General features: G+C 41.8%; 1 protein-coding gene across 3 annotated transcripts; it reads left to right on the forward strand.

Annotated features, from left to right (window-relative positions):
* Nucleotides 1–17,222: 17,222 nt before the first annotated feature.
* On the forward strand, nt 17,223–164,843 carry ESRRB (estrogen related receptor beta). 3 transcript variants are annotated; one of them, XM_072986460.2, is made up of 8 exons: nt 17,351–17,564; nt 23,876–23,938; nt 98,091–98,500; nt 113,704–113,820; nt 135,053–135,163; nt 139,531–139,692; nt 158,495–158,764; nt 161,008–164,843. In XM_072986460.2, exons 1-8 carry the CDS (start codon nt 17,515–17,517, stop codon nt 161,250–161,252), a joined length of 1,428 nt encoding a protein of 475 aa, XP_072842561.1. In that variant the 5' UTR covers nt 17,351–17,514; the 3' UTR covers nt 161,253–164,843. The 3 variants fall into 3 exon arrangements, with proteins under 3 accessions (XP_072842563.1, XP_072842561.1, XP_078249121.1); XM_072986462.2 differs by lacking the exon at nt 23,876–23,938 and having other exon boundaries at nt 17,223–17,564; XM_078392995.1 differs by lacking the exon at nt 17,351–17,564 and having other exon boundaries at nt 23,919–24,013.
* The last annotated feature ends 123,515 nt before the right edge of the window (nt 164,844–288,358 follow it).

The following is a 288,358-nucleotide window of genomic DNA, read 5'->3' on the forward strand; positions in this document are numbered from 1 at the left end:
CCTTTCAATATTATTTATTTAGGTATGGAGATGGCCTCATAGCTGAGGCTTAAAGCAAATCATGTGAGCCCTGTGTGTTTTACACACACCACAGCACTGAGGCATGGTTGATGTGATTGCAGAGATGCATAGTTGAAATGTGGGCCCACTTCACATTTTTAGGACCAACTGGAGTAGGTCCATTGACTCAGTGGAGCTTGTATGTCTATTAGCTTCCCTTCACAAAGTGGGTCTGCTCTGCTTGGGATTAGCAGCTGGCCTCTGTACTGATATCAAATCAAATGACAAATCAGTGGAGTTTGTACATGAGTTGAAGTCTGAACTGCTTTGTGCAGACTGGAAAAAAAACTTTTAAATTAACCAGCTTTTCTTAACCAGGTCTTTTGCACTACAGCTTCCATTAGCCACAGAAAGCAAGGCTCTTGGCCAGATATCATGGGAGTTGTAGTCCAGAACATCCCCAATGTTGTTAGGAAAAGCTGACATAAGTTTTCTGACTGAAACAGAGTGATCATTGGATTTCTTTTAAATCTCACATTAATAAATGAGACCTATGGAACATAACATAATGTGAGACGCATCAGTGCTTATACAAGAACTGTTGTATTTGTTACAGAGCTTTCTTGAAAACCCTCTCATAGCAGAAACATGGACTGGTGTTTTTAAAATAACAGCTTGCGTTGAAGCCTAGAGTGCTGACTGAGGCATTGAGATGGTGAGATAGAAGCTATACTGCCACAATATCAACACTGCAAACTAAGGGGTCTTCCAGTTAAGGGATTTGATCTCTGTAAGGAAAACTGATACATCCCTGATGTTACCATTATTTTTACTTCCATCCATATGAGATCCTCCTTGTCTTGCTTAGTATAGTGTCATGTTTTGTAACTTCATTTATTTATTTTAGTTATTCAATTTGTATCCCACTCCCATTAGTGTCCCAGCACTACTCTGCATGGGTTACAACTTGTAAAAGAGAAAACAAAAATAGAAATATTAAAACCAATAGCAATCAATATCAACTTTCCATATCTTTTGTTCCTCCTGAAGATATGATTTATTTCTAGTCTTGGTTTGTTCCAGAGAAGGAGTGCAGAGTTTAGTTCTATGGCATTTCTTGGAAAATTTATTTCTGTGATCATAGCCTCGTAGTTGGAAACTTTCAGTTAGCTTTCAACATATAACAATTACAAAAAAGTTCTAGAATAGAAGTGCCAGCAGGGAAATGATTTCTTGCATATTAAAAAAAGCTGATCAAGAGTTCCTAAAGACAAGTTTTCAGAGAAGTGGCTTTGGAAAAAGAAGTTTAAGTGAGAATCCTAGTAAGATCTATACGCCTTCACAATCAACCAGGAGAAAAGGGAATTGGGATTTAACTGCTTGAATTCCGTTCTGCCATAATGAACTACTGCTGCTCCCCCCCATTATTGATTTTATATATTTATTAGTCACCTCATAAAATAAATTGTCTGGTTAACACACAAATGCAGGATCTATTAAGACAACAACATTCTACTTTTAAAAATCTGAAATGCAAAGCATCTGAAGGAATCAAAAGCCAACATTTATGTATCATTGCTAGTATAACAGGCACTAAAACCACCTCAAACCAAAGCCATCCAATTTGCCTTCAAAACTGCAGAAAAGAAGATCGGCAAATAATATTTTCAAGTATGAAATACTCTGAGTAATCTAAAAAATTCCACTATCAAAGTACAACTTGACTGGGTTCTTGTAGAGACAAAAGACTTTTCAATTGTATAGAAGAGCTCTGATTTAGCCCTTATTTAACCTTCAGGGTTTCCTTCTACAAATGCTGTGTCAGCCCAGTGCTGGCCCTGTTATTAGACACGAGCCAGCTGCAGAGTTTATAGGGCAAGGAACGGCCACAAGATTTTGGAACAAAACTATATGCCCCCATATTTCCAGAGGAGCATGTTGTTCTGGTGCCACGCCTAAGGTAAGATTCAGGTGCCATGTAGGCCCAGCTCAAGATGAATGACAAGCCTAGTAGAGGGTCTGTATGCTGACTGGGAGTTACGTAGAACTGCTGGATAGCTCAGGTTGAGAGTTTGAATCCCCACTGTGCCTCCTTAACACCTTGATGGTCCATAGGATCCCTTCCAGCTCTGCAGTTCTAAGATTATTATTCAGTTATCTGTGGAATTGGGAAGGGGCATCTGTAGCGAACAGCCCTGCCCTCAGGGGAGAAGGAGCCAATGAGTGGTCGGAAGGCGGAGCCAAGGGGGGGAGGAGGCTGGATATAAAGGCTGGTGTATGGAGTTGAAGAGAGATTCTGGTAGTGAGAGACAGTGTGAAACTTAAAAAGTGAACTGGTAGAGAGTTAGAGATCTGTAAGAACGCTGAATGGTACAGAGAGTTAAAATTAAAGTAAAACTGATACAAATACAAGTGATTAGCAACCTGGGATTTACCTATTGAATATTAATCATATGTTAACTTTCCTGATCTAATAAATGGGTTACGTTTTAAAAGTACACATGGCTCCTTGCATGAATGGTATTAAGAGAGCAATACCTGGTGGCAGCGAAGAAAGAAGAAGGGCGAGAACCTCGTGAAGGCCTGAGGGGATAGGGGCTTCAGAGGGGATCGCCATAGCATCGTATCCTTCATATCTGGCAGCGACATGTCTTGGCCTATGTGAGTCTGTCCCTTGTGGTTCCCCCTTACTATTCCTACAGGGGTCTCTGTTTGTTTTGCTTGGCATAAAATAAAGGTGACAAGTTACTATCCAAGGCCATTTTCTACCTGCTTTCATTGTATGTATAAAATGAGCTTCTTTATTAAGCTGTTCTGTAAGATCGTGCCATGATTCCATTACAGCTTGGCCTTTCCTATGAGAATCATCTGTAAAATATCCTCTCCATACTTGCCTGCCTTTCCTCATTTAAGTTAACTTTTGCTCCCTTGGTTGGCCTTCAGCATACAGTAGTGTTATCAAACCGTGTGTTCAGGCCTGGTTGGCATGGATAACAGGTTCCCATATAAATTGCTGCCAGTCATTCTGTCAGCTCATTGGGATGTTGGCCATTATTTAATAATAAAAAATAGGAAAAGAAATCATGACAAAATTGCTTAGTCATTAAAGAATGGAGCAGGTTGTAGGCTAGGGTACATAAAATCAAAATTTTAGTCTGTCATCTCTGAAATACGTTATGACAATTTAATGTTTTACATTGAAGAGGAGGGACAATGAGATATCCAGTGTTGTGTGGTTATTATTTACTCTTGAGTCTGTTGAAGTTATGTTAGTCATTTGTTCCACTAACATGGCTTGAACGTAGTCATGTTAATGGAGCAATTGATGCTGGGCCAAGACTGATTCCTATCTAGCAGAACCGCCTCTTACTCTTTAGCGCCTGCCTCTAATATGGAGCAGTAGTGACATAGGAAGGCATGGGCAAGAAAGGGGTGGAAAGGGTCCACAAATGCCCCTTTGTGGAAGGGGGGCAATTACCATGGGCTTCATGGCTCAGTTTTTGCCCTCAAACCTCACCATGCACTGCATTAAACCTGAAAATGGCAGTTGTTCTAAAAACAAAATCAAACAAGAGGCACCTGGATGGGCAGTTTCATTTCATATTTTTGTATTTTCTGGGAATACAGATTCTTGGGAGACCCTACAAAGTCCCTTAAGCTCAAAACTCCTTACATTTGGCTGTGAAGAGGCCAAATTTTGAGATATATTTTCACCGGGGGTGGGCATGTGTTAGTTCTGAAATTACCTTGGAAGCTGCATCCCATTGGGGGATGGGTTCTGGCATGCCGGCGACATATTGCTTACCCTTGGTTTATGCTAAGATTGGGGAACCTTTTTTCTGACCAATAACCAAATTTAGTTTCCGTGCTGTTTCTGGATGGGCTAATCCCAGGGTAGAACAAAGAGAGACCTTTCAGAGACTCGTATAAGTCATTTGTAGAAGAGGCAAAGCCAGAATGTAAGGGCAAACCAGAATTAACAGGGAGAGCCCAAGAAACATAGACTAACTGGTCCAGAACATTACACAGAGCCAGAGAGGGACAGAAGTAATAGAAGGCAAGACCAGCATTCAAAAGAGATGTTATTTTTTAGCAAAACACTCAGTTCAAGCCTGACGTTGAAAAGCTTTAAATGCTATCTTTTAAGGATGTAAGGCAACTTGGGTCCTTTTTAAGGAGAAAGATGGGGTAAAAATATTTTAAATCAAATCAAGTTTGTAGTGTTGAACTAGTGAAGCCCGACCCATAGCTTAGATGCAGGTATTTGCCCAGTAGGGAAGGGAACTCATTGCAGGATTTGGTCTGTTGACATCAGTGGGAGAAATCTTGAGAAATACCTCTTTTCCTGAGGAGTCTTTCCCTGCAGACAAGCATTTCCCCCACAGACTTCTGACCGGGCTTGTGCCTTTATCTTGTGGCATTCGCAGGGACTGGAAGATGGCCAGGCCTCCTCCTCTGACTCTGCCACAGGACTGCCTTCTTCCAAGAGAACTGACTGGCAGACCTCTGAGGATCTGGTCTCTGCAGGATCATGATGTTCCTTCACCATATCAGATTCAGATTTACTCTTGCTAGACCGAGGACATGTCCAGTAGCATTGTGGCAATTTCAGAGAAGTTTTCAAGGGCCACATTCCAGTGGTGACTGGACCTAAAGCAAAAGAATGGTGGTGGTGGTGGGGGATACCAGCATATTCTGTTTAAAGCTCCATGCCAGTAATTAAGCCTGGGAGGAACACCTCAGTCTTTTTTAAATGGGGAAACTGGAAAACCACCCAATGTAGATGTTATGGAGAATGTGGCTGTCTGGTGAGAATCAGAATGGGATTCCAGGAAGGCAGCTTCAATCTGAGGACCAGAATAAACTGGAAGACTACAGATTAGGGAACATGGCTGTCCTAAGTCACACACACACACAGAGTTCCTCTGTCATTAGGGATACACATTGTTTTGCAGATCAAAAAAACATGAACAAAGGTGGCAGAAGAGGACAGCTAGAGAAGAAATCATGAGCTAGACTTCCAGTGCCAAATAATTCAGCAAGTTGGATGCTTCCTCAGGTTTCATTGTGGCAGATAAGTCTAACAAAAGAAGGCTCTAAATTATTACATTTAACACTGTTTGGAGGGGACGTGGTGGCGCTGTGGGCTAAACCGCAGAAGCCTGTGCTGCAGGGTCAGAAGACCAAGCAGTCGTAAGATCGAATCCACGTGACGGAGTGAGCACCCGTTGCTTGTCCCAGCTCCCGCCAACCTAGCGGTTCGAAAGCATGCAAATGCGAGTAGATAAATAGGTACCATCTCGGTGGGAAGATAAACAGCGCTCCGTGTCTAAATCACACTGGCCATGTGACCACGGAAAGATTGTCTTCGGACAAACGCTGGCTCTATGGCTTGAAGAGCGGGATGAGCGCAAAGGAGGTCTAAGCTTTGGTCTTTAATTATTTCTGCATGCCACCACGTTAGTTTTGATGTATGGAGACCCCTTCCAAGCTTTTCTAGGTACAGAGTACTCAGAAGTGTTTTATCAGGAGATGCTCTGGGATTGTGCGGTTTACCCAGAGCTATACAGGCTAACTTCTCTTTCAAGGCACAGAGGAGAATCAACCTGTTGACCACTGACTCTGCAGCCATGTACCCAGTTCACCAAGCTATCCAACCAGATTGAATTTCATATTGAAAATGAATTTTTGTGCTTAGAATTCTTTTTTAAGTCTTGCAGAATTTCCCCCCATAAGGCCCTTTTCGGTACATTGTGGAGTTCTAGCAAAAAGCAAAATAGATCCTGCAAGCAAGAAATCTGTCCATGTCTTGTTTAAAAGCAGTGGGTTATCTTAGCAGTGACACCTAATTTGATTTGATGCTAACCAAATGTATAAAAGGAGAGAGTGCTACAGGTGAGCCAACACCAATGAAAACCTGTATCTCTGATTTCCAGATTTAAGAAGCCTCCACTGAAAACCAGACAATGATGAATATGAAGTGTATGCAGGCCTTCTATCTGGGACAGGGAATCTTTGGTCCTCTAGACCAGCTATTCTCAGTGGGGGCCCTGGCATATTTGAAGGGGGCCACAGATTCACCTGTTTGTGTTGTATCCTTTTTGTGTGTATAGCCAAAGGTTTTTCTTGTTTGACAGGGGCCCTGGAACCTGAGAAGAGCTCCTAAAAGGGGTGTAGCAAAACAACAACAATGTGGTGTGTGTGTGTGTGTGGGGGGCTACAACTTTCTAAATCACGTAAAACTAGCCATAAATGCTGGTAATGATGGAATTTATTGGTAAAAACATCTGGAAGGCCACTGTTGCCATATATTATGCAGGCCTATCCAAAAACACAACTATATTGGGTGACTGGAACTAGAAGCATTTTTGTCGTTGTCAACACTTAGTGTAATGTGAGAACGTCTCATAATGTGAGATGAGAAAGTACCTCTTTGAATATTGCAAGGTGTTGCAAGACTAATGCAGATGTGACTCCACATCTGATTGGCAAGGTCTTTAAAAAACAAACAAACTCCAGAGCTACTTAACAAGTCTCCATAAGAGGACAGAGGCGGAATTTGTAAGGGGAGAAAAATCTTGGCATCCCATTTTTGTGTGCATTTGGATTATTTTGTGTGGTTGGGGACAAGAAGTATAAGTTGTATTTTTTTTGAAGTTCTTTTGTTCACTGACCCCAGTGGGATACCTACAGTATCTCTTGGCTGAAACTACACAAATCATTAGATATTTTAGGTTTGTATGATTTTATTTTATGTAAACAAATAAAAAGAGGGATTAAGGTATTTTCTGATTAATTGGTAAGATTTATTAATTAAAATTTCTGGATTTTCATGAAGTATCAACAAATTGCTTGACTTTCTGTGTTTGTTTCCTTCTCGTGAGACACTTCCATTTCCCCCCCCCCCCACACATCCCCTGACCTCTGTGTTGGCTGAATTTCCTGTGGAAGGCAAGGATCTGCACAGTGAGTTGAGACAATGAAGTCAGCAAGTGGAGACTAAGTCTTAGAGAACGGTGTTCTCTGCTTCATTTTTGTAGGCATTTGTGTTTCTATATGGGTAGGGAAGAAATGACCAGGAAAATTATTGCTAGTAAGTAAGGAGGCCGGAAGAATTCACTGGCTTTATCAAACTATTAAAAAGTGTTCTGCTTATATACCGCCCCGTAGTGCTTCAAGCACTCTCTGAGCGGTTTATAAGTTAATTATGCAGGCTACACATTGCCCCCCCCCCCGAGAGCTGGGTACTCATTTTACCGACCTAGGAAGGATAGAAGGCTGAGTCAATCTTGAGCCTCTACTTAGGATTGAACCCCAGGTCCTGAGCACAGTTTTGGCTGCAGTACAGCAGTTTAACCACTGCGCCACGAGTTACTCTACAAGATTGCAGAACTACTGGCTTTCCAAAGCTTTGAAATGTTCCTTTTATGGCTTACCTCTCCTAGAAATTCACAGCTAGCATGGCCAGTCAAGTTTTCAAAGGGACTGTGAGAATTGTAAGCCAAAAAGAGTGACATTCCCGAGTTCTCCCAACATTTCCAAGCTCTGTTCCAAATGTTGCTGGACTCTTAGCTACCATCAGGCCCAGTCAGCATGGCCAGAGGGCAGCGGTTATGGAAGATGAACATTAATAACACCTAGGGAAGTGCAGGTCATTCCGCACTCTGTTTTGGGATAATTCAGTGGCCCGTGAGGAATCCGTGGGTGGATCTGATATGGAGTGAACAAAAGTCTGATTTGCACAGGAATATGCATTACTTGATAACCCATCACTCAGCTACTTCCAGCTGAGCACGTGTGATGCCTCTGTAGAAAGATTTGCAATTTTTGAGATTATCTGCCCAAAATATTTGATTTGTAAGAGATGTTTCACATATGCTAATCCACAGCTTGAAGTTACAACCATCTTAGTTTAGGCATCCTTCAGTCTCAAGAGACTATGGTAACGTGCTCTGAATAGGAGTAAACATTTAGGTATGAGGTACAGTTAGACAAAAAATGTGTACTAATATACTTGTGCCTAGGGGTGTATCCCTCCCTCCCTCCCTCTATGCCTGTGTGTAGGATTTTGTTGTTAAAATATTAAATTATATATATATCTTAGTTTGGCTTTGCAGACTCAGTCTAATGGAAACTTTTCAAAAGTCATGGTATCTGTACGTATCTGCATAGTATTCCCATGAATCAGGCACATTAATTCAGATCCTGCACTACCTAAAAGTGAATCCTGAACTGAGTCTGAATTGGCCATATAACTATTTGCTTGGCAAAAGAGGACATTAAAGCTTTGCCCAATAATCTTCTTGCAAACATCAACTGTGTCAATTAAAGTGCTGTATACGGCCACGAGAAACCCTCATACCCTGAATTTGGGTAGAGAACTCCAGCTCTTTCTGATACTGTATTGCTAGACTAGATATCAACCTCAGTCAGCATGTTAATGGTGAAGCATGATGGGAACTGTAGTCAAACATACACGGAGAGCTATAATTGCTCACCTGTGCCCTACCATACAATTGCACTCATTTCACACGCTAGTAAGGTTATGCTCAAAATCCTACAAGCAGTATGTGGACCGAGAACTCCCAGAAGTACAAGCTGGATTTTGAAGGGGCAGAGGAACTAGAGACCAAATTGCCAACATATGCTGGATTATGGAGAAACCCAGAGAGATCGAGAAAAACATCTACTTCTGCTTCATTGAGTACGCAAAAGCCTTTGACTGTGTGGACCACAACAAACTATGGCAAGTCCTTAAAGAAATGGGAGTGCCTGACCACCTTATCTATCTCCAAAGAAATCTACATGTGGGACAGGAAGCAACAGTTAGAACTGGATATGGAACAACTGATATGGAGGCAGTGACAGATTTTACTTTCTTGGGCTCCATGACCACTGCAGATGGTGACAGCAGCCACAAAATTAAAAGACATCTGCTTCTTGGGAGGAAAGCAATGACAAACCTAGACAGCCTCTTAAAAAGCAGAAACATCACCTTGCTGACAAAAGTCTGCATAGTCAAAGCTATGGTTTTTCCAGTACTGATGTACGTATGGAAGTGAGAGCTGGACCACAAAGAAGGCTGACTGGTGAAGAACTGATGCTTTTGAATTATGGTACTGGAGGAGATTCTTGAGAGTCCCCTGGACTGCAAGGAGAACAAACCTATCCATTCTGAAGGAAATCAACCCTGAGTGCTCACTGGAAGGACAAATTCTGAAGCTGAGGCTCCAATAATTTGGCCATCTCATAAGAAGAGAAGACTCCCTGGAAAAGACCCTGGTGTTGAGAAAGTGTGAAGGCAAGAGGAGAAGGGGATGACAGAGGACGAGATGGCTGGACAGTGTCATCAAAGCTACCAATATGAAGTTGTCCAAACTCTGGGAGGCAGTGGAAGACAGGAGGGCCTGGTGTGCTCTCATCCACGGGGTCACCAAGAGTTGGACACAACTTAATGAATAAACAACAACAAACCATAACATTCTGACAGGAGCTGATTAAATTCCTGCTTCTGATGCTCAGGATGCCCAATGTGATAAACACTGGAAGCCCAGAATAGTGGCCACTTCACTTTCTGAAAGAAGGAAGCAGCTAAAACTGCTGGTTCGCTCGGTGGTTTAAGGCATCTGGCTGCAGAGCTAGAGGTTGGGAGTTCGATTCCCCACTGTGCATTCTTGACAGGGGCTGGACTCAATGATCCATAGGGTCCCTTCCAGCTTTACACTTCTAAGATTATATTATATATTATGTTATTGTCCAGGAAGAGAAAGGGATGAAAAGTTCCATTTGTCCTTTTTCACTGACTATAGAAGTAATATAAAAGAAATATTAATTTTTCTCTTAATAATAGTCCTGTCGAGGCTTTTCAGAAATCCTCCTCTTTCTCTTTCTCTCTCTCTTTTTCTCTTTTTGGCATGGGCATTTCTCTGTCAGCAGGAGTCCATTATCTGAGCACAAACCCCCATTGTGTTCCTGTTATCAGTTAATTAGACCCCATGAAGTCTGCCAGCCAATCCGAGGACTCCATGGCTCAATCTACCTGGTCCTGATAAAAGTCAAAACCCCAAATTAAAAATTTCAGCTCCTAGAAACCCATGCCAGGGTTTTGGGAATTTCAGCAAAGTGGCACAAGATGAGCATCCGAACAGCAGGGCACATGTATGTTCTCTCCCCTCCTGTCTGAAGCTGGGTGAATCCTGTTACAAATTCCTATGGAATCCATGGGCTGAAGCTTCTTAAGGAATTGTGGGAGCCCAGAATTCCTGGAATGGCTTGTAGCAGGACCCATTCCTCTAGCAAGAGGCAAAGCTGTAATTTACTCAAGAGACTGGAACACTGTGGTGGCCTGGCCAACAAAACTTCCCCATTTATTTGTGTTGAGAGGGAAGCCATATGCCTACACTACCTTCTGAGCTTGTGTTGTTTGATTGCTTCTCTTAAACTGGGAGAATTTCTTTTGCAACTGACAAACTTTGATGCAAGAATGTTCCTCGCAACAATCAGGCTGGGATTATGGGCAGCCATGTTCAGATTGAGTCTAAGAGATGCTGCAGGTCAGAAACCTTCGGTTTAGTGGCTTGTGCTGGAACCTGAACAAGTTGCAGCTAGCAGCTTAATATTAATCACCCTGAGATGAAATGACAGCAGTATGTGCTTTCCCCAATGGCCATTGTTTTCATCTCAGTATCACTGCTAGTTGCCTTATCCTTTGCAGGAAGAATTCCTAACCTGCATTCACTTTCCAGCAGCTGGTGGCAGCCATCTTGAAATGAGCTATGGATAAGGCTATGTGATATTAGGAGAAGGACAAGAAAGATTATAAATTGATGAATGAGTGACTGAATGAATAAAATAAGTTTTTATGTCCAGATCATGACAATTTAAACCAACTTGCTATTACATTTAACTGGTCAAGGGGGAAAAAGTCCCTCATTATATACCAAATAGCTAATAATTGATTTATTTTACTGTTTATTTATTTAAAACACCTATAACATTTCCTATATCCCAGGACAGGTTACAAAAACTTAAAACACTGAAACATTAAAACCATTGCAGTAAAATCTGAATAGGTCATCTTAATGGATTTGATAGTGTTGTTTTGTTTGAGGTGTAAAATATGTCCCTTTAAAGTGGCATGAATTGCTTGCTTTGAAAGTTGTTAGGTCATAAGGGGTTCTGTAAATAAATTTTAAATGGTTGTTAGACCACAACAGGATGTGTAAATGGTTCATCTCTGTAGCCCAGTGTGTAAGAGGAAGAGTCTTTACCTACCAGCTCTCAGCACCCCTCGATCTGAAGATTTAAAACTGCCTTATAAACTGTAGCATCCAGAGCTTGGAAAGTTGCTTTTTAGAAGGAATTGATACCATGATTCATTAGAGTGGGAAAAGGTAACTTGTTACCATTACTCACTGCCGCGGTGGAAAAGTAATTTGTTACCTTTAATCATTACAATGAAAAACATTTTTCTCATTACTCATACAAATTATTAAAAGTTGTTTGCTGGGTTACTTGTTACCCATAAGAGATCCTTTAAACCAAACTTTTTGAAACCGATTTTATTGATTTGTACAAGAAATTAATTAAGAACAATGCAAGCTATCAAACTAAACATTAAGCTCAGTGTGACTTTCTGATGAAACTGTGGGTTAGAGATTATAGCCAGTAACCCTTATTGACTTCAAGCATTAAGAAGTAGAAGGGAAAAAATCAAATTTTTTTTTGGGGGGGGGGAATCCCACCACAAAATGCTGTCAAGGCATTTATGCTTCCAAAAATAATGAGTAAAAGTAATGAGCAAATATATGTCATTATGCAAGGGAAAATAACAATGTTTCTGTCTAAAGGACTGTCTTATTATTCCAAAGCACCAACATGTTAGATATGGCCTTGTTACTCGTAATGTGTCAATTCCAAGCTCTTGTATTTATGTAACTTGTATTTATGCAACTGTTTCCCCAGGGAGCAGAAATGGGGAATGTATGGCTCTCCAAATATTGCTGAAGTCCAGCTCCCAATGTTGGCTGATGGGAGTTGTGGTCCAACAATATCTGGAGATCCCTAACCTGCCCATTTTACTAAAGAGGGCTACCCAATACCATTTCCTGTTTTGGTGCTCCTCTTCCCCTAAGGCCTTTTAACTCTTTACACATGTTATGCTGGATTTCAGCAGCAGTTCAGCTTTTATTGTGATTGTTATTGTCCGTTTTATTGTTCTGTTGATGGTGTGGCATTATTGCTGTGTTAGTTTTGGTCAGTAAAACAAAAGAACGTTGGATTATATAAAACAAAGATTATTAAAATCTTGTTTCTTCAAAAGCCTGTTATGTACCCTCTGCTCTTATTGTTTCGGGGGGGGGGGAACAGCATTATTTAAGTACAGCAGATTTTAAACACAACTTCACATCAATTGTTATAGGCTAAAGTTGAGATTTCTGTGACCAAAGATTCTCCTGATTCCTCCCACCCCACCCCACCCCATTCTGCAATACATGAGGAGTTTAGTGGCATCTTAAAGACTGACACATTCTGCTGCAAATACGCTATCATGGACTGCTGTCCAATTCATTAGATTGTTCTCCCTAAGACATACAATTACCTGCCCAGTCTCCACCCTGTGACCTTGGAGAGGGAAGAGCTGCTAAAAATAAATATGTGGGGGCAGTGAAGAGTGTCTGTGAGAAAATCTCCACCTTACCTCTGACATAGGAAGTCTGATTCTAACTTCTTTTGTGGCCCTTGAATGTAGTGCCACTGTATGATTTTTCCCCTTATTATTATCCAAATGTTTATTGGTATAAACTGCGTTGAGATTTTTAAAAACTGGGATAAACTTTGCACTGCTAGGTAGCAAACATTACTTTTTAGACCCCGAATTTATCCTTTATGATACGAACTTCTGAAATAGCATCTACTTTTTTAAAAAAATATTTAACCTCTTGGCCTTTATTCTCTCTCCCTGTCCATATCTGTCTCGAACACTCAACTCCTTCCCCCCTGATGGAGCATAGTCTGTATTTTTTAAACTAGCTACTTATGTGTAAATCTCCAGCAGCTATATTTTAGACCTCTGTGTCTGTACTGTACATTCTTTTTCTTTATATGCTAGCTTTTTTTTTCCTTGACAGTCAGCATAAAAGAAAAATTGTGGCAGCACTACTAGTGCTATTCGTAAGGTCTAGCTTTTTAAAAATGATGCTACTGAAATGAAGCCATTTGTAAATATATTATGTTGAATTGTGAATACTCATAAACGAATAGATTTTTTTGAAAGCTGAAAAAAAATATCACCTGACTCTATTGGTTATTTTGCCTCCCATTTTATACTTCAGGCTCCTCTGACAAAAGTCTAACTCAACAAAGTGCATGCGCAACAAAACACACAAAGTTCTTTATGCTGTAATCCTATACCCACTTACCCGGGAGGGAATTTAGTAGGACTTGCTTCATAGTAGGCAGCACATGCCTCAGATTGCATTGAGAGACATCAGCTGCCACCCTGCCATCTCACAATATAATGTTTTCTTGGCTTACTGCAATGGTGAGTCATTCTGTTAGATGGATGTGAGTATTTGTGTGGGAGGAGGGGTTCCCCCCCTCCTAATTAGCTCTTTTTTCCACAAGATGCTGTAAAATCATGTTGACTTTGCAACTTTGGATAAAGGATTGTCATTGCTCCTTTTAGCCTGTGAAGCCATATTTTGTGTATTTGTCTGAAGTTTTGTACTTAAGTAAAAATTCTGGTATAGAATTTGCAGCCCTAGGATGGTATCTGGAAATCAATCAATCAGATAGAATTGGTGTGGAAAATACGTCATCTGTACAACTTGTTCATCTGAGGCTTAATGAGAGTAGAACTGTAGATGCTTCATCTCTCTACACTTAAGACTGTGACTACACTGGCGAATTTATTTGATTCACAGCCTATATTACGGTTGAATTTGCAGCCAGTGATTATACAGGGGCTGTGGATTGATTCAGGAGTCCAGTGTTCACACTCAATGTAATGTGATATACCTTTCAGCCCACATCCTCTTCTTTACTTCCTTCCTCTAGTCCTGCCTCTGCCAATCCTTTTGTGTTCATTGTCAAGTTGTTTGGTTTTGAAAGTGTTATACTGTACAGTGTTCTGGAAAAGGTGGCAGCATTCCAAAATATTTTTTAATGTGTACAGAAATACTACATACCACAGGAACTTTTTAAAAAAATTCTTCTGGGTTGTTTCTGTTTTATTTATAATTTTAATTCCCCCTCTCATCTGGAAGTGATATAATACTAATTTAGTACATCAGTACTAGTGATAAGGTGATACGATGATCTACTGCTACTCCAATGTATGTAAAAAATATTAAATATTGGATAATTGGGGGAAAAGAATGCAGAACAGGTGTTTCCACGGTCCTCAACATCCATGTCCCAACTGCTTATATCGCTGAAACATCACCCACAGACATGCCCATCTTTACAAGAATGAATAAACTGAACACACAAGCAAAAGTCTGTTTGAATTGTTTTGGTTTGAAAAAAGTAGAAGCCCCCAATGGCAAAGGATAAAACATGTACACACACACACACAATGTTGGGAGCAAAAAAAAAAAGCTAGACTGATTTGAATCAACCTTCAGATCATGTAATCAGAAAAAAAAACTCTGCACTGACCCTTACTATAATGACAGCAAATCCTGAGGTAGGTATTTGATTGTGTAGTCACAGGCTTAGTAAGCTGAAGATGGAACTGCAATGTTCTTTCTACTAATGGGATCACCTTCAAATTATTTTTGACCTCAACACAATCTGACAAAATCCTCCCACATTTGAACTGAGTAAATCCAGAAGCCCATCCATTCAAAATAGCAAACTTTATGCCAGAACTGGCTTCTGGTGCAAATGTTTCTACTCATGGACTGAGCAACATGTTTGTGGATGCAAGAACCCTGTGTGCAGCATCCTTAGCAGAAAGGGAGAGAACAGCTCAGTAGTGGAAGACATAATTTGCTTGTAGGAGATTTTGATTCAATCTCCAGCATTGTGGCCTATGATTTTAGGATTTCAGAATCTAGAGAGCCGCTAACAGTCAGTGCCAGTTTTTGTAGGCTAGCAATTCCCAAGCTGGTACCCTTCAGATGTGTTCGGACTACAAATCCCCAGCCATTTGGAGATTATGGGGACTGTAATCCAGCACATCTGAAGGGTAATACTTGGGAAAGGCTTATTGTGACAGGATCTATGGATCTTACTCAGTATGGGGCAGTGTCCTATTTTTTGTGTGCTTAGGAATGCAGCCTATGATTCTTTTTCTTTGAAGCATTCAGTGGAGTTCACCTCTTAATAGGTATGCATAAGAATGCAACCTGAGGGTGTGTCCTCCCCACAACACTGTTTAAAACACTGGGAATAAACTTTCATACCATCCAGTTGTGCTGTGCACTTTATTCTCACAGTTCAACATGGTGTATGCTGTATTCACAAAACTTTGGGGGTAGCAAGTCGTACTGGGGATTTGGTGAGCAAGGATTTATTTGCCACTGAGGTACTGTATGAAATTCACTGGGAGACTTTGGGGATTTTCTCTCTTGAAGTGACCTACATTGCAAGTTTGTTTTTAGAATAGAGCCATGAACAGGACAGCTATGTATGGTACCATCAGCTCACAGGAGGAAGGGTGGGACACAAATGTAACTAATAATAAGATTGATGGCTTTAGTACATATAGATCTAAACATCTGAAAGTCACAACAGCTGAATAGCACATTCATCTTTTTACTGGGTTTGGCTTTTGATCCAGGATGATCAGTGTCTTACTCTACCTCTCCAGATGTGGAAGTTCAATCTCCGTTATCCTTAACTGTGCTCATTAGGGCTTAATTGGAGTTCCAGCCCAACAACGTTATCCCCCGCGTTTTACTCAGTGATGGGTTTTTATAATACACACGTAAATATCGAATGTTAATTCCACCTAAGGACATCAAATCTTTCATTGCAGGGTTCAGAAGACTGTACGCGTTGCTCCTCTTCTTGCAGAACACAGGTTAACTATATAAGAAAAGAAAAGGCGAGTCTTTTAAAGATTGTGCTGCAATTTATTGGTTCATGTTTCGATTTTACACGGAATTAAACTCTAACCTGGCCATTTTCAAATTAAAGAAGCCCACATTCCTAAGGCTTAAGGGAAACATCAGCCTGAAATACGCCGTCATAAAGCCGAGAAATGCGTTAACTTAGTAGGTGAGGGAAAAGAAGCAAGTTTGCAGGCGCTCGCGCATCCCACCTCACCGGAGGCTGCAAGTTCATACAAGTGATGGGGAAAAGGCGCCGATCTACTGACCTCTGGGCTCCTTGCCAGCCACGGGGAAAACCCCACGCCGGGGTGCAGCTATGCAACGGAGGGTCTGAGCAACGCCTCCTCCTTTTAGGGGCTGCGATGATGCCCTCGCCTTCCAGCGGAATGTTGACACCGCTGCCTTCCAGGTTTGCGAAGAGAGACAGGCGCAGCCTGTTTGGTCCTCCCTGCTCTACGCCCCGACCGGGGACCGCAAGGCTACTGAGGGGGTTCTATTTTTTTAAATTCACATTTCGAGGGACAAGGCAGGGCGCCCATTCGAGCGCACCCCCTCCCTGTGCGTGGACCTCTCCCCCCCCTCCCCTCGTCCTTCCTGGAAGACACTTTTCGAAGCAACTCTTAAGGCGCGACCGGACTCGGCGGCGCCTTCTCTGGAAATGCGCGGGCACTCCGTCCGCCGCCCCCGCGAGCCCTTCGCGGCCAAACACAAACGCCCCACCGCCAACACCGGGGGTCCCGTCGCTTTCCCTCGCCTGGAAGGGAGGAAGGTGGGACGGCCGTTCGCGCGCTCTCTTTCTCTCTCCCCCCCCCCCCCGCGACAGACGGCCCAAGTCCTCCGCCGGTGTGCGCGTCAGCTTCTGGCACTGCCTTGCCGTCCCCTGTTTGGCCACGTGCGGGGAGGCCGGTCTGGCATGCGTTGCCCCCCTGGCTGGCTGCCTGCCTAGCTGCCCGTCCGCCCGCCCCTCGCCTTCTCCGTCTCCCACACTACCCTCCGTCGCCGCTCTGTCACTTCAAGTCCAACCCCTGAGAGGGCAGCCAATAGCAGGCGTGCTATAGTCATCCGTCTTCTCGTCTTAAAGCTATAGTGTGTGTGTGTGTGGGGGGGGGGCGAGCGGCGTCTAAATCTCTCGCGCCTGTCCCTCCTCGGTTGTTTGCCTTCTCGCCGCGCTCGCCTCAGTGTGATTGGACGAGCGGGCGCGTGTGGATGCGCTCCGTCTCTCCCTCTCCCTCCCTCTCTCTCTCTCCCTCTCTTTCGGCCGGTCCTACTCTTCCCCTCAACCCCTCCCCTTTCTTTCTTTCTTTTTTTTCCTCCCCATCTCTCGCTCCCCTCTTTCCCTCCTGGTCCTTTCCCCTTAATTGCCTGCTGCTCTCTTGCTACTCTTGCGCTCCGCTTCTCCTCAGTGTGAACTAGCCGCTTTTCTCTTCCAACTGGGAATGCTAAAACAGAACTGATGGACATTTCCGAACTTTGCATCTCAGACCCTCTCAGCTACCACAACCAGTAGGTGCACTTCTTTCTTTCTTTCTTTCTTTCTTTCTTTCTTTCTTTCTTTCTTTCTTTCTTTCTTTCTTTCTTTCTTTCTTTCTTTCTTTCTTTCTTTCTTTCTTTCTTTCTTTCTTTCGCTTCCATTTTTTGGGGGGATTGCTGCTTCCTGTTAAAGGAAGGGACAGGATGCTGTGGGATCCAGCTGTGGTCGTGGTCTCCGAGGAACGCTGTATAGTATTCCATGAAGTGAGACGAAATTCTATTAAGTATTCCTCCTCTTTCCTTTTTTGTGTGTGAAGAGTTGATGAACCGTGTGGCCTGTCTATGGGATGTACTGTGTGCAAAAACGTCTGTGTGTGTGTGTGCGTGCGTGTGCAGGTGCGTGTGCCTGTGCAGTTGTGTGCGGTGTATATCGGCATAAATAGCTTGCGTGTGTGTGATTTACAAGATTAGATTATAGAGCAGGAAAAGGAGAGGAAGAAGAAAAGAGCAATGAAACTTCCCACTTTCGGGCAGACTTCTGCTTGCACCACTTTGATGATCACATAACTTCTTTCTCTCAGGCTGGCAAAAGGCTTAAAATGGGAAGCCCACATTTTGCCTTTAAAATGTTGGTTTGGATGTGTATGTCTGTCAAAATATATCTCGTTCATTTGCAGTCATGATGGGGAGGGGCAGGAAGAATATATTTTAACTTTTTTTTTTTTGAAATTCCACAACTCACTGTGTGAAATTCTCTTACAGCCCTTACTCAGAGGAACCAGGGGTAGGAACGGCGTGAGTTGTGCAAGTTTTTAAGCTGATGACAGATCGAGCACCTGCTGGTGTTCAGATTGTGTGTGTGTTTGTTTATTTTTTGTATGTTGTCCTGAAAAGTGCACCCACTTGCTGCTGTTTTGGTTTAGACAATTTTAGTAAAGAAAAGGCTTGATGAGCTTCGTGTGGAACTTTGGAGAGTGGCTGGCATTTATCTGTCACTTGTGCCTGCACAACTGGCATGATTTCTTCCCAGATTTGCTTCTCTTCATTTGAGAAACTTCTTCTAAGCCACGTCTTTTGTGTGTTTGTATGTGAAAGCATGTGAAACCTCTAAAAACACAGTTGATGAATAGATGTCAAACACTGGCTGCTTTTATCTCCGAGGATGGTAGATAAAGTATTTCACCTTAACAAAAGTTTAAGGGAGGAAATAATAATAATAAATAAAATTTACTAGAGGAATCCTCATTTGCCAGTCCCTCCTCTTTTCCTTTTGACATCTCTCTTCCCTGCTTCTCTCTCCCCCTTTCTCCTACCCTTCTGAGTAGCTTCATTCCTCTTTGTTGCTCCTCATTACCTTCCATGACAATAAAAGATATTCAGGACATAATCTTCACTGGGTTTTCTTTTCTGGAGTTCTCTGGCATGTGCCAGCTTCCCTCCTTCATTACAGGATTAAAAATATCATTTTCAATCTTGATTTACAGCTTTCATGAAAGGTTAAACATGAAACCATATATCATTTCATATTTTATTAAAAGCACAGATTAAAATGTGAAGCGTGATTTTTTTTAAAAGAACGTATTCATTGTTTTTTAGCTACTGGCATGTGCTTTTTTTCTTTTCATCCCAACCCTTTATGCATACCCTACTTGCAGAATGAGAGAGATAGATACCAGCACACAAAATAACCAAAAGATAGTTTTTTTCTTGCCTGATTCATGTAATTTTTAGTTGTAGCAGCTCATCAACACTGCTGTGCATAAAAAAGTTCTACTTTATTTATTTTTGTTTGCTTTACCATTAAGGAAACAAAAGTGAACCAAGAGGATGCGTTATTGAAATACTTGGTACACAGCAGATAGATAGGGACAGAATATGTTGTCATTTTAAGGGTGCAGTGCTATAGTCACTTAGCAGAGAGTGAACTCCACTGAACTTAAGGGAATTTGTTTTGAATAGGCAGGCATAGGATTGTGTTTCTACCACATAGCTTTTAAGAAGAAGAGTTTTACCTTGAGTGGCATGGAGTTGTATTTGTTTTGCTGTTTTTAAAAGAAAGATTAAAAGCTTTTTTAAAATTAAGTTCAGACTATTAAAAATATTGTCAAAAGAATTTTGGATTGATCTTCATGATTTGTACATAACTACACAGAATTCAGACAAATACTATGAGGGTCCTTCTTCCAGGTGCATTTAGCTCTTGTTTAGAGCATTGGCGCAAGTTCAGGTCAGCTCCAATCAAATGAATGAGCATTTATCTGCTGTACACAGATGACTGGATGTGCAAGCCTCATTTTACTATCTGCCTGCATATATGTATTCTCTGTCCTGAGTTTTGATAATATGCACCATTATTTTAAAGCCGCTCTTTTATATTTCTGTAATGGTTATCAGATTGAGGGGTGAAATTTCAATAATTTGTTTCATGAGTTTATAACATTGAATAATAACTGTTCCCTTCTCTTTATTTGCAAAACAGTTTTATTATAAAAAAATAACTTTGTTGTATTTCGAATATATTAACTTTTCTTGAGGTTGCTACATGTCTGTCTAAACTGAAGAAATGACAGTGAGAGGCAAAAAAGCAATATGTGTTAATACCTATAGTGATTTCAACCAGGACCTGACTGAGTTGAGAAACTAATCTTCCACTTAGTCTCAGGATACAGTACATTGTGTTTCATCTTATTGGGGAAGGAGAGTTCTTTATCTTCCCCTACCAAACAAATATGTGTTTTCATGTGAAATAAACATGAACGTTTCTATTGCTTCTTGAAGCGTAGGATTCTTCCCCCTATGCATACATAAATATATGTAAATGGTTGGGTTATATATATATGTGCGTGTATGAGAGAGGATGAAAGTATTAATAGATAAATGAATGAAAGTCTATGTACAGGTATATATACACATACACTTTAATTCATTTTGATCTTTATAGATATATTCTCCATTAGTTCCTTGTAATTATTAATATAGCCTGGGAAGGTTGGACTGCTCATAGCACAGACAGATCCTAGGAAAAATGTTTGACAAGCAAACCCCCAAAATAAATGAATCTCCAGATTGTTTTACAGGTCAAGATAGGCTAAGTGCATCAAATTAGTTAAAACTGCACTGACAGTGTTTGTCTGCAGTACAATGACTATGTAATGCAGATCTGAATGTATGCATAAATATCTGGTCCAGATGTATATATCTATGATTGTATGCTTAAATGTAAACCCACATAATATATTTTGATGTAAAGTTCAGCCGTTTTTGTTTGCTTTACCATTTAATTTCCAGCCCCATACTTTTTCTTTTCTGTCTTTTCTTTTAGTGATAGCCTCAGACGTTCTTAAAGCTGTAGAAAATACTTTTTGCTGTTCTTAATCAGTGATATCAATACATCATGGTTACTACTCACTATATTAGGAAAAATAATAGCAAAGCTGATGTCTAAAATATTCTGTCAGGTATGCCTGTTAACATGCTTTCTGTATCTTGGAGAAAGATGCAGAAATGTTGGCCTTGTAAAATGTGAAAAATAATTAGTCCCCCCCCCCCGGACACTCAGGGAAACTCAGATTCATATGGAAGCAAGAGTGTTATTCCATTCTGTGTAAGAATAAGTAGGATAATTAATTTTGGTTTGTTTTAATCTTTCTTGTTTACCTGGACCAGTAACATGTAACTTGGTTATAGAAGGAAGGATTATGGTAACACTCAGTGAACACTGTCAGAAAGGTTGAATGAATGGGCTTGAATGAAAGGTGGTCTCTACTCTCTGCACCCCCTGCTCCAGCTAGTTCTGAGAGTAGAAGACATTCTAAACTGAAAAACTGAATGAAGATGTAAGTGCCCTGGGCACTCCCAGACATCCACAATAGGGATCTGCTCTTTCTGTGTGTTTTCTTACTGACAGAATAATTCAAGAAGGTGTTAACGCAAAGGAGCAAAGGAGCGGGCAGAGCTGGCTTCTCTGAACAGATTTCCTATTGTGTAGCTTTACCAAGAGTTTGGCCAACCTTAGAAGTTAAAGGAAAATGTTAACCTTTCTTCTGCCTTCATTTGATATTCTACTCCCCATCCTCCAATATCAATTATTGAAAAAAATGTGGAAAGATCAATGTATTATTAATATTCCAGGGGAAAACAACAACTGGATAAAGGTGTTTTCAGTCTATTGATCAGAAATAATCAAGATGTATTGCAGTTGGCTTCAAAGGGAGAAAAGTAGATTTTGGGAAGCATCACAGAAAGTTTCTATGACAGAAATTGCACAGCTGAATTGTTCTTCCCTGACAGAGGGTATAGGACCTAAAATCGCCCGCCCTTGGCTTTCTGACACACTTCCAGTGTCTTCTATATTCTGCCTTGCTTGTTTTCTTAAAAATCTTTCACTCATCTTATAAAACAGCATTTATTTAATCCCTCCAATAAGAAATGTTACCCACATGGTAGTTCTAAACACATGAAACATTTTTTTGGGCATAAGTGAAATGGTAAAAAAGGGGAAGTAAATAGATTATCTGTGCAACCATATGAATTTTTACCCAGAAGTAAGTCCCACTTGGTTTAATGGGGCACACTTTCTGGTGTTTTTAGGATTATAGTTTTAAGTGCCCGTTGAACCAAAATTGAGTATTAAGGTGACATTCTATTGTAAGTATGTATACATGTTTAGGATGGATTTGCATAAGGAAGTAGGGCAAACATGGGACAAGCAAGATATATTTATGGTGCTGCCCAATCTGTTCTGTGTCTGACACTATGGAGGTAGAAGAGTGCTCAGGGTAACTGTAATGTGGGTATGTTGGTAACGTTGAGCGCTCTTTCAGTTTATTTTAAAGAGGCTGGAATCCTAATCACACATACAAAGGAGTAAACTCCATTGATTTTAGTGGGACACACTTCTAAATCACACTGCTTGAAAAGGAGAGTTAAAATAAATGATACAGAAATTTGCATGTAGACATTTCCTGTGATATTTTCAATATTTGTACAGTACTGTGCCCAATGCACTACAGAGGGCATTGTCTTAGCAAGCAGGGGAATATTGTAAATAGTTCGAAATTGTTATATGTTAGTTTAAGAATGTAGTAACATAGCAACTAAGAACGTAGCGAAAATGCAACCAGCAAGGTTTAAAAATTACATTCTGTTTCAACATCATAGAATTAGCAGGTGTAATTGGTCTTATACTCTGTAAGTGCTTCATAAAAGTACTTTATATGTTCAAGTGGATATGTTAAAACTCTAGCTCATGGATTTGACATTTGTAAACATTTACGTAAGCTTGGAGTAATATCCTCATTAATGGTGAATGATTTTGGAGGCATTTCTTACATGTTATCTTTCTCTAACTTCTCAATATGAGTTTGACCTCTTAACTTTGGAGCTCTTTTCTAACTTCTTTTACCAGTCTTGGGTTGCCTGCTAAGTGATCCTTCCAGATGAAGTACCCGTTTATTTTGTCTGTCAAGAAGCACTTTGAGGGCTATTCTGCTGGATGTGAATATTTGTTAAGAAAAATATTCCTTCTTCAAGTGGAATGCACTGCAGAAGAACATCTTTGCCGTGCTTGTAATTGCAAATGTAATTAGCAAACATGCTCTGGGGGATTAAGGACCTGGAACTTTCACTGCACATGACTTGACCCTGTGTTAGCCAAGCAGGAATAGTGCATACACTATTTAACCCATGCCAGTTCTGGATTTCAGTCTTTGTCATGTTTTGGTACTCATAGATTTCTGCTCCATAGTGATGAACTGGCCCCTTTTCTTGGATTTCCCCGTTTTCAGTTCTTCAGAAGAGAACAGCAACACACCCAAATTCTCTTCTCCTTTATGAAAGAAGAGTGTGCGGACCTATAGTCGCTTGTGGAACTGTTAGGTACTCACAGGCACCTCCAGTGTATTATTATCCTGCTTTGTTTTGCAGAGGCAAGTTGCAAAAAGCAGGTGGCAGACTGCTGACATGCAAGAGGTGCCAGCTTTGTGGCTGGATTTCTGTTTCTTGCTCTCCTCTGCTCCTTGCTCCTGCTACCCTCACTTTGGTTTCTTTTTTATCAGTCCCCTCACTGTGTTTAGATTTGGGAACCACCTCCTTTAAATTCCCATTTCTTGTGCTAATTTTGTCAGCCTGTGTGGAATATACTTGACTGAGAAGTGTCTTGCAAACAAAAGACACAGGATTCATTCAGGAATTCCCAAACTTTGAGTGTTCATTGATCCAGAGTTCTTTTTCGCTTTCTCATGTAAATGTCATCATGTTAGAGGTTCTTTTCTGCCCCTATTTATGTACAATATTTAAGTTGCAGTTACATGCCATGACAAAGCTGTTTTTGTTTTGTTTTTTAGTGTGAAAGGGAATGGATTAAGAATAGAGAGAGGCGGCGTATCTTGCCCGATTCTGCACTGTCGGTGAGGCGTTGATTTCTAGGGTATCTCCATCATTGTTACATCCTGTTTATGGGGGAGGAAAGGAAAGTATTGTAGGTAGGCTACTGAAATTTGTGCAGAATCCTGTATTCCATGTTCTCCTTTTGTTCAGACAGAATTATATTTTTATGTCCATTTGTATGCATCAGATAACAATTGAGTCACTTGCAGGTCCTTCAACTGAAAATGCCTTCTGCAGTGACGAGAGTGTTTTCTATTTGGCTTTTGAGGTTAGCTGAGTTGTTTTACCTTTAGTTGTTTGAGTCACCCTGTTTATATATATTAGCCATTTGCCCAGAGGTCCACTCTTGTGGACATTTTCAAGGAAACTCATTTTGCTTGTTTATTTATTTTAAATTCAAGTGTTACTCCGACCCAGACCTCACCTTTGCACTTGTAAGGACCACTCTGTATAAACAGAGCAGCTTTTAAGAGTAGCCCATGTGCATGCAGAGTGTGTTCTGCTTAGTCAAGAATAGTACTATAAAAATTGTTTCGAAACAACCAATTTTTGCTTTTTACATTTTGTGTAGGACAGCTGGATAAACAGTTTGCAGCTTTACTGCAAAAATACAGAGAATTGTATTTTTTCCTCACTAGAACTTATTGATAAAACAGTTTTAAAGATGTTTATTAAGTGTGCCCCTTACAGATACAAAGTGCATGCCACATTTTCTATGCTATGTCTATGATTTTGTTTTACTAAAATGTTAAATGCATATGTAATTCTGTTACTTCACATATGGCATGTCAAAATGTATTTATTGTTTTTAAGTGCAAATGAATACTAATTACTTATCACCCTATGACAGAAAATAAAATGAAAATAATATAATATTTTACAACAGCTATTACTTACAATTTAGTATCATAAATCTGTAGACATGGCTGTTAAGTACTTGGGCATTCATTTCAGAAAGAAGGCATATTGTAAGAAAATTCATCTTGTTTTTCTGTGACCATTATTAGTGGGGCTTATTCTCAGGGAATTTTTTCAGGTTTCTTCCTTTAACCTTTTTAAAATCCAAAAATGCACAGTTGCACAACATACTTGCTCAGTTGTAGAATTTATGGTTTAGATTTCTGTATTTATGTCATATGCTTGATATGTGAAAATGTGTTCTTTAGCAACAACTGATGATGATCATAAATTGTCCAGGTGCAGCTTAGTTAAGAATTCAGCTTATAAACTTTCTTTATGTACTTTCTACCTTTCTGGGCACTTTAGAATTCTCTCCATCCCTCTCCTCTTTCTATTCCATTTAAAGTCTCAAATGTTTCTAATTTTATACTGTTTCCTTTTTTTTTTTTTGCATATCTGGGGCAGGGGTGGTGGAGGAGCAGAGGTATTCCCCCTGCAGTGACAAGCCGTGTAGCTTTGAAGCCTAAAAACATAATGCCTACTGCTTGCCACACTTTAGTAGGCAATTTGGCATGTAAGTCTCTTGTGTCAAAAAGAACATCCAAAGGGAAGGGAGGCTCTTTGTGCAACTAACTGGCTTATTAATGCAGTAACAATTGACTCAATGCAGTCTGCAATGCAGTCTAACCTGGGACCAGAGGCAGGGGGAGAAGGTAGAGCTGCTGTCAAAGGCAGACTTTCAGGCAGAAAAGTAATCCCAAGATGGGCTTCCTAGGCGGATGTCCTAATATCCTTTAGAAAGGTTTGCCTTGATGTATCAAGAGTGCTTTCTCCATTAGCAAGTTATAGAAACACTTCCCTTTGAAAATGAGAGCAATTGCTTTTGGGAGGATTATGCTTAAATGCATTTTTATAAAGAGTGGATAATTTAACTTTAGAATAAATGCATACATAGTTACACTGAATTTGGTGCTCATACAAGCATCATATGGGTCTATTTTAATCACACACTCACACACACATTTGTGTAACATTATATGTATGTGAAAGTATAAACTGAGTTTCTGTGCTGTGTCTACACACAAATGTATATGGCATATGAGAATCAATATAAATGCAAATCATATGATTTGTACACAGTATATTAGTATACATACACAGTATTTTTTCTATATGTCTAATATTAATATCCTGGTAAATCTACATCTGCGTTCTACTTTCATCTGTATCTTGAACTATCTCAAGCTGTGTGAAAATAATAAACGTATCTCCCTTAAAATGTAATTCTGAATCAATGCGTGTAGAACACATTTCTATGTTCAAATAGCAATAGAAATGCAAGCTATTATATGTATATACTGTATAGTGCATGTAAAGCTTATTGGTAAATATAGTTTAATATGGGAGCAGCTAATATGTTTCAGAAGCTTTTACCCAGAGTAGATTTTGTCTAAAAGGGTGGGATAGAAATCTAATAATAAATTAAAAATTTTAAAAATCTGTTTACTATTCAAGCAGAAATTATGTCAGTTGTACTACCGTGTTTTATTTTGCCAAGAATGAAGCAGAATGGTTGGAGATTATAAGTTGAGGCATATTTCATATGAACTCTATACGAATTCAGAGAAGGAATTCAGGAGTTTATGCAGGGAGGGAGACTGTATGTACTGCTCTGGAATCGTATGAAAATGTGTTTTTCTTTACAACTGATGAAAAGCGGACTTAAAATTTAAAAACAGTAACAACAGATTTTGTTGTGCTTTAAATTGTAGATCTCTGAGTAATAATGTCGAAAAACCATACTGAGTAAACTATAAGGGCTATCTTCTGTTAATGATTTCCTCTCAGAACTCCTCATCATAGCCAGGTACTTTTCCATCATGACAGAAACTGAACAGTTATTGTAATAACTTATTGGTTTATGGAGTGCATCTGATCCATATGCAGTCACTGAGGATAGCATATTAGGACGACATCTTAGGAATGCATATGCTGAGTGACCAAATAGTGTTGTTTTATGTTTGCAATTTTTTTTCCGTTTCCGTTTTCTCTGAGCAATTTAGGGAAATATAAACCCCAGACTCTTTAATGGGTGACTGAAATGAGCTAAATCAGGCCCTGTCTGTTTTTTTTACTCCTTGGTCCATGTGAAGCTTCTTTTCATCAATCCGTGCAAAATGCTTTGGATTCAATTCCCTTGTTGGCCGAAGAGTTAAAAATTAATTCATGAATAATAAAAACCAATCAGTCTTGTTGAGTTTAAAGGGGATTAGAGAGAGGTTTTTGTCCAGAAGCAGTTATATATCTTGGTCCTGATGTTGTATCTATTAGATAGTGTACTGGATCTTGCTAGTTTATCTGATAACTGTGCCTGATTTACAAAATACAGTTGTTATCCTGATGACTAACGAACGTTGTATTGGCTGAATTAGCTGGGGTCATACAACTAGTGTCTCTTACAAGTTCAGAGCCCCTTTGGAGATAATTCACTTCATTTGAAAGCATTTTGAAGATAAAGCAATTGTAGCAAAGCATGTTTGTACAAGAATAGTTCTCGCTACTGTTGTTTATTAGTCAGACAGAGCTCTTTAAATAGAATCAGATTATGAATTGCCATTGAAATTCATTTGGGGATTTGGATAGTCATGCACCCACAATGTCTTCAGATCTATACATGACTACACAAATTTATTCACAATGGCTCCTGCCCAGGAGAGGTTACGGTTCAGTACATAAATACTAAAAACCAAAATACTGGAAAAGCTTCAGTAGCAATAGTCAGACAGTCTCAGCCTTTAGAATGTTATTTTATTTTCCTCTGAGTAAAAGGCATTATATATTGCTCAGAAGCCCCAAGTCCTTTTTGGTTTTTTGTTTCTGATTCCACTCTCCTTCCCCACTAGTTCAGGTCTTCGGAGAAAATTCTGCAAGGATTGGGCCAGTTTCTGCCTTTTATTCTCATGACTCTACAGTACAATTATATCTTAAGTACATTTTTTTCCAAAAAAGGTGCACGTTGTACAGAGAATCTGGGTGACTAGGTGGTTTGAAAATGTAGCCCAGAAATTATAATTGTACGCTGTTTGCAAAATGTGACTGGTCTTATCCTATTCACTTACTGACACCCCATTTTATGATGTCACAAGGTGAACAAGTGCTGAAATTTTCCATACGTTCACAGTAAATACATGCACTCACATCCACCCTGAATTTTTGTGCCTTGTTTAGCCTAGGTGTCAAATGGTTCTGTAAAGAATATGCCATAAAAACTAGCTTACTGGATCAGACCAAAGGCCTGTCTAGTCCAGTATTGGGTCCCCAGAGTGGCTGCCTAGCTGTATGTGGGAAATGAATAAGTGGTGGAACATACCTGCTCTTGTTCCCCAACAACTGGTATAACAGGCATACTACCTTTCGCACTGGAGGGGATGCATAGCCAAAGGCAAAGCCCTTTTCTGTCAGTGGAAGTTCATTTATGAAACACTGGATGAAGCCTTTAAAATTCATTTGGCGATCTGGAGTTTTTCATCCGTTGGACATGGGATGATGCTTATACTTCAGAAGGTTCTGATATGAAAGGCTTATGGGTGCATCCGCACTGACTATTTCAGTGCAACTTATATTGTAGTAGAGGGGGAAAATTGCAATGCATTGCATTCTACAAGTGGTTGAATCTGATCTGGAATATCTTATTTATTTATTTATTTATTTTATTAATTTAACTTATATGTCGCCCACACTACCCAAAGGTCTCTGGGCGGCTTACAACAATTAAAATTCGGTAAAAAAAGATAAAACAATTAAAATACAATTAAAATATATACTCTAAAAATTGCCATCAGGACCCACTGTTGATATTATTTCAATTAAAAGCCTTCTGGAACAGGATGTTTTTGACCTGCCGCCGAAAGGTCATCAGCGTCAGCGCCAGACAAATCTCAATTGGGATGGCGTTCCGTAATCTGGGGGCAGCTGCCAAAAAGGCCCTTTGTCTACAAGCTATCTCTCTTACCTCCTTGAGGGACTGTCAGCTCTTTCAAAAGGGCTCCCTGGCTAGATCTTAACTGTTGGGTAGGTTCATATGGAAGGAGGTGGTCCTTCAGGTATCCAGGGACCAAGCCTTTTAGGGCTTTATATGTCAAAACTAGCACTTTGAATTGGGCCCGGGCAGCAACTGGTAGCCAATCTAATTTAAACAGAATCAGCTTGATGTGTCTCCTAGCGGCCCCATCACTCACCAGCCACACAGCTCGATTCTGGACCAGTTGCAGTCGCCGGACCATCTTCAAAGGCAGACCCACATAGACTGCATTGCAGTAATCTATATGAGATGTTACCAGTGCGTATGTAACTGTCATGAGACTCCGCTTGTCCAGGTAGGGCCATAGCTGGTATAATTTTTGCAGCTGAAGGAAGTCCCCTGGCCACCAAGTCCACCTGGGCTTCCAGAGTTAGACCGGGGTCCAGGAGCACCCCCAGGCTGCGGACCCTGTCCCTTAGGGGGAGTGTAACCCCATTCAAGGCAGGGAAATGACCCTCCAGCCTGTCTGGCGAAGCACCCACTAACAGCATTTCTGTCTTGTCTGGACTGAGTTTCAGTTTTTTAACCCTCACCCAGTCCATTGTCAGGTCCAGACACAAGTTCAGCACAGAAACGGCCTCACCTGGATAGCTGGAAAATGAGAGGTAGAGCTGAGTGTCATCAGCATATTGCTGACTCCTCAGCCCAAACATCCTGATGACCTCTTCCAGCTGTTCCATGTAGATGTTAAACAGCATGGGGGACAGTATCGAGCCCTGAGGAGCCCCATGACATAAATGCCATGGGGCAGAGCAACTGTCCCCCAGCACCACCCTCTGGACACGGTCAGTCAGGAAGGAGCCGAACCACCATAAAGCAGTGCCTCCAACTCCCAACCCAGCCAGCCTATCCAGAAGGACACCATGGTTGATGGTGTCGAAAGCCACTGAGAGGCCCAGGAGTATCAACAGGGTCACACTCCTCCTGTCTCTCTCCCAGCAAAGGTCATCGTACAGGGTGACCAAGGCAGTCTCCATGCCAAAACCCAGCCTCAAACCCAATTGACATGGATCCAGTAAATCCGTTTCATCCAGCAGCACCTGGAGTTGCCCAGTCACAACCCACTCCAACACTTTGCCCAAATAAGGGATGTTAACCACTGGTCAGTAGTTAAGCACCAGCCTTGGGTCCAGGTTAGGCTTTTTAAGGAGTGGCCGAATTACTGCCTCTTTCAAGGTGGTAGGGCCCACTCCCTCTCTCAAAGAGGTGTTCATGCCCTCCTGGGCCCAGGTGTGAACCCTCCTGGCATATCTTCCAGTTAGTTAAGATGGGCAAGGATCGAGCAGAGTGGTGGTAGAATGGACAGATCCAAGCACCCTGTCCACATCCTCAGGTCTCAACAATTGAAACTCATCCATTAATACTTGACCCAAGCACGACCCACTGGACACATCCTCTAATTCCGCAGTAATGCCAGAGTCCAACCCACTGCGAATCTGAGTAATTTTCCCCTCAGAATGAATGGCAAACACATCACAGAGAGCTGATGAGCAGTCCGGGACCTACACCAGATTTCCCAGTTGAAGATGATCCCGGAGCACCCGAAACAGCTCTGCTGGATGACATTCTGAGTAAGCAATACGGAGAGAGAAGTATTGCTGTTTCACCAGCCATCTTGCCATGAAATAATGGGCTCTAAGTCGTGTTTGATTGGACTCCCAGCAGGATTTCCTCCACTTGCGCTCTAGTCGTCTCCCCTCTTACTTTATTGCCCGCAGTTCAGATATATACCAAGGAACTGTCTGGGCTCTGCGTGCAGGGAGAGGGTGCTTAGGCGCAATTGTGTCAATCGCCCGGGTCATCTCCCTATTCCATAGGGTGACCTGAGCTTCGACAGGAGAGCCGACCATATCAGACGGATAATCCCCCAGAGCGTTCATGAAACCATCCGGATCCATTAGTCTCTGAGGGTGGATCATCTTAATAGATAGATCCCACCCCACCCTTGCAGAGGGAAGAAGAAGATAATAGACTAAACTTGACCAGGAAGTGGTCTGACCATGACAACGGGGTCACTTTTGTTTTACCACCAATTTGTAATTAATGTTGTAACTTTGTTGAAGAAATACTAGTTGGCTTATTCTTTGGATTGTAATTAATTGATAATGAACAAATCTCCAAACGAATAATGCTGTTCTTCTGAATGAATAAAACAGTTTTCTTCTGAGTGCTTAGATGGACATGCATATTCAACAGTAAGCCTTATTTTGCAATAGGTATCCTGACATACTCATTTTCTTTTTCCCTCTGTGGGTGAGAGACCAAGAAAGAGGAAGATATTTCTTCTGTTATGACATGCATCATGCACTGCTTTTTACAACATGGGTCAGAATCTTATTGGGGATTTACACCAGTGTAAGTGTAATTGCATAAATCATAAAGCAGGAAATTTGCACTAATTAGCAAGTTGTATGACTGGCATATGACCAGAATTGTGAGCAGTAGTTTGTCAGATAGTGGCAATTTAGCACTACAATTTACGCAGTTACAATTATGTTAATGTTAAATCCCCAGTAGGATTTAAAACTAGTTATATTCACAATTATTAACTATTTAAAATAAAAATCTTCTGATTTATTTGGAGGAAGTTTTCTAATCAAGTAAATGGTTTTTTATTAATTAATCTGATTAGTTGACTGAAGACTGCAGCATAACTATAATATGGCTATTGCACACAATATCTACCTTACAACCAAGTCTAAGTACAAGAAACAGGAATATAATCTAATTCATTTCACACCCATTTACTCAGCCTTTATTTTTCTCCCCTTTTCTCTGTCATTTGCCCTGTGCTATATTTGAGTCTGTAAGGTCTTTGGGGCAGGAGCCTGTTTTTCCTCCAGTGGTCTGGAAAACACTGTGCTGATTGATGTGTTTGTGCGTGCTTTTTTTAATTGACAATATGTTTCCTATTACTTTGTGTGGACTGAGCATGTGAACAATGTGTTGTATGTTGTCAAGTTCTGTCCAACTTACAGCAGTTCTAATAGGATTTTCAATGTATGTGAGGTGTTTAAGGAATGATTTCACTGGTGCTGTCTCACTCTGAGTTCCCATGGCTGGCCGAGGATTCACACTTTCTACAATAGTTGCTATTACGGTTGTGGCCGTTATCACAAGCAACACTAAGTCAAAGTATTTTTTTTTTTTACTCTTTTGCATTATGTGTGAATGTTATCAGTGTGAGATGGAAAGCATACATAGAACTGTGGCCTGAAAAGTCCTGGATAGCAGACCCATTGAATAATCTAGAATTTATATCTGAGTACACATGACGTAGGATTATTTATATGAGTATGATCCCACTTTTCTCCTAGGTGACCTCAGGACAATTCACAAAATTAAAATCAAGTACAGACTAAGAATGGGCAGTCGTAATATCTTTGAAATAAAAAGACACTTTTTTTTAGCACACAGCCATTACAGCCTTCCGGAATTGCCTCCTGCAGCTTGCTCTACATGTTATTGGCATTTGTGCTGCTAGGTAATATGGTTTAAGTAGTTGGGGAGCATTTTGAGTCGCTGTGTATGCTCCCTTAAGGAGACAGTGTGTGCTCCCGAAAAACACATACACATCCAAGTCCTTGCAAAACATAATGTAAACTTGGACTCCAGAGGAGCCATAATGGAAAACTTCTCATTGCTTCATCAGGAGGATACATCCAGGTATCTGTTTAGCATAAAACAAAATTGGTGTTTGATAGAGAAGGTGTGACGAAAGTCCCTTTTTTGACATATGTGGACTAGTTCAGCTTAGCATCTTTTACAAGCCTCCTCTTTGACTGCTTCCCCCCTTCTTTTTGGATTCATGTACAAATGCTGCTGAAATGGCCATAGAATTTGAATGCAGAAGAGCTCGACAGCCCCCTACAGGACTCAGTTGATACCTGGAGGCATAAGATGTGGGTGGTTTTTTTTTTGTTTGTTTTTGACCAAGCAAGATGGCCTGTTTGCCACTGTATTGCTCTAGACGGTCAGTTGTGGTGGCTGTTTTTACAAATGTAATCCTCAGAGGTAATGAAATTACATTCTGGTTATAAAGGTAAATTCCTCTGCCATACTCCAGTGACTGTTTAATCCCTTTGTGAGAGACAGAATTGTAATGCCTGAGAGGAGCCTGCAGATTAGATTTACTGACTGGCTTCTTTGCACCCTCTCTGGATTCTTCTCCGCAGGACGTATTTGCTAACTGCTGAAATTTCTCTCCACCCCCCCCCCACTCCCCGTCATGAATGCTAAACAACATAATAAAGAATAGATTTGATTACTGCATCTTTACCAGTTGTTGTCCTGGTCTTGTTTAGTTTACTGTCCCTGGTAAACATATATATACAAAATAAAGAGAAGCCATGTGGTCCAAATAAAATAAAATCCATTTTAACCATGTATGTTTTGGACTTTTAAGTTCTTCACACTGGTACAGACCCAATGAAGTGCTGTTTTAATCAATGAAAGCTAGTTTATTGTATGATCATATTTTAGTGGTCTATAAACCTATTTTTGCATTTAGAATAAAGAGAGTACATCTCAGTCTTTCTAAACTCATTTAAACAGAATTTATCTCTGAGGTCATATAATCCTGTTCTGCAAAAGTGGCCTTCTCTCCATGTTAAATCCAGTTTTTGTTACTGTTATATTTTGTTTTAGCATGTTTTTAGAACCATGTTAAAGAATTTTCTCTGCCTTTGTGACATTTTCATTTAATTCATAAACCATTATTGAGGCCAGGCTTAGTGTTGATTTATGGGTAAGACGAACCATTTGATTACATTTTGTGCTATGAACAATTCAACTTGTAACAAACTGTTATACCCACTCCATAAGGAAAATAATACTCTTTTTGCCCTGTGTCCACATCCTTCTAGTAGGATTACAGTTTATAGAAACATGTTTATCCAGAACTACATTTTCCTCTTGTTAGTGGTGCTTACTCCTCACGGAATGTGGTAGGATTGCAACTAACTAACTAACTAACTAACTAACTAACTAACTAACTAACTAACTAACTAACTAACTAACTAACTAACTAACTAACTAACTAACTCACTCACTCACTCACTCACTCACTCACTCACTCACTCACTCACTCACTCACTCACTCACTCACTCACTCACTCACTCCCTTCCTTCCTTCCTTCCTTCCTTCCTTCCTTCCTTCCTTCCTTCCTTCCTTCCTTCCTTCCTTCCTTCCTTCCTTCCTTCCTTCCTTCCTGTTGTGATTATATAGCTGGGTTATAGCTTCTCTACAAATCTAAATGCTCAGTTTTTTACTTTATAATTTATTTATTTCATTCTTGTTTTTCTAATTCTCTTCATGTTGTCTGGAACAGAAAGAAATTGTGTAATTCAGTATTTTGTCCTGATATCTCCAGTAATCTCACCATATTCCTATATACTGTTTATTATGAATTAACTAGTCCTATCTGTTGTTTTATATAAGTTTTAGTCTTCAATTTTAATGAATATTAACTGCTATCCAATGAAACACTGAATTTTACCCATTACATTGAAAATTATTTTCTTCCACCAATAATTTTTTTGGAACAAAAATAATAAAATAAGCATTATTTAGCCAAAGTTAATCATTTTAAGGTCACATTGGTTTAAACTGGTGCTTTACTTAATTAAGACCTTCTTTGTTCAGTGGGGATGTTTATGAGACGAAAACTGTAGATACGTACTTGACAGTACAATCCGTGAGGTAGCCAATTGGAAATAAGACCCCCTGAGTTAAGACAGATTTGCTCCAGCATCAGCGTGTGAAGAATTATACGCTAAGGCCACAATCCTGTTACTTTGGGAGTGTACCCTTGAGGCCATAAGAAAGGGAAAGGGCTTGAAAACCGGCTCTGATGACACTTCAGTTGCTCCATGGGCAAGAACCTGGCATAGCTTTCTTTATTTTTGTCTCATAAAATCAGTGGAACTTGATGCAGGGTGTTCAGTTCTTAACTCTTAAAATCCTGGGGGTGAATTCCTGCATATTAGATTGCTTCAGTGCTAAATTAGGTTTGCCAACTCCCCCCCCCCCCACCCCGGGTTCCTAATCTTTGACATCTATGAGGTGGGCAGGTGCAAGAGAGGTAATAGTAATGACAGGAAAAAAGTGGATGTCAAGTCCTCAAATGTCCATGTAAAAAATAGGGTTAGTCCTGTTTATACCAGCCTCTTTCTTTGGCCTTGATCCACCTCTTGGCAATGTTTACTTGGAAGTAAGCATTGTCAATTTCTGTGGGACTACATGCAGCTTTGAGTGTTCATTTGTATAGGCCTTTATTCTTAACAGAAGTACAGCTTTCTAGATGATCAAAGATAATCAGGTACAGCATCAGTGTCTGGTATAAGGGGGGCATCTCCTGCAGTCTGGCAAGAATTGCTGGGGCTGATACTTCTTCTGACCTCCCTTTGATCACATAGGCCTGATACCACAGCTGCCAGCTTGAAGGTGGAAAGGATGTTGTCAAGTGTACTTCCAAAAATGTTCACTTGTGAGGAGAGAAGGGTGAGACTGATGTAAGCAGCAAGGGATGGGGGATGAGTTTCCATCTGTGAGTGCTATGAAACGCTGGGTTTGTCCAAGAAGTGGGGTGGTGGAGGAGGATTGTAAGCTGCCCATAAGTTGCCGAAGCTCCTGTAAGCCTGGAGTCAGGCTTGATTATTGTAAACGTATTTCATAATGACTGGAAAATTATTTAAAAGAAAATTAAAAAAATAGATGCACACTGTTTTCCACTATTTTCTGAGCATTTATAGCAACAGATGGCTTGAGAGTTCTCAGCTTAGTAAAAATGTCTGGAAATACAGTAAACAGTAGTTTAAAAGAAAACCCTCCAGATCTTCCTTGAAGATAATAATGACAGGGGAAAAAGTGAACATTGGGGCTTCAGATTTCCATCTGTAAAGAACGGTTAGTCATGTGTCCACCTGCTCTTTTTTCCCCATGGCCCGGATTCACCTCTGGGCAAACCATGAAGGGATGGGTGGAGAGGGTTCGTGCATCCTTCATTGCCAGCAATGGCTCAGGGGCAACTGGTTGCTGTCCCTTTGGGCTGGTGATAGGAAGCCTAAGATAATCACTTTTGCAAAACTCTGCCAGGTGCATTTATTGACTCAGATCACCAGCTGCTTCTTTCTGAGTTCAGATTTCATGCTTCCAGTGCATGAAACGATTCTCTGAGCCCTTTGGGAGTAATTTGGAGTGTGTTGGAGGATGCTATAGAGTAGTAACTGGGGAGTAGTTTGCATTGGTAAAATGCACAGAGGACAAAATTGGGAAATGAGGTATGGGAGGAGATGAAGTGTGAAGTCGCTGAATTTGCAAAGAACGTTATTATTGGGATTTAAGACACAGTCATACACACACATTTGAAATAAGTAAAGGACTGATAGAGAATCAGGCACAGAGTGAGAGTTGGAAGCTAAAGAAATTCATAGCAGAGGGCAAGCCTCAGGAGAGGTCATTATGTTACAAGATGACACAAAACAGAGAAGAATAACTAAGATTTCAGAAGACAGGAATACGGTTTAAAAATGACTTTGATAGACCAGGAAGCTATACTGAAATTAATAAAATGGAATTCAGCAGAGATGAATGGATGCAGCATTCTACATTAGGCCAAAGTAAAAAATAAGTACAATCCAGCACACAACTGAAAGATGGAGGGAACCTGGCAATAATAATTCAAGCAGTCAATTAATAATCAATCAGTCAGTCAATTAATCAATCAACATATCAATGTTATGCATTTTTCCAAAGAAATTTTAATCAGTCATAAATGAGTCACCAGTCCGATGCAGGTGGGAAAAAAGGTTATTTCACCTTTAGGCTGCATCAAAGGAATCATATTAATTAAGTCAAAAGGAGTAATACTAGCACTTTATTCTACACTTGTGTATATATGACTTTGTAACCTGCCTTTATACAGACTTGGGCAGGTTCAGAGAGTCAGAATCTGATTTTGAAAAGCCTTTGCAATAATACAGCAGCTGTTACGGTTTTGCACAATTTGTATAAAAAAATTCTCCCAAATCTCTTGTTGAGCTCTTACGTTGATACACACAGAAAATATGTGTGTGTCCCCCCCATGCATGAGAATGAGACAAGTGAGAATTTATTGTGGACCCAGGCAAGATAACTTTGGACACCTTCCTGTCCCCAGAATAGAACATACACAGCATTAACCTTCCCTCCCCCAGAGGTACAAACAAAATCACCATATGAAAACAGGGAAGGACCCTGGGTGGGTGAAGTACACTTGAAGACTACCAGAGAGAAGGCAGGAGTTTCTTTTATATCCCAGCCAGGTAGAACAGACTGGAAATTCCATCAGTCACATCTCCCAGGCTGGGAATTGATCTTTTAAGCACTGCTGGCCATTTCTTGATTGGCCAACCAGCAGTGCACACTCTACAACCTTCTCCCAAATCTCAAACATGCTGGGGAAGAAAGTCCAAGATGGTGGGTGGCTCCTTATTGTGGCCGTGGACTCACTGAACTGCAAACTAGACCCCAGGTTTACTAAGTGACCTATGTCACGTATGATTCCTTTATATGAAACTTCAGGGAAAGGTATAGTGAGGTTTTAAAGAAAAAAATTGAATATTGATTTCAGATGTGTAACATTTTATGTAGTGCTGCAAAATTGCTCTTTCTTGTAGTGCCATCAAATTGACAAGAGAAGGAGATGCTGATAGATGCAGGCTACTTGCCATATTCATTTGACATTTCTTCAGCAAAAATAGTAGTCTAGCTCTCCAGTGTCTAATATTGCTAGCATTTGAACAAGATGCATGGAAATATCATTTATATAGAAGTCAAAGTAAAATCTCTAGAATGCTTTGCACATAAGAACAGTAGGATAGAAGGGGAGACAGGCATTGATAGAATGATTTATGGAAGCTGAACATTACTCCTGTTGTGCATCTGAAGGAGAATAGGAGTTACAAGGTGTGCATTCCTTGCTTTAAAAATATACAATTAATTGCTTAATTGTGCATTCCTTACAAGTGCTATACTGCACCATATTCGCTGCTGTGAGATTTGAAGAGAAGATCATGCCAAGTAATTGAAAATAAAATCTGCTTGCAAAATTTGGCTTTCTCTCTTTTTAGAAAAAATTGGCTTTCTCTCTTTTTAGAGACACCTGTATCAAGGTGTCTCTTTTGAAGTTTCTGAAACAATTAATGTTGATTGCTTGGTGTAGCTCTTCAAATTGGGTAGCAATCTGGTATGTGAATAGGTATTAAGAATAGAACTTGTCAAAATTACTTTGACTATGACTCTTGGATTTTTCAAAGCCAGAAGCTTTCCAATTTCTAGCAAATAACTATCCATCTTTTGATTTCAAATATAGGAAACTATCAATGATGATACTATTTGCCTGTCTATCCAATGTTACCCACTTTGACAGGCAGCAGCTTTCTGTTGCAGAATTATTTCATAGCATTTACTAATTGTAGCTTCTTACACTGGAGATTCTAAGGGTTGAACATGGAACATTCTGTATGTAGACCACTCAGCTATGGTCCTTTTGATGCTTCCTGAATCCCTATGAAACACAGAAGTCAGAGTTTGTATCCTTTAGAAAAAAGATAAGCAGATAAGAGGCCACACATTTAGGAGACTGTGTCATCTTAGATAATACGTGTAATGTTTTTGAAAGAGATAATATTCCCAGAAGTGAAAGACATCTGATTGTCATTTGATTTTCCTCAGCTGTGTATCTTGTACTTAGCATGCTTTGCCATATGAAGATAAACATAGGCTTAATTTGCAAGGCTTGCTATTGAAGTACATATTTTTGAGGAAATTGAATTTAGGGAGGAATTGATTAATTGGAGTACATATGCATTCTCCTTAATATCTAGTTGATTCCCATAATCTACAGTTTCTACAAGAGCGTGTATGTTGTTGTAAAAGCTAGAAGTTTCGTGTTATTTTACATACATACATACTTTTATTGTATTAGTTTATATGTGTACATATACCATACAGGTCTTTATTATGATATAAATACTAATTCAGTAAAAGAAGCCATGGCCTTTGGTTTTCAAGTCCTCAGCAGGGTTGTCAATGGTAGAATATTTCAAAAACAATTCGTAGAGTCATCATTAAGTTGGAAGTGACAGCATGTCACAATAACATAGGCTTTTATGGAACAGAGTCCAGTATGCTATCAGATGAGTGAAATGTTATTCTATATTGTCAGGTACATCCACAAGGAGACTGGAATGGTGGTGAATGTAAATAGCAAACTCAGAGGGAAATGACATAGAAAATGAAATTTAAACTGTGATTGTAAATATTTTATTAAATCTTAAAATCCATGCAGGATAATTACAGTGACCCTTCACAATATAGTGTTGATAATAACACAAACATCCTGACATTGGTAAAATAATTAACAAGTGAAGTGGCTAAGAGACAAAAAAAAAAAAAAAAGAGGCAGCTAGATCAACTTAAGAAATAAGATAAGGTTTGGCAGCACATCAGAACATTTGCCACATCTGCCAGTCATTTGCACAGAAACATGAATGTTCCTGGTGTTTGATGTTTCTAGTGATCTCATCATTGGCGCTGATAATACTGTAAATGGGAGTGCTTGGAGGTTAAGAGTGGAGTTTTGTGTTGTAATGTGGAGCTATAATGGAGCGATACATATAACCAGAGTCTAGAAAGTGAATGCCTTAAAAATAATTTATTTTATTATTCTATTTATTTGGCCACATAGTTCATTGGCTTAGGTATCTGGCTGCTGAGCCAGAGTTTGGAAATTTGATTTCCCACTGAACGTCTTAGGAAAAGAGTCAGCCTCTGTGGCCATGGACGGTCCCAGGGTGTCTGCATAAGAAGGGAATGATGAACCATTTATGAGTTTTCTCTACCTTGAAAACCCTCAAAAGGGTTGCTATAAGTCAGAACTGACTTGACGGCACACTGTTGTTATTAATTTTTTATTATTATTATTTGATTCACTATTTGACTAGGCGTCTGTAGTCGCTACTTGTCATAGTATTGGAAAAATAACTTGTTACAGTACATATGGATAAAAATCCTGTTGTGCAGGAAATCTCTGTAGACATTACCTATTACACACTAAGTAGTGTGATTTGGTGTGCAACAGATATTGTGTATGGAAATTTCTTAACTTACGGTAATTCACATTCAAAGGTGATGCCATTTGTGCAACTGCACAAGAGAGTTTCAGCCATTGTCTTTTGTGATAGTGTTCATGAACTGTTTTGAAAAAGAAGGCTTTAAAAACCCTGTCTAAATGCTTCTAGAAATGACCTTACGAGGTAGTTTTAGCATAGAACTAAAAATGTTGCTCACTCAGGGAGGAAAGTGCTGTTGACTCTATGCCTTCATTTCCCCAAAAGTAACAATGTATAAATTCTTGTCTGTGATAGCCTGATCAGCAGAAGAGATTGGAATATTGGTATGACCATGATGAAAAATTCAAGTCCCCAGTTCCAGAGTTTACTTTACACTTGTTCAGTCATTCTGTTTCCAGGTGGGCTAAATAAGTCAGGTAGGACAGTGAGCTAGGCTCACCCTTTCTGTCATTGTTTTGTGCGAGGAGTGCAGGAGACCTGTCAGTCCTTTAAATCTTTTTCACACAAGCCAGAAAGTTCTGGGTTGGTGGAGAACCATCACAGATTGGTAAGTCTCCCCTGCTCAATCAAACCTGTGTAGGCATGTGATGATGCAGAAGGTGGGGCTGGCTTGCTCTCCTTCTTTGTGTGTTTAGATTACCCAGATATTGAACAACCGAACATGACTTTTCTTGCCGTATGTATAGAATCCCTGAATTAAGAAAGTGATATTGGATCTCATATACTGGTTGGAAATTGATAACTCATGTCTTGAACTGAAGTTCCAAAACAGGAGAATCAATGGTTAGAGAAAATGCATTGAACAATGATAATGTGATGGGAACAGTCAGACATTAAGAATGTCCATATTTCTTTATGGAATACTAAGAGATATGGTGGTCAATATGATGTGATGCTGATACCTGTGAATTAAGCAAGCAAGAAAATATTTCTGGTTTCTGAAGACTTACGTAGGTGTTAGGATTGGGGGCAGGTGGCCTCCAGATGTTGTTGGGCTGCAGCTCAACTTGGCCTGAGTCTACATAGCCAAGAAAAAAAAAGGAAGAGAGAGAGAGAGAGAGAGAGAGAGCAAAGTGTGTTGCTTATATTTTGCCCACAGTACTTAAAGCACTATCTGGGCAGCTTACAAGTTATGCAGGTTATACACTGCCCCCCCCCCCCCCCGTGAGCTGGGTACTCATTTTGCCAACTTCAGAAGGATGGAAAGCTGAATCAACCTTGAGCTGGCTACCTGGGATTGGACCCCGGGTCATGAACAGATTTTAGCTGCAGTAAATCAGTTTTACCACTGTGCCATGGGACTCCTCTAATAGTGGCAGGTAATTAAAATTATAATCTAACAACATCTGGAGGGCCATAGGTTCTCTATCACTGAAAGAGACAGATTGTGTGAGTTTGAATACAGATATGCCAATAGTTTTTACGCAAAGGAATCTGAAGCATAAGAACAAGCCTCTCTATGGAGTTATGGACAGGTTAGGGATTAATCTTTCTGTGATGCCTCTCAGTCCTGTCCTAGCATAGATTCATCTAGATGGGTGGTATAAAAGCCAAACAAACAAACAAACAAATAGTCCGATTTAGGGCAAAAAAAAAAAAGAATGTATGCTTGCTTCCCATGCTTTATTGAATTCTAGCAAAGAGAAAAAAGCACACACCACAGTCTATTTTGAAATGAATGGGCATTTATATGGTTTTCACATATAATTGTACACTCTCCATAAATCCACTTTGTGACCCTTATTTTGTGTGCAAATCTTTGTTCAGAGGTAAATGTGTTTGCAACACATTTCAATCGGCAACATCTGTTCAGAGTGAGAACTATGCTTTCTGTCCTCACTTTGAATTGGCAGTGGGCAATTATGGCAAAAATGGATTTTCTGCACACTGTTGTGAGATTCTTATGCACAGTATTTGATTCATGATCTGCTGGGATTGTATAGTGAAGGAGGAAACAGTGATGCCAAAGAAGCAGAAGGATGCAAGCCAGTAAGGGTTTTTTTTTTGGCTTCTATATGTCATTTCATATCTCTCTTCTTTTTTACTCCCACAATGTTAGCAAGTGAATATGCAACTTGAGTGTATGTGGGATCTTCCTGACAGCATTTTGAAATAGTTTAGTTCTAAAAGTACTCCGTGCTTCTTTGAATCAGCTTTCACTCAGCAGAGCGGAATAACTCCAGTATTTTCTGTAACTGTTCCCACACCTTATGATGATTGCAGATAGTTGATCAGGAAGGCAAATCACCGCAGGAAAACACATTGTTCAGGTAGCATTTAAAGTACTTGTGGGAAGAGTTTAATAGTAGCAAAATATTAATATATATATATCAGTATATATCTGGAACAGAGTATCAAAGGACAGAACATTTAGTGTTTGAAACTGGATAGTTCAGACCACACCAGTGTCCCAAGGCTCATTCACACATGTCCTTCTGCTCAGTTTTGTCAACACTTACATTTGCTTGGTTGTTCAACAAGCAAGTCTGTTCCCAATAGTACAGTTTAGATCTCTATGTGACCAAAGCAGTCTATTGGTTTCCAGGAGGCACCAAACAGCAGCACTCAGTAAAATTAATAACAATGAAAGTACATTATATAATTCATCAATCTTTTGTTTCCAGCATTGGAGTGATGCCATGTATGAGCTGCTCAGGTTACATAAGGACCAGCAATTTCATTACAAGTCCCCCCCCCCCCACCTCTACTATAACCTCTCTTTCTCAAGGATAGTTTGGAACTCACCTCACTGATGTCCCAAGTAAGAGGAAATATGGAAAATGAGCTTGTTCAGAAATAAAATTCATGGAAGATGTAATAATTCCCCCTCCCTTCATAGATATACACTGTCAAGCTCTCAGATGTTTTTGTGCCGACAATAAAAGCCAGGGTCTGCTTTTGCAAAGCAACGTGTGGGTCTTCATTAATCTACACAAATATTCAATGAAACATGGGGGGTTAAAAGTATTTTTCTGTGAATATAGTGTGCAAGATTGTGAGCCCTTGCTATGACTGGTTAGCAACAGAGACAAGACAAATAAGCTACTCCCTCACTGTTGGCTAGGAATCCCATTTTTAGCCTGGAACAGCTTCTGCTACAGAAGAATTCTCCATTGTTTAAACTTTGTTAATCTAAGTCTCAGTGCTATCTGAGCGTATTTTGTCATTCAGTGCGTATATAGCACACAGAATGTCACAGTATGTAAATGGCTGGGCTGGTGATTATCTGAACATCTCAAGATGTCCTCTTTGCCTTCTGGAAAAAACAACAATACGGTATTGTTTCGTGTAATTTTATCTTAGCTTTTGTTACATTTTTTTTTACTAATACAGTGTTATCTTAATTCTTACTAACTCTTTATAATATATGCTTTAATTTTTCTGCAAGATTACCAATTATTTGTTTTCTTGTTTAGTTGTTTATTTTGCTGGCTGTTTTAGCCTGCTCCATCTCTAAGGAATAATAGAATGTCTCATTAAGAATCAAGTTGAATGAAACATATATGAAAAAATAGTTTGTTACTGAAAGAAAGCCTAAAAATAAGCAATTCCTGTTACTTGAAACAACAACAACAACAACAAAAAAATAGCTAGCATCTTAAAATGATCCTGAGTGATATGGTTACTGTATTATTGCTGCTGTGATACATTTGAAACATTTATTTTGCTTGTTGTATTTTATTTTAGAAAATGCAGAAAGAAAAAGAAATGCATTGTGAAAAAGTAGCTCGCATGGGTAGGACAGAGAACAGAAGTAGGGGGAAGGAACTTATTTATTGTACCTTGTTTCTTAAATTTTCATTGCTTGTGTTATACTTTGATCAATCAAGAGAATGAGTATTTGGGAGATATAATTGTAGTTGAAAAGCAAAATATTTTTTCTGCCGCCTTTTGATGAAAAAAATATTTTCAGGTTTTTTTTGATGAGTAGAGATGTTTATAATCTGCAGATTAAATTCTCTTTCAATTCCCTGTTTCCATTCCTTGAATAGTAGCCTTCTGTACATAACCAACCGGACTGTCTGACTTTTTGCCAGTTCCTGTTGGATTGTCATTCCTTCAATGCAGCCAGTTGCTCACTTCAGTCAAAAGATCTATGAATATACTTGCATATACTATATGCTTTGCTTGCAGTCATGTTTGCCACAGGTAATCTTAAGAAGAGTGCATGAAGAGTATGCATGTGTAAAAAAGAGTATGCATGTATTAACTGTAAAAGAATTAAAATATTACAAGAATGTGTAGAATTTCATGCAGAAAATTATGAGAATACCTAACCATTGTTCCTTTACATGTGATTTAAACCACATGATATTTTAAATATATGCTCTGCTGTTTTTTAAGAAATTCTGTTTCACTGTGAGTGTACTCAACTCTGATCTGGATTTAATCAGCAATCCTAAAGAATTTAAAGATCATGGATTTACATTACTGATCTCAATTGACCATGAACTGTGGACTAAAATCAAAGATATAATTGAGGATGCAAACATATATTCTTTTAATTAAAAGAAAGAAAAACCTCAATGGGTAACTGATGAAACTTTTAAAATGATTAATTACAGACGAGAAATGAAAGTAAAGGTTGACAAAAAAAGTCAAACTTCTGCATGTAACTTCTCAGCAACTGCCCCAGAAAAGAACTATCATAATAATAATAATTGCAAAGAAATAAAAGAGAACAGCAAAAAAGGAAAAGCAAGATAACCTTATAAGAAATCAAGTGGGAAGTTAGACCAAGATTAGGGATCTTGAAGGATCAACAGGGGAATATAATATTTTAGGGTGAAATTAAGAGAATATGGAAACAACACATTGAATAACTTGCAGAAGTGATGCAAGTAAGGATGGTAGGTTCCTTCAAGACAGAATTTTTTGATGATAAACCTGCAATATAGAAGGTGTAGTGAAATCTGCTCCTAAATTGGGAGGAATAACTATATGGAATACCAAAATAATAGTTTCATGTTAGAGACATGGGATCTATTAAAATCCTAATAAAACTAGGCCAAATGCCAGACATCCAAATAAATATATTCTAAATCAAATGAAGGCTGAACTGTCACTAAAAAATAAAATGAATAAACTGAAGCTATTGTATTTTGGACATAAGAGAAGGCAAGATTCTCTGGAAAAGACAGTAGTACTAGGAAAAGTGGAAGGTAACAGGAAAAGAGGAAGAACAAAGAGGAGATGGATTGATTAATAAAGGAAGTCTTGACCCTGCGTATGCAAGAGCTGAGCAGGGCTGTAAAGAATAAGACCATTTGGATTGCCACGAATTAGAAATGACTTGATACCACATAAGAACATCAGTTAATAATATAGGGACAATATGTATGGTCTATAGTTTTCTAGGTTTGGGTACACACGGGAGTTCTGAGTGTCTTCACATAGATATTAGTTTCCCCTTTAATGAAACAGAGGGCAAATGCACTGTGTTTGTATCTTTTTATAACCTGTTAAAATTTATCAAAGCAAAAAAGACAATTGAATACACACAGCCTTCATCTGAAGTTGAAAGCACTGAATCTGAAACTCTGCCAATATCTGATAAAATGATGGGAAAACTGGACTTCAGAGTATTGAATTTTCCATCCTTCTGATTCTCATAGACACTGTTTTGCTGGACATTTCAAGTGATCCATGAAAGTGTGTAGGGGAAAGGAAGACATATTCCCAGGCTGGAAAAGGGCAGCCTTTTCTTTACAGAGGCAGTTTGTTGAAGACTTTCTGCTCAGCATTCTAGCTGATTTCAGAACATCTAATGGTTGTTTCACAGATCATATTTCTTGAGCAAACAAGCTGTGCTAGTCAGAACCATAACCGGCAATTTCTGGCATCTCAGGCAAGCAGCCCTGTTTCCCTCCTACTCCACCCTGAGGCATGAGTATGATGCCCTCCAAGTAAAAAGCGAAGAACATAGTGCCTTCCACAAAGGAAAGGAAAGGTTTATGCTTTTCAAGAAAGAAAGGGGTGTCTGCCCTTTGTTGTTCTTTGCAACGGTAGGAATCAGAGTGGTTGTGGCACATGCACCCCCATGCTCTGTGCCCAAGACGGAGGACAAGATTGTGGCATCAACATCAGGGGCAACACTATCCCACACAGGAAAGAGGAAGAGGACGACTTGTTGACTGATGCCTATGATGGCTATTTCCAAAATGTCTGCCACTGAGAGTTCACAGTGGTCAAGACCTCCTGCAAGAAGTGCTGAGAGAAATCATCTACTTCAGGATTCCCACACATAATGCTGTAAAATATGGGTTTGCTCCATGAAACTGACTGGCCAAAAGGCAGCACGGCTGCAGCGAGGGGAGAGGGGTGTATCCTAAGCTCTGGAATAAGGAAGCGCCTTCTTGTCCGCATTCCTCAGCTATTTAGACCTATACTCTGGTTGTCACCTCCAGGTATTACAACCTTTTACAGCATCACCCTCCTTTGACTTCAAGGCGCCACTGTTTCCTAAAACCTCATTGCTCCAAATAGATCTCTGCACTATAACTGACCAGTCCCGTTAGCCATCCATTCCCCTATGTTTACTTCCCATTTACAGTACCTGCTTTTCATTGAGTTTTCTCTGTCTGCTTAGATCAATTTATCTACAAAAGAAAACTTCCCTGCTCTTTGTGTTCAGAGCACCCTCCCTAAAAGGCAGCGGGGGGGGGGGCTCTTCTTGTTCCTTTCTTTGCTTCTACCTCCTTTGCTGAGTGCGGGGGGGGGGAATGCTGGGGAAATGTTCCCTGGCAGTAGAAGAGCTCATGCTTCCTTATAGAAAGCTCCCCTGAAAGTGGAGAGGGCTGGGAGACGTTGCCATTTATTTTTCTGACATTCACCAACTGACTTGCCTCTAGCCTTTCATGCCCTCCAAATTTTGGTGCCCGGGTACAAAGCCGCAGTTACTACATGCTAGTTATGGGTCCAGTGTGAAATACGTATCTCTGGGTACAAACATACAGGTCACAGTCTAAAAAAACAACTTTAAATGCAACAGTTTTTGTGATTTTAGGACAGTTTTTTCTACCTCTTATGATGCAATTGCTTCATTTATGCTTTCTCTGTGCGTATGTGTACTCGTGAGTCGGTGAGAGAGAGAGAGAGAGAGAGAGAGAGAGAGAGAGGTTACAATTTTGGATTCCTGTTAATAGGTTCTCCTTTTTAAATTTATTCCTTCTCCCTAATGAAAGATTCTTTTTAATTTGGTACATGATTTTCTTCAGCAGAGTCTACTTTCCTATTTTAAGATTTCCCCACAGGAAAAGTTAACAAATATTGTCCAAGTTTCATTGCTAATGGGTTCAGTCAAAACCACCCTTACAGTTTTGGCTTTATACACATAATGTATCTGATAGGAGGGACCCAAGAATGTTCCTGTTGTATGTTACTTAACCTGGATAATATACAGTGTAAGTCAGTATGCTTCCTCACCCTCTTTTCAAAGAGTTATGTTACGGTAACCTACATACATTAAAATAAACAAAATTGCCTTGTATTGAATACACACAGCCTTCATTGCATGAGTTCTGGGGTATTTCCTGATACCAATGAGAACTGCAATATATTGTGAGGTAGAAAAATGCCACATGTCTAAAGGAGTGGTTCTTCATGCAGAATCAAGTGTTTTACACCCAAGCGCCTAGCGCCAGGAAGCACAAAGTGCAATAAAAGTGAAATCAAACCAGTTAAAATTGTGTGATGACAAAATAAATAGGACACTTCTGTTGGAGAGTATTTCCTGATCCTCCTGCATTCCAGTATTATTTCTTCTCATCTAAGGAAAGCAACCCAGTAGCCACCACATCATGCCACTTCTGTTTTATTGCATCAAGGTTTATTGGAAAAAAGGAATAAGGTACCTTTTTGTCCAATATGTTACATCAATTAGAACAGAAAAGTAGCCTAACTGTAAAAATTCAAGACATTTCTTGGGCTGTTTTTGTCCCAGCTACTATTCTGCTTACTTTATTTTATTTTTGTACAAAACACTGTACATGGTCAATCGCTTAAATTTGGGGTAATTGCACATAATTGTGTAGGTGACAATGTTATTTAATTACAGCCCTGTAAGTATATGCAAATACAGGTCTACTGTGCATGGAAAAAACATATGGAGAATTAAAATGTCCCATTGTTGTACATAAAGATTAAGAGAGTGGTAGGAATTTGGAAGAGTTCTTTTCAGTCCATATTTTTAATTGTACAGACCTAATTTACACTTCCTGCACTAATACATTGATCAAAATACAAGTATGCTTTAGATTGCATTTTTGCGTGTCTGTTTTCGCAGTGCACTTCTCAGCTCAGTAGGTATGCATGTTTTAAATGCATCCAAATTAAAAGCAAAAATTCATCCTTTAAAAAACTACAGGAAATGGAATTGGAACAACTTTTTGATGAAACAAAATATGAAATGGAGAGGCAACAAATGTAAAACTGATCCTCCAAAACAGAAGGAAGAAATTTAGGAAATGCGGCGCAAGGAGAAAACTGTACCACCTCCAAGGGAAAACAAATATATAAGATAAGCAGACAGTATGTGGTTGGATTTCCTACTTCTTAGAAAACAGAACTGAACTGATAAATCCAACTGCTTACTACCCTAGTTAGGACTGCGGATGTGGAAGTATAAGGACATGGCATGGCTGAAGATTCCCAAATAGCAAAGGCAAAGGTTGGGGAAGATGGTTTTTGACATCATCAGCAATAGTCATAATATGCCAGGAAACATGACTAGTGGCTAGGCTCAAAATACAATCATGGTGACTGTATGATTCTGAGAGTTGTAATCCAAAAGAGTAAATTATCCAAGCTGTGAGATAGACTGATGGATTAGGATTCAGGAGACCTTGGTTCAAATTCCTACTTGACCATGGAAACTCAGTGGGTGAGCAGAGCTGGTGAAACCACTCCTTAAATATCACTCACCTTGAAAGCTCTATTAGGGTAATTATAAGTGGGTTCCAGCTGGACAACACATAGCACACACTGCTCCAGAGCTAGTATTTGCTCCATAGAGAACAAAATACAGGTATCTCTCACAGATCTCCTGTCATCTTCTCTAGCTTGACTGAAAAGGGAAGCCTCCCAGGTTTGTCTGAGAACTGAACAATTAACTGACTTCTGAAATAGCTCCCCAGCTTACCCTGAACAGGATCTTTTCCACTGTGCCTTATAAACTCCTCATTTGCCTTTGTGGTAATGCAAGGATGGTCCCATGTATGGCCCTCCAGATGTTGCTAAATGGTAACTCTCACCATGTCTAAATCACACGCTGGTGCTGATGGACACTAGTTCAGCAACATGTGGAGGGTCACACATTCCCCTCCATTGTTATGGGGGTGAAGAAATAGAGCAGAAAGGGTTGCTGTTTCTCAAATATGGCATGGAAAGAACATGTCCATGATACTTGTGTAGGTAGACAATGGACTTCTTAATAGAAGGAATTAATGGAACTGAGAAGAAATAGAGCAGCATTGGAGCATAGGAGATTAAGTGTAAATGTATGCAGAAATTGGTTTAATCTATCCTAAAGGTAAAGGTAAAGGTTCCCCTTGACAATTTTTGTCCAGTCGTGTTCGACTCTAGGGGGTGGTGCTCATCCCCGTTTCCAAGCCATAGAGCCAGCGTTTTGTCTGAAGACAATCTTCCGTGGTCACATGGCCAGTGCGACCTAGACACGGAATGCTGTTACCTTCCCACCAAGGTGGTCCCTATTGATCTACTTACATTTGCATGCTTTCAAACCGCTAGGTTGGCGGGAGCTGGGACAAGTGACGGGTGCTCACTCTGTCGCGTGGATTCGATCTTACGACTGCTTGGTCTTCTGACCCTGTAGCACAGGCTTCTGCGGTTTAGCCTGCAGCGCCACCACGTCCCACCTTAATCTATCCTAAGAATATGCTTATTTCACTCTAGGGATATGCCAAAGTCAATCTCTAGCAATCGGTGGGGCTCCCAGCACACCCCTAAAAATGTTTAACAAAACTAAATATGGACAGTACCCCATCAGCTATGGGTGAGCCTTCACATCAAATCATCTTGAATCTTGTAGTCGCCAAGGACTCAGTGAGCCAAAGTTACCATCTGAAGTAGTCTTGTTTCTGCACACAGGCAATGGAAGAAGGCCTTCTCCAGTGTCATGATGCATTTGTCAGTCTCAGTTGTGATTGACACAGTGCTCTAAAGATTGTTTTTTCTGTACAGTATACTTGAAAATTGAGCCATTTTATCATAGAATAATAAAGTTGGGGCTTATAATGCCATTGAGTCCAACCCCCTGCTCAATGCAGGAATAATCATCTGATTCATCCTCAGCATGTTTCCTACTTCTGTATCCTTTTTTTTTTTTTTTTGGAAATAGGACCAGGGAAGACTTTCTCCTTCCTCAAGATATATTGGACTACAATTCCCACAGTTCCTTCATATTAGGCATGCTGAGAGGCACTTCTTGACATCTGCCAAGCAAAGGGTTATTCAGCTCTGTTCTTGACTTTATAGGCAATATAGGCCTCCTGTTGAGTCCATTCTTGGAAGCCTATTTTTTTGGCTCACCAGATCAATGGAGTTTGTCTTGAGCTACCTCTCCATCCTTAAGTCAATAGACACTTGAGGCTTGGTTGGCAGTGCCTACTCCTTTCAGATCTGGCATTCACGAAGGAGCAGCCTTCATATAAAATGAGACTATGTGGCCTTGATAACCCCTTCTCAGGAACTTGCTGGAGCCAAAGTGTTTCTCACGACCATAGCAGCCAATAAAACCATTTCATTAGGCTGGAACGGTTAATTTCGTTGAAAGCTGGCATTGACTTCAGTGCATCATTACTATAAAACTGCACCAGAATAGAAAGTCTGAAATCTTCCCAGAGGAGAAAGTTCTCCTTGCCTGCTTTGAGTAGAAGTAAAGTCAACTCTACTCTCCTTTGTGTGTGTGTGCGTGCACGTGTGTATGTGCGCGTGCAGAAATGCGTAACAGCAGATAAAATGTTAAAGCATAATAGAACCAAAGGGAAACCAAGTTCTACTAGCCCTTTTTCTTATTTGCCTAGCACCCCTCAAGGTGTTTTTTCCAGCTTCATTTCTGCTTTCATTTTTTCTCTCTGTGTTTTATTCTCTAGGGGCAAATCCATGCATTTTTTCCCTTTGAGGAGATTTATCAGTGAATAAATTAAAAATTCATTCACTACCAAAGGGCATTTGCCAGTAAATTCTCTGTGTTTTTATGAAACTAAAATCCCCTGTGTTCATTTATATTACTTTGTTTTTATTAATTGCATTTATACCTTGAATTTTCATCATAATCTTCAAATTGTAAGATTAAAACAATATTGTTTGGAATTTATTAACTGAAGCTGACACAGACAAATACTTTTGGCTGGGCACTGAATCATCCAAGTGATTTGCAGTTATGGTTGAGATACTTGGGACTCTTTTGTGGATCTATCTGCTACAAGGAGTTTTGTCCTGGCAATTATGATACAGAGCAACCTCCTTCCTCTTCTTCTTTCTTGTAATTCAGGCAACAGAGTCTGGGACTAGATGGAAGGGAGCATGCAGCAAAGCAGGGGTGAGGAGCAAGCTCCCAGCCGAACTACACCCCTAAAAACATTCAACAAAACTGAAATATCTTCTGAAAGCATTGATTTTGACCCCCTAAGAACCCATGTACTCAATTTGCCAAGTTTAGAGAACTGTCAGCACCCCTTTTTTTCCTTAACATTGGCAGCTACAGGGTGCAAGGAAGATTCTTTAGTTATTGTTGTTTAGTCGTTAAATTGTGTCCGACTCTTGGTGACCCCGTGGACGAGAGCACACCAGGCCCTCCTGTCTTCCACTGCCTCCCAGAGTTTGGTCAACTTCATATTGGTAGCTTTGATGACACTGTCCAACCATCTTGTCCTCTGTCGTCCCCTTCTCTTGCCTTCACACTTTCCCAACATCAGGGTCTTTTCCAGGGAGTCTTCTCTTCTCATGAGATGGTGAAAGTATTGGAGCCTCAGTTTCAGAATCTGCCCTTCCAGTGAGCACTCCGGGTTGGATAGGTTTGTTCTCCTTGCAGTCCAGGGGACTCTCAAGAGTCTCCTCCAGCACCACAATTCAAAAGCATCAGTTCTTCACCAGTCAGCCTTCTTTGTGGTCCAGCTCTCACTTCCATACATCGCTACTGGAAAAAACCATAGCTTTGACTATGCAGACTTTTGTCAGCAAGGTGATGTCTCTGCTTTTTAAGATGCTGTCTAGGTTTGTCATCGCTTTCATCCCAAGAAACAGGGCGGTTTTTTAATTTTGTGGCTGCTGTCATCATCTGCAGTGATCATGGAGCCCAAGAAAATAAAATATGCCACTGCCTCCATATCTTCCCCTTCTATTTGTCAGGAGGTGATGGGACCAGTGGCCATGATCTTAGTTTTTTTGATGTTGAGCATCAGACCATTTTTTTGCATTCTCCTCTGTCACCTTCATTATGAGATTCATTAATTCCTCCTCACTTTCTGCCATCAGAGTGGTATCAACTGCATATCTGAGGTTGTTGATATTTCTTCCGGCAATCTTAATTCCATTTGGGATTCATCCAATCCTGGCTTTCACATGATGTATTCTGCATATAAGTTAAATAAGCAGGGAGACAATATACAGCCTTGTCATATTCCTTTCCCAATTTTGAACCAATCAATTGTTCCATATCCAGTTCTAACTGTTGCTTCCTGTCCCACGTATAGGTTTCTAAGGAGATAGATAAGGTGGTCAGGCACTCCCATTTCTTTAAAGACTTGCCGTAGTTTGCTGTGGTCCACACAGTCAAAGGCTTTTGCGTAGTCAGTGAAGCAGAAGTAGATGTTTTTCTGGAACTCTGTGGCTTTCTCCATAATCCAGCACATTTTAGCAATATGGTCTCTAGTTCCTCTGCCCCTTCAAAATCCAGCTTGTACTCTTGGGAATTCTCAGTCCACATACTGTTGAAGCCTACCTTGTAGGATTTTGAGGATAACCTTGCTGAGTTTTCCAAACTTGCTGGCATATTGAGTGCAGCACCTTAACAGCATCATCTTTTAAGATTTTAAATAGTTCCACTGGAATGCCATCACCTCTACTGGCCTTGTTGTTAGCCATGCTTTCTAAGGGCCACTTGACTTCACTTTCCAGGATGTCTGGCTCAAGGTCAGCAACCACACTATCAGGGTTGTCTGGGACATCCAGATCTTTCTGGTATAATTCCTCTCTGAATTCTTGCCACCTCTTCTTGATGTCTTCTGCTTCTGTAAGGTCCCTACCATTTTTGTCCTTTATCATGTCCATCTTTGCACAAAAGGTTTCTTTAACATCTCAAATTTTCTTGAACGTATCTCTGGGTTCCTTTTCTTTGGGATGGTTTTTGTTGATGCCTCCTTTACGAGCCTCCATCCATAGTTCTTCAGGCACTCTGTCTACCAAATCGAGTTCTTCATTTCCACTCTGTATTCATAAGGGATTTGGTTTAGATTACATATACCTGACTAGCCCAGTGGTTTTTCCTAGTTTCTTCAGTTTATGCTTGAGTTTTGCTCTAAGAAGCTGATGATCAGAGCCACAATCAGCTCCAGGTCTTGTTTTTGCTGACTTGTTTTTGCTGACTTCTCCATCTTTGGCTGCAGAGAACATAATCTGATTTCGGTATTGCCCATCTGGTGATGTCGATATGTAGAGTCGCCTCTTGTGTTGTTGGAAAAGAGTGTTTGTGATGACCAGCTTGTTCTCTTGACAAAACTCTATTAGCCTTTGCCCTGCTTTGTTTTGAACTCCAAGGCCAAACTTACCTGTTTTTCCTTTTATCTCTTGACTCCCTACTTTAACATTCCAGTCCCGTATAATAAGAAGAACATCTTTCTTTGGTGTCAGTTCTAGAAAGTGTTGTAAGTCTTCATAGAACTGGTCAGTTTCAGTCTCCTCAGCATTGGTGGTTGGTGCATAAACATGGATTATTGTGATGTTGAAAGTTCTGCCTTGGATTCGTATTGAAATCATTCTATCGTTTTTGAGATTATATCCCATTACAGCTTTTCCTACTCTTTTGTTGACTATGAGGGCTATGCCATTCCTTCTATGGGCTTCTTGCCCGCAATAGTAGATATGATAATCATCTGAGTTGAATTTGCCCATTTCTGCCCATTTTAGTTTACTGACGCCCATCTCCTGTTTGACCACGTCCAGCTCACCAAGGTTCATAGATCTTACATTCCAGGTTCCTATACAGTATTTTTCTTTGCAGCATTGGACTTTCCTTTCACTTTCAGGTGCGTCCACAGCTGAATGTCCTTTGGCCGAACCACTTTATTAGCACTGGAGCTACTTGTACTTGTACTTGTCCTCCGCGCAGTAGCATGTTAGACACCTTCCGACCTGAGCGGCTCATCTTCCAGTGTCATATCTTTTAGCGTTTTGTTTCTGTCCATGGAGTTTTCTTGGCAAAGATACTGGAGTGGCTTGCCAGTTCCTGCTCCAGGTGGATCGCATTTAGTCAGAAGTCTCCACTATGGCCTGTCCATCTTGGCTGGCCCTGCACGGCATAGCCCATAGCTTCTCTGAATTACTCTAGCCCCTTTGCCACAACAAGGCAGCAATCCGTGAATGTCCTTCTTTAGTACCCAATCCATTTTTGAAGTTTGGGGAGCAAAGGATCAGGTAAAGCACTCCAGAGTCCAAAGATAGATTGCATTGCCCACAAACCTCTGGATTTTGCCCACCTTGCAGTAAAACCACCACCCATGATCTCTTGAGAGCAACACCAGCCCAGCCAGTTTAACCCTGGGTAGGAGAGCAGCCATGAGAGGAGTGGAAATGCATTTTTGTTTCCTCTATGGTAATATGGTAGCATGGATGATCCCCACCATCACCATAAGACTCTACAAGCACCCCCACCAGTCCAGTTTATAGGAGATTCCAAGGGCAGATCTGATGTGAATTGAAAGGATTCATGGTTTCCCCTGGAGAACGCTGGGTATGAATCTTAAATAATAACAATTATGTGGCATCAAGTAAATTACAGCATGTGGTGATGCTTTCCATGCTTTTCTAGATATAGAATACTCAGAAATGTTTGAACATTCCCTCCTTCTGGGGAGTATGCAGCTTATGTAGTTTTCCCATGAGGCACAGTGAGAAATTAAACTCCTGACCTCTAGTTCTACAGTCAGGCACCCAACTCACTGAGCGTAAAGCTTACAAGAAGGATCTTGAAACTTCAGCTCACACCTTGGTTAGAGGAGGGTCCTTTATTTTTTGGTGGATCCATGGATCACCTGAGTTCTTGGGGAGACACTGTTGAAGTCAGATCTCTCCCTTCAATATCACAGCAGGGCCATGCTTTTCAAATCTTTCCAAGTCCCTGAAGTTTATTTGCTATTTTTATTTGGAGGTTTTTCATCAACCAAGGATAAGGCTACCTTTATTACTAATCCACCTTTATCCTCAGGCTTATGCACAGAAAAGGTGACCTGGATAAATTAACAAATTAAGGCTTCAAGAATAAAGCTTTATACTGTACAGAAGGGTATAGAGTGCACTTTAGTACGTGAGAGTTTGTGCAAACACCGGAGGCTTCCAGTGACCAATACAAGGGGTGGTACCCAAAATAAGGTAAAGGTAAAGTTTCCCCTTGATAATTTGTCCAGTTGTGTTCAACTCTAGGGGATGGTGCTCATTCCCATTTCCAAGCCATAGAGCCAGCGTTTGTCCGAAGACAATCTTCTGTGGTCACATGGCCAGTGTGACTTAGACACAGAATGCTGCTACCTTCCCACTGAGGTAGTCCATATATATCTACTTGCATTTGCATGCTTTCGAACCACTAGGTTGGCGGGAGCTGGGACAAGTGATGGGCGCTCACTCCATCATGTGAATTCGATCTTACAGCTGCAGATCTATAGATCTTACAGCACAGAGGCTTCTGCGGTTTAACCCGCAGTGCCACCACATCCTTCGGTACCCAAAAATAGTCAATGGCAAATGAATGGATAATCCTGTGTAGTCTGCCATCTTTCCTGATCACAGTGTGGTGAGGAAGCCATATTGAACTTTTGTAATGAAATAACTTTAAATAGGTGTGTAATACCTCTTAAAACAAAACTCCTGATGTTGAAGTAGTGAAAATCCAGTTGCTGGTAATGTGAACACAACGCATTAATACTGTGTGACATATAAAAGTTGTTCTGTAGGAGAGAGCAATGATAATAGCTAACTTGCACCTACAAAATAATATATAATACAAGTTCCTTTAAAAAAACTGAAATTCTAAGCTCTGCATCTTTCCTTTTCCTGCTTCAGTACTGGAATCAATTCAAAAACACAGTTCCTGTCCTGTGCAATCCATTTACCTTTTAAGTAAGATCTTTTCCCACTTAACAGAATAGAAATATGGCAACCAATATATTTACCACCATCATCTCTTGTTAGGACTTCATGTTCTCAGCTGAGTTTCATCCAAGTGGGAATCTCTGCATTTTTGCTCAGTGTTGTCCTTCTGTAGTTGGGCTCAGCGCTCCTAGGGAAGCAGACTGTGACGACAGTGCTTTTCAGCTGGATGGCAGCAGTTAGTGCTGGAAAGTCACGTTCGTCAAGGTCAGGTTTCAGCAGGTAAAGTGGCTTGAAACTTGCAGACTTGGGCTAGAAGGAGGCAGAGCTGATCAGGACCCTGGACAGATCACTGACTGACTGCATCTCAGTTATAGGAGGGGGAGCTGTTCTTTCTTCAGAGTACTAAGGCTTTCTGAGATCTTAGTTGTCAGAGGAGGAACAAATCCTGCTCTAGAGATCGTTGGATTACATCCCCTGTTTGGCCTAGACCAGTGGTTCTTAATCTTTGTTACTCGGATGTTTCTGAACTGCAACTCACAGAAACCCCAGCCAGCACAGTTGGTGGTGAAGGCTTCTGGGAGTTGCAGTCCAAAACTCCTGAGTGACCCAAGGTTAAGAACCAGTGGCCTAGACAGGTTAACCAATTCTTCACAAGGAGGGAAACTGAAGGACCACTAGTTTCGCATCCCTCTTATAAATTTTGGACAACCTTGGAAGTCCTGCTGAGTCCAGTTATGCTGGGAAGCTAGCTAGGATCTCAGAGGGATATTGTCTAAGTGAATTTTCCTGATGTGGGATGGTGGGTGGCAGCACTGAGATTAAGCCTTTTGAATCCCAGAACTGTGGTGAAGCTGTTTATCCTGGAATGGAAGGACCCAAGGCCAAGCAATCCTCATGTAGGTAATCTTATTAGCTTGAGGGTAAGGCATTCAAGGCCACTGAATATCATAGGGAAAGAGGAGGATGGGTTATTCTAGGAGATATGTTTACATTTTTAAACAAGGCTCTTCTATTATTTCTTTATTCAGTGTATACTACTGTATAGCCACTGGTATTAATATATTTAATTTAATTAACATTGAATCTTATGACGTGGTGGCGCTGTGGGCTAAACCGCAGAAGCCTGTGGTGCAGGGTCAGAAGATCCGGCAGTCGTAAGATCGAATCCACGCGACGGAATGAGCACCCGTCGCTTGTCCCAGCTCCCGCCAACCTAGCGGTTCGAAAGCATGCAAATGCGAGTAGATAAATAGGGACCACCTTGGTGGGAAGGTAAACAGCGTTCCGTGTCTAAATCACACTGGTCATGTGACCACGGAAAGATTGTCTTCGGACAAACGCTGGCTCTATGGCTTGAAGAGCGGGATGAGCGCCGCCCCCTAGAGTCGGACACGACTGGACAAAAATTGTCAAGGGGAACCTTTACCTTTACCTTTTAATCTTATGACAGCTGGCTAGATAGCTCAGTGTTTTAGGTACAGTATCTGGCTGTGGAGCCAGAGGTTCAAGGTTCAATTCCCCACTGTTCATCTCAAGAGAAGAACCAGCATGTGTTGCTTTGAGCAAGCTGCACAGTCCCAGGATGCCCCTAGAAGAAGGGAATGATAAACCACTTCTGTGTATTCTCTACCTGGTAAAACCTGGAAAGGGTTGTCATAAGTCAGAGATGGCTTGACAGCACATGATTATTTTTATAATTTTGTGCTATATTTAATACAGTGACCCGAAATACCATCCCTTCAATCAACAACCTTTATTTTTTCCTTTAAAAATGTTATTGAATACCCAACCTGAGAAAGCATTCTGCTTTATGAATAAGGTTGCATACTACATTATTAACCTTGGTTGGTCCTAATAAAGAAACTGTTGTACTCCCCCTGTAAGTATTGGAGCTCGTGCACTAAACTGCCTTTCATTCATGTACTCTGGATGTATTGCGATTCAGTCTGTAAAGGAGAGGGGAGGGGGTGTCCTAGAGATCTGATTGAAGGACAAAGGTATGTGTGTGTGTGTTTATATAAATAGCATCGAGGAAGGGGAGGCTAGTCAGAATGTTTTGGTGTCAGGAGGGCATTTTGGAGTTTTGAAATGCTTTCCCCATGTACATCGGGATCTTGTTGAGGAATGAAGCAGCAGAGCGCTCTCTCTTTATTACAGTGCATGTTTTATCTCTGCAGTCTTCATGCAGACTTAGTTTAAAGATCTCGGCTCAATACCATTAGTGTATCTCTGCTGATGGCCCTTTATAAAATTGATTAGAAACTGGGCTTTTGCATGTGTGTGTGTGGGCTCTAATCTGATTTGAGTCCAAGATGGTATCTTTAATTCAGTGCATTGTGGCAACTAACTCACGAACTTCACTGAGAGTCAGGGCCCCTAATTTGGTTTGAGAATACATTAGCAGAACGAGCTCAAAGAGGTTTCCTTGGGGAGGAGGCCTGGTGGGGGAGGAGAGTTGCAATGAAGTGTGTGTGTGGGTGTCTGCTTGATACTGAATTTCAGAGTTAAACCAAGATCCTGGGCACAATTTTCCTGTAGTGGTTCCCAAAGCAGGAAAAAAAGGGAAGGAGAAACAGAAACCTGATTGATTGCCAGCCAGTGTTACAAAAATAATAGCAAGCAAAGATAACTTCCAAGCAGGATTAACCCATTTTGCCCCATCCAAATGAACCATCAATTGATTTGTGTACATAATTTTTCCACCTGTTTATTATCCAGTCACTTCATACTCACACACCTATATGCATACGTGTATACTTGTCACAGCTGAACAATGGTGAACACAGCCTAATAGTGCCATTTCCCAATACAGTACTCTGTTATACAGGCAATATACTCTATTATACAGGTCTCCTTGTGTAATGGACCTTGAGGGTTGTTGTTTTCCCCCCAACATTTCTTTTTAAAAGTGATCCTGCACTGAGGACAAGTACAAGCTGCTGATGAAAGTTCAAGCTATTTGTTTTACTCATTTACCACAGTTTAGAGAATAGTTGGTAAGTCTCTAACATCAATGTAAAATATAATATTATTGGCTAAAGAGCATAAAGGCATGAATGGTAAGATCTACTCAGTCTTAACACTGTGCAGTAATACAAGTGGGCTTAAAGATGTATGGGAGATAGACTTTGGACTTACTGTCAGATGAAGACTGGAAAAGGTTGTGGAGTCGGAAGCCTTATAAATCCATCTCAGCTATGGTAAGAGAGCATTGCCTCAAAGTGGCACACTGACGGTATTATATCCCATTGGAATTGAATCATATAAACAAAAATTTGGACCCAAATTGCTAAAGAGGCTGTAAAAAAACTGGTATATATTTACATTCCTAGTGGCATTGCCCTATATATATAACATCACAAAGTATAGTTGTAAGTCCTCCATTGGAATTAATGAATTTATTCTTAGATAAGAGCTAATTACTTTTGTGTGTGTAGCAGCTATACAAATAATTGCTCAATGCTAGAAGACAGCTGCAGAAATTTCCATGGATGTTTGGGAACCTAGAGTATCAGTTTTGATGGAAAATCAGTTTTGATGGAAAAAACTCACTGCCCACTCACAACCAGAACTCCAGTATAGATTTGTTTTATAAAACCTGCCTTCCTTTTATTCAGTATTGTAATAATCATATTGATTCTCATGATGATCTATGGAACGATGCATTATGTTAACTGGTAATACCACTTGACATGTTTACTGTGGGGTGTTTGATGGTTTATAACTATTTGATGATTTTGTATATTGTATCTTACTAACTGTTATTATTTCTATTTTTTGAAGTGAAAGACAAAAAGCATTCAGACAAAGATATTAATGGAACTCATGCAAAAGATGAGTGATGTTGTGTGCATAATGAAGTTCTTGCACTTTTCAGACATTTACTCATATTATGATTTTTAAAAAGCCACGGGCCTCTCTTTTACTCTCACTGCCCCCCCCCCCCAATAGCAGTCAGTCTTTGGTTGCCAGAGTGGAGAGGGGACCACACGTTTTGTATAGGAACCAAAACAGAGCAATTTAGTACTGCTTTGCATTGCGGACATCCCAAGTTTTGAACTTGTCACTTCTGGCAAAGAGGACCAGGTAACAAGTGCTGGCAAAGACATCTGCCTTAACCCTATGGAATCATTATTATAGAATCATAGAATTTTAGACGAACTGAGTTGGAAGGGGCCTACAAGGCCATCGAGTCTAACCCTTCTGCTTAGTGGTAGAATCTAAATCTAAATAGATCTCACAGATGGTCGTACAGTTTTCTCTCGAATGCCTCAAGCACTGGAGCACTCACCGCCTCCTGAGGGAATTGGTTCCATTGCTTTACTGCTCTAAAGTTAAGACGTTTTCCCCAATATTCAGCTGAAATCTTGCCTCCTGAAACTGGAGCCTATTATTATGTGCCCTGTATGTAATAATGTGAGCAACCGCTATGGCTGAGAGCAGATAACAGTAGACTATGGACTAGTGAGATGACCTGACATTGGCAGTGGGTCAGTGCTTCAGTTTCAGTGTCTCACTTTTCTAACTGTAAATTTGTTTCATGCTGAACTTTGAATATTTTACAAAGTCTAAGATTTAGTTTATCGTCAGATTTTAGAATCTCTTACAGAAAAACATTTGCCTGAACACTTGCATACTTGTTTATGCACTTGCCTGCTAATGTCTGTCCTTTAATTTGTATGATGCAATGCATTTTTGAACATTGTTGTGAATTGTGAAGGATAACTGACTTTTGAATCACACATTGGTCTGAAAGTGCAAAAGGACTGAATATACTTCAGCCTTGACCATGCTTGACAGATTTCCTGTGTTTAGGAGCTTATCTATAGAGACCACAGATGTTGTGCCCATAAAATATTTGGTGTAAGTAACTCTGTGTCTGTAAAGTACATTGCACCGTTTTAGTGGATTTCCACCCCCAAGAAACTGCAACAGTCAGTGCTTTTCCTTCTATGGATTGCACCAGTGAACTTTAATTCTGCACCTATGTCTTTATCCAGTCAGCACTGCACTGCAGAGAAATAATCCAATTTTGCTTGATTATTAATAATTACTCCCTGCTGCTATTTTTTGAGTCGATTGATTAAAATAAGCTGTGATCCGACAGGATATTCTACACCTCATAACCTAGCACCTTCACTCCTTTTCCATTACTTCCATCTGCATGCTTTGATTTTCGAGGAGACCCCTTAGTTCATTGAGGGAGGAAATGGATAACTGGGGAGATAAGTCATATTTTGATGATTGTGTACTACACACAACACAGATAAGGCAGAAAATAAATCTGTCTGGATAATTTGCAGTAGATCTGCAAGGAATTCTGATTTTTGTTTGAACAATGACAACAAAATGACTTCTGACCTCTCTAAATTGTATCACTGGAATTAAGAAAAATGGAAGAGGGGCTTGAATGTGGAAGAACTGTGACCTCCATTTGGTTCTTGTACTCACAGTAGATGCCTGAGCTCAGCATCTGAAGAACTAAATTAGATAGAACTTTAGACATGCAGTTGGCAGCTACATCTTTTTCCCTATTTTGAATTGCATCAGTGATATGTGTTGGGGCCATATTTTAGGCTCCAGACACCATCACAGGCTGAATTAGGCCTGAAAGTATACAGAAATACTGTTAAGAGCAGCAGCAGCAGCAACAGCAACAAAATGTTCCCAGATGGCTACTTCTGGTTTTGATATTTTTTTTTCCCTGAGGGGGTAGAGAGCCTTGAGGGAACACACCAGAGACCTTAATGGGGAACAGCAGCTGCCTCTGAAGGCTTCCAGAAATTGAGAGTGGTCTTTCTCTTACTCTTCTTTTTGAATGTTTAAAATGGGGAACCCTGGTAGAGGCTTCAAAAATGCTCCTGGGAGTCTATGAGCGGCTGTTTGCCTGCCACTGCTCTAAAGCAGGAGTGAGAATCATGTATCCATGTTCAGGCCACTCCTTCCTGGCAAGGTGATTCGCCTCTCGAACAATTTCCAGTTAACTTTGGTAACAAAGCTCTGTCAGCATGGAAAGAGTTCCTACTCCAGTCCTCTGAAGATGCTGGCCACAGAGACTGGCAAAACGTCAGGAAGAATAACCTTCAGAACATGGCCAAAGAGCCTGAAAAACCCACAACAACCATGGACTTCTAACCATTTTGCTGATTTATTTTCTTTTTTGGGATATGTGTGTGTGTGTGTGTGTGTGCGTGTGCGTGTGCGTGCATGCGTGCGTGCTTTGGGATCTCTCTCTCTCTCTCTCTCTCTCTGTGTGTGTGTGTGTGTGTGTGTGTGTGTGTGTGTGTGTGTGTGTGTGTGTGTGTGTGTGTGTGTGTGTGTGTGTGTGTGTGTGTGTGTGTGTGTGTGTGTGTGTGTGTGTGTGTGTGTGTGTGTAGCCCACTGCAGCCATAGGGAAGGAAAACAGGCCCTTGGAATCTCAGAGCTTGTCCATCTACTGTATCTCATAGAGTAAGTGCCAGTCCACTGTCCCCAAGCAAATAGTCCTACAATAAAAGGGAAACAAAGCAAAGCAAAGCAAACTGTGCTGCTTATATACTGCCTCATAGTGCTTAAAACACTCTCTGGGAGGTTTACGATTTAGTTATGCAGCAATGCTGAGTCAGCTTTGAGGAATCCACCTAAACGTATTGGGATCGAACTGAGGTTGTAAGCAGAGTCTTCACTGCAGTTCTGCAGTTTAACCACTGTGCTTTAACTACCCCATCACTATTGTTCCAATCCAAATAAATTCCATCTCACTTACGATTTCTCTTGCAATATTGTGATTTGTTGGCTTAATTGTTCACTATTTTGTGATATCCGTGAGCTTCAGTTGCACTAATTGTTTTTTAAAAGATTTATTTATTTATTCAAAATATTTTACCCCGTTTTTCTCCTAAAAAGGACCCAAGGTGGCTTACCTAATTAAAATACAATATTTAAAGCCAGAAGCAATAAGTATACAAATAGTAAAAAAGAACAAATACCCTGCTGACAAATAGTAAACAAAGCAATACTAAAAACACATTCAAAGCAGTAATGCATAACAATCCATTTAAAAATCTCACTCAGGCAGCCAGTCACTGGGAGAGAGCTTGCCTGAAGAGAAAGGTCTTTGTCTGCTTGTGGAAGCATAGCAAAGATGGAGCCAGCCTGGCCTCCAGTGGGAGGGAGTTCCAGAGTTTGGAAGCAGCAACAGAAAGCTCTTGCCCATGTCCCCCCCCCCACCAAACAAACTAACTGAAGGAAGTGGGACTAAAGGAGAGGCCTCTCCTCATGATCTCATAATGGGAGACACAGTCTTTGAGATACCTTGGACCCAAGCTGTTTAGGGCTTTATAGGTTAGAACCAGCACTTTGAATTGTGCTCAGAAATGGATTGGCAGCCAGTGGAATTGCTGTAACTGGGGGCGTTATGTGATCCTTGTAACCAGCCCTAGTCAGCAATCTGGCTGCTATGTTTTGGACCTGCTGAAGTTTCCTGACACTTTCCAGAGGCAATCCTATGTAGAGCACATTACAGCAATCCAGCCTGGATGTAACCAAGGCATGTGTCACTCTGGCCAAAACAGACCTCTCCAGGAACGGGTGCATCTGGCTTGCTAGTTTTAATTGTGCAAAGGCACTCCTAACTACAGCTGACACTTGGACATCCATCGAGGCTCAAAGACAAATCTAGGAGCATCCCCAAGCTGTGCACCTGTGTTTTTAGAGGGAAGGGCTGTAGCCACTGTGAAACAGAGAGATGGATCAGAAGGATACCCTTTGCAGTGGTGATTTCTTTGTGTGTGTGTCTAGTGGTGGCAGTCAAATTGGGCAGCAAGGTGAGTAGATTCTAGGGCACCAAAAAGACTGCATGCAGCTTGTGTTGTGCCTTTTGCTTTAGCGTAAAAAAACTGTGACCATATATTTGAATTAATGTCTGTTTTAGGCCCTCATATATAAATCTTTTGCATGTGTGGCTGTTGATCAATCTTAGCAAAGTTGCACAAGCATGAATTTTCATCAATGGTATCTAGAATCTGAAACAACAATAACATAGAGGTCTTATAGCACATTAACAATGAACAAATGGGGGGGGGGCAATGTGTAGCCTGCATAATTAACTTGTAAACCGACCAGAGAGTGCTTGAAGCACTATGGGGCGGTATATAAGCAGCACACTTTGCTAAGTTTGGAGAAAGCTGTTTGTCCCTTGTCTCCCACAATATTAGAATGTCAGCTCACTCAGTGGAGTGGGCTGATGAGAAATTCGGACAAGAGTGAGTACTTCTTCACACAGTGACTGGATAAACTATGGAATTTGCTGCTGTCGTATGTAGTACAAAACAATAGACTGACTGGGCTATTTTCTGTCCTAGCTTTAAAAAAATTGTTTTGGCAAATGAAATTTGGAGAAATTGTTTGGACATGGTCAAGAAACAACATAGCTTTCGGCCTAAGCTGTATGGATTCCGTAGCAAAATATGAATGTAGAGGGTTTAAAAAAAACATATTCACTCCTCTCTGGAGATTCCAGGAATAGAACCTGGGACTTCCTACAGGCAAAATGTAAATTCTCCCACTAAGCTATGGCCCTTCTCTATTACTAATGCAAGTTCACAATGAAACATTGTGACCTGGCTGAATAACCCTCTAGTTTCTATAGCTGACCCTTTTTGCGTCCATTTAGACCTAGCAGCTATCATTCATGTCACCATAATCTCAAGGTTATATTCCGCTGAGATTATTTTGATGTTTATATAGAAGCCCCAGCTGATTGTATTGTGGCAACTCAGTTCTTGCTGTTCCAGTGTGTCTTCTTTGGCTCTGTTATGTCTTCTGTGGACAAATAAAGATAATGGATTTGATTTCTGAGTCCCTAAGTAACTTGGTCTTGTGTACCATGGAGATCATCTTGTCCCCTGTCTTCTTTCATTACAAACTTTAAGAACACCTCCTTGATCATGATATCAGTAGACTGTCTGTAGAAACTCTCATCCTATTAGATCTGGGAAAAACAGACACGAGACTGCCAGCCAGAAATAGCTACAAAGACTTAAAACTGAAATGAAAGAAAATGGGACCTTGGAGTACAGCATTAATTTATTTGTTTGTTTGGGTTTTTTTAATGTAGCAGGTGTGAGCTGAGCTCACAGTTCTTTCATGCACAAGAACCTACCCTTGTGGTTGTACTTACTTTGTTACTATTAGATTTGAGACAATATACATGTTAGAAATCTTTGATGGTACCTCCTAACCTACCTTCTGCCCAGTCTTGGCTTAGATTTAGGAAAGCCTGAATAGGTACATTTTCTGGGAGTCTTATAAGGTATCCTATTCCAGAATTTATTTTAATGTTTGAGGTTACAGTTTTAATGTTTTAATGTCTCTTGGCTGATTTTAATTCTGGGTTGATACGAGTTAAAAGGTACTGTATTCTGTACACACATTTTACCTAACCTTGATGTTAGCTGCTCATCCCAATTCCAGATCAGACTAGAAGTCTATTTAATTAACTGCTGTCTATCTTCCCAGGAACTTCACTCAAGTCAACGCAAATATTTATGTCACGGAACATAAACCTGGGTGTCTCTTCCATCATCTTTCTGAAGGATTTTTAGTGAGTTAAATTACACATTAAATCAACACACTAAGGGTGTTGTGTCAGGTGTGTTGAAAATGGTGTAATTTTGGAGTCTCTTTAAGCAGAGTGTAAACCTCACAATCCTTCTATGATTTGTGTAGAAGATAACAACTTGGATCCTGCTGTCCTTTCACAGGAAAGAAGGAACTGTTCCTACTGTTTCCTGGGCACCTAGCTAGTGAGAGGTAGGAGACAGAGTGACAGATGAGGACTCGGGAGATCTGGGTTTGAATCCCTACTTGGCTGTGCTTCCCTGGTAAACAGTGACTCACTTTAATAATGGGTTATTTATATAATCGACAAAGTTCTGTCCTTGTGATAATAAGGCCTTTGACACTTAGATATCTCATTTTCTAAGCTTGCATCTGTCTTCATTGGGTTCCTGCACCCCGCCATGGAAATTCATCTGAAATAAATCTTTAAATCTTTAAGGTTCCAGTGGTACAATATTGTTATTGTTGTTTAGTCATTTAGTCCTCTCCAACTCTTAATGACCCCATGGACCAGAGCACGTCAGGCCCTCCTGCCTTCCACTGCCTCCCATAGTTGGGTCAAAGTCATGTTGATCACTTCAATGACATTGTCTATCCATCTCATCCTCTGTCGTTCCCTTCTCCTCTTGCCTTCACACTTTCCCAACATCAGGGTCTTTTCCAAGGAGTCTTCTCTTCTCATGAGATGGCCAAAGTATTGGAACTTTAGCTTCAGGATCTGTCCTTCCAGTGAGCACTGCCCTTCTTTGGGATTGGGATGTAGGCTGATCTTTTCCAATCCTCTGGCCACTGCTGAGTTTTCCAAACTTGCTGGCATATTGAGTGTAGCACCTTAACAGCATCATCTTTTAAGATTTTAAATAGTTCAACTGGAATGCCATCACCTCCACTGACCTTGTTTTTAGCCATGCTTTCTAAGGCCCACTTGACTTCACTCTCCAGGATGTCTGGCTCAAGGTCAGCAACCACACTATCAGGGTTGTCTGGGACATCCAGATCTTTCTGGTATAATTCCTCTCTGCATTCTTGCCACCTCTTCTTGGTGTCTTCGGCTTCTGTAAGATCCCTACCATTTTTGTCCTTTATCATGTCCATCTTTGCACAAAAGGTTCCTTTAATATCTCCAATTTTCTCAAACAGAACTCTGTTTTTTCCCTTTCTATTATTTTCCTCTATATCTTTGCACTGTTCATTTAAGAAGGCCCTCTTGTCTCTCCTTGGTATTCTTTGGAAGTCTGCATTCAATTTTGTGTAACTTTCCCTATCTCCCTTGCATTTTGTTTCCCTTCTCTTCTCTGCTATTTGTAAGGCCTCATTGGACAGCCACTTTGCTTTCTTGCATTTCATTTTCTTTGGGATGGTTTTTGTTGCTGCCTCCTGTACAGTGTTACGAGCCTCCATCCATAGTTCTTCAGGCACTTTGTCCACCAAATCAAGTTCCTTAAATCTGTTCTTCACTTCCACCTAGAACAGGTCTCTGGTTTCCTTTTCTTTGGGATGGTTTTTGTTGCTGCCTCCTTTATTAACCTCCAGCCATAGTTCTTCAGGCACTCGGTCCACCAAATCTATTTCCTTAAATCTGTTCCACTGTGTATTCATACGGGATTTGGTTTAGATTATACCTGACTAGCCCAGTGGTTTTTCCTACTTTCTTCAATTTAAGCTTGAATTTTGCAATAAGAAGCTGATGATCAGAGCCATAATTAGCTCCAGGTCTTGTTTTTGCTGACTGTATAGAGCTTCTCCATATTTGGCTGCAGAGAACATAATCAATCTGATTTCGGTATTGCCCATCTGGTGATGTCGATGTGTAGAATCGCCTCTTGTGTTGTTGGAAAAGAGTGTTTGTGATGACCAGCTTGATCTCTTGACAAAACTCTATTAGCCTTTGCCCTGCTTCGTTTTGAATTCTGAGACCAAACTTACCTGTTATTCCTTTTATATCTTGACTCCCTACTTTAGCATTCCTGTCCCCTATAATGAGAAGAACATCTTTCTTTGGTGTCAGTTCTAGAAGGTGTTGTAAGCATAGAATTGATCAATTTCAGCCTCTTCAGCATCGGTGGTTGGTGCATTAAATTTGATTACTGTGATGCTGAAAGGTCTGCCTTAGATTCGTATTGAAATCATTCTATCATTTTTGAGATTGTATCCCAGAACAGCTTTTCTCACTCTTTTGTTGACTATGAGGACTACTCCATTTCTTCTACAGGATTCCTAGCCCATAATAGTAGAAATGGTAATTGTCTGAATTGAATTTGCCCATTCCTGTCCATTTTGGTACACTGACACCCAGGATGTCATTGTTTATTCTTGCCGTCTCCTGTTTGACCACCTTCAGTTTCCCAAGGTTCATAGATCTTACATTCCATGTTCCTATGCAGTATTTTTCATTGCAGCATTGGACTTTCCTTTCACTTCCAGGCACGTCCGCAGCTGAGCGTCCTTTCGGCTTTGGTCCAACCATTTCATTAGCTCCGGAGCTATTTGTACTTGTCCTCCAGTCTTCCTCAGTAGCATGTTGGACACCTTCCACCTTGAGGGGCTCATCTTTCAGCACCATATCTTTTAGCCTTTTGTTTCTTTCCATGGAGTTTTCTTGGCAAAGATACTGGAGTGGCTTGCCAGTTCCTGGTCAGGTGGATCGCATTTAGTCAGAAGTCTCCACTATGGCCTGGCCGTCTTGGGTATCTCTGCACGGCATAGGCCATAGTTTCTCTGAATTACTCTAGCCCCTTTGCCACAACAAGGCAGCAATCCGTGAAGTGGCACAACATAAAGAAGTGATTTTTATCTTTGCTTTATGTTTGTTATCCATGCTGAAGGAAACTAACATGTCTATATCTTTGAGTATGGTTTTTGAACAGAGTTGAAATGAAGAGTGGGAAAGATCCCACTATTATGATAGACTTTTAACAGTGACGTTCAGGCAAAGGTTCAAATCCCAGGTAGCCGGCTCAAGGTTGACTCAGCCTTCCATCCTTCCGAGGTTGGTAAAATGAGTACCCAGCTTGCTGGGGGGGGGGGGGCAATGTGTAGCCTGTATAATTAAAACTGTAAACCAGCCGGAGAGTGCTTGTAGCGCTATGGGGCGGTATATAAGTCCAAAAAATAAATAAATAATAAATAAATTATAACTCCTAGCCTTGACTACTTGCAAATTTTGATAATGGTGGGGCAAAGAAGTAATTTTTGTAATCAGGATATCTCTGTATAAACACACCGCATTCTGTTTTGGAGGTCGTTTCAGGCCGTCTCAGGTTGTTAGTGTCAGAAACAGAGAGCAGTTTTGCCCTCAATGCAGCTGTGTCCCCAAATGCACTTCATTATAAGTCAGAATATGTGTGAATATCAGCTGTGCGTGCATACTGCCATCCAGATTTCTCTATGTTGGTTATGCTAGACCAGCTATTTCTAATCCGGATGATAAATCAGTCTTTTCCATATGTGTTGAATGACAACTTCTGTTATGTTCAGCCAATCATTTCTTGGCCAAAACAGTACTGTATATGGCTGTGCTGCCTGAGAGTGATGGGAGTTGTAATGTAACACAACTGAAAGGCATGAAGTAGGCAAAGGATGGAAGCTGGTATGTGCAGGAATGGAAAAATGGAAATACTGTAGAATCTGTTTGGGAGTTTGTATTTGTAGGACTGTAGCAGGCAAATTGAGAAATTCTGCTCTTCCTTATATTTCATGCCAGCTGTAGCCCTTGTGCTTCAAATACAAAAATGCATTTAATGTAATCTCTATTTTGACTATATATGTGTGTATCTGTTCTGTACACCATATGAGTTATAGTCATATTATACAGTGGACTCTTGAATCCCTGTAACCTCTATTATATTGTTTGCTTGCCTTAAGCTCATTTAGATGCAGCTTGAATTATGCCTGTGTTTCTTTCTTACCCATCTGATGTTGGAATGGGCAGATGATTCCAAATTGTCAATTTCTGTACACAGTGGAAAGATATAGATAGAAAGCTAAAGTGCTGAATCAGTGTACTGCAGATGAGGTCAGAATGCTACAGGGCTCAATTACAAACTCGGCCCAAAGGTGGAAGATAGAAAGTGTTGGAAGCTCAGGTCAGAAGAGTCTTGAGAAATGTGTAGTGGACAAATAGAAACAGGAATAGGATGAAGATAATAGAAGAAAAATAAGATTGATCTGTAAAGTCTTTTCCATCTGTGTGATTCCCTGGCGCCTATGTCTGAACTGTTACTTCGGACTCTGGTATAAATTACCAGTGTGATGTAAAACTTGACTCTCTGCCCTCTCCAACGTTGTGTTCATTAGGTTCCAGGGAAATGGAGGCAGGTGGAGCTTTTTGAAGCCACTGCTTTGTTGCATAAGGAATACAAATGTGTTATTTTTGTCAAGAAATCCAAACCTTCCAGGTAGATTGACCCATGGTGTTTGTTGCTGCGTTTGGGAATGCCTTTTTGAAACAGTACTTGCTATATGCCGTGGTTATACATATTTCTTTTAAATTTTGAGTTCTGCTGCCCTGTTAATGCAAAGCAATTTCTAATCAGTGAATTTTCTAAAATCAGTCTGATTGATGAAATCTTATATACCAACTATGATGGGCAGGGATTTCATGTGTCCTCATGCATATTTTTCATATTCATATTGCTTCCACATCAGCAGGTAGATTGTTTTAAAAAATTGAATTGAAATTCATATTATTTTGTAAAATATACATGTTTTCCATGCAGTTTACCTGAACATTCATGTTTTCATGCACGCCATCTTAATTTGTATGAGAAGCAATCCAGTGTTACTTCTGGAGTGGATGAGTCAATAGGGTGCTGTTCTTGTCCAGGGGATGCCGAAATATGTTATCCTGTGCCCCCCTTTAATGCAGGAATACATACTTTCCTGTAAAATTTTGTATGTATAGAATACTAAGATAATTAAGGGGTGGGGTGTGGAAAAAGCAGCCCTGAAAATGAAAGTTCTATTAAAACTCAGTCTCAAATAAGTTTACTAAAATTTTGCAAAACAATCAGCCAGCTCTTCAGCCAAACAATTCTTGACAGTTGTACATGCTTTACAAATGATAACAAAGCAAAACTATTCTATGATTCCATGATTCTATGACACAAAGGATATAGGCTTTGGTACTTTAATTTTCTGTTGTTACAGTATTCTGGTTTTCAGATACTCTGGTTTTCCAAATGCTGTACCAGGTGGTTTATGTTACAAGCGTTTATTCTTTCAAGATTTCAAAAATTTTAGTCAAAACAATGGCATTATCATCATAGTGGCAGCCTGCCAGATTCTGAGTTACAGGCCCTTGGAGTTACAGAGGGTATAGTGACAATAAATTCTCCTTTTCATTTTTTTTTCTTGGTGCATCAGACCCCTGGACCAGCAGGCCTTGCAGAAAAGATTTTTGGTAGCTGATAAAGGGGAAATAAAGGTAAAATAATGACCAGAAAAGGTAGCCAGGGAAGGAACAACATTCAGCTGAACACAAAATAGCAACACAAAACACAAAATGGCAACACAGTCATAATCGATTTTCCTCCATAGAGTTCAAGCTTTTTGGTTGAGTGAGCATTTAGAATTATTTTGTGTGTGTTATTAATATGCTTAGAGGCCAAGAAAGTCATTTTCTTTAATATATTTTTATTCTTAAGAACTTCGGTGTTTTAGAGATGTCTTTTCTACTTTTTGATTGTGCCTTTTTATTTTATAAGTTCTTGCATTTTTAGAATGCAGTTTAAACATTCTTTTTCATGTTTTTATTATTTTTTTAATTCTGGATTAAATTCTGATTGGAAAGGATTGTCTGATTTCATTCTGGATTTAACCCTTTATTTTGGATAAAGGCCAGCTGTGACAAACACAGGCTTCTGATTTTTTCCCTAGAAATCTATAAAGTTCTGTATGGCTCCTAAGGTGTTACATTCCCTGAACTGACAACCCCCCCCCCCAATTTTTTGTTAGAGTCTGCAGAAATTACCTTTAGAATTGCAACTTGCAGATGTCGTGCAGCCATGCCGGTTAGGAGAATTACATTTGTTTGAGTCTAAAAAAGGAAACTTTGTGTGTACTGATTTTGATATACTTCTTAAGGACATTTTTGCTATATTTGTAAAAAAAAATTAAAAAGCTTATTTGTCTTAGAAATAGAAATCAGGTTGGTTTACGTAAGAAGCTTATAGTATATCACTGTTTTCTGCACAAGACTGAATTTTTCAGTCTCTGCCTTTCAAATAATGGTCCCGCATTCATAGTTCTTTATGGGTTGCTTCTTCCTACAACTTCAACTTCCTCTCATTCTTCCTGGCCTGGCTTTCTTTTTCTTTTTCTTTTAATATATATAGAATTTTTAAAATTAATATATATAATTTAATTTTTTTTATTATATCAAAAACAACACAAACCAATCCAAAAACACTTCTACATTGTGTTACATTAATCAATTTCTCTTAAACGTTTTGCTTCACCCATTCCACCTCCACCCTTGGAGTTCTAGGTTCTACTTTTAATATTCTTATATTTCATTCTGCCTGCGTACTCTCCAGAAACACATTGATTCTTCTCCTGGTGCAAACCTCTTCCCTTTCTGAAACACATATTCCAGAAATAAATTCCGTATTTTTTTTAAGTCCTTACTTTTGGATAAACCTCATCTTAATTTCGTTTCAAAATGGCCTGGCTTTCTAGATCAAATGGCTTTCCTCCTCTAGCCCAGCATCCAATAACTCGAGCAGGAGAACTTCAGCCATGAGTTAATCCACAAGTGCTTCTAGAAAAATCATTGTATTCCAAGAAAGCCTAAAATTGCACAGCCACGTCTCACTCTAGTTAGTATACTGTTCCCCTGCCCTGAAGATTCAATTCAACTTTCTAATATTTCTCAGAATTTTCATGGCCCATAGAAGTTTTCTTAAACGGTTGAGAAACTTTACATATGTGATTGGCTTCTGTTTGGTCACTACTGATAGAAAATGAACTTTGGAAAGCCAGATACATTTATAAAATAATAATGGATCTAGAATATTAATAATAATTTTAAAATTGATTGCATTATTAGTTTTAAAATTGTAAAAGAGAAAAAAAAGAACATCAAGTGATTGCTCTAAATCCCCCTTTGCTTGCAGAAGTCTGAAAGGGTACATTTGTATAATCTCAGTTTTAAACTCAAGAAACTAGCCTCAAAGTGCAGGTCCCATCAGGAACAGTTTCTGTTGGGATCTGCGCAGTAGTTGAGGTCAATGACTGTCGGTTTATAGATTCCCTGTCTTCACATATCATATTGATCTTGCTCAGTTCAGTTTATTATACTGAGCATTTCATTTATATAACGTGACAATTTCCTGTGGCTTTGTTTATTTTTAACCCTTAGCTTATCAGCAGTTTTGAATCTTTGTTAATCAGCAAGAGAATGGAACAAAGAAGCTGATGTCAGTTGTAAATAAGGTATTTTGTGTTTTGGAAATATCCTTTTAAATAATCAGGAACAGCATTCTCTTCCCCAACCCCAACTCTGATAAGATTTTCTGGATGGTGTCAGTCCTAGATCTTCTCTAGGTGCAATCAGACAGCTATACTTAGTCCCACTGGAGAAAGTCAATTTAACAGGAGTGATCTATCTTAGGGCGTGAAAATACATTTTAGTTACCCCATATGGCATGTGATCACCAGGAAATAGTTCAATCTGTTTTCTGTTGATCACATCACATATGGGAAAATGTGCTCCAGCCTATCCCCTGTCCATGTCCAACCTGGACTTTTTTGGTCCAGCTGTAAGGCTGTTTCGTTTTGGGGCCAAACTGGAGCAATTCCTTGACATATTGAGGGATTGTTTTAAAGGAGACTGCTCTAGTTAACACAACACTTTCCTGTGCAATCAGGCATATGCTTTTACAGCCATCTGATCATACCCAATATGATCGCATCTTATCTTTCTATTTTGTTCTCCAGTGTAATGACTTTTATATAACCTTGTATGAAATCGAGGAGAGGTCTATGGGCTGCATCAAGATGCCAGCATGGGCAACTGGGCTGGTGCAAAAGGGACTGGCCTGTCCCTTTTCATCATGCCAGTCCCTGCAGCTCCCTTAAAGTACTCCATGGAGAGTTGGGGGATTCTGCTGAATAGGATGTGCCAGGCCATAAGGGGAAATCCCTGAACATTTCTTAGAAATGCCTTGCATACATGGAGCCCTTCTACCAGCAGACGGCAGATCCTTGGTCCCATTCATTAGCAGATCTTGCACATTGCCAGGCAAAAACGGCATCAGCTGGAAGACCAAGAATCAGGGGGTAGCTGTCCCACTGCTTCCCAGGAATAACAGGTGACCATCCTGGCACATTCATAAGACACACCTTTCCATAAGATGCACCAGTTTTTTAGGAGAAGAAAACAGGAAAATATAATCTGTTTTCTTCGCTCCATAAGACGCACAGACTTTCCACCCCCCTGTTTTGTGGGAAAAAAGTGCGTCTTATGGTGCAAAAAATATGGTAGCTCCAGGGACCATGTTTCTCCTACCTCCATGTACAGCTCTTCCCTCTTTCTCTTACCCTGAGAGTGCATAGGCAAGAGGAATATCCTGTCTCTCTTTTTTAAAATACATGTGAGCTGCTTTGGCAAACAATAAATGTGTGAAATGTGGTATATAATACAGTAAATAATTAAACGGGAAAACCCCTATAGGCCATTCTTACTTTAGATGTTTCAGAATTTTACAGAATGTCCTTGGTTATGAACTGCTGGATAGCTCAGAAGCAAGAGGTTGGGAGTTGGATTCCATACTGCCCCTCCTTGAGAGGGGCTGGGCTCAGTGATCTATAGGTTCTCTTCCATCTCCTAATAGTTCTATTATACCATGTCTGGGGAAGGGTAGGGGAACATCCAGCCTAAGGATTGTGCCACTTGCTGCCCTTGAAGGTAGATTCAGTCAGATCTCCCAATCTAAATGTTTTATTAGTTGGCTTGTGAGACATTGCATGTAGTTGATATTCTATTTATATAAGCTGGATTCCTTTTGAAAGAAAAGTGAAGGTAGGATGTACGTTTCAGCAGTGTCTGAGGCAGGCCATGTTTCAGGAGTGCAAGATATCTATATTCCAGTCTGTGAAGGACACACCTGGGACCATAGTCTAAATATAGTAATCAAATAGCAATCCCTTTTGATGCACCCTAATTACAGTATCCCCAGGACTGTCCTTGAGTACGCATTAGTGTCTCTCCCCTGTGAGTTCAAGGTTGCAGTTATTTAACAGGAGTCTTCTCTCCCAAACTGAAGCAATATTTCTGTTCCATGGTTTTAGAAACGGAGGAACCTGATCCTACTAAGGGAAGCTTGAAAAGCAGGGCAGGCTTTGTAGGAAAGCTGAGGGATATGCAGTTCTCAGGATGCTGATGGATTATAACTACTATCAGCCCTAGCCAGCATGGTTAATGATGAGCAGTGGGTGGGAGTTGAAATGCAGCAACATCCAGAGGACCACATGATCTCCACCCCTGGTGGAGATGAAGGCACAGGGATTGGAGAAACAATAGAACTCTGCTTCCCCATGTGTTATCTCTCAGCGCACTGCCCTGCTGACTTGGAGAGAACAGTGCAGGGCATGCTAGGTCCCTTTATTACTGGCCTTATGTTTGTTGCCTGCATTTTATGTATTTCCCACAGTGATTTCTGTTAATTTAATTGATTTATTTTTTTAAAAAACCCAATGTAACCTCATTTGTTGTGTGCCACGTTTAACGAGATAAAGTAACAGTGTAATGCTTTTTTATGAATATATAAAAATCAATAAGGCCTAAAGAAAAGAGGCAGAGGATGTCTGTAGATGTGATGAGTTTGTATGTGTATTATTCTCATGGGGAGATCTTCTCAACTGCTGAAATGCTGAATTGTTATGAATCTCCTAGAGCAGTGGTCCCCAACCTTGGGCCTCCAGATGTTCTTGGACTAAAACTCCCAGAAGCCTTCACCACCACCTCTGCTGGCCAGGATTTCTGGGAGTTGAAGTCCAAGAACATCTGGAGGCCCAAGGTTGGGGACCACTGTCCTAGAGTATATCTTTACAGATAGAGTTAAAAAAAATGACTTGCATGTTTAAACTTTTTCCAGGGCTTTCAAGGTGTAGACGACCCTTCTTCGTGAGGTGCCTCGGGACTGTGCAGCTTGTGCAAGGCCACACAGGCTGACTTACAGTGGGGAATCGCATTCCCAATCTCTGGCTCGGCCGCCAGATACCCAACTCACTGAGCTATCCAACCAGCTACTGCTCCTAAACTTTCCAGGTCATGTCCTTTGTTGTCCCTAGAAGATTTGCTTATGAAAAATATCTGTTTCCAAACATAGTCATTCAAAGGCATTTGCAGCGCAGCTTAGAACAGCTGTCTGCCACTTCACCTTGAAGTCATACTCAAGCAGCTGTGGCAAAGAACACCACAGCAGCAGATTCTCTTTGGCTTCTCTTCTTGCAGTGGCAGGAGAGGTAAATCAAGAAAGTTAAAATTAAAAAAAAACTTTGTTTTAAATGAACAGCATTTTAAAAAAAGTTTAAGAGGCTATGGCAGCAAGTAGAAACCACCACTGGTGTTTACATAGCTGGCTAAAAACCACCCATTGATTTCCAGTCTCTGTATCATTGAATTCTTGGATGTTGTAACTATCTGGACTCAGTTCAGGATTCTGATTGCCCACCAGGGGTCTAATGAACTCTCCAGTTAAGTAAATGCCAAGGAAAACCTTGCTACGGTGGAGGAATTGTACCCTCTGCCCTGATGCCAACACAGTCAAGCATGCCTGCCTCTCTAACCGCGTGTGTGCCCTTTTCTGTGCAGGAACCATCTATCCATCTCCTTCCAATGCACCTAATGGAGAGAGGAGTAATCCTGTTAGGTGCTTACAGCAAGGCACTGGGCGGCGAGTATGCGCTCACAGCGCCTGTGCCAGGTCGAGTGTCATTGCCAGCAGCGCTCTTGGCGGGATGAAGGTTGCATTAGTGAACAGTAATTGAAATGCAAAATAACATTTTGATCGAGCGAGCAGGCTGTTTATTTATCAGATCAATAGCCAAAATGCCCCATCTGGAGAAGTCAGTGTGATAATAAGTGATAGCATTCCAAGGGCAAGCAGAACACACACAGCAGAGAGGACATGGGAGGAGGGTGGGGGGGGGGTATGTGGGAGGGCAGTGGGTGCCTCCAGTGCATGCTTCCCCCCCCCCACTTGTCTTTCCCTTGTCAGAGAAGGCAGACGTCTTCCTAATAGCTTTTACCAAGGGCAGCATGTTCGTTTCCACATTTAGCAACAGGAAAGCAAACATCCCTTAAATAGCCCCTTGAATCCAATTCTGGATGTGTGTGTAAAATCATAGGAGGGGAAATATTTCCCCTGACATATTCCTATGAGGCAGGGCTCAGGTTTGGGACGCCATTCAGCAAGGAGATCCGTCAAGGAGTCTCTTTGCTTATTCTGAAGTCGTTGTGAAGTTATGAATAGTCACACTTCATTGACTTCTATGCAGTGCTTTTTAACAAAATAATATAATCATCACAACTAGTAACAGATTGCAATGCAGTAATCATATATTCATGTCAATGTAATACATTGTTTTTGAACTTTATTCTTAGAGAGTCTAAATGGAATTTGGAATTTGCTTTTATTTATTGTTTTGACTACTTTGGTCATCTAACTAAGGCCATTTAGGCTAGCAAAGCCCCCCCCCCGGTCACTAAAGGATGACAGCATAAAAATAGAGTTCTTCTCTATTTATAAGAGTCTAAATGTCCAAACAGTATTGCTTTAAAGCATTTTTGGAATTTACGTCTTTGAGCAGCCAAAAAAAAAAAGGATACTGAGTGTTTCTTGCCACAGACTTTTAAAAAATAAATAAATGTTTGCCCTATCCTTCTGGTGCCAGTGCAGTTTACAATAAAAAACCACAACACGGTTCTTAAGTATTAAAAACTGTCCAGTCATAATTCCACAAACTTTTCTAATCTATGTTAGCTTGGAAATCAGTTTTCATTGTTTTGTGACTGGTCATAAAACCAAACGCTAGATTAATTTGGGTTCTGATTGATCATACCTAATGCTAAAAGAGGATTGAATGGTTGAAACCTTATTGTGTTTTCTTCTTCTAATGATGTGTTAAGACTAGCATCTGATCTGATCTGGATTCTGGATCCAGTGTTCCAGTGGTGAGCCATGTTTGGGATGGAAAAATTAAAAGCCAAAAGAATTTGGAAACACCTGCTGTAACACAATCAGAAGAAGAAACTAAATTCGGGATGTTGCTAAGTTTGGAAACAGACTGAAAGAGATCTTATGCACATTGTAAATTAATGCCCTTGGAGAATAAAGTGGCTAAAATACAAATATATTGTAAAAAAACCCTCCTTTTTTACAATAGTCTGAGACTTATTTTCTCCTTCTGAATTAAAAATTAAGCAAAGCAGCTGGTATATGGAATGGAAGAGAGAAATAGTAGAAGCAACCAAATTAGGGAGAGCTGGGATCCGAATTACTCAGGTGTGTTGCAGGAAAGTCTAGGTAATGAAATAGGCTTCTTAACTCTGTTTTAAGGGTAGAGAAAAAGACCCTTCTCTCTCAGTGAAGAACAAAAAGTGGGCTCTGGGGCTTCAGACTCCCTCAGCTGCTTGGAAATCTGATTGTGTCTTTCTGTCCTCTGTAATGTACTCCAGCTAACTAAAAATGATGAAATTCAGGTACAACATGTGGATGCTAATCATAAAAAGTGATTAAAAGCAGGATTAGAACACATCAGTTACAAAGAAGTAGTAACAGTAAATGCACTTTGAATACAATTGACGCTATCAAAGTTCAGGAGGGAATCTAGGAGTACATCTACACTGCACAGTTCTAAAGGGACTCAACACAGATTGAATCCTTAATTGTTGATTTATCATTTATCAGTCCAGGAACAACTTTTTCTTGTGTTGTCTTGTTTGTTCACCATCCTCCAGGGGTATGAAACTCACAGCTCTGAGTTCTTCAAATCCTGATTGTTTTCTTTCAGTGACACTTGGGTTCCTATCCCACCCTTTGTACCAGGTGATGAGACATTTTTGTAGTCTGTCTCTATATTTGTATTGTTCTCCTAGCATTTGTGTTATTGTACACATTTCTCCCACTGACTAAAGTGTATCTGGGTGTATATTTCAGTTGTTCATATTTTTCAGTTGTTTGTGTAGACTGTACACAAAAGCAGCCTCTATTCCATGCTCAAATGGATCTGCCTCATCTAGACATTACTACTTGACACTCCAGCCCCTTGTCCTATTCAGAATACTTGGACACTGACCAGAAATTATCAAGTGCTCTGGGAGTCAGGGAGGCTGTTTTAACTGAAGCCTCATTGCTGTTTCTTTTTGATACAATGGGCCCATTCCTGGTGCAAGATTCTGTGAAGGTGAATTGGGATTAGAGAAGAACTATGTACAGTATTTCTAATCCCAATTTTCTGGGGTGCTGTGGGTTAAATTGCAGAAGCCTCTGTGCTGCAAGGTTGAAAGACCAGCAGTTGTAAGATCAAATCCACGCAACAGAGTGAGCTCCCATCGCTTGTCCCGCTCCTGCCAACCTAGCAGTTCGAAAGCATGTAAAAATGCGAGTAGATAAATAGGTACCACAGTGGTGGGAAGGTAACGGTGTTCCGTGTCTAGTTATGCTGACCACGTGACCACGGAAACTGTCTTTGGACAAATGCTGGCTCTATGACTTGGAAACGGGGATGAGCACCGTGCCCTAGAATTGGACATGACTCGACTAAATGTCAAGGGGAACCTTTACCTTTTTACCTTGTGTCTTCTCTGCCATCAGTATTGCGAAGCAGATCTTCAAAAGGGTTCTATGCTGTTTTTGTTGGCCTCATACTGAATTTTCAACCAACATTGGTTTCTTCACTGTTTGTTTCGTTACTTCCAGCCCTCCTAGAAAATCAGAAGATTCCTCTGGGCAGAGGTAACAATGTCAGCCTCAAAAAGGGAGGGATGGGTGAATTCGAGTCCAAGTCACTGGGAAAAAAGTGTCGGGTCTAAGTTGAGTCACAAGTGCGATTTAAGTACGACTTGACAGCGAGTCCTGCAACTCAAGTCTCTATCCCTGGAAACCACTCCTTAAATATTTCATACACATGAGAAGCCTGCTAGGGTTGCCTTAAGTCAAAACTGACTTGAGGGCACACTAACACACATAGTAGTAAGGAGTAAAAACAATTGCCCCAACTCTTTCTATATACTTTGGCCCTGACCTGAAGTAGTCTGTCTGCTGCTGTTTTATCTCCATTCCTTGTCAAGATCACATACGATGCATTCATGCATTGCTACGGTAGTGTAATGTTTATGGCCATTAATTATAATTATGGGCCATCAAGTCTGTTCCAACCTACGGTGACTTTACTCATGTTTTATATGTATAAAGTACACAGAAGTACTTTACACATACTTTACACCAATCCCTCCTTCTGGTGGTGCTCTGAGAGACTATGTGGTTTGCCCAAGGCTGCACTAATGACAAAATACTTAACTCCATCAGCCACACACACCAGGAGACCTCAGCTGATCCATCTCCCAGGAGGCACAATGGGGATTCAAGCTTTTGCCCCTGGGCTGCACAGGCAGGAGCTCCAGTCTACTCAGCTGTCCTAGCTCTTTGTGAATCTCAGTCTTTTAAAAGTGATATGTATAATCGGCTTTCTCTGTTCCTTATTATTCCCACTAACAAAACATGATTCATGAATTGAGTCAATATATAACAAATCAATTTAAGTGTAGGAGGCAGCTTATGTGGGCACAGTGAGTCCAACCGAATCTTTTCAGTTCCATAGGACAAAACAAACTGCCTTTGAAGGTCCCTCAACCTTCAGTGCATCTTGTTGGATGGGGAGTGGAGCAAGCAGGAAAGAAAGATTCCATGTTACTGTCAACATACTTTGGATTCAAGTGCTTTGGATTCAAGTCTTCTTCTTTTCCCTACTGTCAATATTGCAATTTTCTTTTCACTGACCTTTGCCATTCCCACCTTGACCCTGTTGTCTCTGGCTGGAATGCTGTTGCTATTATAATTCACTTTGCAAGTTATTTTGATCACATCTATTAAGCATCTGGAAGAAATGACTTGTCTTTAACTTAAGTTTCCTCCTAATTTATGTTTCCTCTCACTGACTTCTCTTCCCTTCTTTTCTGCAGCATCTCACGCCATAATTTTCCCTAATTGCATCACTGTACCTCAGCACGAAAAGTGATCTGGAGGTCTGTCAGAAAAAATGGTTTGCTAACTAGCTGGTCTCAATGCACAGTGACCTCACTGTAAAACCTGGGCTGGTCTTCAGTAGTATTTGTTAGCTCTACTGTAGTTTCTGTAATGCTAAAATGGGGAAAGTGTGGCTGTCCAGATGTTTTTGGATCTCAGAATTGCCAGGTGGTTTGGGTTGATGGGAGTTGTACTCCAGCATCTGGATGGCAGCCTGTTGCTGTTATAAATAACAAAGAGAGAAGTTTAATCCATGCAGAGGGGCAAACTTACAAATGAAGCTGTAACTGCTCTTGAAAAATAATACTCTGAGGGGCATTTCATTCCCTTGTAGATTCCCTTGGAGTCCTACTGCACCAGGGAGAAAAGATAACTCACAGCACCTGCAGTTTTCACTGCTATCAAGTTGTCACAGGATTGTGTGTATTTTACTTTGACTTTATGATTTTGCACGAGTTGCTAATCTGTTTTCAATGTGAACAGCGTGAATGCAGTTCTTTGATCCATTGGACAAGCTATTTCTAATAAGGCTGATGTTAGAAATGTAAACAAAAAACTTTATTAAGAAATTTTCATTGGTTTTGTTTATTTAAAAGATTTTTATATAAGCCTTCATTCTGTATGTAGGTCCCAGGATCTGATCTGAATACCAATTTGGAGCTTCTGAATGGATCCCTATTTGATCTCGAGCAATTTGTATCTGTTCTGGTTTGATTTGTGCCCGGATCCAAATCCATTTGCAAAACTAGCCATTTTTGTTTTTGCAGAGGAGTCCATGAAATTTGATGACATGGCAGACTCTTAAAAGGGGAGGAAAGCTCCCTAATTTCAGACAGCAAGTTTTAGTGGTTTGCATATGAGGCACTTCTAAATTGCAGTGGTGCCTCGCAAGACGATTTTCATTCATTCCGCGAAAATCATCTTGTGAAAAAATCGTCTTGCGAGGTTCCCTATGCATTGGTCTAAAAAAAAAAAGTCTTGCGAAGCACGGTCATAGAAAAAGTCTTGCGAGGCACCATAGTGATTGCAAAAACCAATTGTCTTGTGGGTTTTTCATCCCACGAGGCAATCGTCTAGTGAGGCTCCACTGTACCTTCTTTCTTTCTTTCTTTCTTTCTTTCTTTCTTTCTTTCTTTCTTTCTTTCTTTCTTTCTTTCTTTCTTTCTTTCTTTCTTTCTTTCTTTCTTTCTTTCTTTCTTTCTTTGCAAAGATTGAAATAGTTTCTAACCCATCTGATTCAATTTGTGTTCTGGACACAAATCACTCTATGCATTAGCTTTGCTTCACCCCATAAGAGGCTATTTGTTTTTTATCTAGACATCATACAAATCTGAATCAGGGTAATTCAGTAATTTGGGTTTTATCCCAATCTGGTCCAGAACCTTTCTATTGAGAATTTCAGGGTGCTGTGTTATCACTTTGTTATCACAGCACAAATGTAATAAGAAAACTACAGAGAAAACCTTAGGGTTAAATCCAGTTGTTAGTCCCAACTAGAGTAGACCTGCTGAATCAACTCGACTTATTAAATCAACACTTATTTAAGTGCCATTGATTCAATGAGTCTTCTTGGATAATTGGATTTAGCTTGTAGTAATTAAAACATAAACAAGTTAAAATGCTTTGGTGAACAAAATTGTTTTATATTTGTGCCAACAAGATTGCTGTGTCAGGGCCAGGTGAGCTTCAGTAGCAGGGCTTCCCTAGCTGTCACACTTGTGATGTAGACCACAAAGTCCATCATAATTGCTAGCTGAGGATGACAGGAATTGTGACCTAACAGGTCTAGAGTATGCCAGGTTAACTGCTGAAAGTGCCGTTTGGTTGTATCTCAAAGAAAGACATCTGAAGAATGGACACAATGTGCAGGGAGATTATGAGATGAGGCACACTGTATTGTAGTAGATAGAGTGATGGACTAGAACTCAGAAGGCTTGGATTCAAATCCAAACATGGCCATGCAAACTCACTGGGGGAGTGGCACTTCTAAAACCTGTTTTCATGTGTCTTACATATTTCGTACTAGGATTTCCAAAAGTAGGAATCAACTTAATGGTGGGTAACACACATAACGTAGGTCCAGAGATGAGGAAAATTACCTCTTTAGGCTATAGAGAATGAGCATGTTGGTTGTGGGATTTTGGAAGAAGTAGTGCAAAAATAACTTTTCCCATAATTCAGGTTGATGCTCTCTTTTGAGTTCCAGTGAAATGACTTTGGTGTTTCCCTGCAGATCATTCCTGGTTTTTGTGATATGCTAAGTTCAACATAATACATTTCCCTTGACATGCCTCAGATATATCACCTGGGGCAGAACCCTCCAGGTTTATTTGAATATTGCGGGAAAAGGTAATTACAATTAATACTGTCACTGTCTGGAATTTTCCCCCCCACTTACCACTGTTTACATTCCGGAACAAATTCATACTGGAACATCTGGGGGAGAAAAGAAGGTTGACGTGAGGGGAGGAATAAATAGAAGATAAGTAAAAAATGGGGGGGGGGGACATGGCTGGTTTAGCTTAGAAAAGAGGTTTTCTTAGCATGTGGACCTAGAAAAGCATAGCACCAAAGTTTAAGTTAAAGAAAACAGCTGATAGAAAATGTGTGGCTACAAACTGGATATGGAAAAAAAGTTTGAAATTGAACTAAAGTTTTAAATCGTAGCTACTGTAACACTCTGGAATGATCATCCTAGGACAGTAGTGAAACTTTGTTCAAAATATAAATGAATTCAATTGTGGATGTGATATGTATTTCTATTTTGATACATGGGAATCTGATATATCCTCAGTACATATAAAGGAAAAGTTTTTGATGTTTCCTTCTTCTGAGGCACAAAGGAACACCACAAGGGTGAAAAGCTGGAGAAAGGTTATTTTGCTTTGTGATGATTCTGTGGACAGTGCTGGACATGCTGAGAAGATCATTATCTTCTTGCAGGTTTCTTCTGACCTAGACTGGCCAGAGAACTCTGAGGTTTGTGGCCATTTCCATGCAAAACTATGGCATGGGTTCCTTGATTTGAATTGGTTTGCACCTCAATCTGTTCATAACTCTTTTTGTCTTCTGGAGTGCCTCTTCTCTCTGCTTGTGGCATGCTGCCATCTCATTTTTGGAGGCTGAAATAGGACAGGGAGCACTGTTCAATTCATGCTTTCCTTCTGCAGTTGGCTGCTTTATCTTGTAGGTTGGGGTAATAATAATAATAATAATAATAATAATAATAATAATAATAATAATAATAATAATAATAATAATAATAATAATAATAATAATAATAATAATAATAATAATAATAATGATGATGATGATGATGATGATGATGATGATGATGATGATGTAGTTTACCATTCCCTTCTTCTAGGGACCTCCTGGAACTCTGCAGCTTGCCCAAGACCACAAAGGCTGGGTCTGCTCCCTGGAGGCACAGTGGGGAATTGAACTTGCAACCTCTGGCTCCATATCTAGAAACCTAGGTCACTGAGATATCTATCCAGACAGCATTGCAAATAGTAGAGTTGAAATAGTCATCTGACTGCATCGCCATAGGGATGTATGCTAATACGGTGTGCTAATTTAAACCATCAGTACAGTTGACCCAGAGATTTTTTTTTTTGACATAAGTGTCTTTAGAAAAAATTGAGAGACATGAAAAAGTATAGAAATGCATTTTAGTGGAGCTGCTGCAGGATAAACATCCTGGGGGACTTGGTTAGGTCCTAAAAGATATAGGTAGTAGTTCTCTAACAGGGGCCCTAGCAGAGCACAGTGGAACTCAAAGATACCTACTGCACCATTCTCATATTAAATCAAGGCTGATTTTATGTGGTTCTGTGGATTTCCAGATGGCAGAAAACAAGGTTACAAGGCAGATTATATGTTGCCTTTTTAAAATAAAAGTTAGCCTCCATGATGGAGGAAAATAGCACTGGAAATGCTGATGCTGGAAATTTTGGAACTGTGCTTCTGGGTAGGTTCAGTTGTGATTTACAGCTAGTTGTTTTGAGCACATGTTTAGGCAAGTAGGTCAAAGGATTGGGGTTACAAGCGTTCTATATTTAATGCACTCTTTTTTACTTTCCACAGAGATTAAGAAAATAAGGAACTAGTCAAAAGAGGTGAAAACTCAGTGGGCAGAGTACAGATGTATTGTTAAAAAGAAATGGTGTCAAGATAATTTCAGTCATGAAATGTAACCCCCTCTTCTGTAACCATTCCATATGTGAGTGAGCACATTTTGCAGACCTGGGTGTGAATGTCCTTCTTGATTCTCTTCCCTTATTTAACTGCTCTTATTTGGTCTGATTTTTCACCTATGGTCCTCTGCTACTGTATGCCTTGGATTGGTGGCCTGCTTTGGCAGTCCTAGACTTAAATACAATTATTTGTCCCAACAAGAAGCAATTCATTGAATCAGTGGGAACTTGAGGACACTTCTGTAAGGTTCACTATTTGGACGTAGGCCACAGTACTTCTTTATAAAGTACATCCAATATATCTGGTCTTATGTTCACAATTAAATGTATTATGAGAAGACAACACTCATCGAAAAGCATCATAATGTCAGGAAAAATTGGAAGCAGTAGAAATAGAGGAGTATCTAATGTGAGGTAGAGTGACTCAGTAAAGGAAAACATAAATATTAGTTTGGAAGACCTGAAGATATTAACAATAGGATTAATGATACTAAGGATTTTAATGATAGGACCTTTTGGAGATTATTAATCCATGGAACCACCATAAATTGGAAGCAATTTAATGGCACACAACAACAACAGTGTTTATAATCAAGCACTCCACCTATAGTTTCATTACTTCTCAATAATAATATGTCCAAAAAAAATCATGGATAATGGACCCTAATTGAAAAGAACTAATTGCCTGTCATTATTTTGCATGCCATAATATGCGTGGAATGAAATTGCAATTTGTCATCCAGGACCTGGCTGCTTTTTATTGATCTTACAGATGCTGTTGAATTCTAGGGTTGTGCCAAATGTTGAGCTGTTTTGAGTTTGTGGCCAGAAGTATGTCTTTTGTGGGTTGATTGAGTGGATGTTCCCATGGGCTTACAGAATGTGCATAATGAATGTCAACTTTAAAATTTCTGTTTACTTCTGATCTTCCTCTGTTCTGCTCCTGTTTTGCTGCTGCTATTGTGAATGACTGAGTCTTCATTCTCAATTGCATGGGTGATCTTTAGAGCTAATTGGTGATTACATGATGAAAGGTGTAATAGCACAGTGCTACAAAGACACTCATACTATTTATCTATTTATCTACCGTGTTTCCCCAAAAATAAGACAGGGTTTTATATTCATTTTTGCTTCAAAAATGCTTTAGGGCTTATTTTCAGGGGATGTTTTATTTTTTTTTCATGTATAATAATCTACATTTATTCAAATACAGTCATGTCATCTTCAGGTTGTTGCACATGGTGGAGGGCAGGGTTTCACTTAACTGGGGCTTATTTTTGGGGTGGGGCTTATATTACGAGCATCCTGAGAAATCATACTAAGGCTTATTTTCATTAGAAGAAATAAATACTGTATAAATGTTTCAAAAATTAAATTTCAGTAGTGTGTCATCTATTTGTGCTGCTAAGTCAGTTAAGATTTCAGGCTTGATTGGATTTAATATCCACTTATTTGTTTTTCTGGTGGCCCATGGAATCAGTGAAGCTTTCCTTCGCCACTGCATTTCAGATGAATTAATTCTTCTTCTGTCAGCCTTCTCCAGTGCCCAGTTTTCACATCTGTACATTATAACTTGGGAAGACTACAGCATGGATGATTTTGGCTTTGGTTTCCAATGAAACATCTTTACACCTGAGGATTTTTCCTAGTTTCTTCTTAGTTGCTCTTTTAAGCCACAATGTGATTTCTAATTTCTCAGTTTGTTATGGTCCATCTGTAAAATGGATAGATTTTTCTAGTCTGTCTTTAGGCTAGAAAAATGTGCCAATTTTACATATGCTTGATAATACAGACTTGCTAGGTGGCTTCGTGAGTAATATATGGATGAAATCTTGTGCAAGGGTTATTGCTGCTGTACATGCTTTGTGTTCTTGTTTTATACTTGTGGCCTGCTTTATGCTGGATTGACAGCAGTGGCCTCGTATCATGGTCTTTTTGGTGAGATAGAATTCCAGCCCTGTCAATTAGGACAAAGTCAAGCCAGCTCAGAGTGAAGGCAGTACTTTCATGGAAAGCAATGTCTTCACTTGGAATGGGCAATTTCTCCTCTTCCAGAATAACTCACTACTGTGAACTGTGTTTTGGACTTGAGGGCATGCCTTTTAGTGAAAAGTCCCTTTTAGAGTTTTAAACTGCAACTGACAAATTTGTCTATCTAGGCCTAGAGTAATAGCCAAAATCTTTTGGATTCATTAGATCCATGGAAAACAAACTGGCAGTGGCTTCTTGTTGGTAATTAATGTGCCACTGCTTGATTTTTCAAGCATGTGCCAGTCCATTGGTTTGGTCCATTCATCCGAAAATCCAGATGGGATTTTGCCAGAGATAAGATGCTGCAAGTTACACTATTTGCTTTCTGTAGACATAACAAAGCAAGAATTTGCCCTATGAATGTTTACTGCTAAGATCTGGATTTGCATCCTTATGGATTAAACTATGTTAGTGATGAATTAGGGGTTTTCCGAGTGGCTACTCATATTGAAGAAGTTATGGTAGACAATATAACATCTGTCTCCCTGTGATGAGCTATTTATCGCATTTAACTAATACAGACTGGCCTTTGTTTGAAACTACTTTTTTTAAAAAGAAAAGAATTCTTCATAAATTCTTAAATGTGTTCATATTTGACATGGAAAGAACTTGAGGCTTAAAAAAATTCAGCTATGGAAGAAAATAAAGCTGCCAAATTTTCACTAACAACTTTAGAAGGACCACAATGAACGCTAACATACCTGATGAATTGATTGTTTGTACAGGTTGCAGGGATGTGGGCTCGAGTTGCGGGACTCACTGTGAAGTTGGGCTTAAGTCGCACCAATGATTCAGCTCAGACTTAACTTGGTGTCCCCCCCCCAATGATTCTGACTCGACTTGTAACTCAGAACTCACCCACCCCTCCCTTTTTTTCTGGGGGAGGAAAGCTTGTTTTTTTGATAGGGACTCCGACTTGGTACCAAAGACTCTGACTCAGATTTGGGACTTGGATCCAAAGTCTTACCAATATCCCTGATATGATTTGGGAGAGTATGATTATTTGGAAAGAAAAAAAGAAAAGGGAAATAATTGGCCCAAAAGGTAATGCCTGATGAAATGAATGGTAACTGGAGTTACTCTGTCTAAGGCCAGAAACAGATCTCAGACATAGTCCCTGAGTAAAAGATGAAACTGTCTGGGTGTCACAGCACAAGCTTCTCTTGCCTCTGGGAGCATCCAAATCAGTGTGCTTTGTTTTCTGATTGGTTTCCAGGACTAAAGGACGGGATTCCTCCCTTTGAAGTCTGATTTTACAGACCAACAAGGACTTCCCTAATGACCTCTCTGCAAAATTAATACACGTTCAGTTCAAATTACATGCCATCTTGAATGCCTGTTTCTGACTTAGGTATCAGCAATGTATTGCGGCAGTGGGGAATAAATCATGATGGTTCCCTCCTGCTAAATGAATTGTCTCTTCATTGTACATTTGCAGATGATAGAGTCCTCTTAAATGTAAGCAAAACTATGATGGAGTAGGATTGAAACTGGAGATCCAGTTTCATTGTTGTTTATGTTGTTGTTTGGCTTCTTTCTTGTTTTATATTTTTCAAGCAAAGGATGGGAATTCTTATTCAGCAGATTCAGGCTTCGGCTACTGATTTAGAGTTGCCATCTGATCACACAGAATGGATTAAAGGGACAAAACAACATCTCTATTTTTAGTCTCCTGAACACACACACACACACACACACACACACACACACACACACACACACACACACACACACACACACACACACAGAGAGAGAGAGAGAGAGAGAGAGAGAGAGAGAGAGAGAGAGAGAATATTCAAAAACCAAGGCTATAGCTAGTGCCAGTGCCACAGAGGAGAGCTTGGAATTGAGTCTCTCCATCTCCTCCATTGGGGGGAAAAATCAATTCCTTTGATTCATTTGGAAGAACTGGGTTTCAGCCAACTTCCACATCAATAGACCTAATATAGCCCAGTTCTCCTCAGGCTGCTGGCAAGAATATCCCCTGGAGCCCTGTCTCAAGACTAGCTTCCCAGGTTGGGGAGCTGTTGGGTTGACTGGGCACTTCAGTTGTTTACTCAGATTGACTTCCTTCTTCTGCCCTGATCATAAACTTTCTATTCTCTATGGAAAGCTGAAAGGTAAAATGTTTACCATGCCAGGGAGTGGGGTGGATGTGTATGGGGAAGAAAAGAAAAGAAGGAAACAGACAAACATAGTGAATGATCCAAGACATAGATTCAGAGCATTTCTGGGCAAGAAAAGAAATAAGGTCCAGTTATAACTGTGCTAAAGTCTCATTGCAGTTTGTGGCTTCTTAAGTGCTTGGTCATTTTATCTGAGATGGAAAAAGTCACGTTTTTAGACTACAACACCCAGAATACTCTACATGATGTGGCTATTAGCTGTGGTGCTCTCAGAACAGTGGTGGCGCTGCGGGTTAAATTGCAGAAGCCTCTGTGCTGCAAGGTCAGAAGACCAGCAGTTGTAAGATCGAATCCACGCAACAGAGTGAGCTCCCATCACTTGTCCTGGCTCCTGCCAACCTAGCATTTCGAAAGCATGTAAAATGAAAGTACATAAATAGGTACCACCATGGTGGAAAGGTAACGGCGTTCCGTGTCTAGTCGCCCTGGCCACTTGACCATGGAAACCGTCTTTGGACAAATGCTGGCTCTGTGGCTTGGAAATGGAGATGAGCACCGCGCCCTAGAGTCAGACACGACTGGACTAAATGTCTTTACCTTTGCACTCTGGCTTGTTTCATAGAATGATGGAATCATTCAAACGTGGAAGGGATTCCAAAGTCCCTTTAACCCAATTCCTTGACAAGTAGGACAGTTTCAACTAAATCATCTGTTACAGATGGCATCTAACCCTATGTCCCGCCTTGAGCTGGAGGTTGGATTCAACGACCTTACAGGCCCCTTCCAACTCTTATGATTCTACGACTGCATGCCTTTACTCCAAATTAAGATTTCGTTTAATTAATATTTTGTATTTTGAGCCTCTAGTTCCCAGATTTTTATGCTGTTTTGGTCTTTCTTTCAGGGACCTCCTTCCTCCCCTTTTCTTTTCTTCTTCCCCAACACATCCTGAAAATCAACACATTGGGCTCCATGATCCACTCTCCTCCACGGCTTTGGGAACTGGCCATTTGCAGGGAGAAAATTATATAAAGGGATAAAACACCAAAAAAGCCGGGCGGATTTGATTTAAATCAGGTGGATTTAAACATTAAAATTTTGATTTCTTAAAAAAGGATTTAAATCAATCAGATTTTTATATTTGCGATTTAAATCAATTAGATTTGTTCATCTCAAACTGCAGGACATGTCACTGGCAAACTGTTTTTGGTATTGACGAAGGTTAGTTTAAAGAAAGAGAAGGTGACATTCTGCCTTCCAAATGGTTTATAATATCTCCCCACACTGCTGAACATTGGCCAGAGTTGCTGGGCTTGTGGGGAGGTACAGGACAAATATATGAAGGGCGCAAAGTTATGTATCCTTCTTCAGAAATAACTGGTATGATATATACAGTAACATTTTATGCATTCCTAATAATATTTATTCTGCACTTGCAGAAACTTCTGTGGCACCAGGTCCATGTTTACTCACCTGAGAAGAAAGTCCTATAGTGTTCAGCTGGATTTCTTCCTGGATAAGTATGTATAGGGTTGCATACACTTTCCTGGCTAACTCAGAACTTGGAACATGTTTGCCCCTCCATAATTTTTTGGCAATTATGAGAATAAAAAAGACAAAAAAGGGCTCCCAGCACTCTCTTTTTCCCTATATTGTTCTGTACATTTCCCCAGTAAATCAGAGATTTGCAACACATTTTCAGATCATAAAACTTTCCACATCTTTGCCTTCAATAACCCTCATTTATTGATCAGGTCCAATATATACTTGCAACTGCACGACAATTAAGCAAAGACTCATATTTCCAATAATGCAAAATCAATTTAATTAATTGATCCTTAAGCAAACAGACAGATGTATCCACAAAATGTGCAAAAAATGAGTTAACACTTTGTATTCACTTTGTCCCATTTAACTTACTGGATCACACCAAAGTAAGCTTACAGTCAGACCTGTCCATGGTGCTACAGTCTGCCAAGAAGGGCATTGCAAGCCAGCCCATTCTATCTCTGTCCCCTACAACCATATAAACCACAACTATCAAATAATGACCCCTCTTGCAATCAGCCCATGTAGCCGCCTAGAGGGGTCGAAATGACTAGATAGGCGGGGTATAAATACAATAAATAAATAAATAAATAAATAAAATAAATAAATTTTGATCTTTATCTTGTGGACTGCATCTTTACTGCTGGGCTGAGAACCTTTATCAGCCTTATTTACTTGGTCAGTCTTTTAATTCAGTTCCGCATTGACTTCAAAGTATTAATGCTTACTTATAAAGTCCTTTAGGATCTTGATATTTGGCGGAACGCCTACTCCCACCAAGGTCTACCTGTATCACCTGCGCGAGTCAGGAGGTGAGGCTGAGGACCTTGAACAATCTATTAATTTATTAGCGGATGTTACAATTTTTTGTGTATATTTGTATGTTTTTATTTATGTATCTGGAAGCTGCCTAGAATGGTCGCAAGACCAGACGGGCGGGGTATAAATATTTAAAAAAAAAAATTAAAAAAATCTTTTGGATTATTCATCTGGCTTTATCATTGTTGCAAATTCAGACAATTATTTTTATAACTTTCAGAAGTATTTAAAATGCTTTGCATTTGTTTCATGGTAGTGGAACTTAAAAAAAAATCCAGAACGGAATATATGAGGCTAAACAAATATTTATTTCAGTACTCCATGGAATGGGTTTTGTCTGCCTTCCATGCAGTTCTACTGTCAAATGAAATCTCAGTGATCACAGTGCTCATCTAGATAGTTACCAAACATGAAGATTTTGTCATCTTTACTTGGAGAAGCTCTGAAAGCCTCTGAAAGCTTGAGGACACATGACAATTTTCCTATATATGGAAAATCTTTATTTAAGACATTGCAAATCAGAATACTCCATCTTTGAAAAATGTACAAGTGGTTATTTTGCAGTGCTATTGTACCCTTTCCCTGCTGCAATGTGATTATTTTTGTTTTGGTGGTGGATGAAATGCCATAATGACTACTAAGATTGATCCTACCAGTACATGCTGCATCTGTTGCTACATATGGATACCAGTTTCTAGCACACTCTGCACAGCGTTTTCGTATGCATGATTAATTTGTATTTATGAATTGGTCTATGGTTCAATTAGACCTTAGGAAAGTTACTTTTTAAGACTACAAATCCCAAAATCCTCCAGACAGCATGACCACTGGCTAGAGGATTCTGAGAATTATAGTTCAGAATGTAAGTTTCCAAAGCACTACCACTAATATATATGTAAAACAGTGGTCCCCAACCTTGGGCCTCCAGAGGTTCTTGGACTTCAACTCCCAGAAATCCTGGCCAGCAGAGGTGGTGGTGAAGGCTTCTGGGAGTTGTAGTCCAAGAACATCTGGAGGCTCAAGGTTGGGGACCACTGTGTTACAGGATGTAATAGGTGTTGTTATATATTCCTGAATATAAAAGCTCCTAGGTTTCATGAAAATGTGTGGCAGGTAAACCCATTTTATAATAATTTCAAAGAAACTTCTAAAATATATCCCTTTCTTCCTTCCTTAGCAAGAATGATTAGTTGCTTTATAGTTGATAGTTCTCTATACAGTGTACAATAAATACACAAATGAAATCTGTATGGATCAAATGAATACACTGTCAGTCAGTCTATTAAAAGCAGCAAATAGTTAAGAGCAGTAGGAAGATAAATAGATATTTCAAGAAAATATGCAAAATATTGTCAAGATAAAATTCCTTAAAGATATAATATAGCAAGCAAAATATAAAGGGATTAAAAGAAATGAAAGAATGAAAAGGTAATTTCCTGCAGCCAAAAAAGGCACCAAAACAGGCGCCGTCCTGCCTTTTTTGGGAAAGAAGTTTCGTATTGGGACAGAGTTAAAACTGAAAAGGCCTACTGATCAGCACTTTTTATATTTCCATCTGGTGAAAAGTCCTCTCATCTTAAATCTCATTGCAGCCATCTTTGGAGTTTAGTACTTTCCTTTTAATCAGTTCACCTTCTATTTTTCTTTTATTTTCTGAGAACTGCTGTCATCAGCTGTCAAACAAGGAAATCCATCAGCTTTCCATGCACTTCATGTTGCATGTATTACACACATTGCAAATCTATTTTAAAAATTTCATTTGTGCTTATCTGATATAAGAATGACTGTCAATTATATTTTCATTCCACCAAGAATGTTATCTATTTGAGGACAAGACCATAGTATGCTTGGTCTAGAAAACTTTCCTATGGGCATTCTCCCTGATGGCATGTAGATCTCTTTTGTTTCGCTTTACAAAATCTACGTAGGTCACATTATGTGCATATAAACAATGAGGAGGTGTTGTTGTTTTTAAATGGCCAAGAAGTGAAATGTTGATATGGTCTCTGGAAAAAAAACTTCATGGTGAAAATCACTTAAAGGCAGATGTTATACTTAGCTTTTCAAGACAAAGTGGAAAGGATTCTTGAAGGCTTTCATGATAGTTGTTGTAGGTTTTTCGGGCTGTTTGGCCATGTTCTGGAGATTTTTTTTTCCTAATGTTTTGCCAGTCTCTGTGGCCGGTATCTTCAGAGGGCAGGAGTTAGAACTCTGTATGTGTTCCAAACACTTTAGAACACAAACAGTCTGAAAAACCTACAACAACCAAAGTGGAAAGGAGCCTATTACTTTTATAATTCAGAGTTGCATAACATTTTAAAAGCAGATGGGGAAAACATCTGTCCTATAGTGTGTGTTTAGTCGTTTAGTCGTGTCCGACTCTTCGTGACCCCATGGACCAGAGCACGCCAGGCCCTCCTGTCTTCTACTGCCTCCCGGAGTTGTGTCAGGTTCATGTTGGTTGCTTCGCAGACACCGTCCAGCCATCTCATCCTCGGTCGTCCCCTTCTCCTCTTGCCGTCACACCTTCCTAACATCAGGGTTTTTTCCAAGGACTCTTTTCCAAGGACTGTCCTATAGAGACTGTAGCAAATACTAGAAATGTTCTCGTGTCAATGAAAAAGGGTATTTTGAGTCATCAAGATAATTAATGAAAAATTTGTCTGCTACTGCATGTTTTTTCTCCTATAAAATAGGCAAAATTGAGCACTTTTTCATAAGCAGCAAAATTTGTGAAAAAGTGTTTTTTGCACAAAAGTTGTGTTTATATATGAAAGACTTCTGATTTGCACATAACCCTTGCATTTCATGCAAAATGAATTGTTTGTAGCCAGCATTTCTAAATAGAAATAATGCACAAAAACTCTTGTAATTTCACCCAAGAGAGCAAAATCGCTTGAAATGGTTTATATTCATCTGCAAGAATGAAAGAAGCTAAGATTTACATCTCAGGCCCATAGGAGGCATGCCACTGCTGGCGTGGATCTGTGCAGGTTGTGAGGTCATAGTGGAACCATTAGAATGAAGAAACCCATTTTTAAATGTCCTTGTGGTTCATGAAAGGCATGAGAATCAGCAGGACAGCAATTATGAAAAGTCAGCAGGAAAATACTTCCAAAATGCTACTGGAACCGAAACCAAAAACAGAATGAACTATTCCTCCTCTCTGATTTACATTAGACAAGGGCAGCCCTGAGTAATACCAACATAATTGTGGAATGACTTATTTAGACAATTTCCCCTTTTTGGAGGATAAAAGGCATTAGATAAGATGGTTGTTATGGGTCCTGGCCGTGAAAGCCTTCGCAAATGCATTAGATAAGATTTGCCAAGATGAACTTTTAACAGAAGGAAAGATTTTTTTCACTTCCCATTCTCACAAAAATATCAGAAGGGGTCCCCCCCTTTTTTTTACAAGATCATCTGAGATTGCACATTGGACTAAAGTTTTGATATGAGCTCATGAGCAAACTTCAGTGATAACATGCCTGGAAATCAGGGTAAATATTAAGATCTTCCCATTTTAGTTTACTCTGTAGATAAACTATATTGAAGGTTGGACGATTAATATGGAAAAACTTTAAGTACACTTCAGAAGTAGATCTGTATGCACACTAGAATTTAAATGGTCAAGACTCAGGATAGTTGAACATGTGATCTTATGGAACCAAGGAAGGTAGTTTTCTGTCTGATTCACTTGTATAATTCACAAGAAGAGTTCTATACTTGCAAAAGTACAATGCAGAAAAGATAAACTTCTGTCCCAAATGAATGCTGAAACATCAGCCTAGATGCAGGTGCTGCATCACAGACAGCACAGGTGCTAATGGAACCTATATTTTAATGTAAGCAAAGTAAATTAAAGGACATCCTAATTTGTTGTTTTCAGATATCTTGATTTTTAATTCTGCATATGAATATTAGGAACTGAAATTTAGTTCCTATACTGAAATCCAAATAATTGTATTTTTGCGCTCAACACAAATGCTTTCAGCTTAAGAATATAGAACTTGTATATCAATTGCCTTTTTCAAAATTATATTCAGTTTAAGGTCAGTTGTAACAAGTGGATTGGTAAATTACCTGGACCTATTCAGACACCCCATATGTTGAGTGCCTGAGTTTATCTTGTTTTTAAGGTAGAATCTGTGGAATTTTTGTAGGTTACCTCCGGTGGGACATATCAAGCCCATGCTTGTCACAAAGAATCAAAATCAATGAGTGTATAAGGAAATAGTACATCACAGTTAAGTATATTTTATGATGCAGCTAAGTGACTAGTGGTCAAAAGGAAATAGACTATTTCTTGGGCTTTACTTATATACACTGTACACAGAGCTATACAAATCTTGTTCAGAGTCATTAAATCACTTGCCAGTGAGCATTATGATTGGCTACTGAATTTTCATTCTAATAACTATTAAAGGAGCCTTGTGGCACAGTGGTTAAACTGCAGTACTGCAGCCAAAACTCTGCTACAATCCAGGTTCAATTGCAGCTAGCCAGCTCAAGGTTCACTCAGCCTTCCATCCTTCTGAGGTTGATATATTGAGTACCCAGATCGGTGGTGGGTGGGGCAATGTGTAGCCTGCATAACTGAATTGTATATTGTCCAGATTGTGCTTTAAGTGCTATAGGGCAGTATATAAGCAGCACAGTTTTTAAAATTCTCCCACACTGCACTGGATCCTTTCCTGGAAAATGTGTTTATTGGTTATATTTATATACCCCCTTTCCTCCACTGAGTTCAAGGTCATACACAAAGCTTTCCTCTTCTCCAGAGACTCCTTCCTCCTATATCCTCACAACCCTGGTATATCAAATTGGGATGGAATGACTGTCCTGAGGTCATCCAGTGAGATCCATCAGCAGGGATTAGAAGCTGGTTTTCTCAAGTGTCAGCCCAATATTCAAACTACTCCACTGCACTGGCTTTCCGGCCTGAATTTCAAGAGCCACATATGTTGGTTGCACTCTGAAAGGTGACATTTGCAGCTCATAAGCCCTGTGGACACATAGAAGTTCTCCATGCAGCTCTTCAGTTGTTGCACATATATATTAAAGGGGCAGGAAGGATTGAGGAAGCTGGTGGATCTAAGAGCTGCAAAGAGACTAATGTGCAATTCCAACAAAAATCTGAGGGGTTTAACAACAATCTGCAATGTGATCCATGGCTTAGAGAACAAATGACTGTAAAGTTAACTATTCTAGCTTTCTGTTAATGAAGCAGACTCTCACTCTCTTGCTCTGTCCCAGATGCATTTCAGGTGCTGCATTCTTATCTCTGCACCTGAATACAGGAAATTCGTAAGACACTTGGGAAAGTATCCAAAGAAAGGCAATGAAGATGCTGGAAAGATTATAGAAAATGAACTCAGATTTAAAAACAGGGCGGAGCAATGGGGGAGTTGAGAGTAATGCAGTGTGTAAAATCTTTTAAGCTAGTTACATGGGGCCATGGATAGTGAGAGAGTTTCTTTTACTTATTCACAGCAAAATTGGATTAAACCTCTCCTCCTTCACGTCTGTTATGAAGTGTCTTTTCTTCGGAAATGTATCCTAGGACAAATAAGCACACATTATCCTTCTTAGTGTAGTACAGGACTCAACCTGAATCACTTTGGGATTTTTCTGTTTATTCTTTAGCCCTAGCCTTGGTATTCTTCTGCTGCAAAATGAAGAATAGGCAACAAAAAGAGGGAAGGTAAAGAGATAAATTTCTAAGAGAAGGAGGAAAGGAAAGGAAGTTTGGTGGAGTGGGTTGCCAGGCAGTAGTGTTTTCAGAAATACATGCAGATGTTTCCTTTTTTCTAAAGTTTAAAAGAGGGACAAGGGGTGATGAGAGGATATGCATCACAGAATTTGCAATTTTTCTACATTAACAAAGTGCATAGTGTTAATATTGAACAGTAACTGTATTTTAGTTCGTGAACTGGCTGGGGAAGGGAGAAGTAAGTTTATGTCAAAATATGAACTGCATAAATTTCTTCCCACTCCTGAGCTTAACAAAGAAGATATTTGGGCTGGATTCAAGAGATTTGCTGGGGGTGAATGTATGCATCAATAAATCAAGATTCATATTTTCCAGTATTGTCGTTCCAAAATCCTGAACGGGCACTGTTCTAAGTGTGTTTGGGCTTCCTGCCAGCTAATGATCTTTCTGTGCTTCTTGCCAACAGGCTGCTAGGCAGAATGTCCACAGATGAGCGGCACCTCACCTCCAGTTGTGGATCCTTCATCAAGACTGAGCCATCCAGCCCCTCCTCTGGCATTGACGCCATCAGCCACCACAGTCCAAGCGGTTCATCTGATGCCAGTGGTGGCTATGGCATCACAATAGGTGGCCACCCCAATGGCTTGGACTCTCCACCCATGTTCAGCAGCACAGGGATTGGTGGCGGGCCCTGCCGCAAGCGGTATGATGACTGTGCCAGTGCCATCATGGAAGACTCACCCACCAAGTGTGAATATATGCTCAATGCCATCCCTAAAAGGTTGTGCCTAGTGTGTGGGGACATTGCATCTGGATACCACTATGGAGTGGCCTCCTGTGAAGCATGCAAAGCCTTCTTCAAACGAACAATTCAAGGTAAGCGGACTGGGTGGGTTGATTGGAAGGCAAGCGAAGCAATCTGGTCTGGAGGGCAAAAGGTGCTCTCTACTTTGGAGAAAGAAGCTCTTGCGGCATTTTCTTGTGGAATTGAAATGGTGGAGAAGGATGAGAGATGTTGAGTTTTCAGGGCTCACTGAGAGGTTAGGTCCTTGGCAGGCACAGAGTGAAGCACCAAGAAACATAGTGAAACCAGAGAAGGGCATCACAGCCATTACTGTTCCCTTAATTTGAACAAGGTCTACCTAATGTTAGCTGTGTTTACAACTTCCTTGTGCTTGTGTTGTACTTTCAAGCAGAGTTCTATTATTGAAATTCTTGCATCTGGTACATTCATTTTCAGCTGCTTCTTGTATATCTTACAGTTGCAGACCTTAATTGATACACTTCTTAGTGTAATCACCTCTCGTGTAATCACTCCTCCCAAAAAATATAAACAGCCAGAATCCTTCTGATATCCACATAAAGTTTGTGTAGCATGCTGTGTCTAATTGGGGCTAATTAATGATGTGTCAGGGCATGTTTTGATTTGATACACCTTGGCAATTAGCAGTAGCAAGTTACATAATGTTACCAACACTGATAGGACTTGAACCAACATTTTCTGTAATAAGAGAGAATACTGAAAGTGAGTTCTGTTTGAATGGAGCTCAAGATGCACAGTTAAGAAAATTTAGCCCTTCAGTGGAAGATAAAAAATTGATTTCTGGGAGAGGGTGTCTAGATTGGGAAGATACCATATTTTTTTCATGTATAAGACATCCCCACGTATGACCCCCACCACTTTTCTAACCCAGAATTTCTTTCTTTGCAAGAAAATGGAGGGGAAAGGCAGGGATCAAAGTGCTTTGATTCATGCTTTCCCCCTTCACTCTCTTGCAAAGAAAGTGCTTTCCCCCTCCATTTCCTTTGCAAGAAAATGGAGGGGGAAAGCAGGAATCATCAAAGAGCTTTGATTCCTTCTTTCCCCCTCCACTTTCTTGTGAAGAAAGTGCTTTCCCCCTCCACTTTCTTCGCAAAAAGTGAAGGGGGAAAGCAGGAATTGAAGTGCTTTAATCCTTGTACCTGTCCTTACTTCCATGTATAAAACGACCCTCAATTTAAATCTAAATATTTTAGACAAAAATATAGTCTTATACACAGAAAAATACATATTTCCATCCCCAGATGTATGTAGAAAGAATTCCCTGGGCTAATACAGTCTTATTTAAGCATTGCACCAAGTCATTTCACCAAAATTTAACAAGTCTGTATAAATCAGTACATCAGTGGTACACAACACCCAGATCAACGATTTTAAAAACAAATGCACACACTGCCTCCCTCCCCAAAAGCAAAGAAGCATACAAAGGCAGAAAATACTCTCAAAGCTTTCCCCAACCAAAATCACTAGAATATGGGGAGAATCTTCCCCCGCCACCACTCAATGTCGTTTCTTCTCTTTCTTGAGTCCATCACCACCAGGCAGCAGGAAAGAAAAGAAAAAAGAGGGGGGAATTCCCCCCCAAATCCAGGAAAAAATGGGTCCACAAGCATGGACGGACAGCAATCAAGATAGAGGGCACTGTGGAGCTCAGCAGCATAGAGATGCCACCTACAAGGAAGAGCTGAAGCAAAGGAACATTTTTCATTGGGTTCCACAACTAATGCAGGTCTTTCTACAATCCAAAATTCCCTCTCCCTTCCCTGAACATTCTGATTGATTGCTGACAGCAGCCCATATTGTGTTACTTTGTTAAGCACGTAAATGACAATTTGACAGACAAAAGATGAAGGAAAAGGCAGACATGAGCATTTACGATCCGTTCTTTCATTAAAACAAAACATTAGGATTTCAGAGATTCTCTTTCAGAATTATACAAAGGGACGCAAAAAGGAAAGTAAGAGCCTCTTTCACACCTCCACTTTGGGTTCACCCCAAATTCTCATACCTAGCTTAAGTTCAGGAATTGGTCTCAAATATAAAGTTGCATTCAGACTCAGCTTGAGGATCAGTTTTATTAGAGAGGATGACGAAAGCTTTGGATTCTTTTATTTTCCCTTTCCTTGAATACTTCTTGTCTGTCAAATTGTGTTTAATCAAATAACATGGCATGCAGCTAATGAGAATGTCTGTTGAGGCGAGACGGAATTTCCATTTTCATGTTTCTAAGTCCATTTACCTCCACACGTAAGTGAGGGGGACGCTCTTTGGAAGTGCAGAGAGACCTTTTTCTTCCTGTTATAAGCTATCCTAAGGATATAAACACAGTGTGTTTTACAACCTCCTGTTAAAGGTGTGCATATTGGCATTTTTAGACTACAGCTTTCAAAAACGTAGAGCTGGAGCCTTAAAGCTTTATCCCTCCATTCACCTTATTGATTGATTTTGTCAAATGTTGTATGTGTGCAGCCAAGAAATAGGATCATAGTAGACTCAATCACTGCATTATTAGGCAACTTTTTCAGCATGGCCTATGAAACTGTCTTTGTCACCATTTCTAATGAAGCAGGTTATTTCTCTATTTGTGCAAGAAACAAGGAAAGGGGCAAAATGTTGTAGAACTTTAAATTTGTTTGTTTGTTTGTTTGTTTGTTTATTTATTTAAAGTATTTTTATCCCACCTTTCTCCTTAAAAAGGACTCAAGGTAGCTTCCATTATTAACAACTTGCAGTTTTATTTCAGTGTCACCTTTTTTGGATAAAAAAAAATCCACTTCCTCAGACTTTCATAGGGTATATTTGCCATGTATTTGCAGTCCTTTTTTTGAGGAAGTGGATTTTGATCCATAAGAGCTTTCACTGAAATAAAACTGACAATTTTGAGGAGTTCTAATACCTTGTCTCACTTACCCCTCTTTAAACATTCTCTTATCCACAGATTCAGATTTTATAACAATAGAAAATTACTATGAGCTAGCATAATAAAAATTCTTGTATACTTCACTCCTGCTCAATTTATTGGGTGAGCAATATTTTTGTTTATAAGCATCTGTATTTTGACTAAGTTTTCTATCTTATGAGATTGCTATTTAATATTTCTGTTAATCTAATAATACCATGATAATGTGTAAAAGGTAGAACTTATGAATTTACAGTTTTTTCAAATGATGGTGTTATTTGATGACAAAATATTACGTTCTTCATTTATCTTGTCACATGTTTCTTTACTATAAATTCATATCTATGTTTACACATTCTAACCAAAACATTCATTGAAAAACAAAACAGGCAGTCAGTTTCCACAATGTTTATGAATTCATCAACCTCACTTTGCCAGAACTGGCTCATTGTTTAAAAACATTTATGTGAACTGTTTTTTCAAGCTGCAAATTTTAAAAGTACTTTCACTTTAGGACAAATTTTCCAAATTTTAAGAGTGTTATTTTCCTGCAATTTTAAGAGTGTTTATAATAAAAAAATTACTATGAGCTAGGTATTAATAATACTCTTAAAATTACAAGGTATCGAACCTTTCATCCATAAATTTGCCATATGTGCTTGTTGAACTCTACTGAAGCTCTAGATTTTGGCATGATTAATTGACTCCATTAAAAGAATTAGAACCATTTTTAGGTCTTTGCCATTTCAATGTGTTCTTCACACTTTGTTTTTCTATGCAGTAATATCACTTGTCTGATCTTTAAGCATGTTTGGCGATTAATATCCTTTGAATTTCTAAAAATATTCTGACTGTTGCTGTTTTGAAGAGTCTATCCCTTATCTACCATAGCACCACTCCCACCACCATCACTAAGGAGGATAGCTTAGATGCTGTATCATCTGTAAAGCAACAATGGTGACTTCAACTTATTCATGGGCACCTTATACACTGCATCTGAACAAGAGAATTTGCATCTACCATATCATTTGAGTCAAATAATAGCCACATTTGTAGGGACTATCCTTCAAGTTCAAATTAAGAGCCTCGTGGCGCAGTGGTTAAAACGCTGTACTGCAGCTAAAACTGTGCTCACGACCTGGGGTTCAAATCCCAGGTAGCCGGCTCAAGGTTGACTCAGCCTTCCATCCTTCCGAGGTCGGTAAAATGAGTACCCAGCTTGCTGGGGGGGCAATGTGTAGCCTTTATAATTAAAATTGTAAACCGCCCGGAGAGTGCTTGTAGCGCTAGGGGGCGGTATATAAGTCCAATAAATAAATAAATATAAATAAAATAAATAGCTGTTGCTGTGCATTACATGACACATTAACTATTTAAAAGCTCAAAACCCCTGCTTTAGAGACTCCTGGCCTCACTAGATGAGGCACTGATTGCACATCTAGAAGCAGTGTGACCTTAAGAGAAAAAGACTGGCTTTCTCTTCTAACAAAAGTTTGTCCTAACCCACACTTGGCAAATTAGCTTGTTTTTTGTTTCCAAAATGGTCAGTTGGGAGAAACAGTATGGTTTTCTTTGCATCTCTCTCTGTGCTTGCGTTTGTGTGTACATGTGTTTGTTTGTGTGTTTTTGCAGTGCCCTATTACTGAGGCCAGGAGAAAGAGGAGTAGGCAGGATAAAAGTGCAGAGGGGCATAATAGGAAAGTTGTGGCTGCTTCTGCCCCCTCCTTATTTCACAACCTGTGCAAAATGAGGGTTTGTGTGTATGTGTGTGATTGGTCTGTGGATGGCCATTTCCCCCTTCCCACTCTGCAGATTCCTGCCTAGCTCCCCCATCCCACCCCATAGTTATGGCTAAGTCATAATTTAGAGTGTAATTGTGTGTGCACAGGAAGGAAGGAGCATATGTAAGCCTTGTAGAGGGACCCTGCACTTCAGCATTTCCAGTGGCACTACTGATCTGTACACAAGCTTATGCATTTTAGACAAACTGATGTCCTCTTTTGACCTCATGTTCTGAGATGTATGAAGTGGACTCCCTATGACAGAGATGTATGTTTGTATCATTGTTGGTGATGTTTCTGTGCACATGAGACAACCAGCGAGACACTCCTGCCATTAGAGATAGGTGTGAAGAACATTTGGCTTGCTTTTAAATAAAACCTTCCCCAAATTTGCAAATTTTGTTGTAAATTGTATGGAAAGAACTTGGTATTAAGAAAGTGGGAGAAATGAAACACGATAGATCTTTCCCCTCCTCCCCCCCAAGCTTGGAAAGAGGGCTTTGTGTTCTTACCTCTTCAAAGTCTGGTTGTGAATTCCTTTGCACTCAAGCCCGTTTATGGTGCTCAGTTACAGTTGCACCTCTGTTTTTCTAACAGGCATCTCATCTTGAAGAGCTACATGGCAGTTGCTGATCTGAGCCTTGATCTTTCAGCTCACTCTTTGAAAAAGTCCTTTTACTCAGTTATATTTGGTCAAGTTGCATCATTCACATGCTCAAAGCACATTGTGATGGACACATATGCAAATAGCAATGGCTTGCCTAGTAGAGAAAGCAGGGCCCTGCCTCTCTTCAGGCTACCCTCGGCCATCCTCTCTAGTCTGCTTTCTCACCACCAGCAAAAGCTCCCCCTCCCCGCACATGTGTGTGAATGCTTGCCTGCTGCCTTTTTAATGTGTTTAGCGAAGTATGCTTCTATATGTCTGTGTCTAGTTGTGTGTATGAATACTTTTTCTTTTGCTCCCAGCTCTGCCCACCATTGGCTGCTCTGCCTTCTTTCCCACCAGCCACAATAGGCACCTCCTGCCTCTGTGCATGAACATCCATGTGCTCATTGGCATGCACAGCCCCCTGCTCTGGTCGCTGAAGAGACACTGGAGCTCTTTCAACCACTGTCTGCCAGATTGCCCCTGAGTCCACAGCGACTGAAGTGGCAGCACGACTGCCAGCCGTCGGAAGGCTGCTAGAATCCTGATGAGTTAATCTCATCACTTTATCACAGGGCACTTATAGAAATTGCAAGGCAGTGCAAGTCGCTCTCTTCTGCTGGCAGCTAGCCTCAGGACCCATAAAACAAATTGAGAGACTTGAAGAAAGTAATAAAGCAACAACGACAACAACAGAACAGAGAACTTTGCTAAAGTTTTGAAGATGGTAGCTAATGTTACATTCTTTGTCTCTCTAGCTGGCTGTGTCATACGCTTCTCTTCATTTTGCCCCAAATAAGACTGGAAGGAAGAATTTATCTGATCCTCATTTTAATAGGAAAAGACCTGATTCACATTTCCAATCCTGAGCTAATGTGTAAACAAAAACACAACTATACAAAAAGGAATACGTTAAGGAGAATACCATACAAAAAGGCATACATAATTTGCAAAAATGCTATGCAGTAGGTAGAAACACATACAAAATCATACACATTTTTTCCTGAGTACAAAAAATGCAGAGATTTTTAGGAAGAGTTTAAAAAAATTGTAAACTGATGCAAGATTGTTAAAAAAAATCTAGTGCTTTACAGCATAATACGTCGTGAAATCAATAGATCTCTTATTCATTAAATAAAAGTTCTGTGCAGCAAAAGGATAATATTTATAGTCTTTATCACCATGGGAAATATAAGGTTATCTGATAGGGCTAGAACTTCAGACACCACTTTCGTAATTTCTTCCTTAACCAGGAAGATGGTAGTTTGTTTTTTAGTCATTAAGTCATGTCCAACTCTTCATGATCCCATGGACCATGGACCAGAGCCCTCCTGTCTTCCACTGCCTCCCAGAGTTTGGTCAAATTCATGTTGGTAGCTTCCATGACACTGCCCAACCATCTCATCATCTGTTGTCTCCTTCTCCTCTTGCCTTCACACTTTCCCAACATCAGGGTCTTTTCCAAGGAGTCTTCTCCTCACGAGATGGCCAAAATATTGGAGTGCTCACTGGAAGGACAGTTTCAGGATCTGTCCTTCCAGTGAGCATTCAGGGTTGATTTCCTTCAAAATGGATAGGTTTGTTCTCTTTGCAGTCCAGGGGACTCTCAAGATTCTCCTCCAGCACCACAATTCAAAAGCATCAATTCTTTGGCGGTCAGCCCTCTTTTTGGTCTGGCTCTCACTTTCATACATCACTACTGGAAAAACCATAGTTTTGACTATTCGGACTTTTGTCGTCAAGGTGATGGCTCCACTTTTTAAGATGCTGTCATTGCTTTCCTCCCAAGAAGCAAGTGTCTTTTAATTTCGTGGCTGCTGTCATCATCTGCAGTGATCATGGAGCCCAAGAAGATAAAATCTGTCACTGCCTCCATATCTCCCCCCTCTGTTTGCCAGGAGGTGATGGGGCCAGTGGCCATGATCTTAGGTTTTTTGATGTTGAGCTTCAGACCATTTTTTGCGCTCTCCTCTTTCACCCTCATTAAGGAAGTTCCTTAATTCCTCCTCACTTTCTGCCATCAGAGTGGTATCTTCTGCATATCTGAGGTTGTTGATATTTCTTCTGGCAATCTTAATTCCGGCTTGGGATTCTTCCAGTCCAGCGTTTCATATAATGTATTCTGCATATAGGTTAAATCAGCAAGGAGACAATATACAGCCTTGTCGTATTCCTTTCCCAATTTTGAACCAATCAGTTGTTCCATATCCAGTTCTACCTCTTGCTTTCTGTCCCACATATAGATTTCTCAGGAGGTAGATAAGGTGGTCAGGCACTCCTGTTTCTTTAAGAACTTGCCATAGCTTGTTGAGGTCCACACAATCAAAGGCTTTTGTGTAGTCAATGAAGCAGAAGTAGATGTTTTTCTAGAAAACTCTGGCTTTCTCCATAATCCAGTGCATATTAGCAATTTGGTCTCTAGTTCCTCTGCCCCTTTAAAATCCAGCTTGTACTTCTGGGAATTCTTGGTCCACATACTGCTGAAGCCTACCTTATAGGATTATGAGCATAACCTTGCTAGCATGTGAAATGAGTGCAATTGTACAGCAGTTGGAGCATTCTTTGGCACTGCCCTTCTTTGGGATTGGGATGTAGACTGATCTTTTCCAGTCTGCTGACCACTGCTGAGTTTTCCAAACTTGCTGGCATATTGAGTGTAGCACCTTAACAATATCATCTTTTAAAATTTTAAATAGTTCAACTGGAATGCCATCACCTCCACTGGCGTTGTTGTTAGCCATGCTTTCTAAGGCCCACTTGACTTCACTCTCCAGGATGTATGGCTCAAGGTCAGCAACCACACTATCTGGGTTCTCCAGGACATCCAGATCTTTCTGGTATAATTCCTCTGTGTATTCTTGCCCCCTCTTCTTGATGTCTTCTGCTTCTGTAACGTCCCTACCACTTTTGTCCTTTATCATGTCCATCATTGCACAAAATGTTCCTTTAATATCTCCAATATTCTTAATCAGATTTTTTTGATGTTGAGCATCAGACCATTTTTTGCATTCTCCTCTGTCACCTTCATTAAGAGATTCATTAATTCCTCCTCACTTTCTGCCATCAGAGTGGTATCATCTGCATATCTGAGGTTGTTGATATTTCTTCCGGCAATCTTAATTCCATTTTGGGATTCATCCATTTCTGGCTTTCACATGATGTATTCTGCATATAAGTTAAATAAGCAGGGAGACAATATACAGCCTTGTCATATTCCTTTGCCAATTTTGAACCAATCAGTTTTTCCATATCTAGTTCTAACTGTTGTTTCCTGTTCCACATATAGATGTCTCAGAAGATCAACGAGTTGGTCAGGCACTCCCATTTCTTCAAGTTTGCTGTGGTCCACACAGACTAGACTCTTGCGTAGTCAGTGAAGCAGAAATAGATGTTTTTCTGGAACCCTCTGGCTTTCTCCATAATCCAGCGCATTTTAGCAATATGGTCTCTAGTTCCTCTGCCCCTTCAAAATCCAGCTTGTACTCTTGGGAATTCTCAGTCCACATACTGCTGAAGCCTACCTTGTAGGATTTTGAGGATAAGCTTGCCAGTGTGTGAAATAAGTGCAATTGTATGGTAGTTGGAGCATTCTTTGGCACTGCCCTTCTTGGGGATTGGTATGTAGACAGATCTTTTCTGGTCCTCTGGCCACTTTTGAGTTTTCCAAACTTGCTAGCATATTGAATGTACCACCTTTTAAGATTTTAAATAGTTCAACTAGAATGCCATCACCTCCACTGGCCTTGTTGTTAGGCATGCTTTCTAAGACCCACTTGACTTCACTCTCCAGGATGTCTCGCTCAAGGGCAGCAACCACAATTATCTGGGTTGTCCGGGACATCCAGATCTTTCTGGTATAATTCCCCTCTGTATTCTTGCCACCTCTTCTTGATGTCTTCTGCTTCTGTAAGGTCCCTACCATTTTTGAACTTTATCATGTCCATCTTTGCACAAAATGTTCCTTTAATATCTCCAATATTCTTAATCAGATCTCTGGTTTTTCCTTTTCTATTATTTTCCTCTATTTCTTTATATTGTTCATTTAAGAAGGCCCTCTTGTCTCTCCTTGCTATTCTTTGGAAGTCTGCATTCCGTTTTCTGTAACTTTCCCTATCTCCCTTCCATTTTGTTTCCCTTCTCTTCTCTGCTATTTGTAGATATAGTCGGACAGCCACTTTGCTTTCTTGCATTTCCTTTTCTTTGCAATGGTTTCTGTTGCAACCTCCTGTAGAATGTTACGAGCCTCCATCCATAGTTCTTCATGCACTCTGTCCACCAAATCTAGTTCCTTAAATCTGTTCTTCACTTCCACTGTGTATTCATAAGTGATTTGGCTTACATTATACCTGACTAGCCCTGTGGTGTTTCCTACTTTCTTTAAGCTCAAGTTTTGCTATAAGAAACTGATGATCAGAGCCACAATCAGCTCCAGGTCTTGTTTTTCCTGACTGTATAGAGCTTCTCCATCTTTGGCTGCAGAGAGCATAAACAATCTGATTTTGGTATTGCTCATCTGGTGACTCTACAACAGGGTGTAGAGGCACCTGTTGTGTTGTTGGAAAAGAGTGTTTGTGATGACCAGCTTGTTCTCTTGACAAAACTCTTTTAGCCTTTGCCCTGCTTCATTTTGAACTCCAAGGGCAAACTTACCTGTTGTTCCTTTTATCTCTTGACTCCCTACTTTAGCATCCCAGTCCCCTATAATGAGGAGAACATCTTTCTTTGGTGTTAGTTCTAGAAGGTATTATAAGTCTTCATAGAATTGGTCAATTTCAGCCTCTTCAGCATCGGTGGTTGGTGAATAAACTTGGATTACTGTGATGTTGAAAGGTCTGCCTTGGATTCGTATTGAAATCATTCTATCCTTTTCAAGATTGTATCCCAGCACAGCTTTCCCCACTCTTTTGTTTACTATGATGGCTACACCATTTCTTCCACCAGATTCTTGCCCACAATAGTAGATATGATAATCATCTAAATTGAATTTGCCCATTCCCGTCCAATTTAGTTCACTGATGCCCAGAATGTCAATGTCTGTTCTTGAAATCTCCTGTTTGACCACATCCAGTTTACCAAGGTTCATAGATCTTACATTCCAGGTTCCTATGCAGTATTTTTCTTTGCAGCATCAGACTTTCCTTTCACTTCCAGGCATGTCCGCAGCTAAGTGTCGTTTCGGCTTTGGCCCAACCACTTCATTAGCTCTGGAGCTACTTGTCCTCTGCTCTTCCTCAGTAGCATGTTGGCCACCTTCCGACCTGAGGGTCCCATTTTCCAGTGTTATATCCTTCAGCCTTTTGTTTCTGTCTGTGGAGTTTTCTTGACAAAGATACTGAAGTGGCTTGCCAGTTCCTGCTCCAGGTGGATTGCATTTATTCCGAACTCTCCACTATGACCTGTCCATCCTGGGTGTCCCTGCACAGCATAGCCCATAGGTTCTCTGAATTACTCAAGCCCCTTCGCCATGACAATGCAGCAATCCATGAAGGGGAAGATGGTAGTTACTGATGCATATTGTTGGTTTTTTGTTGCTATTGTTCTTAATTGGTTTTTCAGTCATATCTATTTAGTATTTGTTTTAATGCGATAACATATTTAGCATTATTTTAATACTCTGAATTTGTTGTGTTTCTTAGATGCATTTATTTTTAAGATTTATGTTGTAAGCTGCCTCAGATCCTGCAAAGAAGAAAGGCAGGATATAAATTAACAGACAAAAATAGGAAAATAAGTTATTATTTAATAATGTGCCATCAAGATCCTTTTCCGAGTTTCTGGATAGAAAATATTCAGATGTGGTTTGCCATACCCGTCTTCTGGGGGCACCCTGGGACTGGACAGCTTACCCAAGGTCATACAGGCTGGTTCTTCTCCCTGGAGGCACAGCGGGAAATCGAACTCCCAACTTCTGATACCTAAATCACTGAGATATCCATCCAGCACTAAAATGGTATGCCATCAAGTCAATTCTAACTTATGGTGAACCAGTCCAGGGTTATATAAAAGATAATAAATCCACTAGAATAGATCGCTTCTGTTCCTTTAATTAGTATGTGATGTTTAGAATAGTTATGATGGCTACATGTGACTTGATGCTCACAAAGTGATGATAAAGGGATGAACAAGTCACTTAATAATGTTGCTGAGTGATCCGTTTTATATTTCCACACAGAAAAGTCTTTCTCATCTGAGATTCATAGAGCTGTATTTAGCAAGAATTGTATCCACACATTTGAACATAAAAAATAAAAATGCAAAAATATGAAAAAGGCAAATTTATGTTTTTTTAAAAAGGCTTTCTACATCCCTTTTGTGTGGGTGGTCACTGTAGAAGAACAGGTTTTCTTGTTGTCTTAAGAGTGGGGCTGCCTGGATGCACTTGCTTCACCGTTGCAGTTCATTTATTAACTAACGATCAAGCTTGAATTTCAATGTCCTGCTTTTAGAGATACTTGATACTTCCCAGGCTATTGAAATTCAGGTGCTGTTCAGAGTGGAGGAGTAAGCTGAATGGAAGCATTTGGTTACATTTCTCCAAGTTTCAGTACAATGTTTGTGTTTTGGATTGGACTACTTGATGCTGATGATATTGAGGCTGCAGAAGGCAAAAATCAGAAAGGGAATTGTCTCACATTGGTGATGACTGCAAGGATTTGGGTCCTAGGTACTGTATTAATAATCTGAAGGTAAAACCATTCCATGAAGCATGTACTGTATACTAAACCAGTGAAACTGAACATAAAGTGACTTGCACTTTTCCCTCTAACACATTTGTCCTCCAGCAATGAGATTTCCTCACAGCTGCACAGCTAAGCAATCAGATTTTCAAATTAGGACTGTGTTTGTCTTCCAAAGACCGATCACAAAACAAAGGACCTTGGAATGCAGCGTACCGAAATGACAAGCAAACACAAACAACTGTCTTTCACCACCTGAGGGAGCACTGTTTGCAAATACATGCTGAACATATTACCTAATTTTAACATGCACTGTACTGTTTAATAGGTAGTTGTCACACACACCCAGTTCCCCTGTTTGTTCTTCTACACACCCAGGTTCCCCTTCGGGCATGACATTTAATTTTCACTCTTTTTCACTGCCACCAGTGGATTTTGTTTATCCACAATATAAATTATTTCACTCAAACACCGGCTGCCAATCATTGAAAGTTTTTATTAAAGTTACAGATGTTCTTTGTTTATTTATTCAGAATCACAATCATTGAAATGTCTTTTGTTTACAGTACTTATTTGCCATTTAACCAACTTGTGTATTTACTTGTTACTATTCTCACTTCTAAGTTTGACTATCTAGTTCTTTCTCTAACTCCTGCTAACTGAAATCTTAACTCTAACTCTAACTCATCCCTAACTGAAATCCCTAACTGACTTTTAACTGTCCTCCATTCTCTTCTTATATTCCCTTGGTTCCGCCCTCCTGCTCAACCATTGGTTACTAAATCAGTCTTCCATTGTGATGGACAAGTATGGTTTCTGACCTGTCCATCACAGTAGTGTATAGAGATGAGCACAAACCAAGCAATGAACCAGAAAAACCAACAAGTCAGGCTGCTTCGTGGTTTGTTTCATGAACCAGTTTGGGATCCCATTTTGCCAAAGAAAAACAAAGCACTGAACTTTTTTCTCCTCAGCTCTTTTTGTGTTCAGCAAATGGGCATACCTACCTGTCCCCTTCCCACTGCCCCCTTGCGTGATCCTGCCCCCACTGTCATCCTCAGAGGCCGTGGGTCCAGCCTTCCTTCCTGTGCCCGCTTATCAGCTGATAGATGGGCACCTGCGCACAGGTGTCAGGCTTGGCTTCAAGGAGCCGGCCTGCTGCCTTAGCACAGGTGGTTAGGCGGATTCATCAGTTTCCTGGTTCGTGCCCATCTCTAGTAGCATACCAACACTGCAAGTCAGTGGTCAAAATCCTGCTGCACCGTTATGCAAAGGGCTTACATTTTGGAAGTGAATTGCCTCAAGTTAAGAAATCTCTGTAAACATATCTGTTGCATGATGAGTTGTTATATGTTTTGTGATGCTGTCCAACAGGGTTTCAGCAGGAACTCTTTTGAGGCTTTTTAGTCAGTTTTGAGTTGTGCATGATTACCTTTCTCTTTTTGGAGCAGTGTGAGGCACAGTACTTTGAAGTGGGTGGAATTCATTGGCTACATTTTTCCCCTGGACATATCAGTGGATTGAAGTCTGGAGACCTAGCAACTGTTGTTTCCTTATGCACTCCATAAGGAAGGGAGAGCATTCCATAATCTGGGATGAACCCCCATCAAATGTGCCTGCAATGGCAATGGAACCATCTCTTCTGATGGTCTTAAGGATTAGGAAGCTTGCATGTGGAGATACAGTTCTTCAAATAGCCTGGACCCAAACCATATAGGTGTCGTTAACCATTACTTTGAATTAGTAACTAATGCAGTGGTTGTAGCAGGGGCATTATATGCACCCTATGACTGGCTCCATTCAGCAGTTTTGCAGCTGCATTTTATCTACATATTTAAAACATTATTTTAAAACTATACATTCTAAAAGCACCTCCCCTGGGATTTGTTGCTGGCTGCCCCCTGGTCCCTTTCAGTAAGGGGCAGGTAGGCAAACTATGATTCCAAGGCCATTTTTGCGGTGTCTCTGCCCCTTAAGCCTCTTCTGGTATCAATAAATGGTAAGTATTGGGGGTGAGATTTTGGCCCCCACCCTCTCTTGGTTGCCTGACCCATCTTAGAGGTGTAATTACAACTCATACCAAATGGCTGTAAGAGTTTCCTGATTTGGCTGGTATTTCATAAGGCTAATCAAGATCATGTTAACGTTAAGCTGTTTCTATATGATGTTGTTCAGCTGAGCACACTGTGTGTGTATGATCATGAGAGAAAGAGATGTCATCTGCCATCACTGGTGTAGTTGTATTTTAATTTAATGTACTGATTTTTTTAAAAGGGTTTTCTAGATGGTAATGTGGCAAACCATCCCAGCCATGTTTGAGAAACCTCCTTCTTATTCTGCTGAGCAAAGCCCTGGACATTTGCCCTGAATGTACTCCTGTGCTGCTGTTTGCCATTCATGCCCAAGAGGGAGCTCCCCTCCCCCCCAAAACAATATATCTTCAAGCTTGAGTACACAGAAAGCCATGGTGGCTGGACTGAGACAGTAGTAATGCTAGTGAAAGTTGGAGGCAACAAGAAGACCAAGTAAGATATGTTCAGCTCAATAAAGGAAGCCACAGCTTTGCGTTTGCAAGAGTTGTGCTGGGCTGTTTATGATAGGACCTTTTGCAGATCATCAATTCGTAGAGTCACCAAAAGTGAGAAGCAACTATAGGTCTTGTGAAGATAAAATAGGAGCTTCTTGGAAGATGGGTGGTATTTGCTTCCGCTCTCTCTCTCTCTCTCTCTCTCTCTCTCTCTCTCTCTCTCTCACTCACACACACACACACACACACACACACACACACACACACACACACACACACACACACACACACACACACACACACACACACACACACACACACAGTTTGCCACGTTTAAGGCGCACAAATTGCATTTCGGTTTCTCTCTTAGTATGTATACTGAACATGCAATTACATTATTTTAAAACATCTGAAATTGTTTTAAATTGTTCTAGGTTGTTCTAGATTGTTTCAAGTGGACTAATGTTTTTTTTTGTAGCAAGGCATGAGATTTTTTTATAGATTTATTAAATAAATGAATGAATGAATGAATGAATGAATGAATGAATGAATGAATGAATAAATAAACCTCCTTGCATTCTAACATCTCAATCCCAGTTTGTGTGCTGGGACTTCCCGAACCCTCTCTGGACTACATCCACTATTGCCACCAGTTAAGGGCACGTCTGAGCAGCAGCCATTTTGTTTAAGGCTTCTGTGACGCCTTCTTTTTGTGTTGCCACTTTACAGGGAACATTGAATACAGCTGCCCAGCTACCAATGAGTGTGAAATCACAAAACGGCGGCGCAAGTCCTGTCAGGCCTGTCGCTTCATGAAATGCCTCAAAGTGGGGATGCTGAAAGAAGGTAAGGAGAGGCCATGAGGTGCCTTATTTCTACTTTGCAGAACTTGACTAAGGTATTTGTGGCAAGAGGATGCTTTCTGAGCATCCTGATTATAACTTCATGTAATAACAACTCTAACATACCATACAATATTATTAAAATTTGAAAACCAGTGCCCATTCCTTCTTATTTCACAAGTCCACCACATATAAATAATGTCCTTTTTCCTTTTTGAATATCCAGCATTGAAATGGTACATTTTTATTTATAATATTCAATCTTGCTGGGGTAAAGTACCATCTCCATGCGACATTATAACAATTTTCTTTTACCCTTAGAAACATATTCTTCATTTTTCTTTGTGAACATATTTTGTTTCAGTCCTCACTTTTAACTTCTTCTTCTAAGTCCTATGGCTATGTTTCACATTTCTGAATATTCTTGAGTTTAGTGAAGATAGTCTTAGAGCTTGGTTTTTTATGATTTGTTTAAGGAAAGTGGAGTGGGTGGGCTACTGTATATAACATTTTCAATTCTTCTTGTGGGCTTGGCTGGTACCAGTGGCATATGGTTCAGAAACATCTAAATTTTCTGTAATACCTTGGAACTATGCTAGACTGAGTCTTCCAAGGCTTGGTGGGAAATATAATAATGAATCTTCCTCAACTAAGTTCCCACCAAGTTACCAGGTCATGATCTGAGTGCTGGAATTTTTCCATCATCCTGTCATAATGGTTAAAGCCACTCCTTTCTGCTGGTCCACTAGTGCAGGAGGGCCCCCACCCTTTCCCAAGGATACTTATGCCCTCAAAATGTGCTGGGTTACAGTTCTTATAGAGGAAACAAGAGAGCTGAAGTCTAAGACATCATCACCAAGTCTCCTGTTCCACACTGGGTGAGGCAAGTGAAGCTGCTGGCTAATTAAAGTCCTAGACCAAGCAAAGGGTGAATCAGGAACTATACAGCTTACCAAAGCAGACACTCAGGCAAGGCAATCCAAAGAAGTAGCCCAAACAATTAAGGTCCGGTCAATCTAGAGTAAGAGATTAAGGAACAAGGTCGAAGCAGCACAACAAGTTGGTTCCAGTAGCTTGCAGAACCCATTGAAGGCTATTTTCTAGCACACAGCTGCAGTTATTCTGGTGGCAAGGCAAGAACCCAGCCACAAGATTTGGCCTCTGAGTCTTCCTGGAAAGAAGAGCCTGCTCACGAGAGAACCATTAACTCTGCTTTGGGGTTCAAGCCAGGCCTGTGCCTTCAGTTTTCCTCACTCCTAAGGGCTGGAAGGTCATGTCACCTCCTCTTTGAACTCAGCTGTTGAGGTCCCATCATCCATAGGCTTAGTCTCCTGGGTCCCTGGGGGTCCAGGATCTCCAGAGTCAAGCAGGTCCTCTACTCCATCAGGTGTTGGAATCTCCTGTTCCTCAGGCTCATCTTCACTGGGACTGTTCTGCTGAGGTCATGACACCAGTTTGGGAAATAACTGATTTAAAACATCACTTGTTCCTGCCTTCAGTTTCACAGCTTCTAGGTCAACTTATTAACAATTGTAGTAAAAACAAAACAAAACAGAAATATAAAAGTGTCTTCAAAATAGAAGATGGCAAGAAAAACAATCCTTCAATATTTCATTTATGTTGAAAACCATATTAGACTCTCTATTTAGTCAGATATGACTTGATAGCACATAGCACATAAACTATTAAGGTTGCAAGTTCCAAGGACTGAAGAAAAATACAGTGGATGTGCATTTATTAAAAACAAAACAAAAACGGAAGGGGCATGCTACAAATTTTATGCTTCCATGCTCAAGGGAGGTTTGTGCTCCATGCAGTGTATACCTCCCCCCCCCCCAAATCTGATGAGGCTGCCCCAAGTCACAAGCTCTTTATGTATGTCCAAATGTATAGAAACAACTGTGCATTGAACATTATGGTTTTAAATAAGAATATTTGGTTGCATTGTCTAGGCCCAAGTGGAAAGAAAGTTTGATAATACTCCATTTATTCAGAGAGGGGATAAAAATGTTGGGCTGGAGTGAGACCTTTGTCCCAATGTTGATGGTCTTGTTTGCCCCTTGATGCTTCGACCTGTCATCTCACTCAGCCTATTGATTTTGCTCAGTGTTGTCAGAACAGTGCTTGGCTGCTCTCCATGTGCTCTGTCCCTCCTCTCAACCCCCTTCTCTACATCCATTCAAGGTATGCTACTGGGAATTCAAAGGCAATTAAACATATTCTTACAGATTGGCCTCAAAGCTTAGTTTCCTCGGCTTCCCTCTGACTGGAGGGACAGTGGGGGTTGGGAAGGAAAATGTGGCACTTGTAAGTCTCTCTCTCTCTCTCTCTCTCTCTCTCTCTCTCTCTGCACCAATGTACTTGGGAAAGCACAGCTGCCTCAGCCTCACCCCCTGAAAAATGCTCAGCTGTAGAGTGCTACAGCCCAGCCCAAATAGGGCAGGTTGCCATTGTGGGAGCCAGAAAGGAATTGGAAGTGAAAGTGCTTTTCCTCTGAGGTGTTGCGATAAAAGCTAGTGCTGTTTGTAATGTAGATTTGAAGCCACTGTGTGTTCTCCTTTGACTGACAGGTTCTATCTGGGGTTAAATCTCTCTCTTGCTCATTCAGGCATAGCTCTCCTGACATTGGGGAGGTCAGCTCTGTGGCCCTTCATGACCTTGCTTTTAGATTAGGATGGTGAGGGATTCAGAGAATGATATTAGCCTGCTTTGAAGCTGCAGGAGTGGCCCACTGGTGTGTCATCCTCTGGAAAATGGGGATAGGAGTGGGAGTCGGGGATGAAGCCCTTGTGTTTCCCTCGTGTTGTTTCATGTGTTCACAGTGCTCCAATTTCTCCTTTGCCCTTTCCACACTAAGACTTCTTTATTTCAGAATGTCTTAATTGAATCCACTCAGGATCCACTTCTTTACCCCTTACATCATTGGCCATTTGCAATCAAGTTTCAAAATGTAGCGCTATGCAGTTTCAACCTCAGCCTGCTGTAATGTTCATATGCATTATATTTATAACCATATTTATAACCATTAGGATTCAGTTCATGCCTGTTGCCAGGATTTTTAGTCTACATACCAAGTACCATCTCATCACTCCAACGTTTTCTCTCTCTGTTTCCATGTCTATAATACAGATACTGTATTGATTGATGAGACCATGGCTGGCCCTCATTTCAAACTGTAAAATGCTCCCAATAATATCTAACAATACAGAATATGCATTTAGAGAGAATAAATATGTCATGTTGACTTTCACATGGATTGAATATTTTTAAGCCTCCATTCTGTTAAGACCTATCCAAATTTTGACAACTTCTTCAAAAACAAGCTGAACAACATTTTTCCTTAATTTCATTGGCTTAATTCAACAAGAGAAATGTTCATGGTCAGTTGAAAGGCAGATCAAAGAATAGGGAGGCAGCCTGTGCTGGATGGGGTTACACGTTCTCTGAAAACAGATGTGCAGCTTGGGGGTGTTCCTGGATTTGTTTCTGACCTTGGATACCAAGGTTTAGGCAATAGCCAGGGGTGTGTTTGCACAAATAAAATTAGTGCATCACCTGTGTCCATTCCTGGAAAAGACTCATCTGACCATGGTGACATATGCCTTAGTTACATCTTGGCTAGATTACTGTAATACACTCTACACGGGGCTGCCTATGGAAAGCATTCAGAAACCTCAGGAGGTCTAAAATACAGTAGTGAGATTGCTAACTGGGGCTGGTCACATAACCTGCCTGTTATAGCAGCTCAACTGGCTGGCAGTACATTTCTAGGCACAATTCAAAGTGCTGGTTCTAATTGATAAAGCCCTAAATGGTTTGAGTCCAAGCTATCTCAAGGACTGTGTTTCTCTTTATGAGCCTATACAGGTGTTAAGATTATCAGGGGATTTTTTTCCTCTTAATCCCACTACCTTCACATGGTAGTGTGAGGGAAAAGGCCTTCTCTGTGGCTGCTCCCAGACTTTGGAACTCTCTCCTACAGGAGGCTAGGCTGGCCTCATCTTTGCTGTCCTTCCACAAGCAGGCAAATACCTTTCTCTTCAAGCAAGCTTTCCCTTAGTGATGGGCTGCTTGATTGGGTTTTTTTAATGGACTATTATGTGTTACTGCTTTGAATTTGTTTTGGTGTTGCCTTTGTTTACTGATTTTTAGTGTGGTATGTGTATGATCCTTTTTAGTATGTGTACACATGCTATTTTTAGCTTTAAATATTGTCTTTTAATGCTGTAAGCTGCCTTGGCTTCCATTTTTAAAGAGAAAGGTAGGGTATAAACAAGCAAACAAACAAGTTACCCAGTGTGATATAGTTCATGGAGTGGCAGATTAGGATTCTGAAGACCAGGATTTGAATCTTCACTTGGCCATGGAACTTCACTGGGAGAGTGGAACTGGTAAAACTACTCTTAATATCTCACTTACCTTGAAAGCCCTATTAGGGTCACTATAAGCTGGTTCTGATTTGATGGGACATAACGGCATACAAGTCAAATAAATAAATAAATAAATAAATAAATAAATAAATAAATAAATAAATAAATAAATAAATAAATAAATAAATAAATAAATAAATAAATAAATAAATCAGCAAGTACACACGGCTGCAAGTCGAAGCAAAATTTTGCAGCCGGAGTTGGTCACTGTAACGAGGCTGGGCCACTCTGAGGTCACCTCCTACTCAGGCCTCTCAGAATGCCCACCACGGCACTAAACACTCTTGCTGCCACCAACCTTTCCTTTAAATCAAAAGGACAAGGGTTTCTTTCAAAAATAAAACTTGGTTTATTGATTACAAAAATAAAATATGAGAATCACTGAAAGATAATCACTTTGTAAATCACTTTCTTATTTTTAAATCAAACACATAGACATTCCCTCACTGACTCTCAGGCATGCAGGCCTCTTTCTCTCTCACACCAGATCTCTCTAGATCTCACTCTATCAATCTCCCCCATACACACCTTCACCCCCCTTTTTATATCAGCTCCTCCGCTTCAGTTCCACCCTCCGTCACACCATTGGCTGATGATTCACTGCCCAGCTGTGACGGACAGGTGAGGTCATGGCTACCCGTTACAGTCACAACTCGAAATGGTCATATGTCAGGATGGTCATAAGTCGAGGCACCACTGTAGAGAATTCTCAGAAGTGCTTTACCATTCCCTTCTTCTTAGGGTGCCCTGGGATTGTGCCCTTGCCCAGGGCCACACAGGCTGGCTATACTCACAGGAGGCACAGTGGGGAATTGAACTCCCAGTCTGTGCCTCCACAGACAGATACCTAAACCACTTGTGATAAGCTACCTATATATAAGCTACCATGAATTTTTGTTACTACTATAAAGTATGTTAAATACGCTAATAATAGCAACAGCTTCATTATTCTAACAACAATGATTACCATTCAATCAGTATAGCTATACAAAGAAAAGCAAATCAGTAAAGGGAAGAAAAATAGTTTCATATTATTCAGTGTCTAAGGTGTCAGCTGATTCAAATAGCTCAGTGAGTTAGACCAGTGGTTCTTAACCTTTTTGAAAGAAACGCCCCCTTGAGCCATTGAGGAAGTTATCATCGCCCCCCTCCCCGCGGTGACGATATCTTATTTATTTATTTATTTATTTATTTATTTATTTATTTATTTATTTATTTATTTATTTATTTATTTATTTATTTATTTATTTATTTATTTATTTAAGACACTTAAATCCAATGACCACTGAAAACAAAATTAAATTCCAAGAAAATGAAATGCCCCCCCAAAAAGTAACATTTAATGATTTAGTTGCAAGTGAATTTTAAGACGCAAAAAGAAATATAAAAAGGGCCATAAAAACAAATTCAGGAACTAAAAATTTCAAGACAAAAAGTCTGAAACTAAATTAAAATTGGAGGAAAATATATATTCATGCACAATGTAAAAAGGCTGCAGCCATCTCCACAGGTTTGGCTTGCTCCAGCGCCCCCCTACCGCCCCCTTCTGTTCCATCGCCCCCATGCCACCCCTTTTCGTTCTACCGCCCCCCTGAAAAATGAAATCGCCCCCTGGGGGCATTATCGCCCACGTTAAGAACCACTGAGTTAGACATCTGCCTATGGAGTCAGAAGGTGTGAGTTTAATTCCTCCGTTGTGCATCTCAGACGAGCAACCCCCCATCTTTCAGTCAGTGCAGGACTGAGTTCAGCTGCATATTTTCTAGTATCGTTTTTATGCCTTACATCTTAGGAGTCTCATTCTACAGTACTGTACTATCTTTTTTATTTTGGATTGTGTCATTTCTTAAGCATAAATATTCATAAGTGGCTTATCACGGCCTTTTTCAGTGCAGTACTAAGAAGAGTTAACTTGGGTGTGACTATGGTTGGATGTGAAAGAACCTGCACCACTGTCACCTTGTACTACTGTAACCGTTAATTATCTTTTGCTGATGTAGCCATTAAGAGGATGGGTGCATTTTCGGCAGCTTTGCTATTCCACTTTTGGTGATCCTGCTGGAGTCTAGCCTCCTGACAACTGTGTTCTCATTGTTCCTTGCACAACATCAAACTCTAGGCACAAACCTGGACCACTGTCTTCTGATGCCCATGTTCTCTGTGCTAGAGCACACACAGTAAGATGCATTTTTGGCTTCCATAAATGAGTATGAGAAAACAAGGTATTTTCCTTAATATGTAGATAGAGAGAATTCAAGTTGGTGCTTTAGGTGAAGGGGAAAAAGTTTGGCTCAAAAGGCTTTCTTTACCACTGTGAAAGATTATCCCTCTGATGTACACAGCACTGGGGATTTGTTATGGCAGCAGTGCAGAAAAATGAATGAAAAACAGAGGCAGGAAGACAGCAATGTGAACAATCAATAGGTTTCTCAGATATCCTGGCCACTTTGCTTAAGAGAACCCAAATCAATGCAGTGCAGCTAAGAGAAAGTATGTGCCCTCGGCCATCTCCATTTCTCCCATCATGACACTGCAGACTAGAAAACTCACCAAAATAACTTCAGGAGGTGGATAAAACCCAGGGTGGAAAAATTATTCAAGAAAAACTGAAAATGTAAAACCAAGAACACATACATTCAATGGGCTGGCTTTCTCACCTGCAGTGAATGATTGTATGCTTCCAACTAGGATTCATCAGATGTCTCTGTCTGGCACCTAGCAGACTGATGTTCTAGGAGAGAGATCTAGGAATGAGTTTACTCAAGAGGTCAACTTGCATATGCTTCTATCTGTATTAAGGTGTTTGGGTTGGTCTTTATGACTTGAATACATCCTTTATACAGAAGGGAATTGGTATAGATATTTGGAGAGGGACATTGAGGTGTAAATCCAATTTCTAGTCTAAACTAGAACTGATGTATCGAATCATCCGTATTGGCTGCCATTCAGTAATTGAATCAGTGGTTCTACTCTAGGTGAGACTTGCAGCTGGATTTATGCTAGAAGCAAGACATTTTACTCAAATATCTGTGTAGGGGCTGTCTAATGCCTATGACTTATTTTGCTTTTAGGACTGAAGAACTATAAAACAGAGGCTTGTTAAATCTACTTAATTCCCCCCAAAAACAAAATCCACCAACCAGAGACATGTGTAAGAGACATGTGTATAAAATAAATAAAAAATAGCAGGCCTCTGACCAACTCAGAGCCAAGTTCAGGTCTCATCACAAAAGTCTAGCCATACTGACCCCAGCTTTCTTCATTTCAGCTGCCTAACCAAGGTAGGGAAAGCTATTTACCTGTTGCTAGTGTTAAACAAACTGGCAGTCAGAAATACTTGCCAATTTCCTGTAAATGGACTTCCAATAAATCCCAGCCTATCTTCTCTCTGCCTTTGCAATATTATATGGTGGACTATATTTCACACTGCAAAGGAGGCTCCTGGTTTTCAGTGCCTTATGTGTTTGTTTTATCTAGCCTTCCTTTACTATAGAAACCTAATATCTCATGAAGAAGGAAACCAGTATATCTCAAACAAAGCTAGGTGAGAGACTTTCTCTTTAAAAAAAACCATATTCAGATGGGGCTTTGTGCCCGGGAGACAATAGAAACTCAGGAACAGTCCAAAGCAACATGATCAAGAAATAATGTTATGATGTAATTTTGCTAGGTTTCTGCTCTCAAAATTCTAGAATGTTACATTAATCCAGCAAAAAAAGCAAAAATGGGTTTCCAATTGTGGCAAAGAGGACTTGACCTTCAACACTGCCCAGGACAAGGATGCTTTTGGCACGTCAGAAAACAGCAAAGTTGCTCCTCTTTTCAATCTCCACTAGTCATTTTATCCATTGGAAAAATATTCAAAGACAAATTCAGAAGCTATTTCTGCAATGACATCACATGTCATAAATAAATTCAGTGGATAAGGATCATTCAGCCCAGTCTACGTATTTCTGACCATGTGTAGAGGCTGTTCCCCTGTGATGATGACCTTATAGAGCACTAGTGCAGAAAACCCCCATTTTCTCTTCATTTGACAGGAATCAGAAAACTCAGTGCAGGCTTTGCAGTGCAGCTCAATGTGTGAAGAGTTAGCTGGCACAGACAGAATGAGAGGATATAATGTGTAATACCAGCAGTCTGTGTTTAACATGTGCCATGTAGTAGCATCCTGCTTGTCAGCCTCCCTCAGGGAAAATGTTTCTTTGAGAAGTGCTGGAGGGGAGCCTGTTTGCAAAGGCCTCTGGAGAAGCCTACTGAGAACGGAGCTAAGGAGCAAGCAACGTGCCAGAAATGCGAAGTCTGATACAGGAAAAAAAAAAAAAAAAACACACACACTCAGGCAATCCTTCCTTGCCTCTTCTGCTGGCTCAGCTTGTGGACACCCCTGTAAGCAAAGCAGCTTGAGCAGCTTTTGTGATCTGCACTTGTTTCTGTTGATGTGGCCATACATACCCTAAATCAATGGTTCTCAACTTTTTGGCCTTCCAGATGTTTTGAATTTAGTTTCCAGAAGCCCGAGCTAGCATAACCAAATGGCCAAGGGTTTCTGGGAATTGAACTCCAAAACATCTGAAAGGTCAAAGGTTGAGAATCATAACCATAGATCACTCTTCCTTCTGTGATGTCTCCATATTTTTTGGGTTACAATTCCCATGGGAGTTGTACTTCAACATATTTCAATGGTACCAGAATAGAGAAGGCTGCTGTAAGCATTGTGATTCCACATTTTTAGGGTTCTTCGTATCCTTTTCCTTCTAAAATGTCTTCCTGGTATTTTATCAAGAGAACCAAGCCAGTCACTTTCCAAGTTGATTTGACTCTGATTTCTAGGCTTTTCATTGACTTAGGAAAGGAAGGAGGCTTTGCATAAAGTTAATTGTGCAAACCACCCATTGTTAAGGTGTAACTCCACAGTGGAGAAAATACAATTTGATTCACTGAGTATTTGCAGTTTATCAAATCAGTTTTTCTGGGGTGAATTCCTGTAACCATCCAGACAATAATTTGCAGAGGTAGCAGAGGCAGAGAACTCTGTTTAGATGGCGATCCAACAGCACAAGCTGTTTTAAGGCACTAATTGGAAATTTACACCTTTTAAAAAAAGTTTATTTAGTTCTCTTTAAATGCCCACCAATAGTATGACCCAGCATTGAGATAAAATCCACCTGTAAGTTCAGCCAGCCTGTGTCACCTTGGGCAAGCTGCACAGTCCCAGGATGCCCGCAGGAAAAGTGAATGGTAAACCACTTCTGTACCTGGAAAACCCTGAAAAGGATCACCCCGAGTCAGATTTGACAGTGTATGGTGGTTCTTCTTATTATTGTTAGTCCTTTTATTGCTACCACTATTTCACTTCTCTTCTAGCCCTCATCTGACTTGAGTGCACAATAGGCTGAATGTTAGCTAGGGATGCTTTCCCATTGGCTGTGTCTCCATGCCAGGAAAAGCTTCAGCTGCTGCATCCTTGCAAGTCATGCAGGTAGCTAGAGGCTGAGAGAAGAGCAGATCAAAATAAAAACAGTTTTTTTTCTCATCCTGCAGCTGAACAGGAGGGTGCAAACACAAGTCCATCTAAGCTCTGTTCTGTTAACAGTTATTGCCATAATCAAGCAACTATTAAGAAACTTGTTTTAATAGTTACAGTTTTCCTCTTGTTTTCCTTTTAAGGTTATTGTTCAGTGGAACAGCGCCAATCTGGAATCCTGCCTGCTTCTTAAAGGTCCATTTTCCCAACCCCCGACCCCTCCATGTCTCCCCCCCCTTCCGTCCAGCTTCCATTCAATGTATTTTCTAAAAGATATTTGATTTCAGTGAAAGCTCTACTGACATCCATGCAATATGCTTGTGCTTTCTCTTTGTGCTTCCTGGGAAGGATGAGGACTCCTCTGGGGATTCTGGGTAATTGGGTTAGTGGCCGGCTCATGTCAGGAAATTAAAAGGCAGCCCTGATCAGGTTGCTGCTGCATCGGGTTTAATGGCTTTGTATTTATAGAGTACTGTACTGTATCCTGCTTCTAGCCTGTGTCACAAATGTCACTTTTATATGCATTTCAAATGAAGAAAGCAAATGTAGGGAAATTTCCTCACTCATATGCACGTGTTTTTTTTTTAAAGTGCCTCCTCGTGTAAATGTGTGCATACAAGTGCTTGTGCGTGCATTCTAATGACACCCGTATATATTTCAGAGCCAATTTTACCAAGCTATGCATTCAATGCCAGTAGCTCTGGTAATTAATCTAAAATTGGCCTCACTGTAGCCTCTCCAATAAAACAATATCTCTCTTTAAGGGCATTTCTAGACAATTGATGGTTGAAATGGCAGGGTTCTCTTGACCTAATTGATATCCTGTATGAATATTCTATCTTTATGTTAATACAATCAAAATCAAGTAGCGCTCCTGTAGGAATCTGGGCATGTTACTCATGGTACTTCGCATAACAGTCTGTATTCTAATAGTGGGAATAATCTGAACACTGTGAGTTTTAGCAGTATGGTTGTTCCAACGCATGGGATAGAAATTCGTTCAGTCTGGATTTTCATATGACTCTACCTACTTTGTACCTCCTAAACCAGTAAGTGAATTGAAGGGCATTTGCCTACTGAAATGTGCGCTTTCCGGTTATTTGCTCTGTAGTTCAATAAAAAATAAAAAATATAAAGGAAAGTGTGCACCAAAATATATGTGTTAGCAGAAAAGCACACAATGGCTGGCATTGCTTGCAGAGCATGGGCACATGTAGAAATGCACATATAGATGTGTACATAAAAATAAGTGTGACAATGCACATGGATGTTGATGCAAAAATTGTTCAGAATCGGGCTGATACAAACTAAAGTTCAGTAAATTGAGAAAATAAACAGGATCAAAGTAGTCAGATCCATCGGTCTCTATTCTAACAAGCAGAACAGAATTAGGCAGCAGATTATTGGTCAGCAAATGTCCAATTAGATTTGTTTCCTCTTTTTCTGTGCATGTGAGTAGAGACGGTAGATATGTATTTGAGAATAAATTAAAGATGAAAATACGGCAGGAAATTTCACCATAACTTGCATTTCCAGGCAAAAAACCCAACTTCATATGAACAAGACTTTTTGAGGTGTCTTTCTAATAAAAAAAGAACAACCTTTTTTCTCACATGGATGTAAATGAGTGATGCTGGATACGGTATATGGTAAATAGTAGGGCTGTTCTAACAGGTTCAGGAAAAAAAATGTAACAAGGACCATGGAGAATTCTTTAGCCTTTATGTGTATATACATTTACTTTACTTTACTTTACTTTACTTTACTTTACTTTACTTTACTTACTTACTTGCTTACTTGCTTACTTGCTTGCTTACTTACTTACTTACTTACTTACTTACTTACTTACTTACTTACTTACTTACTTACTTACTTACTTACTGACCCACTAGTGCAGTACACTACATTACTGATCTGGGAGGCAACTAGTAACCAATTCAAGTGAGCCAGATTTGGGGTATACTGTATGATCAAAGGTACTTGCACCAGTCTGGCCACCACGTTCTGGACCTGCTGCAATCTCAGGGTCAGCCTCAAGGGAAGCCCCACATAGAAGACATTGCAGTAGTTGATACAGGAGATGACCAACGCATGCATGATGAGCACATACATAAATGTATAGGTACAGAGGAGGTTACACAGTGTTCCAAGATCATATGCAGAATTATACATCAGGAGACCTACTAGAGGCTCGGTTTGGAAGGATGCACATCCTGTAAATTCAGTATGACAGCTAATATTGGGCTTTGGCTCTATTTCCCTCTGTAGCAAGCTTTGTTTCACAGGGCTTTTAGAGGTATTTTTAGTCTCCAGGAAAGAAAAAAAGAAACAAGACTTGATTGCTTGTGCTGAGTCCTCTGCACACTCGGCTATTTTTACTTCCGACAGACTGGGCTTCAATCCAGCACTTAGAAAGGGAGAAAATGGTGGAATTATTGGAGTTTCATTTAAGAAAAAAAAACTCTGCCTAAACCTGATGTTATCAAGTCAATGAGGGGACATCTGATCTCAGACTTGTTGAACAGATGTCTCTTGGCAGGGCTACACTGGAGAAATGCAGAGCACTCATATAGATCCACAGAATGCCTCTCCTACTCCAGCGGATTGGTACAGGCAGAGATCTGTTTGAAGGACTTCTGGAACATTAGTGGCACCAACAGGATGCTTAGAAAATGGACAGCCTTATTTGAGACAGGAGGTAATGGCACATCTAGGGCAAACATGACTTTCCCTACATTGCTGGGATGTGAGTCATGGTGCTTTTTTCCCCTTCCCTGGAAGAAAAATTATCAGAAAGAACACAGAAAGTGGGAATGTCACAAGGTGAATGGAACTGCTTAGCTGATCTTTCTTCCTCCCTGTAATAGAGTTTGTAAGCAAATTGTATAGCTTTCCTTCACAGTTGTTTGCTGCTTATTTGTTTACAAGCCAGAACTAGAATCCTGTTTCATTGCATGCAGAATGTAATACTCCTACCTGCAGGATTCCGCAGCCTTCAGTATGTTGTTGCACAAGCTGAAGAGTACTCTCCTTCCTTTCAATAGGATCTATGCAAGTGCAAAGAGGTAGTGGGTCCCTCTTTGTACAAGCCCTGAAAAAATTCTATCACTTGCTCATTGGAGCAACTTGATCCCGTCCTGTTCATATATTAAACTAGAAACATAGTATTGAGACAGGCAGTTGTAACAAAGCAATTGTAACAAAGATTCCTCTGACACCTTAAGCTTAAAAAATGTATTGGAGCATGAAGGGTCATGTTATAACCAGTGTCTTCACATTTGAGGTGATGTGGGACTTTTTCAAGAGTGTGTAGGAAAAGAGATAGCACTTAAGATGACCTCTTCTTCTTCCTCCTGGTTTTTCTCCTGCTAGAGGTTGGATATTATTTATTTATTTATTTATTTATTTATTTATTTATTTATTTATTTATTTATTTATTTATTTATTTATTTATTGGGTTTCTGTCCTGCCCATCTAAACCAAAGGTCTACTCTGGGTGGTTTACAAATTTAAAAACAATAAAACCAAAAACATATGCAGTATTATATTATAGATCCAAGGTGGATCCTGACTCATCCTGACTATATTGACTGTGGACGTGGTGATTCTACACCATTATGCTGTCATTTGGTTTCCAGTGTTTGTTTCTTCAGCCAGAATATTCTCTTTACTGCACTTTCCCCATATATTTTACTTTGAACTATCAGTTGGAACTGTTTACATTTTTTTTCTTATTATGTGGCTGAAGTCTTCTACATTTCCATATTTTATAGGTTTGATGATATCTTGGTCTTTATTCAATCACTTTATTATACTCTGTTTATGTATCCACTTTGACCAGCATCTCAGTCCAAGAAATGTGTAGGGTCCTCTGAAAAATGCACATTTTAAATGCTTATGTGTTTTTATACAGTAGTCTGTTATGGTGGCACTGCAGGTTAAACCTCAGAAGCCTCTGTGCTGCAAGGTCAGAAGACCAGCAGTCGTAAGATCGAATCCACGTGACGGAGTGAGCTCCCGTCACTTGTCCCAGCTCCTGCCAACCTAGCAGTTTGAAAGCATGTAATAATGTGAGTACATAAATAGGTACCACCACAGTGGGAAGGTAACAGCGTTCCGTGTCTAGTCGCACTGGCCACGTGACCATGGAAACTGTCTTCGGAGAAACACTGGCTCTACAGCTTGGAAATGGGGATGAGCACCATGCCCTAGAGTCGGACACGACTGGACTAAATGTCAAGGGGAACCTTTATCTTTGCCCCTTATGAAGTCAGTGATTACATGCTACAGAATAGAACTGAGAGTGCATAGTACTGTATAACAAAGCTATTTTTAAGTGTTTGTTGCATGCTGCATTCAGCAAATTAAGGAAACTGCTCTGTGTCCTCTCTGTTGTGACTTCTATCACATAGTGGCTTCTGCTGTTCTGTTCATTCAGTCAGATTCCAAGGTGCATATATTTGTCACTATGCTCTACAGTTCAGTTTGAGATCTTTAACTGCAGTGTATGGGTTGCTTACATTTTACTGATTAACAATAACTGTGGTTTCTTTTCCATCTCCATCAATCTTTTCACTAAGGATTACTATGAACGTAGCTTTCTTAGCTATGTTTATGACTTACTTCATTGACTTTATTAAGTTTTGCAGACCCTCTCAATTGTCAGCTACTAATACTATATTGTCTGCATACTGGATGCTGCAGATAGTCTCTGTTTACAGTGATACCATCATCTGACTCAAGAAGTGCTCTAAATATGCTCTCAGAGAACAAATAAAAATATAAGTGGTCGAAATATACATCCTTGTCATACTTCTCTTTGTATCTCCATGTTTTGCCTATGTGATCTTCAACATTCATTAGAGCTTTTAGTCATGGGTACAAGCCACCAATTTTACAATACATCTATTTTTATATTGTATAATTCTTTGGGATATTTTAAAGATGCTCATGATATATGCCAAGGAAAAAGCACTTGCTGCTGCTTTTATTCCAGAAGAATCCAGTCTCCTCACTGTTTGTGAAATGCTGCTTCCTGCCACTGTCTCAAAGATGTGAGAAAGAGTGTGCCAACTTCTCCTTTATATCCCCATTGATTCTCATTCTTTTTCAAGATGCACCAGCTGAATAGGGCTCTGCTTTTCATATATTTATTAGTCAAAAGTCTCTACTCGGTTGATTGCATTTTCATCCAACTGTACAAGATTGTGGGCTGTGTTGAGTAGAATTTAAGTTCTCATATGTATCCTGAACCTATTATTATTATTGTTATTGTTGTTGTTGTTGTTGTTGTTGTTGTTGTTGTTGTTGTTATTATTATTATTATTATTATTATTATTAAGTTCAGTATACAGAACAGTAATATTACTAATTTACTGTTGTAGTACCTTGTGATGTCTCTGCATAGTGACTGCATAGTGGAATGAGATGTTCATCATCATATGGGTTAGTGTGAGTGCTATCTCTTTAATGCTGGCAGTGGCAGTGACTGTTTGGGATGAAACAACAACTGTGACCTTATTTTAAGTGCTTGCCTCAAGGAGTGTCAAACAGGATGCAGGGACAGGAGGGGAAGAGAGCGTTCTTGGAAATTAACGAGCTAAAGTCCTTGGATGAATAGACATATGCACTCAGCAAGGAAAAGAGGGATGGAGAGTAAATCTCCTTGTGCATCTCTCTCTCTCTCTCTCTCTCTCTCTCTCTTATCTCTTTTAATGCACTTAAGTCTTTTTGTGCCTCTCTAATCTGATTGAGGATGCCTAATACCTCTTCAACCTATGCAGCCACCTTCCTAACAAAGACTGAGGACAGCATGCTTATTTGCTCACGAGTCTCCTTGGTAAAAAGAAAAAAAATTGGTGCCATTCCCTCAACTGCTATTTCTTATCATTTTGCTATATCAAATTTCCCTGTAACTATATTCTTCAGGCGTGCGACAGGAGTTGCCTTGCTAGCTGGTGTATGTCGTGTAAATGCTATGATGTTAAACAATCTTGAGAAGATTTTGTTTGTTTGTTCCACCCATCTAGCCGGGCAACTCCGGGTGGTTTACAGCACATAAATGCCACCGTGTATCATTTAACATCACAAAAATTAGAAATTAAAAAATGCAAATAAGCAATAAACTCAGAACATAAAAATACATCAAAATAAAATATTTGAAAACATTCAAAGCAATTAAAACATTTAAGATGGTGGACATGGGACAGACAGGCTAATTAGACTCCGCTGATCTTGCAGGTATGGTGTTTTTGAATGCCTGCCTAAATAGTTGGGTTTTTAGTGACTTTTTAAATATCGCCAGTGAAGGGGCCAAACGAATTGAAGAGGGGAGTTCATTCCACAGCCCATGAGCAACTGCTGAGCAGGACCGGTTTCTCATCTTCTCCCTCCAGGTCTCTCTCAGGGTTAGCATCCTTGTAGGACAGGCAGATATTGTTGGAAGCAGTCATTCTGCCAGGTAATAAGGTCCCAAACTATTTAGGACTTTGTAGGTTAAAACTGTCACCTTGAAGCTGGCATAGAAACGGACAAGTAACTAGTGTAAGGCAGCCAGAATTGCTGTGATAGGTTGATACTTATTCACTCCACTCAAAAATCACTGCCATGTTCTGAACCTGTTGACATTTCCATGACAGTCTCATAAGTAACCCCATGTAGAGAGTGTTGCAGCAGACCAATCTTGAGACTACCAGTGCATGGACCAACATGTGAGGGACCCAGTGTCAAGGTAGGGATGCACCTAGGCAATCCGCCTCAGATGAAAATAGGCAGAGCGGACTACAGACACTGTCTGGGACTCCATTGATAGTGCTGGGTCCAGAAGTACTCCCAAGCTGCAAACATCATCCTTAGCTGAGAGAGTAGCACTGACAAAAGAGAGGGAGGCACCCAATCCACAGACAGGCAGTGCACCCAATTGAAGGATCTCCATCTTGTCCAGGTTCAGCCTCAATCTGTTGGCCTCCATCCACTCCAGTACAGTACCACAGTCAGGGAGTGCCCAAGGGATGGGACAGCATCCACTGCAGAAGGGTGGAAGGAGAGATAGAGCTGCGTTTCATCAGCATATTGGTGACATGCTACTCCAAATGTCCGGATGACTTCCCCTGGCAGCCTCATATAGATGGCCTCATCGATTAAACAGCAACAGGGAAATGATCAATCCACAGTTGAGAGTCCAAGGGGTGGAGGCCATCTCCTCAAGCTATACTCTCGGAGGGCAATCCTCTAGGAAAGACCGGCTCCAGGACAAAGCTGGGCGACCGATCCCCAGTCCAGAGAGCCTCCCCAGGAGGATACTGTGGCTGACGGTATTGAGGGTTGCTGAGACGTTGAGGAGGATCAGCAGGGACTGATGTCGGCCTCCCTCAGAAGGTCATAATGCAGAGCGACCAATGCTGTCTCTGTGCCATGACTGGAATGGATCGAGGGCACTGGTTTCATCCAACAATGCCTAAAGATGGTTGGCCACCACCCTCTCCACTAGCTTGCTTAAAAAAAGGAACATTGGCAACAGGACAATAGTGATTACTATCATCAGCCACCAAGTTCGTTTTTCCCCCAGATGGGCCTGATAAGTGTCTTCTTGAAGGTTTGGGGGACCCAATTCCTCAAGGAGATACATATTAATGACAAAAGTGGTCAATTCCATTATTATCAGCCTGGCAGCTTTTAAAAGCCAGGCCAGGCAAGAAACTAGGGAGGTTGTGGTGGCCCTGCAGCGATCTAGCACCTTGTCAATCTCAGATTATGAAACAAGATGAAACTGATGTAATATGACTGGACAAGCTGTTGCACTAGACATCTCAACCTGATCTACTGCCAAAGTATGGCAGTCTAGGCCCCAGTGTGCAGTGTGCAGATATCCCTACCCCACCGAATGCACTGAACACATACAAGAAATATGGGTTATGAACTAAGATTGTGCCCCTGACATTAGAATACTTTTAGATTATGCTTCCAACACCAGGTTGTATTCTGGCCAGATCCTCAGCATGAGATCACTTTCTGACGACAGTTGGAAAACAGGCTGCACCAGACATATGAACTGAGACCAACAACATGTAGTTTGATCAACAGTACTAACATGATGATGTTATTCTGTTACTCAGTTTAGGATTTGTCTGGATAAATATCCATGGAAGAGCAGTATAAGAATACTTGCAAGCCATGGCTATAAACATATTATTTCTTCTTCAGGTCACAACTGAGGTAATTTGTGGATTGTGTTGCTTTGGAACTGTAGCGGAGATAGTAATTTTTTTCAGACCAGGGCCAAATTCCAGTTTGGGCAGAATCTTGGGTGCTTATTCCAGCAGTAGGTGGGGCAAAGCAAAAAGTGGGCATATGTACAGATTGCTAGCGGGATAGCTCAGTGAGCTGAAACATATGGAGCCACACACTCTAGGGTTTGGATATTTATTTCTCAACTGTGCCTTATAGGAGAAGAACCAACCTGTGCAGTCTTGAGCAAGATTTCTGGTTCTAGTGCATAACCCGAACAAGAAAACAAGGCACTACTTCTTAGTACTGCATCCTATGGGTCACCATAGATCAAAATCAGCCTGACAATATCCCCCTTTTAAAATATGGAAGAAAAAAGAGTCGCAGAAACAAAACAAGCACAGGGAGGAAAGGGGAGGGGAGAGCAGAATTTATATTATTTTGGGTCTGTCGAGTGTATTCTCAAGAAAAAAGGAGGGTGAAAGAGGGGATATATTTCACAATTGGCCTTGGTGTTCTGATGCTGTGGGAATAACATAGATTTAAGCTGTATTACACAAGTTGAAAGCTAAAGAGGTTAATACATAGACAAAATAGTCAAAAGAAGAAGAAGAAAAAGAAGAAGAAAGATGAACCTTTATTGGAACATGAATAGATTAGATGTTTATATACCTGATATGAAAGATTGAATGATTATGCATTTGATGTTTTCTTATTCTCAAAACCCTATTTCCATCCCCCACACTGCCCTTTGCCTTTTGTATTCCTTCCCCATTACCCAATAGTTTTGAAAATAAAATTAAAAAAAATCAGCCTGACAATATGTAATCATTTTTACTGTATGTTCCTTTTTAAGGTGAATGTTTTATTACAAGGTACCAATCAGTTGTATGCATGTCTACTCAGGAATCAGCCCCAGTGGAGACTGAAGCCCTATGTTTATCCCGTAAAAACAAACTTGCAGGAGCTGGGGTAATTTTTCATATATGTGTTGGAATGGGCTGGTCATAGAGTCTTGGGCTATTCTAGTAATAGTTGACTACTCATGTGGTATCCTCTAATTCAGCACTATGTGTGGTCTAACACAGTTGCTCTTCTGGATCATTGTCTTTAAATATTTCTAGCCAGCCCAAGAAATGTTGTTGCCTATAATAAAGGACAAGATGTTGATCCCTCCCTTTTCCATGAGTAGAACCTGACCAAACTAGTAGTAGAATTTTTTGTATTAACAATTGGGCTGGGTTTTCTGCATATTACAGGGAGCAGAGTAGTTTACGAAGAGCAAGGCAAGCCTGTGTGCCACAAACAATCCTGTCCACTCCCTATTCCCAGTATGTGCTACTTCCACTGTCTCAGTCTGCCTAATGGTAATATACATGATTGCATATGCACAGAAACCTTTTATTGGTTGGTTGGTTGGTTGGTTGATTGACTGTATTTATATCATGCCCATCTGGTCAATTGACCACCCTGGGCTGCTAGCAACATTTAAAAATAAAAACAATTTAAATATAACATCAATATACAACATCGGTAATCAATTGTTCAAAATAAAAAAAGAATAAATCAAATAGTGGCTGGAGGGAAGGCCTGCTTAAACAGCCAAGTTTTCAGTTGGCTTTTGAAAATGGCCAGCGAAGGGGCCATACAAAACTCTGGAAGGAGTTTATCCCAAAGGCAAGGAGCCACTGCCGAGAAGGCCCAGTTTCTTGTTTTTTTCCTTCTGGGCCTCCCTCGGCGTTAAGCTCCTCAACCTCACCTCCTGGCTAGATCAAGTGATATGGGTAGTTTTTGGTGGGAGTAGGCATTCCACCAAACCGTTTAGGGCTTTGTATGTAAGTATTAATACTTTGAAATCAACGCAGAACCAAATGGGCAGCCAATGCAAAGTGGCCAGAGTGGGAGTGATATGATAGTATTTTCTCACCCCACTAAGGAGTCTGGCCACTGCATTCTGCACCATTTGGAGCTTCCGCATCAACCTCAAAGGTAGCCCCATGTAGAGTGCATTACAGTGGTCTAATCTCGAGATTACAAGTGCATGTACCAAAGTGGTGAGTGCCCCAACATCAAGATAGGGACGCAGCTGGGCAAACCGCCAAAGATGGAAATAGGCGGAATGGACCACTGACGCCACCTGCATTTCCATGGTGAGCCCTGGATCCAGATGGATCCCCAAGCTGCAAACCTCACTCTTCGCGGTGACAGTCACCCCCCCCCCCAAATGAGAAGGAGTTTCCCAAACCGCTGATGGTGGGGCTGCCCACCCTCAGGACCTCCGTCTTGTCTAGGTTCAACCTCAGCCCATTTCCCTGCATCCATTGCAGTACAGCCTCCAGCGCTGAAGGGACAGAACGGCATCCTCTGCAATTGGTGAAAAGGAGATGTAGAGCTGGGTGTCATCAGCATACTGATGCATACTTAAATACTAATTTAAGTATTACCTAGATCAGTGCTTCCCAATCTTGGGTCCCAGATATTCTTGGACTACAACTCCCAGAAACCATAGCCAGGAGAGCTTATGGTGAAGGCTTCTGGGAAGGCTTTTTCGTCCAAGAACATCTGGGAACCCAAGGTTAGGAACTATTGACCTAATGTAGATGACAAAGAAAATGATCTATGTGATCTCAGAATGTGTTTGATGTATTTTGTCCAGTTGCAGCAGTAGTACTAGAAGTAGTACTTGTCTCTTCTATAACAATCAATGTCCCCACCTATCTTTCTTGTTGAAAAAAAAAAGAATTATATGCTGTCACATCAATTTATGTCAACCCTTTTCAGGGTTTTCTAGGTACAGAGCATCAGAATTGTTTTACTATTCCCTTCTCCTTGGGGTGTGCAGTTTGCCCAAGGCTAAACAGGCTGGCTTTCCTCTTGGGATGCACAGTGAAGAGTCGAACTCCCAATCTAGCTCCTCAGCCAATGCCTAACTCATGGAGCTATCTAGCCAGCATATCCTTTTTATATCTATTAAGAAATAAAGGAAAAGTGTTCTTTCTCACTTCAGAATCTGGTACAAGATTCTCAGGGTTTTCTCCCTCTTTTGCTTACAGGAGTTCGCCTTGACCGAGTTCGTGGAGGCCGCCAAAAGTACAAAAGAAGACTGGACTCAGAGAGCAGCACTTACCTGAGCTTACAGATCCCACCACCAGCCAAAAAGCCACGTAGGTGATGCTCTTGTCACACTCTCTGCTACATGATGGGCCAAGTTCTCAATTTCCTTTACTCAAGATAGCACTGTAGGTTTGCTGTCCTTGAATATTTCCTAGCAGGAAACAAACCTGAAACTTAGTCATGTAGGGATTATATAGCACTATTTAAATAGCATCTTTTAAGAGTGTAACCTTCAACTATGTCCTCACAATCAAGATTTTCTGAAAGGGAAGGCAACCAAATATAAGAGAGGCCATGGGCTTCCCCAGCCCTTTTAAGCTTTGCACTGAAGATCCTTGTCTTCACCAATATGATGGACTAGGAGCATTTTCCTCTATAGAGGCATGTCACATGATTATGTGGAAAATGTGGCCCTCCAGATACTGTCAATTGGCAGCTTCCACCAACCCTCGCCAGTACAGCCAATGGAAAGGAATACTGGGAGTTTTAGTCCAGCAATGTCAGAAGGGCAACACTTTGGCCATCCTTGCATGAGAAAGAAGCAGTCCTGAGTTTGCCAGGTGTTGTACACTCAACTGGAAACTATAACTAGTCAGGATCCCTGGCACGCCTTTGAACTGCATAGCTGGAAGGAACCCTATGGATCATCAAATCCAGCCCCTGTCAAGGGGGCTCAAGTAGGGAATTGTACTCTTACCTCTGGCTCCATAGCCGGATACCTAAACCACTGAGCTATCCAGCCATTCTGGTAACTGTACTTGTCATTTTAATGCATCCTAGTTGACATACCAGGGGTTGCTGAAGAGATTTTGGTGCTTGAGGCAGCAAAAAACAAGCTTGTATCTAGTTACAGTAAGTGATTAGATTAGCAGCTGGATCTTATTTCAATTCAGTTGTTCAAAACAACAACAATCAACCTCCAGTTTATGAATATCCTACTTTTGTATTCACAATTCAAAATGCTGGGAAATGGCTTGATATTGCCATTTCACACCACTTCCATTCACACTTCTCAAAAAAAAACAGCTATGACAGTTGCATTGTGTTTGGATGAGAAGTAGTTAACTGATGAAAAAAGGAGTAATCTTCTGGTATCCTGTAGACCATCTTGGTTTCTGCCTTTGGTTTTGTCAGGTGCTGTCAAGCCAATTCTGTAAAGCTTGGCTTTCTTTTTCCTGATGACAGTGCAGGCATGAAGTTGTGCAGCAACATCAGATCATTTCTTGGTATTTTGAATTGAGGATACAGAAGCACAATATCCAACATTAGTACACCAGAACGTTTTTTTAATTGAATTCCCTGGCTTTTAAAAATTGAAATGTAAGTATACATACAGTATGCTATAAAGAAATTCCAACAGAAACCTGTCTCATGTAGAATTTCCCTGTGCTAGAGGACCCCAGAAGATTAGCACATGATCTATAATATGGTTGCTGAAGGAGGACATAAGCAGAAAGAGCTGGGATGTAGCTATAGTCCAAAATATTTTGAAGGGCTATTTTGGAATTAATTACTTCCAAGATCTGAGCAGAGCTGCAAATGATATGACATTTTGGAGGTCACTGTTCATTACAAGTGATTTGGTCACACATAACATCTTTGGAGGTTTTTTTGAAGATTAGCAGACAATTATATAGTGACAAGTTGGGTGGAATGGTTGAGACTACTACAGGATACAGCCAAAAAAAGTCTGCTATCACTGAGTAAGACCATTCCCTAGGCAGAAAGCAAAAAACAGTAATTTCACATCTTAAGTGAGTGAGCTTCTGAATTTTTGCTCTCTATTATTTTTAAAATATATTTTCATTTTTTTCAACCAGACACAGAATCCCTTTGCAAGCATGAATCCCTGTTTGAACAGAAACAAGTTAAAAATTCAATTGAGTCCTGATTGACAGGTTCAAACTTCAGATTGCCCTTGACCTGGGGATGCTAGAGGAGCTGATTTCCCCATTGAAGACAGGTGTCAGGAGCCTAGTCTCAGAAATCCTGAGATAATGTTTCCTGAAAGAACTCAGGGTTGGAACAAACACAACTTCTCTATGGTTTTGTAATGTAGAAGTATGGCTTACAAATTTGTATGCTAATCTCTTGGAAATATATGGCAAAATGTTCCCCTTTTTGGAAAACTGTCACTCCATTACTTTCTTTAAAACGAGTCTGCTATTTTTACTCTTGAAAGAAAACCTGTCTTTTCACTCTATTTCTATGACCTTTAATGGCTCTAAGCATGCCAAATACCTCCTTTCCATGCCTACAAAGCTATAACAATGTATCTACTTTGCAAAGTTCTTGCTGGGAAGCCTGTTTGATGCATGCTCAGTGTTTCTCCCTTTTAAAAGTCTTTTCTTGAGGACCATTGTTTCAGCTCCTGCAGCCTGGGTTCTTTCCAAATAAAAATATTTATTTTATTTTATTTATTTATTGTATTTATACCCCGCCTATCTAGTCATTTCGACCACTCTAGGCGGCTAAAAAAGCAGATGGACTCAACCCTTCTCTTTCATGATAAGCGAAATTGGTCTTTTCAATGTATATGAGTTGCCTATAGGGTTGCCTATTTTGGAATAAAGGGCATTTTATTTTTGAAAAATCATAGCTCAAAAACTCTTTGCGCAAACATCCCCAACGTTGGGACAGAGCAAGAGCTAACTGTCTACTACAACTGTGCCAAATATGGTGCTGATCTGAGGCCCAGTTTCAAAGATATACTTTTTCTTTGAGTAGCTCCCATTTCTGGAATTGCCATATAGATTGTTGATTTGCTATGCCAGCCCAAGATCACTGCTACACTCTCATTAAGCAAAATTAGGAGGAACGGATTTGGGTCTTCCAACATGTCTCATGTCAACCAGGCAAGTTTAAGGGATGCTGGACATCTGTGTGGCACTTACTGTCTTTTTCCTCCAAGAAAGAGGTAATCTGAGACTTAGAGGAAAAGTTGGGGGCAGCCACTTTTGCTCATACATCTGCCTCTGAGGTGATTGCTTCATCCTGCCTAATGACAGAGCCATTCATATGTATAAGTAAAAACTGTCCTTTTTTTACCAACACATGAGTAAACTTTGCTGCATTGCTTTCAGTGTAATGCCATCATGTCCAGTACCAGCAGTCCTATTCTGAGATGTGTTGAGGTGTGCCTCACCCTTCTTTCAACCAGCTCAATTGAGAATAGGCATTAACTTTTGGAAAAGCGTGCAGATTGCAAGGTGGGAAGCCAAAGCATGTGGATGCCACCATTTGTGCTCTTCCTACAGCTTCAGTGATAGCTGAATGAACAGAGAAGGGTCAGGGTAGGTTGTGCTCCACACCACCACAACGTGCACAGTGGTGTAGTGGTAAATGTGGAAGTGCAGGCATCTAAGCTATCTCCTCATAAAGAATATCGATAGTACAGAACTGCAGGGAGTTGGAGCTGCACATATCAACAAATGGTAAGCAGGTCTTTTGCAAAGACAATGGTTCTGAACTGCCCATTCAAAACCATGCCACCCTAATAAACTTTGCACTTCGATAGGGGGAGCTTGCAATAATATATTATTCCTAGGATAATAAATTTCCTTATCAGCTATTTTGAGGATTTCAGCTAAGTTTAAAGGGAACAGGGAAGCATCAGGGTGGGGTAGGGGGCAGTGGCAGTTGCCATCATAGTCCTTACTATTTAGAAAGCGACAGGGTGTTGACCCTACAAGCCATGGTTCTGTTACACCACTGCCTGAGTATCCTAGTGAGATCGAATGTATTGAGAGCTACTTGCCATTATAGTATCTCAAACAAAACAGCTGGTAAAATCTTTGAAGCAGAAATGAAGTATTAATCATGATTCATTTGCATGACCTCATGGATGCTGGCCATTTATTCTCTGCCCACGCCCACCCCGCTATGCCATGAGAATCCCCATTTATTTTATCTAGAAAAATATCCCGATGTAAGCTTTTTATCAATATTAATTAGCCCAAATATGTGTTAGAATAATTGTCAGTTGCAATATGCAGAATTTTCAGATAGGACACCTATCTTTGCATAAGATATCTAAGTACCTGAGTAATTAACACATGTAAATATCTCTGATAGGATCAGGAAAGGATCATAGCTCAGCATAGTAGAGAACATGCTTAGCATGCAAAAGGTTGTGGGTCCAATCCCAGGTGTCTGAATTTAAAAAGGATCAGGCATTATAGAAAAGATGTTTCTGGACTGCTGCCAACAGAGTAAACAATCCTGAGTTAGATGAACAAACAGTTTTTGTTGGTTGTAAGGCTGCATTCAGTGTTCCTGGGATTTCCAAACAAATAGATGAATAAAATTAGCCCAACTGTTATTTAAAACTGATATTTCAAGTGTCCTTAAATGATTGTGATGATCATGCATTAAGTGCATTGCAAATATGCACTAATTTCTATTTTGGAATTTTCAGTGACAAAGATAGTCTCGCACTTGCTGGTGGCTGAGCCAGAGAAGATTTATGCTATGCCAGACCCTACAATGCCAGAGAGTGACATCAAAGCACTGACCACACTCTGTGACTTGGCAGACAGAGAGCTGGTGGTGATCATTGGCTGGGCAAAGCACATCCCAGGTAAGAAGAGGGGTCTGCGAGGCTGGATGGGAAAAGCTGGTTAAGTAACAGATACTCATATCCCATTCAAAATCTCAGATTCCATCAATTCACCCCTTCTCATTTTGCAGATGGAATAAACATGCAGTGGAGATCTTGGTCCTATTTGGTCACTGTGTACCCTGGCCAGAGGATAGTCCTCTGAATTGCTCTCAGGGTAAAACACTTCTACTGGAAAGCATTGGCTCTTGGATGGGCTGCCCAGTGCAGGTCTGGTTTAAGGTCAAAGAAATGTAAGAAGGGTGTGCAGGGCATCTGACACAGCATCCAGAGAGCAGACTAATCAGATACAGTACATAAGTCACCGCATTGTAGTCTTCCATGCCATGGTAAGGCATTCTTTTCTTCCTTTTAGATTATTTAAACTGGGGCAAAATGAAGAGTATTTGTTTGATTCTGGAGTGTATTCATTTAGAAGTGTATTCACTCCATAATCACACAAATACTCAGTTTAAATAATCTAAAAGGAAGTAAAGAATGCCTCACCATGGCATGGAGTAAGGAGCTGTTGTTCAGCCTGGGAGTAGAGCAACACCACAAGTAATCCTTCATATTCCATTCAATATTTGTAGGGTCAAAAAGATTAGGCATCCTTCAGTCTCGAGAGACTATGGTAACGTGCTCTGTATGGAGGACTTGGAACAGCATCTAGTGCAGCTGAGAAGGCCAATTTGAGAGTGACAATCCCTTCCACACTGAAGACAAATACAATCTGTCCCCTGTCCATCTCCCTGCTTTTGCTGGTTTTGGGACTGCCTATTCACTTCGGCCTGCTGGACAAGTGTCTCTTCAAAATGGGACAGGCCACGATGCACTGCCTGCCTCCAGGCTGAATGCTCAGATGTCAAGGTTTCCCATCTGTTGAGGTCCATTCCTAAGGCCTTCAAATCCCGCTTGCAGATATCCTTGTATCGCAGCTGTGGTTCCCTCTAGGGTGCTTTCCCTGCACTAATCCGACCATCAGCCATTCTCATGACATGCCGGAGCCAACATAGACGTCGCTGTTTCAGTAATGTATGCATGCTAAAAATCCCAGCTCGTTCTAGGACTACTCTATTTGGAACTTTGTCCAGCCAGGTGGTACCAAAAATGTGTCGGAGGCAATGCATATGGAATGTGTTCAGCTTCCTCTCCTGCCATGCAGAAAGGGTCCAGGACTCACTGTGGTACATGAGGGTACTCAGGACACAGGCTTTATAGACCTGGATCTTAGTATATGCCGTCAGCTTCTTATTAAGCCATACTCTCTTTGTGTTCTAGAGAACATGGTACCTGTTTTGCCAATGCGTTTATCCAGCTTGGGAGAGGGTGTCAGAGATGGTTGAGCCAAGGTACACAAAGTGATATGAACTGAAATCGAAAGGTGAAATTGAAAGCAGTGCAGTAGACTGAGCTGCTGGCAGGTGCTGCAGGAGAAGGCAACCGACAGTTGAAGCCCAAGATTTTCCCTGCACACTCCAAGTCCTGAGGTGCTAGGGAGGGCTGAGATGGAGGTCTTTCTCGTAGCCACTGGACCAGCCATTTTCTGGAGCTGTAAGGCAAAGAGAAACATGTCCGTCACTGTTTAGACAGGTTTTGATGTGTTTTCTCTTCCTATTCTTATCCTCTCAGTGACCTCTCAGTGACATTAGTTTGCTAAATTTTAGTGAAATATTATTAACCAAATGTGCTTCAGTGTCTCTGTAATTGTGTTATGTGGTTATGTGGGCTTTGAGTTGGCAGTTCCTACAATTAGAGTACTGTGTATCCCCCCCCCCGTCATAACTATTTGTGTCTCCCCCCCCCCAACTTTGTGAGATTTTTTTTTAAAACACAGAAATCTGGAAACACACAGATAATGTCACAGACCCAGGATCAGAGCTGGTGAAAGTGTCTTCCAAAGGGTATAACATGAGGCAGCTCTGATCTATAGGCTCTTTATTAAGGTACAGAGTGGGCTGAGGAACGTTTGTGTACCCCTAGTAAGGAGCTACCTTACAGTCCAGTCAGCAGCCTGTGAGGAATCTGTGCAGTGGGGGGACCACAGCAAAGTATGTGAATTCTCCTCCCATACGTGACCAAAACTAAAAAAAGATCAGGAAACAAGTGGACATTGTATATTTACTTTCTTACTGATTACTGAAGTGTGGTAACCAATTTAGTTGTATAGCAGAAAAAACAGTAAAGAGTCTTGTGGGATGGTTCTTGTAGGTTTTTCTGGCTGCCTGGCCATGGTCTTGAGGTTTTTCTTCCTAACGTTTTGCCAGTCTCTGTGGCAGGCATCTTCAAGGACAGGGGTCAGAACTCTGTGCTCTGGTTCTGACTCCTGTCCTCTGAAGATGCCGGCCACAGAGACTGGCGGAACGTTAGGAAGAAAAACCTCAAGAACACGGCCAGACAGCCCAAAAAACCCACAACAACCATCGGATCCCGGCCGTGAAAGCCTTCAAAATACAGTCTTGTGGGACTTTGAAGACTAGCAAGTTTTGAAGGTGCCATCATTCTCTGTTTTGTATTCCTTTCTCTCAGAGGTGAGAGACCTTTCTTTCTGAATAGTGTTTTCTGGGATGCTGCCTGGGGGATTCTGGCCATTGTAGTACAGAAAGTAACATTTCTAGGCTCTGCCCTCTCTCTCCTGTACCATATTTATACGTGTATATTTGTGTCAGTTGCATTATGCTGCTCTTTTCAATGTACAGAGAAGCCTCAAGGAGAGCCTGTGTTTGACAGAAAGCAGAGGTTACAAGAGGACTCCTGCTAGTTTACAACAACTCCTTACATTCAATCAGAATTCCAATGCAGTTATTGATTTATTTGTGTAAATTAATGTATCCTTAGATGGCTGCGATTAAGTGGTAGCTTTAGTATAGACCTGTAAAACTGAAAAAGAGAGGTACACAGGGAAGGAGGTCACCCCCTGGATACTGCATCTCAACAAATCTTAATCCTGATGGTGCCCTTCAGGAAGGCGGCCGGTCGCATGGGGGATTACCCCACTCCCGAGCTGCGCAATCTGCCAGATCCTGATTCAGCACAAAAGAGTGTTAGGCTTCTGATTAAGGGAACTCAGTCTGGATTGCTCCCCTGACCCCAACCCTGGAAGAGAATTAACAGGGAGGATAATAACAAGCTACAGCAGGCAAGGGCTTTATGAATGCTTGGGCTGCTGTCTTCAAACAGATGAGGTCTTTTCTGCCTGAAAATTGACATGGCCCACATGCATTTGTTTCTCATGTGCAGAACACAACCCAAACTTCTTTGGACAGGTAGAGAGAGAGAGAGAGAGAGAGAGAGATCACATTTTCCAAGCAGCTCTGACCATTTGTGGCATTTGACTCTCTAGGGAGCTATAAAGCATTTCCTAGATGGTATATTCATTGCATTTGTGGTTGTGATGTGAATTCTGTGGTTGCATTTTGACAAGAGAGCATTTGACTACATTTTGTCCTGTTAGATGTTAAAAAAGAAATAATAACATTTTGTGAAATATTTACCAGTGTTCAGAAATGTTTGGTAAACAGGTCCTTGAGTAACTGGGGACACCTAACTGGGGTCCTTTTGTCATCATTTGAATTATAGAACCATGAAGTTGGAAGGGGCCTATAAGGCCATTGAGTCCAACCTCCTGCTCAGTACAGGAATACAAATCAAAGGATATCAGGTGGTTGTCTAAATTTCTCTTGAATGCCTCCAATGCTGGAGGCATTCACCACCTCTCGAGGTAATTGCTGTGCTGCTCTAGCAGTTAGGAAGTTTTTCCTGATATTCAACCAAAATCTGGCTTCCTGTAACTTGAGCCCATTCTTGCATGTCCTGCACTCTGGGGTTATTGAGAACAGATCTTGCCCCTTCTCTGTATAACAGCCTTTCAAGTATTTGAAAAGTGCTATTCTATCTCCCTTCAGCCTTCTTTACTCAAGGCTAAACATGCCCAATTCTTTTAGTCTTTCCTCATAAGGCTTGGTTTCCAGCCCCCTCTTTTTTTGCTTGTAGTATTGCTGAGCCAGGTATCCCCCATCTTGTAACTATGTGTTTGGTTTCTGTTTCCTAGGTACAGTACTTTGTATTTATCCCCATTAAATTTCATTCTGTTGAAAGCATTCCATAACCTGGGAGTTTCCACAGAGAAAGCCATCTTGCATGTTCCCATCTGTCATGCCTGTGCTTGCTATGCCCCACTAATGGACATTGCTGGGAACTAGGGACATGAGCAGCAGATTCTGTCCTCATCCCTTGATACACACCTCTGTTGTCATTGTCAACTATAGCGTCACTGTAAACTCTTTCCTTTCCATCACTTTCTGCCATTGCTTTTTGTAGGATTAAATCAGAAAAATAAATATATCAGGGTTGCCCAAATAAGTACCAATCATTCTCATAATACAGTCAACCCTCGACTTACAAACTTAATCCATTCCGGAAGGAAGTTTGTAAGTCAAAAAGTTCATACAGTAAGTCGAATCAGCATTTCCCATAGGAATGCATTGAAAACCAATTAATCCGCTCCAGCTGTTTTTGGTTCTTAGGTCGAGGGGTGGTTTGTAACTCAAATCCTTACTGTAGTTTCCATAGGAACTAATGCAAAGCCGGTTAATCCGTTCCTACCACTAGGGGCAGAATTTTTCCTTTTTTTCCTTTTAACCTAAGATGACTTAGGTTAAAAAAAGAGGAAAGAAAAGAGGGAGGGAGGGAACAGACACCTTTTCAACAGAACACCTTGAAAAGCACCTTTTCAGCCAAGACAAGCCAAGACAAGCACCTTTTGGGGAAAGGGGGGCAGCAAAGGAGGGAGGGAACACCTTTTAAAAATCCAAAAATCAATTTTTTTTAAAAAGCCAGAAAATAAAAATGCAGTCCATACAGCACTGTACCAGGCAATACCAGGCAGTCTGAAGACTGTCCCCAAATCCACTCTCAAAACGCTGGGAAGAGCGAGAAAGCAGACAGGCACCCTCTTCACTGGCCAACGGTTAACTGAAAGTTCAAATTTCGCGCTTTCCCCGCCTCCCGCGCAGTTTTTTCAGTTCGTAACTCGAATCTAAGTTTGCAAGTCGAGTCAATATTTTTCAGTCAGAGCGATCTGTAAGTCGAAATGTTTGTAACTAGGGCCATTCGTAAGTCGAGGGTTGACTGTAAAAGCTACCCATCTGGACACTGACTTGGTTCTTTCAGTACAGAAATTTAGATCAACAGTATAAAAAGTGTGCTCCTTATAGACGGCCCCCTCTCTGGACAGTTTACAAGTCAATGGTGCAGGCTACACATTTCCACCACCCATCCCTGCACCTTGGTGAGCTGGGTACTCAATTTACTGGCCTTGGAAGGATGAAAGGCTGAGTCAACCTCAAGCCACTTACTTAAGACCAGGATCAAACTCAGGTCATGAGCAGAGTCCTCACTGCAGTAGTCTAGTTTAACCACTGCACTACGAGTCTCCTTGTATATCCCAGAATGAGATCAAATGCCCTTTCAGCTTGTGGTGCTGCTTTAGCCATATAAAGCAAACAATGAGAATGTGTTGATATCATAATAGAAAGGAAAGATTTATACACAGAAATACATTTATATCCTGAAGAAGCAATGGGCAGAATTGTCTTCCTTCCGCATGCAAAACATGTAATTGCATGAGCAGCTGGACTCTTCTGGAGCTTGTGCACAGAGGTGTTTGTGATTGCCCTTGATGCTTAGAATGGGATGTTCTCCACTTGCATTGTGACAAGCTAGAGATCATACAAGAGCTCCATGGATGGAGCGTTAACACTTTGCCTACTCTCGACAGAATAAATTTAATGGGGATTCGATGATTAGATACCATGAAATCGCCAGATTTGTTTGCCCAGAGAGTAATTCTGGTCACAAAAATGTACCTGAGATATTGAAAGTATTGTATGTGTTTGTGTGTGCATGTGTATGTGTGTTTATACCATGCATATATGTAGGTGTATACCTATAAAAACCACAATTTGCAGGTTTGAGTCTCAGATCTGCCCTAGGCAAGTCTTTGCACGTTCTTTCTTCTGCCTCAGATTCCCTCTCAGCTGTTTCAGCAAATGAGATCCATTAAGCTTAAAGTCACTCTCCTGTAATTCGGCAGAGGCAAATATGTTTTCATAGTGTTCAGCAAATATTATTATCCAGTATCCTCCCTGGCAAGCTTGTAGTCCTTCCCGGCTACATAGGACTCCCATTCCTTCCTGCTTTGCATCCACCCCCCTGCATTAATCACTTGTGTATTGCCTCCACCTTCATAGCCCATCTCTGTGATGGAAGAAGAGACTTCTGTTGAGGGGTAGTGAGAGGGGCTCTCCCAGGATGGCTGTTTTGCTGCTCTTCCTGCTGGGAAGACTAAAGCTTCAGTTGGACAGGGTGAAATATGGCTACTGGAGTGACAGCAGCTGTGTCTAGAGTGGCCTCGGATCCTATAATTACATCTCTCTTTATTACAGCTGCTAATGGCCCTCCAGGATGACAGAAATGATAATAAATTAACAGATTATGTACTCCACTTGCCACAAATTATGTGTTTTCCTTCTCTCCCTATCCCTCTCTCTTAAATTCTGGAAGCTACTGCAGTAGGAGAGCATGACATCCCGGGGCAAGGATGCCTCAAGGTATTTTGCCACCTGAGGCAATGGACCCACTTACCCCTGTTGCCCAAAGCCCAAAGCCAAAGCAAATAATTTTAGCACATGAAGCAGAAAATCCCATCTTTCAAGTATGCACCTTTCAAGTACATTTTGTTTTGTTTTGAAAAAAGACATCATAGTCAGAAATACTAGGATTTCTGACAGTAGTTCATGGATGCATTAAAGTCCAGGAGGGGAAAACTGGGTAAAAACTAAAAATAAATATGAGCCCAAATAATTTTCCAATGGATCATTGTTTTAAACAGTTGGGTGCACACTTGAAACATTTGAAGAAGACCTAAATGAATAAATAAGTACTGATTAGGGGGCTTTCTGAATGGTTTGAATATTGGATGTCATTTCGCAAACTGGAATTGCTGCTCTAAATTGTGAGGTTTAGTCTGACTCAGAATGGATCATATCCTTTCTGTATAAACTACACTCACTGGACTGTTTCTGTAGCTTGATCACTGTGGTTGGGTCAGTGATTGGATCACTGTGATCCAATGAAAATGCTTGCCTTTGCTAAGGGAGAATCAAGTACAAACTGGCCCCAAGACACCAAAATGGTGCACAGGTTTGCTTACAACAATTGCCTTTTGGAACTATCATGTAAAACTTCCCCCCAAAACTGGCATGGTCCATGGTCATGGTGGGTAGGGAGTCTTGAAAATAGGATACCAGCAAGAGACTTTGCCAAGCTGTCATACACAGTGAGAGATTCCCAGAGAATCAAAACATTGTTTGTACAAATTTGTCATGAGATAGGAGTGAAGTAGCAGTAGAAGAGAACAATTGTCTTGATACTGGGGCAGGAGGTGGCTGTTTGAAGACATGCCGGCCAAAGCATGGGTTGCCAAGAGAAGCATCCTCTAGCCTCATTATATTTAGTCTAGCTCTCTTCCATCTGCAGACTTGCCAGGAAAGTGTTGGGTGTGTTGTTGATCTCCCGGGTGTCCCAGACTCCTCTTCAGCTGTCCTCTTCTTTCTTCTGGCACTTCTCCCTAGTGCTTTATCGATCCTTCCCTCTTACCCATCAGACCTCACGCACGCACACATAACACGTGACGGCTGATTGGTATCTGTTAATTAATGTGGCCTGCGGCCTCTTTTTCTATTCAGTGGCCTGATAAGGGAAATTGGATGTCCAAGGACTGCCATGCCATTATCACCTCTTCCGTCCTCTGGCAACACAAACACAAAACATGGTGTAGTGATAAATAAATACCACTAACCCATCCCTTTGCCCTCACTTCCTTGGGCTGAGATAGCTGCGATAGAAAAATAGAACTCCCCCAACTAGTCAATACAGCAATCACCAGCTCTTTTGTTAATTGCCGGGCTGATAACAAGAGAAATCAAATGATCCTCACAGTCACTGGCTTCCTTGGTCCAGATGCAGGCACACAACTGCCCGAGTGGAAGTTCCTGGGAATAAAGGCATCTTGCTGAGCATAAATCACTGCTAGTTGGTCTGGAGCACCTGGGAGTCAGAGCTAGTCAGTTTAGAGAGAATGGTGGGGCAGCAGTGATGCACTTGCACCAGGAGGAGGAAGAAGAAGAGGAGGAGGAGGAGGAGTCTCATACATGACAAGTGTTTTTTTCAGGTTTCTCTGCCAGAGAGACTGTATATACCAGACAGAACTTGAGAAAGTTCCTTTCTTGTGAACATGAGGTCCTTTTTTCCCCCTCTAGTGGCAAAAGGTGTAACCACAGATGATCTGAGACTATTCATAGGTGCAATTAATTTGAATATTTATTTAAATCACAGCCAAAAAGTGGGGGTGGGTGGGAATAAGAGTCATGAAATGAAGACACACTATAAAAGAAATCAAAGAAAAGTCAGTGAATTTCTAATGCAGTATAATACAGTGGTGAAAATGAAATGTGCAGAGCAGAACAACATGTATTTGAGTATCAGATGAAATTACAATTATGCAAAATTAGCCACAGTTAGCCCTTTTTATAAAACACTGCATTTGCCCCACACTTCCACCAGCCTTCTAGTTGAAGCTCACTGTGTTCCAGCTGCTTGGCCTAAAAATTGAGAAAGAAAGATATATAGCTACTAGAGATGGGGACAAATCCAAAAAATGGAGATTCGTTTTGATCCGTTATTTGTCAAAGTTAACAAATCAATGAATACAACTATAAGAATACTCTTCAGTGAATCGATCTGTCGATTCATCTGCAAATTAAGTGGCTATAACACTGCCCCCCCCCCGATGATCTAGAGACACCATATTTGTAGGGAAGCTTCCTCAGACACATTTCTACAGCTCCTGAAAGGTTGGTAAACATTGATCATGGACCACTGAGTTATATAGTCACAAAGAGGACCCCCCAGGAAAGCTCCCCCCAGGTACTTAGAGGCTCCAGAATCACCAGAGCTTCCTATGTCTTTCCCCAGCATGCCTGCCAACTTTGGTGAGGTTTGGATATTGGGCCCCACCAGGAGAGTTTACCACATGGCACAAAAGCCCATGACATTGAGGGAGTTATACAGTGGTGCCTCACACAACGATGTTAATTGGTTCCAAAAAAATCAACGTTGTGTGAAACATCGTTCTGAGAAACACCATTTCACATAGGAATGCATTGAAAACCGGTTAATCCGTTCAGTGAAAATCCCCATAGGAAACATAGTTGAGTGAAACAATGTTTCCTATATTGGAATGTATTGAAGCCGACTCAATACATTTCAATGCCTTTGCGAAGTCCTTTTTCGCTCCTGAAAAGTGTCTTACAATGTTTGGACGCTGTTTTAAATGATTGCAATGGTTAGTCCACCTCCTGAAACCTATGCAAACTGATTTTTGTGTTGTTCTGACACTTCGTTAATTTATGATGATTTTTTGTTTTTTCCATTGGAAACCATTAGACAGACCATCCAATGGTTTCCTATGGAGAAAAAACAAAAAATCATCATAAATTAACGAAGTGTCAGAATAACACCAAAATCAGTTTGCTTAGGTTTCAGGAGGTGGACTAACCATTGCAATCATTTAAAACAGCGTCCAAACATCGTAAGACACTTTTACAGGAGCGAAAAGGGAGATCATTGTGTGAAAATCCCCCATAGGAAACATCGCTGTGTGAGGCAGCAAATTTAACAGAAAAAGGCATCGTTGTGTGAATTCATCGTTGTGTGAGGCACTCGTTGTGCGATGCACCACTGTATTTAGCCCCAGCAGAATGAGAGGTCCCTTTGGCAGAGGCATGCATGAGGCATCGAGTTTGTCTTCAGCTTAGCACGACATTACATTTGCCAGCAAAGTAGAGTTTGCCCTCAGGAGGACTGGAGGCAAGGAGGTATTTGGCAGCATAGCAGGCTTTTTGGTTCTCTCAGGCACTGAGGAAGTTGGCAGCAGGAAAACGGGCTCTTTTGGATCCATCGGGCACTGAGGTTGTTGGCAGCAGCAAAGTACCATGTCTTGCCCCATCGGGGCACTGAGACAACAGGCAGCAAAGCAGATGCTGGTCTTCTTCAGCAACATCAGATTTGCCTGCAAAGGAAAGGTTTTTGCCCCCAGGAGGTAACTGAGGTTGCTTGCAACTTCCGACAGCACCATCAGATGAACAGGATTGGTGCTACTAACAGCGGTTAATCCACGGGGCCGCGGGGCTGTCGGAAACAGATCAGCTCTGCAATATGAAGCTGGGCAATGGGGCGACAAAGATGCACGTTTAGAACTAGAAAGCTGGGGATTGCTTGCAACTTGGCTGCTGAGACCGCCAAGATAAAGATAGCCCTTGGAGGTTTTGGGGGGCTTAGACAGGCTGGCCCCCTTGGCACCAGTTGAAAACCAGATGAGCTCTGCCATCTGAAGCCGGGCGATGGGCTGATGGAGCTATGCCTGGACAGGCTTTGGGTGGGGCAGAGCAGACAGGCCTTTTGGAATGTAGCCCAAGTGGAAGGAGCTGCAGGATAAGGAAATTGTTCAAATGGCCAGCAACACCATTGACTTTTTGTCCCATCAGGCACTGAGCGTTTGCAGCTGGAAAGCAGGCTTTTTGGCCCCATCGGGCCACTGAGGCAAAAGGCAGCCACAGGAGACTCTGGTGTTCTTCTTCTGCAACATCACATTTGTCTGCAAAGTTACTTAAGTTTGTCCCCAGGAGGCAACTGAGGTTGTCAAAGCAGCAGCAGCAGCAGGAGAATAGAGTCCGACTGCAAGGTGCTACTAACGGCGGTTATTCAGGGTGGCCGCTGGGCTTCTCGAGTGGAAGATCAGCAGTTCGAAGCCATGCAATGGGGTGACCTGAGCTCTTGTCCCTTGTTCCTGCTTCTGCCTACCTACTGAGTTAAACTGCTGCTGGGCCACTAGGCTTGTTGATTGGAAGGTCTGCCAACCTACTCAGGCAGTAGCCCGGGTGGGCTTTGGAGCACCGTGTTGGCATGGGATGGCCGGACACACATTGGGTGGGGCAGAGCCGGGTCCTCTTGGCACGGGGATGCCCGGACAGGCTTGGGGGGCAGAGGAAAAGGAAGAGGCAGAGGCAAAAGGAAGGAAGCAAAAGGAAAGAAGACTCTTGTCTTATTCAGTGCAAAGGTACTTCAGTTTGCCCCCAGGAGGCAACTGAGGTTGCACAACAACAGCAACAACAGATGAATAGGGTGGTGCTACTATTGTAACGGTGGTTAATCCCCAGGGCCACTGGGCTTCTTGAGTGGAAGATCAAATCCATGCAACGGGGTGAGCTGACCTCCCATAGTTTGTTCCAGGTTCTGCCTACCTGAGGCAGAAGGAAGCTGGAATGAACAGCCAGGAATTAGGAATGAAGCCTGAATGGACTTTGGAGCACTACTGTAGCCCTTTGAATAAGCAGGCAGGTAGGCAGGAAAGAACTTGGTCCGATGAGCCAACTTCACTCAACCAAGCAGTTAAGATTTTGAAAAGCCCTTGGCCTGTTTCTTGGCACAGAATCAGCAGCAGGCAAGTCCAAGGCAGCTGGAGAGGGATGCAGGATTTGGGGCCAACATGCCCAAGGAGGCTGGAATTGATGCCCGGTGAGGTGGTGGTGGGGACACCAACACAGGTTGCACACAGCAGCAACATAGACTGTGGCACTGCGGGTTAAACTGCTGAGCCACTGGGCTTGTCCATCAGAAGATCAACACTGCAGTTTGAATCCGTGTGACGGGGTGAGCTATGTCTCATTGCTTTTCACTCTGCTTCTGCCAGCCTTCTGGGACAGTAGAGAAGGCTAGGAGGCTAGAATGAACAGGCATGAATAATTGGAATGAAGCCCAAGGAGGCTGGAATCATGAAATACATATAAATATGCATTTCTGAGATGTTTCAGAATAAATGAATCAGCGGATACTGATCCTGGAGATAGAGAAGGACATGTCACACACAGCACATCTCAGGAGAAGATGTGCTGTAGACAGGATGGAGTCGCTTCTGTATGCCTGCCTACAACCTCTTCACCAAAGCCATGGTCCGTGGAAGAAGGGAGGATCCTGGTGCTACAGCAGTCTCCAGGGACCGATCGAGGGCATGAATCAGGGGGATGACCTGCCCCAGGCTTGCCGTATAACCACACAAGATATCCGTGGTTTCCAGGAAGGGCTTGAGCACCTCCACCATCTGTGAGAGGGCCAGCCAATCTGTGGCACTGATGCCCATGTCTTTCCCTCCGGGCAGAATGGGCATGGAGGACATGATGTCCTCCAAAACTGCCTTCTGCTCCACCAGGTGGGACACCATGGTGTAGGTGGAGTTCCATCTGGTGGGCTGGTCTGTCAGGACCCAACTCCTCCTGCCTCTCATGCAGCTGGTGGGCAGCTTTCAGGCTGCGGGAGAAGTGGCCCACCCGATGGCGTCATTGCTGCAGGAGTGCCTCCCCCTCCAGTGCCCACTCCTGCAGCGTGGACAGGAAATCATCGGTGATGTTCCTCCCCATTGCCTGAGCTTCCATGTGCCGCGCCTGCAGCAGAGCAGACCTATAGCCTGGAGGCAGGACAAGGGCCTCTCCCTGCGGCCCTGTCGCCAATGCCCTGCCACTACTCAAGTCCTCTGGCTGCCACCAGTGGGCTGTGAGTGAGAGGTAGCCGTGCTCATCTCCGGTCCACAACTCCACTCTGAAGTGCACCTTGCGTCCCTGTAGCTGTGAAAAACGGTCACAGACCACCTCCCTCACAGAGTCATAGAGCGAGGGCAGCACTCTAGAACTGAGAGTTCTCCGTGAGGGGAGGTCATACCAGGAGCCAAAAAAATGTGGCAACCAGCCTTCCGCAATGGACAGTGGAAGTCCGAGCAGGGCAATCATCTTGGTGACAAGACAGGTGGTCGCCTGCTGGGCCTTGCTCTTTGATCGCCAGTTTAGAGTCATGGTGGACCCAATGGGTGCCACTTCGTGGAGCATGGTCTGCCTCATGCTCCCAGCTCCAGAAACCCCTGTGGCTGCCCTTTTGAAAGGAGGCACCTCCTCCTGCCTCCCCTGGAGCTGCTCTTTTCCCTCTCCCAGATGGGGTGGATAAAGTGCCTTCCCTGGACAGGAGCCTTGGGTAGTGCCTCTCCAGATGTTGGCAGAGGGCGGTGGAGGACAATTGCCTGTGGTCTGGCACCCTCCGGACCACCGCAAGGCAGGTATTGAAGCGTCTAACTCATTGTAAAAACTGAAGCTTCTATGAAGATCAAGGCAAGGTAAGGCCTAAAGGCCCCAGAGCAGTCAAAATCTGCAAAAGTAAAAATTACATGAGAAAAAGTGAACTGAAAAGCATCTGCATGTGAACATGGATGTTACTTGCATTTTACTTCACTGATGCCCCTAATTTTTCCAGCAGTCTGGTTAGCTTCCTTACCTGCACTCTTAAAATTCAGTTCTGTGTTGGTAGATGGCAAGTTGGGAGAAAAAGTGCATTGAACCAGTTTTCTTTATTTTGAGAAAGTAAAATCAGCCTTTTGTCCTGCAGCACATGATGTGACCGTAGCATCTTACCAGGGTGCACTCTGGGCCTGGAGTCACTGAAAGTATCTAAACTTTTAGCCTGCCCATAGCGTTCAGTTGTCTTCCAGCTCAGCTACTATCTTGTTATTCCAGCAATCGTGTATTTTGCTCATTCCATCATGCAAAAGTCCAGGCTGGGAGGAATTCTCTAACCTTTTTGCCAACAGGAAACAGTCAGTTGTGCTGTGTATGAAACAAACCAAGGATTTCCTTGATGCCATTCCATAGGCAGACCAATCCACAGGGCAGTAGTCCGTTCCATAGGCCACAAATCTATAAGCCACTTTCAATCCACACGTCCACAGGCCTTCTGTCCAGTATATCTTTATGCCGAAAAGTTGGACCTGATTAACATCTTGGTGTACAGCTACTAGAATCTCAGCACCAGTGTGACCAGTAGGTGGGGCTACTGGGAGTTGTAGCCCTACAAGTAGCTTTTTCAAGCTTGGGAACCATTATACCCAATTGCTGTCCAGGGATGAAGTAGATTCAGCCTCTGTAGAAGGAGCACACACACCGTCAGCCAAGTAAAGTCTAATGCTCCAGGAGCGGATTCCCCTGGCATGTATACCTGATGTGTTAGTCCAGAAATATTGGGCATGGGTTTTCTGTCGGTAGTATTTCTGCCCTCTTTCCCTTCCCTCCAACACACATATACACCAGCAAGGACTATTGTTTCTAGTTCTTGTTGTTGAGGACACTGGTGTGAGGTATGTTTATACCAAAGAAAATGCCAACATTGTGAAAATGGGAAAATGTCCATTACAAAAGTAAAGATTTTTAAGAAGCTTTCTTGAGTAAAATGGGATGTTAAGAAAGATTGACACCTGTTTGACTGTGAGATACTTGTGTGCTAAATTATTCCTGGCACCTTTCTTATATCTGTAATTAGTAGGCATTTTTGTGAATCCTTGGATCATTATGATATTTGAGAGAAAATTTGAATATGAGATGTGGCCTTCTCTAATTCTTTCTTGTGCTTCACAGTGGAACAAAAGTGAAGTAGGCTCCCAATTTGGCTATCATGACTGCTTTTATTTTTCCAGTATGGACTATTCATTCTTCCCCTCCTGTTCACGTATTTCAGATTTTGCAGTTGAAGAGCATGGGTCAAATTTGCAAACACAACAGTTCTTTGATGGGTCCATCAAAATCCAACTTGCTGTTGGTTCTAATCAGACATGGGTGTTTGTATTTGTATCCAGTAGACCAAGCGGAAGATCTAACATGAGATGGGTTGAACTCAATAATGGAAGCAATGGCTGTTAGTTTGCACGAACTTAGTGGAAAAGACAATATTGCTAGGAAGGGGGGAGCAGCAGGAAGAGAAAATGACCTAATAAGTTGGTTTGCAGGATCTGAGCAGAGCTCTTAATGGTATTTTGGAAGTCTGTAACTCATATAGAGCGACAAAAAGGGGTGGTTACCTCCCTTTTGTCTCCCTAACCTTAACCCCAATGTTCTTCTCTCACTCTGCAGCTGTCCTTGACTGCTGTTGCTGCTGCCTCCTTACTCATGAATAAACCATTATAGATAAAATCAAAATAGAAATAATTTTTTTAAAAAGACAAAAACGTGGTGGCACCTTAAAAACTAACTTCATCAGACATAAGAGCTTCATCAGACATAGAAGGCTATGCCTTCAACAACTACGAGTAAACCTGGTAAAATTTGCTTTGGGATTATTCCCAGCCACAAATCAAAGACACAGTAATTTCACAGCTTAAATGAGTAAACCTATACTAGTATTTATTTTTTTAAATAACTTTTTAGATATTTTCACAGGAAGGAGTTAAATGTTTGGCCAGGAAAGAGTTAAATATTTTCTTTCACAATCATTGAATGGGGTTCTGAGTGGCAGGGGCAAAGGTTCATTCCATTTAGAATGTTGCAATTATAAGAGAAAGCCCATGGAAACTCATAGTTTTTCTTGCTTTAAGATCACTAATTTCAATATGTGTATTAGAGCCACGAATGGCTGAATTCCTTCCAAATTTTTAAAAAAGTGGCTGACCATTTTTAAAAGTATGCAATGTATTTGATCTGTTTCAAATCAGTTGTAGCTCAATGTCACTTGCTTTTGCAAGGGGATAAAACTGTGCTGCTTTTTAAAAATCATAACTTGATAACATGTTGCCCAAACATCTCCAAATTTGGCATAGAGCAAGAGCACACCATTTGCTAAATCTCTGCCAAATTTGGTGGTGATCTAAAGTCCAGTTTCATAGTTATAAATTTTGTTTGGGGTATCTCTAATTTTTGAGTTGGCTTACAGAATGCTGAATCCTGTCAGCACAATATATTGGTGTCCTGGGCATCAATAATGCTGTTCTACAGTAACAGGGAGGGAGGGCTTTTGACAGCGACGGAAAAGGATTTATTAAAAACTGCACATGGTAATTGGCCCACTTACATTTTGTAGATAAATCCTTTTAACTTAAACAGCAGAATCCCTATTATTTTGTTCAGTCTGTCAGCTAGGTGTCTATAAACTGAAAAATTGGTGAAGAGATAACAGTTTGGTTGTTGTGGGTTTTTCGGGCTTCTTGGCCGTGTTCTGAAGGTGGTTCTTCCTAACGTTTCGCCAGTCTCTGTGGCCGGCATCTTCAGAGGACAGTTTGCTGTCCTCTGAAGATGCCGGCCACAGAGACTGGCGAAACGTTAGGAAGAACCACCTTCAGAACACGGCCAAGAAGCCCGAAAAACCCACAACAACCATTAGATCCCGGCCGTGAAAGCCTTCGCGAATACAGACAACAGTTTGTGTGATATAATCCCTGTGTGACTGGTCAGCCATGGATGTGGGTAATCTTAAGTACTTAACCAATTCAAGTAAGTGGGTGCTAGGTAATCAAATCAAACCTGAATTCTCCTAAGAAGAAAAAAATGACTAAACTGGAATTATTGTACTTTTTGTCATATCATGAAAAGACAAGATTCACTAGAGAAAGAAATACTGATGAGAAACATTGAAGGTGGCATGAAAAGAGAACGACTATGAGATTTCACTCATTTCACACGCTAGCAAGATTATGCTTAAAATCCTACAAGGTAGGCTTCAGCAGTATGTGGACCAAGATCTCCCAGAAGTAGAAGCTGGATTTCGAGTAGGCAGAGGAACTAGAGACCAAATTGCTAACATGTGTTGGATTATGGAGAAAGCCAAAGAGTTCCAGAAAAACATCTACTTCTGCTTCACTGACTACGCAAAAGCATAGTCTGTGTGGACCACAGCAAACTTGAAGAAATGGGAGTGCCTGACCAGCTTATCTATCTCCTGAGAAATCTATACGTTGGACAGGAAGCAACAAGCAACAGTTAGAACTGGATATGGAACAACTGATTGGTTCAAAATTGGGAAAGGAGTATGACAAGATCTTGAAGCTGAGGCTCCAATACTTTGACCATCTCATGAGAAGAGAAGACTCCCTTGGAAAAGCCCCTGATGTTAGGAAAGTGGTGAAGGCAAGAGGAAAAGGGGACAACAGAGGATGAGATGGTTGGACAGTGTCATTGAAGCTACCAACATGAATGTGACCCAACTCTGGGAGGCAGTGGAAGACAGGAGGGCCTGGCATGCTCTGGTCCATGACATCACGAAGAGTCTGACACAACTTAACGACTAAACAACAAATTACATGCAGGCTTCAGTTTATATCAGGCCCTACCAGTTTAGCTCAAGTGGTTTCCCTCTAGCTTTGTTTCTCTTTATCTGATCCATGTGGTGTCTGTATTAATACGTTTTGCAGAAATATTTGGGTGTTACAGCTCTTCAAATGACTAGAGATGGGCATGAACCAGAAAAATGGCGGCTTGTGGTGGTTTGTGCTTCATGCCAATCCACGATCCATATATGTTTTGAAGAAATGAATCACAAACTGGTTCATTTTTTTTAAAAAAAAATGTTTGTACCTTGGGGGCAGGGGAAACTAACCCCCCCACCTCGTCTGCCAGTCACCTGCCCCGTTCCCATTGCTCCATCACCTCCCTGCCTTGTGCTGCCTCCTCCTCTTCTTCCTCCTCTGCCATTGCCATCTTCATGGACTGTGGCCCAGCTTCCCTTCTGGGAGCCTGGGTGCTGTCACACCTGTCATGGCCCGCCTGTCAGCTGGCAGTTGTGCACATGCATAGAAACCAGCAGCCTTGCTCCCATGAGCCAGGCCTGCTATCTCTGTGCATGCGCCGAGATCCCGGTTGATCAAGGAGATCAGTTAGGACCCTGGTGTGTGTGCAGAAGAGAGCACCCAGGCTCCTGGAAGGCTATGCTGCTGCCACCAGGATGACAATGGAGGGGGAACAACAAGTATGAGATACAGTGGGGTCTTGACTTAAGAACGGCTTGAGTTAAGAACATTTTGACTTAAGAACCGCTCTCATAGGAAAATATTGACTTGACTTAAGTACTTAGATTTGAGTTAAGAACTGAAAAAAACCCACGTGGGAGGCAGGGAAAGTGCAAAATTTGAACTTTCAGTTAACTGTTGGCCAGTGAAAAGGATGCCTGTCTGCTTCCTCACTCCTCCCAGCGTTTAGAGAGTGGATTGGAAGTCTTCGGACTGCCTGGTACTGTACTGCCTGGACTGTATTTTTCCTGCCTTCCCTGAACCTTTCTTGACCTAAGAAAAAAAGAAACAAAATATCCCCCTCTAGTGGTCGAAGGCGGAATAGCAGCTTCCCATTAGTTTCTATGGATGGAAAAGAGCAGATACGGATCAAATGATTTTCAATGCATTCCTATGGGAAATGCAGATTTGACCTGAGAACTTTTTGACTTGAGAACCGCCTTCCAATACGGATTAAGTTCTCAAGTCAAGACCCCACTGTAGATTGACTCAGTAAAGGAAGCCCACAGCCTTAATTTTACAAGAGCTGAGCAGGATTGTTGACAACAGGACATTTTGGAGATCAGTCATTCATACGGTCGCCATAAGTTGGAAGTGACTTGATGGCATGTAACAACAAGTACTCCATCACAGGCTTCTTTATTTTTTCCTCTCTTTTTTTGTACGATGAAATGGCTATAATTATCCAGACTTGTTGAAAATGGTTCCCTAATCAAATAACTTTTCACATGGTCTTTCCTCGAACAGAGGGATATTTTATTATTTATTCATTCATTTATTTGATTGATCAGTTTCTAGGCTTCAAAAGTGCTTCTGCTTGTGTATTTAAATGGACTTGCTCTTATCTTGTCCTGCCAGGCTTCTCCAATCTTTCCTTGGGGGACCAGATGAGCCTCCTGCAGAGCGCCTGGATGGAGATCCTCATCCTGGGTATTGTGTACCGCTCGTTACCCTACGAGGATAAACTGGTCTATGCTGAAGATTACATCATGGATGAGGAACACTCTCGCTTGACGGGGCTACTGGAGCTCTATCTGGCCATCCTTCAGCTGGTACGCAGGTATAAGAAGCTGAAGGTGGAGAAAGAAGAGTTTGTCACCCTCAAAGCCCTTGCTCTTGCCAATTCAGGTAAGGTTATATTCTGCAATAGACACAGTGGGGTTGGTGATCATGTAATATAAATGAGAGAGTAGTTGGAATACAGGGCTTAGCATTAGGTTGATGAACTTTACTTAAGGGCCATCTTAAAAAATTGTAGGCCTTCAAGTTTTGAAAATAGGGAGACTTCCATTTACAAGTCTCTTAGTTCAGCTCAATAAGGCACCATTTTGTCCAGCTTGATAAGGCACCAGGTTCATTAAGGTGAAAAAGGTGTCCTTTGCACTTCTTTTTTTTTTGCATGAAATGCCTGGGCATAGTTGGGTACTCAGTGAGCTTCTTTCTGTACTCCTTCTTTAAGTACTCCTTTGGGTGGATTTTCCTTTTATGCATGCGCATCACTCCAATGTCCTCCAAAAGAGCCGCACTTGCTTGTTTTCTCTTTGCTCTTCCACATCCACCTTTGGAGGACTGTTGTCAGCCCTCAGAAGCCAAGCGTTAGCCCAGTTTAAAGGGGCCAGAATGAATTAAGAGGACAGTGCATACTGGAAACGCTGATGCTCAAGATGATGACAGGATTGAAAAGTTGTTGCTGCAACGGCAGTGGCACCTTTTGCACCACCTGATCCTCCTGCTCTTTGGGGCAGAGCAATGGTGGCACAGTGAAGGGAGAGGGGACCTTGGTGGGGAAATGCCTCCAGACCCTGCCTGAGTCATGGAGGAGCAAGACAAGAGGGGCAAGAAGGTGAGGGAGGAGAACCAGGGAGGGAAGCCACAGGGAGGGCATGGGGGAGGTATTGTAATTGGGCTTGAGTGGGAGAAGATCTTCATTGAAGGGACTTTTTTTGGGGGGGGAAAGGTTGTTTCCACACCTCAAAAAGTAAATTAAACTCCCCTAGAACTATGTATTATTACATTGCTAGTAATGTATTAGGTTAGAATTATTTTCTGGAAAAAAACTATTTTAATGTGTTTCCTTTACCCCATTAAAATGTGACAGGGGAAACACAGGTTACTTTGCTATTATAAAAGCAGGTTGTGACTCAAAAAAGGTTAGGGAAACACTGGTTTAAAGCAAAAGGATCCTGGCATTAGAAAGAACCCAAAGACCATCGTATCCAACATCTTTTTCCATTGTAGAATCTGTCTTCTTCCCAGGCATCAGAGATCTAGACATATGAATTTCACTTGTGCTTTTCCCCATTTTTTAAGATTCCTGATTAATAGAAAAAGAGTAGTTTGTTATGTGTTGTACAAAAAGTAAAAGGTCTGGAATATTTACTGAGACAGAGTGTGACTCGCGTGCTCTTGAGTTCAACCTTCTTTGGTCTTCCAACGCATAGCCTTTGTGGAGAAAGCAATCCTTCGTTTGGAAGGAAACTCTCGTACTTCCCTATACTCATATAGCCTCTGGGACCCAATCTGGACTCAGCTTCATAGCGTCTCTGCCTTCTGATCCCACGCCTTGATCCTTGTGACAGCTGTAAGAAAACATAGTCATTGATTTTGTAATTAACCGTTTATCAATGCTATTGATAACAGTTCACAAATGGATTGCATGAAAATTATTCCCACAACATTAGCTTACTTTAAAAAAAGAAAGAAAGAAGCCAGCTGCCAAATTTACTATCAGCATCCCATTATCCTGTGTGCAAGAGAGAAAAGGCAGGGACACTGATGACAGAACTATTAATGGGAGGCTGTCTCTGGGAGTCCCTTTCAGTCTGTGCTGTTTCTTGTAACCGTGTGCTGTATATCTTCATTGTATAGAAATTAGTCAGGGAAAGTAACCACTGAATGTGAAAATGAATAATGAGGCTAAAATAATACAAAATATTCTTTCCTGCCACAGTGCCAATTTTGTTCTTAAACAGAAAGCACCTGAAAAACACATTGTAGAAAACGCCAGGGTCAAACGTCACAATACATTTATTATGTTTATTAGAGAGATGCTCCCCCAAGTGGTGAAAGGCTTCAATTTGTCATAAAAAATTATGTTGCCTGTGAATATATCTTGCATTTAGTGTGCTCTGTTTTGTGATTACTGACTGGAAAGCAAGCACAGGCTTAACTTGGAAGTCTTATGCTGAGGCATGCATCTTAGGGAATCCTATTATCCGCAGGGAAATCAGGCTAATCAGAGGCAATATGCTTGCCTCTTAGTGTTTAATTTGACTCTTAGTTCTCCAGCCAAAACAGCCTTGGCCTTTCCCTGACCATTTGCCTAATTCTGCTTCTCATCTCTCCCCCCCCACCCCGCTTCCACTTGACAGATTCCATGCACATAGAGGACATGGAGGCAGTGCAGAAACTCCAAGACCTTCTCCATGAAGCTCTTCAGGACTACGAGCTGAGCCAGCGCCACGAGGAGCCACGGCGGGCAGGCAAGCTGCTGCTGACCTTGCCCCTCCTGCGGCAAACAGCCGCCAAGGCCGTGCAGCATTTCTACAGCATCAAACTTCAGGGCAAGGTCCCCATGCACAAACTGTTCCTAGAAATGCTGGAGGCCAAAGTCTGACAGGCCCAGCCCCACCTGCAGCACTCGTGAAGCAATGCTGTAAAATGGAGATGTGGCTGTGGAACAGACCAAAACCAAGGTGGCAGCAGGCTTGGATCTCCAACCATTTATTATGGGGAAGAATTATTTATTAACGTCCACCTGGCAGCCCGCCAGCCTGTACCTCCCTCTGAAGATTATTGTGTACAGAGAGGAAAACTCTTTTAAATCAACATCACTCTTCTTCTTCTTTTTTTTCTTTCTTTGCGGGAAATCATAGAACAAGCTCTTGCACTTGCCAAGGGAACTAAGGGAGATTTTGGAGCCCCCACTTATCCCTCAAGCAGCTCTCTGAACGACCCGGGGCAGCTCATTCCTCTCTCTCTCTCTCTTTACCTTCCAGAGAAGAAATGTGGGGACTTGAAGCAGAGAAGGGTGAACAACAAGAGTGGATAAGATTCATAATGTGGTGGTGTGAAAGGAGATGAGGGGAAAAAATTATAATTATTATTTGCTTTGTTTCCAAGCACCAGGTCCAAGTTGTTTGTTTGGAGAGAAACATCACAGGAACCTCATAAGTCTAAAAAAAAATCTCCTAGGTTCAAACTCCTCGTAAAATATGTACATACCAACCCTACTATTTCTTTTGGGGAAAGAAAGGCCTAACTATGTAAGATATTTTGTGACCCTAAAGTTGTGTCCTTTCCCCATTCATGTGCAATCATAACATTCCCAATAGCGGTTGCTATAGAAGCAGGAGACATGGAAGAAACTGAAGACATGAGGAAAATCTCATGTAGAGAGAAGCTGTCTAGCACTTTTTTTGTCTCAAGGCTCTGTTTTAATGCTTTCTCAATCTGGTGCTCTTCAGAGTGTTGAACGACAATTCCCATAATCTGCCAGCCAGCCATACTAACTGGAAGTTATGGGAGCTATGTTTCAACACATCTTGTAGGCACCAGATTGGGGAAAGGCCGTTGTGTTGACTCAATCATCCCTTCCTCCTCTTTTGTGTGGTGCTATTTAAAACCCCTCTACCTCCTTACTTTCTCTCCCACTTCAGGGCTACAGGAATCCATCCAAATAGAGCAGGCCAACGTGAATAATATTCCCAAAATAGGGTATTTCCCACCTGTGTCTTTCATCACGTGGCTGTTGGTCTTTGCGTGCTAATAATTGGTTGTGTTCCTTGAGGGATAGAGGGGGGAAAGAAACCTCAGAAGGCTTTTGGGCTTGTGCCATATTAGGAGAAATAAACCAAAATCCTTTGAGGAAGATATTTAATCCTTGCTTTCGTAATACCTCCTGTTTTATTCCCATCTCTGTTTTAGGCCATTTGCTTGAATCCATCCCATGCCAATTGTGTAAGGTGCGGTAAAGAATCTTCTTTCTGCTGAGGGCCCATTCTCTCAGAGGTCACCGGCTGGGCCTGCTTGCTAGTCCTGCCATGGGATCAAAGCCAGCAGCAGTGGGATGCTGTGGTTCTCTTTCTTTCTGACCCCTGCTTTTTCCCTGTGTCCTCCTTCCCATCCAGGAAATGCCAGAGCAGGAACAAATGACTTATGCCAGAGGTCTGAACTGAAAACCTATGAAGTGTGGGTGTGTCTGTAAGCTTATGTGTGTTTTTGTGGTTCTCCTGGATTTCAGCAACGAGTTAAATCCATTGAAGCAGAGACAGCACAAGACTGGGGCAAGACCCCCCTCCCCTTATGTTACGGTGTGATGCCCCTGGCAGAGGCAGCATTATGCCCCAATAACCAAACCAGTGAATTTTACATAGAAGAGGAATAATCAAACAACATGTTAAAGGAGAATCAGCTTAAACAAGAATTGAAAGCATGGGTGGTAAAAATGCAGTTCCAAAGTGGGTGCTGTACATACTCTTTCCATCTCCTTCCCGGGGCAATTAGAACAGGAGACTTGTCCTGTGTGCTCTTAGACAGTTTTGTCCACATGGTGGCCAATGGACTCTTTTCTTCATGAAGAGGAAAGAGAAAAGGCAGAATCATCCAAAAATCTACAGTGGTTCTCTATGGTTTTGAAAGAGGGATGAAGAATGCTCTATAGTTCTGTGTAGCCACCTCTGGATTTAGCAATTTGCACTGTTGGTTTCTATTTAGGAGGCCAAATTGTGTACAAAACAAATATACAAAACAGTTAATGGCGGTTTTGTTTTTCAGTGACAAGCAGTTGATCAAGGCTGCTTAACTTGTTCTGTGCCTGCGGCAGAGTGGTGAGAGCGGGGCTGCTCAAAGTTTTCGGCTCTCGCATTGCAATTCCGCGCAGAGGATAAGAATGGGTGTCCTTCCCCATTATTCTGATTGTTTCCAAAATAGCTGACTTATAAGACCTCTGCCCTTAATTCTACCAATGGTGATCCAATGGTGATCCTCATTGTTCTCGAAGACGGCAATCACACATAGAGGAAGGGAGTGACCAAAGCTTAGTGGCAGATAGGACCTTGGAAAATATATTTTTGAGAACAACTCCCAGTATTCTTCAGCTAGCAGAGATGGCAACTCTAGTTGAGCATTACAGATGTGTTTGTATACAAAGGGGCTGAACTTCAGTCTTTTCAGTGCTAAGCACTCCAAAATCTCTGCTTGGATGGGTGAATCTGTTAGTTTTGCTTTCCTTCACTTTAAGGCTTTCTTAATATCAAGTTCTTTCCATACAGCTTGGGTTTTTTTTTTTTTTTTTAAGAACTAGAATTTTGCCAAGTTTTTATCAACCTCTCTACCAACTGGACAAAATAGCTACCCATACTTAGTACCACTTGGAAGAGCATGGTCCAAGGGGGAGATGCCCAGTCTTATGATGGGGAGGTGAGGTGCCCCTTCTACTTAGACCTTAGATTTTTGGTCCCTAGTACAGGTACTGATGCTTTCTGAAGTGCTTGCTTCTCCATGATTCAGAGTCCTTTCAAATGACTGAATCCTACAGCTGCATTGCTCCAAAGTAAACAAATATCTATAGACAGCCTACCTTCAATGAACATCATGTGACAAATGCATTATGGTCTCTTTTTTTAATGTAAGCTGTAGAATTCCTTAGCGTTTGGAGCTACAGCCAAGCAGTCTAACATAACCTATAGGATATGCACCAAAGGGGGGCTATAATAATAAGACACAGCAGTAAGTTGGCAATACATTTCAGTTCTTATAGGATGAGAGGATGTCACAGACCAGTGACTGATTGTAGCAGAACTTGAAAGGGTATTGGTGTGCATGTGCAAGAACATGTTTTTGTCATTATAGCCATTGACACAATCTTGGATTTATGAAGGCCAAAAGCCTTGTGGGCAGTGAATGGCTAATAATGGTTTTGACAACTGCAAATCCTTGTACAAGTATTGCTTCCATGATGTAGGCAATATCGAAGGCAACTCCCTAAGTGCCAACCCCAGGATTAGTTTAGGATAAGGCACGCAGGTAAGTGCCTTTGTTAGAAGCAAAACTTAAAAGCTAGCGAACCCAGCCCTGTCAAGGGAGTCGTATCATCCCTCTTCAGCGCCTACCTCCTGTAACCTGCACCATACCCTTTCCCTCCAAAAGCTTGGCATAGACATGCACACGTAAATGTCTTCCACTTAGAAACGCAACCTTTCTCATGAGCCTCGGAGGCAACTACTGCTGCTCATATAATTACATTCCTCTCTGGGAACAGAATTCTGTTCACCTCCACCTCAGTTTGATGGGAATCAATTCAGATCAATGGTGAGATATACCCACTCCACTTTTATCTCTGAAAACATGGGCATTACTTTGAAATTAAAATGTGAAGAATCTGCAGAACCATTAAAAAAGTACTGCCCATAACAAATAAAGGGTGTCATTTTGCTTTTCATAATCAGACTGACCTAGGCATTTGGAACTGATAAATACATATTCTGAAATCATGCTAAAATAAAAGTGAGAGAGGGAGAGCAGGAGAAAGTTATGGAGAGGGACCTAAGAATGTAAGTGACCGAGCTTTCTGCCAGTAAAAGTTCAGAGCTTCCACTTTATAGTCACAGGCTATTATGACCGATCGTGTGTCCAAAACCCAGCCCTGCTCCTGTGGCTCGATGATTAAGAAAAACCAAAAAGGAAAAAAGATGAAAAGCCTGTGTCATCTATGCAGGGCATCATAGTCCAAGAGTGAAATAAACAGTATCTACTCAACTATTATCTGCTCCTGAAAAAAAACACAGCTGTTAAATAACTAATTAAATACATCGTATTCTTGTGGTACAGGTCATTTTGAACAAACAGAAATAAAACAAATGTACGAATAAATCTTGGTGAGATGACATTTATTGAGTATTCTGATGCATCACTTCATACATTGCTTGGACATATTCCTGCCCAGTTTGACTAAGTCAGTCGGTCAGTCAATTGCTAATTGCTTTTCTCAGCTGGCTGAATAGATACCTGGCTGCGGAGCCAGAGCTTGGAAATTCAATTCCCCACTGTGTCTCCTATGAGTAAAGCCAGCTGGTGTAGCCTTGGGCAAACTTCACAGCGCCAGGATGCCCCTAGAAGAAGGGAATGATAAGCCACTTCTTTGTATTCACTACCTAGAAAACCCTGAAATGGTTTGCCATAAGTCAGGATTGATGGCATATGTTTATTGATTGCCTTTTATATAGTTGGATGTAAATTCTGGCTTGTGATAAAATTTTTCCAAGGGAGCAGAACTCTGAGTAAACAATGGCTTCTCTGGGGTTTAAGAACTGGAAAATATGATCACAAAAGGGCCACGCCAACAACTAAACATAAAAACAGAGAAATGTGAAGATTACTTTAAACACTTCCAACTGTACAACATAGATTTGCTGTTATGTGCCATCAAGTCACTATGGTGGCCCATAGTGGAATTTTGGAGGTATATGAGGTGTTCAAGGAGTGGTTTAGCCCTGCCATCCCCCACCACCGCCCCATGACTTTTCATGGCTAAGCAGGCATTTGAACTGAGGTCTTCTAACTTCTATCCCAGCACTCTGTCGGCCACACCACCGTTGCTTGCATGACATGGATGCAAGTGATATACCGGCAATTATGCGTAATTAAATGTTCTTTCATTCAAAACTGGACCTTAAGAGTAGTTCTAATTCTGCTGTGTTTGAGAGTACATGCTATTGGTTGTTCTGGTTTTTTTGGGCTCTTTGGCCGTGTTCTGAAGGTTGTTCTTCCTAACGTTTCGCCAGTCTCTGTGGCCAGCATCTTCAGAGGACAGCAACCTCTGAAGATGCCGGCCACAGAGACTGGCGAAACGTTAGGAAGAACAACCTTCAGAACACGGCCAAAGAGCCTGAAAAACCCAAAACAACCATTAGATCCCGGCCGTGAAAGACTTCGCGAATATATAGTACATGCTATCTTTAGTCTAAACTCATTCCAAGGACAATTTACACCAAGCTCAGATTCTAGAATGCAAAATAAAGAAGAGAATGTCTTTCGGGCACTCTAGAACCTGAGTGTGGTTTAAATGAAGCCCTTAGAAGGAGTTTAGACTAGAGATAATGCACCCACACACAGGGATTGATTAAGTGGTCTGAGACAGAAAGCAGGACCATACCTCATAGTGGCCCCTTCTTCCTTTTCAGTCTCTGGACTCCCACACCTTCTCCTGTCTCCCCCTCCACAGAGAGTTGGGGAACACTGGATCTTATTTTAATTTATTGGTAAATGACAAATGACTTCATTGGTTTGCCACCAAAATGAAACAATGCTGAACTGTAAATGAAAAAAGGGGGTGGAGTTCTCCTTCCGCAACCTCTCTTGTCATTCATTCTGTGGGCAGAAGGGAAAGCTGGATTTTTTTTTAAAAAAATGTAGTGGCAACTGACATACCATTTCAGTGGTTTGCCACCCAAGTGACATAGCACTGATCTGTTGGGGGAACACTTACTTACCAGTGCCACTTTGGTCCAGTACCAGCAACCATACATGCAAGAAAGCAAAGTAAAATGGAGCAACCCTACCCCTGCCTGAAAAAAACAAAAAACCTGTAGCCTCTGCCAAACACCCTAAAAAGTGTGGGTAGCCATGGATAAGGGTCAGGGTGGTTCATGGTTGCCTGTACATCAGGTAACAACTGGGAAAAAAAGTGAACAAATCTGTTCCCAATCTGATCCAAGATGTCAGCTAAAGCTCTGTTTGATTGTACAGTACTTATATACTTATCAACATTAAACACACACAGACACACAGACACACAGACACACAGACACAGACACAGACACAGACACAGACACAGACACAGACACAGACACACACACACACACACACACACACACACACACACACACACACACACACACACACAAACTACCAGTGAACATGGTACATGAAATCAAGGCATTCCCTAGATCATTTCCAGTAGCGGATTAAATCTTCATGATCATGCTTGTTCATTTGGCTCCTGCAGGAAGCCTTTGCCCTGGGGAATTCTATCAGCATAGGCCTTGGTTTGTGGAACATAGGAAAAAGCCTTCTCTGGTGCTGCATTCAGGGCTGTGGAACTCCCTGTCCCCAAGTGACCAGATTGGCCTTCACCAGACCAAATTACTTGATATCTTTGGGGACTTGCTGGGCCACCAGAATTCCAGCAGGATCCATCACTTATGCCTGTTCTAGTCCTTCTTTTTAGCCCCCAATGCTTTGAGCAGCCAAAAGCAGCTGAATCCAAGCACTGTATTTAAATGTCCCACAATCCACCCCATGTAGTATTGCTCTGAAGCACTGTGAAAAATTAAAATGCAGGCAAGACTTGGCTGCATAACATGCTTATGACCAGTGCTGCGCAATGCCACCCGATAGGCCCACTGATGAAGCAGAAGGTGGACTTTGCTTCACCCACTTCAAAAGTTGGAGCCAGAATTCGTTTTTTCTGGCAAGCTTGTGGTTTGGCCTCAGTTCTTGCTGTGGGATTTTGGTGTGCTTCTTTGTTTCCTGCTTACCTATTCTGTTATTTAACTTGGATTTTTTGTTATTGTTTATTTACATGGTTGCTCTTAATTTATACTGTTAGCTGCCTTGAATAAATCACTGTGGGTCCCAAAGGAAGAATTTATATTTATAACAGGATAGGCAATGCAGCCCTGCAGCACATACTAATCTGTGCCCTGCACTCCTATGTTCTCATGTTCCCACTCCCAGTTTTTAACTTTAAAAGATATGATCTGTACTTTCAGGACACAGAGATAATTTTCTCATGTTTTTTTCAGGTGACTTATTTAAACTCAGGTGAGCTGTTCCAAAATCAGAAGTGACTTTCAGCCACTTCCATCAACAAGGGTCAAAAATGTAGCATGTTGTCCTCCCCATGTCCTAGAAATCAAAAACAGGAGCTACCAGGGCCAGCGGGGATGCAGGCACAGGTAGAAACATGCCCACATGAGCTTTTGGAAGTCATCCACCACTGATTATCATAACAAAAGAAAGGGCATGTCTGGGGGGTTTGCATGCATGCTTGTCTCCATTATATTACCCAGCCCATGAAACACAGCCAAATGAAATGTGAAATAGACAATAGTGCCCCAGGGTGTTTTAAAATCAGTTTTACTTTCAGTGAATTAAAATTAATCTGTAGCTTGCAGTACCAACTTCAGTCATTAGGTGGCTTCCTCAACCATCACAAAAGGAAGCAGAAGTCAGGTTTAGTACAGTACAGTGGTGCCTCGCATTGCGATGTTAATTCGTTCCGCAAAAATCGCTGCGGAACGAAAACGTCGCAATGCGAAATAAAAAAGGCCATAGAAACGCATTAAAGTGCGATTAATGCGTTCCTATGGGCTTAAAACTCACCGTTCAGCGAAGATCCTCCATAGCGCAGCCATTTCTGATGCCTCTTAAGCGAGGAATCCGTCCCAGAAAACAGCGGGCGGCCATGTTTTTTCCCCGGCGGCCATTTTGAAATCGCCGATCAGCTGGCCAAAAATGGTCACTTTGCGATGATCGGTCATCGCAAAGCAAAATTCCCCCATAGGGAACATCGCAAAGCAATCGCTTTTGCAATTGCAAAAAAATGCGTCACAAAGCGATTTCATTACTCAACGGACCGATCGCTGTGCAAGGCACCACTGTATATCCATTTTTCCAGGGAGCCTCTTAGTAGCTCCAGTGGGTGCTTCTCTCGATGCCAACCTCTTCCATACTCTTGGGCCCTACTGCCTCATAAGAGAGGAAGAAGAGTGAGCAAGAAAAGGGCTGAATTAGCATCTGGGTGGAGGAAGAGAAAGCCCATAGGGGAGAAAAGTAGTGGGAGAGAAAAGAAGAAAAAGAGCAGATGATAAGAGAAACAGGATGAGGTAGCCCAGGAGGTGTCTTGCTGTTTCACACTTAGGCGCTCTTTTACTTTCCTTCTGCCAGAATGTGGAAGCCTTGGATCTCAAAATACATTGGAATATCAAGTACCTTAAGATTCAGTATGCTTTCTGAGGTGAATCATAACTCAAAACTTCTGGAGGTCCAAAGGCATCACACCTGTTCTACCCTCTCTGGGCAACAGGCAAACCCATTGTCGTCTTAAATTGGACCAGGCTTAATTCTCTCTTCCAATGCAAAATCTGCATGGCAGAGTTTTATTGGCAATGATAAAACTGATATAGAACCAGTTTTACACTGAGAAAGCCCACTGCATTTGTGGTCTGAAAATGTCTTGAGATGAAATTATTTGAGGCATGTTCAGGCTTTTCTGAGACTTCTTACTAGTCAGATTTAGTAGTCATACTTAGTAGTCTCAGTATGTAGACCAAGTATATCTTGTAGACGTTTTCAGAGAGGTAGCTGTGTTACTCTGATTAGGTAATAGCAAGACTGATCAACTTCAAGACCAACTGATTTATTTTCAGTGGGAAATTTTGTGGAGTCTCAAGCAGTGGTTTGGAATTCATGAAAGCTTACACTGAAATGAAAAATTTATACTTAAAAGGTGCCACAATACTTCCTCATTCTATTTTGTTTTGGTTGTTCTAGATAGAAAGTGGGTCTTGTTAAGCTTTAAACCCTGCCAACTCTATTTAACCACTATACAGACCTGATGAGAGCTTAGAAAGCTCTCAGTGTAACACATTCCCTGAATTCTAAATAGCCAGTTACAACAAAGGAGAAGAAACCTGAATCAATCTGAATCTGTTGTATACATACGTTGAAATTATTTCTATTTTTTTTTAAACATATGGCTTTTTGTATACATTTCACGATCTCTCTGCATGCATGCATGTTATATTCTAAAATATGTACTGTATATGCATTTTTATCTGGAGTATTTATTTTATATAAGTTTTTGGTATTATTTTTGCATCTGACAACTGTATCACAAAATCTGAAGAAATGTTAAGAACTAAAAGGTAACTGATCTGTGTACAAGTCCAAGACCTGCAATACAGATTGGCTCATAGAAAAATGCAAACTCAAGAACATTCTTGAGCTTCTGAAAATCTGAGCTCTTCACTCAGATACCAGTAATGACTTTTTTTAGCATCTTATGAAAGGCAGATTCTGCTATTGGATCTCCCTGCCCTGGTTGACTCCTGCAAATTGCCATCTGGATGCCTACTGCGATTTCACCCAATTTGATAAACAACAAGTAACAATAAAACAATAAAAAGGAAAAACAGTTAATTACAAAGAGGAAACTGATAACATCAGCAGTTATCAAAATGAAGAACTGCTTATGACTATAACAATCTATAACAACTATAGTTATTCTTACTTAAAGAAACATTAACTTTTTAATTTTAGGACCAAGAAACACACACACTTTTCATGCTCACTTACAGCTTAGTGAGGAAAAATTATTTCAACAAAAAACTCCTCTGTGGGCTTGGTTCTACAGACAGTAAAAACTGCTGTTGTGTTGAGTTCTGATTAAAAAATATATTTTTTTTGATGTATGCACAAAGTATCTGCATGTGTGGAATAATCTGCCAGGGGAGTGAGATTTTCTGCTTCTCCAACAGAGATCCATTTATTTTAGAATGCCCCATTCACATTCTTTTTAAATATTTCTGCTGTCTGATACAGCACTATGCCAATTAGCAAGAACTGAAAAAATAAAATAAAAGCACCACTGTCTGCTTGCTGAAAAGGCCAGTGTTATGCCAAATAGCTCATTTGGCATAATAGCTCACCAACCAGGCAAGCCCAGCTATCCTTCTCTCTCATTTCAGTCTCTACCCCCTTCCTCCCTTCCTGCCCCATCTCTCAACACACCCCTTCTCCTCACCGACCTCCAAATCCTTCCTGCCTTTTATTCCTTTCAGTCACCTGGCCCTGCACCACTCTCATCTGCAGCCCTTGCCCCCTGTTCCCTTTCCCACCCCCTTTTCCTCCCATCTGTGAACTATGGTAGCATATTTCTGTTCCCTGGGAGTCAACTTCTTGCTCAAATACATGACGGGATATTCGACTCCTTCCCTTTCTTGTGCCAGTACAGCCCCAATTCCCCTATCAGATACATCGGTCTGTACTACAAAAGAGAGTGAAAAATCAGGAGCATATCTTTTGGGAAGTTCATTAAGGATTGTCTTCAATTTATCAAAAGCCGCCTGCTCCAACGTCCCCCACTTAACCAATCTAGACATTTTCTTCTTTGTGAGGTCGGCGAGAGGGGCTGCTATTTCTGCAAAATTTGGTATGAACTGTCTATAATACCCGGCCAATCCTAAAAACTGTTGTACTTCCTTCTTTGTTTTTGGAATATGCCAATCCGTTAACTTCTCTACCTTCTCTGCTATGGGTTGTAGCTCTCCTTTACTCACCACGTGACCTAGAAAGCGTACCTCTTCACGCGCAATTTTGCACTTGGCTGGATTAACAGTTAATTCTGCCTTTCTGAGTTCTCTTAGTACTTGCGCTATGTGTTTCAAATGATTGTCCCAATTTTTGCTGAATATGAGGATGTCGTCTATGTAAGCACCTGCAAATCCTCTCACGGGTTCTAACACTTTATCCATTAAACTTTGGAAGGTCGCTCCTGCTCCATGCAACCCAAACGGCATTCTCCGGAATTGATACAATCCTTTAGGGGTAACGAAATCTGTCTTTTCTTTGTCTTCTGCTCTTAAAGGAATTTGCCAATAGCCTTTGGTAAGATCTAAAGAGGTTAGGTAACTAGCGCCCGAGCCTTTCAAGCAAATCTTCAATTTTTGGCATAGGGTATGCATCAAATTTAGAAACTTCGTTCACTTTTCGAAAATCTATACATAATCGGACCTTACCATCTGGTTTGGGAACTACCACTGGGTAACTCCTCCGTGGACTTTGTGAGGGTTCGATTATTCCTAAATTTAGCATCTCATCCACTTCTTTATTGATTACTTCCTTTAAATGGAACAGCCAGCTCCTACCTCCACTACATACCACAACACCTGCATTGGTATCTATGTGATGTTCTACCATATTAATACTACCTGGTTTAAGTGAGAAAACATCTCGGAATTCCTTCTCTAAGCTTCTTATTTGGGCAACCTGCCTCACAGTCAAATTCTCTCCTAGGGTAATTTCTGTATTCTCTATTTTGCACTCTGAGGTTTCAGGTCATACCTCTTCTTCTGCCCGGTTTGCACTTTCCCTAAATGCTCTTTAGCAATTTCTGCTACCTTCTTCAAATGTTCCCTCATCTCCAGCACATGTTGTACAATTAGGTGGGAGGTATCCTCCCCGCTTTCCCACTTCTCTTTAATCAAGTCTAATATTCCTCTAGGATTCCACCCATACATCATCTCAAAAGGAGAGAATCCCGTGGACGCCTGTGGTAATTCCCTTATTGCAAACATAAGCGTGAGATTAGCAAGTGCCATCTTCTAGGTTTTTCTACTACTAATTTCCTTAGCATCCCTTTAAGAGTTTTGTTAAACCGCTCCACTAGCCTGTTGGTCTGAGGATGATAGACGGTGGTATGAATGGGTTCTACATCTAAAAGTTTCCACATTTTTTAAAAGGTCAAACTCATGAAATTACTCCCTTGATCCGTCAGAATCTCCTTTGGAAATCCCAACCTAGTAAAAACTTGCATTAATTCTCATGCAATTACTTTCGCTGTGGTAGACCTTAATGGGATTGCTTCAGAGTACCTAGTGGCGTAGTCAATTAATACCAAAATATGTGTGTGTCCTCCTGTCGACTTTGTTAGTGGCCCCATTATATCTATGCCCACTCTAGCAAAGGGATGATCGACTAAAGGCAAAGGCATCAAAGGGGCTCCAGGCCTTGGTTTAGCTTGCGTCATTTGGCACTCTTTACACATTTTGCAATACTGTTGAATTTCAGAATTAATCCTGGGCCACCAGAATCTTTTAGACACGCGCACAATCATTTTCTCTGCAGCAAGATGACCGGCAGTAGGTACATCACGGGCCACTCGTAACACGTCTTTTTGCCACTTCGAAGGTACAACTAATTGCCTTTCTCCCTCACGGTCCACATGGTACAACAAACCCTCTTCCAATTCAAATCCAGTTTCCCCCTTTGCAACCGATCCCACAATTTTGGTTTTCCCCAATACCTTTTGCAAAGTTTGATCGTCTTGCTGCCACAGCCTCATTTGATCCCTAGAAGCTTCTTTCAAAAAGTCAGTTTCATTTTTTCCGAATTTTGCATTCCCCATTTAACCCTTCTTTATGTTTCAATAAATCACTAGCCCCGGCCCAATCTCTTCCCAGCAACATCTACCTCGAAAGTCCTGGTACCACGACGACTTTCATTTGCTGACAATCACACGCAGTAGCGTACTTTTTAGAGTTCCCATGTATACATTTAACAGTCAGATCATCCGGAATCAATGCCCCTTCCAGGTGGCGCACCAAAGTTTTACCGCAACCTGTATCGATCAAAGCCCTTTTTTCTTGCCCGTTCATGTGCGCAATTACCTCCCAACCTTCCCTATCCGACCCCCATATCGCAATAGTCTCATTGTTTGGTCCTACCCAGGAGCAGTCCAGTCCAGGGCATTCCCCTTTTACGTGGCCGGAGCAGCCACAATTGAAACACACAGGCTTTCCATCCTTATTCTCCTTTAAGCCCATGCCTGGTTCAAATAGGTGATGGTCATAAGTGATGGGACGTACGGGCTTGGGGTGCATGGGCTCAAAAGCCAGAGCTTTTCCTCTGCCGATAGCTGAAAATGTAGCAGGACCTGCTGCTGCTCGTTGCCATTTTGTCGTGTGGGCAGACCCAGTCTGTGGCCGTCCCAGCATGCTCTCTGGCTCCCTCTTCAGCCATGCAGTAATCTTCAATCAGATGTATCGCCTCCTCCAATCGCTTTGGTCTGTTCCTCTGCACCCAGTTTCGCAAGTTGGTAGACAAAGTAGTGACCAATTGTTCCATAGCAAAAATTCCTAAAATTTCTTCTTTCGACTTCTCCTCTGGCCTCAGCCATCTAATAAGGTTAGCTTTCATCCTCTGGCTTACTGGGCGCGGATGCATCCCTGCCTTCAACTTAAGCTCCCTAAACCATTTCTGATAAGCCTCCTCCGTAAAATTCAATGTCTGTAAAATTGCTCCTTTCACCACTTCGTATTGTGTTGCCTCTGTAGCTGACAAAGTGTCCACTACCTCCTGCAACACCCCCATCTGGCATGGTATCAGGATCAAAGTCCACTGCTCTTTAGGCCAACCAGCCGCCGTCGCTACCCGTTCAAATGTATGCAAATACGCTTCTGGATCATCTGTAGTGTTCATCTTCTGGATACGAATTGGAGTGGGACCTGCGACCCATGGATTCTTTATCTCCTTAGTCCCTTTCTCATTTTTGTCTTCCTCATTGCCCTGCGTCAGTAATTGGCGGGTTATTAATGCCTGTTGCTCAGCCAAATTCTCTATCAACTTTTCTTGTCTTTTGATGGTCCACCACAACTCTTGAATTTCTTGATTTCCCGCCACTGGGACCGCCCCACATTGGGCACCACTGTGAAGAGGTCTGCTGCCTCCCTCAGGCAGCCCCTCATTTTCGGCAGGAAATAAAAGAGGTTTAGTCTTTTTAACCTTTAAACTGTCAACTTTATTGTCTCCCACATCCACCAGAACTTCACTTGAAGGTAACATCTGTTCTAACTTCGGCAACAGGCCATTGTCAGCATCAACAAAACTCTTACTATAGTCCCATGAACTTATTGGTGTAGCACCCCATGTAGCTCCTTGTCCTCTGATCGCGGGGGTGGGGCATTCCTCATAGCACAGATTGTCCCACAACATGAGTGCCTCACCCACCCCCTCTCGTCCAGTCCCTCGGGGAAAGGAGCTGCAGTCTTCTCCCACTCGCGGCACAGCTCAGCCTCTCGTGGAGCCACAATTACTGTCCATTCATGTGCCACCACACGTCTTGGCTTCCCTTCCTCCAGCTCAGGGTTAGGGAGGAATCCTCCTATCTTTGGATTTGGGAAGTCCCTTGAGAGTCCTTGTTGGAGAAATCTCTTGAATGCCTTCCATTTTTCTTCCGTCTTCTTACGTTCGTACTCCTCCACCACAGTGCTAAACCAAACCACCCCCTCCTCGCTTTTATCCTCTTCCCACACTGATACCTCTTGCTCCTCCCACTCCCCCTCTGCCAGACAGATCTCTGACTTTCCTGCCTTTTCTCCAACTGTCAAGTCTCCCTCTGTTCCTTCTCCACTCCTTGCCACATCCTGATGTTCCCCTTCTTTTCTCTTTTCCTCCATTTTGTCCACCACTGATGGCACACTCTTTTTATCTGCTCCTTCACACCATCCCTTCTAGATAGTGTTCTCCCTGTCAGAAAAATCTTATTATTTCATCAAATGTCTTAGGAAATTCAAGGCTCTCAAACAGACCCTCTCAATGCAGATAACTTTATTAAAAGTAAAATACAGTATCTATTTGCAAATAGAGTGGCGCAATGCAACAGGCATCTGTTCCAAAGGCAGCTAGACAAAGGCAGTGGTACACATGTATAGGCCCAGTACAGACTTGTTCAGACCTACTTGAACTTGTACAGGCATGTCCAGACTTGTTTGTGCCATCAGCAATTCCATAGCTCCACATTTTTTTTCTGCTGACCTTAGATAACACCAGCATTACATATTTAAAAATATCATTATACAAACAGAACATCTTCTGCCATACTTTGCTAAAGTCTGCAGACTTCAGCAAGAACCATCTTGCAGAAGACAGTGTCTGTTTCCTTGAACCAACAGACTTTGCTCTGACCTAGGCCTATGGTGGTCCTTCTGCATTCCAGAATGTCCCCAAGTCCCCTCCGCCCCCTTATCCTGGGCAAGCGGAGCCGCCTGATGACAGACTTTGATGGAGGTGGCAATAGTGACATTGTCATTGAAGGCAGCAGCAGCAGAAAGACGGAGGCAGCAGTGGGGGCAATGGCGGAGGAGTGGAGGCCAAGGGGGTGGCAGGAGTGGCAGCAGGCAGGCAGAGGTGGTGGCAAAGGTGGAGGTGGAGGGGAGGCCAAGATGGCGGTGGCAGCAACAGGAAGGCCAAAGTGGAAGAGGCGGTGGCAGAGGCAGCAGGGAGGCCAAGGGGGTGGTGACAGTGGTGGAGATGCATACACTGACTCAAAATTTCCATGTGGCTTTAGCCAAAGTCCAAAAATATAATCCTCTTCCTGGTTTATTCTGGCAGTGCGACCATGGATTCATTCACCACACGAATTTCAGTGAACAGGCATTGCTAGAGATGGGCACAAACCAAAAACTGAACCAGGAAGCTAGTAAAAAAAAACACTGGTTCATTGGTTGGGGTCGGTTGGGGTTTGTCAAAACAGACAAACCAAACCAAAGCAAGCCAATGAACTTTTATAGCAATTTTTGGTTTGGTGGTTCAGTTTTGCCCATTCTCCCCCTGTGTCGCCACAGCCTGCCCACTGCCCCCTTCCTCTTGCCCCCCAAACCCCCTTTTCGCTGCCCCCAACCCTTACATGGTGCTGCCTCCATCTCCTCCCCCTCCATTGTCATCCTGGTGGCAGCAGCATAGCCTTCCAGGAGCCTGGGTGCTCTCTTCTGCACACACACCAGGGTCCTAACTGACCTCCTTGATCAACCGGGATCTCGGCGCATGCACAGAGATAGCAGGCCTGGCTCATGGGAACAAGGCTGCTGGTTTCTGTGCACAACTGCCAGCTGACAGGTGGGCCATGACAGGTGTGACAGCACCCAGGCTTCAGGAAGGAAAGCTGGGCCACAATCCATGAAGATGGCAATGGCAGAGGAGGAAGAAGAGGCATCACAAGGCAGGGAGGTGATGGAGCAATGGGAACGGGGCAGGTGGCTGGTGGTGGTGGGTAGTTTCCCCTCCCCCCAAGGCACAAACATTTTTTTTAAAAAAATGAATGAGTTCGTGGTTCATTTTTTTTCAAAAAGTATGTGGATCGTGGATTGGCATGAAGCACAAACCACCACAAGACGCCATTTTTCTGGTTCACGCCCGTCTCTAGTCATTGTGGTTTGAAGAGCTGTAACACCCAAATATTTCTGCAAAACGTATTAATGCAGACACCACATGGATCAGATAAAGAGAAACAAAGCTAGAGGGAAACCACTTGAGCTAAACTGGTGGGGCCTGATATAAACTGAAGCCTGCATGTAATAGTTAAGTTAAAAACCAAATCACACAGTTAATTTGTATCTTGGTTTATGCATTTTATGTTTATATTTATGATATAGTTAAATTTTAAAAACTTTTTTAAAAAACACCAACTCACATAAATGTTGTTTTCATGAGGAGATGAGGGGGGGCAATTTACATAGCCTGTCAATTAAATCGAGTGCAATATACGCAGGTTATGAATAATCCTGTTGCGGTGAAGAATGTTATTTTTGGACAGAAAATGATCTAAAGCCTGATTAGATCATCTCTAACAATTCCATTTTCAGAGTTATAAATTCACTTCAGTTTTAATACTGAAGCCAGTCAATCCCACATATAATGTTTATTACCATTTACATTATTAAAACCACACACATTAACCCAAACAGAATGATGTGCAGGGAAGCACCCCACCCTCTAGTATTTTTACTAAATCTAGTAGCAAACTATTTCTGAACTAACCAGAATCAAATGTACAAATTATTTAAAGTGTAGCCAACTAATATGGGTGCTCAAAAATTATTCATATAACCCACAGGATGCTCAAGTGTGAATAACTCTTAGCATCCCTGTTATGAGGCAGTTAGACATGATAATATTTTTTTTACCTTTGTCTTTCTACTTTATACCCCTAATGCAGCTAGATTAGTTTTAGACTCGGAACACAGGGATCTTCAAGAATTCTCTTTCTTTAGATAGTAATGTGTCATCACATAAGTCTGATTCTTGTTCTGCTGAGTGAGGTTTTGGACTTATGTCCTAACTACATGGGTAAAGAGTGTGTGATTTGCTGCAGAAGTAAAATGGATTTATCCATTGTTTTTTAAAAACAGATCACATGATGCAGAGGCCAGTGCAAATCAGCCCAGCCCCTCTTGCTTCCAAAGGGAAGCTCTCCCCCCTCCGCAACTGCAGACCTGCTTTTTTTCAAGCCAGAGTACCTAATTCCGATGGTGAATTGAGAATTTGCTTACTCAAACCTACAGTAGGTTTGAGTAAGCAAACATGCTGCAAAATTTTACCTGTAGATTTTTTCCACACTGGCTGTGAATGGTTTGAAAAGTTATGATTTTGAATTGCCAGAATCCTCAACCGCCCTAGTGACCATGTCCATATGGGCAGGGGTGGTGGTGGTCAGAGAACAGTTGTAGTAAAGCAGGTTTTCCAAGCTCTGTTTAAATGTTCCATGCAGCCAGCTTCATCCTCACACCAGATTCGCAGCCACCTGTGCTCACAGTGTTAAATATACTGGTCTGGTGATCACCTGGATCATAGATCTGTACTGCATGCCAATACAAGGTGACCCAGTTAAATGAGATGCCAGTCACATGGCAACACTGCACTGGGATTGTTATTTTGCTTTTTACATGCACAGCATCCCATTTAAATCAGATTGTAGGGGCTTGTGTGTGGTATGCTATATCACATTCGTGAGTGCTCAGTGAGAAGCTGAAGAACGTTCCCATCACCACCTGTTAAAACATGCTATAAATTTCCCATTATATGGACCTGCAAGATCAGTAAACAAAGAGCATCACCTAGTACCACTTCCCAGCTTGATTGTAATAACACCATGTGCATAAAGTTAGAGTGGTGATAAGCAAAATAATTTGGAAAGGCCTTTGATGAAAAGGTTAACCGTGTTGGATTTAACAAGCCATGGTTTTAAGTACCTTGAGATTTCTTCTTCCTCCTTCCTGTTTTGGCATCTTTCTTCCCTCCTTTTCATCTTTAAATACTGGCACGGGAAAAAATGGCCTTTTTGACAGTGGCCTCCATTTGTGCCTTCTTCATGGATTGCTGCCTTGTCGTGGCGAAGGGGCTTGAGTAACTCAGAGAAACTATGGGCTATGCCGTGCAGGGACACCCAAGACGGACAGGACATAGTGGAGAGTTCCGACTAAACGCAATCCACCTGGAGTAGGAAATGGCAAGCCACTCCAGTATCTTTGCCAAGAACGCCCCATGATCAGAAACAAAAGGCTAAAAGATATGACGCTGGAAGATGGGCCCCTCAGGTCGGAAGGCGTCCAACATGCTACTGAGGAAGAGCGGAGGACAAGTACAAGTAGCTCCAGAGCTAATGAAGTGGTTGGGCCAAAGCCGAAAGGACGCTCAGCTGTGGACGTGCCTGGAAGTGAAAGGAAAATCCAATGCTGCAAAGAAAAATACTGCATAGGAACCTGGAATGTAAGATCTACGAACATTGGGAAGCTGGAGGTGGTCAAACAGGAGATGGCAAGAATAAACATCGACATCCTGGGCATCAGTGAACTAAAATGGACAGGAATGGGCGAATTCAGCTCAGATGATTATCATATCTACTATTGTGGACAAGAATCCCGTAGAAGGAATGGAGTAGCCCTCATAGTCAACAAAAGAGTGGGAAAAGCTGTAATGGGATACAATCTCAAAAATGATAGAATGATGTCAATACGAATCCAAGGCAGACCATTCAACATCACAATAATCCAAGTTTATGCACCAACCAGCATTGCTGAGGAGACTGAAATTGAACAATTCTATGAAGATTTACAACACCTTCTAGAACTGACACCAAAGAAAGATGTTCTCATTCTAGGGGACTGGAATGCTAAAGTAGGGAGCCAAGAGATAAAAGGAACAACAGGGAAGTTTGGCCTTGGAGTTCAGAACGAAGCAGGACAAAGGCTAATAGAGTTTTGTCAAGAGAATAAGCTGGTCATCACAAACACTCTTTTCCAACAACACAAGAGGCGACTCTATACATGGAAATCACCAGATGGGCAATATCGAAATCAGATTGATTATATTCTCTGCAGCCAAAGATGGAGAAGCTCTATACAGTCAGCAAAAACAAGACCTGGAGCTGACTGCGGTTCTGATCATCAGCTTCTCATAGCAAAATTCAAGCTTAGACTGAAGAGATTAGGAAAAACCACTGGGCCACTCAGGTATAATCTAAACCAAATCCCTTATGAATACACAGTGGAAGTAAAGAACAGATTTAAGGAACTAGATTTGGTGGACAGAGTGCCTGAAGAACTTTGGATAGAGGCTCGTAACATCGTCCAGGAGGCAGCAACGAAAACCATCCCAAAGAAAAGGAAATGCAAGAAAGCAAAGTGGCTGTCCAACGAAGCCTTAGAAATAGCAGAGAGGAGAAGGGAAGCAAAATGCAAGGGAGATAGGGAAAGTTACAGAAACTTGAATTCAGACTTCCAAAGAATAGCAAGGAGAGACAAGAGGGCCTTCTTAAATGAACAATGCAAAGAAATAGAGGAAGATAACAGAAAAGGAAAGACCAGAGATCTGTTCAGGAAAATTGGAGATATTAGAGGAACATTTTGCGCAAAGATGAACATGATAAAAGACAAAAATGGGAGGGACCTAACAGAAGCAGAAGACGTCAAGAAGAGGTGGCAAGAATACACAGAGGAATTATATCAGAAAGATTTGGATATCCCGGACAACCCAGACAATGTAGTTGCTGACCTTGAGCCAGACATCCTGGAGAGCGAAGTCAAGTGGGCCTTAGAAAGCCTGGCTAACAACAAGGCCAGTGGAGGTGATGGCATTCCAGTTGAACTATTTAAAATCTTGAAAGATGATGCTGTTAAGGTGCTACATTCAATATGCCAGCAAGTTTGGAAAACTCAACAGTGGCCAGAGGATTGGAAAAGATCAGTCTACATCCCAATCCCAAAGAAAGGCAGTGCCAAAGAATGCTCCAACTACTGTACAATTGCACTCATTTCGCACGCTAGCAAGGTTATGCTCAAAATCCTACAAGGTAGGCTTCAGCAGTATGTGGACCGAGAACTCCCAGAAGTACAAGCTGGATTCCGAAGAGGCAGAGGAACTCGAGACCAAATTGCTAACTTGCGCTGGATTATGGAGAAAGCCAGAGAGTTCCAGAAAAATATCTACTTCTGCTTCATTGACTATGCGAAAGCCTTTGACTGTGTGGACCACAGCAAACTATGGCAAGTTCTTAAAGAAATGGGAGTGCCTGACCACTTTATCTGTCTCCTGAGAAACCTATATGTGGGACAGGAAGCAACAGTTAGAACTGGTCATGGAACAACTGAGTGGTTCAAAATTGGGAAAGGAGTACGGCAAGGCTGTATATTGTCCCCCAGCTTATTTAACTTATATGCAGAATACATCATGCGGAAGGCTGGACTGGAAGAAACCCAAGCCGGAATTAAGATTGCCGGAAGAAATATCAACACCCTCCGATATGCAGATGATACCACTCTGATGGCAGAAAGTGAGGAGGAATTAAAGAACCTTGTAATGAGAGTGAAAGAGGAGAGTGCAAAAAACGGTCTGAAACTCAACATCAAAAAAACTAAGATCATGGCCACTGGTCCCATCACCTCCTGGGAAATAGAAGGGGAAGATATGGAGGCAGTGTCAAATTTTATCTTCCTGGGCTCCATGATCACTGCAGATGGAGACAGCAGCCCTGAAATTAAAAGGCGCCTTCTTCTTGGGAGGAAAGCGATGACAAATCTGGACAGCATCTTGAAAAGCAGAGACATCACCTTGCCAACAAAAGTCCGAATAGTCAAAGCTATGGTTTTTCCTGTAGTGATGTATGGAAGTGAGAGCTGGACCATAAAGAAAGCAGACCGCTGAAGAATTGATGCCTTTGAATTGTGGTGCTGGAGGAGGTTCTTGAGAATCCCCTGGACTGCAAGGAGAACAAACCTATCAGTTCTAAAGGAAATCAACCCTGAGTGCTCACTGGAAGGACAGATCCTGAAGCTGAGGCTCCAGTACTTTGGCCATCTAATGAGAAGAAAAGACTCCCTGGAAAAGACCCTGATGTTGGGAAAGTGTGATGGCAAGAGGAGAAGGGGACGACCGAGGATGAGATGGCTGGACAGTGTCTGCGAAGCAACCAACATGAACCTGACACAACTCCGGGAGGCAGTAGAAGACAGGAGGGCCTGGCGTGCTCTGGTCCATGGGGTCACGAAGAGTCGGACACGACTAAACGACTAAACACACACACTCCATTTGTGCAATGCTCTTCCATGAGAGAGGTTCACCTGGAATCCCCTACCATGTTTTGTCAGTACCACGTGAGAATGTTTTATCCCCCTAGGCATACTTTTTGTTAGCATACTTTTTGAAATCCATTTGTCATACTGATGATGTTCTCTACCTTTAGTGAGTGTCTCTTTCATATGGTTTATGGACTTTTATAATGCTGGTTTTATGTGATGGCAGAAAGTGAGGAGGAATTAAAGAACCTCTTAATGAGAGTGAAAGAGGAGAGTGCAAAAAATCGTCTGAAGCTCAACATTAAAAAAAGCTAAGATCATGGCCACTGGTCCCATCACCTCCTGGCAAACAGAAGGGGGAGATATGGAGGCAGTGACAGATTTTACTTTCTTGCCAACAAAAGTCCGAATAGTCAAAGCTATGGTTTTTCCTGTTGTGATGTATGGATATGAGAGCTGGACAAAAAAGAAAGCAGACCGCTGAAGAATTGATGCCTTTGAATTGTGGTGCTGGAGGAGGCTCTTGAGAGTCCCCTGGACTGCAAGGAGAACAAACCTATCAATTCTAAAGGAAATCAACCCTGAGTGCTCACTGGAAGGACAGATCCTGAAGCTGAGGCTCCAGTACTTTGGCCATCTGATGAGAAGAGAAGACTCCTTGGAAAAGACGTTGATGTTAGGAAAGTGTGACGGCAAGAGGAGAAGGGGACGACCGAGGATGGGATGGCTGGACAGTGTCTGCGAAGCAACCAACATGAAATTGACAGACCTCCGTGAGGCAGTGGAAGATAGGAGGGCCTGGCGTGCTTTGGTCCATGGGGTCACGAAGAGTCGGACACGACTAAACGACTAAACAACAACAACATCAATGATCACTGCAGTTGGTGACAGCAGCCACGAAATTAACAGATGCCGGCTTCTTGGGAGGAAAGCAATGACAAACGTAGACAGCATCTTAAAAAGCAGAGACATCACCTTGCCGACAAAGGTCCACATAGTCAAAGCTATGGTTTTTCCAGTACCAATGTATGGAAGTGAGAGCTGGACCATAAAGAAGGCTAACTGCGGAAGAATGGATGCATTTCAACTGGGTTCTGCTGGAGGAGACTCTTGAGAGTCCCCTGGATTGCAAGGAGAACAAACCTATCCATTCTGAAGGAAATCAACCCTGAGTGCTCACTGGAAGGACAGATCCTGAAGCTGAGGCTCCAGTACTCTGGCCTTCTCATGAGAAGGGATGACTCCCTGGAAAAGACCCTGATGTTGGGAAAGTATGAAGGCAAGAGGAGAAGGGAATGACAGAGGACGAGATGGTTGGACAGTGTCACTGAAGCTACCAACATGAATTTGACCCAACTCCGGGATGCATTGGAAGACAGGAGGGCATGGCGTGCTCTGGTCTATTGGGTCACGAAGAGTTGGACATGACTTAACGACTAAACAACAACAACAAATTGTTTTATGCTTTTATACTTGCTTGGGATTATTAATCATATGGAGTTTTTTTATGTCACATAAGCATTGCATTTTATAAAGGAACAAGCAAATATAGTAACTCAATCCATATTACTGGTGTTCACTGCTTTAGAATCTTTTGGAGGAAGGGAGGTACAGTATTCAAATATTTTAATCAAACAGACATAATCGAGTCCAAGAGATCTGCCATAGCTTAGTAGTATAGCAGTAGCCAGTCGTCATGTCAAATGTCCCATGTTTGGTCCCTGGCATCTCTAGAGAGCAGTTGACAAAGACCTAAGCCTAGACCTTTCCCATTCTTCCAGGTCAGTCAGGGATGGAAACCTCCAACTCATGAGCCCTATCCCAAGCTTCTTCTGTTGTCATCTGGCCATGATTCGAGGAAAAGATTTGCAGTTAATCTCTTTTCAGTCCAGTTAGCAGGCAAGTTGAGCAAGCTGAGAATGCCCACCACCATCACCACATCTGGCAAAAACAAAAGAAACATTGAAAATAAAGAAGCCAAAAATGTTGTAGCACTTTAAAGGCTAGCTGTTCTATTTTAATGTGAGCTTTGTGGACAGCTGTCATTGACATGGAACTGAGTAGACTGCAGATGGACATTGTTGCCCTGCAAGAGACAAGACTGCCAGACTCGGGATCTGTCAAAGAAAAAAACTTCTCATTCTTCTGGCAGGGAAAACCATCGAATGAGACCAGGGAATATGGTGTTGGCTTTGCAGTCAGAAACACTCTCCTGAGATGCATTGTTCCACCCACTGTGGGGAGTGAAAGAATCCTGTCTCTGCAGCTCCACTCATCAGCAGGACCAGTAACCCTCATTAGTGCATATGCACCAACACTGTCATCCACTCCAGAAGTGAAAGACAAATTCTACGACGATCTGGCAGCTACTATCAAAAAAGTCCCTGAAAGAGAGTCACTGTTCATTCTTGGAGACTTTAATGCTAGAGTTCGTGCTGATCACAATTCTTGGCCCACTTGTCTAGGCCGTTTTGGCATTGGAAAGATGAACGAAAATGGCCAACGCTTACTGGAGTTTTGCTGTTACTATGGTCTCTGTGTCAGCAACACATTCTTTAACACGAAGCTGCAACACAGAGTTTCCTGGAGACATCCAAGATCCAAGCATTGGCATCAGCTCGATTTGATCCTCACTAGACGTTCCAGCCCTCCTAGTGTTACGATCACACGCAGCTACCAGAGTGCTGATTGTGATACTGATCACTCCCTGGTGTGTAGTAGAGTAAAACTGCGAACAAAGAAATTGTATCACATGAAAAAGGAAGGAAGACCACGTATTGACATCAACAAGACTCGCGATCAAAGAAAAGTGAAGGAATTTGCCCAAGCACTTGAGGAAACCCTTCCAGGTCCAGCTAATGTAAATGCACCTGAACGATGGGAACACTTCAAGAACACTGTCTACAACACCGCCTTGTCCACCTTCGGCAAGAAGACCAGAAAGATGGCTGACTGGTTCGAAGCTCATTCGGAGGAGTTAATGCCAGCCATTGAGGATAAGAGAAGAGCTCTAGCAGCATACAAAGCCTGTCCTAGCGAGTACAACCTGCAAGCTCTTCGAGCCGCTCGTAGCCAAGTCCAACAGGCTGCCAGGAGATGCTCCAATGACTATTGGCTTCAGCTTTGCTCTCAGATACAGATAGCAGCGGACACAGGTAACATCAAAGGAATGTATGATGGTATCAAGCAGGCCTTAGGTCCATTACAGAAGAAATCTGCTCCCTTGAAGTCTACTACAGGTGTGATCATCCAGGACCGAGCACAGCAGATGGAACGCTGGGTGCAGCACTACTCCGAGCTATATTCCAGAAAGAATGTAGTAACCGAAGAAACATTAAATAACATTGAGGGCCTGCCTGTCTTGGAAGAGCTGGACAGCGAACCAACCCTAGCAGAAATAAATGCGGCCTTGGATTCCCTCACCTCTGGCAAGGCACCTGGAAGGGACAACATCCCTGTTGAAGTGCTGAAATGCGGTAAGGAGATCATCATCACCGAACTGTATGAAATCTTTTGTCTCTGCTGGAGGGAAGGTGGAGTACCACAGGACATGAAGGATGCAAACATTGTCACGTTGTACAAGAACAAAGGTGACAGGGGTGACTGCAATAACTACCGTGGTATCTCTCTTCTTAGTGTTGTAGGGAAGCTGCTTGCCCGTGTTGTGCTGAAGAGGCTCCAGGTGCTTGCAGACAGAGTCTATCCGGAATCACAGTGTGGATTTCGAGCAAATAGATCCACCACTGACATGGTATTCTCCCTCCGACAGTTGCAGGAGAAATGCAGGGAACAACAACAGCCACTCTTAGTGGCCTTCATAGACCTTACAAAAGCATTTGACTTGGTTAGCAGGGATGGCCTTTTCAAAATACTTCCCAAGATTGGATGTCCACCTCGTCTCCTTAACATCATCAGGTCCTTCCACGATGGAATGAAAGGCACTGTAGTTTTTGACGGCTCAACATCAGATCCCTTTGACATCCGAAGCGGAGTGAAACAGGGCTGTGTCCTCGCACCAACACTTTTTGGGATCTTTTTTGCTGTCATGCTGAAGCATGCCTTTGGAACTGCAACAGAAGGTGTCTATCTCTGGACTAGATCAGATGGAAAGCTCTTTAATCTCTCTAGATTGAGAGCGAAGACCAAAGTCCAACTGAAATGCATGCGGGACTTCCTCTTCGCAGATGATGCAGCCATTGTTGCCCACTCTGCTGAAGACCTCCAACAACTCATGAACCGTTTCAGCAAGGCCTGCCATGACTTTGGACTAACAATCAGCCTGAAGAAAACACAAGTCATGGGCCAGGGTGTGGACTCACCTCCCTCTATTACCATCTCCACACAAGAATTGGAAGTTGTTCATGACTTTGTGTACCTTGGCTCAACCATCTCTGACACCCTCTCTCTAGATGTCGAGCTGGATAAACGCATTGGGAAAGCAGCCACCATGTTCTCTAGACTCACAAAGAGAGTATGGCTCAATAAGAAACTGACAACACATACCAAGATCCAGGTCTATAGAGCCTGTGTCCTGAGCACACTCCTGTACTGCAGCGAGTCCTGGACCCTTTGTGCCCGGCAGGAGAGGAAGCTGAACACCTTCCATATGCGTTGCCTACGACGGATTTTTGGTATCACCTGGCAGGACAGAGTTCCAAATAGAGTAGTCCTAGAACGAGCTGGAATTTTCAGCATGCATACATTACTGAAACAGCGACGTCTACGCTGGCTTGGGCACGTTGTGAGAATGGCTGATGGTCGGATTCCAAAGGATCTCCTATATGGAGAATTAGTGCAGGGAAATCGCCCCAGAGGGAGACCACAGCTGCGATACAAGGATATCTGCAAGCGGGATCTGAAGGCCTTAGGAATAGACCTCAACAGATGGGAAACTCTGACATCTGATCGTTCAGCCTGGAGGCAGGCAGTACATCACGGCCTCTCCCAATTTGAAGAGACCCTTGTCCAGCAGGCTGAGGCAAAGAGGAAGTCACAAAGGAAGCAAAACCAGGGAGCTGGACAGGGGACAGATTGGATTTGTCTCCAGTGTGGAAGGGATTGTCACTCTCGAATTGGCCTCCTCAGCCACACTAGACGCTGTTCCAAGTCCTCCATACAGAGCACGATACCATAGTCTTTCGAGACTGAAGGATGCCTACTGTGGACAAGTTCACTTCCTCAGACATATGTAAGAGTCTTGCTGAACTTTCTCTTACATCTGAGTCACATTAAAATATAGCAGTTACCCTTTAATGTGTCACAAAGCTTTTGTCTTTATTTTTTATTTTTGTTTTTGCCTGATATGCTAACCTAGACTAACATGGCTACCTCTTCTAAAACTGCATCTGGCACGCAACAGTCCTGTCTGCTGAGGTGAGCTCTTTTGTGCCTCAAGAGGGTATTTAATGGTGTTCTTCAGAGAATGGAGTGGTGACTGGAAGACTGCAAAATTTTTTATATGAAACGGAACAGGCAACAAACCAGTTGCCCAGCCCTGACTATACATACTTAAAGGTAAAGGTTCCCCTTGACAAATTGTCCAGTCGTGTCCGACTCTAAGGGGTGGTGCTCATCCCCGTTTCCAAGCCATAGAGCCAGCGTTTGTCTGTAGACAGGTGGCCAGCACAACTAGACATGGAACACCATTACCTTCCCATCATGGCGGTACCTATTTATCTACTTGTAATTATTACATGCTTTTGAACTTCTGGTCTTTCGACCTTTCATCCCAGAGGCTTTGGGGTTTAACCTGCAGCACCACGCTTCCCTTTTTTATACATGCTTAAATCTGAGCTATTAGTGAGGAAATGATCAAATTGGGAATAATAACCTCTGGCTCTGCCCACGTCTCAGTAGGACAACTTAATCTTTTTCCTTGGGTCTACTCCATAGCCCCATGCATTTCTACAATCTAGACAGGGAAATTCTGCTCTGAGAAAGATTTATTAGCCCTATTGTGGACAACACTGAGCTACAGCTGTAATAAATGTTGGCCTCAGTATGTGTTCTAGAGATAAGATTTTTCAGTTTGAATGAATGGAAAAAATACAAAACAGATTCTTACTTTCACTTTCCCTTTCTTTCATTAATTTCCACAAGAGAGCCTCTGAAATACAAATCATTCATTTAAACAAAACAGAGGTTTTCTTTCATGTTTCCCTTTTCTTTCACACCTTGTCTGTCAAACTACCCAGGAAATCTTTCAGCCAATAGCATCTCTAAGGCTGCTGTCAACAGCTAATCAAAACATCTAGTGGAGGGATTGGGAATTTTGAACCTCTAGCAAGGCCTGGATTGATAGGAACCCAGGTGGGATGTTTTCCTTTGTTTCACTCATTTCTTGTGGACGTGCAAGTTTGTGGCACTCCACCCATCTTGTGGTGCTTTAACTGTGTGCCTTCCTTTGTGCTCTATATTGGTTAGATCCTTTCCTTTTTCCCTCAATGGAGGGAGTGGCTGATTTGTCACCTGGTTCTCTGGGGATTAATTTTGCTACTGCCTCACTGCCTACTGGACTCATTGAAGAGAAAAGAAGACACATTAAGTAGTGGGTAGAGAATAATCTCATATTCTAGTTATTTTGCTTGGGAAGGAGGCTATTTTTATTTTCTGCCTTTGTTTCCTTGCTTGCTTTGCTCGGTTTGGGGGAGGTGCATGTGTTATTTTGCTATTTTTTCCTGAGTGTGTGCATGTGTATATGCACACACGAAGGGTGTGCTTTCCTTGTTTGATTGGTTTTTAAACTGTTAGTTGGTTAATTTATTGCATGTATTTATTGTGTTAAAACTGTATATTTTGATGAAAATTGAGGAGGACTGTTTGGTGGTGATTGTTCTTCATTATGCTACTGCATGCATTTGGAGTAGATTGATACAGTTCTCATGCCTTTGCCTTTTTGGGGTAGTTTTCCAGGTTCTTTAAGGATTTTGAATGAATTCAGCATTTGCAGTATATCACAGAAGTGTGTACACCCCCTCACATTTCATAAAAATTTTAGTATATCTTTTCATGTGACACACTGAAGAAATGACACTTGGCTACAATGTAAAGCAAAGCAAAAAGCAAAGCAAAGCGTGCTGCTTATATACCGCTCATAGCGCTTCAAGCACTCTCTGAGCGGTTTACAATTTAATTATACAGGCTACACATTGCCCCCCCAGCGAGCTGGGTACTCATTTTACCGACCTCGGAAGGATAGAAGGCTGAGTAAACCTTGAGCCGGCTAACTGGGATTTGAACCCCAGGTTATGAGCACAGTTTTAGCTGCAGTACAGCGGTTTAACCACTGCGCCAAGCAGTGAGTATACAGTTTGTATAACAGTGTAAATATGCTGTCCCCTCAAAATAACGCAACACACAGCCATTAATGTCTAAACCACTGACAACAAAAGTGAGTACACCCCTAAGGGACAATGTCCAAATTGGGCACAAAGTGTCAATATTTTTGTCTGGCCACCATTATTTTCCAGCACTGCCTTAACTCTCTTGGGCATAGAGTTCACCAGTGCTTCACAGGTTGCCACTGGAGTCCTCTTCCACTCCTCCATGATGACATCACAGAGCTGGTGGATGTTAGAGACCTTGCGCACCTCCACCTTCCATTTCAGGATGTGCGCCGTATGGTCTGAGCACTGACAGGCTGACTCCCCACCCCTTCAACCTCTGCAGCAATGCTGGCAGCACTCATACATCTATTTCCCAAAGCCAACCTCTGGAGATGACGCTGAGCATGGGCACTCAACATCTTTGGTCGACCATGGCGAGGCCTGTTCTGAGTGGAACAAGTCCTGTTAAACTTCTGTATGGTCGTGGCCACCGTGCTGCAGGTCAGTTTCAGGGTTTGGGCAGTCTTCTTATAGCCTAGGCCATCTTTATGTAGAGCAACAATTCATTTTTTCAGATCCTCAGATACAGTAGCTCATTACCATGAGGTGCCATGTGGAACTTCCCGTGACCAGTCTGAGAGAGTGAGAGTGACAACATCTGCTCCCTCTTCACACCTGAGACTTGTGACACTAATGGGTCTCATGACACCAGGGAGGGAAACCGGGTACTTGGGCCCAATTTTGACATTGTCACTTGGGGGTGCACTCTCTTTAAATGATTACACAGAACGTAGCTCAACCCAGATGCTTCTAAAGAAGGGTAGAGAGTTGACTGCTACGATGTCAGAAAATGGAATTGCTCTGCGTAATGTATTCTGTCATAACTGTCACGGTGGCAGGGAAAATGTATGAGCATACTGAAAAATATGCTCGGTTTTATATATGACTGTTCACATTTTGATCATTTCCCCTTAAGTCTTTGCTTCAAAGCAGGAACAGACCACCTACTGGGGAATGTAGTATGCACGGAGGGGGAAAAAAAAAACTTCAGAGAGCACATTGAGAAAGAGGAAGACAGGTGCTACTTCTAAATGTATATAAACTGGCAATGACCCTTGAGTTCTGGAAAGAGAATCACCTAGTAACTGAAGAGAGTTTCAAGGGTTTATCCTCTGCTTGATGACACATAAGCAAATGATTTGGAACTAGTCATAGTCATCTATGTGAACATGATAAAAGCATCCTCAGGAAGAAGGGCTGAGAAAGAAAAAGAAACACATATATGCATTAATTCATGGGATAAGTAATGGATGGAGAAATCAATAGCTTCCGTCTGCATATTCCCAATATAAACATAGCCTTTCAGTGGTTTTGTGAGTGATCAGGGGAGTATGAAAAGCAGCTCTTCCCACCATGTTGAAGAGAACACGGGAAGGTTTCATGATGAAGGGCACCTTGACAAAACAAAAGCAAAGAAAAAAAGAATCAAAGCTGCAGGTCTCAGCACTGCTATTGATTAGATCTCGGGGTCTGGTGTGGTATAGAGCCTGCTAGAAGAGGATGAGGTGCAAGGAGCTTTTGTGACTATGAGGCACAATGAGGCCACCGCTTCAGGCAGTGGATGTTGTGGGAATGGATATTAGCCCATCACCAACCTCAGCATCATCTCCTGAGCACCTTGCCATTCACCAAGGTTGGAAAGCAGAATGGTATATACCATACAGCTTGTCCTTGGCCCCCTAAAATGGCATGTTGCTCAGGGGGCAGTGAAGGATACTTACAGGTAGCAGTAGGCAGGGTAAGACAGCTGCCTCAGGGCCAAAAGAGACAAGATGCTGCCTTCACAAATGAGCCAAAATATTTTTCTCTGTAGAGGGAAATCCCCACATACTTATATCAGCCTTGCAAGTGAACCCTATATTTTCCCTCCTCTCATGACCAATTAAAAAACAAAACAAAACAAAAGTAATCTAATTTTCAACTTGCAAGACTGACAAAACCTCACACTAGGATAAACAGATGTCCTTTACTTCCTAAGTGAACTTTGTTCTAATTACATGCTAACTATATCATCTGTTTTGATCAGTCAGCTTATTGGGGATATCAAATGGCAGCAGATAGTGCCTCTATTTGTACGGCTGGGGAAAGGGAAAGATGATGATGGGGTTATCCACGTCAGGTGCCAAAATAAAATTACTAACCATGGGTTCTGTGCTTCATTAATGGTGGTTTGGTAGGAAGGAACATCATTGGCAGTTGTGTTTAAGGGAAACAGTGTGTCTTGGGAATTCTAATCAAGCAAGTACAGACTTTTCTCCCTCCTTTTGGGTGGGACATGGCTCACCACACAATGAAGCAAGCAATCCTTTCAGGAGAAAAAGGGAGATATTATATGTTTAGATTACAACTCTGGGAATTCTGTCTGGGATATTCTGGAGGTTTTGTTCCAGAAGAGTAACTTTTTCCATCTCTGAGTTAAGCTTTGCTTAAAAAGAAATTGGACAGAGCAAAAGCAAAGGAACAGACTGGCTGCATGATAGTACCCCATCTCTTTGCCACAGAAGGCTTGACCAAAATGTCAAATTTGATACTGGCTGGTGTTTGTCAAAAACGCTAGAGCATATGCTACTTTAAGCTGGCTGGATAAGCTCATTGGTTTAGGTGTCTGGCTGTGGAGCCTTGGGCAAGCTGCACAATCCTAGGATGCCCCCAGAAGAAGGGAATGGCCAACCACTTCTGCATATGTTCTACATGGAAAACCCAGAAAAAGGTTGCCATAAGTCGGAATTCACTTGACAACACATAACGATGATTATGCTACTCAAATATGTCTTTTACAGCTGCGCTTCAATTTTTTATTTACTCCAAGGCAAACGTGCAGACCTCACCTGGATTGCATTGAACATTGCTGCTGCTGCTGTTGTTGTTGTTGCTGTTGTTGTGTGTTATCAATTTGCTTCCAACTTATGGCAACCCAAACATCCTACGATTGAATGACCTCTAAAAGGTCCTCAGGTTGCAGTTTCTTTTTATTTCATCAATCCATTTCATATTTGGTCTTCCTCTTTTCCTATTACCTTCCACTTTTCCAAGTATTATTGCTTTTTCTTGTGCATCTTGCCAAAATATGGCAGCCTCAGTTTAATCACTTCTGATTCTTGAGAGTGTTCGGGTTTGATTTGATCCAGCACTCCCTTGTTTTTCTTTTTGCTGCTTATGTATTTTCCTGATGAATGGACAACAGGAGTTTAAACTTTCCCTTAGGAGCCATCTTTCCTTCTCAGAACCATCCCTCACAATTGGGGAACTAAAAAGGAAGGCTGTTGACACCAATGAGGTTGGCTAGTACCCATTTGGGAGGGGATTTAAAGGGGAGATACAATGGGGAAGCTGAAGCTCCCCACTCTCTGTTTGTGATTATCCTTATCAGAGCGGCCCTGCACACACTTTCCTGCGAGTATGAAAGAAGATGAAACTGAGCTGCATGCTATATATTTCAATGTATGTATCACTTAGTCTTGCACTATGTGGTCAGTAGAATAATTCCTGGTTCAGAGCCAAAATCTGAAACTAAAAAGCTCATGTGCTTTATCAGTGTTTCTGCCACCTGGTTCTTCACCACAAAAGCACAGAACATGGTCAGTAAAATATATATGCCTTTATCTGTCCTTAAATCTAGGCTTGTTTACATGACTAAACATGTTTGGCTTCTGGATTTCATTTAAGGTCAAATTAAGCAAATTAGTATTAATACCCGGGATTAAATTTGAGTTTTTGGAAGTCTTTTCATGTCAGGTGGATTGCCAAGGGTTTTTAAAATGTCACATTAAAAGGTTTTGCTAAAGTTGCTGGCCTGTGTGATTAATAAAACAATGTGTGCAAGTAGTATGAATCCCGCAGCACCTGAGGCTTTTCTCCCTGCCCACCCCTTCTGGTCATTAGTCAGGTGGCTTCTTCACTCTTGCAGCCATGGTGTCCTTGGTAGCAAAAGATTATCTGGCAGATTTAGAATACTCTTTCCAAAGGTGACAACAAAGTAGGAGAGAAACAGCCCCAACTATTTGTATGGATCAAAGAGATTCTGATAAGATACAACCAGGCTGGGCCCGAGTTAGGAAAGAGCTAGGCAGAATAAGTAGTCTTGTCTAGGTGCCCTTCAGGAAGGAGTTTCGTTTACCTCCCAAAGACGATCAAATGTTGCAGATCACAAGCAAAAGCAAATGGTAGGAAAATTAATAATAAATAATGAGGTGGGCAAACTTCCTAGATCCAAAGGTTCATTTTCTTCCTCTGAAACCCTCTAGGAGTGGCACAAAATCAAACGCACGAAAAGCAAATCTGGAAGTCGCTAAAAGGTCTTTCAGGTTTTGAGAAATCAGCATTCTGAGATATTAAATGGTATGAGCAGGGGTTAGGACCGATTTAAAGTTTTCAAGCCAGCAATTTACACACTCTTATGCATGCATAAGTTAAATGGCTGCTAATTAATGAGGTGCCAATTGCTTTCCTCATTATACTCCTGCCTGTGCAGCGGACATATGACTAGGAACATGACGGGCACCCTATTAATTAGTGGCCATATGCTACTGTGATTTGTATGTGGTTTCACTTATACATGCATAAATCAGCAATAAGATTCTAGCTACCATGATTTCCAGAGCCATACAACAGCCCTTCATCATAACACTTTTTAATTCTGAGCAAAACTTTGTAGATACCTGGAGGTAAAATAAAAATTATCCAGAAATTATGGATCCTTTTAAACCAGGATGCCTTTCAATGAGACGACGCCTTCAAACAGAGGAGTGTTTTCTGACAACTCTTAAAATGGGTGATAGTCTTTTGTAAAGTCAGGTACATGGACGCTCTAAGCAAAACACTATTCCATTGGTAGTGTTATACAGATTGAAACTGAGAAGCAAAGAGGAGAAGGCATATACCTCTCAGACACTTGCAAAGACCTGTACCCAGCATAGGCCTCCGTGAATTTCTCCTGAGGGGAATTAAATTCCAGCTTCATCGCAAAGAATCATGTATGAGGAGAATGCCCATCAGGGACCAATGATGGATGTCACTTGCCATGACACATTCTTTATTGGAGCTTTGTCACTGTGCTGCATTGTGGATAATGCAATACAAATTACTATTATCATTACTTAGCCCTGTCAGCGCTTGCCATTTTTTAGAGGCAGAGGCCTTCTTCAGACCTCGTTTCTGTCCCAGATAATTTACCAAAACAACATAGAAATGACTCACAGGGCTTTTGGCTACTGTGTCTTCGTAGCCAGCATTGCATTCAGTCTTTTTCTTTGCTCTTTACAAGAAAGCTTCTGAACATTTTAAAAAGTGATGGGCAGGGGGAAGACACTGGGAAAAAAAAAGGAAAAGGAAACAAGGAAATATGTGCCATTAGGTGTTCCTTTTCATAGGTTTCCTTACACTCAGAAGTGGGGAACCACTGGCCTACAGGCAGGGAGACAGCGAGGAGGAGAGAAGGAAAATTAGGGTGGAAAGGAGAGAGAGGAACTGAGTGGAAATGATATGGGAAGAGCAACAAAGTGGGCGAAAGAAAGAAAGAGAAGTGGGAAAAACATAAAACGAGGAAGGGAGGGGGAAATAAACAAGAAAGTGTGGGACCATTAGTTAAATAAGCTTCTTCTGCTGGCTTCCATTCTAAAGAGTCCTGCCTTAAAAAGGACCTGCTTTCCATTCATGAGAACTTTTTGTAAGACAAACATGTTAAACATCATGAAAAGCTGCTTGGCCTTGCCTTGCCATGTTAACCTGATCCCTCTTTGGAAGGTGTGGGAGGGGAAAGGAAGGTCAAGGCAAACCCAACTTGGTATATCCTGAGTGATATGGAATAGTTCTCCAGCAACAGACTTGGCTAAAATGCAAAATGTAGATGTGCTTACAGGACACATTTGCATCAATCACTGCATGCAAATGCACACCATAGGGAAGAGGTTTCCTTCTAAGTTGCCTCTCATCAACTAAATGCCCATGACTGAGGATGTCTTTAACAGTGATGGGCTGCTGATGGCTGTGAGGCAGGATAGATTAATGCAAGATGAGAGGAAGTCAGCCAGCAGACCTCAAAAGGAAAATTGCAGCTGTTTGTGTGTGTATATATATGCATATTGTGTAAACACAGGTATACGCATGTGCACACTTTCGGTTCCCAAGCATTAATTTTTTTTCTCTCCTTTCATCATCATCTTCGAACTGCAGAACTGGAAGGGATCCTATGGATCATGAAGTCCAGCCCCTGTCAAAGAGGCATAATGGGGAACTGAACTCCTGCTGGCTCCTCAGCTAGATACAGTACCTAAACCACTGAGCCCATTCTGCAGTTAGAAAGAGAAATATTGTAGGCTTCCAAAAAAAACATATTCTTTTTCTTGATTTACAGTATTTAAAATATTTTACCCCACCTTTCTACTAAAAAGGGAGTTTACTTAATTAGAAAGACAATATTAAAAGCCAAAAATGGAAGAATAGTTCAAATATTAAAGAAGAATTAAGAACATTATATTAAAAATGTAAGTAAAAGCATTACAAAAACAAATATAGGAAAAAAAATTTAAATTATCCTGTTTATTGTCTCCTAGACAGTAATTCACTAAGAGAAAGTCTACCTGAAAGAAAAGGTCTTTGCCTGCTTGAGGAAGTACAGTAAAGATAGGGCCAGTCTGGCCTCCTGTGGGAGGCAGTTCCAAAGTCTGGGAGCAGCAACAGAGAAGGCTCTCTTCTGTGTACCCATGAAATGCATCTGTGAATAGGGTTGCCAGATACACGGGTACTAAAAGGAGGACATAGAAAGACAAAAAGGAGGACAAAGGAGGACATAGAAAGACAAAAAGGAGGACAAAGGAGGACATATTGAATATTTCATTTGAATCATTCCAGATTAAACCCACAATCAATACAATTTTATTACAATAGCTGCCAATAAATGTCTCTTAGTGAACCGACCAAGAAACAGTCATATTAAAAATTAAAAATAAATTCAATGGAGGATTTTTTTTCAAAATACTGGGGGTGGGCGGGCAGGTGGGGGAGGGGAAAGCCAGGGGGAAGGGGGTCCTTCCACCTCTCCCCCTCCCATCCAAAACTATAACATAAAATATACAAAAGCCTGACATTTTATTTTTGCTTGCCTGATGGAGGACATTAGGCTAAAAAGGAGGACATGTCCTCCTTTTGCCTGACATCTGGCAACCCTATCTGTGAAAGTGGGTGGGCCAAGAGAAAGGCCTTTACTGGTTATCTGAACACCCAGGCGGACTCATCAAAGGAGACACAGTCCTTGAGATAGCTTGGACCCAAGCCATTCAGGGCTTTACAGGTTGAAACGGTCACTTAGAATTGTGCCTGGGAACCAGATCGGCAGCCACTGTAGCTGCTGTAACGGGGGGGGGGGGAGGGGGTTATGTGATGATCCCTGTGATCAGACTCAGTTAACAATCTGGCTGCAGCATTTTGAACCCAGTGAAGTTTCTACGAGTAACAGAAATGGTGTCAAAAGTGATTGAACAAAGGGAATGGAGTGAAAAGACACATGAAACTGTTCCAAAACTGGGAAGGAAGAATTCGTTCTCCTTTACTTATAGATTGAGGCGAGCTAAAAATATAACCAAGGTAGTCAGGTGCCACCTGAAACTGGGTGGAATGAGATAACACCCTCCCTCCACGAGCCACCTATGCATAAAAAGAAATATTCCTTTACATGAGGCAGAGAAAATACTGTGGAATTTATTTCCACAGGATGTAGTGATATCCAACACCACCTCGCCGATCTTTATTGGGGAGAAATGCAAGTGCTCGAAGGACATCCAGGTAGGTGAAATGTTACTGCAGTTTTCCTTTTATTTTCCTCCTCTTCTCCTTTCATCCAACCCTGTCCTTGTGTGCCCTTCCATCTCATTGTGCTTTCATCAATTTCTTATGCATATCCTTTGGTGTTCAACCAGTTCTTTGTTGGCTTGTTCCCAGTTTTCTTGGGTCCAGATGATTTTCTTTTCTCTTTGATACCTTTTCCCCCACAAAACATCTGGATGTGGAGACTCCATTCGGCATCTCCTTCACCAGCTACCTCACAATGAATTATTATCCTGCATCTATCTTATATATATGAGTAACACTGTCATCTCCTTTGAGAGCAGGAATATTCTCTTTTATGTGTCTGTAAAGAGCTCTGTAAAGAGAAATGGAGTAGCCCTCATAGTCAACAAAAGAGTGGGAAAAGCTGAACTGGGATAGAATCTCAAAAATGATAGAATGATGTCAATATGAATCCAAGGCAGACCTTTCAACATCACAGTAATCCAAGTTTATGCACCAACCACCGATGCTGAAGAGGCTGAAGTTGACCAGTTCTATGAAGACTTACAACACCTTCTAGAACTGACACCAAAGAAAGATGCTCTTGTCATTATAGGGGACTGGAATGCTAAAGTAGGGAGTCAAGAGATAAAAGGAACAACAGGTAAGTTTGGCCTTGGAGTTCAAAACGAAGCAGGGCAAAGGCTAATAGAGTTTGTCAGGAGTCATCACAAGCAATCATTTCAAACAACACAAAAGGTAACTCTACACATGGACATCACCAGATGGGCAATACCAAAATCAGATTGATTATATTCTCTGCAGCCAAAGATGAAGAAGCTCTATACAGTCAGCAAAAACAAGACCTGGAGCTGATTGTGGCTCTGATCATCAGCTTCTTATAGCAAAACTCAAGCTTAAACTGAAGAAAGTAGCAAAAAGCACTGGGCTAGTCAGATATAATCTAAACCAAATACCTTATGAATACACAGTGGAAGTGAAGAACAACTTTAAGGAACTAGATTTGGTGGACAGAGTGCCTCAAGAACTATGGCTTGAGGCTCATAACATTGTACAGGAGGCAGCAACAAAAAGCATTCCAAAGTAAAGTAAATGCAAGAAAACAAGGTGGCTGTCTAACGAGGCCTTACAAATAGCAAACAAGAGAAGGGAAACAAAATGCAAGGGAGATAGGGAAAGTTACAGAAAATCGAATGCAGACTTCCAAAGAATAGCAAGGAGAGACAAGAGGGCCTTCTTAAATGAACAGTGCAAAGAAATAGAGGAAAATAATAGAAAGGGAAAAAACAGAGATCTGTTCAAGAAAATTGGAGATATTAAAGGAACCTTTTGTGCAAACATGGACATGATAAAAGACAAAAATAGTAGGAACCTTGCAGAAGCAGAAGACATCAAGAAGAGGTGGCAAGAATACACAGAGAAATTATACCAGAAAGATCTGGATGTCCCGGACAACCCAGATAGTGTGGTTGCTGACCTTGAGCCAGACATTTTGGAGAGCGAAGTCAAGTGGTCCTTAGAAAGCATGGCTAACAACAAAGCCTGTGGAGGTGATGGCATTCCAGGCAAACTATTTAAAATCTTAAAGGATGACACTGTTGAGGTGCTACACTCAATTTGCCAGTAAGTTTGGAAAACTCAGCAGTGACCAGAGGATTGGAAAAAAATCAGTGTACATCCCAATCCCAAAGAAGGGAAGTGCCAAAGAATGTTCCAACTATTGTACAATTGCACTCATTTCACACGCTAGCAAGGTTATGCTCAAAATCCTACAAGGTAGGCTTCAGTAGTATGTGGACTGAGAACTCCCAGAAGTATAAACTGGATTTCGAAGGGGCAGAGGAACTAGAGACCAAATTGCTAACATGCGCTGGATTATGGAGAAATCCAGAGAGTTCCAGAAAAATATTTACTTCTGCTTCATTGAGTATGCAAAAGCCTTTGACTGTGTTGACCACAGCAAACTATGGCAAGTCCTTAAAGAAATGGGAGTGCCTGACCACCTTATCTATTTCCTTAGAAACCTATACGTGGGACAGGAAGCAGCAGTTAGAACTGGATATGGAACAACTGATTGGTTCAAAATTGGGAAAGGAGTACGACAAGGCTGAATATTGTCTTCCTGCTTATTTAACTTATATGCATCATGTGAAAGGCTGGACTGGATGAATCCCAAGCCGGAATTTAGATTGCTGGAAGAAATATCAACAACCTCAGATATGCAGATGATACCACTCTGATGGCAGAAAGTGAGGAGGAATTAAAGGACCCCTTTATGAGGGTGAAAGAAGAGTGCACAAAAATTGGCCTGAAGCTCAACATCAGCTCACCACTGACCCAATGATGTCCTAGCAAATAGAAGGGGAAGATATGGAGGCAGTGACAGATTTCACTTTCTTGGGCTCCATGTTCAATGCAGATGGTGACAGCAGCCTCGAAATTAAAAGATACCAGCTTCTTGGGAAGAAAGCAATGACAAACCTAGACAGCATCTTAAAAAGCAGAGACATCACCTTGCCAACAAAAGTCCATATAGCTATGGTTTTTCCAGTAGCGATGTATGGAAGTGAGAGCTGGACCATAAAGAAGGCTAAATGCCAAAGAAGTGATGCTTTTGAATTGTGGTGCTGGAAGAGACTCTTGAGAGTCCCCTGAACTGCAAAGAGAACAAACCTATCCATTTTGAAGGAAATCAACTCTGAGTGCTCACTGGAAGGACAGATCCTGAAGCTGAGGCTCCAATACTTTGGCCATCTCATGAGAAGAGAAGACTCCCTGGAAAAGACTCTGATGTTGGGAAAGTGTGAGGGCAAGAGGAGAAGGGGATGATAGAGGATGAGATGGATGGACTGTGTCATCGAAGCTACCAGCATGAATTTGACCCAACTCGGGGAGGCAGTGGAAGATAGGAGGGCCTGGCGTGCTCTGGTCCATGGGGTCACAAAGAGTCGGACAGGACTTAACGACTAAACAACAGAAGGAGCTCTGAATGTTTATGGTACCTGATAAATCAGGGTAATAAGAGCCTATTACCAGCAACACTAGAAGCAAAAAAAAAGCAGTTGACATCAGGTTCAGAAGATAAAAACATGCTTTCACAAAAAGACAGTTAAGAAAAATGAAGGCATATCCATGCTAGCCTATTGATACCTACTGCCTAACTACCTGGTTGTTACCTAGATCGTTTTTCTTTGGAAATGAACTATAAATTGCTTTGAAGTTATGGTGAAGTGAGATTATGCCAGTATTGGGAAGAATTCTTAAATAATTATTTGTTCCTAATGTCACAGCTTTCTTCACACATGGTGACAAGTTGTTGAGAAACTTCTGATCTCTGTGTGATTTCTCATTTCCAATGTTAGAATAAGAAAATTATTCAGGTTTCCAGAATTTGCACAAAAGTGTTTCTACATGAAATTAATCCCTTTAGTTTATTTGGTGAAGCAAAGTACAAATACAGAGAAGCACAAAAGGACTGGCTGATAGATCGAAAAGACACAACCCACATGATGCTTCTAGTTTCTTTAAATCCATGCAACAAGGCAGCAATTATTGTAATTTTGTTCATTTTCTCTTGGTTGCTTCCTGGTAGTGGAGGTACCTGACATGGAACAGCACAGAAGTTTTAAGGGGATTCAGAGGACATAAACACCAGCTTTGAATTGAGGCTGCTCATTCAGTACTGTATCATGCGATGAGATAGTACCCCATGCACTCATGAATTATAGCTAGTGTGTTATTAGATTATGAAAACAAATTATGTTACACAAGTATGATTCAGATGCTGCTTTGTAAATGAAACCTGCGTTCGCCTAACAAGGACCAATCACAAGATGAAGCAAATAGGTTTTTAAACTACAAGAAGTGTGAAAAATCTGTGCTGTGGCAGTCAGATATTTTTTTGGGAACTTAAGGTATGAGTGGTCTTGATGAGGTAAGCATGGACTTTTTATGTGAGTATGATTGCTCAGCCATGAAGGTTTAACCGAATTATCCCTCTGGAACAAAAACAGAACTCCCACTTTGAGCAGTGTGCAATCTGTACTATACTGTTTGATATCCAACATCATGGGAGCTGGACATAAACCTATCTTCAGCCTCATAGACGTACATTCCATGGAAAGTGGTGGATTTTAGATCTCAGCAAATGACCTTAGGGTGGGTACAGATGCATCCATACAGATGCGTCTTAGCTGGTTGTGCTTCTTTGTCCTTAGGACTGTTGTGTCCTCAGAGATGTCCTGGTGGTGCTTGTTTTTGGTCTGTGGATTGAAGTCAACAGCTGTAAAAAAAAGAAAAGCAGAAAGATTGGTGAAAATTTTGTTTCAGTTTGTTCCTAATAATAATTTGCCAAGAATTTGAAAACTGATTGACTGATTGCATTTTATGCTGCTTTCTCTGAGGTGGTGGGACACAAGCCACCTCACAGATCATGAAAACCAAAATTTAGATCATTTCACCCTGCTTCGTATCCATTCTAAAATAACTTGAGCATTAGAATAATCAAATCCATGAGAAACTGGGACCAAAAAGTCCATCTATCTTGGCTCAGGACTTTGAGTGCTTACCTCTTAAAGAACAAGAACACCACCCCTTTTTTTTCCTGATATGTTTTGTATCTTTAATTTAACCTCTGTAAGGCAGGCAGGTACACCATGATTTTTTTATTTGGAATTCTCTTTTCAATGTAAATGGGACAAATAAAGCAAAACAGACAATTACTATACGCCAAAGCAGTCTATTGTTTATTCACCGATAAGGTGTGCTTGCTTCCTGGGCATAAAACACCTTGATGGCAAAGTGAAGGGAGGAGAACATTAAACCTGTGGGATGCAAACCGAGGGTTTTGGCTTTACAAGAGTGTGATGAATGGCAACAGCAGCCAGAACAAAACCAAGCATCCTTCATGCTGTCAGAGCAATGAAGCTGACATGCAACAAGATGTGGTTACAGGGCACTGTAGCTTTTTGGAAGAGCACAAAATATCAAGTCACTGTTTGACCAGTCAGAGTCAACACGTCTATTCATTATCCACAGCCTCCCTGCGGAGATGGTGACCCTTGACCCCTTACTGTAGAACCATACATCCCCAGCGTTGCATGGGGAACCAAGGACTGTATATGTGTACACGCATGGATATGCACATAAAAACAGAAATATCTACTTTATGTGTATATACTTTTTTTTTAACCTAGGGTGGGAAAGAATATTTGAATTCCTCATTTTCATTGATTTTTGGCTGTCTTGAAAGAATAAAACCCCAGGAATTTTAAAACTCTGCAAAATTCTATGTCTCTAGCCAAGAATAAAACAAACAATAATTCCCAGCTCCCAAGAGCTCTATAAAAGGTAAAGGTAAAGGTTCCCCTTGACAATTTTTGTCCAGTCTTGTTTGACTCTAGGGGGCGGGGCTCATCCCCATTTCCAAGCCATAGAGCCAGCGTTTGTCCGAAGACAATCTTCCGTGGTCACATGGCCAGTGCGACTTAGACACGGAACGCTGTTACCTTCCCACCGAGGTGGTCCCTATTTATCTACTTGCATTTGTATGCTTTTGAACCGCTAGGTTGGCGGGAGCTGGGACGAGTGACGGGCGCTCACTCCATCGCGTGGATTCGATCTTACGACTGCTGGTCTTCTGACCCTGCAGCACAGGCTTCTGCAGTTTAGCCCGCAGCGCCACCACGTCCCTCCAAGAGCTCTATAATATGCATTAAATGCATCTAGTCTCCTTTCCCTTTGAAAAACAAAGCACCCACATGCAGACACAGAGCACAGACAGGACTGGCTGACTGTTAAGAACAAGGCCAACAACTCACCCCATACTTCTAAGTAAAGTGCTTTCCCTTCGAAGTTCTGTGAATCTGCAACCAGAATTGCAAAGGAAGCCCATGCTTGCCTCCTGATGACCAATCACGAAACAAAAATTGATGTGCAGATTAAGGTAAGCTGAGGTCAGGACAAAGGGACATTTTTTTTACCCTTTATGAGAGCTCATTTTCCAATGATGTGTTAAATGTATTTTCTACTTTGCCACTGAATTTGCTGTTTTGTTTTTACCCCGGAAGATTATCCAGAGCCGCTATTGGTTTTGAAAAGAGATATGGTACAATGCCTACCAATTCTGTAAAGACTTCTTTCAAGGGTAGCTTTGGTTAGGGGAAAGCTTAGCATATACATGTTCTTCCTTTCATGTGGGTGCACATGACGATCTCCAATGAATGTAATGATTCTAACAGTGAAGTTTTTCCTGTACCAAAGGCTCGCAAGATAACTGTCTGCTTCCTTCCCTATTGCAAAGGGTTTTGTTGGCACATAGGGAGAGAAACAGGGGATAGAATATCAAGGCTAAAAGCTTGTTCTTCTGCTTCCCTGAAATGAGAAACCTCATGAATATTAAATGAAAATACACTTTGAGAAGCTGAAAAATCACTATTTGTAAATGCTTCCCCCAAAGAACCATTAAGAGTAATGCAACTTTGTTCTAGCCATTGGTGGTAGCTTTCGGCTATTTAAATCGTTCCATCTTGTTCCAACTATCATGTACCATTGGTCATCCTGTGTGGGACTGATGGAAGTTGCAAACTATGTTCTCCTCCTTCATCTCTCATCAGCTAATGAAAATACTGAAGGTGCCATGATGGGCCTGCACCCAATGATACTGTTGCTCGAGAGCTAAACCAGCTGCTTAAGTGGTTGCATAGTTAACACAAGGATGACATGCCATACAGCTTTTGTTGTGTAATCGGTTGTCGAAGAGATTTCGCAACTGCTTGCCCAGCCACTTGCTGATAGTGCATTCCAACAGAACAGTGCTAGAAACGATGATCACTCTCTAAGCATTATGTTGTATTTTGGACATACTGGCCACTAGGGCTTTAAAAGATGAATTACAACAAAAACATGCGCCAACAGCTGGAGTTGGGGAGAGATTTCCCCTATATTACTCTGAAATCTGTAACCAAACTTTAAACGCATGGAAAAGAAGACAGAATACAAACTGGGCAAACAAATATTTATGAATTAGTGTTTGGGGATTTAATCAGTGCCACAAAAATAGGATGAAGTAGCTGAAGAATGTACAGCATAATACAGATTGCAGTCCTCTTCCATGGGCTATGGATTATGCCCAGACCAGCAGTATAAAACTCAGAGTATAGTAAAAATAAAAAATAAAAATTAATGTCTGCCTTGCCTACAAGAATACCACTTCTATGCAAATTAAATAGCCGGGCATTTTGCTTCAGTTGGACATATAGAAAGAATGCTTACAGTCCCATTATTCTTTATTAGCTGTAATTAGAATTCTGAAAATGATTGTATTATTCCTACAATTCTAGTTATGATTAAGAATAATGGGAATCTACAAGAAGCTTGGTCTTTTGCTCTCTCCTCACTGTCAGACCAGCTAAATCACCCTGGCATAGTCTGTACCCAGAGAAGTAAGCCATGTTTCTGGAGTTACTGTGTGTTTTGCAGCTCTCCTCAAAAGACTCAGCAGTGACAGGATGTTTATAATGTTCCTGTAGATCACCTTTTGTGGTTTGGAGGTCTGAAAGTGCTAATGGAAGGTGGTTTACAGACCACATACCGGTGTTGGGCATGACTGAAGACGGCAGTAGGTTTCTCCTAAGCTGGTAGCAGGCATTACCAGGACCAGTAAGCCTTTTGCTCCAAAACACACACACACACACACACACACACACACACACACACACACACACACACACACACACACACACACACACACACACACACACACACACACACACACACACACACACACACACACACACACACACACACGGTCTCCCTTTTTCTTTCTCTCTCCCCATGCAAATCCTTTCAGCCATTATGCCTGAATCCGTGTAGGGCCAACCTGTGGGTGTGAGGATGCTGATGCACAGGTAAGCCTAATCCTTAAGTGAGTCCACTCCATCTAGAAGTCAGTAAGACCTTTATGCTACTCTGCAAAGAAGTTGCAAAGTACTTTTGTGATCTGGAAACCTTAGCAGGTGAGGGCTTCCATCAGCAGGGAATCTGACCAGAATAGTGCTTCCATGATCAGGAAATCTTATTGGGATTCCAGATGATAAGAGAATGGTAAGTGAATTGGAAGCTTCTTTCGGGATCTGCATGTTAAATACACAAAGGTCTTGCTGACATCTAGGTGGGAGGGGGCCAGAAGGGGCAATGATTAAATGCACACTTGCATCCCATTCAACCATTCACTCATTCAGCCTTACACAGATTCAGCCATAATGCCAAATACGTGTACACATGAATATCCATAACAAATTTCCCCCTCACATACACCCACAATGAGGGACACAAGCATGGACCTTTAAGCTAGAGCTGGGAAAACAGGCTGAGGACCTGTTCCCACTGCTGGAATAATTTGAAGAGCTTATCAGGTGGATGACGTGGCTGGCAAGCAAGGGGAGTGAGCAGGTGGGCAAAGGGGTGACTGAGCAAGTGATGGGGGCACCAGGAAGGCAGGGCAGCAAGCAATAGGACACTAGCTTTTTTAAAAAATACTGCTATCTTATATAGCCCTGTTTCAGACAGCAGGATTAAAGAAAAACAACAGATGGGGACATTCACATATGTGGAATCAATTTAAATGAATCAAATCCACATCTACCCCTAAATAAATAGACCTCTGGCAGAGGAGCACAAAACCTCACTCCTCTGCCAAAGTGACCCACATGTGCACGTAGCTCTTGAGTATGCTTAAATGTAAGTTGTTGTTTTTTTAAAAAAGAAGTCGGTACAACATTGAGTTTTACTGTTACTAGAACTAAACCCTGAGCAAACACATTGCTCAACTGTTTATAGTCCTCTCCACGATGACGGACCGTACTGTGTATCTATTTAAATCAAATACATTATTTCTAAATGTCCACCTAACCACACATCTAAATTACAATTGTATTTCTCAAAGTGCTTCCACACATTTTGGCAACATGTTTCCTATTCTTTGGCAAAGTATAAATGGCCACCCTAATATCCTGTTGCTTCATTACACATGCGGAAGGCAAATGGCATAACATTCAGTTACTTCTAGCCACCAATCAACCAGTTTCTCATGGGATTCACTGGGGCACACCCACCCACTGACTTGGCATAATCTTAGAAGGGACTTGGTAATTTCCAGATAGAAGGCACTGAAAGTTATGGCTTCTGCATGCATAACTAAGTAACAGGATTTCAACCAGAGAGAGAGAGACTGTTCCTTACATTCGGGTCCAGGGATGAGGAGGTTTCAATTGCTCCCTGCCTCAGGCACAGATTCTTTTATGTCATATTTTGCCCTCCTGCTCAGCTGATTATCACTGGGAGCAGCTAAGTAGCATACTACCGTGTTTCCCTGAAAATAAGACAGGGTCTTATATTAATTTTTGCTCCAAAAAAAGGGGATGTTTATTTTTTTTCCATGTACAACAATCTACATTCATTCAATTATGGTCATGTCATCTTCTTCTGGTGGCTGCACAATGGTGGAGGACAGGGTTTCCCTTAACTAGGGCTTATTTTGGGGGTAGGGCTTATTTTACGAGCATCTTGAAAAATCATACTAGGGCTTTTTTTCAGGTTAGGTCTTATTTTTGTGGAAACAGGGTAACTGTCCCATTTTGTAGTTTCCCAGCCATTAGGGGGACAAAGGTATATCCCCAAAGTTCAATCTGTATGCCTCCTCCTGACCATAACACCATTCTCCCAATGAGGCGACTCCCTTTGGTAGCAGATATTAGGGATGGGGCACTGAAATGTTGGAGGACAATGCTGTGTGTCCAAGCTGGCCTGTTCTAGATCCTTTACCCTTGGTTCTGCTCTCCTCGGAGACATAGAAAGACACTGCCCTCTCAGCAACACTGAAGAAAGAGATTCCTGCACATGTGCAAAGCACAGCACCACCTTTTTCATTGCAGGTCGCAGGCTGGACCCATTATCTTTGCGGTATAGTTTCTAGATTGAAGAAGGTTGGTTATGTAGGCCCAATGAATTGTGAAAAGTAATCTCCAAGGCTAGTGGTTCTTCAGAAATAGAAGATGGTCAAGGTTTCTGCAGCTCTCTATTATAACAAGTGATCACTTTGTAAGGACTGGGTAAACAACCATGTTGAGCATTCTTGAGTCACCTCAGTAGCTTCATAATTGTCCAGATCTGCTGCATTCTGGTCAACAATGACAGATCATCCTGTCCCCACCCCCAAAAGTATGCATTTTCCTTCAAAGGAAGCACACACAGGGTTAACTTCCTTGAATTTCTGCTGTGAGACAAATGGATTGTGTTTAGGTACTGCTGCTGAAAAAGGAAAGAGGGGGAAGGCCCCCTTTTTATTATTCCGAGGTGTATTTTAATTTGCACAAGCGACATTGTGTCTGTGATGGATTATGTGGAAGGAAACATTACAACCCAGCAAGCTTGGCAAGGGGGAAAAATAAGGGAGATATGGGGAGGATTAAAAACAGCTTTTTTGCAATGCTGAATTCTGATAAGGGGTCTTTGAGGTGTTTTCAGAGCTGGAGCAGGTGGATTTCAGAGCGAAAGAAAGGGAAGGGAACACAATCCTGTGCATCGTCTTCCTTGGCATTTCTTTGCATTGCCTGAACTAACTTTCTTTTTAGCAGCAGTGCTGCATAATCTGTCACGAAGGGTCTCAGAGGCTTGGAACAGAGCTCAGAAACTGTACTTCTGTAAGCTATTCACTCCTCCACTCACTACAGAATGGAAGAAATCTTTAGTTTAATAGGGAATATTGAGTTGATGATTTAATTTGAATAGTGGTTCCCTCATGTTGTTGTTGTTTAGTCATTAAGTCGTGTCCGACTCTTCGTGACCCCATGGACCATGGAATAAAGAAGGCAATAGCTGCTGCCGAAAATAGGTAGCACAGGAATGCCTAACTCCTTTGAGTGGGCCAGAGGAACAGCATCCGAGGGTATTAAAGGATCTTGCAGATGCAATTTCAGAACCTATGCCTATGAACTCTGGGAATTCTTGGACAACATGTGAAGTCCCCGAAGAATGGAAAGGGAAAAATATTATTTCCATCTTCACAAAGGGGAAAAAGAAGACAATTATGGACATCAGCTTAGCACCAATACTAGGAAATTTTTAGAGTACTATATTTTTAATTGCATTTTAATTGTTTTTATCTTTTTATTGTATTCAAATTGTTGTAAGCTGCCCAGAGTCCTTTGGGTAGTGTGGGTGGCATATAAGTTAAACAAACAAACAAACAAACAAACAAACAAACAAACAAACAAACAAACAAACAGGAAAGGCTTTAGAGGACTAGCTGAAATTCAGTGGGTACAGCTCTGCCAGGTGATGACATGATGACCAGTAATGTTATTCTTTACTTTAATTCAATTTAAAACTTTCTATTGCACTCCCTTTCAAGTTTCAAGACTCTTTAGGGATCCCTTTTGCCATGCAGAAGCCTTTGGGAGTCGCAGGACGGTTGGAAGAGGGAAGCATTTAATATTAGAAAAGCATGGTTGGGAGTCCCACAGCTGGACTGCCATTGGTGATCTGGCAGCAGCTTTCTGATTTTAAAGGTTTCACGTCATGCCACGTGACTTGTGGCCCATCATTCTATCCACTATACCACACTGGATACCTAGAGCATACTGTAGGTCAGGTCTGGGCAAAGTCGGCCCGCAGGTCACATATGACCAGCGGGCCCTCCTGTCCGGCCCACCAGTCAGAGCTCCAGTCCTAAAAAAGTTTAGGGAGTTAACAATGTCAGCCTTGTAGTTCGTTCACTGCAGGGCCTCACTCAATGGGGGCCTATTACTATCCACAACTTGGGGGCCTATTACTACCCACCTAATGGGGCCTATTTTTAAGTCGGTTTGGCCCCTGAACACAGTTCAGATTTTTCATGTGGCCCCCTATAGAAATTAATTGCCCACCCTTGCTATAGTTGGTCAGAGGACCTTATGCATGCAAGGCAGGTTCACTGACTTCACTGAGCCATGGCCTTTCCTGTGAAAAAATAAGCATCCACAAAGAAATATGAGCAAAACCAGCGTGTGGCAATGAGAGTAATGGCATTCTCATGATGCACCATTATAGAGGTCTTAAACTCTGCACTATTTTGAAAGAATATCAATAGCTATTAGTTATGATGGCAATATATTATCTCCAGTACTGGAGGCAGTATATCATTCAATACCAGCTTCTGGGGAGCACCAGAGAGAAGGTGCTATTGCCTTCATATTCAGTTGTGGGCTTCCTCTGGGGGCTTCTGGATGACCCTGAGGTAAACCGAATTCTGGACTAGGTAGGCTTTTGGTCTGATCCGGCATAGCTAATTGCACTCATAAATTAAACTAAGTTCCCCAAGTTGTACTTTGGAGCACAAATTGACTTCTAGTTTGAATGTTTACTGCAACTTCAAAGAAAATTGATTGTTATGTATTCTCTCAATGGCAAAGGGAAATAAGTATAAATATAGGGCATGAATTTAATTTGTTATATTTGTTGGTAAACTGGTCCAACAAATTATTTGTTTTGTGAAAAGCACACGGGGTTAGAAATAAAGATTTATGTTTTAATTTATACCATGCATCTCATTATTAAAACTTACAGTGCGCATGCAATTTAATTAGTTAAAAAAACTTTCAGAATGTCTACTACTCATAATAAAAAGCATAAATAAAAAAGACAGCCCTTTCTAGCCTGAAAATCACATAGCACATGCCTGATTCACACAAGCAGTTCTGGTTTTCCCCAGATATATACAGGTAGCTAAATTCAATGGCTAGTTACAACTAGAGTAGCACCATTGAATGAATGGGACTTATTAAGTCAACACATGTAGAAGCCTCATTGATTCAATGGATCAAACCTAACTGGAAGCAGCAACAGGATTTAGTGCAATGTGAAGTTTGGGTTATAATCACAAATAGCAGCAGCATTGAGTGTGAGGACTGTCGGAATGGTTGTGTTTCCAATGCAGAATGTGGAGACCAGGTTTAATCATCATCATCTTGGAATTGCAGAGCTGTGAGAGACTCCGTGAATCATTGAGTCCAACCCATGAAGGAGGCACAGTGGGGAATCAAACTCCCAACCTCCATCTCTGTAGCTAAATGCCTAAACCACCGAGCTATTCAGCAGTTCTGCCTGCACCATCATGAAACTCATCACTGATACTGGAGCTACGGTTATCTGCTACCCTTGCCTACTTTGTATGGATTGATTAGGCATCCTTCAGTCTCAAAAGACTATAGTGATGTGCTCTGTATGGAGGATTTGGAACAGCGTCTAGTGTGGCTGAAGAGGCCAATTCAAGAGTGACAATCTCTTCCACACTGGAGACAATCCAATCTGTCCCCTGTCCAGCTACCTGCTTTTGCTGCTTTTGTGACTTCCTCTTTGCCTCGGCCTGCTGGACAAGGGTCTCTTCCATCACAAGAGGCCGTGATGCAGTGCCTGCCTCCAGGCTGAACAGTCAGATGTCAGGGTTTCCCATCTGTTGAGGTCTATTCCTGAGGCCTTCAGATCCCGCTTGCAGATGTCCTTGTATCGCAGCTGCAGTCACCCTTGGGGGCGATTTCCCTGCACTAATTCTCCATACAGGAGATCCTTTGGAATCCGACCATCAGCCATTCTTGTTGTAACGAAAAATGGGGGAGAGGGGCAATCTTCGAAAAAGGTTTTTGTGTTTTTTTAGGCTACATATCTCAGATCTTCAGCATGGTGAGTCAGAGAAGGTTGGAACTTTTCCAGACTCAGGAATTATATATGGCACTCTGAGCTCCTTGGAAAAAAGGTGCCATCAAATATAATAACATTTTTGAAAAAGAAAACATTTGCGGTTCACCATATCCATGCTAGCCTACTGGCCTTGCTGGCCGGTAGGGGGATCTTGGGAGCCACAGTCCCAAAAAAGGACATTTTCAAAGCCCTGGTCATTGTGCAAAACAGCCCTTAATTCTGAGCAGTGTCCAGTGAGTGCCTCATCCCCACCTCTTAAGGAAGTGTGTGTAGCGTTCAGCCCTGCCCTCACCTGTCCGTCACAGAGGAGCAGTAGAACAGTAGCCAATGAGGGGACGGAAGGTGGTGCTAAAGGGGGAGGAGCTGGGATGTAAAAGGGGTGTGTGTGGGGAGTATGAGAGGGGAGATTTGAGAGATTTGAGACTTGTGAGAGATTCGTGAGTCTGTGGGCCTGTGAGCCAGAAAGTCAGTGAAAGTAGGATTCTGTGTGTCAGTGAGTTCAAGGAGTGAGAGATATTGATTAGCAACTTGTGATTTACCTATTTTATTTTACTGATCTAATAAACAAGTTTAAGTTTCAAAGTTACACTTGTCTCCTTCAATAATTGATACTGAACTGAAATTTTGGTGGCAGCAACTGTGTAGAAGAGTGAGCACCTCCTGGAGGCCTTAGATAATAGAGGCTTCAGCGTGCTCGCAACAGTGCGAACTTCAAACAGGAGAGAGAACTGGCTTGAATTCTTACTTTATGTTATGAAAATGCAGGATAAAAAACTTTCCTTGCTTCTTTTCAGCAAGCACAGTACTGGTATTGAGCAGCATTATCACCTGATGAAAAAGCCACATTGAATATATGCTATTTATTTTCTGCCTCCCACACAACCGGAATAGGATGACAATATAAAAACTTTATTTTTGTTTATTGTCACTTCCTTTTCCTAATGCCTTCCCTCTCCCAGTACCTCCTGTTTTGAAACATTTTGCTTGAATAAGGTGTCTAATAGCTCTGAAAGCCTGCTGGCAAATTTGTGCCTATTTTTAATAATAATCATATGCTGTCAAGTCAATTCTGACTTACGCTGACCCTTTGCAGGGTTTTCCAAGTACAGAATACTCAGAAGTGGTTTACCATTCCCTTCTTCTGGGGATGCCCTGGGACTGTGCAGCTTGCCCAAGGCCATACAGGCTGTCTTTTCTCCCAGAAGGCATAGTGGGACATTGAACTCCCATATTCTGGCTTCAGGACAGATCCTGAAGCTGAGGCTCCAATACTTTGGCCATCTCATGAGAAGAGAAGACTCCCTGGAAAAGACCCTGATGTTGGGAAAGTGTGAAGGCAAGAGGAAAAGGGGACGTCAGAGGACGAGATGGTTGGACAGTGTCACTGAAGCGACCACCATGAATTTGATCAGTCTCCAGGAGGCAGTGGAAGACAGGAGGGCCTGGCATGCTCTGGTCCATGGGGTCATGAAGAGTCAGACACAACTTAATAACTAAACTACAACAACTCTGGCTCTGCAGCCTAAACCTACCTAAACCACAGGTAGCTATCTATCCAGCTTTTGCCTATGTTTACTTTTAATGTATTTCTGTCTAGTAATAACTGTGCGGGTCTATGGCCCCTCCATTCCACATTTATTTATTTTAATGTACACATACAGACAAATATCCAGCTAGGCCTTTTCTATCAGGGCTTTTTTCAAACACAATACATGCAGTTCGAACAGAATATTTACACAGTCCAAAATGTGAAAGATGCAAAAGGGTTAGATGGATTTTTTTAAGGCAGCTAAAACAATATGAAAAATAAAGTGAATGGTCTAGACCCAAACCTCATTGAGAGTAGCTGCTTCTTCTATCCGTCCCCCACTTCCATGCAGACTCTGTATTGCTATTCTATACATTATGTTTACCAATGTATATGAAGGAAATCCTTCCAGAACACAGTATTCCTTTTCTTGGCACATCTTGCAAAGTTGTCAAGGGTAGTGATTCCAAAAATTCCTAATATATTCTGAGGCGATGTGCTTGTTTACCTAGGTTTGTGTTGCTTTGCCTTCTTCTTAATTTTTGTTCTCATGTCCCTTTCATTACAGAAGTGGTTGCTGGAGTTCATGAAGCTTCTTATATTTTGCATTAATGCTGTCAGATCCCAAATTCTGAAGATCACACACACACACACACACACACACACACAGACACAGACACTGACACACACACACACACACACACACACACAATCTGTAGTCCTTTAAATGTCACAGAATAGGATTACAAGACTCCAAGCATGTGCACAAGTAAAACATAGAGGTATGTTGCAGAAAGACAAATGATGTGTTATAGTTACAAACTACTGTGCTGCTCCCACATTCCCATCAACCTCCTACAAAAAAGCCTCTTTTGTGGGTGGCTATATCTTTTTTCTGGCAATCTGTAGGAGTAGCTGGGGTCAGTTTATTCATTCATTCATCCATTCATTCATTTCTACCCCACCTATCTACTGCCCAAGCACCAAAACATTAATAACCAGAATATCAGATCAAACTAATTGGCCAATCAAAATCAATATCCGGTTCATGAATCCACAAAGATGTCAAAGGGGTAAGATGTTTCTGAAGATCTTTTCAAACAATATAATTTTTCACGAAGGCTTTCACGGCCAGGATCTAATGGTTGTTCTGGGTTTTTCGGGCTCTTTGGCCGTGTTCTGAAGGTTGTTCTTCCTTCAGAAGAACAACCTTCAGAACACGGCCAAAGAGCCCGAAAAACCCAGAACAACCAATATAATTTTTACCCATTACCTAAAGGCCAGGAACCTTAGTGCAGCCTTGAGATCTCTGTATATGGGGAAAGTTCTCCTGTCTCAATGGTACTGAAGTTAGCACTGGGGTTACTTCAGCAGCATCCAAAGGCCAGGTATGTTCTAAAGTCTAGCCCTCCTTCACCTGGTCCTTCCAGTTCTCAGCAGAGAAGCACAGCTCCTAAACTCATGAAATGTGGAGCAGAAGGAACTCAACCTTTACATAAAGGCATAAAGAAGAAAAGAAGAAAAAATAACTATACTGAGCTTGCATTTGTCCTGGGGCAAATCTGCAAACTCTATGCTTGCAGTTTGCCCCCATTGCTGGTTGTACTTTTAATGAGTGACCACTTAAAGCAACATCTACTGCAGTTATCTGGCATAGGTGACATGACTAAGGAATACCATTGATGAGGGGTTGTCCCATGTCATATTGTTCTTGGTTAAAGCATAGAGAGACTTACCCATTAACCATTTTCTGGAACAGGATCAAACTAGCAAATTACAACTACAATGTATTCTCGAAGGCTTTCATGGCCGGGATCCAATGGTTGTTGTAGGTTTTTCGGGCTGTTTGGCCATGTTCTGAAGGTTTTTCTTCCTAACGTTTCACCAGTCTCTGTGCCAGCATCTTCAGAGGACAGGAGTTAGAATTCTGTCTGTGTTCTGGTGCAGACTAAAACAACTGGAAAAATTGGCAATAGCTGAACATTCCCTGAAACAAGCTGGACATGAAATTCTATTTCAAATGGAATACAATTATAAACATTAAAGCAGATGTAACAAACCAAAACAGAATTAAATAAAACAAAACAGAATTAAACAAAAAGTAACAATTATTTCCTTTGGTCGTCCTGCTCACTCAGTTGCTGGTCTCAGATCAACATAACAGCCACTCTCCGGTCCAAATATTTAAATATTATATGAAACATAAAATTTCTTTAAAAATCTTCCCTGGAATTTATGGGACATTTAGGGATCCTTTGCAAAATCAGGATTAAGTCTAGCCAAAAGGAAGCTGTTTTGCCTCTGAGATTTCAATGGAATAAATGTGATTAAAACAGCCTCCTTCTTCCTAGTGGTCTCCCCATATGCTGGATGACAGCTTTCATCATGGCCTGGCTGGAGATTCTAGGAATACATCCTAGAAGAGCACCTCTGGAGAGTACCAGGATGGAGGGATGAAGACATACACTTAAGCCTCTTCATGAATTTAGCAGGACTTGTAACAGCAAAATGCTTCTTTGCTTTGGTTGGGGTGGAGCCCTCATTTTCAAGATGTAGTGGGATGACAAACACACTCTGAATACAGTTGCCATGGTTTGCCTTATTTATTGCCTACCCCAGCATCCACCTGCAAGCAAGCCAATGTACTATTGTTTTTCAAAGGGCTTCACAATAACTGCTTATCCAACCTAAAAGTGGCTGCTCTCTTCCCATCCAAACTAGGCTCCGGCAAGTAAAAATGTGCTGCCTAATTGGTTTCCTGCTGTGATGGACACACAAGGGGACTGGCTAAAGAGCCCCTGAGATAACCTTCCTTACAGAGATTTGTTTTCAAGACACAGAATGAACGTGGCAGGAAACCTTAGTGCAGCCTCGAGATCTCTGGATATGGAAAAAGCTCTCCTCTCTCAATGATGCTAAAGCTAGCACTAGGGTTGCTTCAGCAGGGCCTAAAACATTCCTCTTTGCTTTTCATCTTTTCTCTTTTTAATTTGGATTGCAATGCTACAGCCATTTACTCGGGAGTATAAGTCTCGTTAAAAACAGTGGGACTTATTACTGAGTATATACATGCATAGGTTTATTTGGTCCTGTTATTCCAGTGACTAGCAGGGAAGAAAGTTGGAGGGCCAAATAATGATCCAAAGAATTGTCTCTTTGAGCAGGAAACCAAAAGTGAGGTGCAGCTCTTAAGGTGTCATCTTTGTGACAAAGGCGGAACAGAGACAGTCATGTTATTTTATATAATTCAGAGTGTTTGTGCATAAAGCATGGAATTGGCTAGGGATGTGCCACATCATCACTGCATTATGCAGGATTGCATTGGGTTGAAGTAGAAATTATTAGATAATAAATAATTTTGCCTTCATTGACTATACTCCAGAAATGTGCACTTGTGGGTTCTGCATAGCCACTGAAAATGCATTTCTACATTTCAGGTTAAGAGTCCAGCTTTCTGAATCCTTGCATGACCTAAACCCTACATCTGGAAAGTAGCCTAGGTTGAGCATGCGAACTATTCAAAACAAATTGTTTTTGCATTTGAACAGTAGCATTAACATATGCAGATCTAATTTTCCATTGAGGAAGCTAGGTAGAACACATTGCAGAAAGCTAAGTACACATGGTGTGCAATTTGCTTCACGTACCTGGTTTTGACTTTAATCTCTCTAATCCAGTCTTTGCCTCTCCTTTGCACATAAACGCTTCAGGGTTTTATGTGCTACCCTGTGAGATATGTAATCATGTCTCCTACATCACCAGAATATTGGAAGACAGATATTTCAAAGGACTTTGGCCAAGGTTCTGTTGCAAAAAACCATACATGTAAGGGCAATCCTTCACATAATTAGTAACGTGACTGGTTGTGTCCCCAAGAGGACTTTACCCTTTTATGGCTGGATAGCTTAGTCATTTAGGTATCTGGTTGTGGAGCCAGAGGCTGGGAGTTTGATTTCCCATTGTGCCTCCAAGGACAAGAGCCAATGTGAGTGGCCTTGGGTAAGCTGCACAGTCTCAGGATGCTCTTAGAAGATGGGAATGGTAAACCACTTCTCAGTATTCTCTACCTGGAAACCCTCAAAAGGATTGTCATAAATCAGAATTGATTTGACGGCACATCGTAGTTGTCATCATCTCAGATTTGGACCCGAGCCAAAGAAGGATTTTGCTTGGAAAAGCAAGTTGCAGAATGAATACTTTGCTTCTTCCCTTGCCAAGGTTTCTCTTTGTGGACTAGCAATACTCATGCTATATCAGCAGCACAGTTGTTGTACAGCCCCACCAGAAGACAGAAGAATGTGGAGGTTTTAGTGGAAATGTGAGCAACAAAAGCCCTCCTGCTATAATAGTAGCTCTGCTATGAGACTTGTTGGTGAGAACCTAGAGCTGAGGCTTTTCATTAACAGCACCAAGCATTATCCAAAGGCTCAGGGTGATTCTGAGATGGAATATAATATGAGCTCAGAAGCTTAAAAGAGAAAAAAAGATGACATGTTAGAGGAATAGATGACTTTAATTTGCCTCATGTAAATAAATGTTCAGGGTTTGTTGAGGTTTGATAAAGAGGTAAAATGTTCAGATTCTTAAGAACAGAGGTTCCCAATCTTGGGTAACCAAGGTGTTCTTGGAATTCAGCTCCTAGAAACCCTGGCCAGGCATTTTGCAGTCCAAGAATACCTGGGTTACACAAGATTGGGAACTACTGGCCTAGGTGACTGTTGTCCAAATAGTTGATTATGGAGCCAAATGGGGAAAAAAATGACAATAGACATCATTCTAAGTAGTTGCAAGACATGTGTTACTGAACTGACTAAAATGATGACCGGAATGCTATCAAATTCAACAGTTGAAAGTGGACAATTTTCACAGATGTCAAGCAGTTGACCTCTAAAGAGGGTCTTGGCCAAAACCTAGGGGGTTGGCTGAAAAGGAAGTTTAAAGGAAAGTCTGGAAGGTCTGTTCCTTTCAGAACACTTCAGGATCATTTAAAAATACAATAATAAACACCTCGTCGTTGTTTAGTCATTCAGTCATGTCCGACTCTTTGTGACCCCATGGACCAGAGCACGCCAGGCCCTCCTGTCTTCCACTGCCTCCCGGAATTGTGTCAAATTTCTATTGGTTGCTTCGATGACACTGTCCATCCATCTCATCCTCTGTTGTCCCCTTCGTCTGCCCCTATCAGTGAAAGTACAACAAAATGCAAGAGGATGCCAGCATAGTTAACAAGCAAAAGGATGGAAGCTGTCTAAAAGCTTTCCTTCTTTAAAAATGGAAATCTGGTCCAAACGAGGAAAACAAAAAGAAACACAAATTTTAGCAAGTGAAGTCTTGTTTTTTCTTTCATATCTGAACATTTCATATCCAAACATATCTGAACATAATTTAAAATTATGGAGGTATATGAAATATAAGTAAAATTAAAAACAAATTAAAATGTTAATTAGACTGTTTCTGAGCAGAAGTGAGCTACTTCAGTAGTATTATCTTTACCATTCGCTGGATCTTCTTTTGTATATGTGGTGGGGTATAAACTGCATGCACATAAGTACTTCATTCATTGAATTTCTTCACAGTCACAGAAAATTTGTCCTGTATCTGAGTAGTCCTAGTAGGAGATGAAATGCAAACTAATAATAAGGGATGCCATAAAGACTTTGAGGAACATATTGCTAAATAAGACCTATAATGTAGGAGAGGCAAGAAGCAATAGTGGATGACATGGTTATTTCATTAGTGGGTGATTGCAGTAGTAGGTGAAATGGTTATTTCATTTCTTTATGTATGTGAGGATTTGAAAATTTGTTTTTTTTAAGATATGGTGGAAAGAGATCCAGGAAATTAGAAGCCAGTTAATGTAATATATGTTCTGCAAAAAGTGGTAGAAAATATTGTTAAATATAAGATATAAGTTTTGTCCTTCTAACTTTTTTTTACTTCTTTGAGAACATTAACAAGTAAGTGTCTGTGGTCTCTAAAAGGTCTTTATTTTATTTTTTATTTATTTATTTATTTTATTTCTATCCCGCCTATCTGGTCATACTAGACCACTCTAGGCGGCTTACAATCAGAGCAACAATAAAATTATTAAAAACATTACAAATAGACAGAAATAGAAATCAAAGAATATAAAAGAAAAATCGTCAGGGATTATCTGTTGGGAAAGCCTGCCTATACATCAGTGTTTTCAATTGTTTCTTAAAAATGCCCAGCGAGGGAGCCGCGCGAATCTCAGGAGGTAAGTTGTTCCAGAGGCGAGGAGCCACCGCCGAGAAGGCCCGATTTCTGGTCTTTTCCTTCCGGGCCTCTCTCGGCGTCAGGCTCCTCAGCCTCACCTCCTGGCTCGCACGGGTGACACGGGTAGATCTAGGTGGGAGAAGGCATTCCACCAAATATTGAGGTCCTAAACCGTTTAGGGCTTTGTAAGTAAGCATCAACACTTTGAAGTCGATGCGGAATCGGATGGGCAGCCAATGCAATCCGGCCAGAGTGGGCAAGATATGTTGGTATCTTCTCACTCCACTGAGTAATCTGGCTGCAGCATTCTGCACCACCTGTAGTTTCCGCAGCAGCCTCAAAGGCAGCCCCACGTAGAGTGCATTGCAGTGGTCTAATCTTGAGATTACAAGCGCATGTACCAAGGTAGTGAGGGCCCCCACATCAAGGTAGGGTCGCAGCTGGGCTATCTGCAGAAGATGGAAAAATGCGGTGCGGACCACTGACGCCACCTGAGTTTCCATAGTGAGCACCGGGTCCAGATGAATCCCCAAGCAGGCAGGGCCACTCCCCCCAAAATGAGGGAGTTTCCCAAATCCCCAACTGTGGGAGCGCCCACCCTCAGTACCTCCGTCTTGTCCGGGTTCAGCCTCAGCCCATTCTCCTGCATCCATTCCCGAATGGTCTCCAGGCAGCGCTGAAGGGACAGAACGGCATCTCCTGTAGTTGGAGAAAAGGAGATGTAGAGCTGTGTGTCATCCGCATATTGATGGCACAGGGCTCCACACCCCCTGATGACCCCCCCAGCGGCCTCATATAGATGTTAAACAGCATTGGGGAGATGATCGACCCCTGTGGAACCCCACAATTGAGACTCCACGGGGCCGAGACATTCTCCCCAAGCTGTACTCTCTGGGGACGGTCCTCCAAGAAGGAATGGAGCCAGGCAAATGCCCGGCCACCTATTCCCAACTCGGTGAGCCTCCCCAGGAGGATACCGTGGTCAATGGTATCGAAGGCCGCTGAGATATCGAGGAGGACCAGCAGAGACATTTTGCCTCTGTCGGCCTCCCTCAACAGGTCATCACACAGAGCGACCAATGCCGTCTCTGTTCCATGGCGCGGTCTGAAGCCCGATTGGAATGGATCCAGGGCATCTGTGTCATCCAGGAACGCCTGAAGCTGATCGGCCACCACCCTCTTGACTACCTTGCTTAAGAAAGAAACATTGGAGATGGGCCTATAATTGCCAATTTCGTCTGCCACCAAACTAGGTTTCTTTCTTATGGGCCTAATGAGTGTATCCTTGAGGGCAGAGGGAAATCTGCCCTCAAGGAAAGACCCATTAATTATTACAGTAGCCCATTCCATTGTTGAAGGCCTGGCTGCCTTGATTAGCCAGGCCGGGCAAGGGTCCAAAGAGGAGGTGGTGGCACGGCAGCGATCAAGCGTCCTGGCCACAGTGTCGGGCGAAACAGGCTGAAAGGAGTAAAAAATCACCAGACAAGATGGAACGCTGGACATCTCAGCTTGACTCACTGTATTCAAAAAAGGGGAGAGGTCCCGGCAGATGGCCTCCACTTTAGATTTAAGAAATGCTGCAAATTGGTCCGGTGTAAAACTAGGGGGAGGCCTATCTCCCGGGCCAATTCCGGATAGGTCACGTACTATACGGAATAATTCCTCCTGCTGATTAGACGCCTTGCTTATCTAGTTAGCGAGATATGTTCGACTGGCAGCCTTTACCTTGGCCTGGTAAAGGTTAGTAGCAACCTTAACAGCTATGCGATTAAAAACCGTCGGGTCCTTTCTCCATTTGCGCTCTAGCCGTCTCCTGACCTGCTTCGACGTCCGAAGATCCTGGTTAAACCAGGGTGCCGGGCGATCTCTGCAGCTGAGAGGGCGTTTAGGCGCGATCGTGTCTACGGCACTAGCCGCGGCTGTGAACCAGGTGTCGACCAGAGCCTCGACAGGAGCGCCAGCCAGGTCAGCCGTAACCCCTCTCATGGCATCCTGGAATCCAATCGGATCCAGTAGCCTTCGAGGGCAGACCATAACAATAGGTCCCTGCTCCCTGTGAGGGGGGAGAGCCATCTTGATGGTAAACTTTATTAGGTAGTGATCCGACCATGACAAGGGGACCGACTCGAGGTCAGTCACCATCGGACCACTCTCACTCCCATTGGTGGAAAAGACCAGGTCTAATGTATGGCTGCCCACGTGTGTAGGCCGTTGACATGCTGGGACATGTTCAAGAAGGCCATGGTCACCAAGAACTCAAGAGCTGGTCCGGACGTTTCTGCCCGGACATGCACGTTGAAGTCCCCCAGGACTAGTAGCCTCAGGGAACCCAGCAGTGCCACGGAGACAAAGTCCACCAGCTCCGGTAGGGAAATGGCTGGGTCGTGGGGAGCACGGTAACCCAGCAAGATCCCAATACCGTCCCTGGCCGCAATCCACACGTGGAGAGCCTCAAGACCTGGCTTTACCACCGAGGAGCGCCTAACTACCTCCAAGGTGGACTTATAGAGGATGGCTACTCCCCCCCCCATCCCTCCAGTCTACCCTGGTGTTGGACAGCATAACCAGGTGGACAAATAAGAGCTGGGGGGGGACCCCCCTCTCCGCCAATCCATGTTTCCGTTATGCAGGCCAGGTCTGCATCTTTCTCCAAGATAAGATCATAAATCAGTTGGGTTTTATTAGATACAGACCTGGCGTTCAACAACACCAGGCGTAGAGTAGAGGGCCGGCTGGTCTGGCTACCTCGATATTGATAAAGGATCTTATCAAGGCCCCTTCCGAAAGTAGCTACACCTTCAGAGTGCTGCTTGATAGATGCACAGGAGAACACTTTTTCCTGTGTGGCTCCCAGATTTTGGATTTCTCTCTTTCTTCAGTTGCAATCAATTCCCACACTGGCTGCTTTTAGGAGATGAAACAATTTTTTATTCTGCTTTTGCAGTTCAGCACTATGTCAAATAAACACTACAATTTCACAAGTTGTTATATCAGTCAGTGCTATGTCACTTGCCAATTCTTTTTTAAAGATGTCCACAATCAATGTCACCCTAAAACACAACTGCCACTGCTCCTTTGGACTGATATAGGTGATTTATACATGTTAGAAACTGGAAAAAAGTGATGTGCATGGAATTACTAAAAACAAAAAAGTGGCCCCTGCTGACTGAATACAAAACAATTGTCACGTTCCCACCTGTCCCTTGGTTGTCTCACCAATGACAAGCTGCATCTTGTGTCGCTGCCACCAGTTGATTACATCAATACTGTTAATTATTAATGACAGAGGTCCAGGCAACGTGTCATTTTAAAAAGAACCAAATAGAAGTTGTTTATTATTACAGGTGATGAAGGTACAATTGATGTTGTTAACTCTTTAACAAAACATCCTACGTCCTCCACCCTCCACCACCAACCCTCTCTCTCCACTCCCCAAACTTCCCATTCACCCATTCCCAGTCTCCCCCTCCTGCAGAGACCTGGGAGGATGCCACAGCATTGAATACCCATTAAAAAGAAACTTACTCGTCATGAGGGCTTACTTGTGGCAAGCTGTAAATTGTATAGTTGACAGAAAATATATTCAATTCAACTATACCATGTCTAACATAAATAATAGATTGGAGTGTAGTTGTATCCTTAGTTGGCTTTTGATGGGGATTAGATAAAATTTTGGTTGGTCACTTGGATTGCAAGCAGTGTGTCCCTCAAAATCTGTTATTGGTGACCAGCAGTAGAATAGTGGCTTCTCATGACTATCTGAAGAGTAAGTGAGTGGGCCACTGTGGGAAGCAGAATGGTTTATGAGTAGAGATGGGGTAGAATTTTTAAAAATGGTGATTCTTTCAGTTTGATCCAGTAAACTTCTTCTTATGTTCTGTCTTAACTCTCTGTCCAGAGAAGCCCACCTTGTCACAGATTTGTATTTCTTATATCATGCTGTAAAACCTTGGCTATTTGTGCAGCTGTATTGGCACTTTTTTATTTCCTAGGCCAATACATTCAACTTAGACTGGTTCTTGCGTCTATGTTCTAAGACAACACATATTCTTCTGTTTCCGTTGACAACAAGACTTTTTCTTTGTCTCTTAACCTATAAATATACCAAGACACAAAAATGCCCACAGGATTATTCTTGCTCTGAAAGAAAATGATAAGAAAAATGATGCTTTCACTGTTAGTCCACATGCTGTCATTTTGTTTTGCTCCTTCCTTGTGTGCCATCCAGTTTATGGAGATTTCTGATGGTATTTTATTTTTTTCTGGACAGAGTCCAACTGTGTCACGTTTCCTTGTAACTGTTACCTACACAGGGGGGCAAAAGCACACAACTTAAGGACTTAGAGTAGGCAACCCCTCATTGCCAGGCGTCAAAACAGCCACTTGTGGTTGTCATGCTATACAAAAATATAAGGGTAGGTACCTATGTACCATCTTGCATAAGCAAAAAGATCACCTGTAGGGAGCCTATGTATTGTTTACGACTTTCAAGCCCTCTTTATTTCCAGAGAGAGACAGAGAAATAAATATTTACTAATAAACCTTTATGATTTTAGCAAAGTTTGGAGAGTTTGTACATTGAGAAAAATAGCAGATTCCACAGTTAACAGAAGGTGCTTTGTTGGGGGAGGGGGCGCAGACGAATTGCACTCTATGTCTCTAGAGGGGGAACAAAAAACCAAAAAGACGAGAGAAGAGTAGGAATGGAAAGTGAGAAGGAGTCTGGGGGAGGGAGAGAGGAAAGCATTTGTAAAATTAAAAAGCAGGGCCCCATCAGATTGTGTTGGGCAGGGGAAAGCGTGTCGAAGCCAGGAGTAATTGGTAATCGGAGCAGAAGTGAAGAAGGGGATGATTTATGGAAGCATGGAGACAGGGGTGGAATAATTTTTGGAGCAGAACAGGGAACTCACTGAACGCCTGAATCTCAGCTACTTATCCACTCGTTCTTGTGATAAATTAGCTCTTGTTTAAAGTAACCGGAGCTCCATTTTTCATTCTGATTACTACACTTGATATCTCTCTCTCTCCCTCTGTTTCTCTCTGACCACTGCCCCTTAGCTGGCTCCCTGAGCTGAGGGAACAGCTTTATGGAAACTCCTCAACTTCCATCTCACAGCCCTTCCCATTTCCCTCATACAATTACAGTAAGGTTAACTCTTTTTGAATTGGAACAAATGCTGGTGAATAGCTTAGTCTCTCTCTCTCTCTCTCAACTACTAATTTCTACAGAGTCCGCTAAAGCATGAGTGGGGAGCAAGTAGGGCCCACCCCATGGTGTTGGTTACAACATCCAACAGTCAACAGCATAGCCAGCTCCATATGATGATGGGAGACACAGCCCTAATCCAACAATGACTGCTGATTAAAAGGTTTCCCCCCCTCACCTGCTGCTCCAGAGTATGTGCCACCATCTCCGCATGCACACACACGGGTTTACCATGGCTGAGCAGAATGGAGGAGTTATACAAGGGTCAAACTGTCAGGTTAGATGTTTAATTTGGTGGTCTGTGATTGTTTTACATCTAATTAGCTGCTGTGGGTGCCTGATCAGGATGAGAACAGAAGCAAGGGAGAATAGGATGAGTTCATTAATTTTTTTATTTTATTTTATTTACCCTTCTTCCCAGTGCTGCATCCCTAAAACACACCCACAGCCTAAAGTTGTTATTTGAACTGGAAAGGGAAACTGCCTTTGCTGCCGACTGCAAGTATAATGTTAATGTGCCATTTGATTTTGAACTGTACATTCCTCATATTAATTTACAGCATGGTACTCATGTCAGCATAGTTTGGGAGTAACTAGACACAAATAAAGTGGGGTCTTGACTTGAGAACTTAATCCGTATTGGAAGGCAGTTCTCAAGTCAAAAAGTCTGTAGGTCAAGTCTCCATTGACCTACAGTGCATTGAAAACCGATTAATCCCGTAACAGGCCGTTTTTGTTCCATTTTGGTTTTTTTCTGGTCTGTAAATCAAATCTCAGTCTGCAAGTCAAACCTAAATTTTGCGGCCAGAGAAGTCTGTAACTCAAAAAGTCTGTAAGTCAAGCCGTCTGTAAGTCAAGGGTCCACTGTAATAGTTATAAATAATTAACCAGTAGTTACAAAATTATTTATTTATTTATTTATTTATTTATTTATTTATTTATTTTATATCCCGCCTATCTGGTCGGTTAAGACCACTCTATTCATTTTTAAATATAATGTGCAATATCCAAGTTTAAATCCCGTAACTTAGCGTAGTAAGTCACACTAGAGGAGGGATCACTGAATAAATGGGGATTTGGTGAGTCAACTCCTCCGTAAATTCAATTGTTTCAAATGGGCTTAATCTAGTTGTGACTTACTTTAGTGGAGTAAGTTGCAGCTGGAGCAGGTCCATGTGAACCAATGGGACTTAAAGAAGAGTTCACTCATCAATTCCTCACTAATTCAATGGATCTAGTGTGACTTACTCTGCTAAGTAACAGAATTTCAACCACCATGTTACAAAAACATTAGATTGCTGCAGCTCCTTCCTGGAGTTGTCAGTGTGTCTCAGTTGCTTACATGAATTAGCTGTAATTAGCAATGGCTAGTTATCTAAATTGTGGTGCTGGAGGATTGTGGTGCTGGAGGAGACTCTTCAGAGTCCCCTGAACTGCAAAGAGAACAAACCTATCCATTTTGAAGGAAATCAACCCTGAGTGCTCACTGGAAGGATACATTCTGAAGCTGAGGCTCCAGTACTTTGGCCATCTCATGAGAAGAGAAGACTCCTTGGAAAAGACACTGATGTTGGGAAAGTGTGAGGGCAAGAGGAGAAGGGGACAACAGAGGACTAGATGGATGGACAGTATTATTGAAGCTACCAATATGAATTGGACCCAACTCCAGGAGGCAGTGGAAGACAGGAGGGCCTGGTGTGCTCTGGTCCCTGGGGTCAAGAAGAGTTGGACACGACTTAACGACTAAACAACAACAGCATAGGCATCCTTCAGTCTCGAGAGACTATGGTAACATGCTCTTGAATCGAGGAGTGTCCTCTCCAGTGCATGAAGCCTGGGTAAGGTAATATGGAGGATAGGCTGTTACCCAAGCAGCAGATCCCCCCTCTCCACATTGCTGAAATGGTCCAATGGAAAGGCAAGAGCCAATACAACTGGTTCCAGCAACGTCGCAACTTTGTTGTCTGCAAACAACAACAAAGTTATCTAAACTTAAGCAAATAGTGATAGGATTCTATCTTCTGCTTCCAATTCTATCTCTTCATTTTTGTATCTCTACCTTCCATTTTATCTTCTTCTTATCTCACTTCCTTTCTATTCATCCTTGTGTTCACTTTGCATATGGATCCCCATACCACACCTAGGCTTTAAAAAAAACAGCAAAAGAAGATGAAAAACAAAAAGCTAAATTGCTGCACCAGAGGATTTGGAATGTCCAACGGCTTTAGGTGGGAGACAGAGGTTTTCCAGAGGTACCCATGTGTGTACACATATATCAAAGTATGTATAACTTGCCTTAAGTTTAAAAGAGGTTCTCTTCTCAGGAGAAAGGTGGCTTAGAAAAAATAAGATAAAATAAAAGAGCCCAAAAAAATAAGATAAAATAAAAGAGCCCAGCGAGAATGTTGGGGACAGGACATTATAGAAGTTGCTCATGCACAGTGTTGCCATACGTTGAAACCAACTTGTCGGCACAGAAGTAAAAAGTTCCTGCCTCCATTCAATGGCTGGTCCAACTCATGTGTAATCTGTCTCATTTTGTGGAAGATGTGTGAGCTCTGGGATGGAAGGAGGAATTCTATAATTATCAGAAATCACCTCCTACAAGTACTATCACCCAAGTCACACTAGCTATGGGACACAAGTAAGAATTCTAATTACCAAAATTCTCTCTCTCATGGTGATGTCATTACCCTTTTGCAGGCACTACAGGACTTTGGCCATTGGTATTTTTGTGATAGCAATTCTCACACTTTCATTTTTGGTAATTAATTGTTTGTAGGATAGTCAACACATCAGGGCTAGAGATGGCCATGAACCAATGACAAATCAGGGCAGTTTGTGGCTACCCATGAACCACAAACCACCCATGAACCCCATGGGTGTTTGTGCATGGGGGAAGAGGACCTAATGCTTCTATCCCCCTATGCCATTCACCCCCTTCCCACTGCCCCTGTTGCCTCCCTACTTGGCCCTGTTGCCTCCTGCTCTTTGTTGTCCTCCACCACCATCTTTAGAGACAGTGGCCCGGCTTCCCTTCCAGGAGTTGGGTCAGCTGTCTCTGTACATGTGCACATCTATCAGTGTGTGCCTATCATGGAGGCAATGAGAGCAGCAGTAAGGGGGGCACCTTTTTTTCTGAAAAAGAAGGACTAAGCTGAAAGACGTGTAACACTTCATTTTGTTTTGGCAAAATGGGACCCCCAAACCAAACTGAACTGAACTACAAACCAGCCCAGTTCATAGGTTTTTTTGTTTGTAGTTTGGTTCGTTCCCATCTCTGATCAGGAACTTTCATTTGGTAGTTGCCCTACATTTTAGATCTCACAATACATTGACACTGAAGCTATGTTTATAACTGGCACCTTGATATAAGCCCCACGCTCGTGTTCAGCTGACTCATGGCTGTGAATAGCACTTAATGATCAAAGTGGAGATCATCCCCTTACTGGTATCTTTTGCATTTCTCTTACATTTCATCCTTCTATGTGTGTATAAACATCTGTCGACTGAGCTATACACCATGCATTTGAAGAAATCAAAATTGCCACAAAAGTCCACAAAAATTTGTGCCAAATGAAAGTTCTTACTCCTTACAGTGCCACAAGATGCTTTGTGGATTTTGCTGCAGCATGACTATCTACCCCTAGATGTTTCGGCTTATGGGAAGGCTAAAAGTGAAGTGAGGGAAAGGATGCACTCCAGGCTCCACCTTCAAGACAAAATCCACTGCTGGGTCCTCTCCTCCAAGAACGGACAATGCTATCGACCCTTAAAGAGGAAAGATCTGTTACACCCGGGGACCGTGGGCTTGCACCATTCATGTCCATTCATATTTAGCTTTTTTCCCCTAAAGGGATAATTTCATGACACATCAGTTCCCTTATACATAAATTCCCAGCCCCAAATCCCTATTTCTGTACAATAAATGTGTGTCTTCCTGTTTAGAATTCCTGCTTGGTATAGTTTTATGCATAAAATCAATGCTTTTTATGTTTAACTTGTGGAATAATATTTCCTGTAAATCTTTCCAAGAGTTTTCCACTTTGGGCACTGAGGGTCCTGTACACACAGAGAGACACACACACCTGGTGTCAACCTGCATTGTAAGAAATATCTGAGTCAATAATCACACCAAACTGATTGAGTTAGTTAGCAAAATTCTAACATTCTCTGGGACCCAGGGAATTCCTAAGAAGCCCATGATAATGAAATACATGCAGGATTCATGCAATTTCCTACACTGAACTGATTTCCATGTACGACAATTTATCTTGTATGAAGCATCTCTTTCTGTATTAGATCCATGCAAATTACCTATTGTCAGGAGATAGATTTTCCATCAGGAAACATGATATCACTCCACCCACAAAGGAATTCTTCCCCTGATAAGGAACAAGTCATGTGTAACTAAACAGCGGGGGAAATTGACTTACTGTTTCGATCCATTTGAACAAATCCAGTAGCAACAATAATACGAATACCTTGATTGGCATCAGACATAACTAAAAGGTCAAAAAGATGTGTGTGACCAAAATTCATCAACTACATTGGATTGGGTAAGTGAGGATTCCGTTTCAACTATTATTATTTAAAAAATTCCAAAATATGCAGATTCCTTCATGTTTTGCATAAAACGAAATGAAGAGATTTTTAAAAAATTAATGTGGGAGAAAGTAAAACTGACAGGTTTATCTCTCCAGATCCAGGTCTGTGAATACTGATTTCTGAAAATCTCAGTTGCAACCCCTATATATTCAACCAAATGACTTCTAGATTACGGTCACCACTACTATTTTGCAGAGACACTTCATCTCATCTCATGTTCAACATTCATGCACTGGACTTTACAACATATTCCTTTCCATGCCGGAAATAGTCTTACCTGTTGGATTTTGGCAGAGCAGATGGGAGGGGGAATTTAATTTCAGTTTAATTTTAGTTTGCTTTTTTGAGAATTTATAAAAAAATTGCACCTTTGTTCACGTTAAGGGTGAAACCTACATGATGCTTTAAAAATCTGAATGTGGAAGAAGGCAAAACTTAGAGACTTTCCCATTTAGGTCATGGGCTAATGAGCTAGAGATGCCATAGGGTACATAAGCTTCAGTGGGAGGGGAGAATGCATTGATCTGAATATTTGCTTTAAGAGCAATGGCAAGCATCGGGTTCACTGCAAGCAGAGCATAATGCTCTGCCCATGGAGTTCCCATGATCTCTGGCTTTCTATTACACAGGCTGGATATCACCCCTATTGCAATGCATGGGGCTTATGCATAGAAATGCTGGATAACTTTATGGACGCTTTGGAAAAGCCCCTATGGATCATTCAATAGAACACTGAGCAAGTAGAGCAGATGGAGAAGATTCCAGGTTGTGCAAATTAATCATTAGTATTTTAGCTGACATTAGTTTGTTCTTTGAAAACATCCTTTGCAAATTAATAGAATCTCATCTAAGGTGGAGTGGGAAGGAAATTCTGCCAGAAGCCCTGGAGAACTACTTCCAATCAAAGTAGACAATACTCTGTACTAAGTAGATGGGCTGAGATAGTATAAGTAGAGCTGATGTCGTATGCCAAGTATCCAGGCTGGCAGACAAATATCAGCACTGGAAGAGGAGAAATTATGATTTTTGTCTGTGAAGTGGCTTTAAGCTCTGGGCAGCCAGCTTCAGCCATTCTCCACTGGCACCATGGTTCCCCACTCAGTGTAGAGGTATTTCTTTGTATAGCTGAGAGGATGGGCTGCATGTACTCACAGACGTCATCCCGAGGCTTCTCCCCTTCCTTCCTGGCTTTTCGGCTCCTCAATATTGGGCCCATCACGCCATTTGAAGAAAGTCAGGGAGTGAAGTAATAGCATTCATGAGTAGAGATGGGCATGAACCAAAACAATGGACTAAGGAGTTCATAAAAAATTCTGGTAGATTGGTGCAGGTCAGTTTGGGTTCATGAAAATTGATGAACCAAATGAACCAAACCAACAAACTTTTTTTGCAATTTAATGAATTTCCTGGTTCATTTACCCCCCCCATCTCTGCCCCTTCCTTCTGCTCCCATCACCTAGTGCTACCTCCTCTTCCTCCTCCTTTGCTGCCACTATCTTCAAAAACAGCAGCCAGGGTTCCCTTCTGGGAGCTGGGCTTGCTGTCTCTGCGCATGCACTCACCTACCAGCTGAGGTGAGTGGCCTGTCTCTGCACATGTGCCGGGGTGCCAGTTGATCAGGGAGATCAGTTTGGACCAATGTTCCTTGGAAGCTGCATGGCCACTCAGCACTAGTTCAGGGCTGCCCATTTGTTTGTGGTCGCAGCCAGAATTATAATGGAGGAGGAGGAGGAGGCAGGACCAAGTAGGGAAGCGACAGGGGCAGTGGCAACCTTTGCCTGCTCTCTTCTCTGATGTAACAAAGGCCCATCCCTGTGACATAACAGGCGTCCACCTCTGGCCTGATGTTTTGGTCCTCAAATCTCAAGGATGGGGCACTGTTGACCTGGCACACTTACTTTGAGCAGCAGGCTTTGTTTGTCAAAGAAGGGCAGAAACCTGTTAATTTGGTGCCATTGCATTTTTACTGTCAGAGATTGGGGAGGCACTTGTGAGATTAGGTGACAAGATTATTAGGCTAGTTTTTTAGTATCCCTCTAAAAATCTTCATTCATTGATACAGCCAACCCTTGACTTACAAATTTAATCCGTTCCGGAAGAAAGTTTGTAAGTCGAAAAGTTTGTAAGTCGAATCAGCATTTCCCATAGGAATGCATTGAAAACCAATTAATCCGTTTGGGCTGTTTTTGGTTCTTAGGTCGAGGGGTGGTTTGTAACTCGAATCATTAGTTCCCATAGGAACTAATGCAAAGCCGGTTAATATGTTCCTACCACTAGGGGCAGAATTTTTTCTTTTTTTTCTTTTAACCTAAGATGACTTAGGTCAAAAAAAGGAAAGGAAAGAGGGAAGGAAGGAAGGAGGGAACAGACACCTTTTCAACAGAACACCTTGAAAAGCACCTTTTCAGGCAAGACAAGTACCCTCTGGGAAAAACCAAGCACCTTTCAGACAACAGATCACCTTGAAAAGCACCTTTTCAATCAAGACAAGCCAATACAAGCACCTTTTGGGGGAAAGGGGGGCAGCAAAGGAGGGAGGAAACACCTTTTAAAAATCCAAAAATCAAAATTTTTTCAAAAGCCAAAAAATAAAAATACAGTCCGTACAGTACTGTACCAGGCAATACCAGGCAATACCAGGCAGTCTGAAGACTGGCCCAAATCCACTCTCAAAATGCTGGGAAGAGTGAGTAAACAGACAGGCACCCTCTTCACTGGCCAACGGTTACCTGAAAGTTCAAATTTCGCACTTTCCCCACCTCCTGCGTGTTTTTTCCAGTTCGTAACTCGAATCTAAGTTTGCAAGTCGAGTCAATATTTTTCTACCGGAGCAGTTTGTAAGTCGAAATGTTTGTAACTCGGGCCGTTTGTAAGTCGAGGGTTGACTGTAAAATGCACTTCAAAGCAATGAGGGTGTTTATTAGTCAGTTTTCTCTTTTTGACAAAGTGAGTGTAGGGAAGAATTGTCAAATCCAAGTTTAATTTCAAAAGGAAGAACCCTATGAAAGAAAAGGCGGGGTCTTGAAGTTGCCCAGTTACAGTGGCCACTCAGACACCAGGTTGAACAAACACATAGGCCGCAGTCCTCCTCTTCTAGGCCAGATGTATTGTAACACTGCTTAAAACATCACATCTACTTTTGCATCTGACTGTATTGTCATATGCAATTTTATGCAAACCAGGGTGTTTTTGCCTCTTTTTGGGGTGCTATTTAAGTGGTCACCTATATTTCTGAGGTGACCTGACTGGTCTGGCATCAGCCATGGGCATCCTTGCTTTCCAGCAGGGCCCACCGCTGATGGGCTCAGTGCCTTGAATAGCAAGAGGGAGCCGGGGTGGACATAGTCATGCTTCATGCTGTTGTCCTGCCCTAGCATTTCTCTGAAGCATTTTACAGAATAGCTTAACTCTGCTACCCAGCTTCGTTGGGAACCCAATAAACCTGCCAGGTCCCACTTTGCTCATCTGGGGGCCCTGAAACCAGTCCTGGGTTAGAATCTCTCCAAACAGAGGATATTTCTCTTGGCCTTGGGTATCCCTCCGAACATTTGCAGCTAACAGGCAGTGGCCCTTCCTGGCTGACAGCATTTCTTTTTGTTTCTTTATTTAAAATGTTTCTATACCACCCAGCTGGCAATGATCTTAAGGTGGTTTACAATTTAAAAAAAACCAACAACACCAAGCCAGTGAATACAATCACAATAAATTACAATAAAGTTAAAACAGTAAAAATAGAATTATGACACAAACACTTAATACCCATGGGCATAGCAGTATAACAATGCTTCTTTAGGAAAATTAAGCTGATTTTCCACATGGGTCAAAGTCCTCCCATTCCACCCCAAACCGAATTACTTATGTAGAAGTGTAAAGCTTACCAGGATTGTATCCAAACTGAACTTTTAAAGGCAAGCCTTTAAGAAATATTTGGAAAATATGTCGGAATTCCATTTCCATAATAAATGCAGTCAGAAGGACTTTTTTTGCTACTTTTTTGCTTTTTTTTAATTATATTCTGTCCACCACCTGAGCTGGAATATGGATCAATGGATAGGCCATTGAAGAAACATATGAGTTCCCTGCTAAGGAACTCATATGTTTCTGCAATAGTCAAATTTCTACTCTCAATCAAGTTCAGAGGGAGAAGAAGAGAAGACTATACCTGCACCTCAGGACTGCCTCAGGACATTTTGATGCCTGAGACAAAGAATAAAATGGTGGCTTGTTCTGTGTATGAATCCAACGTGTATCAAATCCAGTTGGACCACTACTTCCGTCTTCCAGTCTTCCTTCAACATTGGTCATATATATATTATATACATGGCTTTCAGATACATATATATCTATCTCAAAGGTACCATTTGTGTTCTTCTCCCTGCTCCCACCCTTGACAAAGGTGAACTGCATATCTTTACTTAATAATTAAGTTGTCATGAACTCCATCAATATCCCATCATCTGCCTGACACAAGGAAGGGAGGCATTGGGGGAGGGGATCAGCCCAACATGCCAGATCTGCCCACAGCCGTGATCTCGTCTCGACCATAATAAATAGCACGAAAAGCGCTCCTGATAAATGCCCATGTCATGGGGAGATTTTACCTTCACTCAGAAACAATGTAATATCTCAGCTATTACCCAAAATAATTTATCAATGTGTAATAGCTTTGTGCAGAGCTCAGATAGGAGGGGAGCAGCGCCGCTTGAGATGGATGGATCCCACCTTCTGGTTTTAATTTTTAATGTTCGTAGGCAGCTTCACATTAAAGGCCAGGTGTCATACATAGACTTAATGTAAGAATGGAGTTCATGAATTCTAATCAGGGGAGAATCTCTCTGCTTTAAGCTTTTTTAAAATTTATTTATCAGTCTTCTTCTCTTCCCAAAACCCTTTCTTTTCTGCTTCTTTTCTCTCTATTTTACTTTCTCCATGGCATGTATCCATCAGCATCTGAGAAATGTGACATTTGGATGTGGGTATGTGAAGATCTGTAGTACAATAAGAGTTTGGACTGCAGGGAAGATAATCAATGTGCCTGATCGTCACCATCGTCCCACCCTTCTGTCACAAGAGCATCTGAGATAAGGCACAAAATAGGACCCAAATGTCACTACATTGGCCAATTATCCTGTGATCTGCATCAAAATGAGTACAAATGAATTTGAAATAAAGTTGTTTAAATTACAGTGTAAACCTCAATGTGGGGAAGCCTATTGTGGAATTGTCTCTTTTGGATGAGGAATCATCTTTTTTTGTTCAGCCAGCAGGGATGATTTACATTTGTTCTGATCTGGTCAACTTCACTTTTTTTTCTGTCCAGTATGATCTCCTGATTCAAAGGGGAAAGGTCATTGTAGGGATGTCAGTTCCCCTCAACCAACCTTGTCTCCAAAAGGGTTTTTTTAAAAAATCAGTTAAATATTAGAACAGAGTAGCCTAGGGCACTTAGCAAAACTAAATAAAAAAGAGATGGAAATTGCCAATTAGCAACTTGTTAGCGCCTTGTCAAAGAGCTTCTGCTATTGCAGCTCCATGCAAACTGATTTTTCTCCTCTGCTCCTGTCGACTCCTGCCAATTGACATCTGGATCACTACAGCCATTTCACCCGTGGAATCCCAATTTAATAAACTGTGGATCACAGCAGATAAAACCTTATTTTTGAACTGCATTGTCACGCCCTTGGACACTTACCACATCTAACTGTGTCCTGGCTTTCTTTCACTCTCTCTGAGAAAATCCTGCATCCATCATCAAATAAATTGAACACAGGACAGATTTTTTGTGACAATTAATTTATTTAAATATATAATGCTAGGGTGAGTTTTCTTTATATATGGCTTTTACTGACTTGTACCAAAAAGAAAACTCAGCCTAGCACTATGCCAGAGAGGTGAACAACAGCTCTTAACGGTGGCTGGATGGATCAATCTAAGCAGAAACATGTGTGGATACTGTCATTTAGTTTGAACCAAACCTTACCAACAGTGATCCACACTGTTCAGTAGATATGCCCTTAGTTCATTCAGCACCCCAGACCTTCCGAAAATTGCATAGCTGGCTCATGCAGTCTTAGCAACCAATAATTCCTCCACTTCCATCACATTTTTAAAAATTATAAAGGATTCTTGCTATCGGCACAGGGTTGGTGAATGAGGACTGAAAAAGGAAAGTCCACAAATTGTCCTGGACAGAAGACGAAGCTGCACAATCTGATAAAATGTGGCCTCCATTTATTTATTTATTTATTTATTTATTTATTTATTTATTTATTTATTTATTTATTTATTTATTTATTTATTCATTCATTTATTTATTTATTTATTTATTTATTTATTTATTTATTTGCAGTATCAAGATTGCCATGTTTCTGGGTGCTTTTGATTTCAGCCAGCACAAGAGCCAGGTTTTTTTTGGGGTGGTGGTGGAGGTGGAGGCTCTCAGTGGCAGTCCTTTGCCTACAGAAATGGAGAGATAATTGTTTCCATATTCCCTGAGGTGAAATCTGATATCACATTTCAGACGGAATTTTTCAAGTTTACAGTCTCAAAAGGAATTTTAGTTTAATTACAGTCCCTGCAGCTTCAACCTCTAGATCTGGGGGGCTTTTCTGTTCTTCATTCTACCTAAGGCTCTGCATTGCTTAGTTTGGTAAAGAGTCCATGTGTGTGTGTGTGTGTGTGTGTGTGTGTGTGTCTGTGTGTCTGTGTGTCTGTCTGTCTCTCTCTCTCTCTCTCTCTGTGTGTGTGTGTGTGTGTGTGTGTGTGTGAGAGAGAGAGAGAGAGAGAGAGAGAGAGAGAGAGAAGCTCTTTTTTTGATGGGGTGAATGAAAAATTGGACTTTTGAAAAACCGTCAAAGCAGCAGCAAAAGGTGGGCGAATAAATAAAACCATTGATCACCTTTTTTTTACTTTGATTCCGGTATGTGCTTTGGCCTAGTAACATAATATAAATTCAAAGACTCTTGTAAAAAGAATTAACATGATTTAATTAGATTATTCAGCTTACTTACATTTTTTCTGTCCTGTTTCTATGAATGTTTCCATCTCTGCTTATAGAGGAATGTCCTGTGTGAAGTAGGAGGTGCAGGCACACTGCTTGGGACAACCCAGAAAAAAGCAGAGCAGCAATCAAGCCTGCTATACAGTATGGAGAAAATGAGATGTTGTGTTATAAAAGTTAACACATTAGTGCTCTTTTTTAAAAATCACACTGCTTGTCACTTTTTAGTCATTATGTATTCGTTCAGTATTAGTTGTGACTCACCGTATGCTACTGACATATTGCCTAAAAACAACTCAGTAATATAAACATAGAAGAAAATCCCCTCAGCAAGACCCTCTGAAAAAAGATGTTTAGGAGTAAACTTTTTTGGTTTTGTTTACATCAAATAAATAAATACAATGGAAAATATTCTTTTCTATCTTAATAGGGTTTTTTCCTCAGGAAGGCTTTTCTTTAGTGACAGACTGTCTAGGAGAGGCTTTTGCACAGTCCTTGTTGTGCCTTGTTGATTTGAATCTATCTGTGGTGTTGATTCTTTAAAAAATCAATTTTAGTATTTGATTCTTTTTAATATCTGTAAACGTTCTGTTTTTTTATCTTTTAAATATTGTATTTTAATGATGTATGCTTCCATAGTTCCATTTAAAATATTTTAATAAAAATAAAATAAAATAAAGAACATTTCTGTGTCCTTGTTACTCCCAAACGTAATGTGCCACAAATGTTGCTGCTTTTAATACAGTATTTCCAGTCTCTAGTAAGGCTGGGATGGAGAAATGTGACCCTTATTTTCCTTAAAAAAACAAGCAAGTGGGCTTCTGTTTGAAAAGTTAGCAATTGAAGACTGAGCTAACTTCTCTGAATACATCTTGCTAGCAACTTTAGGCGGGTTCCAAGACCACAAGGAAGTCCACTGCAGGCTGGAGCGAAGCGAATTTATTCTTTCTTGTCTAAAACCATTCTTAGTCCTAGTAGGATGAAGGCGGGAAAGATGGCCTACTCCTGCCCCCCATCCCCACCCCCATCTCCAGGTAACTCTCCATGGCCTCATACAAGCTCAGCTTAATCAAAGCCTATCGCTGTCTCATTCTGTTGCTAGCCCTGTAGCTCTAACTGCCTTGTAGTACAAATTAATTCATTCCTTCAGACCTTGCTGTTTAGTAACTGGCTGTCACAGCACTCTCCTGAGGAACTAATTGAGAGTTGTGATCCGTACAGTATTTCCATTAGTATTGTAATGACAGGCAGTCTCTCCTGTGCGGGCACACAAACACACTCACACAGAAACATACACTCACTTTCTCTCACCCACACACACTGAGGGTACAGATGCCTTCATCCTGACAAAGAGAAGTGCATACAAGAACCATCTGAAGTTCTCAGCTTGTCAGTTGAAGGAAAGCAGCAGAGGTGGCTTCAATGACTTCACAGTTCAGGGTCACCTAAACTTTACTCAGCTAAGAACTAAATTAACAGTGTGCTGGGACACAGTCGTGGTGGCTAAAGTGAATTCAGATGCCTAAAGTACTCAGAGGCAGCCGTGAGCTTATAGAAAGCTGATAAAGCAGCATGCTCTGTTGTCTCCCACACATATGAGAATAGCTTCTGGTGGTAAGTATAGCAGCGCTGCCCAAAGACATTAAAAATAATAATTTAAAAAAGCAAATGTCCCAGTCTTCAACTCCCTGATAAACTGTGCCCCATTATGTAACATATTACAGTGGTGCCTCGCTTAACTATTACCTCGTTAAACGATGAATCCGCTTGACGATGAGGTTTTTATGGGTAAAATTCGCTTTTAGGGGTAAAATTAAAATGATAGCCCTAGTCCTTTTGTTGCCTCTTCTTTCACGAATGTGGAAGAAGGCAGAACTTTCGGATTCCAGCCCTCCCTAATTTATTCATTTGTTAAAATCAGGTCCTAGTGTAATTTATTCTGATCCTTGTTTCCCTTTTCCGCACAACCTCTTGATGGGGCAGAAGTTATAAACATGCAGCTGGAGAAACTGATGGACTGGATGGAACTATAACTTGTAATTTGATCGGAATGGGATCAATATGTTGATACAATGAGGGCCAGTTTATCTGGGAGTTGAAGATCTTCCAGATTTTGATAAGGTCACCAGCAGTGTACAGTAGTGGAACCAGGGCCCACAGGGTCAAAGCTCAGGGAGCTTCTAAGTAGCAGAGTAATCATCTGTCATACCTCTTAAGGTTTCCTGTTCCCTATGAGCTTATAGTAGCTGGGGAAGAAATTGATTTCCCCAGGAAATGTATAGTTATTTGCAAATTATTCCTGTAGAACAAAGTGTTTGATGGTAGTTTGCCTTGAATGTCCAATTAAATTCATTGGTCAGCATCTGTCAGGGGTGTTATGTGATCCCTGTAACAAGCCCTGGTCAGCAGTCTGTCTGCTGCATTTTGGAGCCATTGAAGTTTCCTGACACTTTCCACCGGCAGCCCCATATAGAGCACATTACAGTAATCCAGCTGGGAAGTAACTAGGGCATGTATCACAATGGCCAGATCAGAACTTGCAAGAAATGGATATAGCTGGCACACTAATTTTAATTGTGCAAATGCACTCCTGGCCACCACCGAGACCTGGGCATCCATGCTAAGGGGTGTATCCATCCATGAATACTGCAAACCTGTTTTCTCAATGGGAGTGCAATCCCATCCAGTACAGGCTGCACCCCTATTCCTTGATCTGTCTTTCAGCTGGCCAGAGGCACCTCGTCTGGATTAAGTTTCAATTTATTCAACTTCATCCAGTCCATTGCTGATTCCAAACACTGATCTAGAGTCAAAGCAGCTTCCTCAGATTAAGGTGGCAAAGAGAGGTTGGGTGTCATCCACATACTGGTGATACTGAACCCCAAAACTGAACCCCAAAATGAAATTGCTGGGGATAATCTCTCCCAGCAATTTCTTGGAGATGTCAAATAACATAGACGACAAAACAGAATCCTGAGGGACCCCACAGGTCAGTGCCCAGGGTGTCAAACATGAATCCCTCAGGAAGGAATGGAGCCACCATAAAACAGTGCCACCAAGTCCCAGTCCAGAGAGACGGGTCAGGAGGGTGCTATGGGTGATTGTATCAAAAGCCATTGAGAGGTCCATCAAAACCAACAGGGACACAGATCCCTATCAGTTCCCAGCGTAGGTCATCTACCAAGGCGATCAAAGCTATCTCTGTCCCATCCTGAAGCCAGACTGAAAGGGATCTAGATAATCTGTCTCATCCAGAAACCTCTGGAGCTGCGTTTAGGCTATTGAAACTACTTTTGAAAGCTAATGTAACAAATAAAGCTACGTCTTTGCTGTAATGAGTAACATTTTCTACTTACTTCCTAAAGTTCTTGTTAACGACATTTTTGAAAGCATGATGACAGAATATTTCAAATTTTATGTCATTTTCTTGTCAATCTTAAGCAGCAAGGGAAGTGATGTTTTGTTCTCTTTGCATTTTCAAGGTGTAATATCACAACTAGCCATTAGAGGGAAATATTTATATTTTTCTGCACTTTTTTTCAGGGCAATAAAGGCATCAGCAATACACAATCCAATTAATTAATTTTTGAATAGAGCAATAACAGTGACAACAGTGACCTGACTGCTGCATAATAATGAGTAATGCAATGAGTTCCTTTTTAAAAATGATACAAGCCCTGGCAAGATTTTATGGCTATTTGGCACTTTTTAATATTATTCTTTTCTAGACTTAAATTTCTCTGAGGGCCTTTTAAAGACTCTACACTGGAAAAGATACAGATGTTATGAAGTTATTTAATAATTCAATTTACTTACATCTTGACTGATATTTGTATCATATAATTTAGATTATATCCAGAATTCAACACACTCAGTATTAATAAATTGATTTGGACCATTGAGGTGGAGAATAATAATTTTTAACATTCATATTTAATGATTAATACAATATTAGTCTGCAGTTACATAAATTGTGTTGTGTGTTCATTTACTAATCAATTAATCAAACAGCTACATAATTATGTTCTCTAATTAATCAATTTATCAAAAGCTGAGGTAGAAGTTATTGACTGCAGCTAGAAGTAACACAGGTTGTAATGCTGACGTATCAGGATAAGAATTTAGAGATGAAAGTTCATAAAATCAGTGGATTGCTATGCCAAAGATATGCAAGAGTTGGGACTGGAGCAACTCAGAAACTGGGAAACAGACTGTAGAGAAATCAGGACCAGAAGGCGAAACAAAAGACAGAAACGGAGAAAAATCCAAGAGCAAAGACTGAAGTTCAAAACCAGAAACACAAAATATGTCTTGCGTGAGTTTGTTGGCCAAACAAAGTTCCACTGAAGGAAGAGCCAGTAGATAGTAGTGGAGACTGTTCAGGGCCAATCTCCTACTGCTGAACGGGAGGCCAACATTTATAGAAATCCGATTGAGTCAATGGGTCCTCTCTAGTTGGGAATAATTTTGAGCATGGAAATTATCCAGTAGCTCCTAGCTCCAGCATAAGCCCCCTTCTTTCTAATAGAGTGATCTCTGCTTCCGTGCTTATTTATTGGACTTTGGTGATATTAAGGTTTAGAAGGGCTTTCAAAATACACATGCAAGTCATTTGTGATTCCATCCGCTCACCACCATTCTGTGCAGAAAGCTGCAACACTGCAGTTTCTCAATAAACATTGCTGACCACTGTGGTGTGGAGCCATTTTGCCACAGTCTAGAAGGGAGAAGTCTTCTAGTGCAGATCGGTCTAGAACTTTGTTCTTTACAGATGTTCTGTGCAGGTGTTCAGACAACAAATGTTAAAAGTTGGAGGTTGGCAAACCCAGGTACACAACTGTCACCTCAAATATCCCCACTTACATGATTCGTCTACAGATATTCACTTTTCTGTATTTGTGTTCAGTTGAATATTCCTAGAAATTGCCCCACTATTAGGAACTTCACAGAGTAGGTGGCAGTTCTGTAGAGCTGCAAAGATCTTTAGAAGTGCCCATATGCTCCAGGGTGTTTGGGTGGGGCTTGATTGCATGTCCTAACCCCCCATGCATTCATCCATCTTGTGAAATGCATAGGGCTACCATCTTAGGAACAAACTAGTTATGTCCAGGCTACCTGAAGAACTCTGTCTCCTTATATCACCTTTCTCAGTGCTTAAGATTATCAGAGGAGGCCCTTCTCTCAGTCCCATTCCTAGCGCAGGCACAGTTGAATGGGACATGAGAGAGGGCCTTCTCTATGGCTGCTCCCAGGTTATGGCATTCTCTCCCTCTGGAGGTTTTGTTGGCCCCTTCTCTTTTATCCTTCCACCAACAGCTGAAGACCAACTTTTTCAGGCAGGCTTTTAACAACCATGACTGAGTCCCTGAATGGCATTTTTAATAGTTAAGATAGTTTTTAACATTTTACCTGTTTTAATTATTCAGTTATTATTGGGAGGAAGGCGACATGCAAATAAGACAAATAAATAAAATAAATATATGGAAAAAATGTACTTCTGTTGTAGAGCAAATAATTTTCTATTCAGGTGGACTTTCAGTTTTCTAATGAAGGGTTGTTCATAGCACAAGTGCTTTATTTTCTTAATTTGCATGCTTTGAATTTGCTTTTATTTTAATTGTGTTTTTATACTATGTCATCTGTTTAATTTTGTCATAGTATTTCATGTTTGCATTTTTATGTATGCTTTTTAAATCTTGTTATGACATGCCTTAAATTTTAGGATTGGGAAGAAGGTAGAAAATCGAATGATTCAAGCCATCCATCAATAAAGTGTGAGGTTCCCGACTTAGTCTTCTTATCTGCAAAGCAGATGGGATAGAGTGACAACTTCCATTGGGGAATCAGTGTGGACAGGAAAATAGGATTAATTTTTGTACCTTGGCCCCAATCCAGATTAACATCTCTTATATTCTAGAGATGAAAATGACACCAAGATTAAATTATTCTTTCAGTCTAGTTTGGCAGGGAAGAAAAAGGAAAGAAAAGGAGGACAGAGGCAAGTTTGCTACCTGTCATGATCATAGCTCAGAAAACTTGCAACAAGGCGATATGGCTACATGGCTACTACATGGGAGATATTTAGCCATATCCCACTGTGTTCTTACCAACTAGAATCCCTAGCCGACCTGACATCAACTTACATTCATTCATCTTAAACAGAAGTCTTGGATTGTTAAGGTGTGAAATTGTCTATGTTTAAGAGGGGTTAGGAAATGTGGACATAAACATGTACATTGTGCTTTAAAAATGTGTTTTCTGTAAACAGCAGTTTACAATAAGTCACTGCAAAACAGCCAGCTCTCCAGTCAAGTATGAAAACAAGGTCAATGTAAAGTAGCATGGCCCTGCAAAACTACCCAACCACTGAGTATGGAGGTAAACCGATAAGAAAACAAAAAAAAGGACAGGAATAAAACCTCTTAGGGTCCTAAAATCCAGATCAAGCAAATTGGTGCTCGGCCGACGTGATTTTCTAGCATTCTGCAGCATGGCATTTTGCCTGCCTGGTAAAATGGTACTCAAGCAACTTACTATGTCCACCCTTTTTGTCAAAATAAGGCTATTACCTGCTATAGGGACAACGTACCAGCCCCATTAATTATGAGAGTCATCTTTTGCCACCCCAATAAAATTAATAGAGACTTTAATTGAAAAACCTTTGGTTGTTGATAGGGATCAGTAACTTACTACACCAGCAAAATTCAATTGTTTACAGCTGAAAGGAAGTATAAACAAGTGAGAGAAATATAAATATAGGGAGGCAAAGAGATATGCAACAAGACACCACACCACATAGACTGGATGCCAACAACATAGTTACTGGGCACCAGACATGTAGCAGTGCAGCAGCAGGCTTCATTTCCAGAAGCCAGCAACACAACGTTCATGGAGTTCCCTCCATAGATCAAAACTGGCACAAGGCTGGCTTGGTGGGATGAGAACATTATTTAATAATTGTTTGTGTGTCTCATCATTATAAAGACATTGATATTATATGTTTAAAGACTAAGTAATGTATTTCACTGCATATATTCTTACTTTTAAGAACTCTGACATTTTAAAAGAGGTATCCTCTACTTTTCAATATGCGTTTTTATACTATGGACTGCTGAATAGCTCAGTGGTTTAGGTATCTTGCTGTGGAGCCAGAGGCTGGGAGTTCAATTCCTCACTGTTCGTCTTTGACAGGAGCTGGAGTCAGTGATCCATAGGGTCCCTTCCAGCTATGCAGGTCTAAGATTATTATTATTATATGCTCCTGCATTTTTAGAATGTATGCTTCTACAGTTTTGAAACAAGATTATAACATGATTTAGGTAAAGGTAAAGGTTCCCCTTGACAATTTGTCCAGTTGTGTTCGACTCTAGGGGGTGGTGCTAATCTCCGTTTCCAACCCATAGAGCCAGCGTTTTGTCCGAAGACAATCTTCCATGGTCACGTGGCCAGTGTAACTAGACTTGGAACGCCGTTACCTTCCCACCATGGAGCTACCTATTTATCTACTCTCATTTTGCATTTTGCATGCTTTTGAACCGCTAGGTTGGTGGGAGCTGGGACAAGCGACGGGGGCTCACTCTGACGCATGGATTCGATCTTACGACTGCAGGTCTTCTGACCTAGCAGCACAGAGGCTTCTGCGGTTTAACCCGCAGCGCCACCACATCCCTAACATGATTTAAGTTATGCTTATAATTTAAGTTTTGTTTTTGAATGTACTTTTGTTTGCAGCTTCTCATAGTGTAAGAATTTTGATGTAATCACACTTGCAGCTTTTCAAAAGTTGCAAGGATGAATTGTTGTTTAAGCATTTGTGCCTACAGTTTTTCCATAGCTGTAAGACTTTTGTATATTTTCAACAACTTCAAAGTATTTTTGTGCATGTGGAATTTAGAAACAATGGAGAAAAATAAAACATATCAAAATAGGTAAGTGGATATTGGCTGGAATAATTGCAACAATGAAGCAACCTTTACCTTAATACTCTGATGGATTCTGATATGGCTAGAAATGGTTATCTGGTTTCATTCTGGATTTAATTTTTTCTGGGATAGCTGCCAGCTGTAACAAACACAGGCTTCTGATTTTTCTTAGAGGTCTATAAAGGTCTATAAGGCTCTTAGGAAGATGTTCAAGCATCAGATTTTCTGACCTGACAGGATGACTGTAAACATGAATATATGAATGAGAAGCTTATGTGATTATGAAATACACAGTACGCAAGCTCCTTGACCTAAAAAAAAAATTAGTCTACTCCCCATTCTAGGGAGAAGATGAGTCAAAGAAGTTGACCCAAAGATTTATCCTCTTCCGTGCAGCTTTTGCTACGTGAGTCCATTGAGATCCACTCGGTAAGAAGACTTCAGAGACAGATAGTAAAGTAAATCTTTTATGCATTTAAGTTTCCCTGAGAGGTTAATTAATAGACTGTTGAGTGTATACCACTTTTTCTATACCTAAGCTACAACCCCTGAAGGGTATTTTAACTTTCTGGCTTACATCCCAGTCTTCAAAGTAGGAAAGACCAAAAGGCTGCTCCCAGCTGGAACATTATAGAGCAAACTATGGGCAACCTCATCTTTCGATACAGAAGGGTAGATGCGGGATTTGATAGGCTGTGTTGTGCTATGCTCCTTCCTAATCTGAAGCAGTGGCTGTCAAACTTCTGCCTCAGATGTTCTTGGACTAAAATTTGCAGAAGCTCCGACCATTGGCTGTGCTGGTGAGGGCTTCTGGGGACATCTGGGCGCTAAAGTTTGGAAGCCAATGTTGTGGAGTGTGTGTGCATCAGCCAGTAATCCAGGCAAAATGTGTAGGACAGCAAATCCTATCACTGACAAATTCTGCTTTACACCTTATCTCCAGCAATGTCATTGCTGTTGTCCCTATGTGTAGAATAACAGATTACAAAACCACACATACATTTCACTGGGGTATGTTCCTCTGTGGCTTGTGGCATCATGTGAAGCAGGAACATGGGAAGGTTCAGATGGGATAGTGGCCAAAATTGTGTTGCTTAGTGTAGAAAATTGCACTAGAGTGGAGCCATTGAATCAATGTAAATTACTTCAGCATTGTAAGCCACAGTTAGAGGGGGGCATTTGAATCAATGGAACTTCCAGAAGAATTGACTTACTAAATCCCCATAGATACAATAGGCCTACTCCAATATGATTTACTATGCCAAGCAACAGGATTTTAGCCTGTATGTTCATTTATTTTCCATTTTCTTTTACATGTATTGATTATTTATTCAGCTCTTTCATGTCCTGATTTTCTCTCAAAACTGGAGTTAAGCAGCTCACAACTAGTGTAAAAATGTGGATAAAATGACAAAAATATATTAACAATGCATGTTTGTGTCCTGTGCTGCCAAGTCAGAACCGACTTACAGCAACCCTGATAGGACTTTCAAAGTAAGTGAGATATTGAAAAAGTGTTTTAACCAGTTCCACTCCCCCAGTGAGTTTCTGTGGTCAAGTGGGGATCGGAACCCTTTTCTGCCGAGTCCTAGTCCATCACTTTGAACCTTTGAACTGGAGACCTGGAAGGGAACCTATGGATCATCAAGTCCAGCCCCTCTTAAGGAATTAAAATCCCAACCTCTGGCTCTGCAGCTAGAGACCTAAGACACTGTGCTACCCAGCAGTTTCCTTTATCCAGTACACTATATTAAAATCGCTAATATTAACAATATCATTAAATAACTTTTGTATTTAAATACAATTGAATTAAAAAGCCATTGAAAGCCCTTAAATAAGGAAAAGACAAGAGCTACTCATTAAAAAGTCCTTTCTCAGAAACCTGTTTGTTGCCAAAAGCCTGTGTGAAAAAAAAGTTTTTTTGCCTGTCACAGCTAAAGAGCAACAGGGAGGGGGCCAACCTAACATCCCCCTTGGAAGGGAGTTCCACAGCTTGGAAGCAATGAGTGAGAAAGCCCTGTCTTGAGTCCCAACCAAATATCACCCGAAGGGATTAGTGTTGGTGTAATATTGGTTTGGAACTGCCTACTCTAGTTGCAGTTGCTCTTCAGAACCTTAGGCATCACCTGCTACCTGGGGGCTTTTCAGCCGGAGCTGCCAGAGGCTGAAGCAGAACCCTTTTACAGCTGAGGCAGAGCTTCATTTGTTTCCAGTGTTAATGCCACCAGACCTGCGTTTCCTGATTTTAAAGTTATCTAGTCTAACTTATTTTTATTGTATTTATTTTATGTATGTGTCTTGTTTATGGAGTGCCTTTCTACTGATAAGGGTACTCAAGGTAGCTCACTACTTACATTTTCTGAACCAGTGTTCAAACTAAAGCACAGTTACACTTTGAAGACGGCTGGATAGCTCAGTGGCTTAGGAGTCTGAGGTTGGGAGTCTAATTCCCTTCTGTGCTTCCTTGATAGGGGATGGGCCCAATGGCCCATAAGGTCCATTCCAACTTTGCAGTTCTAAGATGATGATGATGATGATGATGATGATATCATTTTCTGAATGGAGGAGGAGGAGAAATATGCACGAACATGCATGTTGGTCAAGATAACATAAACATACTGTATTGAAGAACTGACTAGCAAATGTGGATATGATGAAAATTTGGGGTGCAAAAACTATGTGCTATAGGAAATATGCACAGAAACACATCCAAATGTAGTCTTTTTTAAAAAAAACAGACACCATTATAAACTAGTAACAGACACTGCACAAAATTTGGAAAGGCTTAAGATTATTAAAATGTGACACTGCCTGAAACCAAAGTTGATAGATGTGTCTCTGACTTCCAAACACAAAGCATGGTTCTCCAGAGCTATGGTCCGCACCAGTTTCATATCAAGTAGGGCTGAAGTCCCTTCTATGTCCAACAAGAGAAAAAGGCACGTTGCTGTATTCATTCTGATCCCCTAATGTGACTGTCCAAGTTGTTCCCCTTTTACTTGCTTGCTTTGTTAATGATGACAACCGCCTGCCCTGCTGCCACCAGATTTCAGTCTTCCTTCTATAGCTGCATCAGAGTGGATCCAAGTGATGGCATTAGTCACATGACGATTAGCTATCCTAGTCCTTTGAAGGTTTTGTTACAAGCAGGGATTTGCTATCAGTGGAAAGACTCTATGTAATATACGGTAATCATTAGTTCCATATATTGATCCCCAGAAGACAGCATGGAAAGGAATAGGAATTCTAGATTATCTGGGGTGAAAATGTTGGGGTATCTGGGTTTGTATAAAAGAAACACACAAAGATTTGGCAGATTTGGAGAATGTGGAGACAGGTCCGGATAGAAATTTTCAGCCCCTCTCAGATATTCCAGGAGCTGCACTGACTGCCAAAGATGGTCAAAAGAGAGCAAAAGTAAAGGAAGGAAGGGGGAAAAGGGAGGAAATAAATAAAAGGCTAGTAAAAAATATAAAGAACATGGTGGTGCTGTAGGTTAAACTGCAGAAGCCTCTGTGTTGCAAGGTCGGAAGATCAGCAGTCATAAGATCGACTCCATGCTTGTTCCTGCTCCTGCCAATAGCAGTTCGAAAGCATGTAAAAATGGAAGTAGATAAATAGGTACCACCACGGTGGGAAGGTAACGGCATTCCGTATCTAGTCACGCTGGCCACATGACCACAGAAACTGTCTACAGACAAATGCTGACTCAGTCTATGGCTTGGAAATGGGGATGAGCACCGCCCCGTAGAGTCAGACACAACTGGACTAAATGTGAAGGGGAACCTTTACTTTTACCTAAAAATATTTGGGGTGTCAAATTCTGCAAAGAGATCTGTGACTTATTTCAAAGGTGAATTAGCATTCCTTGAGCTGCAATCCAGTTTGTTTGTTTTTTCGGGGGGAAATAGGTCAGACTGGGGCTGCAAGAAGAGCCTTGCAGGTTGCAATGGGATCTGAGGACCATAAATTGCCCAACTTCTTATGACTCTGGGGCACCTTCCACAAGGTGTTGGGTGAGTTCACCCCACAGTTGTTATTGTCCAGTCATGTCATCAGTACTAAGATCCAGAGCTTCTGCATCTGTTGACCATTCTTGTCCCAGGGAGTCACTCAAATGGGGTGTAGTGAATCCTGTTAAGGGCAAGAAACCCTGGATACTGCCTTACCAACAAATAAACGGAATGAGGAAAGGAGTTTGAAAGAGAGAGAAAGGGAGCTTTGGGTGTTCCTAAAGAATTCAGCTGAGCAATGGTGGTCTTCCATATATTTTTGGACTGCAACATCTGCAATCCCTCAACATTGACTCTCTAGGCAGGGGGTGATCAGAGCTGGACCCAAAAAACAGAAATCCATAGCTGCCTAACCCTGCTTTAGAGACATGGAAATATCCAGGGTTATGTTGCCTTGGAAATGGCAGTTCCCCAGTGCCACGTGCCTTGGGGTTTCTTGATCTGCAGCTTCCCATTTTCTGAGATTTCAGAACAAAAGCCTAACAACATCCTTGTAAAGTCTTAATGGTGGGTTCTTGTACGTCACAGAGATGGGGACTAGTGATGACACAGAGCAGTGGTTGCCAACCTTCAGTAACCCAGGTGTTCTTGGACTGCAGCTTCCAGAAACTCCAGCCAGCACAGCTGCTGGTAAATGCTTTTGCAAATTGCAGTCTAAGAACACCTGGGTTATCCAAGGTTGGGAACTACTGTCATAGAGTGTGTAATAAAAAGGCTCACAAATCATGTTAATGGCACCTGATTCCCTTCCTTCCTCCAGGTTCATGTGGGGTCCATGTTTATGCATCCACCAACCCAATCCCAGTCCCCTTCTCTTGCTATAGGCTCTTTTTGAGGATACCGTTCCACTAGTGTAGTACATATGCAAACACATTGGCACTGAACCATTGAGCCTTGGCACTAGCCTGGAAAGAATAGAAATAGGGGCTCAGGGTTTAAACAAACCTCGTAAGCAAAACTCAAGCTTTCTTCCCTTCCTGTTCTTCATTTGCCTGGAGATCCAGTGGCATAACCATGCCCTGTCTAGTCAGTACACTGAGACCTGGCATCCCTATACACACATTGTAGTTTTCCACTGGGTATCATAGAGAGATAGAGGGAAGCTCTTTTCTCTCTCACTTAATACTAGACCCAGGGGACATCCACTCAAACTGAGTGTTGGGCAAGTGAGAACAGACAAAAGAAAATATTTCTTTCCCTAGCATGTTGTTAGTCTGTGGAACTCCTTGCCACAGGATGTAGGAATGGCATCTGGCCTAGATGCCTTTGAAAGGTGATTAGACAGATTTCTGGAGGTAAAGTCCATTGCAAGTTACAAGCCATGATGGGGGATGTATAGTCTTCAGGATTAAAAGGAAGGTACCTCAAAATGCCAGATGCAGGGAAGGAGTATCAGGAGACAGGTATCTAGTTGTCTCCTGTGCTCCCAGAGGCATCTGGTGGGGCCACTGTGAGATACAGGAAGCTGGACTAGATGGGCCCTTGGCCTGATCCAGCAGGGCTCTCCTTATGTTCTTATAGACTTTGAGCTGAGAAATGGACCAGAAGACCCCAGATGCCCTTTCCTTCCCCACAGCTGTATGGAAAAGGAAAGACAAAATGAACAGAAAGAGATGTACTTTCTTTTCAAGTCTTAAAAGAAGATCCGAGTATGTGGCATATTGTATGTGATACATCAATTGCTCCTTTTTAACAGGAAAATTGGAATTTCTCTCTTTCCCATAGCACAGACTAGGCAATAGGTTTGCACTCAGGAAAATGCTTGAGGCTTATAGAGTGCTTCCATATGAAGTTTTTTTTTACTGTGAAATTGCACTACTTCATTCATGGAAGTTTACTGGAAATCTTTTTTAACAAAATGTTTTTTGATTTTTGTATTTAGAATGTGTTTTTATGATATTTGCTTTACTTTCTATACACTGCCGATTAGCAATTTGCTAGATGGCCAGTATAAACACTGAATGAATTAATGTATAAATGAATGAGTCCAAAAATTATTGTTCTCCACTTGCAGGGATCCCAAGTTTCCTCAATGCCTTTTTCATCTTTTTTTTTGCCAGAGAAGATTTAATTAAGGGTTTGAAAAGGGAATAACTGCATAATCCTTTATAACTACAAGCAGAAGGAGGCTTCTGCTCAGGTCCACCTCCAGTTCTGACCCTAAGATCTACATTTTATGGGCTAGCCATCAGCCATCAAGATCTGCTGACTTTTAAAATTTCATTCGAGCTGCACGATGTCATGAGCTGATGATTGATTGGTGATGGTGAGCAATCACCAGCCTCAGCCTATTGCTGCTGGCTTGACAGAGTGTGTCTCTCCATTTCATATTAAGTAATGATGAATGATAATGACTTGCATTTATATAGCGCCTTTCATCCAGAAAGATCCCAAAGCGCTTTACAAATTGATTTTCCGTGAAAATGGTGGGGTTTATTCTCCGCTTCATAAGCTTGGACAAATCCCAATGAGTTATTGGCACTTTGTTGCTTATCTTGGTACAGCGCAAAAAAAAAGCTCAAGTGCTCTTTTTTAATCATATACATAGAAGGTAGTGCACCCCTTATGACTACTGCACTCCTGTAACCATGTAATCAACATATTAGCTTTTGAAAGGAGTTACAGGCAAACAGCCATGAGAAACTACTTGCATCGTGCTTTTTACATGTCTAGTTGCTTCTATTCATGTACAGCCCCCAGCAGGATCAGGGTCAGAAAAATAACCTTTGCTTTATTTGAATGACCAATGACCCAACACCAGTGGCACTGATATAGTGACTAGCACAGTAACATCATACAGTTATGTGTGTAGCAGGGGACAAGAATTCTTTGATCCTGTGTTCTGGGGTTCATGAGCAATTCTTCATAAGTTAAAAGACTTGGCCATTTAATGAGGAAAGGTTGATTTTTCTCATTCTGATCCTGCTGGGGGCTGTACATGTATAGAAACGACTGGATAGGCAAAACGGCAGGGTGGAAGTAATCCCTTGTGGATCTATACTGTTTAAAGGAAACTGCACTTGAAGCTGCACATGTTCTGTGAGTTATGATGGTGGTGGCAGCCGCAATGATGATTTTCATTGGTTTTCTTTGAAAATAGCTGTGCAGTAAAAGAACATGTGTTCCAAAACAATTGGTTTATGATAAGTTCAAACTTTCTCTTCTGCAACTTGTCCAATCCTTGCTCATAACTTGTGAGATGCTCTAAAGATCTTTCCAGCATCTCACAGCTCCAGCATCAGGATATCCAAACCAGCTAAGACACATCTGGAATGCTGTCCTCTGGACCCTGGGAAGTTCCAGGATCAGACTGTGTCTTGGTGTTCCCTCTTTGACATCAACAGGCTTGTATTCAGAGAGGGAAAACCCCATTTCAGAAACCTTCTGTCTGTGGGTATGTAACACTCTCTGGTTCTATGGGGATGTGTGTATATATGTTTAAAACGAATATTGCAAACACAAATGCTTTCCTTTATATATGCACAAACATATTGAAATTCTACTGACCTGAAACCTAATTGAAACATAAGCCAAAGTAATAAGGACCTTATTGTCCTTCAGGGGAACAGCAGCTCCTGCTTTCTCTAGCTCTCTTCTTTCTCAGCTCAAATCCTGAATCACAGCCCTTTCCTTAAATGGCTCCACTTATGGAGCCAAACCAAATAGTCCATAGGAGTTACAGGTGCAGAAGTGTTCCTTGCAGGTGCTTCTCCACTGTCAGAGCTCCTTGGAATGCATAAAAATGAGGTATGCCTGGAGAAGCTGGGAATGGCTGTGGATTCATAGCATCCAAAGCTTTCACGGTCCCCCAATACTTAAAGAGAGATGGAGAGAGAGAGAGAGAGAGAGAGATTGGGGTTAAAGCTATTCAAATGTAGGAATCAATGTATATTATTTATTACCTCCTAGAACAGCGGTAGACAAAGGATGAGGACTGTGTGTGCTCCTGGGACTCTGGTCAGGCTCCCCACAACGCCGCTGCCACACCCCTGAATCTTCCTCCAGAACTGAAAATTGCACCCCAAGAACCTGAGGGACAAAAATATTACATCATTTAAATGTAATTTCAGTGCCCGCAGACTTAACAAAAAAAAATTTAGAAGTGAATGGCTGGGGAAGAATTACATTTAAATGGCAAACAACATGCCTTTAAGACCATCAAGGTGTGATTGCTCATGTTGGGGGCCATTTCTGCAGAATATGGGAAGCCATGAGGTTATTGGAGCACTGCCCAGGGAGAACACAAATGACCCATGAACCCTCCAAAGTTATCCAACCCTTTTCAGAGAGAGGAGAAGGATTAATTTTTTGGGAAGGAGCATGAAATCTGCTGCTTTGTCTGCTTCCCAGTTCAAAGTGTTTTTTTTTTTTTTTTTTTACTTCATGAATACTGAAAGCCATCAGATTCCAGGCCACCAGTGGAAGTTTCAAAGAACTGCTGTGTTCTTCAGTGCCTTCAGGTGTTGAGACAAATCTCAGGGTGAGAAACATAGGAGGGTGGAAAAGAGCTTGGCTTTTGATTTTGAGTGGAGTTCAAGCCTGGAAATTCATTTGTAACAGCAGAGAGAGAGAGAGAGAGAGAGAGAGAGAGAGAGAGAGAGAGAGAGAGAGAGAGAGAGAGAGAGAGAGAGAGAGAGAGAGAGAGACACAAATCTGAGCCGATTGTGTTCTTTGATTTGGAGCGAGGCAGGGTGCGGCGTGCCAGAGTGTCTCCTAGCACAGGGCTGGGGAGGGGACTCCCCACAAGCGGACAGTGAGCCTTGCACAAGCTCCTGCAGCTGTACAGCACCTCCAGAAATTCCTCATGTGTTGTAGGTAACACAGCACAGGCAGGGCAGCAAACATTGTAGCTGCCAAAGAAGGGGGCAAGCTTTTTCCCCCTGAGGTCTAGATTGCCATTTTACTTAGTAAGCCATGTTTTACCCAGGTTCGGGGACCATTTGCCCAGGTCCTCCTTATACCTGCATCTATAATAGCTAGGCTCACTCCTATCCCTTGCTTTTCTCTCCTGTGACAGCAGAGAATTTCAGAGAATAGGGTGCTGCTCATATGACAACCTTGCAGTATGATGAGCTGATATGGTGCATGAGAGGGATAAAGGTTTCCCAAACTACTATATATGTTTGAGCAAAGCTATTCCAGAGAGAGAGAGAGAGAGAGAGAGAGAGAGAGAGAGAGAGAGAGAGAGAGAGAGAGAGGCATCATTTCCTACCTATCACAGTGACTCTGCCCATATACTGGAACTAACTACTTGGCCCTTGTGCGCTGCAAGCAGTGGATGTATGTTGAGGACCCACCTGATCCCTGTTCAGAACTAAAATGTGAGGAAAGATAGAACTTCAAAAGAGATAAAGAATTGAGTTTCAAAGGAAGGCCAAACAGGAATATGTCTGAATATACTTGCTGTTCTTTGAAGAACTGGGGTGTGATATCAAATCAACAGTTTCCTCAGCTGTATCTTTCAAGCCACAACTCCAGTGCACCCTGCACCCTCTCCAGCTTACATCGAAGACAAACGCCTGGCAATATCCAGCTGCCAAGAACATTTGGACTTTAACACATTGGTCTGTGCTCAAGGAAGTGGACATCTCAGATCCCTGAAAGCTTGCAGATTCTATGATTCCTTTAGTGCTCTATAAAGTATCATGTATCTTTTGAGTAGTCATGTACAAAAAAAGAATTTTTGGAGATGCAACATTCCTTGATCAAAATCATGCTAAAAACACAGATCTGATGGAATTTCTGTCCTCCATGCAATGGATTTTCCAGAAACAGTCATTCAGTACATTTCTGCACAGGAGTAAACGATTCAGTGAAAACAAGGGCACCTTTGTACCCGCTTACTTTAATGGAGATGAGTGTGTTAATGCTGTGATATGAAAGAAGTGAACTATCAGTTTTCCAAAGGTGTGAGTCCAGAACTGAGCAAAGTTAGTTTTGCTAGACTATCAACAAGAACACGAAACAAAATACAGCAGTTAGTCTTTAAGCTGCCACAACTAGTAGTACTAGTACTTCTTCCTCTTCTTCCTCCTTCTCTACCACTTCTTCCTCTTCCTTTTGTTTCAATTTCTTGTTGATATGCTTGCACAGCCTTACACAGCTGCCACTTTGAAAACTTTTTTCTAGGCTATAACTCCCATAATTTCTTCACTTATGTGGCCATAGGTAGCTGGGGGACTCTGCTAGGTTTAATTCAATATCTCCAGCTCTCCAATAACCCAGTGTCCAGAGATGAACAAAAAGCTCTTAATCTGCAATTTAAGTACAGGCATCATGAGACGAACTCTCTTACAACAGAATATATCCTGTCATAGAAGAACACTACATGACAACCAAATGCCAAAGCCACTCCTGAGCAAAGTGTGGTGATGGTGAGATTATTTGCAGCTTCAGCAACACAAATTATGTTGTCCGATTGTGCATCTGACGTTCAATGAACTGTCAGCATAATGCAGATTGTACAGCTTGGCTACACATTATTGCACATTTGATGTGCAATGATTCACAGATTTATACTTGTGCAGAACACCCTAAAAATGGGTCATTCCAGCTCCTGAAATTGCATGATTAAAGAAAATAGCATGTCCTATTTATGAACAACTGAAGATATTGTATTGTGAGTTAGATCCAAAGCTAGGAAACTGTTTTGTTACAAATACACAGACCCTGTAGCCAGCCTGGTCAATGGCTGGAGTGTTGTATGGCTTGCAGTTTTTTTTTTAAAGATTACCACTTCTCTGACCCTGCCATGAGTCCCTGGACCTTCCTGATGTTATACAACAAGCACCCTATAAACAACAAACAGTAATATAGTAATAAATGTTCACATTGAAATTGAGTCTCACAGATGTGAGATTATTCAGGCACCTGGTTCTTAGACATGTTGTGATTTTCTGCGGGTCCCCTATAAAGACAGAAGGATCCATTGGGCCTCTGAGTTATGTTGTCTGGGAGATTTTACAGGGCGTTAGAGACCAAATTCGCCTACAAATGGATCCAAGAAATCATTGCCATTAGAGAGAGGCCATGAAATGAGTTGATTAAGCTCCAGGGTCTCGGTCCAGTGCCTTGTAGGACAGCTGTTCATTTGAAATAAACCACCAGCACATTAATTGTTCCCCATGGTGGCATTCTCAGTTGAGAAGCTTCGGGCAGGGAGCCAAAGTAGATGTAACAGTAGCAGCCATATTTGTTGTTCTTCTGTCTCTTCCATATGTGTGTGCGCATGCTCAGAAGTGCGAGTTTCATGTTGCACAGATGTCTTTCATGTTACATAGATGTCTACACAATTTATTTTAAGCAAAGTGGATAAATGCTGTGTGGAGAGAGTTTGCATAACCCTTTCCCTTCCATGGAGTTCAAAAGTGAGCTTGCACCGAGTTGTGAGGGTTTTTAATGTGGATTTTCTCTCTTTTCCTAGGTAAAGTATCAGCTTGGGGGAGATGATTTTGCTTGGAAAATGCCAATAGAGGAAAGGCTTAAACATGGGTATGGAGAATGGGAATTACATGGAATTTCTAAGAATTTCAGAAATGTTTTTTTATTATTATTTATTTCAGACACTTGTATACCACCCAACTTAGTGACTAGTCTGGGTAGCTGACAAGCAAAGAAACATTGTAAAAATGTGAAAATGTACTAGAGTAAAGCAAAACCCCACATTATATGCAGAGTAGGCACAAGAATGGATTAGCACGGTGACAGTATTGACACTGGGACAAAAGTAATTAGCAGTAAGAATGCTGATGGCATACACATCCTGCTTTCAATGAATAGTTCCACACTTCCTATGAGGTATGAAGTAACAGGAGCCTCAATCATGAGTCAATGTGCGTAGAGTCTATTACCCTGTATGATGAAGCAGCAGTTGATCAGTTGTAGAGTCAATGTCTGGTTCTAGTGAAGATTTTAGTTCAAAGAAGAAAAACAAAGGTTGCGTGCTGACATGATGGAGGGTGAATAGTTGTTGATCTTTCCATAGTTCTTTCCCATGCTGATCGAGAAATATTAGGATAGTGAAACTTTTAATGCCATAAACCCTTAAAAGCATGGCTCCTTTTGTACCATTTCAGACAACCAGAAGCCTGTAGACATGTGAAGGGAACCCATGCCATCTGGCTTCCCATTTTATTGTTGCCTGCCTTGTAACTTGAAGCAATGGTGATGAAACCAAGACCGTTGGTAAGGATTCCTTCCACATAATCATGGACTGTTACCAGCAAGTGCCAGGGGAGCAAACTGCGCCTCAATAGTGCCCATGCCACTAAACTTAATGTAAAGAAATGTCTACATTATCACATAGAAAAGGCTAGTAATATAGTTGCCACTATCACCAGGGGGTTTTGTCATTTTTGAAGGGGGGGTCACAGACTCGAAGCCATTCTTCACATACCACCTTGCAAGATTCATTATGCAACTTATACAATCCTGATGCAGTTTATATTTCTTTCCTATGTGTTTATAGGACACATCTTTCCTGTGTGTTTGCCCCTTCACGGATTGCTGCCTTGTCGTGGTGAAGAGGCTTGAGTAATTCAGAGAAGCTATGGGCTATGCTGTGCAGGGATACCCAAAATGGACAGGTCATAGTGAAGAGTTCTGGCTAAATGTGATCCAACTGGCAAGCCAGTCCAGTATGTTTGTCAAGAAAACTCCATGGACAAAAACAAAAGGCGATGTGATGCTGGAAGATGAGCCCCTCAGGTTGGAAGACGTCCAACATGCTACTGAGGAAGAGCAGAGGACAAGTGCAAGTAGCTCCAGAGCTAATGAAGTGGTTGGGCCAAAACTGAAAGGACGCTCAGCTGCAGACGTGCTTGGAAGTGAAAGGAAAGTCCAATGCTGCAAAGAAAAATACTGCATAGGAACCTGGAATGCAAGATATATGAACCTTGGTAAGCTGGATGTGGTCAAATAGGAGATGGCAAGAATAAACATTGACATCCTGGGTGTCAGTGAACTAAAATGGATGGGAATGGGCGAATTCAATTCAGACGTTTATCATATTTGCTATTGTGGGCAAGAATCCCGTAAAAGAAATAGAGTAGCCCTCATAGTCAAGAAAAGAGTGGGAAAAGCTGTACTGGGATACAATCTCATAAATGATAGAATAATTTCAAAACGAATCCAAGGAAGACCTTACAACATCACAGTAATCCAGGTTTATGCACCAACCACTGATGCTGAGGAGGCTGAAATTGACCAATTTTATGAAGATTTACAACACCTTCTAGAACTCACACCAAAGAAAGCTATTCTTCTAGGGGACTGGAATGCTAAAGTAGGGAGTCAAGAGATAAAAGGAACAACAGGTAAATTTGGCCTTGGAGTTCAAAATGAAGCAGGGCAAAGGCTAATCGAGTTTTGTCAAGAGAACAAGCTGATCATCACAAACACTCTTTTTCAACAACACAAGAGGCAACTCTACACATGGACATCACCAGATCGGCAATACCGATATCAGATTGATTATATTCTCTGCAGCCAAAGATGGAGAAGCTCTACACAGTCAGCAAAAACAAGACCTGGAACTGATTGTGGCTCTGATCATCAGCTTCTTATAGCAAAACTCAAGCTTAAACTGAAGAGAGTAGGAAAAACCACCAGACAGCATCTTAAAAAGCAGGGACATCACTTTGCCGATAAAGGTCCACATAGTCAAAGCTGTGCAGGGACAAAATCATTGAACAGTATTATCAAAGCTACCAACATGAATTTGACCAAACTCCAGGAGGCAGTGGAAAACAGGAGGGCATGGCGTGCTCTGTTCCATGGGGTCACAAAGAGTTGGACATGACTTAACAACTGAGGAACAACAAACAACAACATGTGTTTATAGTCGTAGACAAACAAACAAATAGGACGAGAATGGGTGTTCTAAGAGATGGGGAAAGCTACTCTTTTATACTACAACCCCTGGAAAATCTCTATTTTAAGTCCCTCAAATAAAAAAAAAATTACATTTCCTCTCTCTGGCTATTCTAATATTACTGAAGCCAGACACATGAGATTTAACCAGGAGTATTAACTACTACATTATTCAAAGTATAGAAGAAATGATGCTATGCCAAAAAGGTATTCAGATTTTTTCCCTTGACTACTCTTAATCAGGTGGGGAGGAAGGGAGACTCTGGTTTCTTTTTTTCAAAAGCCCTTTCTTTTGCATATGCTAGTTACAAAGTATCAGAGGTTTGTCTTGCCTTTCCTTGGTGCAATCATCTAAAATCATCCTGGCTTCCCATACGTGCGTTAAAAGCCCGCATGAGGCAATTCCTCCCTTGCAGCTTTTTGAGACTCAGAAGAGTGGACAGGTGCGGAGAACCGCAGTAAGACAGGGAGATGCGTTGTGATGCACAACCAACTACCAAAGACAACATAAATTGGGGAAAAAACATAGTGATTCCAACACACTCTGGGAATAAGAAGGAAAAATGGGAATCTCTTCTGCAAGAGAAGAAAACTTTGAGGAAGGTGGACAACAGATTTTGACACAGCAGTGAAACATCCTGCAGCATCCTGCCTCCAAAATGTTTAGAACGTCTGAAAGCACTTGTTATTGATCAAAATGGAGATTGCATAAATGGGTGTCACACAGGCAGCTTGGTTACTGGTTGAGAATTTAGAGAGAAGCACTAGTTAACAGAATTGGACTGGGGGAAGACAGTGGCTCGATCCCTTATTCATCAGTGAATGAGATCCCTGTTTCTATAGGATAACTAGAACCCCATCTGGCCTCCTGGTGTGCAGGGGCATGTTCAAGCTGTCTCTCCCTGCACCCAACATGGCCTTTCCCTCTTGCCTGCCTGCTTGCCGTAGATATACAAGGCTAAGTTGATGAGCTGTTCAGCTTAGTGTGAAATGTGTTACATTTTCCCCCCAGCTGCTTCCTGATTGCAGTATTTACTTTTAATCTCCTCTGCCTCAGTGCCCGATAAAAACTTTGTCACATTAGATGGTGACAGATGGGAAAGAGAAGGGGGGGGGATCACTGCAAGGGAACGTCCTGGCTTTCCAATAATTTTTCACAACGCCAATTATGTCCTTCAGTGCTTCTCGGCATGTGCACCCATGTCAGCAGAGAAGGAAATAGAAAGGCATAAATAAAGACAAAACCAGGCACTGCGTGGCTTTAATCTGCAGAATAACATTTCTCATTTGGGTGAAATATCGTTGGATTGTCTCCCTGGACTACACTGAGGGACACGCACAGCCAGAGCAGTTTGCTCTTGGCCTGGAAAACATCCAGCCTGACAGAACAGCTCTTGGGCACCCAGGGTTTTAGGGTATGGAAGAGTCTTGGGCTGCCATCCTCAAAACCTCACTTTAGGGAAGGCCAGCTCTCTCAAAGCAGAAAACGAATCAGTAACAGCTTTTACAAAACTCACAGGTTTCTTCACAGTCACAATGGAAACAACCTGAGTGTTAAAAACACCCCAAATGTTTTGCAAAATTTGGAAGAAAGTGAAATGGGCAGATTTGTCCCTAGAAGCTCAAGAGCTTTGGGGATGTAACTCGTCAAAATATGGAGGCTTGGTTTTTTTTTTTCAGTCATGGGTTCGTCCACAATGAACGTTCTTCAGCTTTCCTTTCACCTGTGATACCCGTACCTTTCCGGAAACTGGTACAAACACAGTCAAAGCACGACCAAAAAAACCCCAACCCTCATGAGCTTCATGGTGCAGCAATTAAACTGCAGTACTGCAGTCAAGACTGTTCATGACATCAGTTCAATCCCAACGGGTCAGGGAGCCGGCTCAAGGTTGACTCAATCTTCCATCCTTCTGAGGTCAGTAAAATGAGTACCCAGCTCACAGGGTGGGGGGGGGGAGGGAGGCAATCTATTCACTACATCACACTGGGATGTACTATGGAAAGGTATGCAGTGGTGCCTCGCATAACGAGCACCCCATTTAATGACGAATCCGCATAGCGATGTGGATTTTGCGATCGCAAAAGCGATCGCATTGCGATACTTAAGTAGGGAAAACATCGCATTGCGATGATAGGTAAGCGTTTCGCTTACCGATCTTCACATTGCGATGTTTTAAAACAGTTGATCAGCGGTTCCAAAATGGCCGCCGGAAGAAAAAATGGCCGCCCGCAGCATTTTCGCAGCATACTCTAGGGAGTAGTTGCCAGGTGGTGGATTTTTGGTTATTGTTTTTCCCATTCTGATTTGCTCAACTGAGTTCCAATATGCCATTTCGATGCAAAGATCCTTCCCTCACTGAAAAAAGTGTAACCCTTGACAGGGACCCAAAAAGTAGTAGGTAGAAATGCTGTTAGTATAGACTGGCAGTTCACACTGGCCTCTACATCATAAGGAATGGACCAATCTGTCTCCAGAACATACTAAACAGCAGGATAAATGTCTGTGTAGTCACATCCTAAGTGTCACTGTTGGTGCCGTGTATCATCTGGATATCACTGCATGATCAGGTTCATGAAGGGGAAGAATTCATAATCTTAAATTTGCAGAGTTGGAAGGTACCCTATGGATTATCAAGTCCAGTCCTTGTCAAAGAGGCAGAGTGGGGTATCAAACACCCAACTTCAGCCAGATACCTAAACCACTGAGCTATCCAGCAAATGCTCCATCCAGATGAGCTCTTTGTAAACTTTTTAATCCCTTCCTGAAGGCATGGATTGTTCTGTTCTGTTTGTTCATCAGGGAAAAGTTTAGCACTATGGCAGGAGATTACTTTTTCTTCTTTTTTCCCACTTTGCTTATATTTAAAGTCATCGATCCCTAAACAAAAACAAAATCAACTGTATCTGCAGCTGTTCTTTTAAAGGGGACAGGAAGTTTGTCAGAACAGAGAAACCTAAAATTGTTTATATGGGGAAGAAAAATAATACACAGGTGCTGCTTCCAGTTTTGGGCTGCAGCAGGAAGCAAAGTTCACAGCAAGGCTCCAAAAGTCAGTTAAAAATCCGTTGGTTGTATGTTGTGATTTGGTGGATAGAGAAGAAGAGGAAGACACACATTCAACGGATCTGTAACCACCTCTCCCCAAGCTGTAATCAGACACCCAACATGGCAGAACATGTGAGCAATGGAAGAGATGGTTTTAAAAATATATAATAATGCCCTGTGGATGGGAAAGCTTGTGGGGGTGGAATTCTCACACAATTTCCACTCTGTTTGGCAATAGCAATGACAGTGAAAAACTCTACTTAGCTCTTTAGCTGAAGAAGATGGGCACTGTATAGATTAGAAAGTCCAATGATCAATAATCAGAGTGCTCTGTCCCTCAGGCTCCTTCCCTTTAGAATGCTCTCTGAAGTTCCTTTCAGAGTATAGTAACCATGAAAAGGCAATGCACATTTATAAAATCAAACATAACTGACTGATTTTTTTAAGTCGTAAGAGAGAGTCCCTTCTCCTGCACCCCAGTTCTACTCTAATGAGGTAAAAGGTAAAGGTTAAGGTTCCCCTTGACATTTTTAGTCCAGTCGTGTTTGACTCTAGGGAGCGGTGCTCATCCCTTTTTCAAGCCGTAGAGCCAGCGCTTGTCCGAAGACAGTTTCCGTTGTCACGTGGCCAGCCAAGGTGATACCTATACCTTCCCACCGAGGTGATACCTATTTATCTACTTGCATTTGCATGCTTTCGAACTGCTAGGTTGGAGAGGAGCTGGGACAAAGTGACGGGAGCTCACTCCATCATGTGGATTCGATCTTACGACTGCTGGTCTTCTGATCCTGCAGCCTACAGAGGCTTCTGCGGTTTAGCCCGCAGCGCTACCGCTAATGAAGGAGGGATACAATTTTCCATGGGAGAGTTTTCAGAGAGGTAACTATTTGAGTCTCTTTCAACAACAATTAAAAAGAAAAGAAAAGAAAAGCTAAAATAATATTGTGCACCTTTCAGATCAATACATTCCTTCCAGTGGGAACTATTGTGGATTACAGCCCACTTCTTCAGACTCAGAGGGATGGAGTTTCATAATTCCAGTGCTGCACCAAATGTGTGATCCATCTGGTTTCCCTCAGCAGCAGGTGAAAAAGCAGAGACTCAAAGGGTAGAAGAAACCACTTGCTCATAGTTCTGTGGGGAGAGAATGCAAGCCCAAGAGCCAGTGGCCAATGTATCAGTTGAAGTTCCCCACATTGCTTTTTGGCCTCTGCTTCCAGAGAGGAACAGAGCTACTGTAAAACCATGCCTTTTTGTCCCATATGTGAGAGACTGTCCGGAGAGTTTACATCTGCACAAACAGAGGGATAGGGTTTTTGAACAATTTACCTCAGTGGCTGGGGAGGTGGGGCTCATCAGCCTTGGAAGGCAGCCCATCTGGGAGAAGTAAAACTCCAATTTCAAGCCTCCACTGCCTTGTGGCTATATCCATTGATGGAAAAGGCTTCAGGAGTCAACCTCAAGGCAAAATCGAGAGCTGGAGTCCTTGAGGCAGTTCATGTCATTCTGTCAACTCCTGAGACGTCGTTGGAACCAGTTGTATTGGCTCTTGCCTTTCCACTGGACTATTTCAGCAATGTGGAGAGGGGGGATTGGCTGTTTGGGTAACAGCCTATCCTCCATATTATTTTACCCAGGCTTCGTGCTCTGGAGAAGACACTCTAGCTTCGCATACAGCATCGAAACACCATGTGAAGTAGCAGTTATTGATTGTAAGACTTTGCTCGATTGGTGTAGAGCATGATGCCAGGGGCTACTTCCAATGGTGGGAGAGGTCATTGCACCTCACTAGGTAGCTACCACCCGCCTTAAGCTGGGCGGTCCCCAGCTAGTAAGGTGCTACCTCGCCACGGTCTGTTAACCTCACAGGGTCTGCGGGGTTTAGGGAGAAAGCCGACAAACAGATCAATAACCCTGCACCATGCAACAATCATAAAAAAAACTTCTGCCCTAAAGTTGGGCACCTGAAATGTTTGGACAATGACTCCTGACTTTTCTGATGACCTGCAGGAAATAGACAGCGCAAGACAGCTGTCATTGACATGGAACTTAGTAGGCTGCAGATGGACATTGTTGCCCTGGAAGAGATGAGATTGCCAGACATGGGATCTGTCAAAGAAAAAAACTTCTAATTCTTCTGGCAGGGAAAACCATTGAATGAGACCAGGGAACATGGTGTTGGCTTTGCGGTCAGAAATATTCTGCTGTGATCCATTGTTATACCTACTGTGGGGAGCGAAAAAATACTGTCTCTGCAGCTCCACTCATCAGCGGGACCGGTCACCCTCATTAGTGCATATGCACTAACACTGTCGTCCACAACAGGTCAAAGACAAATTCTATGATGATCTGGCAGCTACTATCAAAAAAATCCCCGAGATAGAACCACTGTTCATTCTCAGAGACTTTAACGCTGCAGTTGGTGCTGATCATAATTCTTGGCCCACTTGTCTAGGCCGTTTTGGCATTGGGAAGATGTACGAAAATAGCCAATGCTTGCTGGAGTTTTGCTGTTATTATGTTCTTTATATCAGCAATATTCTTTAATATGAAGCTTCAACACAGAGTTTCCTGGAGACATCCAAGATCCAAGCATTGGCATCAGCTTAATTTGGTCCTCACTAGGCATTCTAGCCTTCCTAGTATTACTATCACACACAGTTACCAGAGTGCTGATTGTGATACTGATCCCTGGTGTGTAGTAGAGTAAAACTGTGAGCAAAGAGATTATATAACACAAAAAAGGAAGGAAGACCATGTATTGACATCAGCAAGACTCACAATCAAAGAAAAAGTGGAGGGATTTGCCTAAGTGCTAGAGGAAACCTTTCCAGGCCTGGCTGATGCAAATGCACCTGAATGATGGGAACATTTCAAGAACGCTGTTTATAACACTTGTCCACATTTGGCAAGAAGACCAAGAAGACGGTCGACTGGTTCAAAGCCCATTCAAAGGAGTTGATGCCAGCCATTGAGGAGAAGAGGAGAGCCCTAGCAGCATACAACGCCTGTCCTAGTGAGTACAACTTGCAGGCTCTTCGACTTGCTTGTAGCAAAGTCCAAGAGGCTGCCAGGAGATGTTCCAAAAATTATTGGCTTCAGCTCTGCTCTCAGATACAGATAGCAGCGGACACAGGTAACATCAAGGGAATGTATGACGGTATCAACCAGGCTTTAGGTCCAATACAGAAGAAATCTGCTCCTTTGAAGACTGCTACAGGCATGATCATCCAGGACCCAGCAAAGCAGATGGAACGCTGGGTACAGCACTACTCTGAGCTATATTCCAGAGAGAAAGTAGTAACCAAAGAGGCATTAAATAACATTGAGAGCCTGCCTGTCCTGGAAAAGTTGGACAGCGAACCAACTTTAGCAGAAATAAAAGCGGCCTTGGATTCCCTTGCCTCTGGCAAGGCACCTGGGAAGAATAACATCCCCGTTGAAGTTTTGAAGTGCTGTAAAGAGATTATCACCATCGAGCTGTATGAAATCTTTGCTGGAGGGAAGGTGGAGTGCCACAGGACATGAAGGATGCAAACATCATCACACTGTATAAAAACAAAGGAGACAGGGGTGATTGCAATAACTACCATGGCATCTCTCTTCTCAGCGTTGTAGGGAAGCTGCTTGCCTGTGTTGTGCTGAAGAGACTCCAGGTGCTTGCAGACAGAGTCTATCCAGAATCACAGTGTGGATTTCGAGCTAATAGATCCACCACTGACATGGTATTCTCCCTCAGACAGTTGCAGGAGAAATGTAGGGAACAATGACAGCCATTCTTTGTGGCCTTCATAGATCTCACAAAAGACTTTGATTTGGTTAGCAGGGACTGCCTTTTTAAAATACTTCCCAATATTCGATGTCCACCTCGACTCCTTAATATCACCAGGTCCTTTCATGAAGTAATGAAGGGCACTGTAGTTTTTGATGGCTCAGCATCAGATCCCTTTGACATCCGAAGCAGAGTGAAACAGAGCTGTGTCCATGTGCCAACCCTGTTTGGGATCTTTTCTTTCTTCATGCTGAATCACGCCTTTGAAACTGTAACAAAAGGTGTCAATCTCCAGACTAGATCAGATGGAAAGCTCTTTAATCTCTCTAGATTGAGAGCGAAGACCAAAATCCAGCTGAAAGGCATGTGGGACTTCCTCTTTGATGATGCAGCCATTGTTGCCCACTCTGCTGAAGACTTCCAAGAATTCATGAATCGTTTTAGCACGGCCTGCCAAGACTTTGGATTAACAATCAGCCTGAAGAAAACACAGGTCATGGGCCAGGGCGTGGACTCACTTCTCTCTATTACCATCTCCACACAAGACTTGGAGGTTGTTCATGACATTGTGTACCTTGGCTCAACGATCTCTGACACGCTCTCCCTAGATGTCGAGCTGGATAAATGCATTGGCAAAGCAGCTACCATGTTCTCAAGACTCACAAAGAGAGTATGGCTCAATAAGAAGCTGACGACATATACCAAGATCCAGGTCTATAGAGCCTGTGTCCTGAGCAACTCCTGTACTGCAGTGAGTCCTGGACCCTTTGTGCGCAGCAGGAGAGGAAGCTTTACACGTTCCATATGCTTTCTCTCTGATGCATTTTTGGTATCATCTGGCAGGACAAAGTTCCAAATAGAGTAGTCCTAGAACGAGCTGGAATTTTTAGCATGTATATGTCTATGTTGGCCTGAGCATGTTGTGAGAATGGCTGATGGTCAGATTCCAAAGGATCTCCTGTACGGAGAATCAGTGCAGAGAAATGGCCCCAGAGGGAGACCACAGCTGCGATACAAGGATATCTGCAAGCGGGATCTGAAGGCCTTAGGAATGTACCTCAACAGATAGGAAACCTTGACATCTCAGCGTTCAGCCTGGAGGCAGGCGGTGCAGGATGGCCTCTCCCAATTTGAAGAGACCCTTGTCCAGCAGGCCGAGGCAAAGAGGCAGTCCCGAAACCAGCAAAATCAGGGATCTGGACAGGGGACAGATTGCATTTGTCTTCAGTGTGGAAGGGATTGTCACTCTCAAATTGGCCTTCTCAGCCACACTAGACGCTGTTCTGAGTCCTCCATACAGAGCATGTTACCATAGTCTCTCGAGATTGAAGGATGCGTAATCCTACCTCAGTGACTTAGGTGTCTGGCAGTGGAGCCAGAAGTTTTGAGTTCAGTTCCATACTGTGCCACCCAGGAGAAGAACCATCCTGTGCAAGCTGCATGGGGCACCTGGGGCACCTCCCAGAAGAAAGGAATGGTGAACCACTTCTGAGTTTTCTGTACCTAAAAATCCCTGGAAAAGATTGCCATAAGTCAATATTGATTCAATGGCATGTAATTATTATTATTAGAGCCTATACATAGGCCCTTAACTCAACTGCAACTACAAATACTGAATACTACTCTTCATTGATAATCTTTTCGGGAAAGTAATGGCGGCACAGTCTCTGTGGAAGACTCTGACCAAAATTGCTATTTGAAAAGGAGTCTTTTCAAAAAACGAGTGTGAACTTAGACAATTATCTGCAAATAGTTGCAAGCTCTGTGGTGTGATGATCCGGTGAATGAGGAATGCATTTTGGTTGAGCAAGAGGATCACTACTAGATGCTCAGGCCTAGAATATCAATTGTTTTTGCTCTGAGCAACTATCCTCTCAAGACCTTCAGCACCTTCCACTCCTTCGACATCCATGTATTATTACTTACTTATTTTATTTGTATGCCACATCTCTCCCAGAATCAGGACCCGAGGCAATTTACCATACAATTAAAAACAGTAAAATATTAAAAATACAGCAAATCATAAACATTGAAAGAGAATTAAAGTCATCATATTCTCAAAGTACAATTAAAATTGTGATCCACCCATAAGGACAGGGGATCACTACACACAAAAGACCAGCTAATGACACCCATCAACCACAGGAGCAGATAATCTCTTCCCCTTAGCACAACAATACACCCACAACAATACACACTAATCACCCATCTACAGGAAAAGACAAAAGCCTATCTCTCAGCCATAAATACTGCACTCCCAAGCCAACTACACCAGAGTACAGGTTGCTGTTCTCTGAAGATGCCGGCTACAGAGACTGGCAAAACGTCAAGAAGAACAACCTTCAGAACACGGCCAAAGAGCCCGAAAAACACAGAACAACCATTAGATCCCGGCTGTGAAAGCCTTCACGACTATATAAAATTAGAACACTTTAAAGTCACTTCATTAAAGTACTAAACAGAAGTCTTCACCACTAGCTGTGCTGGCCAGGCTTTCTGGGAGTTATAGTCCAAGAACACCTGGGAAACCAAGGTTGAGCACCACTAGTATCTAGCCGCTTAAGGCAGAACTTCTTGACTGATTAATCATATCAGCAAATGAAACCTGTGCTTGCATCCAAGTGACCAATCAGAAACTAATTTACAAAATATGGAGGAGTACTGCTCACTTTGCCTAATGGTAGGGCCAGCTCTGTAGGATGGTCCTCTTGTGCTCATGCCCTTCTTATGAATTCCCTATAGGCAACTGGCTGACCACTGTGGCTTCAGAATCCTACACTTGACAGGCCTTTGGTCAAAACCAGTGTGGCTCTTTTTATGTTCTTGACAGATATGACTAAGAGCAGGCTGTCATGTCACGAATGTGTGTAAAGAACATTTTGCTTCACACTGCTTTGTTTACCACTACCTGCCAGATCTGTGAGTGTTTGCTGGGGTGAGCTGGTAACACAAGGGGGGCTTTGGTTAGTGAAAGGGGAATGGGGGGCAGAAAGATTATCTCACAGTTAGAACTCATTAATGAAAGAAATAAATTAGCCAACCTCATTTTTCAGGGAATTCTTGTGTAAACTGGAAATTTTCCAGTCTATGAGCTCCATGCAGGGCTACCCCATAAATCACAGCAAGCAGGTTGTCTGTATGGCATGTGCAGCCTCGTTTAGAGATGGGGAGGGAAAGAAACCAGCATATGTTCATGGAGAAAAGAACTACAGAAGCAAAACGGAGGCAATGGATACCTCTTTTACCCGCTGCAAAGGAAGAGGAAGGATTGGCCTCAGGCATTGCAACACATGACAGTATTTCCAAACAATCCCTCCTCCCCAACCAGGCGAAAAGCACCTGAAATGGGTCAGCTTTTAATTGAATACAATATTAATTACAGCATGCACTATTAACGGTTTGTGGGATTTGACTAATTAATGTAATAGTTTCTGAGTCACGCTCATTAAATACGAAAATTACGCTGGCGAAAGGTATCGGTTTCATTATCAATCTTGTATGGACAGGAAGGGGGAGAGGAGGTAGGGCTGAGGGGAGAGATACCCACTTTGACATATTGCACAATTAGCTTTCTACTTTTTTAGGGCTCAACTACACAGAAAGGGAGCAAAGCTAAAATCAAAAGGGGAGTAATGATTCAAGAAGGAAGGCGGCGAACCACACAGAGGGGAGGGAACACTCATGCCTAAAATGCGATCCAGTAGATCAAGTTGTGGGATCTTTGGGTGTTGTTACTAGAGATGGGAGAAAAGAGCAGTAGATTTGGAATAAATTATCCTTGTATCTGTTCGCTCTTCAGAAAATGATTTGCACATTCAAGCCTATTTCTGTGGCCAAGTCATAAACCCAGTTACCTGGCATTAAGCACCAATGAACTGGGTGGGGTGCATTTCTGTCTTGAGTCCGTAGCCAAACTATATGCGCCAAACAGCCTATCTTTAGAAGAGGGAATTATTGAAGTGCTGAATCCATTTCGTTGCCACAACTGGACCTTTCCACCCCTCCATATTTTGTAAATTAGTTTCTGATTGGTCATCCGGAGGCAAGCACAGGTTTCATTTGCTGATATGATTAGTCAGTCAAGAAGTTCTGCCTGAAGCACCTAGATACCAGTGGTGCCCAACCTTGGTTTCCCAGGTGTTCTTGGACTATAATTCCCAGAAAGCCTGGCCAGCACAGCTAGTGGAGAAGGCTTTTGTTTTAGACCAAGAACACCTGAGGATCCAAAGTTGGGAACCACTGACCTACAACGCTATTGGTTTTCAGCTTTTACAGAAGGACTCTCTGTAATGTACGTACAGTCTGGTCCTAAACTGACCTGTATTGATTGTAGCTGTGGTGTCCCTTTTCCCAGGGATTTGTCACCTGCTTCTTGGAGATGAATCAGTAATTTCCTCCTCCTTGGAAATATTTTCTCAGATGTATTCCTTTTTATTATTCAAAATGAATTCTTACTTCTAGATCTCTCTGTAGGCTGATACTTGTTTGAAAAAAAGTGTACTAAGGTGACTAACAGCTTTTTTTAATGGCTAGTGGCTGCAACAAGCTTTTGTGCACACCTTGCCCAGTTGGGCAGAGGATTTTTTAAAAAAAGGTTTTTTAAAAAATTTGAATGTAGATGGAACACACCTCAGACACAGAGTTCTGAAGCTCTCAAGGGGATGTTGCTAAATGCTATCTGACTGACTGAAATATTTTTTAGGGCACAGCAGGACTAGACTGATGTTGCCTGGGAACTACTGACCATTGTTTACATGGGACTCCACCATCTGTTTAAATTGTACATTCACAAATATACCTTCAGAATGTTGGCTGTATCATATGATGTGCCATCAAATGCAACTATGGTTTCTTGAAATCAGTCAAGAACAGCAAAATCTTGTTGTGTTGTGTTACAAATGGAGTGTAAAACCTTTTAAAAAATAGCGTCAAAAATAAACTTAAATGAGCAATTGTCCATGGCTACTGTTACAGAGATATAGACCCAGGGTTGTCCTGACCTCCATGTTTGTGACACAGACCTTACCTGCTCTAAAGAGTTTCTGCACTAAACTGAAAGCCTTCTCTTCTATCCCTTCCACATAGCCTACTATAGCTAAGCTTTCTGTCTGGACATGGGAGTTAAAACTGCCAGTCTTTGTCTGTCCCTGGCCTAATCTTTATGCATCCTCTTTTTTAGCATTTAAAAGAGAAATAATATTGTCGGCCTTCCAATGGACACTTGTGGCTGATTGTTTTTGGTTTATAACCCAAATTCTAGAACAACTTTCCAAAGTTTTGAACATGCTTTGGAGACTAGTGTTTTGGGTAGTTTCTATAAAGCTTGTGCCAGAACCCAGAGCAGATTTGCCATCTGTCTGACATCAGAGCCACAAGTGTGCACCGAACGTCCCTGCAGAAACTTGTCATAGGTGTTAGTCAAGCAGAGCATATCCCTGTTATTCTTCACGTATCTCTTCAGTGAACCAAAATGTAGTTTGAATGTTCCTCCATAGATGTAGGCTGAAAATGAAGGTCGGTGAGGTTAAGTAATTAAAGAATCAGTGGAGGCCCTGGTTCAACTACAAATTTCAGTGGATGACCTTGGCCAGTGGTTCTGAACCTGGGGCAACCCAAGTGTTCTTGGGCTGAGATTCTCAGAAGCCTTCATCACCAGCTATACTGGCTGGAGTTTCTAGGAGTTGCAGTCCAAGAACCTGGGTTACCCAAGGTTGGGAACCACTGGTCTAATTTAACTCACTTGGCTGTTTTGAGGAGGAAAGAAAGGAGGCGGAGGAAGGGATGTAAATGCAAGGGGTAAACAAATGGCTAAGCAAACAAACATACCTACACACATACTGGACAAGACACAGAGTGCAGAAAAAAATAGAGTCCACAGTTTCCGTTTTCCTCTGAAATAAAGAAATGACGAGGAGAATATCTTGGTTTTTCACAGCAGTTTAACTGTGAAACTCATGACGAGGCCATTGTGTACAAGTGAGATAAAAACCTAACCTAACATAGAAGGAACCTTTTCCAAGCACTGCAGAGGGACCAAGAGGCCCCATCCCTGTTAACGACAATGAATAAATGGTGCACAGGGAGCCCTGGCAAAGCAAGAGGAGGATGAGATAGTGCCAGCTCTATTATTTTTATTGCCATCCGTTGGCTGATTCCTGATGCACTTGGCATGTTCTCTGGGAAGCAGAGCGGCCTTATGCAAAACTGCAGGCTTTGGTACTGACATCATTGGTGCTTTGCAGCAAGAGCATCACAGGGAATACACAGAGGAAAGCAGAGCATGGAAACTCTCTCTCTCCTCCTCCTCTCACTCTTTGGTACTACAACTTCCAGAATTCCCCAGCCAATCTAAAAAGTAATGTTTCCTTGTTCTGAAGGAGAACAAAGGTAGTCGAAGTGGCATGTCTTTGTGTGTGTGTGTGTGTGTGTGTGTGTGTGTGTGTGTGTGTGTGTGTGTGTGTGTGTGTGTGTGTGTGTGTGTGTGTGTGTGTGTGTGTGTGTGTGTGTGTGTGTGTGTGTGTGTGTGTGTGTGTGTGTGTGTGTGTGTGTGTGTGTGTGTGTGTGTTTAGAAAGGATATAGCCAGCTTTTTAAGTGACAAGGAGGAATGGTATATAATTAACTTAATATCCCCAAAGACTAAGGGGGAAAATTAAATATAAGTCTAGTAAGTAAGTGATGAGACGACTATATAGAAAGAAGACACTACAGTGGTCGATAGTCAATTTATGTTTGAAGATACTTTGTAGGGGAATCTGTGTTCAAAAATTGGTATGAAGTTAGGACAAGATGCAGAGGACTGCCCTGGGCTGCTGCATCGGTTGTTCCTGACATTTTGGTCTCAGCTGTTCTCCATTTTGTATGTTAGGAAAACCAAGGTAGCTGGTTATCAAAAGGCTGGCAAGCCAAGATGAACCAGTGTCACACAACACTTCATTGGAAAGCAGTGGACACCAGTGACCCTGCTGTTGAAAGAAGGTGGGGAGTCCATTGTGGGTTTTAATCCAAACTTTAAAGGAGATCTCAAAGACATTGAATGACTTTGGGGATGTGATTTAGTACTGTAGATACGTACTTCCTGCAAACTTTGGATTAAAACTCAGAGCAGATTCACCAGACTCTACTGTTCCACAGTGAATATTCAGTGTTCATGTTCCCGCTCCACAAACCAGGTCAGTAGAGGACACCCACACACTGGCTGGGGTGGTTACTTGGAAGATGAGATAATTTACAAAGATCTCCAGTGGCTGTAGCTGTAAAAGTTGAGAACTCAGTCAAGAAAAAAAGGTGAGAGAAGGAAAACACCAAAGATACTGAGTACAAAGGAGTTCGTTCCCACACTACCCTTATTAACAGCAAAGCATTCAAAGCCCTGCCTATGATTGTGGATGAATTTTGTTAGTCTCACTTTCACCTCCATTCAAAATTCTTAAAGCTCAAATTATTCTAATCCCATTGATAAAGATATCAAAGGTTAGTGAGGGGAAAAAATCAAATAAAACTCTTACTTATCATTAATTGTATATATAAATACATTTATAAACTTTGATCTAGCAATATACACTTGATAATCCCTAGCAAACCTCATGCTTCTGTGATCTAATTCATATACCAGTCACTGAGTCTGCATTAATTGGCTCTTTATAAGAGGTCTGCACTGTACTAAAGCCAACAAAAGGCCAATTTGCTTAATAAACAAATAATACAGACTGTTCTTCCTGTGCTTTTTGGCAGCGTTCCTGGCAGAGTGCTGCTCATTCAGCAACACTGCTCAAGCACCCCAGCATTAAGCAGATTAGTATCACTTTCAATGGTTTTCTCAGTCATTCATATTGAAAGTTTCAGGCGCTGAGTTCATTGAGAAAATCTTCACTACTACATCAATGACTCAAGCAAAGCCAAAATGGGACAGGAATGGATTATGATGAAGCCTCTGACCTCACATTACATTGAACTATTGCTCACGATTTATTGCAGAGTTCTCCAAATGCTGCAAAGTGATGAACAACACAAAAGTGTGCTCAATTCATTATGCTTCTGTTGCCCTGACCAGCAGAACACGGCTTGCAGTTCTGGTGGTTACTCCCCTTACGGCTCCCAAAGTTGGAGGAATGGCACCCCTTTGCCCCCCTGCAGCACAACTGATCAGCTAGGTTGCAAAGGAAAAAGCTTACCACTTCTGCCTGAGATTACAGCTTTCTCAACACAAATAGCAGCAGGACAAGTGGCTTCGTGGAGATTCCTTAGAGATAACAACTAGCATACAAATTACATTGATATTTAACAGATACTTAAGTTTTTGGTTATAAAATGCTAGTCAAAGACTGTTTCTTGTATTTTTGAACAACAACAGATCCTCGCTTTCACTCTTTCCAATTTACTCCAGATCCCAGCAGACTAGAAGGGAAGTTTCAGGCACCCCATGCCTGTATGCTGAGAGAAGTGTGTGTATGTATGTCTCTATCATATGCACGTACTGCATGCATGTATGGTTCCAGAATCCACATATAGTGCCAGTTGGAATTTTCAGTGGTGAAAATGTTCATGATATTTGAGCCATCAAATGTCCATAAAGTCCTGCCCCTATACTATACATAGCTTACTACATGATAAGTTTAATTGTGTAAATTTTTGTTGTTTAGTCGTTAAGTCACGTCCGGCGCTTCGTGACCCCATGGACCAGACCATGCCAGGCCCTCCTGTCTTCCACTGCCTCCCGGAGTTTGGTCAAATTCATGTTGGTAGCTTTGATGACACTGTCCAAACATCTCATCCTCTGTTGTCCTCTTCTCTTCTTGCCTTCACACTTTCCCATCATCAGGGTCTTTTCCAGGGAGTCTTCTCTTCTCATGAGATGACCAAAGTATTGGACCCTCAGCTTCAGGAGTTCTTCTTCCCGTCAGCACTCAAGGTTGATTTCCTTCAAAATGGATACCTAGTGGATCTAGTTGTTTTGTTTTTTTAAGAGGTTTCCAGTGCAAAGCCTAATAGGAAGAGACTACCACATCCATAATCCTTTGCAGCTCCCACAGAGTTTAGCAGTCAGTGTTGATTTCCTTCAAAATGGATAGGTTTGTTCTCCTTGCAGTCTAGGGGACTCTCAACAGTCTCCTCCAGCACCACAATTCAAAAGCATCAGTTCCTCGGTGGTCAGCCTTCTTTATGGTCCAGCTCTCAATTTCATACATCACTACTGGAAAAACCATAGCTTTGACTGTGCGGACCTTTGTCGGCAAGGTGATGTTTCTGCTTTTTAAGATGCTGTCCAGGTTTGTCATCACTTTCCTCCCAAGAAGCAGGCATCTTTTAATTTTGTGGCTGCTGTCACCATCTGCAACTATCATGGAGCCCAAGAAGGTAAAATCTGTCACTGCCTCCATATCTTCCCTTTCTATTTGCCAGGAGGTTATGGGACCAGTGGCAATGTTACGAGCCTCTAGCCAAAGTTCTTCAGGCACTCTGTCCACCAAATTGAGTTCCTTAAACCTGTTCTTTCACTTCCGCTGTGTATTCATAAGGGATTTGGTTTAGATTATACCTGACTAGCCCTGTGGCTTTTCCTACTCTCAGGAACCCCCAGGAATTTGCTTTTCTTACCTTCCCCCTACATATACTGGCTATTTGCTTGTATTCTTTTTTGGTGTTTTCCCCTTTTTTCCATTTCTTGTACATGTTTTTTTTTTAACACTTAGTTCAGTTGAAAGTTCTTTAATCAACCATTCTGGTTTCTTTAGACATCTGTTTTTCCTTCATATTGGAACAGTTTTAGATTGTGCTTTTAGTATCTCCCTTTTAAGAAATTCCCATCCATCCTGAACTCCCTTCTCTTTCAGTATCTTTGTCCATGGAATACAGCCAGTAATTCCCTAGGTTTACTGAAATTCGCCCTTTTAAAGTCTAGAATGCATGTCTGGCTGCACTTGGCTTCCCCTTCCCACTTTACAACAAATTCCAAAAGAGCGTGGTTACTACCACCTAAGGATCCCACCATTTTGACCCCATTAACAAGGTCATCCCTGTTGGTTAAGATCAGATCTAAAATAGAGCTGATCCCCTTGTTGCCTCTTCCACCTTCTGGACCATGAAATTGTCTGCAAGGCAAGTGAGGAATTTGTTGGATCTTATGTTCTTTGCAGAGTTTGACTGCCAACGTATATCGGGATAGTTGAAATCTCCCATTATTACTGTGTCTCTCCCTTTTGAATGTGTGGCCATCTGCTTCAGGAAGGCATCATCCAACTCCTTGGGCTGGCTTGGGGGTCTGCAGTATACCCCCGCAATAACATTCCTCTTGTTTCTCTCCCCCTTAATTCTTACCCAGATGCTCTCAACATGGCTTCCTGGATTTAAGTCATGGATCTCTTCACATGTATAAACATCCTTGAGGTCTATCTCTCTGAAATACTGTAGTTCATGTCCAATAACTACATTCCAGACATGAGTTTCATCCCACCACGTTTCAGTGACACCTATTATAGCTATTTTGCTGTATTAAGAGTTCCAGTTCATCTTGTTTATTTCCTATGCTTTGTGCATTAGTGTAGAGACATTTAGGACCATGTGTGTTTTTCTTCCCCTTGTTCTCTGGTACTACTTGTCCTGCTGGGCTTTTCTCGCCAGCACTTGCTGAATTTCTGCCCTGAAAACTATTGTCTCCCTCCCCACCCCCAGAACTCAGTTTAAAGCTCTCCTGATCAGATTTGTGAGCCTCTTAGCAAAAGCATTACTGTCAAGAGCTGTGAAGTGCACCCCATTTCCTGCCAAAAGACAATCTTTGTGAAATAGGAGACCGTGGTCCAAGAAGCCAAATCGTTCCTTGCGGCACCATCTGTGGAATCAGTTGTTCACCTCCATTATTCTTCTCTCCCTTCATGGCCCATGTTCTTCAACAGGGAGGAGAGATGAGATGACAACCTGCGCACCCAGGTCCTTCAGCTTCCTACCCATATCCTCATAATCCTTTGTGATGTCCTGAAGGCTATGCCTCACAATGTCACTGGTTCCCATATGAACCAAAAGGAAGGGGTAAGAGTCAGCGAGCTTAATAAGTCTCGTCAGTCTCTCTGTTACATCAGAAATAATATCATTATCTGAAACACTTTATGGGGACATTAGCATTTTTCCTTTCAAAATAATATAAGAAGTAGTAATACTGTTACTTTTTTCATGTAACAAGTAACATTTGCTCATTGTGTTAAACGTTGCTTTGGAAATGAAAATGAAAGCCATTATATTGTTTCTATTTATATAATATGTAATTTATGTAATAAATAGAAAATGAAAAAAAATACTTACATGTAAAAGTAATTTCAAACACACACACACACACACACAGAGAGAGAGAGAGAGAGAGAGAGAGAGAGAAACAAATGTTAGCATGCTTTCTGTTTTAATTTTCAGGATCTATCCATATTCATATTTGATGTCAGAGTTGTACAAATACTACAATTAAAATGGGAACAAGACTCCTTTCTACCAATTTGTGCACACTTCTGCAGCATTGCAACCCTATGGAAAATGTGGCTTATTAGTCCTTCAGTCATACCAACTTTCTTTCAACTTACATTCCCCCCCCCACAAAAAGCCAAATACTGTAATGTACTATTGTTTTTAGAGGAACCCAGGCACTCGAAGACCTGCTGCAACATTAAATTGCAGCTGTCCTAATACCTGGATTCCTTATTGGGGGGGGGGTGCTTTGGCTGCTTGAATCCTGGCATCTTTACTGAATACCTGGCCATTTGTCAATTTTAAGTGATAATTTCTATTCAATCAGATACATACTATAAAAATATAAACAAATGCCTGCTGCTGTATCATTTCTGTGATCGCTTTCCTTTATAGCCATCATTTGTTACACGTGGACAGAAGACCGTTCTGTGGAATTCCAAAGAGGCTATCACCTGGACAATCACCGAAGAGCAGGCATACATTTACTTTCCAACCAAAGAGACAAGAGAATGAAGCCTATTATTTATCCCAAAACTTCAACATCTCCAAATTTTCTTCCCGCTCCAGTCCTCATTAGCTCATCAGTGCCATTGCAAAACAACAAATGTAAGGCATTTCTCAGTGGCTTAAATGCCACTGGGAGTAAGAATGTTGCAGATTTTCTACTCAGCTTTTGCATATTTCCTTCCAGCTTCTCCCTTCTTTTTTGGTATTTGCTTCATAGCTGTGAGAGTAGAACTTGGAATGTTATTGACAAACATAACTCTTTGCTTTCTTATTTTTATAAGTAATTGAATTACTTCCCCCCCAAAAATCCACAATACATCAGAACCCTATAAGCTACTGGCCTATGACAAAACATCCCCAACAAACTCTTTATAACTACAAAAGCAACAAAACAAGTGGCAATTACACTGAAAAAGGAGTGAAGTTATTTCTTATGTTACAGTTGCAAAAAAAGAAATTAAATTACAAGTAATTGTTTGTACTAAAGTACTTCCACAGTATGGCTTGGGTATGTTGTAGTTTCAAATGTTATACTGTGTATCATTAAGAAAATAACAAAGCAGGGGGTACTGACTACAAAGCCACACGAGGACTAGAAAAAATCAGGTTCAAACCTCAAGCTAAAAAGAATAGGATGAACACTCATTTTATAAATGGACCATGTCATATAGTAATTGACCATGTAGTCACCTTCTAAGTCCTGGTAGATGTTTTCAAGTTCTTAAACTAAAGAATTCATACTTCAGGAGCTATTTTTGTCTTCTGGACAAGTCAGGGGAAATCGGTAAGCAGGGCTAAGCTCCATTGGGGCTAAAAGGAATAGTGGATCTAGTAGTTTTGTTTTTTTAAAGAGGCTTAGAGTGCAAAGCCTAATAGGAAGAGACTACCACATCCATAATCCTTTGCAGCTCCCACAGAGTTTAGCCCTGCTTTTACCAAGCTGTAAGACTGGCTGTGGAAACCTGCGGAGGCTGTAGCCCATGAATTCCAAAAATCCCATGCCTATTGACAGTCTTGGTAGTGGTGTCGAACTGTGGCCCTCCAGATGTTCTTGGACTTCAACTCCCAGAAGCCTTCACCAGCACCTCTGCTGGCCAGGATTTCTGGGAGTTGAAGGCCAAGAATATCTGGAGGGCCACAGTTTGACACCACTGGTAGAGGGTTATCATGTAAGTTCTCAAGATGCTCAGGTCAAATGTTTAAATGTTAAAAGGTTATTGCAGCATACTGACCACACCTTCAATGTGCGAGCGTTTCACCCCTGTGAAAGAAAAGTGTCCACTGGTCTCGACTTAGTTCCAGCCTGGCTGCTGCAAACCAACAATGGACAGTTTTTCTTTTTTATGGAAGGAGTGACTGTAGGCGATATCCAGTTGTAATTAACCTAACTACTACTGCACTCATTTCACACGCTAGCAAGGTTATGCTCAAAATCCTACATGGTAGGCTTCAGCAGTATGTGGACTGAGAACTCCCAGAAGTACAGGCTGGATTCCGAAGGGGTAGAGGAACTCGAGACCAAATTGCTAACATGCGCTGGATTATGGAGAAAGCCAGAGAGTTCCAGAAAAATATCTACTTCTGCTTCATTGACTATGCAAAAACCTTTGACTGTGTGGATCACAGCAATCTATGGCAAGTTCTTAAGGAAATGGGAGTGCCTGACCACCTTATCTACCTCCTGAGAAATCTATATGTTGGACAAGAAACAACAGTTAGAACTGGGTATGGAACAACTGATTGGTTCAAAATTGAGAAAGGAGTACAACAAGGCTGTATATTGTCTCCCTGCTTATTCAACATTTATTTATTTATTTTATTTATTTATTCAATTTATATGCCGCCCAAACTACCCAGAGGTCTCTGGGCGGCTTACAATAATTAAAATTCAATATAGCAAAAGATAAAATAATTAAAATACAATTAAAATACAATTAAAATTGCCATCAGACCCACAGCTAATATAATTTCAATTAAAAGCCTTCTGGAACAGGAAGGTTTTGACCTGGCGCCGAAATGTCATCAGCGTCGGCGCCAGACGAATCTCAGTCGGGAGGGCATTCCATAGTCTGGGGGCAGCTGCCGAAAAGGCCCTTTGTCTACAAGCCGTCCCTCTTACCTCCTTAAGGGACGGCTCTTTCAAAAGGGCCCCCTGGCTAGATCTTAACTGCCGGGTAGGTTCATATGGAAGGAGGCGGTCCTTCAGGTATCCAGGGCCCAAGCCGTTTAGGGCTTTATATGTCAAAACAAGCACTTTGAATTGGGCCCGGGCAGCAACTGGTAGCCAATGTAACTTATACAGAATCGGCTTGATATGTTCCGTGGCAGCTGCACCACTCACCAGCCGCGCAGCTCGATTCTGGACCAGTTGCAATCGCCGGACCGTCTTCAAAGGCAGCCCCACGTAAAGCGCATTGCAGTAATCTATGCGGGATGTTACCAGTGCATGTGTGACTGTCATGAGACTCCGCTCGTCCAGGTAGGGCCGTAGCTGGTATAATTTCCGCAGCTGAAGGAAGGCGCCCCTGGCCACCGAGTCCACCTGGGCTTCCAGTGTTAGACTGGGGTCCAGGAGCACCCCCAAGCTGCGGACCCTGTCCCTTAGGGGGAGTGTAACCCCATTCAGGGCGGGGAAATGGCCCTCCAGCCTGTCCGGCGAAGCACCCACTAACAGCACTTCCGTCTTGTCTGGATTGAGTTTCAATTTATTAACCCTCATCCAGTCCATTATCAGGTCCAGACACGAGTTCAGCACAGAAACTGCCTCACCTGGATTGGTGGAAAACGAGAGGTAGAGCTGAGTATCGTCAGCATATTGCTGACTCCTCAGCCCAAACCTCCTGATGACCTCTCCCAGCGGTTTCATGTAGATGTTGAACAGCATGGGGGACAGTATTGAGCCCTGAGGAACCCCATGACATAACTGCCATGGGGCAGAGCAACTGTCCCCCAGCACCACCCTCTGGACACGGTCAGCCAGGAAGGAGCGGAACCACTGTAAAACAGTGCCCCCAACTCCCAACCCAGCCAGCCTATCCAGAAGGACACCATGGTCGATGGTGTCGAAAGCCGCTGAGAGGTCCAGGAGTATCAACAGGGTCACACTCCCCCTGTCTCTCTCCCGGCAAAGGTCATCGTACAGGGCGACCAAGGCAGTCTCTGTACCAAAACCCGGCCTGAAACCCGATTGAAATGGATCCAGAAAATCCGTTTCATCCAGCAGCGCCTGGAGTTGCCCGGCCACAACCCGCTCCAACACCTTGCCCAAGTAAGGGAGGTTCGCCACTGGTCGGTAGTTGACCACCAGCATTGGGTCCAGGTTAGGCTTTTTAAGGAGTGGTCGAATCACCGCCTCTTTCAAGGCGGTAGGGACCACTCCCTCTCTCAGAGAGGCATTCACGGCCTCCTGGACCCAAGTGCGAACCCCCCTGGCTGATCTTCCAATTAGCCAGGATGGGCAAGGGTCGAGCGGAGTGGTGGTAGAACGGACAGATCCAAGCACCCTGTCCACATCATCAGGTCTCAACAATTGAAACTCATCCATTAATACTGGACCTAAGCACGGCGCACTGGACACATCCTCTGATTCTGCAGTAACTGTGGAGTCCAACCCACTGCGAATCTGAGCGATTTTTCCCTCAAAATGTATAGCAAACTCATCACAGCGAGCTGATGAGCAGTCCGGGACCTCCACCGGATTTCCCGGTTGAAGAAGATCCCGGACCACCCGAAACAGCTCTGCTGGACGACATTCTGAGGAAGCAATACGGCTGGAGAAATATTGCCGTTTCGCCAGCCGTATTGCCACGAAATAGGCCCGATAATGGGCTCTAAGTCGTGTTTGATCGGACTCCCAGCGGGATTTCCTCCACCTGCGCTCCAGCCGTCTCCCCTCTCGCTTCATCGCCCGCAGTTCAGAAGTATACCAAGGAGCTGTCTGGGCTCGGCGAGCAGGGAGAGGACGCTTAGGCGCAATCGTGTCAACTGCCCGGGTCATCTCCCTATTCCATAGGGTGACCTGAGCTTCGACAGGAGCGCCGACCATATCAGACGGATAATCCCCCAGAGCATTCAGGAATCCATCTGGATCCATTAGTCTCCGAGGGCGGATCATCTTAATAGATCCCCCACCCTTGCAGAGGGAAGAAGACGCTAATAGACTGAACTTGACCAGGAAGTGGTCTGACCATGACAATGGGGTCACGACCAGCCCCTCCACATCCAAACCACCATCTTCCAGTCCCGTTGAGAAAACCAGGTCCAAGGTGTGGCCCTTCTCATGCGTCGGACCGATGACACATTGAGACAGCCCCATGGTTGTCATGGTGGCCATGAAGTCCTGAGCCGCCCCAGTCAAGGCAGCCTCGGCATGGATGTTGAAGTCCCCCAGCACCAACAGCCTGGGAGTCCTCAACATCAGGTCCGAGACTACCTCTGTCAGCTCAGGCAGGGAGACTGTTGGTACGCAGCAGGGTGGGCGGTACACCAACAGAATCCCTAACCTGTCTCGCGAGCCCAACACACAATACAGGCCCTCGAGACCTCCTCTCAAAGGGACAGGAAGCCTGGTCAAGGAGATAGAACTCCTATAGACTATAGCAACTCCCCCTCCCCGACCCTCTGAGCGACCCTGGTGCTGGACTGAGTACCCAGGCGGACATAGCTGGGAGAGGGGAACACCACCCTCCTCTCCCACCCAGGTCTCAGTAATGCACGCCAGGTCAGACCCCTCATCCAGAATTACATCATGGATGAGGGCAGTTTTATTTTGTACTGACCTGGCGTTCATCAACAGCACCGTGTGGCTCGAGGGTTTGCTGATATGGTCGCCTGATACCATCTGGTTGGGGGTAGAACTAGAAGAGGGGATAGATGTAAGATATCTAACCTCTCTTCTCCTACGCGGGCATGTCCTACCCCCACCGCCATTCCTTCCCCTACCCAGCACCACCTCAATGGCTGCCCCCTCCAACACCCTCCCCCCTTCCTGTTCCATTAGATCCACTGTGGGTCTCTTCTTCACTGATGGCAATTAATAACAATTTAAAAACATTTAAAACATATATAAAATAAAACTTTTCTAAAGCCCCTTCTCTCCCTCCCAGCCATGTAGCTCATGTTGAGAGGGGGATGAGGCAGCCGGGAGCAGCAGGGCCTGATCCTGCCAGCACAGGGGAAGGTTGAGCCAGCTCCCTTGAGAAAGGGCTGGCATCCAACAGGGGCCCGACCACAGTTCCACTGCCTCTCACCCAGTGGGCTGTGGCCGGCAGATGGTCTCTTGTTCCCTCTGTCAGCAGGCACGCTCGTCCGGTCAGGTCCCAAAGGAAGCTCCGGTTAAAACCTTTCTCTCCCCCTGGGCCAGGTGGCCGGTGTTGGTAGGAGATGAGGCAGCCGGGAGCAGCAGGGCCTGATCCTGCCAGCACAGGGGAAGGTTGAGCCAGCTCCCTTGAGAAAGGGCTGGCATCCAACAGGGGGCCGACCACAGTTCCACTGCCTCTCACCCAGTGGGCTGTGGCCGGCAGATGGTCTCTTGTTCCCTCTGTCAGCAGGCACGCTCGTCCGGTCAGGTCCCAAAGGAAGCTCCGGTTAAAACCTTTCTCTCCCCCTGGGCCAGGTGGCCGGTGTTGGTAGGGGATGAGGCAGCCGGGAGCAGCAGGGCCTGATCCTGCCAGCACAGGGGAAGGTTGAGCCAGCTCCCTTGAGAAAGGGCTGGCATCCAACAGGGGCCCGACCACAGTTCCACTGCCTCTCACCCAGTGGGCTGTGGCCGGCAGATGGTCTCTTGTTCCCTCTGTCAGCAGGCACGCTCGTCCGGTCAGGTCCCAAAGGAAGCTCCGGTTAAAACCTTTCTCTCCCCCTGGGCCAGGTGGCCGGTGTTGGTAGGAGATGAGGCAGCCGGGAGCAGCAGGGCCTGATCCTGCCAGCACAGGGGAAGGTTGAGCCAGCTCCCTTGAGAAAGGGCTGGCATCCAACAGGGGGCCGACCACAGTTCCACTGCCTCTCACCCAGTGGGCTGTGGCCGGCAGATGGTCTCTTGTTCCCTCTGTCAGCAGGCACGCTCGTCCGGTCAGGTCCCAAAGGAAGCTCCGGTTAAAACCTTTCTCTCCCCCTGGGCCAGGTGGCCGGTGTTGGTAGGGGATGAGGCAGCCGGGAGCAGCAGGGCCTGATCCTGCCAGCACAGGGGAAGGTTGAGCCAGCTCCCTTGAGAAAGGGCTGGCATCCAACAGGGGGCCGACCACAGTTCCACTGCCTCTCACCCAGTGCGCTGTGGCCGGCAGATGGTCTCTTGTTCCCTCTGTCAGCAGGCAGAATACATCTTGCGAAAGGCTGGACTGGATGAATCCCAAGCCGGAATTAAGATTGCTAAAAGAAATATCAACAGCCTCCGATATGCAGATGATACCACTCTGATGGCAGAAAGTGAAGAGGAATTAAAGAAACTCTTAATGAGGGTGAAAGAGGAGAGCACAAAAATGGTCTGAAGCTCCTTGGAAAAGACCTTGATGTTAGGAATGTGTGATGGCAAGAGGAGAAGGGGACGACAGAGGACGAGATGGAGGTACAGTGTCATCGAAGCTACCAACATGAATTTTACCCAACTCTGGGAGGCAGTGGAAGACAGGAGAGTCTGGCGTGCTCTGGTCCATGGGGTCACGAAGAGTCAGACATGACTTAACGACTAAACAACAACAACTAAAAAGAACCTGACTGTAATTAGCCTAGTTATTCTTGGTAATGGACTAACAGCGGTAGTGTTTACCAGGTGTTCATGCATGGAATCCACACTATCTCTGTGCTGCTGTACATGTTTAAATATGTGTGCATGTATTGTTCTAAATTGTGAATAGTACTACTACTACTAATAATAATAACAATAAAAATAATGAATCCCTTACATGTTTTTCTGTGTGGAGTTCGGAACTATTAGCAAATAAGAAAGAAAATGAGGAAATACAGTTTAAAAAAGTTATCTCTAACCTCTGTTTAAGAACAAAAGAATCAAAACATAAAAGAGACTGTCTTTCCCATCTTTTATGTTGTTTCAGTGGTTGCTTAAAGATATATTCTCTAACACAAATTATTTGTGTTAACAAAAGAAGGTTCACTGCAGGCAGCTAGAGAAGGGGTATACCCTCTAAACTTGGTACAGTGGTGCCTCGCTTTACGATTGCCCCGCATTATGATGAATCTGCTTTACGATGATCTTTTTGCAATCGCAATTGTGATCGCAAAATGATGGTCTAAATAGGGGAATTTCGCTTTGTGATGATCGGTTCCCTGCTTCGGGAACCGATTCTTCGCAAAATGATGTTTTTAGAACAGCTGACTGGCGGTTTCAGAATGGCCACCAGGTAATAAAAATGGCTCCCTGCTGTGTTTAAGGATGGATTCCTCACTATACAGGCAGCAAAATGGCCACCGTGTGGAGGATCTTCGCTGAATGGTAAGTTTTTACCCCATTAGAAGGATGGAACAGGTTTCAATGCGTTTCAGTGGGTTTTTTTATTTTGCTTTACGATGTTTTCACTTAACGGCGATTTTCCTGGAACGGATTATCATTGTTAAGCGAGGCACCACTGTACTCTGGCACAAAGGTACAGTTGACCTGCCCTTGTTTATAGCCCTGATGGTATGTGTTGGTGGAAGGGACTAGCTTTTATTTAGACCACATCTGTACTCCTGTTTAGATATCATAACATCTCCAGGCAGAATGGCTTTCAAGTTTGCATATTACTAGGAAAAGAGGAAAATGCTTCCTTTAAAAACAAAGAAAAGAACAAAATGTGCTATTGTGTAAAAGCATTAAGTAATTATCACTGCATGGGAGTGATTGAGCAGTGGAGCAAAACCATTGCTCAGCAAGGTTCTTCTGAGCAAGTTCACCAGTTTTTCTTGTATGAAGGAGCCCTTTTAAGTCATCAGTTGCAAGAACTCTAGAAAGTGTGAGGAAGATGCCACAGCTCATTCGAATACATTTCAGTTGCTTTTTTATTTTAGAAACGTTGTTGTTCCATGCTGTCAAGTTGCATCCAACTGATGGCAACCCTATGAATGATTGGCAGGGCAAGCTTTCTGGGACACTGTCTTGGCAAGCACGGCAGAGGTCTGTCCTCCAGAGGCACCACCCCAGAGAAAGGACCTGGCAGAGGTAGAGGAATACATGCAGGAGCCCTGCAAGCCGAAAGAGACGGGGCCCTTGTCTTACTATCCTAAGAAGGAATTTGTTTAGAGAGGTCTGATCAAGGTGTCAGTGGGGTTGCGGTCTTGCCCACCAACAAGTGTGCCCGATGAGAGAGTGTTCTCCCAGGCAGGGGATATTGTCAGTGCACACCACTCATGCCTAGAACCTGGATATGTAGAAAACCAATTCACTTAAGGTCAACTTGAAATTGCTGGGCTTCCCTGAAGTCCCCTTTAAGTATGAAAGAAGGGCACAATCTGCTCAAAGAACTAGATATGTCGTGCTTCGGTCTGCTGCCCCTTCCTGCTGCTTCTTTCACTCTTCCAACTGCTACTCCAAGATTGTGCTCCCTCGCTCAACTGCGCTGTGTCCTGTGCTGTTGGCACAGTTCCCACTCATCACAGGCAACCTCCTACTCCTGTTTGCCTGCCGGTGCTGCCCAGGATATTAGCCCACTCCCTAGTGTGAGTGGTCCTCTATTTCCCTAATGCTGCTGCAGTCCCTTCTGACAATCGCACTTCTTGGGGTTTAATTGCTGTGCCAGTTAAAGTCATTTCCTAATACTGAGGCACTATTGGCTGTTGGTGTACACTCTTTTTGTTTGGCACAATCGCTGAGCATGTGTCAGAGGGCACAGGGGAATCTTGTTCATGTTTTTTCAAGGGACAAAAATTATGACTATCTACAGTTCACATTGACTGTGGCAGAGTTCTGGATATTCAGAAGTACAAAACTTTGAAAGTTCTGGATCTGAAGTGATGTAATTCCAAATTGTAAATCAGAATTATAAATCCAAATTTTGGTGCTAGTGCACATCACTAATGGAAACAGAGGACATTTCACCATAACAGAGAAGACTGAGAGTGGAGTAATATTTGTGTCTGCTCCATCTGCTGTCCAGGTGCCCACTGTGGATGGACCACTTTAAGGCTGCTCCTTCTTAGGTTCTTTGTCAGTAAACTAGACATGGACTGGGATGGAAGTTCAAATAGAGAACAATTAGAAGGCTGTCCTAGGTAGGACACATTCTACTGCTGCCATGTGATATAAATGCAATATGATTTGCTTTGAACAAGGCACCTGGAATAGTTGGAAGTTAATTAAAACAATCCCTCATTTCTCACACAGCTAAAAAAAACCTATCTAGTGGAAGACTAAGAGAAGGGTTTTTTTATTACTTCTAGAAGTATTCAGAAGGCCCATAAATACATCACATATACCTGAGATCCCATTCATCTTGCTGCCTCTTTTACTCCTCTTTTCCAACAATCAGCTCCCAGTAAACAACCTCAAGTGAAATTTGCAAGTGTCAGATAAACATTAAAAATGTTTCCCTTGTCCTTTGCCACCGATAGTCCCATTAATATTGTAATACAAGAAAAAGTTCTGGAAATGAATGCATGCCGGCTTTGGGGGAATTCATGATCTAGACTACTGCTGGGAATACACACACAGGTGCATGTGCTTGCTTACGTGTGCACACAATTGCCATAAGAATACAGGAAGATTCCTGTTCAGTTTGATTAAAGGTTCATCTTGTGCAGTGGTTCCCAACTTTGGGTCCCCAGATGTTCCTTGGACTGCAACTCTTGGAAATCCTGGCCAGTACAACTAATGGGGAAGGCTTGTTGGAATGGTATTCTAAGAACATCTGTGGACCCAAAGTTGAGGACCACTGATCTAGTGCATCCTGTACACGTTTTCCAACAGCTGTCTTCCAAAAGTGTTCAGGAATCATATATGCAAGGCAGAGAGCAAGAGCATTCTTTTTCCATAACCCAAGTGTTTCATATTCAGAGGTGTATAGCAGCTTGGTATACAGGTTCTACTTCCCAGCTGTCATTGCAAAGCTTATATTTTCCAACTATAGCCTCCATAATCCCCTAACAATCCAAATCCTACAAGCCATCATCTAGCACAGCGACCTGTAAATCCTCAAATACAGTATGTAGTTTAAGAAACTCACTTTTCCAAGCTTTGATCAAAGCAGACCTGATGTCAAAAAAATTGTCTAATCTGTTCTGGATACCATCCAAGCTCATTTATTTATTTATTTATTTATTTATTTATTTATTTATTTATTTATTTATTTATTTATTTATTTATTTATTTATTTATTTATTTATTTATTTATTTATTTATTTATTTATTTAATATCCCGCCTATCTGGTCGGTTAAGACCACTTTAGGCGGCTCATCTGAAGGTTCAATCAGATGGTGGGAAAGGATGGCATTAGAAAGGTCTGCACTGAAAAGGTCACTTTGCCAAAGGCAACTCGTCTGTCCATCAGAAATTCGCTGCAGCCTAGCCTCAAAAGTAGTCACTCTACTGTTGGACCAAAAAGGTCCAGCTTGGTCACAGGTTGGGGTTGGGCTGGAGTGTTATTACCACATTGTGTGATCACCAGGAAATAGCTGGCGGAGGACTGCACCAGAGGGAGTACAAAATGCAAGCTGTATGCTTATGTGAGGCAACGATTTCCATAAGTTACATGTGGTTGCTTCCATGCTGGAGGCTTTTCTGCCCTGCTAAGGAATTGCTCTTCTGCATTTGACTGTAATTGAGATGGAAGAAGCATCTCCATACAGGACTTAATACAGCCCTGAATCCTGTTGGTGTACATTATCTTAATCTTAGAATTTATGGGCTGGAAGGAACCCTACAGATCATCAAGTTCAGCCCTTGTAGAGGAGTCATAGTAGAGAATCAAGCCCCCAATTTCAAAAGCCAGATACCCAAACCACTATCCAACATGCTTGTAAAATTGGCCCCAGCTAATTGTGGCTCATAGACAAAGTGGACAAACCTGATTGTACAGCCCAGATGCACCCCTGTACCCTGCCAGTTAAGTGCAATTAGCCACAGCACAATATGCAAACCTCATAGAAACACAAATAGACAACACAAATAGAATTATAGCTTCATTGCCATATTTCTGAGAACTGGCAAGTGTATGGGCTAGACCACTGGTTCTTAACCTTGGGTTACTCAGGAGTTTCGGACTGCAACTCCCAGAAGCCTTCACCACCAGCTGTACTGACTGGGATTTCTGGGAGTTGCAGTTCAGAAGCATCCGAGTAACAAAGGTTAAGAACCACTGGGCTAGACCATCCTGATGGCTGCCATTGATATTCTCAACATTCAGGCTGCCCTTTGCTATGTAAGACTTGGCATCCTGCTTTCCTGCTGGCAATGTGGGCATGATATTCTGCAGCAATACCAGGCAATTTCCTGGAGTTTTAAATGGTGGAACTCATCCAAGAAAGATATGCACCGGGTACAAAAGGTCACATGCAACAGATCCCAGAGAGGGAAGAAAGAAAGACATGCAGGCAAACACTGTC

This window comes from Pogona vitticeps, chromosome 1 (genome assembly GCF_051106095.1).
Source record: "Pogona vitticeps strain Pit_001003342236 chromosome 1, PviZW2.1, whole genome shotgun sequence".
NCBI lineage: Eukaryota > Metazoa > Chordata > Lepidosauria > Squamata > Agamidae > Pogona > Pogona vitticeps.

Coding starts and splice junctions, on each gene's coding strand:
- ESRRB (XM_072986460.2), top strand. CDS start 17,515: ATGGACATTTCCGAACTTTGCATCTCAGACCCTCTCAGCTACCACAAC. Junction 98,501..113,703: donor CTTCAAACGAACAATTCAAG/GTAAGCGGACTG, acceptor GCCACTTTACAG/GGAACATTGAATACAGCTGC. Junction 139,693..158,494: donor CTGGGCAAAGCACATCCCAG/GTAAGAAGAGGG, acceptor TTGTCCTGCCAG/GCTTCTCCAATCTTTCCTTG.